Here is a 274,635-nt window from a genome sequence, read left to right on the forward strand (position 1 = left end):
CTTTTGTGCGAGAGACGCGGTTTGCTTGAGGGCAGCCGCATGTTGCCTTGCAGGCGAGAATCTGGAAAAGACTCGCGCGCTGCCGGTGTCGCTTTCTGCCTAGAGAGTCTAGCTGACTGGATTACTAAAGGTCTCGCAAGGAATATGTGTCTATACCACAGCCTATGATACGCAACCCTGAAATGTATACAATATATCATATGCTGAAGGTGTAGACACATTCGCATACACGGTAAGATAGATAGGTAGATAGAAGAAAGATAGAAGACGAATTGCAGCGAGCGCCCGCTACACACGTGAAGATATTTTGTCGGTTTCCTTTCTCCTACGGGTCTATACGCCTCCTCAGTGCACAGTACCACGTGTGTGTCGATATAACTAGATATTCACATGCAGCATATATATATATACAAATATATATCACTTATATATCTATCCAAATCTACATCTATCGATATCAATCTCAATATATATATATTTCATACAGCACAGCAGAGGCGCACGAAAGAAAAAAGTCGGCGCCGCGTGCGAGAGCAAGGGAAAATAGAACGGCACTTCAAGGCGCCGGCGCATACTCTCGGCAGTTCTTTGAAAGAAACGCGAGTTCGTCGCGGATCGCGCAGCCCGCTTGGGAAGACGGTAAACGGGGAAGCAGACTTGCCCAGAAAACATAGCGCGTAAATCAGACGTACGACTAAGTGTGTTTTCGCGACAAAAGGGCTTTCGGAGAGTCTCCGAGACGCTCGCATGCACCGGAGAGCCGAAGATGCAAGGCCTGGGAGACAGGCGAACTCGAGGGCACGAAGTCGAACGGCCGGGTGAGGGGGAGCCGAAAAAGTGAAATACTAGCAACGGAACCCTCGAACAGACATGCACAGGACATGGTGAAACGCAAAGTAGGCGTGCGAGGTGAGAAATTCTGGCGAGGAGCACAATAGAGCGGCGAGACACCGAGGCCTTTCAAATGCATAGGCAGGAAAACCAGAGAAATGACACATAAACCCGCGAAATGCTGCGCAGACCTGCCCCATGCACATGGTGAGTCGCTCACATACGCGCGCCTAGACGAGTCAAGAGAAAGGAGTCATACTGAAACAAACATATATGTGCACATGAATACACATATATTAGTCTATATAAGTCTATATATATGAATATGTATGTATATATTTATAAATATGTGTATGCACGTTTATTAATAAGAGACGGCCACCGCGTCGGTCTGACGACCTCCAGCAGCCGAGTGCATCGAGGGCTGCGCGAGTTCGAGGAAGGCGCGGACCTCTCACTCTCGCTGCAATGCGGACTTTGTTGTGTCTAGTCTGCATCAACGGGCTGCGGCGGATTGTCGACGTAGGCTTGCGCGGCCGCGTCGGTGATGCGCTCGGCGTCTTGCAGCGTCCGCACGCCGAAGCGCGAAGAGAGCGGCGCGTAGATCCACTTGGGTTCGAAGCGCATGCGGTCGCCGGCGTTGAGCGCCGGCGGCGCTTTCGCTCCGGCCTCCGCGGCCGTCGCGCTTGAGGGAGGGGCGCCTGGAGAGGAGGGGGGGGGGCTGGGGACCACGGGCTCGTCGCAGCTGCGCCAGCGGACGAAAACGTCACGGGGCCCCGCGCCAGCTGCCTTCTCCGCCTTTTCTGCGGCTTCCGGCTCGTCTTCCGTCGCGAGGCAGCGCGCCTTGTGCGACACCGCCAGGTGTCTGTACACCGGAAGCGTGTCGTGACCCGTCAGCGATGTGGCGTCGGGATGTTGGAAAGAGAAGATTCTGCCGGTCGCGTTGAGCGACGCAGGCAGCTTGCCGGGGAAAGACGCGTCGAACTGCCAAAATTGGTTCGCGTTTTTGTTCTGCAGCACGCTGTTCCAGTCGCACTTCCACAGAATTGGCGCCCGCAGATTCTCCTGGTTGCCGTAGGCGTCCACGCACTTCTTGTCGCGATTGGCCAAAAGACGACCCCCCCCTGCGACCGTCCATTGCTGCGGGCAAACACGCAGACACGCAGAACCGATGCTTGCAAGGGCGAAAACAAAAAAGAACAGAGCAAAGCCCTCAGAAGCGAACGCAGACACAGCCAGACGCGCGGCGCCGTGAGCAGAAGCAGGGGCGGACGCCAGAGGAAGGCCCGCGAAGAAGAAGGGAAAAGGAAACAGAAACGGGGCAACAGAGAGCGCGCAAGCGCCACACACGAGAGATACGATGTGAAAGCAGCAGCACAGAGATCCATGCAAACCGCAGAGAAAGAGACCGCGAACAAAATGCGATACTGCGGCCTGGGTGCGATTGTGAGTCATTTTGCAGGAAGTCCCTCGCACAGCCTGGGCAGGTAGCTCTTGATTTTGTCAAACGCACGCAGCTCGCCTCTTATTAAACGCCTGCGTCTCACCTGGCGGCGCGTCTTCATCTCGCAGGGCTCGAGAACGAGGCGCTCGTCGGGGAACCCGGGGAACTTTTTCGAAGAAAGGCACATTCCTAAAAACATCACGAATTCGAATCGCCCGCGGCCGCATAAAGAGACAGATGTTCGCACGCCTCACGTCGTCGTCCACGCATTAACAAGTGACGCGGAGGCAGACGCAGAACGTTTTCCCCAGCACACCTAACCACGGTAATGAGCCACGCATTCACACAGGCCTTCTCACGCCTCCCTCCTCAACTCAAACAGAGCTCTCCAAGGACACAGATGCAGTTGAGCACACCGCCAACAGCCATGGGCATATACCTGAAAACTAGACATGCTTGTACGCATAAATATATGCACGCCTAAATGTATACACAAGTACACACGTATATACATATATATGCATGTGTGTGCGGACTGATTCTTATCTGGGAGCACGGGGAGGCGAGCGCTGTCTCTCCCTGCGGATGGATTCGACTACAGGCACACAGGCCCACAAGCATGACAGCGGCCATGGACGCGTCATTCTTTTCTGCATCGCGAGGTCTCTGTTTCAGCCTTGCGTTCATACACGATGGGATTTGCGCCGGTTCCTTCACGCGTCGAGAGGTGCCCCGCGGCTTGAAAGACAGCCTACCGGTGTGCGCGTGCTGAATGTGGAAGAAGTTGTGATCCAAGAGGCTGCTGCGATCAAACGCCGTTTTGAATTTCTCCACGAACCACTGGAAGGGCATGCAAGTCAGTTTCTCAAAGCGGAGGCGCTTGCGCGCGCTTGTGTCGCCCTCTTGATGCGTGCGGACTTCGCGGTGATATTTGTAAAACAAGTTGTAGTACTCGTCCAGCCACACCTTCGCCGCGCGCTTCTGGTTTTTCTGCACCTAAACAAAAGACAGACAAAACAGACGCGACACTCCACGCAGCTGCGCTGGAGCCTCCATTCTCGCGAGGTGTCGCTTTAGGGTCTAGGGTTTGAAGAAAAAGGCGAGAAACGGTTGTTTTTCGAGCACTTTACCTGGATGACGAGGCGATTCCCCGGGTTCGGCTTCGGCGGCCGCGAGAAAATGTGACCGATCTTGGACTCCTGAACCGCGACGATTTCGCCGCCGCAAAGCCAGACGCGAATTGACTGCTCGAGGTTTTCCCCGCCCCACTCCAGCATGCCGTCGTCGTAGAGCCCTGCGATACAAGCCCCGATCAGACGTCCCAGATCCACAGAGACGACGCAGCGCGCCGCCCGCGGACATAGAGGGATGGAGGGGAGGCTGGACGCGGCGGCAGGCCATGGAAGCCCCTCAGGCAATCAAACGGTCGCCTCTGGCTACGAAGCTGTGATCTTGGCTCTTGAGTGTCTCTCATTACCTAGCCGAGGTCATCCAAGACACTAGTTGTTTTCTATCGCACTCTGAGACGCAGATGCCGCGGAATCGCCTAAAGCGCCCAGAAGCAGCCTCGCGCGTGTTTTCAAAGCCGCAATCCTTTTCAGCTCGGCAGCCTGCAGCGGCGGAAGAGGTTACCGCGAGGGGAGAGAGGAGAGGAGGCAAGAGGCCCTCCGACGCCGCAGGAGGCTTACCTGATTCGAGCCACCATTTCTTGGTCATAGCGAGGATGCCGCCGGAGAGAACGGGAACTTCGTCTTCGAGGTCTTCGAACCAGCCGAACTCAAAAGTCCACTCAAACATCATCTTGGTGCCGTCGGTGCCCACGTCTTCCCACGTCGTCGCATAGATGTCCTTCACAGAGAAAGGAAAAGAAAATGCAAACCCGCGACAGGCGTTTGCCCGGTGTCACGCGAGCCCCCGCGATCACACGCCTCCAGCGGGGATACCGCGTACTGAGGGCGCCGACAGTAGTTGGTGGGCGTTAGAAGAAGAAGCGAGGACACACGCCGGCGCCGTTTGCTGCGCAGCAGAGAGGCAGAGCCGGAGACGCAAAAAAAGGCAAACGACACACCTCCCGCAGCATGCCAAGCGACGGGGAGAGGATGCAGATGCCCCCTCCTGCCGCGTCTCTCTTTCTGCTAACTGAAGTCTGTAAAACGCACCCGACATCCGTCATGGAGGAGGGGGGAGGTATCGTGTCCCTGAGTCTGTCTCAAGGGACTTTCGTATTCCCTCGCAGAGTGAGAGATTCGACAGCGAACCCCGCGCTGGCTCGGTGAGCCCGACACGTCTCTCAACCTCGCCTCGCTTACGTAGATTTTCGGGCACGCGATTCTGCGGTAGTTGATCTTCAAATGCGCGATGAGAGGCTCCGCCCAGCCAGGCTTCGGCCTGCAGTGACCGTCGAGGAAGAAGATATTCTCGCTCGTCGCGATCGCCGCGCCTGCGATTCTCCCGCGAATCAGACCCTGGTACGAATCTGGGAACAACACACAGGGACGGATGCTTCCATTCCGGCAAGCGAAAGGCGAAAAAAAGTCTGTTTTGAGTCAAAAACCCCACGAGAAGGGGCACCGCCATCCCGTCACGCCATCAGACCGGAGGGCAGACGTAGCTCGGCCGGAAGAAAAGAGGAAAGAGAAAGCCCGCGAAAGTGGAGCGAGACGCCTTCAGTGCATGTGCAGCTGCCGCAGGTATGGAGCTGTGAATTGAAATTGAAACGCCAATTGATATGAATATCCTTTTCTCAGAAAATGATTGATTTCTACATTTAAGATGCTTTTGGGAAGTAATTACTGCTTTAAGCACGCTCATATCTACTTAGCTAGTTGGCGAAGCAACCAATAATATTTATCGTGCATACATAAAATTGAGGACGAAATCCTTCGAAAATAGCTGCAGACTTCGCGTGCATATCCCCACGCATACTACGCACAGATGTATAGAAAAGAGCAGAGTTTGTTCTGCCCAAATAAAGATACGCAACTTGGACTCGCAGTAAATGCGATCTGTGAGCAGCCTGCCCCCAGGTCAGCTTTGCTTCTCGTGCCCGGGACTCCGCAGGTCACCCTATAGCGACCTTACCAAAGCGGATGAACCGCATCTTTTTTCGCATGTGCTCAGGCAGCGACGCCTCAATAAGTTTTTGAATCGGCTGGTCGCTGTTGTCGTCGACGATAATCACCTCGTGGATGCGCTCGGGCGGCGTCGTTTCGAACAAGTACTTGAGCGTCTTGGGAAGATACGCCTGCAGAGACAGAGAAGACAAAACCAAACGCCACACAGAGCCCAGAGAAGACAAACAACTGAGCGAAAAGCAGCGAAGGGCGATGCGTAAAGACACACACGCATGCTGGGAAACCACGCTGCCGCGCCTTCCCTGCTTGTCCACGTGTATTTCTTTCTGGAAAGGATCAAGCATACAAACATCACGCCTTTTCGCGGATGGAAAGGTAGACGTACATAGATGCACAGAGACTCGCTAAAGAAGCTCTCTCATAAGCACTGCACTAAAAAGATGAAGACGTCCATGCCGCTCTCCGTACCCCCTACTTCACTGTATACGTCCATATAGATAGATAGATAGATAGATAGATAGATAGATAGATAGATAGATATAGATAGATATAGATAGATATAGATAGATATAGATAGATATAGATAGATATAGATAGATATAGATAGATATAGATAGATATAGATAGATATAGATAGATATAGATAGATATAGATAGATATAGATAGATATAGATAGATATAGATAGATATAGATAGATAGATATAGATAGATAGATAGATATAGATAGATAGATAGATATAGATAGATATAGATAGATAGTTATAGACGCAAATATCTAGATACAGATATCGATACTGATAAACGTATAGAGGTATAGGTATGTAGATATATGTATATAGATATGTGCGTGGATGAAAATGATTTTACGGAGCTCTCACCTCCTCATTGCGCACGGGAATGATGACCGACAGGTCGTCGCCCGTGACGTATCGGGGCTCTCCAGTCAAAATCGGAAGCGTTGCGAGTTTCAAAAGGTGATCCACGAGTCTGCTATACGGCGCCTTCACGGTTCCTGCAGCAAAAAACAGAAAAGCAGACATCCACGTCGCGGAACCTTTGACGCGAAAACAACGCCTTCACCACGACCACGCGCGGCAAAAAAAGTCTTTCTCCGGTCCCGCGCCCTCGCTCGGTCCTTCTTCTTTGTCCCACCGCCGCGACGGCGCCAGGGTTCTTGAGTCTGAAGTGTCGCGCTCGCTGAAATTGGAAGTCGACCCGAGTTCGCCAGTGGAGTGCCTGGAGACGCAGGAGGCGACGTGTTTTGCGTTCCGGTGTCCGCCTCCAAGTAAGCTGCCCCCGATCATGCTCCTCGCATCTGACTCGTAGTTTTCTCTCGCTCCTCCTATTCTCCCTGCTCTTGACAGCGAGGGAAGACTTCTACCCAAGTGCTCGCAGTCTAATCAGTGTCACGTCGTCCTTGGAATCTCATTCCCCTCGCTCTCTTTCCCTGCGGCTACGGTGTTAACTCGTCTGCTGCCGCTTCGCTTCTCGCGCCGCACGCGACTTACCGTGGACGCCGACGACGACGGCGCTGTTGTCGATTGTCGTTTTCTCGTGGAGCCGCGGCAGGGGCAGACCCTTAAGGAGCTTGTGGAACGCGGTGACGCCGGGGGCGTTCAGGTCGAGCAAGTGCGCCTGGGGATCGCGACTGAAGGCCGCAGGGAAGAGGTAGGAGAGGAAGCCGCAGACGAACAGACACCAGAAGATGGCGCCGCTGAGCGCGAGAAAAAGCAGACGCAGGAAACAGCGCCGCTTGAGGCGCGCAATCATCTTGGGGTTCAGCGAGCGCGGGGCCTTCGCGTCCTTGCCGGTCGCCGCCGCCTCCGCATTCAACACAGACACCCGCGATGGCCAGGGCGCAGGAACGGGCTCGCCAGTCCCGCCGCCGAACGGAATGGACCCCGGCATGCTGGCGGAAGGGCGAAGCGACGCGGCGGCGCAAGACAGAAGAGCTGCGGAGCGGCGGCGACCGCGGAAAAGGCGAGCTGCTGCCGCAGCGGAGGGCACTGAGGAGACCGGAAGCAACGCGCCGGGGGCGTGGTGCGACGCGGGGACGATGCGCAAGGCGAAGACGGCAGCGGAAGAGAGAGAGCGGATGACGGGGCAGGCGCTAGAGAGAAGAGCGCCCAGCGGGAAACAAGCGGAGCCCGAGACTTGCAAAGGCTCGTGAAGGAACGACGAGCAAAGGAGACCGGCAAACAGACACGGCAACGAAAGTGCGGAAGATACGTCGATGATTGGGAGGCAGAGCAGCGGCGCACAGACTCCGGAAAGGAGACGTCCAGATAAACGAGCGTGCAAAGCACGCGTTCCAGATAGAGGAGGACAAAGCTGAAGGACGCAGCGAAGCAAGCACAACGAGACTAGGCGAGCGGCAAGCGACGAGAAGTCTTGAAGGAAGCACCCCAGGACGAGAGACCAAACGGCGGACAAGAGTCAGCGGGATGGAGTGCAGGACACAGATATACGGGAAATCCAAGGATCTTCTCGGCAAAGAGCCATGGCACGCGAGAGCGGCGCGAGGGGCGTCCTCCTCCCTGGTCATGCGCGACGCGTGGCACGCACGCCCAAGAAGTCTGCGGAAGAAATCGCAACCCGCAGGCGACAACTGGAAAAATGACAGAAAGCATGGTCGCCGTGCGTGTGAGGCCGGCGCGGGAACCGGAGGAAGCTTGTGAGACCGTAACGGCATGCCGATCCCGGTTCGACGTGCCAAGCCGCGCCGGGCGACGCGTGCGGCGGTGCCAGCTGTAGCCGAGAAGAAAGAACCGAAAAAGACGCAAAGCGAAACGCGCAGTCTGTCAGTTATTCCAGACCACGCTTTCCTGGCCAGGTCGGCTTTCCGTGGAATCCTTATCCCGAGTTCCACGGAGCCTGCGACGGCGGGCGCACCCCGGAGAGCGGCCTGCGCACCGACCACAAAAACGTGTAACGCGCGGAAGACGGTGAGGAAGCAACCGTGGAAACTCGAGAGCGAGTCAACCTCGTGCTCTTGAGTGCCTGTCTAGGGGACTTTGATCATTGTAGACAAGTGGACGAGTGCGCCAAGGAGGCCCGCGGGACAACTCGTCGCGCAGGATCCGAGGCGACACCCCGCCAGCACGAGCACCGGGAAATTGCGTGCCTCAGCACTTTCTATGCCGGTTGGCGGAGACCGGGAAAAGTGGCTGACCCGACTTAACGAAAGGAAAGGGAATTCGCCGCAAAAGGCGAGATAGCATTCGGAGACAGCGACAAACACCGGTGCCTCGGCGCGACGACAGAGCAAGGTCACCTGGTGCTCGCCAGCCAGGGAGGCTGCCGAGACAAAGGCGGTTTTCTGTTCCAATCAAAGGGACCCCCAACGAGGCAGGATGGCTCCTGGTCCTTTTGCCGAGGAAAAGACGACGAGACGCGAACCGACTGGCTTCTCCGCACTAAACAGCTGCGAAAACTGCAAGAGGAGAGCCTGAGACCACAAGCCGCCAAACGCGAGGCGGCCGACGAGAGGGAGAGAACCGGGCTGCGAGGGCGCGCTTCTTTTTGGGAACGCACGAAAGAAGGACGCACAGATGGCTGCCCGTGAGTGTGTGCTGAAAAGGGAGATTCCTGATATGTTCCGCCGCGGACGGAATTACGGCTCGCTGGCAAAGGGTTGGGAACGCTTCGGACATCCAACCAACGAGAAGTCGGCGTAGCATCACACTGCATGCGTGAACTCCAAAATGCAAACCTCGTGTTCGTTCGCAAACGCACTCATGCGCGCCTTGGCGGCACTGGGAATGTGAGCCTGGCGTGTCTGCACGTGCCGCACAAACGACAAACGAACTGGGAAGGCAAGAAAAAAGCATAGCTGCACCGCTTGAGTGCTCGGCTCGCTCGCGCGGCGGAGGCGGCCTTTTTATGCAGCAGACGTGCAAGGCACTGCCAGCTCGTTCTTGCTAGAACCTGCCGCAACGTCTGCGCACCCCGAGATCCCGGAGATGATAACTCATTATGTCGAGAGTGTGCAGTCAACTCTGGCCTCGATTTCTCCGCCTTCTTTCCTCTTCAAAGTCCCGTCATCGATGCTACACGTGCGCCGTCTCCTCCACAAAACGCGGCGCACGCGACCGGCAAAGGGCAGAAGTTTTGTCTCCATGCCACTCTCCTGATCCGGCGCGACGCATCAAAACACACACCAGATGGAAGAAGGCCTCCAGACGACAGTGTCTGCCACACCGGACAGTGCTTGCATAGTGCTTGCTTTGTGCTGTAACACGTGTCTGGATTCCTAGGCAGTCAGGTTGCCAGGCTGTGTCGCGTTTCGAACGCGCCCTCAAGATGCAGGTGTCTGCCCACGAAGCAGCGTCGGAATGCATTTGAACAAGGTTCGCAATTATTCACGTAGGGCACCTGCCAGCGAGCAGCTGTGGCGGTGCCGCAGACGTAATCATACCTCGTGGAACAGGAGGTCACCGAACACTTGCAGTCCCCACAATGTGTTGCCGACCGCAGAGCAGAATGATTGTCAAGTGAGCGCCTGTAACTGATGCTTCTTGAGTGTAGACACTCGCGCGCTCAGTCACTCGCCGCAAGGAATAAGGACCCTATAGTTTTTTTCTTCCTCTGCTCAGGCTGTGTCCTCCGGCGTGATGTACTTCGAAAAAATCAAAGGTTTTCATGGTCTGCAGTGGCACTTGTAATGCTCTGACAGGTGATGGGCTGCAGAAGCGTTCTCTCACAGGTCACGAGGCCAGTGGCAGGGAAACGTGCTCAAGCTCTCCAAATAAAGGGTGGCTCCACGCAGCGTTCGCATGCTGCGTTTTGAAACACGAATGGATCCGACATCGCCTCAAGCAGCAGAATCTGAGTGCCTCTGTGCTTGCAGCTGTGAGCGCTCTAGCCGGTACAGTTTTCCTCAGCAGCACGAGGGAAATTCAACGTCCCATTCAGGCTGACATGTAAGAGGGATTCTTCACGTTCAACGAGGCTTCTTGATGCTTTGGGCAGTCCCAGCTCACCGCGATACTGAAGAACCTCGAGTCCGATGCGGCTTCAAGAAAGTACCGCGTCTCCCCCGGTGTGTAGCTTACGCACAAGAATGCGAGCGATATCGAGTCGCGTTGCAAGGGAGACGTCATTCCTGCGAAAGACCAGTCACTTTACCTGCAACGTCATGCAGCCAAAGGGTGCCGGAGGGTCCTCCCCTTCTCGTCCGATAGACGCCACACAACCCACCAGTGCTAACGGCGTGGTACAAAAGCCAGAAAGCTGTCTTGCCTAAGGTGTTCACTTGTCAACCCTAGTGGAGCTTGCGCAGCTTGTTGCTGCAATCTTCAGTATGCGGAAAATATTGCAGATCCCTACATTCTGCAGTCGCGGAACATCACAAACTCGGTGTCGCACGCGTATTTACGTGGGGCCAGCGTGATTCTTTGTCGAGAATTGAAGCCGGTCGCTCTGCGCGGCTCAGCCGCTCTCTGCTGCCTCCCCCTGCCACCTCCTCTGTCCGTGACCCCTCTACGCGGCAATCTGCAGAAACTCCCGCTTGCTCGTGCTCGCTCACTCGGCTGCCAATGGCAAAAGGCCGCTTCAGGAGTGCTGCTCAGAGTCGCCGAGTCGCCGCGTTTCCTTCGCTGGCGCGCGCGCCACGGTCGGCGCAGCAGGCCATCGCCCCTCGTCGCCGACCGCACCAGTGGACGGTTCGCAGCAGCTTATTCGGGTTGTTTGATGCGGCGTGCCGGGTCCACGCCAATTGTCTAGAGCATTCTGGTGGTGCAGTGGAGATATTTTGCCGTCCGAAAAAGAGGTGCGGAAGAAGGAAGTCACTCTCTAGCTGGAATTGATCCCAGTTTTGCTGCAGTTCTAGATGAACGGATGTAGAAGCCACTGCTGGCTTATTAAGGCCGTTCCGCCCGCCCTCTCGCTCTTCGCGCGGTGCGCACGTCGATTTCCCTGTCCCCCTGACACCTCTTTTTTGAAAACCCCTACGAGGAGGAAGCTTTCCCTGCATGTCTTTAATCGTGCGACTGTGCCTTTCTGGAGGCTCGCCACTATCTAGTCGGAATTCTGCGTCGGCTCCGCGCGCGTTTTGGCAGGCCAGGGCTTCAACAGATGAGAGGTATTGCGCTGCTTCCGGACTCGGCGGGTATCCGTCTCTGCTCCGAACTTCCACGTGCATTTGTTTTCCTGATCTTTCCATGCTTAAAGGTCCCGGTGTTGCTCCCGCTGCTTCCGGTGATTAAGAGCTCTAGAGACGAGAGACGACTGTGCTGCAGACAAACACGCAGCGCTGGCCGTGGCGCATTGGCGACCGAGCTCATGCTGTGCGACGACCTTGCGTCTGGCGGGTTGAAAGCGCGCCCAGAGTGTCTTTTCATTCCGCTGCCGTTTCTGCTTTCGAGGCTGCCTCGTCGCAGTGAATGGGGCTGATGTGTCTCGACTTCTTCTCGTTGCAATCATTGTACGCGGCTTCTCTTGGGGGTCTCACTTTCCAGCGAATTTCGCTCAACACGTGTCCTCAAAACCGAATTCTGCGTCCATGTCTTTGAAGCCGTGTCGGTCAATGATCGTGCGCCACGTGGTGGTTCTGTTTTTGGCGGAATAAGCGCGGTATTTCGCGTGTCTCCCGTCGAAAAGGGTGCTTTCCAAGGGCAGCGTTTTTCGGTTGACCGTCGATTTCGGGTGGAAGCGGTGCGCTGCGGTACTCCGGGCAGCGCCGCCCGCTTGAAACTTGCGCGTCCTCAGAACCTGGGCGTTCGATTTCAACAGATGAACGGTTACTGTCCCATTCGCGAGTTCAGACGATCGCAGATCAAGCAGCGGAGGCTCGGTCAGTAGACGAAGAGACAGGTTCGTATCTGAGTGAGATTCGTGGTGCCTGTGAACAAGACGGCGGCTCGTCTGGCGGGAGTGTGGCACTAGAGCACCACGTTACATCAGCAGCTGTATTGTGTCTTCCATTTAATTCTGCGGAGCGAGCAGAGAATAACAACGCCGTCGCTGGCGGCAGGTGGACTGATTTGCTGCATCTCGACAGAGCAATCCCCCGCGTCGTGCCTGGGGGGATACGCCAAGTGCGTCAAGAATCTGTGCAGGACGGAGGATCGCGGCTGCTTGCGCGTTCTGTGGAGATGCGCGATTCAATTCAACCGAAACAACCAGGAATTTCTGGCTCCCGCCTCGTGTCGCGGACTGTGCCCCGCAGTGCGGACAAGGTTCCAGGGGCGTTGTTTCAGAAGTCTGTGCAACAAAACCAACTTCCGGGTGTGTTTCGTAACGCGCCGAGCACCATGCCGCTGTGTCTGGGTTCTTGCGAGGCTCACTCTTGCCGCAGCGGGAGTCGGCAGAGTCTGCCTTGCCGAGATACAAAGGAGCTACGACAACGCTTTTCTAATCTTCGGCTGACGACGTCGTTAATAGGCAACGCGGATCCCGACGTGACTCCGCCAATTCTGCCAATGAGCAAGCGTGACGATATTGTGGTGGATCGTCTGTCTAGGAAAGTGGACGCGAGTAGCTTCGCCACCGTTTTGAAGGCGTACTTGATCATCAAAACCAGGCTGGCTGCGCAGAGAGCGAATCGCGAGTTCCAGCTCAACCGGCGACGGTCCCTGGCTATCCTCAACAGGAGGAGTAGCCGTGTAGCTCTTGAGAGCCCGTCGCATAAGGCAAGGCGGAGCGGCTTGAAGAAGTCGGCGCCACCGCCAGAGGCGCCAGGGCTAGGCGGAGAGAGTCGAAGGGCGGGCAACGGCAGCAGCGCCAAACGGGAAGTGCTGGTTCCTCAGGCGTCCCCCCCGTCGCGCCGCTCGCCAGCAGATGACGACGAGGACTCCAGCCACAGTTCCGGCGCGAGGAGCGACTCCGAAAGCGAAGGCGTTAAGCCTGTCGGGGCTGTAGGTAGAATGAAGGCCTGTCAGTCGCTTCTCGACCAGCGCTTGGGGTTTTTGGGTTTCAAAAGTGTACGCAGTGAGGGTGACGGAAATTGCCAATTCCGGTCGTGTTCGTGGAATATGTTCGGCTCGGAAGAGTACCACAGAGTGGTGCGGGCGCGCGCAGTTCGGCATATGCGCGAGCATAGAGACGAATATGGGGTGTTTTTCGGGAAGGAGGAATTCGAGAGGTACTTGAAGAATATGTCACGGCCAGGAACGTGGGGAGATGAACTCACTGTCCGCGCAATCGCTGACAGTTTCCAGTGTACGATCCACATCATCACCTCCACAGACGCGAACTGGTATCTGCGGTATGATCCACAGGACGGGGAGGAAACTCTTGAGCCCGTTCGACACATTTTCCTCACGTACATCTCTCCAATTCATTACAACTCATTCACTATCGAAGACACCTCAGCTTCGGACACTGAAAGCACAGGTGCAAAGCGTGCGTGACCAAACGATTTCTGGCAGGGGTGGTTGGGTCACTATACTTCAGTATATTTTATCATTTGTCCGTCAGGAGTTTCGGTTGTCAGGAATGCTTGTCAAATCTGACAGTGATGAAGGAGATGTTCTTCCCATAGGAAAATCGCAATGTGTTCCTGCTGGCGTATGGAGGGGATGTCATTAGGGGCCAAACCCTCTTTCATAGGATGGTGCCGATCCGGGTAGTCGCTTTTTTGGTAATGGTTGTGTCTTACCCGCATACGAGGAACATAGTTTTTTAAAAACTGTGACAAGGCGGCTTCGCCACAGATCCCATCAGAGAGAATTTGGCAGTGTCTCAGCGCGCCGCCGCCGTCAACGGTTACAGAGGGTGGGCCTTTCGCATTCCCGCTCATATGCCTCCGCCTTTTCGGTGTTGAGTGCAGCGATTTCGGGACCGTAGTCTAAGGGGCATGTGCGTTTGTGTACTGAGTGGCACCACCGCGTATGTTGGCAGGTTAGAGCGAATTTGTATGTGCGGTTTCCGTCGTACCTAACAGTGCCTTGGCTTGTTGTCCGTGTTTCATCAGGGGGGTGCACCTGCCACCAATACATGATTTACATATAGTATGGCCGCAAGGTTACAAGGTTGAGCAAGGGCGGGTCGCGTCCAATCGGGGAAGTGGTGCCCGGTCGCAGGAGAATGTGCAGTATCCTTGGTGTCCTCCATGCAGCCGCCCACATGACGTCGGTGCATGTCGTCGACTTTGTAAACTGCCATGCACAGATTAAACAGTCCTGCAGGGAACAAGTGATTATGCCGCGCCAAACGGAGTGCACTTCTAGAGTTTGCGTTATATAATAGCTGCGCTTCCTATGGAAATTGGTAGGCCACCAAGCACACCTTGTGGCATGTGGCTTTCAATACTTCATGCTGTTGCACCGCCTCAACGTACAGCAGCCAGGCTACGTTAATGTACGCTTATAATGCTGGAAAGTAACTAGTTCGAGGAATACAGAACCGTCAGTTATTACCCGTTCCACGGAGGAGCTGGGTACGCGGCGTACAAAGCTGCATGTCCTACGAATGTTTTTTCAGGCGCTCAAGTCGTGGACCTCTCTGCCCGAGAGCCGCCGTGACTTCCGGGATTGCGGGAGACTTCATTTCACGTTATTTGGCGAACCCACCACCGAAAAAAGACCGACATGGGATGAGGTGTGGCACACCCGCTGACCCGCGATATGCGCATCTCGTGTGGTCACCTGCTGACGGCGGCCTGGTTGCGGAGGTTCCAAAGCGAGCTCGAGGAGCCAGCTGCGATTTTTTCTCTCGCAGCACCCCAAGGCGGAGCCGATATACATTCCGTGCTGCGACAAGAAACGTACCAAAGCATTCGAACCTTCCGATGTAATTCTCTCGCGCGCCTGTCTCAGCGCAATACATATGGTGGTGCGTGTAAAAGTAGCTGTCTCACGCCAGCTGGTTCCTGTCGCACCCGTTTACCACCGCGGCTAGGGTGGAAAGCTGGTCGGCCCCCCAGCACCCCCACTTTACATGCCGGAAACAAAGGAATGCTCGCTCCCTTCCCTCACAATTTGTGGGATAGAGACGCCTTTTTCCGATCATCTTGGCCGTGATGTGCAGCTCTAACACCTTCACTCGTCCTTTCGTCTCCGCTGCCTTCGTACCGCTTGTCACGCGCCAGCGCTCACTGCAGCGCGCATGACGATGATCGCAAACGAGAAGACACGGGGCGGGAGAAACATACGGGGTAACTCCCCCCGCCTCCCTGTCGTAAGCGTAGGTCGCTCCTCAACGGCATTGAAGAAGTCTTCGGCGTCTTCTCGTGCCTTTACATCTCTGCTCTGCACCTCACAACTTGTCTTTCTGTTCCCGGGGTCTCTTTCTTCACTCCATTCATCACGTGTCTCTCTCACGTGTGCGGCGTCCCGCCAGACGACAGTGCACGTGCGACCATCGCGACAACTGCCGTACAACACGCCACACACGGGCGCCAACCACACAACCTGAGAAAGTTTGTGCCTTCATCGTCTGCAAACCTCCCGGGAACTCTTTTTTCGTTTGTGGGATCAATATTTCCCTGTGACTTTGTCTCTCTAGCGGCCAACTGCGACCTCCACGGTAGGTAGTTCGTCAGGCTACTTTGGTTCTACTGGCGCGAACCGAGGACGGGCGGCAGCAGTAGGCGAGGGGCCCATTCCGGCGCCTGTGAGTTCGACTCGAGGATTTTTTTTTCCCCAGGCCGTGAATGTTTCTTCTCTGGAGGTGGTGCAGAATAGAAAGTGTCGTGTCTCTTGTAATAGGTCTACCTCCGTCTCAGCGATCGGCGCGTCTCCCAGGGAAATTGGTCCCCCGCGCATCCTGCCAGAACGCTTGTACATGTTGAGGAATAGCAGCGGCCCTGTATTTCTTCCCATCGCGGGAATGACATACATATTTGGATGAGCACACTGGAGGTCGCTCATCTGCCCTGGCTATTGTTGGGTGTAGAAGGGCGCAGTGTCCGCACGCCTGAGGTGGTGCTGTGTGGACCGTCGCACTTGTTACCTTTTCACTCACGTGGAGGGTTTTGCATTTTACGACATACAGTTTACGGTGCTCCCTCTGTCCAGTTCCACTTACATGGACCTCCTGATTCCGGCAAGACCTGTTTTTCCTTTGTGGGAGGCTACCGCTATATCCAACTGAAAGTGGTGGTCCTTCGTGTCAGTGTCGTTGAGCGGGTTCTCTTTGACTGTTCCTTCGTGTCCTCGTCTCTATCCTTGGTCTCCTGCGTATCGTCCCGCATTGGTATAGCTTGGCAGATACCGCTCCGAGTGTTTTTCGTTCCCGCGGGCGCGGTGGTATACTTGGTTTGTGGTTTCACGCCTTCGCTCCAGAATGGTTCCCAACAGCCACGACCCCTCCTCCGCAGGCTCGTCTCTGGTCGCAGCCGCCAGTGAGGGCGACCGCAGTACGCAGGAGGGGCAGCTTTCGCCAGTTCCCTCAGCTTCTGAGCACCTTTTGGGAGGTTCGCATTCGCAGACTGGAGATAACGGACAGGCGCACGACCATGAGGGCGGCGTTTCACGCGAAGGCCGAGGCGGTCAAGGAGGAACGGGAGGCAGCACGCGGTGCGGAGCGTCGTCATCTCGGGGCGGAAGTGATACGCAACAGTCGATTCCTGTTCCGGTTCGAAGGACTTACCTTGACGAGGTGCCCGAGGACCTGAAGTGCCCAATTTGCTTCGACAGTGCCGTCAGTTGCCGCACGCCGTGCTCCCACTTCTTCTGCTACACATGCATCAACAGCCACATTAACAATCGCCTGAGGCAGCAGCAGGCAGTAAACTGCCCTCTCTGCCGCACCGCCGTCAGCGCCACCAACCTCATGAGCATTGGCGGGGCGAAAGTTGTGCGGGTAAGGCAACTCTGTGAGAGAACTGTCAAAACGCCAAATATGCCAGTCGGGCAGGCGACACCGCAGGGAACGATAGAGACGATATGTCAGGCCAGTGACATGTTTGCTTCGCATTTCTTCCCAGTGCCTTCCGGCGTGCGAAACACAAGAATGAGGCAGCAGGTGCACCGTATCGATTCCAGGTGTTTTCCCGGCTCGATGGCGAGGTCATGAGTTCTCTAGAGTGGCTACAACGGCCTGCTTTCTTCGCAGTCCCGATGACCTTCACACAGCTGGCTCCCAAGGGAGGTCATTTACATACGAGCCGTGTCCGTCTTCGCTGCCGTGACTTTCAGTTGCATTTCGGCGCTTCAAGACGTGTCTGCTCCCGCACATTCTCTGCTGTATCTGTGGTGCCCTTGGGAAAAGCGCGTCAGATCCTCTTGCAGGATTGGCTTTTCGCGAGGCGTGAGTTCTACGGGGGCTGTGGAAGGAGGCACGCTTTTTCATCACCAATGTTTTGTTTCTTGCCTGCGTCCCGCTCACAGGTTCGGGCGCTCCGCGTCACGTGCGTAGGTGCCGTCAGCGGCTGCACGGTCTCGGGGACTTTGGAACAAGTCGAAAAACACGAGAGTGTGTGCCCCCATGTCCTGGTCTTCTGCCGCTTCCGAGATAGAGGCTGTATCGCCCCTCTCATCCGACGTGAGGTAGGGAGAGGCCACGACAAAATAGGAAAAAACACATTGCCCAGTATCAATCTATAAATCTAATCGCTTTTGACCTTTAGGGCGTCGCACGTTCTTGTCGGTAGAAGAAGTCGAACGCCAGGTAAAGAGTGCAAAGATGCAGGGACCGCGACAGATGTATCAAGGTGACACTGAACAGCGTCTTCATGTCCCGCGCGCCACCTCGCTACCGCCGTTTTCTTAGTTCCCAGATTCTTCACATTCACTACCGCATGCTTTCTCCGTTGTCGCAGGCTCCTCTCCACGAGAATCGCTGTCGCTTTAATCCCCTTGTCCACGCGTGCCGCCACAACTTGTCGGGCTGCAAAGTTCGAGGGACCGACGAGCTGTTGCGCCTCCATGAAAGCCGATGCAGGTAAAGTGCGATGGTATCCGGATTCAGGGGAACGCGGGTGCCGTTTCCCTGCAGACAGGTCAGAGGCAGATGTGGAGTTTGTGGTTTGTTTCCTTCGTGTGTCGCCGCGAGTCCAGGCAGCAGGGAGCCTCTTCACTATGAGAGTTGGGCCGTGTCTCGTAGACGCCTGTTTGTGAAGCGAGCTGGTACCTTGGACTCACAAATACGCCTCAGCGTACTGCGCCTCCACCCGCCTCCAACGAGCACGCTATCTTTTCTGTGCGTGTCACGTCGATTCTTCTCTGCCGCACGGCGTGTGTCGCTAGCTTCTTTCGTGTTTCGTGTGGCTCGCGTCTGTTCAGATACCGGAACATGGAGAAGTTTGTTCGCTGCCCCCACTTCGAGTCCGCCGGCTGCGGGCTTCTTATCAAGAAGAAGTACCGGGAGAGACACGCGCAGTGCTGCGCGTTCAAGATCGTTCAAGATGCAGAGCAGGCTTCGCGGCCCTGTGCGTCCTCTGAGGCTGCGGCGCCGACGGATGCGGCATGCGGCGGAGCAGCGAGCGCGCGCGAGGCGAAGCGGCGACGGTCGATCTCTGCGGCGGAAGACAAGGAGGAAAACAGAGAGCATGGAGAGGCACGCCGAGCGGACGACGCAGTCTGCGCAGCCGAAGGCGAGCGGAAAAAATTGCGAGGTGCACCAGACGCTCGAGACGCGCAGGAGGAAGACGAGTGCGGCGAGGATGAAGCAGATCGTAGGCGAGGCGCAGAGGAAACCAAGGCCGACCTCCACTCCTTCAGGATCTCATTTGAGTGGCGAAACGCAGACAAAGCCATCTCCTACGAAGACCTGCAGGGGCAGCTGCGCGCCTTCCTTCCCAACGTCGTCTCTGTGCAAGGCGGACGAACCTTTGGGGAATTCCACGCAATCGTTGAAAGGTGCGTGCCTCTCGAATCCGCAGCGGCGCGCCAGACACAGACTGTGTCCGGCGCCTCACCGTTGGCGCAATCTGCTCTCTCCGTGTGTGAAAAACACCCTGTAGACATAGTCCCATATTGAAAGCAACTGTCTACGTAGTTAGTGTTCGAAAGAAGCAGAACTGCGGTATACTTACAGGACGATGTCTAAGTCGTACTTATTTTCGTGTGTCAGGCCCGGAACTCGGAATACTCTTGATGTCTGGTGCTCCTACTTCCATGACGAGAGAGGCTGTTTTCGTTTTCCAGCATAGTTCGAGCCTGTGGTCGAGGGGTTCGTTATTACGTTTTTGTCAAGTTTTCTGTCTGTTTCTTTGCAGATTTCCTGTGACGGTGCTGCGCGCGGTCGGCATGGCGGGGGACCCGCAGGTCAGCTGCAGCTTGTTCGACTTGAACTTGCGTCTCAAGGGCATCACAACGGTTCAGGCAGGCATTGAGTGAGTCGAGCTGCCTTCAGAGTCGCGCGCGTCGCGTGGGAGTTCTTTCGTCTGGCAGATGTGTTTGAAGTCTTTCTTGAGCATCTCGGCGAATCTCCTCAGTCGCTAACTCGGTTGAGGGTTATCCCACGTGGGGCCGCGCTACCGCTGCAAGCATGCGGGGGGAAATATGCGGGGAAATGCTTTGGCTTTCCGGAGAGAGGGAGATAAACAATTTGAAGGGGAAGTAGTCCGCGAAGTGCCCGGCAGGTGGAGATCTCAGGGAGCAAGAAGTCGAGAGAAATCTCGAGTGCGAAGTCTGCTGAACTTCTTGTGCCCTATAGGGATGTCTCAGTAGTCGTCGCTGTGATTGTGGTGGAAGAGTCGGGTTCGTGGCCTCTCCGTCTGACGTTTTGGGTCTTCCGGGGATCGGGCATCAGGTGTTAACGCGAAGCTTCGTGTTTTTCCCTATGTGGCCTGCTCGATTCGCGGGCGAGGCGTGCGGCGACGGATGTGCTGGCAGGCTTGACGCCGCACGCGGGAGAGGCAGGGCACTTGTCTCTAGAGAGCCGAAATGCGTTTGGAGTCATTTGTCAGCCGGGTAGTGCGGTTCTGGGGACTCAAAGGAGTCTTGTGTCTTATTTCAAAGAGGGGGGAGGGGGTGAGACTAGGGGGGGTGTGTGGAGGCACAAGCGAACAGTGTGCAATGAGGCAGATTGCCTGAGGACGAGGAAGGGCCGAAGGGAAGGTCGGTAGAAAGCTCGAGGGTGGCGCATGGTTGCAGCCGGTTCTGTCGAAGATCTGTTTCTCGGATCCCTCGTTTCTCCCGTCTGCTCACTCTCTGCGAAGGCAATTCAGACGGAGGGAGAGCTGTGTCCAACGAACATCCTTTCGCGACGAGAAGTTCACTCAAGAGGAGGGCAGAGAGTGGAGGCGCGCGGGGGGGTCTGCCCCTTCGACTCACAAAGTAGAGTTGTGCAGAGAGGACGCGGAACGAAAGTCACTGTCTTCTGTTTTTTCCGTGGCCGGGGAATGCTCTCTGCAACATGCTGTACAGAGACATGCGTAGACAGGAGTCCGTGTGTCTGTCTGTCTATTGGCGTGGGACATTTGGCACATGTGCACGCCGTGCATGTACAGAATGACGGCATTTTTGTATAGAAAAGTGTGTTGGGGAAAGATCAGTGCGTCCATAGGCCTTCTGGCGTTGCCGCGAAAGGATGAGTTGTCTGGATTTTCGTTTCAGGCGTCTGTGCGTTCGCAAGAGCAGACAGTGGCGTCCCTGCTGTGTTGCACAGCGGGAGGGGGGGGGGGATCCCAGTAGCGCTGTAGCCTTCCTTGTCGCGGGTTTTTTTGCGTCATCTTGTGAAGATTTCTAAGTTTCAGAGTTCACACTTCCAACGACGGCATCGACTGCTCCCAGGCGGCATGACACTCGGTTCTCACGCGCACGAGTAGCGAGAGCAGCACACAGTTTGCATCCTTACGTCACCTGAAGCGCTCGGCCGGGAGCACGAAAGCTCCATGGTGGACACGGTCGACACGGATGTTTTAGCGGAAGCCAGCCCCAACTTCCTTGGCAGGGTGTGGAGCAGCAGCGGTTGGTCTGGCGACATTTTGGAGCGCCAAAATCAAAGACCCTGGTGTAAGGCCACGTAGACGTCAGGTCCCGTTTCATGCCGTTCGGTCTGCGGCAGGGGCAGGCTTCTGGTGCGCGTACTGGTGCGCAGAAATTAGAGTGACGGCTTTGTCAACTCTGCAGTCATTCCCGTGCCACCTCGTAAGGGCAACAATCGACACGACGAAATCTTAGGAGCGTGTACGCACTGTCTGCGCCGGACTCGAAAACACAGGGGCTCAAAACATATGGATGTGCACCGACAACTGTATTCCAGTTCAAAGAATACTAGGCCTGTGCCGCGGACTGCGTTTCAGAAACAGGATAGATATCGAGTTCTACAACAGCCCTTCGAGGCGTCCAGCGGTCTTTCGGGTCCTTTGATAAAAAATGTAGAATGAGGACCTGTATCTGGGGGATTATTCCGTTGCAGTCGTTGAAACTCAAAGTCGCCGGGCGGCTCTGTCTGTGGAGTCCCATAATCTTGTCGTAATCCTCCTCCTGGAGTGACAGGCCCCACGGAAGCCGGCCACACCACAGGATGTACAGGGTGAGTCCGAGCATCCACGAGTCGAGGGTTCGATCGACGCGCACTGCACTGCCTTCTTTAACAAACCGAACGACTTCCGGACTCAGCATGCTAGGTGTGACCACAACCAGGGCAGCAACATCGCCGTCGGTCAGCGGGTAAGAAAAATCCCCCAGAAGCACGATGCCGTTGTCGGATAGGAAGAAATTGGTTGGCTTGATGTCGCCGTGAATCATTCGTTTCGAGTGCAAGTTTGCTATCACGTTGATCATTTGACTAGTTGCCGACAGCCGTGCATGGAGAGCCATTTCCGAATCATCGAGAACACCGATCAAATCTTCTAATGTTCCTGCTGCCTCCGGGAAAACCAGGAATCGGTTACAAAATAAGAACAAATTGCCGAAATTAAAAACTTGCTTGTTGCCAGGCAATCGCAAAATGTCGTGGGCAGCCAACAGTCGGGCTTCTGTCAACAGAGCAGCCGGATCCTGGAAACCCAAAGTCGCAGACACGCTTGCTTCCCGATCCACGATCTCTAACAGTTCCTCCCCTGCCTCCGCGATCGCGCTGGCACCTTGCCCTCCAATAGATCTGCCCACAATCTTGACCGCAACCTTTGTACCATCCACCTGAGTCATAGAATACACGATGCCCAGGCCTCCTGACCCGAGGAGAGGCCCTCGTTTTAGAGTGAGCCTCTGTTTTGACTTGAACATTGATTCAAAAACAAGTTCGTGGCCTGGAGGAAGCAAGTTGGCGGAGATTGGCTCGGTTCTATCATCGTCGTCAGATTGAACGCCACTGTCGTCCCCCTGTCGCCTCATCAAGCGACAAAAGTGAGCCACAGCAGACTGGCCAGGCTCAAGGTCCATGGGAAAAGAGAGCGGCTTGATCAGTTCACGCTCCGCACGCCTGCGATTTCTGTTAACCAGTGGATAGATGATCCGCCTGTATGCTGACTGGAATCCCCGTCCCAGGTGAGATCTCACGTATCTGAATGCAGAAGGAGCTCTTCGGGCCATAGACATCGGCCCATATCTTCGAAACCAGCCATTCGTGGGTACTCTGTCTTCCGAAGCCCGTTTAGTGTGAAGCGAACCTCCCTCAGATGAAGTGCGGCGCCTTCCCGGCAACAGGCTTCGCAGAAGCTCCGTCACTCGATTTCGTCGGGGCACCTCGGATTGAAGAAGAAGTGAGGCTGGCGACTGCATCTGAGCGACAGAATCATAATCGTTTTCTAGCTCCACATCTTCCCTGCGGCTGTGTTTAGTATTTACATGGATAGAGTGTGTCGCGGGCGGAACTGCAAGCACTGCCACGAGAAACGCACAGTGGATCTTCATCGTGTTCAGCGGAGATACACTACCTCCAAGATTCGGCTTGAAAACGCCCCTGCAGCTACGACAAATGCGAAAAAGGACTTCAGGCAGGTGCACGTTATGACTCAACACAAAAGGCGTACAGTCCCAGTGCATGAGCCAGCTACACCGGACAGTGTCTTCCCCGTTCCTCAAACGTTCTTGCCTCCGGTTCCGCTTACATCTACGACACAGCTCTAAGACTCACGCGGTGACAGAGCAACCAACACAAGCAATAGAACACAAAATCTCCGATTCATGAAGCCCATGATTCTCATTCATTGACAGAGTGTGGGTGAGACACGACTTAGAATGGTTAGAGGAGGCAGCTGCTAGCGAACGAGCGCCTGGGTAAGCGCACCAAGACACGACGCCCGACCACAGTCTCGAAGACAAGCGAGCTACTGGGGCTTAAATACAGAACGCCTTCCTCACGTGATCTGTTTACCCTGAAATATGGCTCCAGAGTATTGCGACTTTGTGGCTCGTCTCTGACCGGCAAGACATTTTCGCTGTTCATTTGGCAAGAAGAACCCCGAGGGCGCTGAAACAAGGTAGTGATGAGCCCCTTCCAGCCGTAGTTGTGTGCTTGCCCCGCCCTATGCATTTGTTAGATCTTTCCTATGAGAGTGTCACACCCAACGCCGGTGCAGCCCCTTTTTCGAAAGAAATATGAGGGGCTTCTGTCTTCCCTGGTGAACCGCGAGCCCCATTTTCTTATATTCGATACCGTCGGTGAGGTGCTCCGGAAACTGCGGCCGCGCGTTCGCCTGCCAGCATACGTCGCGTTTCGCTTGTTACGTGGCCCCGCTCGTTCCGCTCTGCCTACCAAAAGAGCAGGTTTCCACTTCCTGAGGCATACTCGGGAGGTACGGCTGAAGTACCCTTACATATTCTAGTCAGTGTATGCTGCTTTCAAGCGGTGGACTGCGGACCTATCTAGGGCGAACACGGCGTATGCAGACACTACGCGCTTGCTGTTTTCTACTCAGCTACACCGTGAAGGAAGTAGCGTGGCCAGTTTGCATCAGGAACCCTTTATGCTCCAGACTGTTAACTTGCGCAGACAGCACACGCTAGAGCCTCTTTCTCGTGACAACCAAGGGCAAAACGAACTGTTGCGACGTGCGAACCCCCCAACAAGGCTGACTGCAGCATGGCAAACGCGCTTGCTAGGGAAGCGCTGCACAAACAGACACACGTTCCACTCCTGTTTCTTCTTTTTGCGTCCTGCTGCCTTCTCAAAGTCCGTTTTCCTGTGGGCCCTTCGGCAAAAGCCCATTTTCAGTGCGAATCCCAGAGCGACCCATTGACACGCGCATAGCACACGAGAGAGACAATCAGGCACGGATGCGTATCGAACGCCCCACTGCATTACCTGAGTATGCGAAGTGCAGTGGACTCAAAGGTATGCGCGGGCAGTTTCCTCGCGCACAGACTGTGTTTTGCCGTCCTGGTGATGGTGTGAGCCGCACAAACTAACATGAGGGCGGCCATGTAGGGATTACCCTCGAGGAGACGTTTCCCCCGATATGGCGCAATTTCCCTCCCAAAAGGGGACAACTAAGCAAGCGCCGATTCAACACAGATGGTGTGCGTGAGACAGTTTTTTCAGCGACATTAACACGCAAATTTCGGTGACCCTCGATCCCCCTTCCAGACATGTATCGGGAGCCAGCTGGATGCGACATGCGATGGGCGTCTACCCTCCGTTCCCTTCGTGTCTCCTCGTCTCTGAAGAACAAGAAACCACGTCGATACATGCAGACGTACACATCGCCCTCCCGGAGGCTTGGAAGTGTGTAGCGACTAGGAATATCGCTACGTATCCCGCCTTACGGTTGACAACACAACGCCACCAGGCAGCTGAGCACCACCGGGCGCGCGCCGCCGAATGAAAAGTCGTGCGATTGCAGCGGCGGGCATGCCGTCCGCGTGGACTCCCGGATTCAGCTTCATGCCTGTTGTACTCGTCTTCCTCACTTATGGTCCTCGCTTACCCATCTTTCGACCTCCACATCTCCATCGTCTGTTTTGAACAATATCGTGCTGCGGCGCGGTGTAACTACAAGGCTGCTTCCTTGCGGACCCGTCTTTCTAGAGAAACTCCTCTCTGCGACTCCACAATGGCGTCCATCGTGCAACCCGCCCGGTTCCTGGATGGTAAGCTCAAAGAATCTGTATTTCTCTGTTCACTTCATGGCCTCAGGTCCTTACCAGCGTTCTCTCCGGATTGTCTGTGGCAGCTTCCGTTCTCGGCGAACACACGTGTCGTTTTCCCCGGCTGCTGTGCGCGCTTGTTCGGCGCGCGTTTCGGAAGTCTCTGTCTTGTGTTCTACGAGCGTCTTTTTTGTCATCCCTCACGACCGCTTTTCACTCAGCAGACACGTGCGCGACTCGCTGTCAGCTGCTTTCCAGCTTCTGTTAACCGTTTGGCCGTCAGCGAGCGCCGGACTTCCCCAACACACAGGCCGCGGAAGAAACGCCACGACCCTCTCGAGACACTCCGTTCCTTGGGCCCCCATGCGTTCTTCCCGCGTCGAAGGCGATCCTTGTTGCTGTTCTTCGCGCTTCTGTAACGTCTCAGATGCCGTGTGTCCAGCTCCTTTCGTTCTGTCGTTCCTAGCCCCCTACTAGAGCGAGTGTGACACACATGCAGCAGAAAAGCTAGTGATTGCGGCGAAATCACGCGTCCGGCGCGCGCCCGTGTCTCTGCGTCCTCGCTTTTTCCTCAATATCGGTTTCGTGTTCGAGCCCAACTGGCTTGCGGCGCCCGCGAAAGTTGCCGTTTCTGTTTGAATGAATGGTGCGTGTGGAGTGGCCGTTTATCCTTATCTTTCCTTCGTGTATCGCACGCGTCACGTCTGCCGTGTTTTTTTCCAGCGGCCGTTATGGCGCTCTTCGCGATGGTGCTTTCCGCCCTCATGCTGTACATGTTTGGCGAGTTTTGGAACCTCTCGCAAGACGCGCGCTTCAGCCAATGGAAGATCGGTTTCTTCATGCAGAAACTGTTTCCCTTCAAGGTAGGCACGTTTTCCACGAATGTCGTTCCACAAGGTCGGCAGACAGCTCTCTCGTCGCGGTGCTGACGAGCGTACGAGCGTATCGGGTCACCCTTACCTCATCTCGGGGGCTCCATCGCGGGCGGGTGTCCTCTCCTCGCGGTTTTTTCCTTCTGCGCTCACGTCGAGAGGCACAACAACCGACCGACATGAGCAGATTCCGATCGAAATCACTCATGCGCGACGCTGTCCGGAGGGCGGGGCTTTTCTTCGAAACCGTCCATCCATAGGCCTGTCTACGTGCAACTGTGCGCGCCATGAACAATACCGCTGTCTCTGTCAACTCTGCAGCGCAACTTCGACTTCAACCTCACCCACATTCTCCTCTTCACAGTCTGCGTCCTCCTGCTGAGCTTCCGGTGAGTGTGGTTGGACACCTTTCTATATTTCTGAAACTTCTCTAAGAAAAGACAGCCTCCGGTGATCCGGTCGCCTCCCGCAGCCGCGACAACAGGTTTCATTTGATCGTGAAGCTCTGCCGTTCCCTTCGTCTCCTCGTTCGCGCAGTTTCGCGACTCGCTCGCTCGCCTCTCGCCTCTGCTTCTCTTCTGTGTGTGTGCTGTCGGCGTCTTCTTTTCCTTCTGACTGTCTAGCGTCATGCTCTATCTCTCGAGTCTCTCTTGCTTTGAAGGCAGGTTTTTGGGTAGCCTTCACGGCGTCTCGAATTTCTACTTGCCTTCTCGCAGCCCGGACTACGAGTCTCTGCCGGCCGAGCAGCAGGCGCAGTTCCGCCAGAGTCAGGCTTGCGCGTCGTCTTCCTGTTCGCACCGCCAGGTGGCGGAGTCTTCTGACAAAGAGGGCAAGAAGAAGCACTAAATTGCTCGGACTCGAGCTGTGACTAGGCAGGAAGACGCCGTTTTCAAGGGATAGGTGCTCACCGGAAAGGAGAGATCGGAATCGATTCGAGAAACGAACATGGAGAGGACGCTGAAGGAGTTCTTCTCTTTGTCACATGTTGTCGACTCGCCCGTTGCGTGTGCGCCATTTGATAATTCGGCTAAACGAAAACGCCGACGACGCGCGACTCTTTACTCATCCGCGGGCACGCGCTCGTATGTGCATACATATTTATTTAAATATGAATGCATATCTGGTGTGTGGGTGCGCGTTCGCTCGAGTGCGTCGGTCCTCTCGGTGCTCGCCGCCTCGCCCGCGACAATCGTTTTCCTTTCGAGTTCTCTGCGCCCTCCGCATCTGTGGTTTTGGCTGCCTCTTGCGGCGTTTCCTTTCTCCCGATGTACCGTTTTTCTCTTTCCGGCTCGCGCGTGCGATGCATTCCCGTCAGACGTGCATTCTCTCAAACCGGTGACTCACTCGGCCGCCACAGGAGTATAGAGCTCGCCCACGACTGTGCACAGACACCAGAAACCACTGCTGAGTCGTTCTTTCACATCACAAGGCACTCGCCTGAGCTCGAACTCTCCCATACCGATCCGCGTGCCGCGAAGCTTTATGCATGCGCCGGCACGCGCGGCAGGAACTCCCTTCGGTGGCCGTTTCTGTTAGGCATTCGTGGAAGGCAGGGGAAGGCAGGCAGTCGGCGTTCAAGGGGGAGAGAGGGAGACCTCACTCAAAACACCTCTTTCTTCGTGAGCGTCTCGCAGACTCCCTCGCTATCGAAGCAGACAGGAAGAACGTTTTCGCGCTGAAAAACGCCTGCGCGCGTGAATTTCTGCGCAGACAACCGGGGGATCTCAGGCCTAGCTCGCCGTCCTCTATCTGCGAAAGCATGGCGGTAAGCGAGTCTGAAAGGAACAAGAATAGACAGCGGCTTCGTTGCGCTCGTCCTCGCGTTTCGCGCGTGCGATAACTGCACACAAAACAGGGATTCTAACCCGCTACACAGCCGAAGCGCGGCTCTCTAACTCCAGTCGGTCTGAGGCACACATTCTACCGTATGCGTAGAGCTATCAAGTCTATATTTGAATTCTCTTTTGCAGGAGTGCTAGAGGTGGCGATGCCGTTCGCCAGTTTGAGAGAACCCTAGGGCTCGTTGAAAGCTTGATCTCTGGTTCCTGTCAGTACTTCGCACACGTGATACGCGCAAGGTAAAAAAGGCCGATTCTGCACGTCGGGGATTCATGCCTTCAATTCTGTGTACCTCGTTTGATTCCCGATATACCAAAAATACGAAAAACAGTCTTTCGCGAGGAAGAATCAGTCAGAAAAAACTGGATTTTTCCCCGTGAAGGGAGCGCACTCCGGCTCAAGCAAACGAAATGCAGAAAAGACAACTAGCCAAACTCCTGAATCAGATCTTTACCTCTGAATTGATCGCAGAGAGAAAAACGTGAAATGGACAGCCTACGCACCAGCCGCTGGCACTGCCTTGAATATCCGTTGATAAATATATTTGCTTGTACATGAGAATACTTATGTATGTATATATATATATATATATATATACATATGCCGCTGCATGAGCTCAGACGTATGCGGGTCCACTACACTCTGTAGGACGCACAGGAGAACGAGTGCGGTGCACTTGCGTTCACCGTGGCTTGAGCGGTCTTTCGCGCCTCTGCCGGTTTTCTCTCAGGCCTCTTTCGCCGCGAGTACCTCTTCTGCGTTTCAGCTCCTGTCTGGCGCAGCGCCGAGGAGACTCCTCCCCGCCCCCCCCCCCCTCCCCCCCCGCGTGCTTGTGCGCATCTTTTATCTCCTTTTTCTCAGCATGCGTTCGGCTCTGCGTTTGACTTCCTCGATAGTGGGCATTCGTTCGGGGTCGCCGTCTTCGTCTGTCGAGAGCTCCGCGTCCACTTCCTCCTCCTCCTCTGAGGAGAGGTCGTCGTCTTGCTCTTCGTCGTTCGGGCCGTCGCAGCACAGCGTGCTGATGAAAAGCACCATCGTGAAAAGCAGAAGGAGCATGAAGGCGCAGAATCCGAAAACGATGCGAATGAAGGCCGGCCAGGACTGCGAGGCGTCTCGATGCAGCTCGCGGAACCACACTTTCAGTCGCCTCCACACCTTAAGGCCCGCGCGAAACACGGGCGGCCTCGCTTCGTCCTCCGCGGCGCCCTCGACTTGCGGCGTCAGCTGCCCACTCTCCAGCAGGCTGAGACCCAGAAAAAGCGAATCTAGAGTCAGCCGCGCTTTGTCGCGATAGACGTAGGTGGTGAACTCGCCGCTCTCGGGGTCGCCGCCGTTTCCACCGTCTTCGCGCGCGTGCGCGACAGGCGGCGGGAACGCGAGGACCGCCGGGAGGTCCCCGGGTGTATAGACACCGTACTCCTCGAGCGAGTCTGAAAACAACATGCCATCGACGACTCCAAAAAGAAAGGAGGGGAGTGCAGGGCTGCCGGGCGCGAAGGCGTTGCGCGGGGCCTCGCGTCCTGACGCCGCATGCGGGTCGGCGGCCGGCGCCGCGAAACGCCGCTGCTCCGCGGTGTACATACAGCTCGCCACGCGGACAAGCTTCCAGAGTTTCTCGACGAGAAGCAGCGTCTCCATTTCGTTCGGGTCGTCGGGTATCCACGTGCCGGGCGCGGCGGCGGTCTCCGCCAGCTCCGCAGCGGGGTCGACGAGAGAGAGATCTTCGTCTTTCAGAATCAGGTCCGCGCGCTGGACAATGGACAGCGGGATCGGTATTCCGCTGCGCGTCTTCTCCTGCTCGCCTGCCTCCCCCTCCTCTCTCTCTTCGCCCTCCCCAAACTCCAACTTGGGCGCGTCGCCTGTCGCTCGATTCGCCGCCTCGGCCTCTCCCTCCGTGCTCCTGGTGCCATCTTCGGCCGGAAGAAGCTCCTCACGCCATTTGCCTCGCTTCAAGCGAACCAGCGTTTTGTTCAACAACGCGGCGAGCGCAACGGAGTTGAAGTGACTCAGCCAGTCAAGGATCTCGAGGTCGAGGGCGACCAGCACGAGTGTGCGGCGCCGGGCGCCCCGCAGCGTGAGAAAGTTGTCCTGCGAGACCAGAGGCAGCACCGGACTTCGAAAGAACTCGAGGAACGCCGCCAGCGGCGACGCGGGCGTCCGCGGGTCGGCGCGCGGCGCATCTGCGCTCGCCTCGAAGGGCCCGGTGAAGAGCGGACTCAGCATCAACCCGACGTCGTCGAGCAAACCCAGAGACGACGAAACGCAAAAGTCCTCTTTGCGACCTGGATCTTCTGCGTCGCTAGCGGCGGCGCACTGGCCGCCTTGCCCGCGATAATTACACAGACCTTCTTCCCCGCGCTCGCCCGAGCGCTTCACCAGCCGCGTGCGCGCCTGGTCGCGCCAGACCTCCTCCAGCACAACTTGCAGCGCGCTCAGCCGCCCAGCGTGCGTCTTCGCCTTTCCGCCCCCGGCGCCCGCCGCGCCTCTTGTCTCTTCGGGCGCCTTGGGCTCCAGGTCCTCCGCCCCCGGCAGGTACAGTGTGGGCTGAAGCGCCACGACCGCCAGCGCGGGGTGCGTCGCATCCGCGGGAAAGGCCTCCGGAGACGCGGCGGCCGCAGTCTCCGCAGGCGCGTCTCCCCCGCCCGCTCGGCCCCAGAGGGCCTTCCGCGCGCTCGCCGTGCGGAAGGCATCGGGGAGCTGCAGCGCGTCCAGCGCCTGGAGGCAGAGTCGCGGGTCGGTGGCTACTAGAAAGTGCCGATCTAGCGCCTCGCGTCGCGCGTGTTCGGTGAAGACGTCGAGCGCCGCATGCAAGCCCTCGAAGAAGGGCGACTCCGCCGCAGCGCTAGCGGCAGCGGCCGCGGTGCCCAGCGTCGCGCGCGCCCCGTCCACGCAGAGGACGAAGGAGACCGTTGAGGCGCGGAGGTCGCTGGACGCCGAAGGAGACGTCAGCAGGCGGAGCTCGTCCTCGCTGGAAACCAGCCGCACAGGCTCGCCGGCGAGACGCGCAGAGAGCCAGGGGAAGAAGGCGTTGCCGTCGCGTTCCCGCTCGACGGCCGCGGGCGCCGCGGGCATCGGGCGGCGACCCGCGGCGTCGGCCGTCGCCTTGAAGAGGAACTCGACGAGTGCAGCGTGCGTGCGTGGCGCCCGCGGCGGGAACTGAGCAATGAGAGGCGAGGCCGCGGATCGCATCGCGCCGTCGCGCGCCTCCGCACCTCCCCGCGGCGAAGCCAAGAGAGAGGCTCCCTCCTCGGGATTCGGCAGCGCGCGAAGGAGGAGGAGGGAAGGATATCGCTCGATGCCGAAAATGGAACTGCAGATGGTCTCTGTTTCTCGCGAAGTGGAGCAGTCGAAGCGGCCGAAAAGCACGTCTGGATACACGGATTCCGCGTCCTCTTCTTCGCCCACCAGTCGCTTCTCCTCTTCCGCCACGCGGCGCTTCAACGCCGCGGCCACCTGGCGTGTATGTAAGGCGCTTCGCTCTGCCTGCTGAATCTCGACTTCGGTCACGCTTGCCTTCGTCTGCAGCGCGAGAAGCGCCGCCTCAGCCTGCGCCGCGCGCCGCTCGGCCTCCGCCTCCTCCTGCTGCGCACGGAGACGGAACTTCACGCGCGCGTTCCGCCGACTCTCGCGCAGCGCCCTCACGCGGTGTCTGTACGCCTCCGCGGCGTCTTCGAAGGGCGCATGCAGCGTGCGGCAGTGCCCGCACCACGAGGCGACGAACGCGAGGAAAAGCAGCGGCCGCCGCTCCCCCGTGTCTTCGGGCTCCTGACTGATGTTGTACAGCGCCTGGAGCCCCGTGGGCGTCAGGTTCAGGACGCCTCCGCCGTCGTCCGCCTCCGCCGCAGCGTAGCGGCGCGCAGGCGGCGCCCCCGCCACGGCGAAGACCACTGGGAAAAACCCTTGAGAAGAGAGAGAGGACGCGGGAGAATAGTTGGTCTGTGAAGACGAGGAAGCAGCGAGTCGAAGAGCGCAGACGGAGAGGAACGGGAGAGCGAAGACGAAGAGAGGAAAAGCGCCTGCCATGGCGACTCAGGGAGAGGCGCCTGGCAAGAATGGATACGCGAGAGAAAAAAAATCGCGAAACGTATTTCTAGAGAAGGACGGGCCGCTTTCCTCCCTCGCGCGTGCGTAGGCCGTTCTGCGGAAGGAGAATGCCGGATTCGAAAATGAGTTGAAGCCAGAAACCGCCGCCGCTCTTCTCTCGAGCGCACTTCACACGCGTCTGGCGATACTGCTCAAATGACACATGCTGTCCGAAGGAGAAGACAAGAAGCAAGCCAAACAAATGTAGGCCGTAGGCGGGATGATGATGCCGGTGGTCGCTGCGAGCGCATAGACCGCTGAAAGACGATGAATTCGGATGTGCATAGAGATGATGCGTTTGCCAACACCCGATGCCGGAGACGCAATCGTGTGCAGCGAAGAGAAATGGAGAGAAAACAAAAACGAAGACAACAGAGAAGATGCGGAATGGACGGGGAAAGACAAATCGAAGCAGGGAAAGGTGGCAGCCTCCAAACTTTCAGTCAAACGGAAACGGAAACACACGACAAGAAGAGCCGGCACTGCGAACAAGACGAGACGATGACGAGGTGGAAATTCCTAAGCGGGGATTCGCAGCGGGGAAGACCGCAGAGGAGAAGCGGCACCCGACGGGAGTGAGGCAGCGAAAGAGGCAAACGAAAAAGGAGGAAGAGAAGATGGCCGTCTGGAAAGGAGAAGAAAGGTGAAATTTCAGCCGAAGGCCGCGAGCTTCAGATTGTCTTCGAGACCTAGCGACGGCGCGTCTCCGTTCTACATGCACCTCGTCGAGGAGGCGCTGCGCACAGCGGCTTCTTGCCCGCAAGTCCCTGCGCAGTTCTTCTAATACTCCGTGTGAATTAAAGGAAGATACGGGATGGAAACGCGTGAAAAACTCTTCTCGTCGCACACCTTGGAGACGAGGCGCCCTTTTACTCAGCCTCCCTTCGCCGCAAGTCGCAAGGCACCCGCCGGCACAGCCGCAAGACAGGCGGGAACATGCTAGTGAAAAAGCAGCAAAACGCGCAATTTTCTAGCCGTGGAATCTACTGTTCCCTTCAGTTACAAGGCTGAGAATAAAAGGTGGCGTCGTCTTCAGCCGCCCTTCGCCGTTGGGCTCGCCTTCTGCACAACACCCACCTCGAGACAGACAGAGGTGCGCGTCCTCCAACGCAGGATGTGAGGCAGTTCTTTCCGCGTCAAGCCCCGTGACAAAAGTCTCCTCTTCACCTGCAGAGTTACTAATTTGAGCGCTGCACACGGAGTCGCGAGAGGAGAGAAAAGCGGAGGAGATCCTGGCAGCTCAGCTAGCCGCGTGAGCTGGAGGGTGAGAGGGGCGGGAAACCGGGGAGGCGCGGTGCCGTCGATTAAACTCCGCTGCATGTAGAAGTCGCTTCTACTTTAAAGAGGGATGAGGCGAAAAGCAGATTCGCAAAATAGAGGACAGGTAATGAGGATAAAAGAAAGAGAGAGAGCGAGTGTATGACAACATGCAGCTGCAGCGATGTCTGTTCTCGCTTGGAGGTCGCGGGGCTTCTTTACGCCCCTTTTCTCTGTTCTCTTTCGGCCTTTTAAACGTTTGTGTTTATACGAGTCGTACGAACTCATGCCTGCCCTGTTTCTGCCTCACAAATCTCCTTTTTTGGCTGGGGATGTGCTGGGTCGCGCTCTCGATCTCTCCCTCTGCGTCTCTCGTTTGATAATCACAAAGCGTCTACACCACAGCCGGCATCCTCTGCCTCTGCATTATCTCTGTGGACCGACAGAGCATCGTCATCTCTCCTGCGTGTATATTCACTATTGCTCTTCTCTAGGCTTCGCATGTGAGTCACGGCTGAGTTCTCTTTTTCCTTTTTTCCAATGCTGTGCCCCCCGCTGGTCACCTCACTCCCCTCTCCTCGCTACGCTGGACTCTGCGCGAAATTTACGCTAATAGACACGCCGCCGAGCTGAGAGGAGATAGCTGATTGTAAATGGAGATCGCCAACGACGGCGCCTCCTCGGTACTTAGTTTTAGAAAGCCGCGAGGACGAATCGGCTGGAGGCGTTGCCTCCACTCTGCTGCGACAGGGACGCCTCCACGAAGAAGGCCAGCAGAGCCAGCGTTGAAAAATAGAGAGATAAAAAGAGAGATAGAGGCGAAACAAACCAAGAAGATGCGATTGGAGCGCTGAAAAAGAGAAGAGTCGGCAACGCCCACGAAAGCGCCACCGCAGCGCGTGCGGCATCAGCTCAGGCGGCCGCGCTGCACACGAGGCCGCAGGGAGGAACGCCTCGGGGCGAGCGAATCGAGAGAGAAGAAGAGGCTGGATTGCAGACGTCGTTGAAAAGTTCAAAGCACGACAGACGGCGACGCACTGGAGAGCAGACTTGACTCGAGAAACTCTCCACATCCGAAAAAAGGAAATTGCCGTGCAATTGAAGCAAAGTGTTGCAGTCTTTCCCAGGCAGGCCTCAGCCGCCCACGGAGAGACCGACACCACTTCCCCCCTACCCCCCCCCCCCCTCCGCGCGAGGCGTCCGCGTGCGTGAGGCGTCACACTGATACCGCGGCGCCTTCTACGGATCGCGAGAACAACATCCCCGCTAGCGTTGTTCGGCGTCCCCTCAGACGCCTCTTGAGAGCGAACGAATTTCCGCCAAAATCGCGTTCGTAGGAAGCAGCTGCCTGACCCAGGCGGGCACGGGCGGCTTGGGGTACAGCGCGTTGACGACTTGGTGGAGGCGCGTGTGCAGCAGAAGCAGCTGCGTGAGCGTCTGCGAGCGAAAAAAGAAAACCGCAGGCTAATCTCAAAATGCAACGCTTGCCGCGAGACGAAACGACGCCAAAAAGAACGCGAAAGCGCGAAAGAACGAGTGCGACAACGCAGAGACGTTGCACGTGGATGCGAGGTAGAAGCTGATCTACCATATAAGAAGCGTAAGTCGCTTGCGGAATCGCACTAAAAAAAAAATCAAGGTCATACTACGTACCCAGCTAATGACACATCGAATGGCTCCACTTTGAGTCACATATGCTGCATCAACCTTCGAGTATTCAAACTCGAATTTCAGATCGGAGAGCTAACGCCGAGTAGGCGCGTGCCTGCTTCGAGCCAGAGGAGGAAAGTCGGTAAAGACCTGTAGAGACTTTGAGTGAGGAACACAGGATAGGTCCAACAGTAACTCGATCGAACTGCACACCCGTTAAGACGAACATTCCATCACCCCATGTACTAGAACATGAGTACGGTAGAGAGAGAGTCGGGAGGAAGCAATAACTATGCTTCCGGGACGGCGTGTTTGCTCCCCGACCGCATGCAGAAACAAACAAACGCGTTTTTCGCGTGGCTCACCAGCTTCAGAGTCTCCATGCCGTTTGTGAAGTTTGAAAACGCCGCCACGGCCTCGGAGTGCATTTCGCCGAGTCTCTCGCGCCAATCGGCCCCGAATTGAACGACCTGAGAAGAAGGAGCGCCCTCAGCCTCGTTAGTTTTTTAACGCCGCGAAGGGCGTGTCGACACCTTTTTCGTGTCTTTGCATGCGTCTTCTCTCCGCCCTGTCTCTCCCCACACTCGCATGAATGATCCACACGAGCAGACGTGTATTCATTCTTCTCCGCGTCCATCGACACGTATAAATGCATAGTCATGCATATATGCATATATATATGTCTGTGTATGTAAAGCGTATGCATATACATATGTAATATACATACATATATACACAGACAGATATATATCTTTATGGATAAACTTGCATATGAATGCATATATAGATGCATACACGTTTATATGTATGAATATATTATATATACCTTTGTGTATGTAAACATATATATATATATAGATATATGTCTATGTGTATATGTATATGCATATAGGGGAGGGAGCACACGTATAGATGCATATAGATGTCTATATATATATATATGCCTATATATGTATATACGCATGCGTATGAGGGGGTTTGACTATCTTTTTGAACGCACAGCGCTTTCGAGCTGCTGGGCGTCGAAACCCGCGAGTCCCTCCTTGACGGCGCCGTCGCCCTTCCCGCCTTGCGCCTCCTCGGCCTGCGTGACCGCCGCGAGAAGCGCGCCAAAGTGCCGCTGCAGCTGCTCCTCGACGAAAAAGGAAATCTGCTCGTAGAGCTGCTTCTCAATTCTAAGACATACTCGCGCACAAAACAGAAAACTGGAAGCTGCCGATTCACCACCCTAGGAAGCCGCGCGCACCCACAGGCATACATCACAATAAATACAAATATACATATATATAAATATGTACGTATATGTAGACATAAATACATACATATATATAGGCGCATATATATGTTGTAAACATTCTCGCGGAGGCGTGCGTCTGCGTATGGGGGAAAGCAGATACGCTTTTCTCGAAGGGCGAGCGGCGCGGAGAGAGGTGAGGGACGCGCCGCGGCGTCGACTCCGAATGAAAGCAGAGCCGCTGCGATCGGGTGCCTTACGACGTGCAGGCGTCGGGGAGGACTTGGCGCTGGTGGAAAATGTTGAGAAGCAGATCAAAATTGTTGATCAAAAATATCGTTCGCTCGCGCTTCGTCGGGATCTCCTGAGACAGCCGCTGCGCACATACACCGGACAGACGCCACCGGAAGATGGTAAAGCATTTAACCAAACGGACTCCGCTTGCAAGAGAATGGCACCAACTAAGCAGGACAGACAATTACCGCCCGTCACGAGCATAGGAGGATGGAACGCTTCTTCATGTGTGGAACGGAGGCGCGCCTCCCCGCGCGAGAAGCCACGAGAGAAGACTCAGAATTCACTGCGAAACGTTTTCCTCCCCTTCCATCCCGTCTTTCTCCTTTCATTGGTCTCTGCTGCCTCCGCCTATCATTTCCTCTCCCTCCCTCTTTTTCTTTCTCTCTCGCGTCTTGCCTCCACCTCCGCTTCGTCTGCCTCTCATACCGAGCTCGAGGCGCAGGCGACACGGAGACCTGCCACACCATAGCCACTTTCCATCGTCTTTGCCCCGCTCCCCCCCCCCCCCCCGCGCTATTCGTCTCGCTGCTTACGACAATGAGGTCCAACGCAGCGTCAAGCATCTCGCGCATGAGCGCGGCGTCATAAGTTTCCTCTTCTTCAGGCCTGTCCTTTTCCACACTCTTCAACGCCGAGCTCTGCGCGCGCTGCGGTAGCGGCGTCGCGCGAATCGACTCGAGCGCAGAGGCGAGTTCTAAAGGAACAGACACACTGCAGATATCGCTTCCGTCACCCCTTTTCCGCCGCTCTGTCTCGCTGCGGCCATATGCCTTCTTGCCTCTGCGCAAGCCGCGCGCCAGAACCCAGCTAGGCATGCGATCTTTATCTCCTCTCCCTCCTCCAGCGCCGGGCTCCGCTGCGCGGTCTCCGCAGGATGAGGTGAAGACAGATCTTCAAGATCAGAATCAAGAGTCCAGCTCGTCGGTACACTCCCCAGAACAAGGCAGACTCTTCGCTGCTGCCTCTCGGCACACCAAAACACATATCGCGGTTTTTCGCGCTTACCTGCGAAGCGCCGCGTGACGAAGTGCGGCTGCGTGCGCACATCTTCACTCTGATCTGCCATCAGCGCGCGCGGCGATGCCTTCACAAGCGACGCGATATTCGCCGAGAGTATCGCTCGCAGAGCCGAGTTAAAGATGACCTGAAAACGCAAACCGACACCCGAGAGAATCTGAGGGAGCCCAGCTGCTGCGAGCGCGAAAAAAGCCGCTTGCGAGACGCAGAGGAGACGACTGTGACTGTCGCAAGCGCCGCCAGCCCTCGACAGGGAGTTCGACTGCGAGAAAGCGCGGAAACTGTCAGAAAAACCTCCACAGGGACACAACGCGCGAACTCCGAGCCAAACGAGAGCTTGCGCAGGCGCAGAAAGAAGAAATAAAAGGTGAAAGGTGTCTGTTCCAGACAAGACGCGGAGCACCGCGCAGGTTTGCCGAGGCCTTAGGGGCGAGGCCGCCACTAAGGAGGACGCTTCTACGCTTCTTTTTGCTACTCACGTGGATGCGCCTGAGGTAATCGTTCAGGCATGGAATGCGTCGCCGCTGCATCACTTGCCTGCACAAGAACACATCCCGCGGTCATTCGTGTTTAGGAGAGATCTGAGTCTCTCAAAAAAACCATTTTGGCCACGTATGACACGCGAAATGCCGCAGAAAAGAAACCATCCGATGCAGATGTACAGAAAGCGAGACGCGGCAGAGAGCACAGATGCAAGAAACGAAAAAAAAAAAAACACACGAAATTTTTAGATAAGCCGCCATGGAGACAAAATCAACCGCCGCATTTCTCAGCGCGATTCGCATCCACACAAATCGTGGGAAGAGCGGCACGTCTCGCAGCTCTCTCTGAACGTGCGTGTATGTCATTTACTGAAAAGCAGGCTGGAGTTTGACTTGATTTTTTTTTTCTCGATGGCGTCGCGGCCTCACGTGTTGTAGTGCGTCACGCGCAGCATGAGTAGCACGCCGAGGGCGTCGTGCGAGTTGGCCGCGGACTCTGCCAGGTCGACAAAGAACGCAAGAGATTTCCCAAACGCCTCCGCAAAGAGCTTCTCGTAGGGGCAGTCGAGGCCTGAGGCGGATCCAGGGAACACCGAGAAAGCCGCTAAAAGAGCAAAATCGACGGCGGCGCCAGCTCAGCGTGCCAGAGAACGTAATCTGCGAATTCGAGTCACGCGGAAACGGCAGAACGCTCACCCAGACACGAAATGGCCGCATGCGATGCCCCGCGGTCGTTTCAAGTCGAGCGCGCACGCGAACAAACCAGCCCAAGAGACCAAGAAAACGAAAGAAATTGCCTCCAACGAGGCAAATTGCGCTGTGACATGCGAAGGCTCGAGTCCTAGATACACAAATATACATAGTCGCAGCCTGTAGGATTCTTGAGAGAGGCGACAGACGAAGGGAAATCGGTGGCTGACAGCTGGAGAAAAGACAGACGAGAAACCAGAAAAAACAAGTTCATCTGCGGACGCCGACCCGCCATTGAAAGAGACAAAAGTTTTCACTCGGGTCGACTCAGGGGCTCTCAAGGTCGTGCCTGTGTGGGGACCCTTACCGGCATTTAGGAAAAATCCTGTGAGGAAGAGAAACTCGCGCGTGGCGGTGTCAATGAGGAGCTTCTGGTGCGACCTGCGGGGCGCCAAATGCAGGATACGATGTGTACGTACACTGCAGATGGCCCTCGCGCATACCGGGGAAGAGTCGCACAGCGAACACCCCGCGACACTCGAATGAGACAGACGAAAAATGCAACTTCAGCCTCTATGCGACTGGCGAGTCATTCACGAAACACACGAGAAGATCGAATTCGCAAACACAAAGGAGGACAAACAAAAAACGCGCTCGAAGTCGTCCCCAGCATTCGTAGATGCCGCCAAGGCGCAAGCGATAGGGTTTAGGGCTTACGCGAAGAAAGGCATGGGGACGAGATCCTTGAGAACGATAAGGCGACAGCGACAAAAAACACTGACACGCGGACACGCGGAATGATGAATCCCAGAACATACTTCCGCACCGCACACAGCGCAGAGAGGAGAAAGCACCCGCGAGACAGCAGAGAAGGAACCCACACTCACCTGAAAACCTGCTCAGGGTAGATCTGCGGCTGCGTCCCCCTCCCCGGTGCGCTGCCGTCTCCCACGCCTCCGGGGCCGCCTGCGGCTCCACGGCCGCCGCCCGCGGGCCCTTTCGCGGCCCCTGCGGCTCCAGAGGCCCCGCCGGTCGCCGTTGCCGCCAGGTACACCGAGGCGACGAGGGGTTCCTCATCGAGGCGAAGAAGGAGCTGTCCGCGGTTCGCCAGACTGCAGGCCCAAAGAAGAGACAAGAGAGAACCCGCAAACCAGAAGAAAAGGCACCCCTGCGTGAAGAACACGATAAGAGGGGCGGACACGAAGCGGAGGGAGATGAAGGACACGGAAGAGACTGCGGGAAACCAGGGACACGTGGAAGGCGACGAAGAGCAAGGGGAGCAGCGGCAAGAGGAGAAAAAGGATAATTTGAGAGGAGATGAAAAAAAACTTGAGATGGGCAGAGTCCCCATGCGATGAAGAGACACATCGAAGCCTGAATCGCAGGGCAAGAGACGCCCCACATCGTGGGATCGGCTCTCGCGTTCCTTCTGACAGTCGCTTGCCTCACCAGAAGACCGAGCCTTTCGAGAGCGACACAGAAGGAGCGGCGGCGGTATTCAGTTTCGACATCATGAAGCCCATGACCTGCTTAGCCGAGTTCGCAAACGTGGAGGAAGTCTGAAAGGCCAACAAGAAAACAGATAAGCGGCGTGCGCCAATCAAGCCAGACCAGCAATCCAGACCAAACTGGGCGATGCGCAATAAGAGCAGAGAGGGAGGTGCTTCACAAAGACCGCGACAGGTGAGCATAACAGAAATCAGAGGAACCAAGGGAGCAACCGAAACCCCACTGAACAAATGGCCACGGTGCAAGCGCAATAAGCTAGGGCAAGAGGGGAAACCCAGAATGGACGAAAAACCCAGCAGAAGAGCAAAATGCAGCCCCCGTGGAGTCCACAAAGTCCAGGTTGTCTCACTCACTTTGGCAGTCTCTCTGGAAGCGAGGAGCTCGACTTCTTCGCCTCCCATTCCTGCCCCGACCAGCACCGCCGCTGCAGCACCGGCCGACTGAGGCCCGACGCCGCCTGCGCCGAAAACAGTCCCGTCGCGCTGCGTTTGCAGCCTGCGGAGCTGCTGTACGTACACCCGAAAGAGATGTACATACACCTGGGAGATCGTGCGCGTGTACGAGTCCTTGAACGCGAGGGCGGCCGCCGGGTTGTGGTCAAGCAGAAAGAGGAACAAATCTGACGACTTGAGCAAGTCGTTCTGCTGGATGATGTGCACGTTGGTCCGCGGCTGCCGCAGCAGGGCGAGCTTCGCGGAAAGATGCGACGAGATACGGGAGAGTGCGCACTCGCGAAGCTTCTGCAACTCGGGAAGGCTCGCTGACTGAAGCAGGAAGCGAAAGCAGCGCGACAGACGCGTACCAATACATCCGCCAGCCCAAGAACGCCCTGGCAATAGCCCAACACAGACGAATATGCGGATATAAAATTGATTCAAAAGCATCACGAACCGGGCATGAGCCGTCATTAGCACGAATGTAGATAGATATGTTTATATATAGAATAGAATTGTGTACAAATAAATGAAAGATATTTCTACGCTGACTTTGCGGCTAAACGTTGACTTATTAAACGGACCTCGGATCATAAAAGTACTATATATATATATATATATATATAAGCATACGCAGTCGTACACGCTCGCTTGGGTACAAGCGCGCCACGCACACACCAAGCATAACCGCAAGCCTACATATATAGGCAGACGCCGATCATGTGATATGTTTCTAGCATCCTCAGTTGCATGCGTGGGCGATGTAATATCTCCTATAGGTCATAGTGCGACACACACTAGAGTTCCTTTCAGATTTGAGAAGCCCACTTTGCGTCTGTTTTTCGTCTGTTCTGTTTAGGGCGACGTACTGCGCTCTTTAGCTCCTGCATGCCTGGTTGTCTGGCATGCTCGATTTTCTTGGTGAGTTGTTTGAGCGCCGCGACGAAGGCCGGATTTCCCGAGACGGTGCCTTCGCAGATGACTTTGACGAGTTCGCGTTCGACGGTGATTTGCTGCAGAAAGGTCTTCATGACGACGCCAGCTTCGCGGCGATTCGTCATCATGGTGCCCAGGCGGATGCTTTCGTCCTCCACGACTTTGATCTTCTCCCCCGTGCGCCGCAGGTCGCCGCGGACGCCGCCCAGTTTCGCCTCGAGCGCCTCCAGGGCGGCCTCACTCTCCTGCAGATGCTCTTGCAGCTCCAGCATCTGCGGATAACTCCGGCCGTACAGCTGCAGCGCCTGCGTCTCGTAGAGCATCAGCAAACAGTCGATCGAGGCGTACAGCTGGTGAAACTCCAGCGGCTGCGCTGCGACCGCCGCGACCGCGGTCGCGTCTTCAGAGGGCGCGCCGGAGACAGCCCCGGCAGACGGTGAAGACCCCGGCGGCGCGCCCGCATTTCGCGCGTTAGCAGGGAGACGGAGCGCAAGCAGCAGCCGCGGATCGTCGCTGAAGCGCTTGAGAAAGGACGCCAGCGAATCCAAGTCAAGCGAACGCAGCCGCGCCGTCATAGACTCGAGCGAAGACGATCCCGACGCAGAAAACGCCTCCTCTCCGCTTTCGTCCGCCTGCAGGTCGCCAGGGAAGAGTGGAGCTCTCCGAGGCAGCGCAGCAGCCGCCATCGTGGCTCGAGGGGCTGGGCAGACGCAGTCCAAGCCAGACGCGAAGGCGCGGGCAGTGAGAAGAGACAAAAGAAATTCGAGTGAAGAGGAGACGGGAAAGTTCAAGGAAACAAGAGCGAGAGACGAAAACAGTCGCGCGCCACTCAGTTCAACGCAGGCTCAGAAAGAAAAATCACATAAGAAGAAGAGCTGATGCGAAATAAGGAAACGCAAACCGACGGACGCTCACAAGATCGTTATTGCGTACACAGATAGGTAGATGGACAGCCAAACGCGGACATGAGGATGGGAAGGCAGGAAACAGCTGAAAAAGTGCATACAGATGAACATAAACTGCCAAGAAAACGGTTATTCTGTTAGGAATTAGTAGTATTTCAAGTTCTATTAACTGTCTATCAAACACCTCGACAGTTGAGGCTTCGGAGCATCGAGACAAGAGGACGCGAGACGAGGCCTCCGGGACCGCCCCGAGAGCTTGCAGATTAGCAAACGCCAATGACGGAGGAAAGAAAGTTGACTCAGCAAGTGACAGAGCAGAGTCAACCCCTCGGCCTAGAGCCTTGGCCTCCCCTGTGTCTAGGGTCACCGTGGCTCGCCGGGAGAAGTTTGAGACACGTCGCCTGGGCTCCACGATTTCCTGCAGAAAATTCTTGTTCGAGGGTCTCCGATGCCTCCGGGCATCCAAGACTTCTTCCCCATGCTTTAGGCTCCTGTCTTTGAGAGGTTACGACCAAGTAACCTGGCGCCTGACTCTTCAGATTCGTGCACATCAGCCGCCGCGCGCGAGTCGAGCGGCAACGGCGACGTGGCGAACACGCAGAAGGCAAAAGGAAAAGAAGCCGGACATTCTGAGCAGACTTGCCATCCGAGACAGGCATTCGACGTGAAATAATGGGCTTTCGCTCGCAGTTGCGCGGCCGAGACCAGTGTACGGGCTCGACCGTGGCTGGCGAAAAGAAGGAGCGGCTGCGGCAAATTCGAATCAGCTGAAGGAAACATGGAGCAACACCACACTCTGGATGTCCTTAAGGTTGTCGAAAAATCTAGTGGAAGTATGTTTTCAGGCTGAGGAAAGTCAGGGGCTAGAGGAAAGCGAGACTTGGAAGCGAAATCCGTGTGTCTCAGGTGTCAAATTCGCTCTGTGGCGGCCGCGCCAAGGTGAAGACAAGTATCGAAAAATTGCATGCGCGGATGGCGACAGCGACAAGCGACGGACATGACACTCGAGCGCATGCGGGCGGGGGTGGCGGGGGGGGGGAGAATTCGCATGTAACTCACTTTTCTTTCTTTGTTAGCAAGATTAACTAACGGAACCGATAGATACGCGTTTTGCAGCGACAGCACCAGGGCGATGGAAACTCCTTTCTGCGTTCCCCTGCGCTTACAGCAGACCCCTCTGGAGGTCGCCGCGGGACTCGGCAGCGAGCCAGGGGTGAACATAGAGAATTTCAGAAGATCACTTCCGCTTCCAGGCGATGCGTAAAGACGTCTTGTATCCACGGGCGTGACTCAATCCTTCGGCAGCGTCATTTTTCGTCTCCTCCAGTGAGGTATACGCGTCCCATGCCGCCCGCCTGCGCAGGACGCCTCAGGGCACAGCAGAGGCTCGCTGTTTCTCCTGCCTGGCCTAGGCGCACACGAAACGGCAGTCTTTAACGATAGTCTCTTGAGCCGGGATTTGCGGAAATCCGTCGCACTCGGGACACAAACTCCCATATTTCGAGGACTTGTGATGTTGCTGCATGTCGTCTCAGTGACGGCCGTGGGCGGCGTTGGTGTGACTCAATCTGACACGTGGAGGAGGTAGCTCGGTAAATCCTGGGCAGTGACTGTTCCGTTGTCGAGTGCGCACTGCCTTGCTTGACCTATCCATTCGTCGCCTCACTGCGTCTTCAGCTTGACTGAAGTTCGATCCGATGGAAATAATACAGTCCCCGCATATGTGACCGCTGTGAATCTGCGAACCGAGTCATATGGCTCTCTGAAACACTCCACTGTGTTCCCAGGCCTTGTTGTCTCGCAAGCAGATTCCCAAAAATAACACACCTCGTCTCGGAGGCAAGGATCACGCCTGCTGTCGCCGTTATCAAAGCTAGGTCTCAAATATCTGGTGTGGGGTGAGAACTGTGTGCGTGATAAGCGCCGTAGGAAGGCGTCCATCGGATGAGCTGACAATGGAACGCGAAGAGCGAGCCAGTTGACATGCTTTTCTATCGGTTCTCTCAACATGCAGCCGCAGGGTGCTTATCGTGGTATCGGTTTCCTGCATGAATACACCTGAGTGCCTACGAGGTTTGCGAAGCTCCTACGCCAAATCTATGACACAATGTGGACTATATCGAAGCCATACAAACCGCAAGCGCATGCAGATCTCGCATCTTAGGGAGCCGCGAGGCACACCTCGTTATTTCCGTCTTCCCCCAGACAGGCGAGCTGTCCTGCCAAAGTACGAACGCCGAGAATGAGTGCAGATCGGCCTTCGCGGTCTCACTGAAGATAAAAAACCATCGTACCGCCCTGTGCTCCCACAAGTGCGGCAGCTCACGCACGCACCAGACTCGTCGTCCGCCTCGGTTGTTCGCTATGCTCCAACTTTCAAATGCTGGGTGATGGGAGGGTGGCCATACCATAATCGAATTCTGCGAGCAACGAGCCAGTCTCGAAGGACGTGGGTATGAGGTATGTCGTCGTCTGCGAGTTGCGCCGGTGTGCATGAGAACCCCAGGCTAAACCAAAATCATCATCGATAGGAGACACCCTAGACACAGCGGCGAATCGAAGGCGACCTTGCGCATCCCGGCGGGTCCTGACAACCCCACAGCAGCCGCCAGGCTGCTGTGGGGTTGTCAGGAGACGCAAACAGTATCGACGGTCTCACTAGGCGCTTGAGTGCTGAGTCTCGTCGGTTCTACAGAAGGTGCGTGGCTGTCCTTCACATAACTGACCGCCACCACAGACGACACCTATGCCTCTCTGAAGCTAGCTACGCAGGAGTATCGTTCCGGGAGCGGTGAGGCTGACCCCGTTCGCGCCTTCTGTGCAGAGACAGAAGCCGTGCTACACGCCCACACAGCGCCTCACTTCACATATATTGCTCGAGCTTCGACGGAAATTGCGTCGCGCCTCTAAGCGTTGCGACAGTCTAGTGCCCTCCAGCATAGAACTCATGAGCCTATCCACCGGCTAAGACGCCTTAGCAACTGCCTGCCTCACACGCGTCTAGCTTGTCCTACGGCGGATTTCGATGTAACGCGAGGCGCGGCCACAGCGGCCACGCAAGCACTTTACCCACTTTTTCTGCAGGCTGGATGCCGCATCCCTCCGGCGGGTCGTCGCCGAACCCGATTCGCACGCGGCACGACTAGTGGCTGCCCAGGGGAGGCCCTCAATCCTAAACCCTCAGCCTGCTGGAGCGGCCATTTGCGTCGAGCCTCGGCCGGCAAGCCTCGCGCGGCCGAGCTGACGCGACTGCGTCACTACACTCCCCAAACCTTACCAAGGCTTGCTCGAGAGTCGAGTACTGCGCGAGCTCCGGCGCACTTATGAACCCATGCGAGAGGGACCCATGCAACAACGAGCGAATGAGCCGCCGGCGATACAGAAGCGCCACGCGCTGCTCAAAATACAGAAGGAGAGGGCAGCAGCAGGAGCCGCTGCCGCCAGTGACTCTCCCCCGGCAGGTAGCCCGCGCGCCTTTTCGCTCTGCTGAGGCTCGCTAAGGCATGCAACACAACCCCGTCAACAGGCGCATGCGCCAAATGAAGAGTTTTAGCGTATTTTCACTGCCTGAGTGCAGGCTACGCGTGTTATCCCCCTCTCCCCCTCGCGCGAAACGCGAGCACAGAGGAGGAGGCTGCATGCAAGCGGTCTACGCCCCGTCTTGGGAGTGCTGCGGACAGCGCAGCACCCCAAACCCCTTTGCCTTTGGCCTGCAGAGACTTACATCTCAATTTACATCGACACGACAGAGAGAACGAGGGGACAGATTCTGCACAGGTTAGATGGTGTATCTTCGTGGCTCCTCTGGCGCCTGAAGCTGATCCTACTGCGGATGCCCGCGCGTGCACTACATGGCATGAGACCTTCGTGAGCGTGTCGAGTGACTGTGGCGCCTACCAAGTATGTGAATCCCATGATGGCCAGAATGTACATACGCCCAGTCAGAGAGACACCGAAAAAGCGAACGTGACTGCAAGAAGCCCAGAGAGGCTGGGCGGTGTGCTGCGGCAGCCCTGCTCCTGATGAACGCAACTTCAGCTAAACTGACCGTGCAGAACGGAGAGAGACATCCGTGGGTCGCAAAGATCTCAGAAGAAAAAAACAACCCAGTGCGACTTCACGACCCCGCAGAGCGGCTTCAGATCGTGGCGCCTACAGCATATTAGAAATTGTAAACAGAAAACAGGATCCAGAACTGTATAACTCAAATCCATTAAAAGACATTGTGTAGTTCCTAGAATTCTGAAAATGACTCCTGTATCGTCTTTCAAATAGATTTCATGGAAACCTGAAATTCGAGTGTCTGACTGACGTTCAACCGCTAATATACACGTATTCAAGATATATCTATCACATGCTCTTCGTAAGCTGAGAAACGGCCTCGCACCCACGCCACAACTGCCGCCGCTTTTTGCTGCCTGCGCAGCTTTTTCTCCTGGGCGCACGCGGCAGGGGCCCCTGGGACCTGACCGCAGCCAGCGCTGCTCGCTTTTGGGTTGGAAGGGTGGAAGTGTTGCCGGATACGGAGAGGCCAGGGAAGTCTATACGCCCTCAGTTTGGCCACCCTGGCCCCCCCCCCGCCCCCCCAGAGGCACTCTGGGGCGCCCCCTACCCCGGCGCCCTACAGAACTCAGATCTCCAGAGAGATACCCGACGCCGCGCCTGTCAGGAATCCTGCAGACGCCAGCCGTGTCTCCTTACAAGCTGCGCCTGCAGCACAGGACCCACACGACATGCGCGTGTCCATGACCGACTCTGAACGCTAAATCCTTTCCAGTTCACTGTATGGCAGCGTGCAAATCAGTGTGAAAAAGGGAGCGGCCCTTCGAGGATCGTGGGCGGGCGCGCCGCTGTGTAGCTAACTGAGGGGGTAAAACAAGGCAATTCGCGGAGTAGCGACGCGCGTGTGCGCCCTTTCTAGTCGACGAGTCTTGGGCACTTACCGGCTGAGGCACCAACGAGATGCCGCACGAAGAAAAAAAACAGGGCGATGGCCTGACACACGCAGCAGCGTGGCGACTGCGGTGCCCCTCGTTTGCATGTGCGGCTCTTGTGGGGGGCTGCAGGCAGCGCGTTAGCAGCCGCGGATCCCCGCCTCTTGACGCGGTCTCAGCTCTCGCTACACTTAGTTGCTCGGGCTGTTTACAGAAACACACCCACGAGGGCAGCGGCGCGCTGACACCGTGGAGACGCGAACTGTTCGATGTAAGCGCCCGCTTTTCACTGAAGGCGCACGCGCCAGCCACAGCACGGAACGCCTGCAGACCTGAGAGCGTCTGTCGCAGCGTCGCATGATCAACGCATGCGAGCGACGGGCTTCGTCTGCACAGCCGTAAGCAGCGCCAACAAGTCGCGCGCCTCGGAGTGGCTCACCGGGGTCAACACACTCCGATATACTGCTGAAGCACCTTGCGCACGCGCGGGCGTTCAACATTTACTTTTAGAGGTAGCAGCAAGATGGAAACTCAGGGTGTTGCACGCAACACTCTAAAGTAGTATTCCATGTCCAGGGCTACCTGACGCTTCATTGCGATTCCGGCGTCCAGCTGCACTCGCACCTGTAGCTGGGACTCATCCGCGAGCCGGCGGACAGCCACTGGGTTTGCTGCACACGCCCGCAGAAGGGCGGCGTCCCCCACGCTGAGGGTTCGGGGTGGAGAGCCGGAGACAACGAGACGAGAGCGAATAGCAAATCCATGGAACTATATACAGGGTTTAGGGCATATCTCCCTATCTGTCTATCCATCTAGGGTATATATATACATGTTTATATTTCATGCAAGCGCTTGGCGATGCAACTCCGGTGAGGCGCGGCGCCGCGCAGTGGCGGCGGGCCCCCTGGGGCTCTAGGTGCAGAGTCTCAGGCGCTGCTCGCACGTACCTTAGCCCGCGTATCTGCGAATGCCACCGTGGCTCCGGTGACCTCACAGGCTCGAAAAAGCGCTGCCGCATAGTCGCCCGCCGATTCGTGTGCAGAGAGACTGCCGTACCGCCTGCGTGATTTACGCTGTAGGCCGACGTGGAGGCTACGTGAGGCGCCACACACCGTCCGCAAACTGTGCGCAGTTCGATTCCTCTCTACAGGTCTCTGATTCGTCTAATTGCCGCCCGAGTGCGAGTGTAGAGAGTCAGGCCTCGTGGTGGACAGCCGCTAGTGTTGCTACAAGCCTGTCGGCGAGACTCGATCGCGAAGCACAAAGACTGTAGGCCCGTTCCACGCACGAAGGCGTCCGCGCGCGCAGAGGTTTTCGTTTCACCTTTACAGTGTTCACGCTCAACATCGAACTCTCATGAGGGAAACACAGGCGCCTGCGCGCAACCCGCTCGCGCGGAGACCCTTCAGCGGCATACTAGCGGAAACAGTGTGAGGGCTGCCAAGGGCGACGCAACCGCCTAGAGTTGATTCAACAAAAACGCAAAGAGGAACGACGCCCAGGGTGGAAGGGAGAACGTGGTAAATACCGGAAACACGCGGCTGCTACCCACCCTTCCCAAAGGATGAAACGCTCCCGTCAGTCCTGCGAGAGAGCCCACTGCCAAACAAGGACTTGAGAACTATTCCAAATGCATTTCAGAGACTCGCGTTGCTTTTCACTGCAACTCGAGATGTGCCGTGCGTATGAACGCTGTTAATCGCACATCATGTCGAGACGCACAGCGCACCTCCTCCTGTCTTGCTCTTCCTTCGTTTCAAAGCGCCCGCATCTCCTCGTTCTTAGTCATGCCCCGCACCGTATGCGACGAGTGACGCATCCCTGTGGCTTGGCTACGTCTTGCAGTCGTCAAGAAGGCGTTGTGCTGTCATTTGTCAGGCTCCAGGAGCTCGGCGAGCTTCTTCGCCTCGGCGTTCTCCCCCATGCGATACAGAGTCTCTATCTTGGACTTCAGAAGCTTCTGCTGCCGCATGTCGTCGACCTGAGAAGACAGGCGCGTGAGACACTGACACACGACGCTCCTGTTCGCCCTGCTTTTCTTTGAAAGGCGAGCCACGCCTCTCCTCGCCAAGCCTCCCCCCCCCCCCCCCCCCCCCCCCCCCCGCGGGCGACAGACGGGGAGACGCGCGTCTTCTCACCTTCTCGCGGTCTTCGCGCATCGACCGCAGCTGCGCCTGCGCCTCCAGGACGCGCCGCTGGTCAATCATACTCTTGATTTCTCGCCTGCAGTAAAAGATCCAGAAAGGCAAGAAAACTGGATTCTCATCCCGACAAGAAAGCCAACCGACGACACAGCTCTGTCACGCCCCTCTTCCACCGCCCCCCTCCCCCCCCCCCCCCCCCCCCCCCCCCCCTCGCCCCCCCCCCCCCGCCGCGGAACAACCGGCTGCCATCACAACCAGGCAGGGGAAGCCCCACGGCAGAATCACCACACTCCATCTGATTTGCAGTGGAAGGCGGACTATGCTGGCCGCCCAGAAGGCGGCAGAAACGCGGCCTCGTGTGCAGGGAGCACCTAAGTTCGCGCAGACCACATCTGGCAGGGCTGAGACCCGCAAGCAGCCTGCCCGCCTCTCGCATCCAGTCTCCGCGTTTTAGAATCTTTCCATAGTCCGATAAGGGGCCGTTCCAGCAACCGGAGGTGCGCCAGAATGACCGGAAAAGCTTTGAATCTTGATGCAACGCAGTGCACATCCCCTAGAGCACACGCCACAGCCCACGTTCGCGAGAAGACAACCGTCAACCGCGAGGCCTGCAGTAAAGAAGCAAAGACGCCCTCTGTCTCTGCTGACTTTCGCCGTGCTTCGTCGTCAAAGTCCGTGAGCTCGCGCGTCTCTTGAAGATTCGTCTGGGACAAAGACAGAAACCGCAAACGCCAGACGCCCCACACGCTCGCGTGTACATACACCGCTCTCTCGGTGGCCCCCTCCCGCCGACATGTGCGCCTGCGACAAGGGAGCATATACAGTCATTTATATGACTCGTCCTGATATGGGAAGCCGCCGCTGTGCATAGGCGCACGCGTAGCCGCGGCACGGCCTCGAGCCCCTCGTCGTTCCTGAGAGCCTTCCCCTGGGGCTGCCGAATACAAATGAAAGTGAACAAAGCGCAAGCCTTGAGTCCGACTCGCGACGCCGCCACACGCGACGAAGCCTGGGTGAGTTCAGCACCCTTGTGTTTCAGCGACCGCGCGTTTTAAACCCCTTGTCTCTACAAGTCAACCCCTGGCACAAAAGGCATCCGCACCTTCTTCATCCGCTGTTTGGCCTCGAAAATCTCCAAGTTGTAGTACTTCTTGCTCGGCAGCGTCGCCGTGTTGTAGTCCTCCATGTAGTCTTTGAAAAGCTCGCGTTCCTCCTGAACACACCGGCAACATCGCAGGCGACGAGGCCCGCTGAGGGCGCAGCGTGAGACATTCCTCCTCTCGCAGAGACGGCAGACGCCCACAGACACACGCTCACTCTGCGCGTGTACCCGGGCAAGGCAGACACCAGCCGTGCGCGCTCAAAACCCTCGACGAGTGCACATCTGCCTCGCCACGGCCATGCAGCGCCTATCGCAGACACACACAAAGAGAAGAGTTGGGCGCCGCCTCCATAGAGTTGAGGCTGCCCAAAGCGCAAGGCCGGACGTCCCTCCCTACGTCCGCAGCCGCTCCGTGGCTTTCACGCATGAGCAAGATGCGATTTCTTCGTGCTTCGCGCCTACCCATCCGGAGAGTTCCTCCAGGCTTCGCTCTTTGACTTCCAACAACCACAACGAAAACTCGGCTCGCTTAGTCCACATGTCGCTCTCCTGCAACAGGCCATACTTCCCGTACTGATTCGTGACGCTTCCCGAGCCTGTTTCCCAGCAAAGTCACACCAAAGAGACAGACTGTGGGGGAGGGGAGCATCAACGAAGAAAAGGCGTCTGTCCTGCAGAGCCGGGGGGGGGGGGGGGGGCAGCGTGTATCTGCCATTTCTCTTCCTCTCTGCATGTCCTTTTTCTACCTGTTGGCTTCCCGACGGAGACATTCGCTGGCGACGGCGGGGGAGCCGAGAGGACCCGAACAGGCGCGAATGAGTCGCTGGCAGCTTACTGTAGAAGTCTTTTTCCTTCTTGGCCTTCTTTTCTTTCTCCTTTGCACTTTTCTTCCTCTCCTTCTTCCGGCACTTCCTCTCCTTCTTTCTGCGCTTCTTCTCCTTCTTCTCCTTCTTGCGGCGCCTGAAAGACATCACTTTACACCGCACGCAGAGATGGGGTCACACTCGTCGTCCCTAGGCCTCCCAGGGCTCGTCACCGAGGAAGCCCTGGACAGGCAGGCGTCCGCGGGATGCTTACCGAGACCGCGACGCGCATCACTCCAGCGGAAAAGCCAAACTTTAAGGAAAAACGCCATAGACCCGACAGCCGCTGAAGAACAAGCCGTCGCACCTCCGAGCCCCCCCGCCTCGTACTTCGTCTCCTCGGGTAAACCATAGACGCAGATAGCTTGGAAAAAAAGTCTCCAAGGGACGCTGTCTCTCTGCGAAGAGCGTGCCGCTCTACGTCGTGTAGAGAAGCGGAAAGGCTAGTTGAAGTGTCAATGAAGCTGATAGAAAGGAGGATGCGCGTCGCGCTTACTTTGCAGCTCGTTCGTCTTCGCTGGAGGAGGAGCTGCTATCCTCTGAACTGCTAGACTGTCTGCCGTCGCTGCTGCTCGCGTTGTCGCTGCTGCTCACGGCGCTGCGTTTTCTCTTTTTGTGCTTCTCCTTGTGGTGCGCCTTCTTGCGCTCGTCCTCAGAGTCCTCAGAGGAGGACTCGTCTTCGCCTCTCATGGTGACGCGGAAAACGCGAGTGTTAAATACGCTGAACTTTCCCGAAGCGTGATGCGCAGGATACCGAGACCAGGCGAGAAGCTGCGAAGCTCTATGTGACCCAGAGTAGGCGCAGGCCGCAAGAAACGAGCTGAACTGCAAAGCGGCGGACGCGCGTGGCGCGTCAGTCAGAGAAGCTGAGACAGCGGCAGAGCAGGCGAAGCCTTCAGAACAGAGAGAAATCCGAGACGACAAGGCAGGGGAAAGACACAAGAGGTCAAATAGATTAGAAAAAACCGAGTGCGTTGAGCCAGAGCGAGGCGTGTGCGCTGCAGACTGCGGCGCGACTACGGAAGCGCGCGTGTGCGCCAACGGGCGCGGGAGCGGAAGCCGGCACGAAGAGGCAAAGAGTTCAGTGCAGGCACCCAGGCGAAGAGCGATAGCTTCCTTTCTCTATTGCAAACGAGGCTGTTACCTCCGGAAAAGTTAACGGCTCGAAAATCACCCGACGCGGCCTGGCGACTTCTTCGGTGCATGCTACGCTGCAGCATTGGAAGGCCGCAGAAGCGGGGGCCAGGCAACCGCACGGCATAAAAAATAGTGCCTCAGCTTGGAAGAGAGAAAAATACAAGAGAAAAGTTTTCGCGTATCCGTGATTCCGGTATTGCGCAGGAACGGAGGCAAGATTGCAAAGCGCCACGGCATGCATGCGCTGACTAGCTCTGCTACTACGGCACACCTGTTTTTTTCGGTAGAGACTCATCGCAAGCCTGAGCGGGTTCGCGGCTCGATACCGGAAAAACAAGAGCTTCCTCCTTCGAATGAGCGACGGCCTGAGGCCCTGAGAGAGAGACAATATGGGCTGTAGACTGTAATGAGGATGCGACGCCGATCCAGCGCGGTTCGTGGCTTCAACGCGACTCTACGTCTCAACGCAGACTGCTTGCCTGCACCTGTACGCAACGTGGCGAACAGGCACGCACCACCAAGCAGATTACATGAAGCTAGGCTCCCTGCTGCACTTACTACAGTGGGATTCCTCAATTTATTTCAACTGCTTCTCCCTGGCAGTTGGGTTACTCGAACGTGGCCTTCGAGCTCGCGTGCCTCCTCAGGCGAAGAACTCACGACTAATACCGCGCGCCTGGACGCAGAGTGAGGCTCATTTTCCGCACTTCCTACTTTGGCGGCGTCGTCCGCCGCCAGAAGAGCAGGAACGGGGAATCTGCGCGCTGAACAGCAAGGAACTACCGGTGAATGCGCCACAAACCCAGAGGCGACCACGCAGCCTTAGGCACGAATCCGAGCGCCTTCGATGCATCTTGCTCAGCTCGGCAATGATCTTCAGATCGATAATCCACTAACCGGAAGTTACTTGGGTTTTTTTCAGATCCGCGTTGGCTCCAGGTGAGACACGGAGCGGAGTGCAGTTGTTTGAGGCTGGCGCAGCTGGCCTTTTGCCTCGAAAGTCTGCAACCGGTAATCCTAACTGCGGCTTAGCACCTTTTTGGAAAGAACTTCTGTTCTGGCAAAAGCGCGGCACCTTCGGTTGAAGGGAGACCGACGATCCGCGTCAGATCAGGCTCATGCGAACCTGCGATAAGAAGATGTATGTTGGATGGCTGTATAGTTGCGGCTAAATGAAAAAAAAAAAAAGCGAAATCTGTAGAGCACATTTCCTCAAAGAACTGGGTAAAAGCCTAGTGGAAAAGAAATCCTGCACCTAAAATGAATACCGAAACAGTTTTCTATCGAAGTATTGAGATTTATAAGGATGCTGGATTGGTGTACCCTGTATCCGTGCCTTCCTCCATAAACAGTTCCTATGGAGTGAGAGGAAGCCTCGAAAGTGTGTCTAAACCTCAGCGTGATTGACAAAACGCGCGCGTTTTTCCTGGACAGAGGGGGAGGGACACGACGCACAGGCTCGCACTCCACACATGCTGGTCTGCAAGCTGCGTGGAGGGCGCGACTCTCTGCCAGGATTCTCGTCTCCGAAGCCGTGCGGTAAACCCGTATTTCCCACACGCGAAATTCGAAAAAAAAAGCGAGGAACGGTACAGCGGCATCTCAACGACCGCAAATAAAAAACCAACACGCAGAAGGACTGCGACAGACAACAAGTGCGACAAGCAGCGAGAGAAGGGTAGAGCACTTTTCGGCACGCTCCCGCAACTTCTCAACATCCCCCAGTCACGCGAAACGGCAGGCAGGCCGATGGAAAGCGGCTCTGACCTGCGCGAAGAGACAAGCATGACCGCACGCGCGCCTCGTTCTCACGCACGACGAAGCGACCCTACAGCTTTTTAATCTTCTCCTCTCGCTGGCGCTTCAAACTTCCGAAAGACGCAGCGGGCCTAGCGGGGCCATCGCAAAAACTTGATATGGCTTTCGACTGCGAAACTCGTGCTTGAACTGCCAAAACAGAACGGAGACGACTAAGTCTCTTTCTTCGGGCCGCTCGCCGTAACGCGTCTGCGCTTCTGTGGCGAAGCGCCAAGCAATACCCTCTCCTCTGTATCAGTACGAATCCCTGGGTATCCAGGGGACACCAGAAGCTACCCCCCCACTCAGACGAAAGTCGCCTCGGCATGCGAGCCCCTCTCCATCGGCAAAAAACAGCACAGGCGAGGCGTGCGTCTGTCAAGCTGTCGCGTCCGCGCTGCATCGCGTGTGTCTCCGTCTCACGGCAAGCTGCTGGGCGCGGCCCCCCGGCGCTGGCTAGCCGCTGTAGCTTCCAGGGAACCCGCCGGGCCCTGGCGGGTACTCGAAGCCCCGCCCGTGGCCCCCGCCCTCCGAAGGGTGCCCCCGGCCGACGCCTGCGAGAGCCAGGTACAGCGAGGTGAGCTCGTCTCGCCCCGCGCACAGCCCCGCGGGCGGCAAGCCCGCAGAGGGCGCGGCGCCCTCCGCCCCGCCGAAGCCGGCAGAGACCTCGCCACCGAGAGGCCCGCCGAAGCTGCTCACGGCGGTGTCGTGGGCGGCGAAGCAAGCCAGGCGTGAGGCGAACGCCTGCGACGGCGGCGTGCTCGTGTCCGAGGCAACCGTCGTCCCGTCGTTGTTCATCGCGAAGCACCCCAGCGAGTGACCGCTCGAGTTCGCGCTAAGGCCCAGCGAGGACGTAAACACGTGGGGAGAAGCGCTGCTGGCATCCTGCGAGTCTCGCTGCAGCCCCCACAGGTGCTGCGCGTACGCGGTCACAAAGTCGTCGCACTCTCCTCCCCCGCCAGCACCGCCGGCCAAAAGGCCCGCTCTGTCGGCTTGCACAGGCAGCCCGCTCACCGGGTCGCCCAGCGGCACCAGCTGGCCGCCGCAGGCCTCCTCACAGCCGCTCTCGCGCGAAAGGGGGGCCGCTGCCCCGTTGGGCGGGCTTCGCGCCTCCGCGCGACCCCACAGCAGCCGCGAGAGCCCGCCCCACGGGCTCCACGACCGCCGCGAAGGCCCACCTGGCGACTCCGGAAGACTCGCGCCTCCCCCCCCGTCCCCTCCGCCGCACGACTGGCGCAGGAAGAAGAACGCGAGGACGCCGCCAAGCGCGGCGGCTGCCGCGACCGCGCAGCAGCCGAGAAACATGCCGCCGGCCTCTTCTTTGAGGCTGTTGAACTGCTGCCAGAGCCAGCAGCGCGTGCTGAAGTCGTCGTAGGATTTGTCGTAGGCGTGCAGGCGGTGAGGGGTGCGCATCGCGGCATTCGCGCGGGAGCCCACGAGATACCGCAGCTGCTCGAGGCGCTGCGCCTGACTGGGCAGCAGAAGTCGCCTCTGCTGCAGCGTCAAGCAGCTCGCAGAAGTCGGCCAATTCAGGTCATCGAGTCCGCGGCGCACCGCGGCGACCAGCAGGCGCTCCGAGCCCTCGAGCTGCTCCAGTGCCGGCGACGTGCGGCGGGCCGCCGTCTCGCCCCGTCGGTCGACCCACACCAGGGCGTGGATGCGCTTCCCCGCTCCGCGCGACTGCAGCTGCTCCCAGAACTCGGCGGCCGCCGCCGCAACCGCCGCTGGCTTCTGCAACACAATCAACTGGCGCTGCTGGCGCTGCTGCAGCAGCAACAGCTGGTCGCGAAGCGGCTGAACAACTGTGGTGACCCCGGGCAGCTCGCTCGAGAAGTTCGCCGAGGGAAAAAACCAGGCGCCCGTAAACAGGCGCCGCAGAGAGCCCTCGTCCGCGTCCGCGCCCTTGGGCGCGCCGGCCTGCAGCGCGCCGCTCACTCCGCCACATCCCCCGTCGTCGATGCCCAGCCAGTCGAGCGAGGAGCCCGCGGGGAGAAATGGAACTGCGAGGAACGTGGCCAGGGCGGCGCAGATGCCGACGAGCGTCTTCGGCTCGGCTGCCGCCGCAGTGGCTACGCGCGCCGTCGAGGAGGGCGGCAGCGTCAAGGCGGCTCCGCCCGCCGTCGCACGCCGCGCGCGAGCTGCGCACGAGGCCGCCAAATCATTGGAAAAGGAAAGCATCAGCTGCCGCCACTGCTGCAGAACAGTCTCTCCGAGAGACTGTCCCCCCGCAAGGATCCGCGACAGCACCGACGCGTCCCAGTCGCCCGGTGCAAAAGACCCTGAAGGGCCGGGGTACGACGCCGAGGGGGCGCTGGCGTCCTCTGGTGATGTCGCCCCCCCTTGAAGGGCCCTCGGCGGGGAGAACGCTGCGGCGGCCACACACCGGCTGTGGAAATCTGAAGGCTGCGTCGTCGAGGCATCCAGAAGAACCCGAGGGGACAGAAGCGTGGGCAGCTCGACTGCCGGCCGACAGCGCTCGTAGACGGCGGCCTCGGCGAACTGCAGCGCGCGCTGCGAAGACAAGAGGCCCAAGTGAAGAAGCTGCAGCAGCAGACGGTTGTGCTGGTGCTGGAAGTGGAGCGAGGATGAAAACGAGAGCCCCCACGGCAAAGTGCCCGCCGCCTGCAATGCAGCGGAGACACCTCCAGGAACCCCAGGCAATCGAGACGAGGCCGTTGAAAACGCGCGACTGTCGTCCCGACGCGGAGTGCCGACAGTGAGCCCCCACAACTGCGAGAAAGTCGTCGGCGGCGCGGCCGCGCTTGGCGCGACAGCGAAGAATGGGGGCGGGCTATAGGAGACCTGGATGGACTCTGAAAGTTGAACAAATAGAGGCACTTTCAGGTCGTCCTGCACAGCCTGCTGACGGCCGAGCAGCACGAGGGTCGGCAGAAGCGTTGCGTAGACTTCCTGCAGATTGAGCGAGTACGCACCGGGGTAGAAACGCTCCAGGGAAAGCACGAGGTGGTGCAAGCAGTCAACGACGGCGGGGAGCGGCGTGTACGTACACCGCAGCTGGTGCATGCGCTTCAGCTCCCCCGAGAGGCGAGTGTGCCGCGGCGCGGCCGCGACTGAGGATGTGTCTCGTGAGGGGAGGAGGGCCGCCGCGCCTCCTCGCGGCTCCTGTGAGGCGATTTGCTGAACATGGCTGCAGAGGCGAAAAAGGAGATACCTATCGAGCAGAGGGGAGTCGAGCCCAAACGCCCGCACGCCGCGCGACAACGAGAGGTAGAAGAGCGCGCGGCGGAGCTGCAGCGGCGGGCACGCCAGCGCCACCAAGTCATACGAGTAGCAGCAGCACAGCGGAATGACGGAGAGGGGATTCGACCCATTCACTGCAAACAACAGAAACACAGAAACCAACAGCCATCGCAGGCAGACGCGACACAGCCTAACGACCGGCTGCCCACCAGAGGCAAAAGAGAAGAAGAAAGCCATGCCTCTCCTCGACAAACAGATAACAAGCGGTAACTCCGCACTGAGTGAGGAATCGCGCCGTGGAAATACCGCAACCCGCCTGCAACGGCCAGACGTGGAGGCCGCACAACAGCCCCTCCGCAGGCGCCGAGAAAGGAGCGACGCGTTTCACGCGTCCCTCCCATAGCAGGGATCATCCGCGCGCGGCACGGAAGTCGTGGCCTTCAAGGCACACCAGACTTCCTCTTGGGGCCTGCCGCAGGCGCTCTATACTTGCGGCAGCTCTGCGTTTCGCTTACCTGCGCTATAGGCGCAGCCGGCGCCGCATACGAAGAAGAAGAGCCGCGGGCGCCGGCGGAGAAGCACAGGGCGCCAGGGAAGCAGCAGGCGCCCGAGGGGCCCGAGCGCCATGTGGAGGCTCGTTGAAAGGCATCAGGACGGAGTATCCCAGGACCCCAGCTCGCAACGCACGCAGAGGACGGTCAACGCCAACGCGCGCTTCTCGACTCGCAAAGGCAGATGCACACACCCTCTGCTCGCTCCCGAGGAGATTTTGTATGAGACGCGTGAAAGGATGACGGCTGGACCCCCTCTCTGTCGGGGCGGTTTCGAGGCCTCGATGTCTTGGCCCTGAACCCTTGAGCGCAGAAATGGACTCTAGCACCCGACCAGCCAGGACACCGCAGTGTCTAACTGGCCTCCGCCTGAACCTCCTCGCGAAAATGGAGCGCAGAGCAAGCGCAACCTAGCGAAGAGGTCGGAAAAATCGGTGCACGCCGCAAGATTCGGGCCGCGACATGCCCACAGCCACCCCTACGACAGCACAAGGCAACTTGCTAAGGCGAAATCTCCAATGGCTCCGCGAGCGAGACAAAAAGAGGCATCCTTGGCGCCTGTGCAGACACGCCGCGGGCAGTCGTATCAAGGCGAGTGCAACCTTGACCAAAAATTCAGCAAACAAGCGCGAGCGGCGGCCAGTTGACAGCGCGTGGACCGCAGGCACAGGGGTGACGCCGCCGCATGCCAGAATGAGTTGTACCTCAGAGTCGCTGGCTGCCCCGGAAACTCAGCGAAAATCCTCGAGAAGGCCCTGCCTTTCGAGCCAGCCGCAGGAAACGGAGAAAAGCAAGAAGAGACAACTTCGCGAACATCTGCTAAATGTGTGGAAAAACTCGCTGTATTCGCGCAACTCTACGTGGTCAACTGAGAAAGAAGCGACGCGGACCCTCGTAGATGCGCTCCAAGGAGCCCAAAAGTGAGCTTCTCTGCGCCGCGCGTGCTATGGAAGAAGGAAAAAAGCCAACTTGACACAGCGGAAGAGAAAGTCCCCCAACGAGAAAGTGACCCGAACTTCCTGGAGGCCCTGCATACGAAACGTCACCATGCGGACAGCACCCTGGCCGCGAACCCGTCGTGGCTGCTACCTAAAAGGTTTTGCATGAACAGCAAGGCACCCCGCGGCGCACCAGAAATTGCCACGAGGTAGAGCAAAAGAACGAAGTGTTGCCCTCCTTCCTGGTGAAAAGATGAGGTTCCGCACTAGATCATCCGACGAGCTAGCCACGTTTGCCGGTTTAAATATTTCAACTCTAACCGCGTCCGAAAGCACCCGAGCTGTGAACGGTGTGCTAGTGCGCGGGCGTACGAGTCAGCGTCAAGATACCTCAGACAACTGGCGAGTGTAGTTGTCAGCCGGTCGTGTACTTCGATGCCCACGTAGTACCATCGCAGTCGCCTCTCTGAGGTTCCTACTGCGACAAAAGCCGGCCAGCGCACCAGCACCACGTGAGCAAGTGATACGGAAGTCGCAACGTGGAAAGAACTGGTGGAATCCAGTTTTTATCGGGACGTAGTAGGGATTGAAAGTAGGGATCCACTTTGCCGAGCAAGGATTTAACGGCGACAGACGCAAATGTCAAGCAAAGGGGGCGAGACACGAACGGGCTTCGACTGGGCGGAGACATGCGTGAATTCGTCGAGGCGCTTTCCTCCACGGTGACTGCGGTAAGTGCTGTTTGCTGTGACCATTTTCTTGCGAAGCGGATAGCTCCACTGTGGCTATCCTCGATATGGCTTCAAGCGCCGGCTTGCACCACGAGCTCTTGAAGCAGCGCCTTACTAGAGCCGCCGCAACTTTCCGCCATGTAAGGCATTCTCACGCACACCAGGGGCAGCCGCTCCTTCACTCTTAAGTAAGCACCCCTGTCCACGAGGTTCTCGCCAGCCCGCTACGAGAGGGCGCTACTGTGGACGAGTGGATCTTTCACGGTGATGGAGAGGTGTTTCAGGTCTTCATTCGCAGCCGACCAGTTGCGTGGCCTCAGTAGTTACAAGGCAGTGACACGCACATATGTCCACATCCACGGTCATAAAAACGGCCGCACCTCTCGCGATAAGGCAGCATTCACGCCTTTGTGCGTATACCCCAGTTGCTATATGCCATGGCGCTCAGGAGACACGCCGACCCAAAGTTCCCCTGCGTTCGGTAGTTCAGGAGCGGCCTGCAGCTGACAACGCCGACGCGTCGTAGGGGTGTGATCGTTTTAGAGACGGGTGTCGCTACTTGGCAGACGAGGTTCAGAGGAAACCGCAATCTCGCAGGCTGTTAGCGGCGTGGGGGCCGGGCAATCGACGTAGTCCCCTTTGCCTGCGTCTCAATCACCTGCAGGCACGTATGCGCTGGTCATTTTTCCACCCTGTGCTCTGCTGGCGTTGCATCGATGGCAGCCATGCCATCACTTTTTCGAACGCGTCTCGTCTTTCCTGTGACGAGGCGGCAACATACTCCGCTATATTTTCAGATTTGTAGTCGTTTCGTGAGCCGTTGTATTCGTTTTTCCGGAGTGTCTTTTGATTGTAGAGATGGCGCGGGCAGTTGGGGGATCCAGACGACAGCATGGTTGCTCTTCGTTGTTTTTTCCCTTCGGGGGAGTAATGACGTGTAACGCAACACCCCATAGTCGCCTGCATATTTTTTATGTTCTAGTGCTGATTATTATTGCGGGGATGTACAAGACCTCTGAACGCAAGCCAACCCGATTCTTCATCCAGGCTACAGAGGCTAACGTAAGAAGTCCTTCACTTACGGCTGTCGAGGGGGAATCAACTGATACCTTGTTACACGACGGCATCGTAAGAGATGCAGAGGGCAAAGAAGATAGCTTGTTGAAAGGCAGCTCTTTTGACCAGACTGAACGGGAATCCAAAGCAGATGAAGAGGCCACCTTCGCTTTTGTAGGGCGCACGGGAGAAGATCCCGCAGAAAGTGCCAGTGAACCCGGAGATGTAGATCCGGGCACCGGCACGAGCGAGAATACCATCACCGCCAACAGCCTCAGCGGGGAGGAGGCTCTTCTTGGAGGAAATTCTGAGCAAACGGCCGCTGAAGCCGGCGCTGGAATGCACGAGGATTTCCTCTATGCGAGTGACTCGATCCCCAATGCTGACACTGAGCGCGTTCATGTGGGAGACGGTTTCGGCTTGGGGAACACGGAAGACAGTACGAGCAGGGAAGGTGGAGAGGAATTGGAGGACAATATATCTGTCGGAGATAAAGTGTCTGACGACAGCGGTGACGAAGAGGCCGAGCTCACTGGTTTATACTTGGAAGAGCTTAGTTCCGAAGACGACGCTGGCGCCCCAGATATCAGCACCTTCAAGGATGAGATAGAGAGAGGGCCAAGCCCCCCTTTGGGCGGGGAACTCGGGGATGTAGACAGCCACACGCAGGTGGAGGAGAAAGGGAAAACTGGACCCTACCGTCACACCAGTCAGCGTAACCGCGAGGCGGGTCGTCCATTGAGGGTTAGCGGCCTCGATCGTCTGCGCAGTATCTTTGGAGACCCAGAAGTTAGTCCCGTCAAGATGCGAGATGCCGTGCTGGAGGACAGTAATTTCGCAAGCGAAGAGTCCATCCAAGCACGTGGCGGAAGCCGAAAGATTGAGGAAGGCGAACATGCCGGCGTCTCTGACCCGATGGCCGTGGGCAAATACCTCGACACCGCAAAAGCAGACATAGGCGGGCTTGGTGATGGATATACCAGACATACAGAGGAACGTAATATCAAGGATCCAGATGTGGCGTTGCTGCCGCAAGATGCGCCAGGGAATCCAGATGAGAAGGAAGAACTACAAGCTACTGTCAAATCGCTTAGCGTCGGAAGAGATAACGAGCTGGATAAGATCTCCAGGTTGAAGGCCATTCTCCCTGCCTGGACGGCGAATAACTCGTTACCGGAAGGAGACCCCGGCACTGCTGCGTGCAACGCGGGGTGGCCGAGTTTTCCTGATGGGGAATACGAGATTGTCGTGACCACAAGGGATACGCTCGCACGCCTTGGAATTGCGATGCCAGTGGTTGGAGGGCCAATCTATCCAGTGTTCTCGGACTCGGTTAAAGTACGTTCCGCTGCTGAGGACCCTATGCAGCGTCCCGAGGTGACGAAGCAGGAATCCTTACTTCGAGACAAAGGAATATCGGTTTCAGTAGCGGACATGTCCGCTGCAGTAAGGTGGGAAGTGCCTGAGCAGCTGATTGAATGCGGAAGGTGTGTGGCTGGTAAGGTGTAACGCCAGGGGTGGCCTGCCTGGGGAGTTGGTGGTTTTACCGTACGGGGGCCGATCACTCAATTTCTTTTCAGAGACCTGCACTTTGTTGGATAGACAGTCATAGTGCAATAGGGTGTTTGCTGATTTGTTGTGCCGAATCACATCGCGTATCAAGTGCGCCAGCGGTATGGAAAAGGGTACCGATCGCGATTCCACTTCGCTCTCTCTGAGGCACCGCGCTTACCTTTTCGATGTAGCAGGTGCGTGGCCCCACTCTCGCGGGTGTTCTGGTATGTCCTGAATTGTATGGATTCACACCCCGTGCGCATTTACTGGCGCGTGATTCCACGTGAGTGTACTGCCATAATCCCATATTGCTGCGAGATCAGAGATCCCGAGCACCACATCGAAGCTCTCCTGTAGGGATTTCCTGTTTTCTCGTGAACTTAGGTTATATCACACGTTCCACAGGTTGTGAAGCTCTTGACACCTTCGATAGTAGTGTGTCCATGATGTAATGATACACGCTCGCCGACGTCTTTTATTGCAGCGGCCCCCGGCCTCTGTGTTCACTGTGCTTCAGGTGGAGTGTATGTTTCCGTACGCGTACTCAACAGCACTACAGACGGCAAAGAGAAAACCTTGGTTTTCTCCGAAGTGGAGTTTCGTTCGCAGTTTCCATCGGGTAGAATTTTTTCTCTTCCCGCGTCGTGGCTTGTCCTACACGGCGAACATTCATCGGAATTGATACGAGGTGCTGCAGGCTTGATTCTCTGCGTAGAGTACGGAGGCATGCCTCTCTTCGTACTGCGCAGGCCGGACCGTTTAAGCCAGTACACAGGTAAATCACATTCAGAGTTGCAACGTGTCCGAGGTTCTGTTCGCCCCAGGGTCGAGCTTGGGGAAGTAGAAGGACGACTTGAGATACTCTGCTTCGTAACGTGTGGAAAGGCTTATAAGGCTCATTGTTTGCACGTACGTAACCTGAGGCCCTGCATCAGTCCCTTTCATTTGATTTGAATACGTGTGTATGATCAGCGGCTTAGCTGTTGGATACAACAATATAGCCTTTTCCGGTGTACTGACGCATTCTTGGTAGCCATGTTTGCAGTTGCTGCCCTCTCTACCACCGCACGTGGGTTGGCTTCCATTACGGAAGGATTGCGTACCATCGTCTCCCGATCGTTGTGCTCTTCTCCTTTGTTTTGTGGGTGATAGTTTGACTCATGGTGGAAGCTGGACCGTATTGGGGTGTCTGATAGCGGGCGCACGTGAATGCGATGCGCGCTGTAGGATCCGTATAGTGGCTGCGGACCGGCGTTTGGGTACTGCAGACACCACTTGCACTAGGCACTTATCTGAGGTGTGATCCCGAGTGGTATTGCTTCCCTATCTGAGATTTCGTGGCCCTCATTTGCAGATGTACTGTAATGTGTAATGTGGGGATCCGCGCTTTGGAAGCGTATGCAGTATACGTGCCGTGAGCCGATTTAGTTATGCGTTGTGGTCAGAGCGTGCCCTGTTCTTGGCCGCCATGGTGAGGTACTGTCAGTGCGCCATGAGCCCGCTCCGTTGGGGTATGAGATCAACGAACAGCGCCCCATGTTTCGGGATATCGCGGCGAAAGCCTTGTCGGCGTGTGCAGTTTGCACTGACTGTCATAGAGGCGCGTATGGGTGAGACCATGTTGCTCACTTACCTTGGCTGTGTTTGCCCGCCAGCGTTCAGTGAGATGCCTTTCCGAGAACGGGTTTCGGTCCTCAAGTTCAGGTTTTTCCGAGGTGCTAAACGGGGCGAAAGTTTGTTGGAGGCCAGACTTGCAATCAACTCGCAGGCGTTACCTGTCCGTGAACTGGTGAATCAAGAAGATAGAACACTGACATTTTACGGCATTGTCAAAGGCCCTCCTCGTATCCAAAGCATGCTTGTCAATCACGCGCTCAGACTGAGTGACGAGTGCGTCATTGAGAGAGAGGATGTCAAGAGTCCTGTCACTTTGGACTGCAAAGGATGGAGAAAATTAGAGAAAAATATGAGTAAGAACGACTATGTGCTGAGTCTGCGCAGAATCTCTGACTCATGCACTGCTGACGGATCGTAGCCGCGGAGAGCCGATTTGGTCGCTTGTCTGTACATGCTCAAATCGCAGGTCACTTGCAGCCAGCGGAGGTAAAACTGACACCCCAGTTATAGAAAATGGTAGTGTAGCGTCGTAGTCACTGGGTCTCGCTAAACACTTAATTCAGTTGCAAGACATCAGCTAGCTGGGCAGTACGGGTACGGGAAAGGTATTCGACTGATGCGATGTATGTATATTGTATTGTCTTCGTGGGCGCTTTGATGCACTATCTCAGCTCCTCGCCAGAGGGCGTAGGGCGTACGGTTCTCGGTTTTTGCACTACATCTGAGGCGTTGATCTCCTGGTGCCAATGGCGTGTGGTGCAGGAGCATACGAAGCGGCCAAAGCTAGTTTTCTGAAAGGTAATCGGATCCGCGCCATAACTTTTCTCGGCTTATTGGGGCTGACCGCCGCGTCGGTCGGCCTACTTGTTGCGGGACACAGGAAGGAGCGAGGCCACGGAATTCTTAATGTTCACCCATCCGACACGATGCACTACAGAACATTGGACGCGCTCGTGGAGTTTCTTGAAAGACGAGGGAAGATTGGCAGGCGAGCGACCCAATGGTTACAGACATTGCCTCGAAAGCTCATTTTCCCAGGGTACGTTGTCGATTCTCTGACCTATATCGATGCGATGCACCCTGGAAACATGCGCGACGCATATAATGTCGCGCGGGGAAATACAAATGTTGTGGAAAGGTGGCTTAACCGAGGAAGCGGAAGAGAGGAGGCAGCCAAGGGCGTCTTATACAAAGGAATGGGCGGATACGGCTTTCTGGCCAGCGGCGCCCTCAGCGCTATTATTGGTCCGGTGCAGGCTGCCAAGTACATCTATCAACGTGGAAAAAAATATTTGAAAGGCCGAGCAACTAAACAACAAATCAAAAGTATGGTCGATGCAGGAGGCATGGAACTCGAGTATAGAATCTCTGCGAAAACAAACGTTGTTTTTGTTGTTGTCTAGGAAAGCAGGTAGATGCATGCTGTGAGGTTTACCTTGTCTCCGGCACAGCCCGCATGTCTGCAGAGAGCCGTGTACGTGGGGAAAAAGCCTGTTGATTGCCAGGGACGCGAGGTCTTTGATATCTTATTTACATGCGGCTAATGATGTATGTGACTGGGAAGAGAGACTGCTGTTTTTTTGGCTGTGCGTTCCCGCGGTCATGCCTGAACCTGCTGCGGGTGGATAGGCATCCTGTCCCTGAGTTATGAGCGGGGCAGGTATGCCATTCTGTTTTCAAAGGTGAGGGTGAATGCAGTGACGTGACGTTCAATACTCAACATACATTGCAGCTGAGCAGCTGCCGTAGCAGCTTTGGCCTAGTGAGTCTATCATGAGATCTCCTCTCCCAGCGGAAGACCTTTTCCGGGTACACGCCGCCACTGGTGTCTGTCTGAGACACGGGGCGGCGGGGGGCTGGGGCAGTGACATTAGATGAATATTCTTACGTTGTTGTGAAGGACTGTGCCGGACAGGGAGCGCTCGTGCTCGTTTAGGAAGCCGCACGAATATGGTCTATGGAGAGCAACTTTTTCTGCTCAGGGTGATAGGAACGAGAATGCAGTAGTAAATGTTGTTTCACTTGCCCCTACATAGAGCAGTATATAGTTTCAGGGGGTCTGCCTTTGTGGCTTGCAGGAGGTATATTCCTATACATAGCTGTAGTGCACGCGAAAGGAGGGATGAAACGGGCTGCGCCATCCAAGGCGATTCGCTGTGTGCAAACCCGTAGTGCCGGTCACGCACTCCCATGATCACATCATCTTTTCAACATGTGATCATGCGCGGCGGGTTCGCCTCACGTGCAAACGCTGAATAGTGTGTCTCAATGCTCTCCTCACACGGCCGTCCGTTTGGGTGCCCCTCTCATCCGCCCATCTGCTTTTGTCGTTTGTCAGTCCCCATTTCCGTCGATACCCGTCTACCCCGTGTGCTGTTGTGGCCGGCTCCAGGCGATATAGACACATCGTGTCAGAGGAGCCTCATGCTTTGAGTTCTTGATAAGGCAATCTATTAAAGCCGGCGCTAGCGGTGTTGACCTGGAGGCTGGCGGCACACCCGCGCCGTTTTCTAGCATAAGAAGAGTTCCCACGGCACAACACGCCTCCAGGAGCGTAGACTTTCCCACACACTTGCTAGACATGTGGCTGGTTGCAATTTGTACCGCGTCGGCAGAACGACATGAGCCGTGCAGGGTGGGCGGCCGCCAAGACGGCAGGGAAACAAGCAGCACGCTCCCACCGGACACCCGGAAATAACTCCTGAACTGCTGTGCTACATCCGCCTGAGCAGTTGTGTGAATATAGAAAGTGTTCTTATTCAAGTAGTCAATTTTCCTGCCAGACTTGAGCGTGTTTCCTTACGCAATTTACTGTCGTGCCTCGACCGCACTTTTTTTTGCATGCTTCCCGCTGCAAGCCGTTTCAGAAAGGGCTGCCGATATGTGGCATGCAATAAAGCCTGTTTTGCCGTCGCTAGTGTACGCCGTGAAATCTGAATGCGGTTAACTCACCTTCACATTTGTTAAGAGGCATTTATTGTATTGTCTGCCTCGAGCTGTAATCACTGGGCTCGTTGGCGCGATGGAACCGAGCCGCCCAAGGGAGAATCGTCCGGTGGCTCGAGCGGACACTAGCCTCGCCTTTCCATGCAACTGTCTATACACTGTTCTTTCCTCCAGCTTTTCCCGTGTCTCAGATTGTGGGTGCCGCTGTATTTCTTCCCTCATCAAGTAGCGAATTTCCAGGTCTCTTTTCCAGCGGCATTTTCGACCGGTCTTGCCCGTACTTTGGGGATAGGTGACAGAGGAAAGTCGGATGCGTTCACCCGCCTTACCTCCTGTTTACACGCTCCATATGGAGTTGCTGAATTAACATCGTATTGAACACTGCTCCCTGTAATTGTGGCGGATCTGATTGAGAACTGCCGTCGTGATACACATATAATTTCCTACAAAGCTCCTGTCACTGCAGCCCACAGTTCAGCACAATGACGCTGTTGCCGACGCTCTTTCGGCGGGAGGGAGCGCCGGCGCATCTCATCCGGCAACTTGTTGTAGGAGCGGCGTCAAACAGCGTCTTGACGGTATCGTCATCTCGAAGGGTTCTTTCCGTTTCAACAGGACTGTTGCCATCAATGGTGGCGGCTGCGCCACTGGTGCCTCCAGCCTATTTTATCCACGACACGTGCTCTACTCCCCTTACTGCTAGTAGAACCACTGGGGGAGGCAGGGACAACTTCACTGGCGGGCGAGAGAAGCACGACGTATCGGCGCGTATATGCCGCCTTCCGAATGGCGGGCTGCACAACGGTACACACAGGCCCTCCGACGACCAATTTTTTTATCAGGTAAAGCTTCGCGTGCTACCGGAGCCGTTTGAGTTCCACGCGTCTCAGATATGCGAAGGGGAACACCACAACAAAGTCACCCACGACGTGAACTTTTGGCCTCTGGAAAAAGCAGAACCCGTCGCCAAAGCAGAAAGCGTTTCACAACCGGCGGCGGGTGAGCACCTTTGGACCATCAACCCCTCACATTCGCGGAGAACAACAATGCTGGATTGTCCCATGGTGCAGCAGGCTTCCCTCTTTCCCGTAGCGGTCTTCCCGCAGTTATTTTTTCCACGGCCAGACGTGACTCGGGTTCTGCGAACTGGCAAACCTGAACGGACCTCAGCAGACGATGCTGCTGATAAGCACGATGTGCGGGCCGGCGTTACAGCTAGCAACTCGAGATCCGATTGCGCTGTTGCACTACAGTCGCGGGCCGCAGCGGCTTCCTCTCCACTTCCCTTGGAAACGCTGCTTGAGCACCCGGCCGCAGTGTGGTGCAACCCGCAGCAGACGCGCCGGAAGCAGCAGTACGCCTCAATTATTGGAAAACAGGGCCTCAGCAAGAAACAGTGCGGAATTTTTTGGGACTACTACAAACGCAAGTGCAAGAAACGGAGAAGTACTAAAAAATTCATCTGAAAAGACCGGAGTGTGAACGAGTGTATGAGCTGCACATCGCTCGTTCGTTGCATCACGCGCGCCTGGTACTGTTCAACATCGGTTCCAACTGTTTAAGTATCTACTTGAGAACCGGTAATTAGTAGCATGAAGATGCGCATCCTGTCAAGGCCCAGCATCTTCCGCATGATTAAGGTTAAGGGAACATGCTAAACAGATGCTGAAGCTGTCATGTTTCATCGTGACGAGACAATCCTACAGACACGTGTGCTCAGGTGCATTTGCGCTGCCATAGGAACGAAAGTGCGCGCACAGCACCAGGTCAAGAATGCGGCCTCGATAGCACGTTTTGATGGGTGACAGCCGATGGCAGTTACATCAAACCTCTCAGGCATCCACGTGCATTGAGAAAACCGTCTCTCAACAACACATGCAGCGAACAGCCATCACGGGGACGGCCGCGGAAAACGAGACACGCTGGAGAGGCGCAAGCCGAATACACTCGAATCCACATAGAAAATACAGCCTTGATGCGGCATGTCGCTGGGTGTATTGCACAGAGGGATGCTGGGGTGCGGTTTTCGCACGTCATACGCGGAAGTAGCAGCATCGCAACGGCGTCGCACAGCCGCAATCCGTTCATTCAGCAACATGCAGTATGTCATGCCACGTCTAGCAGCAACGCCTTCTGCATCCGTCGATAAAGCAGCCCAGAATAAACATCGCGGAGGTCGCGCGTTGGGCACGTCCGTATACAGCAACAAGTGGGCTTCACGGTGTATGTGAGTTCATTTTCTCTGATACTGCGGAGAACCACCCGCGGATTTGCCGCTGCTGCTCTGCGTGCTGAGCAGGACATTCTCTTGGAATGCGAGTTGCTGGTTGAGAAACTCGACCTGTTAAGCAAGTCATAGGGAGACGGTGAAAAGTTACATGGCAGACAGCGAGCAAAAAAACGTCCAGGCATTCGATCACGGAGAGAACGCGAAATGACGAGAGTAAAGCAGGGAAGACAGGCGCGAGTCTGTCTCACTCCCTACGAGCACTCGCCGGCGACTGCCACTTCGCTTGCGGAATTGGACAGTATGCTTGGACTTGAGGACTTCGACGCGCAAGCCCATCCGTATGGCACTGAGCAGCAGTGGAATCTCTTGTTCCGAGGCGACGGAGCAGAAGCACTGTCGAGGCTTTGCAGTGAGAAACATGCACGCATTCTATCTGGGCGTTTGGGGCGGCCCTCACCTCAGCGCGATGCTTCGCTCGCAGCACCTGAAGTTTAGAAGACTCTCGCCTGCAACGCTCAAACACACCTCCTGTATACACATTTTCACGCAAGTCGCTATCAACGTCACGTGTGATTGTCAGTCAACGCGGGCAGCAGCAAGCTTCGCATGTGGCTTTTGCCCCTGTCTAGGAGCCGCTTGTCTGTTTGTGAGCATGATGAGACGTCGCGTTCCCCCTACCAGTTCGAGTTTCATGCTAACCAAGTTTTACCACACTACAGCTGCCTGGTTATCCTAGAGGTACTAATTCCGCGCTTGAAGATGTTGAAAGCTTCTAATTTAGAGCTCCGAGTTAGGCCGTCTTGTCAGCTACATACTCCGACGTTCAAGGTCAGGTACAGTGCCGTGGAACACAGTGTGTGCGTGCGACTCAAGCCGATTTCTGTAATTCTTCAAAGAGTTGAGATGGGTGGATGTTTTCTCAAGCATTTGCTCTCACCAACCGATGTCCATCCTCTTTTGGCTTCTGCCCATACCCTCCACGGCCACGTAGCCAAACTTCACGGAGGAAATGGGGCGGAACTCACGCTTCCATGGCTTCCGCTTGTCGTTTGAGGCCAGCCGCTTTGGCACGCAGACGGGCATTTTCCTCTTCAAGGGCTGCGATCTTTTAATTGCAGAAATGCCGGGCGGGCCGGTCCCATGACACTTTGGTTGCAATCACAGCCTTTTCGCAGCTTCTAGACTCGAAAGGCATGATGTAATTCAGTTCCGTGCTGCCACCAGTGTGGCCGGAGCTTACGCGCTGTTCACGGTCTCCGACAGCAAACTCGCTTTGGAGTTGCTTGCGTAAAGAGAAGTTGACGGATGCTTCTGAAAGTGCCTCATAAGCAGCTATCGTCATACGCGCTTCTTCTTTCAGTCTGACACACGGAGAAAACGTTTACGAGAGAAGATACAGCAGGTACAGAGGCGTGCCATCAGAGGACGCGAAAGGTTACGAAATCCTCACAACGCGCCTGAGCCACACACCTCGAAGATATTAACAGGGACGTCCAGGGTTAGGCGAGAGAGCGGTCTAAATCCAGAATTTTCTGCCTCAGTCGTCATCAAGGCGATGTTACGCATCGCTCCAAATGGGTGTCTGCCGTCCAACGGAATATAGCACTGCAGTTGGAAATTGAGGAACTCAATTCCACAAAGCAGCGGAAGAGGGACTAGCTCACCTAAGCAGCAGCAATGCTCTTTCTGGACCCTGAATGGCGATATGACGAATTAGTTCATCTGTGCACAAGGGTATGGAGCGTCATACAAGGGGACGTCGTCGTGGATTACTATTTTCAGTTTTGTTGCTTCTCTGGGTGGCAGCGCTCCACTAGTCTCACCGAAGCACTGGAGGACGAGTTCGTATCGTATGGGGCAAATTCCGGTTTCGCTGGCGCGCCTCCGTAGAAGTTCTTCGTCCAAGTCCTCCTGCGTCTTCAACACGTCCAGGCGATCTGCCGGAGCCGTGCTAATGTGCTGACGCCGCCCAACACAAACCACAGATCTCAATCCAGACATCTGTACTATGGAAACGTTCCAACGGGGAAAGCTTCCTGACGAAGAACAGCGCTGAGAGGAAAGGCTACTTGGGCGATGTACGTCTCCTCACTTGAGTAAACAGAGTGCCGCCCTCGACCCATCTTAATGGAGGAAAGAGCGTGTCGAGGACTGCATCAACAGAAGGTCCTCCTTCATGAGATTCATTGAAGGTTTTCTCGAGCTGCCGAGCTATTCGGCTTCCGCCTGCTGGGCCGTCGCTAAGATCCAGATAAGTCGTGGAGCTGGCGTTGCGCCGTGGTTGGAGCTGTACGTTAACTGGTGCAGGGCAGGACTCTGGCTGGCAGTACCGGACCTGTGAAGCGTCATCAAAAGCAATGCTGTGAGTGCTACGGAGCGTTCACTGTTGAGGATCCTCTAAAAGGGGGTCCGGGTTCTTTCACAATGTCTGTCGCAAGCATGCCCGTGCTACATCCGCGTTTCAAACAGACCAAAAGTTTCCTCCCCGTCCTCAAACGAAATAGACTGGATAGCATCTGCCAGCGTCTGGGGTTGCTCTAGGATGTGTTCTTCCGCATGGCGCGCCTGTTTGTAGGCCGACCGTGACACGTGAAAAAGTGAATGCGACCGAGAAAGGGTCCTAGACGGGTCACGCTTTTCATTCAGCCTTGTGGCCTGCTGCACATTGCTGGGCTCTGTGGGCTTACTGAAGCCGCACAATACCATTATTTGGTTAATACAGTGCGCCCTTTCTGTATTCGGTGGGCAACGCTTGGCAACGGCTGTTTACTCTTCCAGGGTGAGACCGGATAGCATTTACTCCTCACCAGCGTTGGCCGAGGCGGAGAATCGTAGACTAGGGTTGACGCCATTCCACTTGAAGTTGCACGCGGGGACGCATCGGAGGATGCCCCCGTCGTAGCAGGAGAAGACATCAAAGGCTGCTGCTGCATTTTACCTCGCACCGCCACTATTTCTGGTTTGGTAGTGGAACAAAGAGTGTGCTCGCATACGCTTCCGCCCTCTCTCTGCGGAGGGGCCGAAGGAACACAGGACAACAGCAGACACGCCGCATCCGACTTGGATTTAGCGGTGTTGGAAAACCAATTATCTCGGGAAAAGAGGTGCAAATTAGAAGGGCATCGGCCGTCGTTGTGACGCAAGCCACAACGGCAAAAGCTTTGGATGACTACAGCATGCGAAGGGAGGGGAAAAAACTTGGTAGATTCGCACAAAAAAGGTCATCAAAGGGAACCCTTCCACCGGTGCCACTGTATCAAAGAAACTCGCTTCGGGACCGCGGCTTTGGTGTTACCCAGTTGCCAGTAGCGGACCAGTGCCAGCGCACGTTTTGCTGGGCGTGATGTGACGCATGGTACGGCGAGAAACTCCCCACACAGATACGTTACGCAGTTTCTTTCTGAACCATAAACGCCGTGGGGGGTTGTCTGAGGCCTCGGAGTATTCCCTGCTCAATTACTTACCACGATTCCAATCAACCAGACACGCCGATTTAAGGTACAGTCCGTACCAACCCATACAGACGAAGCACAGGAGTGAGCTCGCTAGTCTCTCTTCGTTATTACGGAAACCCACATTTTTTGAGAAGCTAGGGGTGACGTGGAAGAGCGACAAATAAGCTGCGGAGTCCACATTGTCTCTCGCATTGCTCTTTTTCTAACTCCCTGGCGGCACCACTGACGTGGTTCCGGTAGTCCCACTTGCGGAGGACACGAATTACTCAAACAGGATCAGGTTTACTGTGTGTGACCCTTGACGCTCAGCTGACGCTGACCGTGGCGTGATGCCTCAGAGGTCGGCAGAAAAGTAGCGATACAATGGAGTGGCACGGTCACACGCTGCCGAGCGCGCCTCACCCTTGCAACGTGCCCCACAGAGACGCGGACAATGATCACTCTGACATGGCCGTACGCAGTATCTTTGCAAGGCAGACAAAACTATCCCCTTTCTCTACCGGATTACAGCAGACTCGCATGTATCCGTGCGCCTACAGCGACAAAATGAGATTCCAATTCCAAGTCCCCTAGCGCGGCTGAAATTGTCGCAGAATGAAAAAGATCACTCGGCACTAACAGAGTACGCGCGTGGTCGCGTTGAAATGCATGCTCGTGATTTGGGTTGAAAAGGAGGACAACTGTTCAGTGGGCTATGCCTATTTCTGGTAGGTGTACATGGCTCCGATAAGATTGCCGCTAGTGACATGCTACTACTGACGATCCCATCACGCGCGCAGGAAGGCAGCATAGGCCGACAACAGAACAAGCGGCCTCGAAAGTTAACGGGAGGAAATAGAAGTAGAAATCGGAATTGTAGTTACTAGAGCCAGTTGACGTGTAAGCAGTTGCCTCTCGTCGGAAATTGGCTGGAAGGCCACTTACCAATACAGAGCCTCGGACAGGCTTTGGTGTTTGCTAGAACGACTCTACAGACGAGCCTTGTAGCGCAGGGGGCAGCTTCTATAGAGAGATATTCTACATCGCGTACAGGGATACCCGTCGTCAGACCTAGATTTTTCGGCAATGGCTTCGCGTGGATAACAGAATGTAGCTTTTCTCCCAGGGGACGGGGACCCGTGGGAGCCAGTGGCGCCCGTGTCGACAGGAGAAGCAGTGCCGTTGCTGCCAGACACTCTAGTTAAACAACTTGCCTAGACCTGGCCAGTGTGTTATTCATTCAAGGTAGGCCCGCTTGAAATTTAATGGGTAGGTATGAAAGTACTGGCCCATCGTTTTCACCGCATCGCTTACGGTTAGTAGACGGCGTACCACCAAGTTGGCCCCTGACAGTCTATGGGGCCGCTTCACATTGGAAATAGGTATCCAGACTCTGTTGGTCACGCTCTTGTTGACGAGAAAACGACATCAGACTTGAGTGGAATCAAGCAATTTCACGGTCGCGCCCAACACTGCATAGCGGGTGTCGATGAAAGTTACCTCAGGGCTGTGCCTGCGTCCCGCAGCGGGCGTATGGCTAATTTACTACGAGCACACCGGGCAAACGCGGGAACGTGGGTCCATATTTCCGTGCAGAACAGCAAGCCGGGCTCACTTCTTCTGACTCATCAAAGTTTCACTTAGCGGCGAAGGAAAACGAAGAAGGCCTGTCCAATCATTTTGTGTCTAAACAATGTTGATTCTGTCCCCGCTTGGCACTTTTGTCCCGACAGATTCATAGAGTTCCCTATTCAACAATACCACTTTCCCCTTCCGCAAGTTGCTATTGCTTATAAAACTCTACATTTCAACGAGTCCTGAGCTGGGCGTTGATTGCACTGGCAGCCCCCCTCGTCTTGACCAGAACCATCCATGGCCAACGAACTGCAGAGTAAGCGGTCCGCCTGGGCGAGACTCGCTATGCTTTTCATCGGCGGATTCGCGATTGGCATCTGCGTCTACGCTTTCCAGGAACGTTATTCCAGTGACGACAAAGAGCCAGTGCGACCATCCCCCCTACTTTCTCGATTACGAGGAATCAAGGATGTGTCCGATGCGGGTGTGCAATCTAGTCTCGGCAGTGTGTCGGCACCGGATGCGATGGAGCCCGATCAAACTCGTCCGAGTATTCCTTCAATACTAACTGACCAGTATTTCATGAATAAAGATAAGCTCACAATATCTGTTGTGGCTGCTTCGCACAGATATGACAACGCCACGGATTTACACCTTTTCGGTCCGGCCACTCCGGCTGCAGACGCTGCAGTGGCCGTAGCCGCTTCTGCCGCGTCAGCCTTTCCTTGGAGCGTTTGGAACAGCACATTATGGAATGCGCAAGTGCCGACTAATTCAGAGGAACAAGAAGGAAGTCTTCGAATCGTAGCTATGTCCATTGAGGACGGTTCCGCAGAAGAACGTGAGGATTCTACGAAACCGCACGGAGGATGACCCTGCCAGAGATCTTGACGTTTTCCTGTAGACCATGTCCGGCTCCCGAAAAAGCCGAAATCGCCAGAATCATATACGTATACATACGCGTACATTTATGCGGTTTTTTACAGCGTCCACCTTTGTACCGCGTTTTCTCGCTGACACAAGGAATGGGGACTCGTACTTCGTACCAACGAAATACGTGGTATTGCAGCGTGAACGCCTCACCACAGGAGCCATCTAGCCATGTCTGTTTATCGTTCCGAGGATGAATATGCTTCTGGTCAATCTTGACTCGGTCAAACCGCGGGTTGACAGGGGGTACCGCCAACCTGCACAGTTACACGTGTATAACTGTAATAACCAGGACACGATCCGGCAGTCCATGGGAAGAAAGCACGCTGGGCTAACATGGAGCCAACTGGTATGGAGTGTCGTTCCCGTGCAGTGGCTCGCATTCTTCCCCATTGCAGGAGCTGAACTTCTAGTCACAAGCCTGCTATGACTTGTGCAGTGTCACGCAGAGCGCCGCACCTGCTGCAGCACGAGTAAGGCGGTTAGTCAAATAATACAAATGAACACAGTTCGATTGATATTAGTGCTCTTTCCACTTCAGTCTTGCCGTCGTGTATTTGATCCCTCGTGGGTGACATGGCGCGTCCGGCCAATACACGATGCATAACACAGAATTCCTGTGGTTTGTTCTCAATCCTCGGGTTGAAAAAACAGGCGCCACTGAGGGTAATGCTCTTTAAAGTATTTTGTGGAGCTCGCTGTGCTGCCACCTCTTCGGGGTTTGCCAACCAATTGTGTTGAACCCACCATGGATGTCTTTGCTGTGCGGGGTTAGCGATCGTCTACGCTCCAAGATTTTCGCTCAACCGCCCTCCCTGCCTATTTGGGGGGTGAGGGGCAAGGTCACATTTGCTGTCGTAAAGAAGTTCAGCCGCACTGCTTCGTTCTCTTGAAAAGGACATTATTTGTACAGAAAGGTGCGGTCGGCCCCGCGGCAATGACGGGCGCAGTCTGACAGCATTCACACTCTGAGGGTTGGAAGAGATCACGCAATATTTCACTAGCTCGGTGTGCTGGTGCGCATGCGCCGGGTGTGTGCGCTTTCACTAATAATGCCACATCACTTCCTCCAGCTTGGCACGTTAGCGATACCCAGCAAGATGCGAAATCTGCAGAATCTTAGCCGTTGACCTCTTCCTCCGTCCTTGGACAGACCCCCTTGCAGTGAACGGCGAGCCGGACACGCGACAGCCAGCGATCCAGAGAAAAGTCTCTCTTGCCAGCAAATTAAATATCACCGCAGACGAAGATAGTGACTGGCAATGTCTTGCTGCGAGCATAAAATAAAATATTAATAACTTCCTTCTGCCTCGACTCTCGTTCGACAGTCGCTCCTTTCTGTCCCCGCGGAAGTAGGGTAACTACCCCCCGTCCAACCAAACCAGGGTTTTCTGCCCTTTCTTCGCGAGGAAGTATGGAACCGTTGAGTACCAAGCCGGGAGCGCTCCCTCGAGGACATGTGAGGGAGAGTCTTCAGTGTAGCGCACCCTAAGCTGCCCCAGAAGTTGTTTTTTCTTTTCGTATTTTCGGTCTTGAGAATTCAAATTCTTTCTGTCCGGCCAAGTCGTGCGGCTAGTCTCTTTGCGCCACTAGCGCAACTAGCCAACTCAATGGCTTACCCTGCCTGTCCTGAACCGCCTCGCTCAAGGCGGGCACAGGCAGACATCTACATTTCGATGCTAAGGGAGTTTCGCTTTTCTGTATATTAGACAAGCTGATAATCCGTTTTCTAAGAGGGAGGGAAGGAAGTCTCCGTCCGCGTGCTGGCCTTTTCCTCTGTTGTGTGCCTCATTCTTGGCGGGGTAACACGCAATTCCCGGGCGCTGGGTCACCTCGAGTCAAACCTCCATCGCGATCGCCGGGTCAGCGCTGCAGTCGATTTTACCACACGTCTGCATCAGAGACACTGTTGCGATACAATGTCTTTTTTGGTTGTGCAAATCCCATCTTTTTCTCCGCGACGGATACGCCATGGCCGCGCCCTTCTACCGAGACTTTGAGAGGCGCAGCAGTCATCTAGTGCCGAGAAAGAACAACATTGGCGAAACGTTCCGCGAAGATGGCAAATCATGTACAGCGCTTTTCACAAGGGGAGACCCATGTCAATGCTTGCGGCGGAAAATGCTGTAGGGGACGGGAAATCCTCCAGCAGCCAGACATCGTTGGACAGATTCTCTCATGCCTCCCGTGGCGCGAGAGACGTCGACTAGCAGCTGTGTGCGCGTCGTGGCAGCAGGCGGCGGAGAACGCCATTTGGTACGTACGTTTTCTTATGCAGGAAAAACTGTCGCTGCCGGAGTCACCAGTTCATTTGCTTCTGTCACCGGTATTGCACTGCAATACCCTAAGCGAACCGCAGTGCATTCGCGTTTTCTACGTACGCACCGGCCTGGCGGACGACTGTGGCGCATCCGCGCCTCCACAATACCCCGCCGTGTACCGCCGCAGCTCGTCACCTGGCGGCGGGATTACGTTTACCTGAAACTGTACAACGTTGATTTGGGCTCTCGTGCGTCTTTCGGCTTCCCTTATGCCTACAGCTGGACAGACCTCGACTTGACGTTCGCTGATGCGACTACAGCTGTCACCAGCTTGGCCCGCTCAGCAAGGCGTGCCCGCCTGCCCGCCTCTACACTAGAAGTAATCGGAAGGCATAAGCAGAACCCCTTTGCCTTCAGCTTTGCAAGCAGTCCGCCGCCTTTCAGGTGGATTCAGACCCTACAGTTATCCGTCTACTCGAGCGAAGAGGCGGCGGCCGTCGTCTCCCAGTTGCTGTTTCATACAGTTGAAACGCGAAATGCTCCTTGCTCACCCAAAATCCCAAGTCAAACACAGTTTCCGGATCCTCCCGGTGCCTTTGGAGAGCCCTCCTTTCAAGAGACACAGGGAGCCGGCGCGCTGATGCCTGGTCTTCGACGGCTTGATATCTACCGTGGCATTGGAGCAAGAGGCGCCGGCGTCTTTCAGATAGGTAAGAGAGGACCTGACGGGACTGCGACCAAATGCCTACAGTTTCCGCGTCTCTCCCTTTCTAAAAATAGAGGTAGATTTTAAAAGAGAACCCAGGGGCGGCTGGGGGGAAGGGGGGGATAGTGGGCTTTTCGGATCCGGTTTGTTCACACAGCTGCGACGTCGTTGAGCGTCATCGGCTCCCCCGCAAGCACAGGCTGATCGCAGAAACAGTGCACGAACCTGTGAACCACCTTCCCCTCCCGACTGGCGACATCCCAGTTTTCATCCTTCTTCCCAGAAAACGGGTTCTGGCGTGTCGGGCGACCCACAAGAGAGTTTGGGCGCTCCGGGCAGGTGTGCGACGCTGGAAACTGAATGGTATTCTTGTCTGCAAACGCGTGCCTATTTTGCGCACCAGACACTCCTCTCCACATATTGGAGACCCTTCCGTCCTCTTTTCCGCCGGATCCCAGCTGGTGTCGGTACAACGGCAGCGTGTGCTGTTCGTCGGCGTTCAGTGAACTCGGTGCGACGATATGGCCGTCGCCATGCTTCTCTTCGACAAGCACTGCAGAGGATTCATCTGCGACTCCTCGAGACTTGTCTCCGTCGTACTCGTGCGCCGTTGATCCCACCGCATCCCAGGAGGCTGCCAGGGTGTCATTGCTCCCTTCAGCAGCGTCCCCCTCGTTGCCGCACTCCGGGTTCGGACCCCCGCATGGCTTCCGGCTGCCAGCTGCAGCTCTTCGACTGGATGCGGAGTTCATTGAGTCCTCCCTAACACACCCTCTTAGCCCTTCAAGTCTGCGCCCCAAACCGCAAGTTGCCGAGAGTCTAGCGTCTGCAGCACCTCGCGCTGCACTTTCTGCGGATCTTGTGCCTTGCGGCTTGGCACGGCTGGCGTCGCTCGAGTGCTTGGTCGTGGAGACACCCCTACCAGCTGCTTTGATGCGGGGCCTGAGGGGGCGGCTGCCGCGACTTCGGCATCTGAGCGTGACGCAGGTCATGCATTGCGGTCGCCGGCCTGCGGCAAGGAGTGGAAGTGAAGCCACTACAATCGCAGAGGCGCCACCGCAGTTTGAAACTCTGAGCGTGCTCCGTGAGGTCCTTGAGACCCTCCCGAGCAACCAGCTACAGACCTTGTGTGTATCGTTTGCATGCGTCTCGGCACCCGAATACTATTTCGCCCGCTGCTGGCAGGACCGCGACGCGAACGAGGCTGATCATCACGGTAGTGCCCTCCAAGATCACGCCGGTCCTTGGGAGCCTCTGATTGAGCGGGTCAACCAAGCCCTTCAATACGAGGGCGCCGCATGGAGGCAAAACGCTTCACGACGAACTACCCTGCAAGGGATACTCGAGGAAGATGGCGACGAGGTCGTGGATCTGCTGACAGAGTTCCAGGCTGCGAGTCTGGAAACAATCTGGGTAGGCAAAAAGAGAATCGCTTTTTTGCTTCCATACAGGCACCGACGTACTGCAATCCGAATCCATGTAGTTAAACCTGGTCGCCACGCAGTGGAGGCACCCCTCCATGGAGGCAGGGCTCCTTTTACGTGTGCGCACATCAATATATATAAATATATATATGCACCCTCTGTGTGTACTTTTTTGGGTAAGGTCTGTAGCACATGGACTCATCATCAGTCTTCTAGGAGCTGTAATGGCTTACGTTCTTCGGTTTCAGTGGACCTGAACGGCCATGTACACGAGTATCAGGGATTCTCCATGCCGTGTGGTGGTGACTGCAGCTCGCTATGCAGATATGAATAGTGAGAGCCGGTTGCGGATGTTTGTGTCTTCATGCCGTTCTTGTTCGCAGCTCCCGGATACCGCGGTGTCGTATGCGACCCTCCAGCGATTCCTGACGCAGTGCACGAAACTCAGCTCGTGGCATGTGCCTGGTTGGGCTGCCCTTCTGAGTGCCATGGCCCCGGTGCCGTAGGAGCCATCCGAAAACCCACCTCAGGTTTCCTGAGCATTGACGCTCAGACGCTCCCTTCGCAAAGCGTGGGGAGTGGAGTGCGGCACCAGTGAATGCGCGGCACCAGTTACTGTGCGGCACAAACTATGCCTCTCTAACATTTTGTAGGGTTCCGTTTATTGCACCAGTTTCTCTTTCCGTGACGGTGCCCAGAGTGAGAGGGAATTTGAGTGGTTTCATCTGACGCTGCAACAGATGGTGCGTGTCCAGGAGTGGTTGGGAAGTATAGTGACACACGATAGAGCGTATTTCTTTCAACCGGTACAGCTTCGCTATTTTCAGTTGGGGGTTGTTGGTCCGTCTTTGCATCAAGAGTCCGTTCCGAGGCAGTGTCTCAGGTCGAGCGTCACTCTATAGCGCCGAGAGGCTTTTGAACCGGCGTTCATGAATTGAAGTTCTGGCGTCTTCAACACGAGTATGGCCAAAAAAGAGCAAGAGAAAAATGACAGTCTTGATATGCAATTGTGAGAAGAAAAGCAGTCAAACACGGGGGCGTTAGTAGGTAACACGTTGACAGGAGGGCGAATCTTTTTTCAGTCAGAACACGCGTGCTAGCTAGGGACAGCAACAGGGGATTATGCAGCGAGGTTAAAAGCAAAACACGGAAATCAATTGTGAAGATTGACCGAATACAAGCTAGTATAAGAAGCGCTTGCTGCCCCTAAAGCGAATAATACAGAGGTTATCACGTTCCCTATACATACGCAATACTCTTCGCTCTGCCAAGGGTACACAGTGGAGAAAGGAGCCGTCACCATATTGGTCTCGGGTGTTTTTCTCGCTTGCGGGAAAAAATCACGATGAAACAGGGATCGGCATCTCGTTCTGCACGCACAAACAAGCAGGGAACAGGCTGGGTGCATGGCTAGTCCATAAGATGGCATTCGACTGGTAAACCCCATGCGTAGTTGTTCCTGCGTGTGCCAGCGGTGCTCTGCGCTCCGCAGCCTTCTGTGAAATGGGGAATTCTGGTCTTACATGCTTGCGTGACTACCACAAGAATAATATGCATGGGGACCCTAAATCCCGAGCAGGAGAAGCAGTTGAAGTGGATCCCCCGGCTCTACCGTTTTCTGTGTCGGGCATCTCATGAAGGAGAGGACTTTCGCACAGACTCTATGACAGCGTGCTCGCCATCATGCAGAGGCTGCGTAGCGCAACATACAAATCTGCTCCAGTAATACCTCTCGTTCCACTCCGAGCGGCGCTCTATGCTCCACTTACTGCCACCCGAACCTCGATATTTGCCATCAGAAGCGCCTCTGGCTCTTCGGCGTCGTTTTCAGGGTGATAGCATGCGAACATAACTGCGAAAGTGCCCTCCTCTTCTCCAGCGTCAAGTCGGCTCCGGTAAACAGATGGTGGTGGTGAGACATATTCAGTCGCAACGGCGACTGAGTCTGAAGAGCAGAAATACACGTGAAAGTGAACCAATGGACGACACACGAAAGCGATGTGTCCGAATCGTTTCAGATAGGCCTCACTTTACCGTGGCCGGAGGGGAGACAATCTAGTCTGAGAGGCGAAACGCAGACACTCAAAGCAGGGGTATCTGGCTGCAGTTACAAACCATATAGGAGAAGATATGGCCTGCGCACTCATATCAAAAAGACCATACACGAGATTGAGTTTATGTTCGGCCTTGCTCAAGACATACAACAAATGCTGAACCCCCCTTCCTGCGCATCCTATTGCTCTTGATGCCACGCAGTATGCCACATTGTGTGTCACGTTTGCACGTGCTCCTTTGCCCGTCGGTACTACTCAGGGCTATGCGCCAGGGAGGCCCTATGTCGGGAGAACGAATACAGCGGCCTTTGGTTTCCGTAAACGGGACCTTATATATACAAAACGAAAAGACTGAAAGGCCTCGCCTTGCTTCGTCCTTACCACGTTTCACGGGATGGGACGCCGATACCGGGACTTCTCCAACAACAATGGCATCCTGGGTCCTGTCTCTGCTTTCGCCGCTGGCGCTGCTCTCTCCCTTCGCGTCAAACTCTTTGGCAAGCGACCGGAATTCCTTTGGTCTCTTTCTCCTGTTGACGGGAGCAAAGATGGCGCTGATCTCGTCTTTCTCAGCCGCTGCTTCAAGGTTGACTACCGCTGCCTTCCGTTTCGCCGCATCGGCCTCGGGGTCATCCTCGCCTTCTTCAGGATGCGACTGTCGGCGCGCTGCCACCGGCATGGGTGCAATAGGAGTTGCGGCGGCGGCAACATCGTCGTCGCCAGCATTCTCGACTTCTATCGAACCTTCAGCGTCTGCAACGGCGTCTGCTGCGGGCTGTTGAGCCCTTGTCGCTTCTTCCATTTCCTGTACCTCTCCCTGCCGGGTGCCTGCAAAGTGTGTGCCTTGGGGCACGCGATATCGCTGGAGGTGGTTTAATTGGTCTCTCGCTCTTCCGAAGTCCTCTGTCTCTAGCTCAGGCATTTGGATGGGCGCGTACGTTACTATATCCACTTTGCACGCAGGGCATATTGAGGGTAGGAAAAGGGGCTCTGACCGGTCACGGCGTTCCATTTGAGCGACGATTGCCGCCATAAACTGGTCAAACACGGATGGGCTGAAGCTGATTCCTTCTTTGGTGATCGTCGCTGACGGTCTGGCCTCCGCATTGACTTCTCCGGAAGTGTCTGCGGGCGAGCCTGCTTGAGGGTCAACGACAGAGTTCGTCGTCTGCGTCGCTACCGAGGCATCCACCGCGGGTGCTGCCTGTGGGGAAGCAGGCGGCTTCTTTCGAAGGAAATCTGCTTCTGGCCTCTCGCTTCGGGCTTCGGTCTGGCTCGAGCGCGCCACGCTACTTACTCTGGGATTCACGGGGGCGTCGACGCTAACGGAATTCTCTGGTTCCTTTTCGGGCCGTCCTCCGGCAGCGGCCGGCCGGGTCGGCGGCGGCCCGAAGGCTTCGAGAGGCCCCCCCGCGAGCGGTGCTGTTTGCCGCTCCACACTAGGAGAGTTGGGCGACTTCTGAGCGGCGGAGTGTCCGCGTGGTGCCTCTGCATCTCTTCCCAGCTCAGGGGCTCCCGGATCAGACAGTGTCTGCGGAAGTGCCTGGTAGTACTCGTGGGACTCACTTCCCCCTCCGCCTCGTCCAGGGCGCCGTGGAGGCGGGTATGGCCGCTCGGGCACAGGAGAAGGCAACGGAGGGTTTTCTTCGCCAGGAGGGGTCGGTGCCGGCGGAGGGAGCGGCACGGGAGTCGGGTTCGAAGGATATGGCGACGGGTAAGGCGTCTGCGGCGGCGGATACGGGTAGTAGGGGGGATATCCGGGGTAGGGGTAGGGAGAGGTGGGTGGGGCGGGGTACGGGTTTCGAGGATATCCAGGTTGCGGCTGGGGCGCGGGTCTTCGCGGAGGGATAGGAGGCACAGGGGCGGGGTTCGGGGTCTGAGGAGGAGGAGGCGGATACGGCTGGGACGGGAGTGGATACGGGTACGTAGGGGGGTATCCTGGGTATCCGCCGGGGGGAATCGGACGCGGCCGAGGGGGATAATAAGGGGGATATGGATAGTAGGGCGGAGGCGTCGGCGCTGGCGAAGTTGGCAGAGGGGTGGGGTATGGCGAGGGAGGAGCGGGCTGCTCTGGCGCCGGCTCGCGGGGGCGACTGGGATTAGGAAAGTAGTCCGGGACTCCAGGTACGTTCACCGGGAAAGCAATGGTGAGGGGAGACAGAGAAGGCGATGTGATTGGAAGCGTAATGGGAATCGTCACAGGAGCGGTTACGGTGGTACCTACTGGCAGCGTAATTGGGTGGCGCACAGTCCCGCCAGGGTTCACTGGAGAAGCAGCGGGAGGAGGAGGATATGGACTTTGCGGCGGGTGTGGCTGCAACGGAGGGTGACCCGGAGGGGGCGATTGCCATGAACCAGGGTCGGTCGGATTCCTTCCGAGCGCAGTAAGAAGCTGCATATCGGAGAACAACTGTGAAGGAGAGGCCGCGTCAAACGGCTCCGGGGCCGGTGGCTGAGGGGGGACCAGTGCCTGCGAAGGTGACTCCGCCTCTGTAGAAGGGGCGAAAGCAGGCGCATCGTACCGCTGCTCTGCGGGCGCTGCAGGGACCGCTGGGGCGGACCGCTCTGCATTTGCGCTGTCAGGACTTCCGTAGGCTGGTACAGGAACCCGCGGCTGGTGGTAGTTGTCATAATAGTAGGAATAACCAAAATGAGGCGGCGCGGACATCCCCGGTTCTTCACCTGGCATCTCGGCGCTTCCCGCTGCGCCTGGAGAGGTCTGAATTCGCCGCATCTTTGAACCGCTCACCGGAACAGGAGGATACACGTCAGGCAGCTTTCGGTTTCTTGACGAAATATTCGAAGGCGGCAGAACTCTCAATGCGCGGCAAGTGAAAGAGCCGTCGGGCGTGAAGAGATCCACGAAGACCGATGACGAAGGACGCATCGTGATCGAGGCCGTCATAATCTGGGAAACCGAGCGAGGCTGAGGACCCTAAGACACGCGGAATACGCAGACAAAAACTCAATTGTCTGAACGTAGGATGTGAACCCTGTTCCCGTCAGTTGCCTTGTGTGGGGCATGGACCAGAGAGTCCGGCACAGATTTCTGCCAAGTCTAACATTGCGTCATGGTACTATCTATGTTTGTCCAGCATCCATCCGCACGGCCGAAGAATGGATGTTTAAGGACTATAAAGACCAGAAGTTCTGTAATACAGCCATCACGCTGTTGCCTGCGTGTGTTCAACGCTTGTCTCCGATGCCGTGTGTGTTTGTGGGCTCTTTCCTGCTGTTGGCGCTACCAGCCCCCGTTCGAACAACCGATCCCGGAGAGTTCGTTTTCGTTGTTCCCGTATTTTCTAGGAGCATGCCGGCGCATCCATCAGGATGCCTTGCACGCAAGAGGCATGCGCATCACGGGGTCGAAATACCTTCCGGCACCTCATATATGTTGAGCCTGGGACGAACACGTAGGAACTAACGTAGTTTTGGTGTGTCAGACACACATAGCAGAACACTGCAGACTCCAGAGTTCACCTTCCTGTCAATCTCACCGCTTCCCTCACTTGGACGCCCGGACTCTTTGCTTCCACCTTAGCAACGGCGAACGCTAGTGCGTGCTCGTTGGAGCTGATGGCTTCTTCATGCTGAGGCTCCTCTTCATGCAAGCTTTCCTGAGCAAGGCTCCCATACTTCTGTGTTGTTAGCGCAGCAAGGAACATGCCTACGCTCATCAGAGCAAAGGCTCTCTTTCTCCGTCCCTCCCGGAGGGCAGGTAGCAGACGGCGTGGCCGCATCATCGCCATTTGGTGGTGGACGCAGCTGCAGCTGAGGTGGTTATGTATCCTGACCCTTGTTCTTTTGGGAATAAACGATGGGCTTCACTCGTTTGGAAACGGGCGCACACGGAACATACCACTGGGTGGGAAAGTCTGCGCCTTCCAGCGCTCTCCAAAGAAAAATACTCTGGCAGTTTGCTTCGCGCTTGCAGTAGGTGACTCAAAAACTCTGGATACAGCGCGTACACGTGAGAGGCATAGAGGTTACATACACATATAACGCCAGTGACTGGAACATATCATGTAGTGACATACAGTGAACCGCGCCAATCACGATTGACTGAGCATATTCAGAACAGAAAAGGAACGACCACCTGGCCTTCCCCCGTTTTTCAGACTCAACAGAAAACCGACTTGCAGTTCTGCCTTTGAGAACACGACGAACAAAACTAACACGAGACGTCTTCTCTGGAAAAGGTGTCTTCCGTTGCGACACGTAGGCAGACGACGAAAAACCACGGAAATATGCTTTACGCAACTTCCCGTTGGATTTGTCGAATTCACAACTTCCCGGTGGATTAGTCGAATTCACAACTTCCCGGTGGATTAGTCGAATTCACAGCCGGCTGGCTCTTCTTTGGGAAGAAATGACAAAACAAATAGTTCTGAGTTTTTAAGTATATCTGCAACAGCCCCCGATTGGAGCCGAAATCTCCAGTTCGCGTAAGTCCAGAGAGCAAGAGTCCGCAAAAAGTAGACGCTCCCTGACACGAGGCATTCAGATGGCACCCGACGCCCCCCGAAGATCACAAAAAACTTCTCGAAGGCGGAAGTAGATTGGGATGTGGAAAAACGGATACCAACTCGATGTCAGGAGAGAGACAGCCACAGACAGCCGAGGGATGTCAACGCTCAAAATCACTAGCTGTGGAACTTAATGCCCTCCCAGGAATATTTCGTTCCTCATACGGGATACGCGAATCTATACTTGTCACTTAGACAACTTATCATATGTCTAGTGGCGATATGCCATGAGCTGGTTAGTTGGAATTGCACTGCGGTTCGGATTGCTGAGAACATAGAAGCACGAAGCATGATCCAGAACGCTGAGAATATGTTGACAGAAAGCGGTGAAGTTGCACAGCTGCGTCGATCCGTTTTCGGGAACCTGAGAACGAAAACCAAGCCTGTTCCGGGCCACGCAATAAGTGAACCAGAGATGAAAGCCGCACGTGTCTTTCAGTGTGCCCTACGCAGCGGCTTCGTCAAGTGCCACACCCCAAAGAATCCCATCGCGTTCAACACTTTTTATCTCCCTGGTGTGTTCCCTAAGTGGATGCGCAGGAAAAGGATACAAACATCCCTGCTGTGTACAGAACAGCACGGCAGAGACGCTTTCCGCATTCAGGCGTATCTATTCTGTCAGCACGAGGCCTCCAGTCCTGATGCCATTTTATCCGGAGCCTTGCGTGAGAGCCGCGCCATAATCTATGCATGCTCACCTCCGAGCAAACATTCTTTCTGTCGTACGCGGCTTTTCCAGGAGATAGTGTGTACGTGCTGTAGAGAATCAGCGCAGCGTTCAGCTTCCCAGCGAAATACAGCTGCCTCACAGGCGCATCTCTCTGTTCAAACGACCCGAAACCCCTGCTGCGATTTCCTTAGGTTTGTAAAAGGCAATTTGCGAGTTTCGACCAGCAAGGATGTCTCCTTACAAGATCATAGAGGTCTCTTGGTGGTTCAGGCACTCGTATTTGAATCTGTACAAGAGCGGTGAATACATACAGACACGACTGCGGATATGATCCTGGTCGTGATTCATACCATGCGATGCAAACAGCCACGCATGTGGCAAGCGTCTGCACCATCAGATCCGTGCTACTTGCCTACGGAGCTCTCGCAGACGGCAGACTCTCCATAGACGCCACCCGCCGTCGGGTCGTTGCGTTTCTAAGAGCTCGAACTGAGTCTTGGTTTCGCGCTGAGGCGGCGCTCGAATCAGACTCAGTTCCCGTGACGCCTTTCCTCTGGCACAAAATACTTCAGTCACCGTAGTCAGACCGGAAAAACCTGGTTGTCTTCACAATATGAAGAAGCATGGCATGCAAACAACACCAACGCTACACGGGCCGGGCGGCCGCTCGACTCTGTTTAACGTGACTCTTTCGCCGAGCGTCTCAGCGTGGCACCAAAACTGGGAATAGGCGCAGGGCGGATAGCAAGGAACGAACAATTCGCCTTCGCTTCCGAGCACGACCGGTTGCAGCACTTTATCATTGAAGCGCGGAGGAAGGTCCTTCGCATTCCACGCGGGCTGCGGCTGTACAGACAGCTGCCGCCCAGCCCGGCAGCAACTCCCCGCGCGAGTTTCGTTGTCCGTCATACAAGCAGTTCCTCCGTCGACCGCTGCCGTCCCTGTGGACTTTGTTCACGCAGCAGCTGCAGTTCGAGGGCAGGAAGGAACGGCGTTCTTACCACGGTGGAGATGGTGAAGGAGCCGCTAGCGGATTCAACCTCATTTCGCCGGATTCCAGCTTCCCTTCGGCGCGAGCCCTCGGGTGCCACGTCACTGCCCCCACTCGACAAGAAACACCAAATCATTCGCGCCCCGTTTACAAAGTGATTCGCCTGGCTCTCCGCCGACCTCCAAAACGCCACGCGGCCTGGCCAGGAAACTCGTGCAGTTTCTGGCGGCTCCAGGTCCTCTGCTTCACCGCCACCGCTACCCCTCTCGCGGTCGCTGAAGCGACTTCCACCGAACGCGTCTTCTGACCCGCCGAAAGCCGCGGACTGAGCGTGACGGAGAGAGGCGCCGCCGCGGCGCCCACCGGTCGCACTCTGCGAGTCGCCCTCGCGGTCGTTGTCATCCGCGCGAGGCTGGTCTGACGACCCGCTCCCTCCCTCCGCCTGCGGCACACCCGGTGCGGCCTCCGGCGGCGCGAGCAGTGCCCCCACCGACTCCCTGAGCGACAAGCAACCCAAAAAAAACGCACTCGGGGAAGCAACTGAAGGCCGGCTCCTGCGGACGACGCAGACAAAAAGAGGGGGATCGCAGATCAGGCAGGCTGGCGGCACCACGGCTACCTTCGGGTCGATATCGATCGCCCGCAGTCCCGGAGACGGCCTCTGCCTAAACGATTTGTTCGTCCAGCAGCCCTGATTTCGAAACGCAGACCCCAAGACATCGTATGCGCATGCCAGGGGATGCTCAAGGCAGGTGCGCAAAGCCGCAATGAAGCAGGATGAACAGCGGAAGAATGCCGCGCGAAACAGAGTCACGATGCAGGAGGCTGCAAACGTGTTTAAAAGTACTACTCAAAGAAAGTAGCTTACGCGGAAAACTGGTTCCGAACGCTGCACCGAAGATTAGAACGAAGGCGCGTCGCGCCACTGCGGCCCGAACTCTACCGCTTGACGCGTCGTGTGAGGAGCATCAACCACCAGACGCTCAAAGTTCAACGCGTCCCTACGGCGTTACTCGTGTGTGGCGTGCGCGAATTCCTCACGCGCCGCTTACCGTCTCTGCCTGACGGCTAGGCAGATCAGCTGCAGCGTCACGAAGTTGTAGGCGACAAAGAGGGAGAGAAGGAGGATCTCAAGCGCGTCCAAAGAGGTCATAGAAATGAGAGTAAGATCGAGCAGAAGAATGCCAATGAGAATGCCTGTGTTGATGCACGTGCACCTGCAACGCAGACCACACAAGCGGAAACAGGTTGTCACGCCGAAAGCTCTCCTTTCGAAAATCAGTCGCACCGGATACAGTAATAGTCTAGATAACGGGTGACCTGCCCCCAGACGTCGACCGTCCGCAGCCTTCCTCCTTCCTGGGGATCGAGGGCGCCGCAGAAAGGCCTCCGAGGCACGACGCTGTGAGAGTCGCTGGCTGACCGCGTGAAACTATTGCGCACGCACGCAGCTTCGACTCTCCCTTGTGCGAAAAACCCCCAACTCCATGTCTCCACTTCCACACATGCCAATCTCAAGACGCCTCGAGGCGAGAGATAGTGTAGCTTCCAGAGACGCCTCTAAGAGACCGCCGCGACCCCCAATAAGGTCTATGGCGGTCCCGCTGGGCTACCGGCAAATTTCTCTAATCAGATGCGCGTACAGAGATGTCTACGCTTGCGACGTGCGCGCTGGCCTACGCCGAGCTGGACTGCGGCCCAACTTTGCATTCGGCACCCGTCAACGCTGACTCGCTGCATACCACGGGAGCGAAGATTATCTGATGCGTAGCTCCGTTCTCACAATCAGACACTATCTCGTCTCAGGGATCATCTTAAAGTACGATGATACGCATCACACTCGCATATGACTAGTCGTTTTCTCTCGCTGTGATACGACGAGCGAGAATCGGAATCTACATATTACGCCTAGAGCGTTACCGAGGGCGAGTGATCTTAGTCGTGTTAGGTGCGCACATTCAACACTTTTCGCTGCCGCAAGCAGTGCCGTGGTGGGTGGCCCCTTCGCCCTGCATTGGTCGCGCCTGCTTACACCCCTGAGCATAACGGCGGGTCGTCGGCGTCGTCTTCATCGTCCTGTAGCAACCGACCGAGCGAGGCGAGGAGCTGCTCCTGAAGCGCCGCCGTCGCACCGTTGACTCCGCTCCCGGATGAGCCTCTGCCGACGCGGCGCTGCGGCGGAAACGCCTCGTCGCCCTCCACTCCAGCGCGGCCTGGTGACGACAAAATAGGAAGACAGAGCCGACAAAGTCTCCGCGCGCAGAACTGAACGAGCCAAAGCGCCATCGGTCCCCCCTTCCCCCCCCACCCTCCCCCGCCTCCCAGAGACGCTGAGTACGCCGCATGCAGCCGGCAGACTGAGCACGCGCGCGCCACTGCCCAGGCAAACGGCACAGCACAGGAACCGGTCACGGGCGCGCAGAGCAAAGACATGACGAGAAGCCGCCGCGGTGAGAGAGATGCTCGTGCACGCCTCCACGACCGAGTCATAGGGCACTTTATCTCGTTTGAGCCGCATGCCGCCGCTGAACGGGAGTGTACTCTAGCCCACAGCCCTCCTCAGCTTGACGAACACGCCATCGCGGAGCATCGCTTTGCAACAAAACTACTCCTACCAGCATTCCGCAACGAAACATATCCTACCGACAAACAATCAGAGGCTGACACGCAAGTGAAGCAGCTGAACATGGCCAGCTCGTGGTGCGTAGGGGCCCAAGAACAACTAAAATGCACCGCACAACGAATCCCGAGCTTCCTGCAGCGTCTCCCCAAGCCCCGAGGCCATGAGACCAACATCAGGACGTGAAATCGCGTACCTGTTTTGCATATCGAGCATTGACTCGGGCTCGGGGCTCGCTGGCCTAACAGACGCGAGCGAAAGGCCGCCAGCTGCTGGCGTCGCCGATATGTCGACCTGCAGCGCAGTGGATAGAACGAGAGGCGAAAACACTCCATACGCAGGTCGATTAAAGAGAGAAAAACAGGGGAGAGAAACGTACCTGATAGAAAGAAAACAAGTAGGAAAAAGCAGCGGCGCCCAGAGACTGCCTGTCGATTAGATACGTATATATATATATATATATATATATATGAATCATATGACGGTATGTATGTATGTAGATCACACGATACGGTGCACTGCATACAAATGTAGGTCCTGATATACGCATCTATTGGGCAGTCTACATCCATTCGCGGCCCCTTTACTCCTGCCGGTCTATAAGAATCTGTATATACATACATACATATAAATATATGCATATATGTATATACATATGTTTATGTCCTCGTATATATGATGCACCACTGTGTATCTGCACGTCTCCGCTACATTCGTATTGAAGACTTCAGACTTTGTACAGGCTTGCTGAGAGTGTCGGCTCGTGATGGAGCTGAAACCACGAGCCCGTTTGGTTCAAAGTGTCTCGACGGCTGCTTCTTGTCAGGGCTGTCGCTCAGGGACGCAGAGAGCGGAGCCGGACTTACCAGCACCTGCGGTGTACGACGGCGAAGCACTGCGAGCAGCAAGGCAGCAGGTCGCGAGTGAGCCGCCCATCCTTCCTACTCCTCTTGACGCCTTCCAGGCAAATGAAGCACGTGCGTCTCGCAGCTTCTGCGGGCGCGGTCAAGGGCCGCTGCGAGCCTGACGCTTTCCGCGTGGCGGCCAGCGCTGCGGCGGACATTTTCCTGGCCCAACCGCACCTTCAAAGAGGCTCAGGAAATTTGATCCCCGCCAGAGACGCCGCCGCCACAGACCCCAGGTAGCGCGACAGAGCTGCCTCTCCACTGCGGAGTCTGTCGCAAATCCAGAGACGTGCACGCGGCGCCCGATTCCACACTTCGTGCGCCACGCAGACGCATGCCAAAAATGAAGCGCCGTGCGCGCAGTGCTTCTCAGGCGCCCTGAGCGCGCGGCTGCGTATACAGGAGGTACGGAAGGGAGACTGAAAACCCATCCACACCCGCCCCGAAACGACTCATAGACACAGACAGGTGTGCACCGCACATCCCACGCAGGCATGAATGAATCGCGCGACGACGAAGATGCGCTCCTCTTGACCTAGATCCATGTGCATTCATGCCGTGAAATCGACTACATGGCGTCCACGTTTTTTTGACAGCGCAAGGCGAGTCTTGCCAGCGTGCGGCGCTCATCATCCAGCGCCGCCGTCAAGTCTGTCCCTCGCAGGCGAAGGAAGCAGCTAGGAGCGCCTTTCCACGTTTTCCGGTGCCGGCCCGTCTTTCGCTGAGCATCGGCGAACTCCTGCGTATGTGTGCCACCTCCTGACCAGCCTCTTGACAGCCGGCAGACGCCTTCTCCAAAACTGTGCTTCTCCTTGCCAGCCTCGAGGCGTCCGTTTCCGGATTCTCTTGACCCCACGCGCCAGCCCAGGACACAAAGAAGACTGTAGGGGCGTCCCTGGATCAGCCGCCTGCGGCCTCTCGCGCCGCCGGGCCCGAAATAACTCGTTTTCCTTCGAAGCTCTGCCGGCGGCACTACAGCCAGTGAGAAAAGTTCGTCCCGCGAGATTTCCGCCCTGGGATCTACCCCGGCAGCCGCTTTTCGTGAGCTGAGTGGGATGCGAGCTCCCCAGAACGGCACGCAGGGCGGCCTCAAGTGTGTTCAAGGGATGGCGATTCCGCGCGCGCAACAAAGGACTGCGCCGAGAGAGGAAAATAAGCAAGTTGCGCGTAGCAAGCCAGCAACACTCCGAAGACCAACAGAAAGACGACACGCCGAAACCGAACAGGCGCAGAGGACAAAGGCGTGAGGCCAGTCAGGGAAAAAACCGCCGAAGGAGTGCACCGAAGGGATGCGCCGAAGAAACGCGGGCTCCTGGGCACTGAGCTCTACTGACCTCAACCAAGATGGAAATACGTCAGCTGCGTTTTTTCCGGTGTCTCGGCTCAAAGAGGTACCACCATGTACAGACAGGCAGACGCATGTTTGACGGCTTTTACGTTTGGAATAAATCGGTCCGGAAGGAGGGCTGGAAAGCTGTCTCTCAGCCAGATGACATCCATGAGTCTATTCACCAGAAAACGAAGAAGTAGAAGGGCCGGACAGCGGTGGCAATATCGGGGGTAGGAAAGGCAGTGGAACTGTACTAGTTATGAACACAAACACCGGTGAAGTGTTACGGTTGTTGAAGGAAACCGCGCGTCGCAAGCCTAGTGAGCCTGACAAAGACGCTGAGCGCCTTACCGCACCGGCAGCAAAAAAAGGCAAACTCGACTGCGGCACTCGATCAGCTAAAGGACGCTCAGAATAGCAAAAGGCAAGGGCGAACAACCACGCCGAAAGCGGTGAATTTATCTGCGTGCGCCCCCAAGGTGACCGAACTCACGAAGACAAGCGAATCACTGCGCGGTCCATACGCATGCGCGCTTACTGAGGATGCACACGCGTTCTCGCACGCCGTGACAAACAATTCGGCACCCATCCACCACTTGAAACGGGGCATCTGCTGAGTTGCCGCCATTTGTTTGCTCGTACGACTTTTGCGGACTCGTTGATGATAACGCATGCGCTGGGTTATATCGGGTGTTGACTGCGCCATTGAACACTCTCACCTTCGTGGTTGCCGATTACCAGACAACCAGGTTCACCCAGCACACCTCAGGTTTTGTCGTCGAGCATCCTGTTCACTTTTGTGTCTGATTTTTTCCCGTGTGTGCTCCGCGTAACTTCGGCCGTCGTTTGTCCTGTTCCGGGCATTTCGCGAACCGAGGATCCCCCTTTCGCCGTTATTTTGGCGTCGCTGTCTGAACTTGCACCGAAGACAGGAGTTTTGCTGGGGCAGAACGAGAGGAAGAAGACCACGTTTTTTGCCAGGCGCGTGAGTGTTCATTTTGGAGCGGCTCTTCACCGCCACGTTGTGTTGGTAGCACCGGTCAGGATGTCTGGTTCGCCACCCGATCAGGTGCGCTGCATGCACGTGCTGATAAAGCACAACGGGTCAAGAAATCCGGTTTCTCGCCGCACCAACCAGCCTGTTACTAAGTCCAAAGACCAGGCCCGGGCTGAATTGCAGGCTATTCAGGCCAGTGGCCTTTCTCCTGAGAACTTCACGCAGTTTGCAAGTCAATACAGCGACTGTGGCTCGTTTCAGAGAGGGGGCGACCTGGGCTTTTTCACACGAGGAATGATGCAAAAGCCATTCGAAGACGCGTCATTCGCTTTGCAGGTTGGGGAAATTAGTGGCATTGTTGACACTGATTCGGGCTTGCATATTATTTTCAGAATCGCATGAGCTGCGCAGTGGATATTGCACGCAGCGTGCGGATAGAAGTGTTTTCTTTCGCTGTAACCCTGACTCAAAGGAAGATTGCGGCTGGTCGTGTAGAGAGACAGTGAACAAGCTGTAGAGTGCGTTATATCCCATACTCGTGGGTTGCGATTGTGGTCCGTGGTCGCGTCGGTTGACTGCGTTCAGTGTCGCCCACCGTTGGGGTCTGAGCACAACAAAGAGGTTTCTTGACGCGCCGAATTCGAAAGGAGAGTTGCAGGCCATCGGGTAGGAGGATAACCAATCCATTGCCTTGCCGAGAGGGGGTAGATATTTGCAGGAGCTAGCTGTGCCTGCGGGGCGTCGCGTCAGGAGGTGGATTCTGAGCGCGGGAGCGTCTGCCATGTCGCTCGGATGATTGGTTGTGCCGTCGCTCTCTCTCTCCCTGCACATTCGCACTTTCTGATTCGCGGCAGTGTGAACCTTGCCATTATTCTTCAAATCTTCGCCATGGCACACGGTTCAGGCGGGTTTTCTCTCGGGGGTGAGAAGGACGGAATGGTGTCTGTGAAATTCGAGGTGCATGGCCGCGTTCAAGGTGTGTTTTTTCGAGCCCACACGCAGGAACAAGCTCAGCAGATGGGCTTGACGGGGTGGGTTCAGAACATGCCGGGGGGTACCGTCATGGGAGAGGTGCAAGGATCGAGCGGTCACGTTGAGAAGATGCTCCATTGGCTTCGGCACGTCGGGAGTCCCCAGAGTCGGATTGACAAATTGGATATAGTCGAAAGAAAAGTGATAGCGGAGCCAGCGTTCGCTTCCTTTGAAGTAAGGCGAAGGAAGCGCTGAGTCGCGGTGTGCTGCCGTCACAGCAGTTCCCCCTTCTGTGTTTGTGTCCCCGTGACACGTTTGCTTGAATCGGCGGCAGGAGTCCGTCACTTCAACGATTCTGATTGACTGCACTCGTTCATGCCAACTGTCGTGTGCATCGGTCATGTAAGTCAGATAAGGGGGTTCACGGAGAAGCAGGACTCTGAGTTCGCGAGCTCAGGCTGCATGTGTGGGCCACAGTGCAAGAGCAAGCGTAGTACCACGCAGAAGCCAACGTGAACAGACGACGCTGACGCTGCAGCTGCGCAGTACGTAGTTCCGTGATTTAAGGTCCGCATAAGGACAACCAGGTTCATGCCTCTGCGGATCAGGCCTCACATCGTTTCTTAGGCGCAAGGGAAGGCACGCAGTGCATCAGCTGCTGAGCGGTGGGTGCCAATGTAGTTGGGGAGCCACTAAGATATTTCCTTCGATTAACTTTGGTCAGCTAATCCGGCAAGCTACAGGACTGACGCTGCAACCAGGAAACGAAGCGCTATATACGGTACGGCAGCTAGTCCTGGCCGTGTCCGCAGTGCCGCTCGAGCATTCACCACCGCTCTAGATGCAAGGGCGTCACTCTGACAAACTTAGTCCGCGTCGCGGCCGCCCTTTCCAGTTGTGGCAAGGGGTTCGGACGCGCTAAATATTGCTTGCAAGAGACCAGAGACCGCGCGTCACTTGGGCTTCGAAGTGGTGATGAGGCAGAGCTAGCGGACTGATCGATTCTAACGAAATGGCATCGCCGGTCTAGGAGCCGCGCCACGCACGTACGCAACGGCAACGTATAGCTGCTATGGATGACGACTCGTCGATTTCTCCCCTGATATGTCGCAGCGGTTATATGGATATCCCTTCAATAAGGACGATCTCATGCCCGGCGACCAGCGAGGTAAGGCAGAGGGGAGCGCGGACAGTTGACATGCAGCTTGCGGCCGGGACACCACGAGAGGCTTCGCCAAATAACGTCGCCGTCCAGTTCAGGCAAACACCACCCCAAAGGCGTACACCGGGCCCTACCAATCAGCGGCCGCTTGGCAGGTGCATCGCGTATTTAGCAACACTCACCCCCCAACTGAATGGGATCTACACGGACACGACAGTCCTTCCCGTTACGCCGGGTTGGTTCAAGCATTGTTAGTCTTTGTATGCCTGGGGTACTCTGGCGTGTCGCGTAAATTTCCTCACGCCGAAGTTGTTTCTCTGCCTCCAGTAACGTCACTTGGCTTCCCGTTTTGTCTCCGTAACCCGCTCTTCATAGAGTGCGGCGCCACCACACTTCAGGTTTTTCTGCATGTTACTGATTTGCCTTCCAGGCATCGGCGTCATGCTCCCACCAAAAACCTCGCGCTCGAGCGCTCGCACCGACCGTCCACCCGTTCAGCGCCGCCACAGTCATAGCCAGCCGCCTCGCGCAGCGACAGCCTCTGCAGGTCTACGTATCCCGCGCCCGGCGACAGCGACAAGGTCATCAGAAGCCTTACGCGGCAGCTGAAAACACGGTCGCCACACTTGTAATGGAGCGAGAGTGCTTCCAAACTCCCCAAAACTCTGCCAGCTCCGCTGACCCCGCGTGCTCTTGTGCTCGAGTAGAAAATATCTAGAACGTCTGCAGATGTTAGGATTCGTACTTGTTGTTGACGCAGTCGGTCTGCACGACAGGTTATCAGTCATCCGGTCCTTCGAATAAGTCACAGTCAGTTACGCTGGCAGGTGAGTTGGGCCACTGGCCCGGGCACGTCGTGGCAGCGACGCGGAGTGAGTAGCAGCGGATGACTCGAATACTGCGTGCGGGAGGCAAGCAAGGCAATGGAAAGCCCAGCGCCGGGACCTGTGTCACTTCGGCAGGGGCGACAAAGTTGCACGTTTCTAAAGAAGTCTCACCGTCGGTTCGAGGAGAGGAGAGGATTCGCGGCAGGTGTGCCCGGTGACATTGGAGATGGTGATCGAGCTAGAAGGAAGCACCCGCTCTAGGTGCAGCCTTCATCGCTCCTCAACATGGCATCCCTGTAATTTCCATACGATGTCACCGTTTGAGGCCTTAAGTACGGACATATAGCCAAAGTATGCTGCGAACAGTCCGCGGTGCTTAAACCCTTATCTGTCAGGTCTTTACACTATCGAATCTGGAGAAATGATCAGACTTGCTATTCGGAAGACGTGCGCGAGTGTCCAGTGTTGCGCGTGTGGCAGAAAATGGGGTAGCGGCGCGTGGTATGCGAGCGTTCCGTCGCTGCCCCTCTGGTGGACCGAGGAGATCCGCTCAAGAACGCGCCAAAGTGATCTCGCCAGCGGCAGGGGGGGCATTGCGACAGCAGGGGAAGATTGATATTGATGATAGTGGCGTGTCATGAAATCTCCCGCATAGTGTTTTGTGTTTCACGCCAGTAGCATTCTTCCGTTGACCCCAGCCCGAGAAGACATGTTTTACCTCCACGACGGGGAAGTGTATCCCGCTCGAGGTTTGCTTGCAAGAGTCACCGGCGTTCCTTACCACTACGACAAGGAAACATGTTTCCACTGGATTTTATGCGTGCACGCTGGTCTTCGCTTCTCGTCACTATGGTGGTACGAGCCACGAAGCGGACGATGTAGAACCTTGGTCCTTGATATAACACGTATAGGGCTGCGAAGAGCTACCCCCGGGTCCTCGAACTCTCGAGAACTGTGCAGCGGCGTACTCCCAAGGAGACGAAGGAGAGAGCTAGATAAACACTGGCAGCGAGGGGAGCCAACCTCCAGGAACTGTCGACGGGATCGCCTGTACAGCCACTCTGCGCGCCGGCCGGCGTAGCGCGCCGCACACACGCAGGCAGACGCGTTCTCCCTCTGCTCTTACAGGGAAATCCGCAGCCATCCATTAGAACTGCCGCATGTAGCTCTGGTTCAGCTGCCATGAACATCAACGGCAACACTATTTTAGCACCTTGACCGAAAGAGGACGACGGAAGACGCCCAGTGCGGGGTGATCAAGATGTCTGTGTTTTACTGCTTCCTCGTGTATGCGGTTGGTATCGGAATATATCATCTCACGGACTGTTGGGCCGGTGTGAGCGACCAAGGCAGTTGCACACCAGCAGTATTTCGTGGCGGAGGAAGCAGCATACAGGCGCAGGCGCTTGCACCTGTTAAGAGTCCCACGCTGCGCGCGGGATGGCTTCTCCTTCCAGCGTTAACGTGTACTGCCTCCGCTTGTTGCGGCGCTACCAATTATCCCCCTTCATCACATGCTGGCAGAATCGAAGGTGAAGTAACCATGCCTATATTGCGCAGTTCTCGGCATCATGGGACGACAGTCCGAAAGCTATCATCTAGCTCGCGCCCTTCAGAACAGGCTCCTACCGAACTACCCCCGTCTTCGACTCGACAACCGTTGTTGTCTTCCCCCCGTATTGCCAGGACCGGTACAGAAAGGCAGTCATCTGAGGCGTCGGCCGCCTGCGTATCCCATCGCTCTCGTGAAACTTCGTCGTCGCGCCGCGGGTCCCATCGGAACACATCTGTTTACACCGTGCGAGATCGCTCGCCGAGCCGGGCGACGCCTACAAGGCCTGCAGCGCCATCTGCACAGCCCCCAGTTCCACTTCGCAGTGAACTGCCGCATCCACGCCAAAACTGGCATCGCGGTGACTCGGCAGCAAGTGTTGTTGGCTCATCGGCCTGGCCGCGACCTTCTCAGGCCTCTGGAAGCTCAGAAATCCCCCGGCATTCCGGCGACGCAGAAGCCGTTTCACAAGCACGATCCAGAAGGACTCGCTCGCACGCCTCCAGGTGAGGGAGTGCTGCATCGCTCTTGCCTGTGGAGTGGTATAGTTTATACGGCAGTAGGCGCCCTCGTCAAAATCTACTGAGCTCAGCACTTATACGACCACAGCACGTTTGCCACATGCCCTGTGTCAACCGCTACTCGCCCGAACGGCAGAGTTATTTTCGAGAGACCACGCCCTGACAGTTCTTTCTTCGTCTGAGCTCGCTAGCCGTAACTACCACCAGCATGGTGCACAGTCGCGGACCTCGGGAGTGTGGCACCGGAGGCATCGCAGAAACTCCTGCGGGCGAGGGAGCCACCACAGCAGCGACGTTACCCAGATTCGTTTGCGTTGTGCGTCCCTGTTTCAAAGGGGGAGAACATGGGGCGTGCGCTCAGGTGGCATGCGTGTTGCGTCTTTCAGCTCCACTGGAGAATCCTCAGCTCGCATGCAGTCTCCACGGGACTTCGAGGAATCGCGCCGTCTCGCCTACATACTCGAGACCGAGGGTGGTTCACGGAGCCGAAGCATGGTTGTGGGTGCTAGATACAGGTGGCCACCTGGCAGATTGAGACAGAATGCTGCCGGGAGCGCATCGGCAGGCGAGCGACAGAGCCATGCTGGGGGGGGGCGGCCTGTGAACCCAGAAAGTGAAGCGCAGAGCCCGTCGGTCTATTTACCCTCAGGCACTCCCACAGTAGCGACGAGACCAGAGGAGGCGTTGCATCTATCAGGTTTGCGACCGCGTTCCACTTACATACGGCAAGAACGGCGACACGTGAGTAGTGGCTTCACAGAGGGCTGGCCCCAGGCAATAATCCCGTGGGATCTGTGGTTTGAACCGTGGATACAGGAGCCGCCTTACGACCTGGTAGAGGACTGCGAGCCCTATGGTCATTGTTGGCTGGTTTTCACCTTCATAAATGGTGTGCCCATGACACAGTGGCTGACGAAGCACGAGGTGAAGTTCTACTTCGACATTCAGAAACTTCGGAGACACGACGAGAAAGCAGCACGTGAGAAGGCTCGGCGCAGAGAGCAACGAGAGCGGGCAGCAGCAGCGAAAGGTCTTCCGTGCCCACACTTCCGGCCGTGGAGAGATCCATTAACGAAGCCTAAGGTCCGCCCTCTTGGCAAGACTGCCGCTATGGCTGTTCGGCGAATCCAGAGAAGTAACTTGCCGTTGGGGGCCCCTCAAAACGTTGTATCTCGCCTTCTCCTGCAGTACCCGAGCGACTCGTCGGACGATGACTACGATTACAGCGTTGAGAGGAATGGCGGCATAGAACACAACTCGAGTTCGTTACGGCCCTGATGCCAGTGCGCAACCTCGGCGGAATGAGCCTCAGTTACGATACAGCTTTCATTAAGCAGTGAGAGACCGTACAACATCCTCAAAACGACGTTTTTGGTCGTTGAGGAAGTACTTTGTAATACCCCGCATTGTATGCTACAAAAAGCCATTCTACGTATGATGTGACGCACCCTGGCTTTTTAAACAGTTCATAGAATACGCAGAACACGCATGTTTGACTGGCCTCCAACGATGTCCCTTAGGTTTACGTTACACCCTCGACCGGATGTTCATGCGGAGCTTCTCTGAAGTGCCTGGAGGTTGTACTACAGTTTGTTGTGGCCCGAGAGCAGAATGCACCATGGACATCTCACACCAGCTGGCGATTCATACGTTGCAACCAGTAGAAAGGTTGACAGGAATCTTTGATGCATCTTCCATAGACTGATGATGCGTTTCAAGCAGTACTGCGGGTATTTTGAGTTGAATAGAAGCTTATCAAAGGAGGTCAGTTACAGGACGAGGCAACAGAGGGAAATTGAAAAGGTAGTCGGGGGCCTTGTCCTGTTTGCACCGCCCCTGCTTTATTTTTTCTGCTTGCTTGAGATGTCATCCGTCCGCCGCAGCTGGCTAAGGCCAGGCACTAATGAAATGCACGAGCCTTGGGCGCAACCCGCATGCAGAAACCTCGGTGCTGTGCGGCGCGCATGGGCGGCACCGACACGGTCACGCGGGTGCTGGCGATTTGGGTGGATGCATCGTCACAGCGACCAGTTTATAGTTCTGCGTTTGCCCCCGCCGCCGTGTTTCACGTGTTGGTGGTGACAGTCGATTCCTGTACAGTACGCCTCTCATAAGGCGATGCGGGTCCGTATGCAGCGGGGAATCGTGCATCACTGCGAACCGTCTCGGTCCAGAAAAAGGATGTCAGTCCATCCTGAACGTCGCCTCGAGACTACAAAACGACCCCTTCCTTCCCTCCGTTGTGCAGGTCGTCGCTCGCTTATCGTGCACGCCTCTCGGAGAAGTGACACGCCGGCGATTGGGGTGTTAGCAGTTTTCAATGAGGTCCACGATTCATCCAAAGATAGGAAACATGTCAACAAGAGATACGATCCGGAAATTGTGAACTGACCCAAAAGCGACAGCAGAAGCCGAAACTCTCAATTCGCCGGCACGTTGGGCCGCTTTGCCGCACTGGTTGCCTCCGCTACCGCCGAAATCTCGCTCGCCTTCGCTGCCATCTGCAGTTTTCCTGTCCGTGTCCGCCCTCCCTTCAGGGCACGCTGCACTTACCGTCCCTGTGGCTGCTCCCGAACCCTCCCTCCTCTCTCTTCGATCTCCTCGTTGCTTTCTTCTGGTATGGTATGTCTGCTGCACTGAAAAACGCTGTGCTAGGGTGAATCAGACTGAAGTTTGAGCAGGCTGGCAGAGAGCACACGCCGAGTCGGCTCGCGAAATAAGCGACAACGTGCTGTGCGTTCGCCCCGCCCCCCACCTACAATCGTCGCGACTCAGCTCTAAAGTGACTGGATTTTCGCGAACTTTTCGACCTGTCGCTCTCCTTGTTGCTGCCGCCGGGAACATTGCTTTCAACAACGTGTTCAATGTGTATGTTCAAATCTTTCCCCGGTTCGCGCCGCGACTCGACACACACGGCATCGCCCGCAGCGCATCTACTCCGCCACTGCCCGCGACAGCAAGGCCTTCCGCACACAAATGCTCGAGAGGCGTATCCTACAACCAAATAAATATATATACATGAATATGTAGAGTCTAGGGTATGTATATTTATATATATATATATATATGCACGCAAGCCAACGGCCGCCCGCACATGGGGCTGCACTTTGCCCGAGTTCTCGACGCACGTGGTGCGTGAAGCACTCGCACAGACACGTCTTCGTACTCGGCGTCTGCTGCAGCGCGGTCCACACACACGACCGAGAAGAAAGCACGCGGATATCTCCGAGCGTCCCAGCCACCAATTTTGAACCCCCCCAAGCGCCGAGAGCGTCTCACGCCTGCCGACGCGCGCACACAGATCCCGCCACAAGACACGCAGGTGCTGCGCGGCTCTTAAAATCCCGACCCACGCGGTCGCTGGGGTTCCATTCGCCCCTCCCCCCCCCCGCCTCCCCTCTCCCCCGCTTCGCTTCCGAGGGAGACGCGCGTGACCGCGGCCCTTCGCAGAAACACACATGGCTTCTATGGACAGCGGCTGTGCAGAGACACGAAAGCGTGGACTCTGTGTCGCGCCCGCGAAGAGCGACAGCGACACTACGCAGATGCATATCAGCGTTTCCGCGCGTCGACACGCAGCCTGCAATCTGTTTATATGCACGTCCGCGCCGAAAACCGCGTGCCTGCAAATCCATTGAAACTCTCGACGCGGGGGGAGAGCGCATTCCTTGACGACTCAGGCGAAGGCGAGAGGAGAGCGATTGGGAGGCACTCAGAGCAGATGCTTCTTCTCCATGTCTCGGAAGCGCTTCCAGACGAAAAAGGCAAATGCGAGGAGCACGAGGATCATCCCAATCGTCATGAAAAACGAAAAGTGCTCCTTGGCCGCAATCGTGGCCTCGAGGTTTCTGGCGCGGGTCGCCAGCTCGCGTAGCTCAGGCGCCACGCCGCTGGTCGGGGCTGCACAGGGACACACACGCAGGAGGACGGCCCTGCAAACGATGTATGCAGCCATCCGCGCCCCTGCAGACGCGTTGCGGCGGGAGGGCGGCCGCGAAGGGCCGCGCGGCAGAGACACAGAGAGACAGAGCTCTGAGAGAGGAGGAGTCACCTGCGCAGACATTCGCGGGGTTTGATGTCCGCACGGTCGCTTAAATTCATCCAGGTACCCTCGCCTGGAGCCGGCTCTGACCTGCGCGCGCAGCTTCGACTTTCTGCTGCAGCGTGTGAATCGAGTCGCGGTGGATCTGCGAGTGCTGCGCGAGGAGATTCTTCAGCCCGTGCAACTCTGTGCGGACTGTATGCAGCGCCTCCTCCGTCCCTGCGCCCGCGTCTTTGGCCTCCCCGGCCGCCGCGCCTCCACTCGCCCAGTTGGCGCCGGCCTTCTGAATGTGCCCCAGGATCTCCTTCTTCATCTCCCTCACGTCCGCCGCCAGACGCGTCACCTGCGCGCCGAGAGCGTTGATCGTGCGCTGCATCGCCTGCTCTCTGGAAAGAGAAGACAAAAACCACACGCAAACGCCCACCTGAAACCGCAACGCTCCGCGCCCTGCTGCATGCGTGCATCCTCCGCGGCGCGTCCTCCGCCTCCACGCGACCCTTCTTTCGCGCCCGGTCGCCTCCAGAAACCGGCGTGAGACACGCCGGCAGTTCAGCCCCCCCCCTCTCGCCCAGCAGAGAGAGACGGGGGAGACGCGACTGAGACAGATCTCTGTTTCCGCGTTGCGAAGTTTGTCTCGTTTTGGTGTCGCTGGCTCACCTGGGGCTTTGTTCGGCGATGTGTTTGTACATCATTCTGGCGAGTTGCTTGAGCGCTTCCGTGAGAGCTTTTTCGTCTTTGCGAACAGAGTGCCCCTTGAGCAAGTCATCTACTGGCACGTCGGACATTTCTTGCGCAAGCAACTCGTCACTCTCGCCGCGCACACTCAAATCCAGGTTCCAGACTTTGACAAAGTAGAGCACCACGAGATCTGCGACGCCGCCGCCGGGCTGCGGCCTCGCGGCCGCATCGGGGCTCTCCACAGGCGGCACCAGTGAGGCCGCCTCCGGGCCGTTGTAGGCCGTGAAACCGATGAACCCGTTCGACTTCAGCCGCACGTCCTTCAAGTGGAAACACGTGAGCCACGCTCCTCCCGAGGTCGCGCGCACTTCACCAACGATGCCCGCCGGCCCCGCCGCGAGCTTGAACACGACGGGCTGCAGAGCACGGCGCAGACAACTTACAAGAAAGTGGACATTCTGAACCAGCACGCAACCCGAAAAACACACGCGAGAATGCCCCCAAGCACACGCAACCAGACACATACACACATATCTACCCACATATGTCCATGTACATATGCATATCCATACATACAAGGCCGCATGCAGCTGAGTCCGAGTCGGCGATGTAATATACACGCGGCGCCTCCGGCTAGTTCGCCTCGCCCCACGCGTCGACTGCCTGCGCTGCAGGCCCCCTCCTCTCGCCTTCTGTCCTTCGCGCCTATGCGTCATCGTCCTCACTGCAGGGTCCTTCGCCGCCCCTCGCTGCACCCCCCCTCTCCCCGCTGCCGAGTGGTGATCTCGGCGTTTGCTTACCTCGGGCAAGTTTCGGTATCTGTAGAAGATTCCAGCGGGTAACGGGATTTCGCGGACAGGGTCGAGTGCGCGGCTGCCCTGTTCGTTGTAGTAGACGGAGATGGAGGGCCGCACGTAGCCTGCGCGGTCAAAGACTTTGAAGAAGACGCCGAGGCCCTTGGGGCGGTTTTTGTAGCCGAAGAGTTTCCACTCCTGCTCTTCTTCGAGGGTCCGCGGGAAGGCCTGCGCGTACGCCTCGTAGACGTACCAGAAGGCGAAGCCCTCAGGCTTCCCCACCCGCAGCGGCGCGCCGTTGGCGCCGGTCGACTGCTTGTCGGCTCGCTGCGCCGCCGAACGCGAGTTGGCCGCGTCGCTGTAGGCCTTGTCGTCTCCGTAGACGCTGAAGCCAAACTGCACTTCGAAGTTACTTGTCAGCAGCGCCTGCCGATGCCAAAACTGACCTGTCCGGTTCGCCACCGCTGGCGTCAGCACCACGTACCGCTCCGCAGGCACAGTCGCCATCGCCAAGTCCCATTCGCCTACAAAAAGAGACACAAGAGAGAGGAAAGCAATGGAGGCACGTCGTCTCTCGTAACCTCCATCTCGTCGCGCGGCGGACGAGCGACGTCTTTCCGACGGCGACACACGCGACACACACAGGGCCGCCTGCACGGAGGAAGAACCGGCAGAGAGTAGGCAGTCTAATCAGCTCGACGCAGGTGCTCACGCACTTCCCCATCCTGCATCTCGCGCTTCTTGGGTGCGTGACCCGCTCTTGCAAACCTCTCGCTCGCAGATGTGCCGGACGCTTCGCTCCGCAGGCAGTGAAACACTGCGAGACTCGCAACTGAAGACTTGCGCACACCGCGCTAACGCTACTGCAAGCTACTTACCCTCTCCCCACTGCAGGTGTCCACGGTCTCCTCGACTTGCCCACCTCTCCCTGGTGAAACAGATAACCCTAGACCGCGCACCGCGCGGCGAATACGAGCTCTTTGGCGGATCTCTTGTCGGCGGAGACTTGCCTCCCCTGCGTCGCCCGCCCTCCACGCCCTTTCCGCGACCTGTCTGACTGCTTACCTAGGCTGTTTTCCGCATTCAGGGGCGCCACCCAGGAGTGGCGCGGCAGCTCGACGGACCCCACAGTCTCATGCCAGAGAGGCTTCCCGGCGCTCCTGCGGGCGTCGGCGCCTGAAGCTCCTCCACCCCCCGCCGCGCTCGCTGGCGCCGCGGGCGGCAGGACATGCGGCGCGCCCTCGACGAACGGCGCGCGTGGAGCTGCAGGGCGCGCCTGACCCCCCTGACCCGCGCCCGCGGGTGAAGCCTGCTGGCTGGGAGGCGCAGCGTTCACAGTGCCTGCGTAGTTGGCAGCTGGCGCCGAGTAGGACGGCGGATACGCCTGCGCGGGCGGCATGCCGCCGTCCGCTGGCGCGGCGTAAGGCGGGTAGCCGCCCTCCGCGGACGCGTAGTTCTGGACAGGCGGCTGGTCTTCAGACGCGTAGTAGCCGCCCTGCTGAGAAGCCGGCGGAATGTACCCCTGCGCCGCGTTCGGGTCGACCGCGCCGGCGCTGTACGCGGGAGGAGGGGGGGGCGGCGCGGCTGCGGACGCCGTGAGGAGCGCGGCGAAGGGCGAAGAGACAACGGAGACAGGGGACGGCGGGACAGAGGGGAGCGCCAGACAGACCAGGGTGAAGAGAAGCGACGCAGACGCGAGGGAGGCAGAAGAGGGACCTCTCATGGAGGACGCAGAACGGCGGAGCCCCATGGTGCCGGTCAAGAAGCGGGGAGGAAACCGCCGCAGAAAAAATCGAAAAGCTCTCGAGGCAGGCAGAAGGCGGCAAGTGAAACGGCAGGTGAGGAGACGGCCAAAACAAAGAACGCGAAAAACAGTGGAGAGAGAGTGCAGCAGGGAACCCGCGGACGGCGACTCATGCGAGCCGAACGAGAAACTAGGAGTCAAGCACCCCTCCACGGAATCCTCGCCTGAGACTTCAACACACGAGGCCTGGTCGCGGAGGGTGACAAAGGCGGAAAGCGGGTTTTTCTGCTGTGCACAAAGCGCTGCACTCTTCCCTGCAGACATTACCAGCCTTGAAGACACAACGAGACAATCGCACAGTGCTTTCCCTCTGTTGCGGCGGCGGCTCGCCGGCGCAGTTGCGTCCGACGCGCGTTCAAAGGGCTCCCTGCTGCGACGTCCGGCAGAAGGGACTCCACTTGGCGGAAAAAACAAGAGTAAAACGAAGAGGACTGAGACACGAGATCCCGAGATCGAGGGATGCCGGCGGAAAAGAGAAGAGAGAAAGAGAAGTAGAACAAACAGATCAGACGAGGAAGGCACGAGGAAAAGGTGAAGAAGACAGGCGAAGCGAACCAACGAACCAACGTCGAGAGGGAAAAGCGGAAGTCTGCACAAACGTTCACAGGAGGACGAAAGGAAGCAGTTTCCTAGGCTTGGAACGGAGACTTGGAGCAGAAAACCGAGGACGTCAGGTCGAGGAAAGCGCTGTGTCATTCTTGACCGTTGCGTCTCTCTCCTCCCTCCTCATGGAAAATAAAAAAGAGGGCTCCGCGTCCCTCGCAAGCGGCCTTTTGGACATACGAATGCGGAACTGCCCGGTGAAACTCGGAGATGAACGAGCAAGGGAGAACAACAAACGCAGAGTTTTTGACAGCGACGTGTCTCACGTGTCTCGACAGCGCGAGCTACGCCTCTCTCGCAGGAAAGGAGGCGGAGGAAAGAAGACTCAGATGTAGGGCAAGGTCGCAGACCGTTTTTTCTCCGTTTAGGCGCTGTCATGGCCAGTCCCTCTCCTTCTCCTTCTGCAGCCACGTCTTGCTCCGTCAACGGGTGTTCGGGAATTCAAGATACAGTCGAATAACTTGCAGAAGAAAGTCCTCGCCCGCCTCGCGCGGGTCTCGAACAAACCCACTGACGAGGGGCTGCGAGAGGCCGACGGGCTTGAGGAGTGAAAGAGGTGACGCACTCGAGTAACTCATAAATATTTATAATGAAGTTTAACTTCACAAGGTTGATGTGTCGCTCTTTTCATTAAATAGCTAGGTATAAATAGCCTTCGATAAATAATTTTCATCGCAACTTATGTAAAAGGTTTTATGGTCTGTTTTGTAACATATATTTAGATGAGAACACACATCACGGAGAAAAAAAGGGGAGATGAGCCTGCCCGAGGCAACGAAAACGACATTCCTTTTGCCTTTCGTGCTTCATTTCTCTCTTTGGAGTATCACGACCGGCGTGGGCTTCGCCTGTGAGTCCGCCGCCAGCACCATCCACACGCCGTCGAGTGGGTGAGGAACCTCACTCACTCTCTGGACCCGTTTGGGAAAACTTTCTGCATAAAAGCGATGGACTCGAGGGCGCAGGGACTCGCGAACGGCCTTCTTGGGGTAGCTAACTGTGCAGCAACCCGTCGCCCTTTTGCCTTCGTGACACTGCCTCTCCTACAGGGCACCAGCTCCCAGGTGACGGCTACACCCCCAACCCAGACTTGAAGGGCTGGGAACCTGAGACGAACAAACGCAGTGAGCACGCACGCTCTATGCTCCCACAGTGCCACCTAGAGGTCGTTATACCTGCCCTTTACTAGATGGTGTTTGGGCTCGTAGAGCCGTGCGAACTCGCCACCTGCGAGCCACGTGTCATCGCTTCGCGTCCTCAGAAACTCGTCAGCATTTTCGTATTACGTGACTGTAGAGAGGCGATAGATAACGCGGCGGCGAGCCCCTGTCTTTTCTGTCGGGTTTCGCTGCCGGACTGGTCGAGGACTGCGTCAGCTTTGCGCCGCATCCCACAGACGCTGCGTAGGTGCGCCGCACATTCCAAGGTCAGCGGCGCCTGTTTGGCATATTTTTGCGAGTAATGAGCCCACCTGTCGTCAACAGGAACGCATTCGCGAGTCTCTCCTCTCAGATCTCCTCTGCAAGACGCACGCGAAAGAGCCTGAGACCCCGAGATGTGCCACCCCACAAGACGCGAGCCCTGGATGCACACGCCATATATATATATATATATAAAGAGGGAGCTGCAGTTGTTGAGAGAGAGGAGTTGGTGTGTCTGCTCAGGCGCCTTGTGTCTGTCTACGACTGGCGTGTGAGTGCCTTGAGGCATCCTGAGAGGCTGGGTCGTTTGGCTTAAGACCAGCCTCAGGGGGGGGGCGGCTGGCGTCTTGACTCGGCAGATGTGCGACGCCCGGAGCCCTGCGAGACCTCAAATGTCGTTTCCTGGCTCCTCATCTCCTCGACATAGAGTGTATGGAAGCGAAGAAATGGAGACCAGGAGCGGAACCTCTCCGAATTTCCACGCCGTATGCCTGCGGGTTTCGCTTACTCGGCGCTTGGCGTCGCGCCTGTCGCGTCGCTCGCGGCCGCCGCTTTGCATGCGCTCGCGATCGCTGTCCCTTGTGTGGCGGGCAAAGCGGGCGCGCCCTTCTCTGCGCGATTCCCGAGGTCGTCCTCGGTCGGAAACAACGAAGAAGGAAGAAGTAGAGCTCGTATGTGTTTTCTGCATGAAGGGAAAGCACGGATAGATTTTTCTCGGCGAGGACGGCGGCCGTCACAACGCTTGCCCCTTCGATGCCGACATGCGCGGCGCGCTCCAATAGATTGCTCCTCTTCCGGTATTTTTCTGGCGTGCATGTGCACAGTTTTCTCTGTTTCCTGCCCGAGGATTCCCTCTCTTCTGCTGTCTCTTGCTTCTGCCGTACCGCCGATTTTTGTCGCGTCGCTCTTCTGTCTCGAATCCGCCTTCTCTCCTCTCTTCTCGTCCCGTCCGCCAGCTGCGCGGAGCCTCTCGGCTGAAGACCTGACCCGCTGTCTGGCGTAGCGCCCACCTCACCGTTTTTCGTTTTTCTCTTCTCTTTTCCGTCCTCGGCTCGAGCTCGTTTTGATCTCCTGCTCTTCTTTCTCTCTCTCTCGTCCCGCGGCTACCTTCCCTCTTGTCCTGCCTGTCACGCCGCGTGTTTTCCTCCAGTGCACGTGCTGTCCGGCCTCGCGTAGTGTTCAAATTTTTATGCTTCTCTGGAGCCCTTCTTGCTGCCATTTTCCCTCGTGCTCCTTCTCTTCTTCCACCCTGGTGTCGTCGCCGGTTCGGAGTCCGCAGCTCGTTCTTGCCGCGCGCACGCGCTGCGTGCGTCCGCAGACTCCGGCCTCCGCGGTACTGCGGATTTTCTCGGCTACTTCTTCTTCACTTCTTCAAAGAAATGGACCCTTCAGCTGCGTTCCGGCCCTTATCGCCCGCGGGCGGCGCGATGGCTTCAGACGCGCGCGTGTTTGCTAGGCCGAGTCTCTCTCGCGTCCCAGAGCGTGCGTCTCCTTCACAGCTGCCTGCAGGCGAGGTGTCGAACCCCGTGGCTTTTGCAGCAGCTTCGTCATCCTGCGCCTCCGCCAGTCAGTTTTCCGTCTTTTCGGAGGCCGCGGCTCACGCTAGCGAACTCGTCCGCCAGATCGCGGCGTTCGATGAAACTGACGGCTCACTTGAGAGCAAGCTGCGCGCCTTGGGGACCTGGTCCGGCGGGTGTACGTACACCCAAGCCATGGACCCGCGGTCGTACGAAGAGAATCGCCACGCGTTCTCTTTGGGTCAAGCGTTTCCCCAGATTCTTCCGCTTCCGCCAGTGCTTCAGCGGCTTCTGCACCGCGACTCCCGGCGGCGAGATGACCAGACAGAGAGAACCGCTTTGGGAGAAGAAGAGAGCGGCCGCGACCTCCGCGCGCAGGCTCCACCGGCGTCGCCTGCATCGGGCGCCGCCCCTGTGTCTTCCCCGCCGAGCGGCGTTTTGTCGCTTCTCCATCTCCTCTGGGTCGCCGACGGCGCGACGTTGCATTTGTGGCCGCTGCCTGCCGGCACAGATCTCTCGTCTTTTTCGCCTGGTTTTCCGCCGGCCGCCGTTGAGAGCACAGACGCGCGCGACTCGGACAAAGGCCGCATCTTCGCCTCGCAGGCGGGCTTGTCGCGCTCGCGACGTCACCGCATGACGGAGCAGCAGCGGCTGCTTCACTCAACGCTGACCTACGAGCTTCCGTCTCCGCTGCGGCACCTTGAGCACGTCCTGCTTCCGCGCACGCTGCTGCCGCCAGCTTTCGCGGGGTCTTTTCTCTCCTTCTCGCCTTCTGCTACCCTCGAGGGCGGGCGCGCGCGCCGTGCTGAACGCGCAGGCGACGCCTACGTGGAAGTGAACGACGGCGGGGACTCTGGGGACGAAGACAGCGGGCGATCTGCGCCGGGTTCGGGCGAAGTGCCCAGCGATGTGGAGGCGACGCATTTCCACGCACTGATTGCGGTCTGCGAGGCGTCGCTGGCGGTGCTGGCGCTGAGCTCGCCGGAGGCCTCGCTCAGGTGCTGCGCGGACGAGTTGAGCGCGGGCGGCGCCGCGGCGCGTGTCGCCCTCCTCGCCTCGTCGTCGTCGGACTTGCAAATCTTCCAGATCGCGCATCTCTCGCTGAATGCGCGCACCCCGTCGTTCGCCTCGGCCTTCTTCGCCTCCTCCACCTGCTTGCCTGAAATCACCGCGGTCGGCGTCCACTGCGGCTCATCGCGAGTCTTCCTCGGCGATGCCGAGGGCGGCATGCACGAGCTGCTCCTGATGCCCCTGCCCTCCGTCCCCTCCGCCCGCTCCGACCGCGGTGGAGCCCCAGCGCGGGCCTACGGGAGCCCTGAAGAGACGCCGCGGCTCGGAGTGCGGAAGATGCGCCGACGCACCGAGCAGGCCCCTGCGCGAGGCGCGAGGCGGGCTGCGTGTCGACGAGACCCTGACGCGGCAGACGAGGAGTTGGAGGACGGCGCAGAGTCCGCGACCTTTGGCGGCGATGACGACGAAAGTGGTGCCGAGACGTCGCCAGATGGGGACGACGTTGACGCTGTCGGGCTTCTCCAGTGCCGCGTGGAGCCCCTGCGCTCGTCGATCTTCTCCAGGCTGGTAAAGGGCGCGGCAGACATCGTGACCTCGGCCTTCGCGTTCCTGCCCTCGCGGAGGCGCCCGCGGCGAAGAGAAGAAGGCGTCCGACACAGGAGGGCGGTCTCGGCGTCGCCGCCCCTGCGGCGGCGGGACGAGGCCGACACCGAGAACGGCGGAGACAGAATCGTCTCCATCACCCCCGATGAAGAACGCGGTGCTCTGTGGATCCTGACCGCCTCCTCAGACGTCGCCGTCCTCCTCCTGGAGCCGCCCGCGCTCTCCCCAGACGCGACGCTGGTGGAGGCGAAACCCGACATCTCACTCAGTAGGACTTGCGTGCTAGAGCAGGGCGGGCGGGGCAGAAGAGGAAGAGGAGAGGGAGACGAAGAAAGGGGGGAAAAGCTTGAACAGAGCACGCAGACCAGAGGAACGTGTTGAGACGGACATGCACATACTATGAATATATGAATACATATATATATATGTATCCGAATTTGTATCTGTGTCCTGTGGACGTGGATATTTGCATGCACGTACATATGTATATATATATATATATATATATGTGACAGGCACGCCTGTGCTGAGCCTACATTTCGGTAAATTACGATATGTTTCATTGCCCTGATCGTTGCCTCGTCTTGTGGCTGCTCCGGTCGCCTCTCTCTGTCTCTTGTTTTTTTAAGTGTTTCCTACATGACGGTGAGAGCGCCGTGGTCTGTCGCAGACGCATGGTAAGTTCCCCTGCGATTCAATTTTTCTTTCAGTTCGGCTGAAGCGTCGCGAGCTGGAGCGGCAGATCGGCGCGGACTTCCGGAACTGGGTGTCGCCGCCTGTCCCCTTCTGTGGGGAGGCCAACTGTCCCCATTGTCCCTCGCCGCCGCCGCGGTTTGGGCTCCGGGGGCCTATGGGGGGCGGGGCGCCGAGGGCGAACCTCTCGGGAAACGGCTTTTTCGCGTTCTTCGGCTCCAGGCCGGAGCTGCGACTCGTCAGTGTGCACCCAACCGCGCCGCAGGAGGCGCAGACGATTGCCGCGGTGCTTTTCGACGACAGAGGTAAGTAACAAGTCAGCCTTTTTCTTTCGAGGGAGGGAAACGCGTGTGGGGGGGGGGGGGGGTGGGAAAGCGAGCGTCACCGCGCAGGCAGAAGACGCGGACTCGGTCCCAAACGGGGAATCACGAAGCCGCGTGACTCGCAGATGCTGGCGAGGCGTTTCCTCGCCCACGCGAACCCAGGTAGAGGGACCCCTGGCGGCAAGTGGTCGCTAATCGAGAAGCATCGCATGCGTTTATGAACAACACCTTGCTCTGTGTGTGTGCTGCGGCGGCGTGCTCTTAGGCGGTCGGGTCTACCTCCAGCTGGAGCACTTTCAGCTTGTTTCGCGTCTCATGGGAGACGCGCCACCCCAGCCTCCGCCGGGGTCCTACGGCACGCCGGCGCCGTCTGCGCCCTTCCTCCGCGTCGCGTGGTATCGGCCTGCGCCTGCAGCTGCCGGCTACTGCACGGCCTCTTCTCTGTGGGCGTCTTCCTCGAGGATGCTCAGAGAAGGGGAGCGGGGCGTCTCTCAGGAGGCACCCAGCGGCGCGGCCGCGGGCGCGTCTCCACGCCGCGGCGACACGGCCGTTGTGTGTGGGGCTCGCCACCGGAAGCTCAAGCTGGGATTTTACTCACAGGGGGCCTCTGTGCTTCTGTTCGAGGCAGCGGACGAGGAGGGCGACGACCGGGATGCGAAGGGGCGGGCGCCCGAGCCGCTGACCAGCCAGCCCGCGTTCGAGCGCCTCGTGGCGGTCGCACCCGACTTGGAGGCCTCCGCGCGGGCGGTGGCCGCGCCCGCCTCTTCCTACGGCGCATCCACCTGCTACGCGTCTCCGTCGCAGAGCGCCGCGGCTGCGCATCCGGCGCATCCGCAGGCGTCGTCCGCCTTCGCGTTCAGCGCCTCTTCCGCGGCGCGCTCAGTGCAGCCCCTGAAGGAGGCTTTCGCCGCGTTTCCACTCTTCCTCGCGTCCGCGCCGTCGCCCGCGTCGTCCTGCTTTCCGCTCGCGCTAGGCGAGTCTCTGTGGATCGTCGAGGCGCCACTGCTTTCTCGCAGCTCCGCAGTCGCGCAAACGCTCTCCGCTGCGGCTGCCTTCGCGCTGCCGTCGCCGTTCGACGTCGCGAAGCGCGCTCACTGGCGCTACCTGCCCTACCGCGACGTGCTGCCGCCCGTCTCTTCGCCCTACGGCGCGCCGTTCGCGCCGCACGGGTCGCGCGGCGCGGTCCCGGCCTTCTCGTCGTCGCATCTCTTTCCGCAGGCCCCCGAGCCTTCGGACTTCGCGTACGCCTCGGCGCAGCCGCAGACTGCCTCCTCCTCGTACGCGTTCGCGGCGCCGCATCCGAGCGCCGCGCCCTCGCCCCCGACGAATCCGCTCTTCGCCTCTGTCGAGAAGACGATCGCTGTGGCGCCGCCGCCGTTCGCGTCGCCCGCGGAGGCCCTGCCCTGTCGGCGGAACGGCGTCGGGGGGTCTTACGCCGCCTACGGCACGAGGGGAAGCTGGCAGCCTGAGCTTGCGGTGCCTCTCGCGGCGCTGCCGGCGCTCGCCCGCGACCAGGTTCTGCCGCCGCGGCGGGTGTTGCTCATCACCTCGCGCTGCGTCGTCTCGCTGACCTTCTGTTCGCTTGAGCAGATTTACCAGCAAGTCGTCGCGCGTCTCGTGCGAGAGGCAGAGCGGCGCCTCCGGGCTCCGGGCGGCAGCCTGCGGAAGTCCGCGCTGCTGCTCGCCGACGCAGCCTGCCGGCGCGACGAAGACGCGCCCAAGCACGTCACCTTCTTGCCCGGCTTCCAGGAGAGGCGCCAAACGCTCGACGAGGCGACTGCGGAGGCCGAGAGGGCCGTTGTCGCCACCGCCGTCGCCGCAGTGGACGCGCGCGCGAGACCGGAGGGACTTTTCGCAGGAAACTCCTCGCACGAGCTCTCCCCGGTCGAGCAGAGAATGCAGAAAGTGCAGAATGAGCTTGTCGCGCGGCAGCGACAGGCGCACGCCGAGAGAATGGCGGTGGCGGAGCGAATTGCGTTCGGCGCGGGCGGTGTGTATAGACCCTACAGCGACGACGCCCGGAACGGCGTCTGTACACCGTACGGGGCCGGCGAGGTGCGCGACGCGTCCGCGGGCGGCTGGACCAAGGCGCTGTTTGGCGGAGGCGGCTGGGGGGGAAATGGCTTCTTCTCTTCGTCGTCGGGGAACTCGGGGGCGGCGCCGGCGGGCGGGCCTTCGAGCCTGAAGCACGCTGGGGCGAGCTCGCGAGACGGCGTCGTCGGCTTGGATACGCTGATCGTGGCCTACCTCCGCGACGCATACACGGCTGAGCAGGTGGCGGCCGTCTGCTGGCAGCTTTTGATCGACGTTCCCTCCCTTCTCTCTCCCTCACTGGCCTCGACGTCCACGTCTTCCGCGTCACCGCTCGCCGCGCGCGATCTCCACCTCGCCCTCCGGTCGCTGCTCGCCCACGAGCAGACGCGACGCAGCGGCGCTGCCCCCCTCGACGGGACCGCGACTGCGGGCTTCCTGTACCCCGCGCCCGCGTCGGTGGCGCACGGAGGAGGCGATGCGCTGCTGCGCGCTTTCGCCTCGCGCGCCGACCGCGCCTTCCTCGACGTCTTTCTGCGCTCCACGCGGACGCTAAGTGCCCTGCCCGCCTCGTCGTCGCCCTTTGCAGAGTTCGGCGCGGAGGCCGCCGAGCGCGCGGGCGCCGAGGCGGCGCTGAACGCCGCGCGAGGCGCCGACGTCGCGATGGAGGAGGGGGGGCTCGAGGCCTTCTCCTCCACGCCATTCCGCAGGGGCTACATCAGCAGCGCGGAGACCCCCGGCGACGGCGACCGCCGCAGGCTGGGGAACGAGGCCCGCGAAGGGCTTGCGCAGAGCGCGGGCTTCTATCCCTCCCCTCCCGCAGCGGCGGTGGGCGCGTCCCCCGAGCTGGGCACGCCGCTGGCGTCGTGTTTCGGGCCCTTCGCGCCCTTCGCGCCTGAAGACGGCCGCGAAGGCCGGGGCTTCGCTGCCTCGTCGCTGGACAGCCAGTCGCTGGCGCCCGGCGAGATCTCAGCCTTCCTCGTACTCGCCTGGCAGACACTCGTCAACAGGGTCGCCTCAGAGACGGGCGGCGCGTGCGCGGGCGCCGACCAGGAGGCGGACACGGCGATGCTGAAGCAGCTCGAGGCCGAGCTGAATGCGTTGCGGCAGAAGAACGCGCAGAGCCAAGCGAAGGGCGACGGGCGGCCGGGGGGGCGGCCCGAGGGCGCGACGGGCGGCGCGACGCGGCTGTGGGTCTTTGGCGGAGACTCCTCGCAGCCGCGAGGGGCGGCCCCCGGCGCCGTGAGCGCCGCCAGCCTCCAGGAGCAACAACTCGAACTCCAGATCAAACAGCTGCAGCTGCAGATGGAGCAGCGACGCTACCAGCAACAAATGCAACTCAGCACCAGCGCAGGTGAGACGCGGGGAAACCCAGACACGAGGCAGCGGCCGGAAAGAGAGACAGGAGAGAAACACGCCGCAAACACACAGGGAGGGTGGAAGCGTCACGTGCAAACTGCCGGGAGACGCAGGGGAACGAAGACAAACGAAAGAGAAGGCACAGACGTTTGAACAGGGCAGCGGAAACGGACAAAGCGATGCGGCTGTGGGGGAGGGGCAGAGGGGAAGAGGTTATGAGATGGGAATGGAGATACATAAAAAAAAAGAGACACCTCTTTCCGTTCTGCTGCGCTGCCTGCGGTGGGGGGAGTTTGGTGAGAGTTCCTCTCGGTTTGTGTTTCGCTTCTGTTGCCTCAGCTCCGTCTTCGGGCTCCTACGGTTCGCTCTCGCCGACCGTCAAGGGCTTGCTGCTTTTCGTCTCGCGCCTCCTCCGCCCGTTCCTCTTTGCGCCGCTCTTCGAAGCCACGCACAGCCCCTCCGGCATCCTGCGGTCGCCTTCGGCAGCCGCAGCCTCGTTTTCACCGGCCTTCTCGGCGTCCTTCCTTGCCAATCAGAGGAAACGCTCACGGCTCACGGCCTTCCTCTTCGGCGACGACGGAGAGGGCGACCCCTCAACGGATGCGCAGAGCGTCCTCGCCGTAGCGGGCCTCGCGGGTCTCCACCCGGCTCTGCTGACCCCTGGAGCTCTCCCAGTCCCCATCTGCATGCGCGGCAGATTTTCCCTGGCGGCCGTCGCGCTCATTCAAAAGAAACTGGCGCTCCTCTTCATGGTACGCTGAGCGGCAGCACACGACTAGCATCCACCCCCCACATATATATTATTATTAGTGTTTAATATCTATATATAAGCGTATGGCTACGTTGCGTTTTCCTCTCTCCCGCGCTGCGCCCATCCACATGTGTGTCTGCGTATGAAGACCAAGAGAAACAGGCGAGGATGCGCGTAGGAGAGGAGATCTTGGGAGTCCGTGCGAGGCGGCGACTCCGCCTCTCCCCGAAGGCGGCTCATGCATCTCTGGTTTCACTCGTAGACCCGAGGCGCCAGTTGTTGGCGCTCGGTGCAGATTGTCTGTCTTCTGTCGGTAAGAGGCAGGCATGCCGATTTGGCACGCGTCGCTTCTGACCAGGAGCCTGCGGAGCTGGAGGCCGCCCGCGCGTTGTGTCTGCTGCACCTGTGCGCAGGTCATCGACGCCGTGTACACTGCGATTTTCCAGCAGCATCTCGAGAGGCCCGAGCGGCAGATGGGCGCCCAGCCCGCGCAGACTCTGTTCGCGTTCGCCTTGACCTTTCCTACTGGTCCTTCGCTGCCACCGTCGCTCCCGCCGCACTACTCGCTGCCGGCGTTCTCTGCCTTCCTCGCGGGCTGCGGCGCCCGCGGCCAGGCCACAGACACGGAGGCCTGCAGAGACGAGCAACGATTCTCAAAAGTCATGAAGGCCGCCGCCGTTTGGTGCGCGCTGCCGTCCCATGAGCAGCAAGAGCTGCAGCACATGGTAGGCGAGACCGCGCGGGGCGGGGGGGGGGGGGAGGAAAGGGCATCACGAAAAGATACTGAAATGTCAATTAAAACACAATAAAACGGCGACTGATCCTTATTAGTGCCTGTCGACGAAGGAACCGACACGTTTAGGATTGTACCCAAAAAGCTAAAAGAAGCCTTGAAGCTGCGTCTGCATGGCGGGTCACGACTCCTCTGACCGTTGCGTCGAGGTCGCGGGCATCTTCGCCAGGCGGCTGCTGCAGCGAGTCAGCTTCTGTAAGCGAAGTGCCTCGCGGGCTCGCTTGTGTGCGTTTTCTTCGTCAGTTCGCCGTCTCGCGCATGCTGCTTCTGTGCAACGAGGCCCTGGCCGCCTATCGGCTGCTGCTGAGGGAGATGCGCAGCTGCGCCCAGCTTGGCACGCGGCGCTTCATCGACGCGCTCCAGTTCGATCGCGTACTCTGCCTCAACCTCTCTCTCTTGTAAGTCCATAGGCCCCCTATTAAGCAAAAAAGGTTAAACATAACACTAGCGAGGACGTGTGAGCCAGCTTCAGTCGAGTTTACGTTATGATACAACTAGAATGAAACCTGCTCGGCTACGCGGCGCACGCGACAGCCACGTCTGCGCCGGGGAGGGGCGTGGGGCGTACCTCCAATCTGTGGTTTCTGTTTTTCTGCCGCTGGAAGCGCCGCGTGAGAGTCCACGGGAGAGCGCCACAATTTGCCGAGGCTTCGGCACTCGCGGCGGGACACGAAGAGACGCTCAAACAAATCTGAGGCAGGTAACATGAGCACGCTGAGCCTAAAGAGAGCCGCTGAGACGCGGCGCGGCGGTCGCGGCTGCGAGGCTCTGTCCGTGGACGAGAGTGACCTACACAGAGGGGAACCCTAAACCCTAAACCATACGTCCTAAACCCTAAACCCTATCTGCATGGCTCTTCAATTATACGCGTGAAATATCCCGCAGACGCGCTTCCCAGGAGGCGGGCCTGCATGCAAGACACTCGCGAACTTGGGAATCGAATTTGCGTTTTCTGTTTGGCGTTCGCTCAGGTGTTCCGAGCGAAGCAGCCGCGAGGAGTTCCGCCGATTCGTCTTCAGCTGTGTCTCCGTGCAAAGCCCAGCCTTGGCGCAGCTCTGCACAGGCGCGCTCTTCACGTAGGTTTGCATGTTTGAACTTTGCCACTCCTCAGGAACAGAGGCTAGATCCACCCGCCCCCCCCCCCCCCCCCCCCCGCCCCCCTCTCTCTACTCTCTAACAATTTCAGCGTCGTTTTCACTTTATCACTCCGCACACAGCTCCTCCGCTCCGCCGTCCACGCAGGTTGAGGCGGGTCGCCCGTAGCGGACGGGCCTCGGCGCTTCACTGCCCTTTACTGCCGCCACCCCCCCCTCCCCTCCGTCGTTTTCGCGTTTCGTCTCGTCTTTAGGAGTGTGTGTGGGTTTATGCGCGGTGTGTTGCCGCAGGCCGCAAGAGCTCCGCGGCCACAGCGCGCTGCTGCAGCTGAAGAATTTCATTGAAGACAGCCGCGAGGCGCTTGAGCAGAGCGCGACTCAGCAGAGGCACACGCTCGCCTTGGTGCTTCAGCAACGCGCCCAGGCAGCCGCGGCCGTTCCTCCGCTGCCTCTCGCGCCCGGGATGCCGCTGGCGCTGCCGGCGCCGAGCGCAGCGGTTCTCGCGCTGCAGACGCAGGTGCATCAGTTCGTTGCTGCGCAGCTGCTGCCTGTCCTGCTCTTCTTCTCCATCGGCGCTCTGGCTGAACTGCTCGCCTCGGCGCAGATGTTTGGGTAGGCGACCTGAAGAGACGCGCGATGGCGCGTGCCTCCAGCGCGCGTAGCGCTCCCTCGATTCTGATTCAGCCAGCCCTTCGTCGAGGCTGCGTTCAGGGCAGCCCGAGCCGCGCGCTCCTGCTAAACGACTGGCTGCAGCCGAGCAGCCGGGTCGCAAGTGCTTCTGAAAAATGCGTCTGCCTCGGTAGCCGCAGTCTTCTACCTCTCTATACCCGTACCTATGCATATCCTCATTCCCGCATTTATACACTTGCATGTACTTATAAATATATGTGTACATGTTTGTATTGTGTTTGGTTGTGTTATTCGCTCCTCTGTGGGGGCCCAGGAGACCTGGGACGTGCCTGTCGCTTGGCAGAGCGGACTGTGGCGTGCTTTCCCTGCGCGCTCTGCAGCTCCCTGCGGGAGTGAGTGAGAGCTAAGAAGCACATCGAATGTTGAGGCGTTTTTTCTTAATTTTCAGACTGCTCGTCCACGTGGTTTCTGCGCGGGCGGAGGACATTCGAACGCGATTCAGACTCGCGGCGGGTGGCTGCTCGGGGGGACGCGGCCGGGTGTCTTCGCTTGCGGAGGAAACCAAGGAACTGTAAGACAAACCCATATCGCTTTATCAACATGCAGGCAGGAGAACGTGAAAACAGGGCTTTGCTCAGCCGCCAGCGCGTCCCGACGCCGCGAACGTAGCGCGATGCCACAGAAGACGGCGCTGCACTCGAAGCCTCGCCGCTGCGCAGGAGGCAAACGAGGCAAACGATCCACCCAGAGAGGAAGGCGCCGAGGAGCGCGCGAGCCACACGGCTAGACACCGATCCGAATTGTTCGCGCTGGTCTGACTGCGAGTGTCTCTTGCGCTGGGAGAGCTTACGTTTGCTCACACGATTCTCCTTCTCTCTGTTCAGAGAGGAGACCTGCTACGTGCACATCACGGCCTTGCTGCAGAGGTTTTTGCGGCTTCACCGAGAAGCGACGGAAAGCGAACGCGGCGCGCAGGGGGGACCAGTCTCCGCCGGTAAGGACTCTGTTCTGAAACACAAGGCTGAATTCGCAGACTGGGCTCGCTCGGCTGCCGCGGACCTGCGCCGGCGTTCACTATGCTTCCCACGGCGTTTAGAAGCGCCTGTCGGCGTCGGGATTGAGGCTAGAGGCACAGCCGCCCTCGCGCAGCTCTCGCGCGCACGCTGGAGTTCTCCGCCGCTGTCGTGCCATGTTTTTGCACGGGCGGACTCAAGCGTGATTCGCGGCGCTCGCTGGAGAGGTGATCAGAAGAATCGCGTGCCGCGCGAGCCTGTTTTTGCAGGAAGCGAAGGCCCCGAGGCTCTCTTCTGGCGCGCGCAGGCCGCCACACTCGTCGCCGCGGTGCTCGCAACCGACGACGCTGCGATGCAGCAGTTCGTCTTCCACTGGATTGCGCAGACTGGACAGAGTACGGGCTGACCGCAGAGGGCGTCGAAAGAGCCGCGGCCCAGCGAGAAATCGAGGCAGAACGACGACCTCTCCAATATGCATATAGATATACATACACTACTTAAATGTATCTTTAGGCACGAAGATGATTTCTGCAATATACGTATACATATTGAATACATCTTCAGGTCGTATGTCTATCTATCTATCTATTTATCTATCTATCTATCTATCTATCTATCTATCTATCTATCTATCTATCTATCTATCTATCTATCTATCTATCTATCTATCTATCTATCTATCTATCTATCTATCTATCTATCTATCTATCTATGTTTAGTTAAGAGGCCAAATTGCCTCTCTCTGCTGGCATGCGTAGACCGGATCGGGAACTCATCCGTAGAAGAAAATGCGTGTATCTGAGTGCACACACGCGGGCAAGTGGCGATTCGCTTTATCTTTCTTTCGTGCGACGGCCGTGCGCGCGTGCTGCTTTTCTGTGTGTTTTTCAGAGTCCTTCCCACAGTCGCTGCTCACCCTTCAGAGCCCGCATCTGCTGCCGTGGCTCCAACAGAATTTTCGGTTTTTCGCGCTCGATTTGGGCGAGTTCTACGCCGCGGCCGGACTCAGCGCACGCGTAAGCACCTCGAAGACACACGTGGACAACGGCGCTTTGCGGGACCCGAGTCTGCAGCCTGTGCGGCTCGCTAGGGCTTCGAGCTCGCCTCGCTGACGCACGAGCCTCCTCTGGCGCCGGCCTTCCTGTATTGCTGCCGAAACACCAACGCAGGGGCCCGCACACGTGAATAAACAGGCACATGCTTATATGTGCATATGTACATACCTGTATCTATCTACATATATATCTACATATATATACATCTATGTATATGATTTATGAATGTATCCACATGCATATATATATATAGTGTAAGGAATCCCCAGGCACCTCAGTCTTTCCTCGAATTCCGTGGGACATCTGACCGCGTCGCGGCTCACATCTCTCTGTTTGCGTGTGCTATGTTGCGCGCCTCAGGCAGCGGCGGAGTATCTGTCTCAGGGCCTGCGACCGTGGAGCGACTCTTCGTCCTCATCGCCGCTTGACAGCTCGCCAGTCTCGTCTTCTTCGCCCGATTCGAAGGCCAGCGGCGGCGGCTCGGGGGCTGAGGAAGGCGGAGACACGATGCAAAGCGCCGCTGCGCAAAAAAACACCGCGCAGTTGCTCGCCTTCGACAGCGAGCGCGACGCCTTCTGCGTCGACCGATGCGCACCCGTAGGAGCCAACTAAGACTGGAAATTTACTGCTATCAATTTCGAACTTTTGCATCAGTTGTCTGCTAATTACCCGAGAATGCTGCTCGCAAGAAAGCCGCACAGTTTTCGCAAATGTGTGCGTGTAGTTTGTTTATGATTCGTATCGCTCCAATACCCGTGCATGCCGATAAAAAAAGCTTACTCGGATTAGAGACACTCGCGGGATAGAAGGAAATTTGCGCAGCTGCTTGCAACTGCAAATATCTCATGACAGCGAGGCGGACGCGCTCTGTTTTTTTCGGTTTTCAAAGCATTCTCGCGTTTCGCGGGCGCACAGGCGACGCATGGATCAGTCTTTCTGTTCTCCGGATGCCTTCTCAGATCTGGCAGCGGTGCGCGGCATACGTCAGCGCCCGCACGAGGCCGCCGGCGCTTCAGACGCGTCTTCTCTTCCTCGCAAAAGCTAAGGACGCGCTGCAGCAGCAGACTCAAGAGGCGGAGGCACGAGGCGACGTTTCAGGTACGCGTTGAGAGGAGACTCTAGTCTGTGCTCGGCCTGATGCAGGCCTCTCGTCTGTGTAGGTTTTTCAAAATGATGCCTCGTTCTCTGGTGGGGCTACGCGGCGGCGTGCTCCCTCCAGGTCATCGCGTTCTGCGCTGCTCTTTCCCTGCAGCTGTACCAAGCTAGACATATCTACACGCCTAGATATCTGTACCTATTTGTACACACCTATATATATATATTACATATGTAAATCAAAGTATGTATATATATATATATATATATGTAGATGTATTGACGTCTGCGTAGCTTTTAGGGTCTAGCACTGGTGAGCTATGATGTGCATGCGACTTCCAGCTTTTTTTGTTTTTGTCTTCCTCAGGCGGCTTCGGAGCGGCTCGGGGCCTCACCATCGGCGACGCGTCGTACCAGAAGGACTCGCTCGCGTCTCTGCTTTCTGGCGTGGTGACCGCTGATCAAGTTTCGGAAAGCATTCAGATGGTGAGTGCGCCGCAGAGGCTCTGCTGGGCAACGGGGGCTCTTCTTCGTGACTGGCGGGCCTGTGTTTCGCCGTTCGTTCCCGCAGTAGGGGTTCGCTAGCTGCTTACATGCTCGCCGCGTCGCCTGTGTGCAAGCTCTGCGATTTCTCACTCGCCACCGACTCCGCAGCGTTCTCGTAGCCATATGCCGTTCATATATATATATATACATATATATATATATATGTAGGGCTTAGGGCATATATATATAACACTATATATTTGTGTATATGTATATATCCACGTATATACATGTACATATACTTCTGCGCGTGAGTGTCACCTACACGGATGCCACGCACGCACCCGGGGAATCGACTGTGCGCGCATGTGTGTGGAGGGAGTCACTTTTTCTTGTGCTGCCGTGGCGTGCGTGGCGTTAGCCATTCTCATACGGGGCGCCAAGGCGCCAATTTTCCTCTTTACACGGGTCTGTGTTTTCATCCCCGCACGCGGCGTGCGGACGTCTCTGCGTTGCAGGTCGGATACCAGCAAGGCCTGTTGCGAGATTGCCTGCGCGTCTTCTGCTTCCTCGCTCTCGAGTGCGCCATGAACACGGCGCAAGAGAGACTGTCGCTCTCTCGCGGCCGCGACGGCCGCGCGGGCACTTCTCCCTTTCTTCAGCCGCGCGAGCGCCGAGGCGCTTCGCAGCCGGAGGAGAACGAGGTGAAGGAGCGGCTTTTCCGCGAGAGCCTCGAAGAGTTCCTCAGAGACTTCTTCGCAGAGAGGGAAGAAGCAGACGCTCGCGGCACGTTCCCGAGTCCCCGGCTAACCGCGCGGGAACGCGAGGAGGGAGCAGTTGCGGCTGATTTCAGAGAGGAATGGGTGAGATGCGGCCTTCAAATCCTACGATGTGTCCCAGACTCAACGCGCATTCACATCACCGTCTGTCGCTCTGTCTTTGTTGCGTTTTGCCTCCATCTCCGTCGTCCTGTCTATCTCGATCTATCTATTTATATTTCGGTAAATGTATGTATATCTACCTCACGTCTTGTTTCCTCGTCTCTTCGCTTTTCTGTTAACGCTGCGCCGCGCGCAGCGGGCCCCTGAAAAGGCCTCCGCGCTCCACGCCTTTCTTGACCTTGCAGTACCTATACATATAGTTTTATATATATATACATAGAGGTGGATATATGGATTTCTATCTACATATATATATATATATATATATATGGAAACGGTCTGGCTGGTGCCTCACATCGTTGGCGTGTGCGCGCATCGGTGTGTGTGTTTCAGGAGGTTTTCCACAACCTTCTCGACTTGATGACGGCGCTGCAGAAGACGGTTTACTCGCGCAGCGAGTTGTTGGCGCTAGTGACGTTCTTTTGGGGTGCGAACCGCCGCGTCCAGGACGGAGGCTTCGCCTTTTTTTTCCCTTCCGTTGCAGCGCTTCAGCTGCTCGCGCACACGCAGTACACGCGGACCGCGTCGAGCTTCGCCGCAAACGGCCTCAGCGCCGCAGAAAAACGCATGGGGGGCGGGCTCTTCGCGGCGAGTGAGGGGGTCGGAGGCGCGAGAAGAGACGCCGAGGGCGCGCGTTTTGTCGCCGCGGCCTGCCAGAGCTACCTCGCCTTCGCGATCGCCGCCGTGCGCGCCTTCGAAAACGATAAAATCCTCTCGACTGCGGTAAGTACAGAAACACACGCGCAAAAAAGATGAACAACGCCGACGACAACGGCGTACGGCTCGCGCAGAGTGACGTCTCTGTCGGCGGCGTGTGCATGGTACACGCGCGTGCGAAATCAGGCTGGAGCGACGCAACATCATACATTCCAATACATGTAGGTATACTTGTATATATATTATTGTTGTTATGTGGAGTTACCTGTGCAGTGGCGTGTATTCTGTGAGAATGTCATTATGGATTCACCGGCGGTAAATGTGTTACACGTTTCGGGTCTAGTGGGCACTTCCGCGTTTTTCGTGTTTTGTCGAGAGCCCTTCCGAAGGCGACAGTCGCTCGCCCAGCCAGATAGACGCACATCCCCAACTCTGTCGGCCTCTCCGCCTGTTGCCCCCTGTGTAACATCTATCTAAATCTTTCTATCTAGCTATGTGTCTATCGATCTTCCTATGTAATAGAAATAGATGTGCAGTTGGCGGGATTTCCGTGTCTGAGGGCGTGTTTTTGTTTTCACTCTTTGCGGCTTTTTGGTTTGCGTGCTTAGCTCGACGATCTCCTCTCGTATCCGGATATCGCGCTTCGTCGGGTGCAGAGCGCTTCTCTGCCGGACTACCTCTTGCTGCTTCACGCGTTCGCGAGGGAGCAGGCTGCGGAGCTTCTGGGGGAGTCCTCGGCGTCGTTCGTTGCCGAAGACTCCAACCTGGAGCTCGACGAAGTCATGCTCAACGCACACTGCCGCGTCGGAGGCGATGCATGCGCGGAGGCGCGAGCCCTACCCCTCGCAGTCTGGCCTGCGTGGATGATTCTCCACCGCCGCGTCGCTCCAGGGAAGCTCGTCGACGCCTACCTGCATCTGATCAGGGTGAGGAGTAGTCGGTGTGGACTTTTTCGGCAGCGAAAAGTGTTGCACTTCGGTATCCTCATACGTAAGGTTATGGCCTGCGCGTCGTATATATCTGAATGTGTTGGAGTTCAGTATCTGGCGCCATTGAGGTGATTCTTCGTCGGCTGTGGTCTACGCGTAGTGTATGAATTCCTCTTCCCACGCATCTTAGCCGCGAGAGAGAACGATGCGCGCCACACTCCGCGGGAATGACAGGCATGAGGCGCGCGCGTAGACTGCCGAGACCGCGGCTTTGTCTCTCCTCTGCGCCTGCGCGGCGGAGACAAGACAGAGACGCGACGAAGACGCGGGGAGCGGAGGCCTACGGAAAGGCGCGAGGCTCCAACGCGCTCGAAGCGGAAGTGTTCTCTGTGTCTAAATGAAACGGCGACGGTGGTGCGATTCTGGCTCTAAGTCTCTGAGCACTGCACTCTGGGGACGGGTGTTTCAGTCGGTTTTTGTGTGGAGTCTCTCCTAAGATTGTGCACTGGCAGATAGGATCACCGTGGGTAACTCATCTCACTCCAAAAGCCCTCTTTTGTTTTCAGAATCACGCACCGAGCTCGCTCGCCGTCAAGCTCGGGCTGACCCCGCGCGTGCAGGCGCTGGTGTTTGCGTGGCTGTTTGACGCGTGGCTTATCAACGAAGACACGACGACTTCGAGCTTGACGTTCATTAAAACCTTCTCCTTCTACCTCGCCCAGGGCAAGCTTCCCGGATTCGAAACTCCCAACGACTGCCTTCACGCTCAGGTACTAAGCCCGCAGAAAAATACGCTCAAAAACTCTCAAAATATTTTCTCACTTTTTGACAAATATTGATACATACGCTGATATATATATATATATATATATATATATATATATATATATATATATATATATGTCTAAATACACGTACGTATGAGTAGATTGATAAAAGGCTCTACGTGCGCACTGAATCTTGCATTCGTTTGTAGTTGCCACCACCTGCTATTCATATCTTCGGTACTAACATTGTCACATGCATGCGGGTACCTTTGTATGCATAGGCGTGTGTCTGAACGCCGATCAAGTCCCAGCCTGCCTATCACAAACATTTGTATGTGAATATATATATATATATATATGAGTGCGTTTGCGCTTTGTTTTTCTTCAGCTGAGTCGCGAAGAGCGGGAAGGTGCCCAGGAGGCGTGCCGGAGCCTGACGGCGCTGCTGCTCAAGATCAGCGCGGCTCTGGCAGCGGCAGCGGCTGAAGTGCCGCAGCTCAAGCAGCTCGAGCTGTGCAAGAGTGCATGCGTCTCGCTCAACACGTTTCAAAGCAAACTCGGACTCTACGCCGACGCCCTCGCCGGACAGAGACACGACTGAAGCCACAAAGCTGCACCGCCCAGGCATTCACTTGCAGGTCTACGTGTGTCGTATGTATACGTGTATATGATTTTACATATATATACTATATATATATATGAATATATATAACTATATGAATATATATAAATATATATTTTTATATTTATGTATATATATGTATAGCCGGAGCCGTGTAGCTACAAGTGGATCGCAGTATCGCGTGCTACGTTGTTTCTATCTTCTCGCTGCGTCCTTCATTTTCCTTGGACTTTCTTGTCTTTGTCTCGTGCTTGGCGTTTGTCGTCGGCCTGGCGATGCGATTCGTTGAGCACTCGCGGGCAGTCTTCTTTTCGTCGTCTTCGTTTTCCTTTTCTCTCGCTCCGGCTTCTCGCCTCAGTTCGTCCTTCTCCCTGCCATCGTGGCAGGGTGCTGCTCTCCCTCCGCGCTTCTCTGCCTCGTCTTTCTTCACACTTTTCAGTCTTATCCTTCCTCTCGCGTTAGCCGCCTCTCGCAAGTCAAACAGGCATTTGCTCATGCAGTCCCCTCTCCCCCCCTCTACCCCCGCCCCCTCGCCCCTCACGAGAAACTCCAACGCTTGGAGCGACGTGGGGCTTGTCTGTCGCCCTACAACGCACTAGAGCCGACGGCGGACTGACTGTTGCTGCGTCTCGAGAAGCGAGACGTCGAGTATTATCCATTCATCCCAGGCGCAGAAAGCGTCCCTCCAGGCTAAGCAGACGCCATGCCAGCATGATTGCCAAAGGGTTGTCACTCGGCAACGGATCTGCGGAGGAATCCACTCTGCGAAATCAGAGGCAGCTGCGCCTTGCGCGCTCATCTGGCGCAGTCTGAGCTCCAGATCTCGCGTGCACGCTGCTTTCAGTGAGAAATTGAAAACATTAGAGAGAGAAGTTCGAAGCATTGTCGCGCACCGCACGGAACCAAAACGCAAATCAGACAGACCGTCACAAATCCTTTGAAACATCCTCCCTACTTAAAAAAAACACGTGTGTCAGAATATCATCGCTGCTGGCCATGTGTCAAGAACCAGAAAACCGCCGCATGCTCACTTAGAGAAGACGACGCAGAAAGATGTCGCAGACGCACGCACAGGCGTACGCATAGTCGCGCACCCCTTGCTCGTGGACACAGAAGTATATATATGTATACACGCCTACATGTGTATATATGGTACTAGATGGAGCGACACGGACACGCCTAGACCAAAGGGCTATGCACATCGGGAAGCTTGAGCGCGTCAAAGCCTGCAAGAGTGCGTTGGCTCTACGGCTGCACTGCTGCTGCATTGTGGATCTCGCTCGGGGCGACCGCGTGGAGAAGCTGGAAAAGCCACTTCTTCGTCAGCGGCTCGTCCTGCAGCGCGGCGTGGAACGTCGCGTCTCTGAAAGACAACGAAAAAGTTTCCATACAAGGGTTAGGGTTTAGGGTTTGAAAGAGGCGAGAGGGCGGGCTGACTCACGAAACCAACGCATGCGCGACGAAGACTCACTCTGGAGGTAGGCGTTTAGGGCTTCCCTACGCACGGGTCGCGCCCGCCCTGCGCCGCGAGGACACCGGACGAGAATTGAAAAAAAGATAAAAGCGGTAAGCTGGTTGCGCGTGCGTATCGTCTGGTTTTGGCAGATTTGTTTTCGCATTCTTACTTGAGCGCGTCAGGCAGGCACTGCTTGAGCGCCTCGCGGGCGCGGTTGTTGTCCGTCAGGCGCAGGTAGCAGCGAATCACGTGCTTCAGCAGGCGCGCAGGCGGGCACTCCGCCAGCGAGGAAACCATGTTGCACAGCACCGTACTCACGGCGTAGAAGCGCTCCGCAGTCGCGCAGATGTACGACAACCCCACGTCGTCTAGAAGAATCTTCTGGACGATGAACGTCGCCACCTGAACGCGTCAACAGGCCGGCGCGCCGCCAACGTCCACAGGTGCCTCGCCGCCGGAAAGAAACCAAGCACGGCGAAGAAGAGCGCGAAAGACTCCGCGATCGGGCGCGCACAGAGAGAAAGGAAGCGAGACAAAGACAAAGCTACTGCAGGCGAAGGGCGGAAGACGCAAACAGGAATTCGCCAGAGTCACCGCAGCGCAGCGACACACAAGAAAAAAAGACTCAGCGTGCGAGAAGAGGGCGCAGACGCAACCACCTCACGCGCGGGACGGCGAATCGAGAGAGAGAAGTGAGAAAAGATAAATGGTTTCAAACAGGAACGCAAGGGAAGACCCTGCAGAGCGAGGGAGCACAGCGCTCTGACGAATCACCTGCTCTCTCCCCGCGGCATATATCTGAAAACAGCTTTAGCACGGGTTTCATTCCATTTCTCACCGTCTTGGAGAGCTCAGAGCCCGTTTCCATGATGCGGAGGCAGAGCGGAATGATTTCTGTCTGCAGCAAAAAGTTAATCACCTCCGCGTCATCGATCTTCACTAGCGCGCCAATGACGCCGAGCGACGTCAAACGCAGATACTCCAGAGGCCGCGTCTTCGAGACTGTGTTCAGGAACGGATAGAGAAAGAGAGGGATGTGCGCTGCAAAGGAAAAAGACACGACGAAAGTTCACCCTTTCAAAGAAAATTACAAAGGCCTCGGCGCGCTGCGATGACTTTGTTCAACTCAGATCTTCCCCCTAGAGCCAGTGAGAGGAGCACAACGAGAAAGCCGCGAGACAACCTAAACCCTGGAGAGCTTCTGAGTGCATCCGCGCTCGCCGAAAAAGACAGAAAATTTTCTTATTCCGTGAATGCGCGTCCTTGCTATTGCCACGTCATTCTATGCGTTCGGCTCGCGGCTATGCGTTGTTTTTCTCTTACCATTCAGGAAGGCCTGTCGCGTGTCCGGGTGAGAAGCGACGCACTGCAGCAGCGCCAGAGAGTTGCAGACGCGGTTAGACGCAGCCGCCGTCAAGGTCGGCGGAGAGAGACACGGGCTACAAACATTGAAAGAAATGGAAAAAACACGGAAACAAAACATACACATAAAAATCACCACGCGCGACACCCGTGCACTGCCGTCGTTCAGGCATTCGTCTGCACACATATACACCCTCGTGGCCGAAAAGGCCGCGGGGAGAACCTACAGCTCTAGTAGAAGTGACATACACACGAAAATCGGGAATACACCTGGGAAGACTCCACGACGGAGCGTGGAAAGATGCGCGAATCTGGAGCCATAAAAAACGCATCCAATCACATGGATCAGTGTACACGCTGCCACATGTGTGCATATAAACGTACCCATTTCTATATATGTATATATACACAACTATAGAGTAGATAAGTATATATACGCCTTATATATAGGTTTGTATATATATATATATATATATATATGTTTGCGTACTATATGGAGATGATTTCTTGGAGGATGGCGGCGATGGTGCCAAAGCTGTGCCAGAGGAGTGGCGCGAGATCTGGGAATTGTTCTCTGCGTTTCGAGAGATCTCCGAGGGCAGCCTCGCGTTTTTCCATCACGCAGATGTCAAGCAGCAGCTGGTAGATGTGTTCCTTGTCCTGCGGCGAGGCTCCCGAGGCGGAAAGCGAGGCCGGGTTGCAGAGCGACGAGGTCCCTGCGGCGGGGCTCTGCGAGAGGCCCGCGCCCCCCAGGGCCTGCGACCCGACGGAGGGGTTGCCCGCAGCGGGCGCGGGCACGTGGCACTCCTGCGCCGCGGCGCCGGCGCCCGCGAAGGACGAGGAGGAGAACGAAGACGCGAACGACGAGGCCGTTGGCGGAATCAGCGGGCGGCTCGCCTCGCTGCCGCCTTGCCTGCCCAAGCCGCCGCCGCCCCCTGCGCCGCTCCCCGTCGGCGCTGGCGCAATCATCGTCTCGAAGCGCGGAAAACGAATAAGGCCGACGAGGGAACCGCAGAGGCAACGCGAGGAGGGATCTGCCGCTGCGAGGGAAGAAGGAAGAGAGGCGGCAGATGCAGGCAGCGTAGAGAAGCGCAGGGAGGCGACGCCGCAGCGACGCGGAGGCGAAGAAGCGAGAGGGCTGCAGTCGCGAGGCGGCTGAATCGCGCGGAGGTAGAGAGGGGGAGAGAGGCACGCAGAGGCCGGGAGAGAAGGAAAAAAATGGAGAAAAGCGTTTACACGGACTGTAGCTGAGGCGGCCTACACACGAAAGGGCGACACGTCAAGGACTGGGGCAAAGGAAGAATCTTGAAAAAACAGGGAAGGACGCGCGCGGCGGGTGCGGAAGGCAGCGAGAGGAGAACGAGCCTCGAGGCAGAGTGGCTGCCGTACACCCCCGGTCGCTGAAACAAAAAGACAAACGTCTGAGCGCCTAAAAATGGGGGGAAAAAGCTCGTGAACTGCTGGCAACGAAAAAAAGCCGCAGGAGCGGATCTGCCAGGGAGCCGAAGCAAAGGGAGAAAACAGCGCCCGCCTGCGATCGAATTCCGGAGCGGGAGGGGTGCGCAGCGACTGGACCGCACCGCTCTCTCAGAGGCCTTTTGCGCGACAAAAGCAATTGAAACGAATACCAAACGGCGAGATGAAAACTGACAAGGAGGGAGGAAGCGAGAAAAGGCGAGAAAGAATTGTGGAAGGAAGACCGCCCAAGCGAAGGCGAAGCCAACCCAGATACATGCAGCCTTTCGCCCCGTGACAGCCGCGACGCGCTGTGCAGCGAGTCGAGAAAAGATGCAACAGCGGAGGCGCTGCCAACGCGATCTGGCCCCAGAGAAAAGAGAGGAAGAAAGAAAAGTGCCTCGCGGGGGATGACGCTTCGCCTCACAGCCCCTGCGACGACGAGCGCCGTCAGCGAGGCGGCTCGGGGTGAAAGGAAGCCGAGCTCGACGCAGGAGGCGGCGAAACTTTGACTGGCGTCAATGCTGTGCCTCTTCCGAGGCGCGCGTGGCTCCCAGACTGCCCAGCCTCCTGTGGCGCAGGCCTGGCCCTGCCTCTGCAGTTTGAGTGTCTCCGTTTCAGCCATCTTTGCAGCGATTTGAAGCTTCAGGCTTTCGCCCGCAGTTGAAGGTTCCAGCTCTGCCCGGGGATGGCGCGAGACGCGACTCTTGGTCTATTCTCCATCATCGGGGGGCTCCCTGCATGCAGCGCATTAAAGCTCTCTGGCTTCTCTGCTGTCTGCTGCGGAATCCGCGCTCTGCTCCGCTACAGCGATCAGGAGTTCGGCGTCTGCGACACCAGAGGAACCAGGCATGCGAGACGTCGCCGTCGCTGCGAGACGAGAGTGTGTGAACGACAGCACAGATAGCGCCAACGGCGCAGCTTTCGCTTATCGTGACTAGCCCAGCAGCGCTATTGAGGAATCTCACTGTGTTGCACAGAGGCAGTCGAGTTCAGGAAAGAGACAGACAAATCGCTAGGGAGAGAGGGGAGAGGTGCCGCTCGCTCACGTCTAGAGTCTCTTCCCTTCGCGAGAGTCCCCCGACTGTCGGCTTGGCGACAGTCCGACACGCCCCCTCGCATCATCCTTCCGCGGCTTAGCACGCCACAATTCTTTAAACCGACCTACCCAGGGCGACTGAGACGTTCCCTACGAAGCCGTATGACCGACATTTAGCCATAAGTAAAAATCAGTATATACATACAAACATATATATATATATGCATATGTGAATGGGCGGCGACACCGTTCTGCATGCTTGACAGATGCCTCTCCCTTCGTTAGCACGAATACTGAGGATGAAGCATATTTCGGCGACGCGGCACTCCGTACTCAGTTGCCCGCATAGGAGCTCGAATCCACCTCGTGTGACACAGGGGTAGACGGCAACCTCGCAATCCTTCGCGAGCAAACGGCCAGTTTCCGTCGCAGTTTCGCAACGGACAGGCAGGCTAGAGCACTGCTCCCTTCTACGCGAGGCACATGCTCTCTCATCTTGCCAGACACAGGAACGGTTGCGTACAGCAATATCTCCTTCATTCGTCGTTGTTACACACACGTGTATGTAGATATGTATGAATCTGCATGTATGTCTTAATGTCGCTCTTTACCGCGCTATCTAAAGGATGCCACGACCTGCATCAGCGCTCGATGTGGGCTGAGGTGCGTTTGAAAATGGGAAGCAGGGGTGGAAAACTACGTGCAAGCTTACATAGAAGCTGAATATTCACCCAGAATCCGGCCGATACTCACACACACACACAGCCGATTTTACACTTATCCAAGTCAACGTACACCCCATCGAGGTCGCAGCGGAGCAAACAAGTGTTTCTCGTGAGGGAGTAACCGGAGGAATGTGGGACATTCGCTCATAATCTTTTTAAGCTCGATGCCCCGAGGTTTCCTCTCCCAGCCAGCAGCGAAACAGACCTCCGCGACTGGATGGGTTCCGCGAACAAGCCTTCGAGGCTTGGTGATGGTGCAGCGTGGCGCTGCTTGCTTGTTCGCTTGTCTACGTCCTTTTCGGGTGTCCAAGTTGAGCAAGAAGTCGATATCCTATCGTTGACGAGGTTGACACGACTCCTCAGCGTGTTGAGCGTGCATGCAAAGAGCTTTCATGCCGCATACGCGCTGCCGGAGGCCTGATAGCCGAGCTAAAACCCACTCGCTGGTTTACTGCCAGCGCCTCAAAATCCTTTTTTTCCTTGTCTCTTCTTTCTGCTCCTTGAGCTGTGTCTCTTCTGTGGCATGGGAGTGCGCCCCTTGCCCCGGAAACAGTCGTCTGGCCGCGGCTCTGTGCCTGCTTCTTTCCTCTGCAGTTTCGGAGCACCTGCCGAACTAGAACAAGAGAGTCACCGTTGCGTTTCGAATGCGGATTCGCCCTTTTTTTCACCTTTTTCAAGGCGAAGAACTCTGTCCGTGTTTTCCCCGCCCGTGAGCACCCGCCTTATTCTGCTTCGCCCGCCGTTTGCTGGCCTGCGGCTTTGCGAGGAAAGCTGAGAAAAGCCCGCCAGATGTCTTCGCGTCGCGGGGTGCTCGCCACAAGGCTCGCTCGCTCGCCTTCCTTTTTCCCCCTCCTCGCGAGTTTTGCGCTTTTTTGTTTCCAGCCGAGGGAGAACTCCTCGCGTTGCCCGTTGCGAGTGTCGCTGCTTCGCCGCCTCGAGGATTCGTCGTTGGGTTGTCTCCCGGAGAGTGTGCGTCTGCGCTGTGTCTGCTTTAATGCTTTTTCCTTTTTTTCCCGTGCGCACTCAGGATTCCGCTGCCGCACACCTCCTGCATGGCTTGACGCGCGAATTTTCTGGTTTTATCCCTCAGCATGGAGCACGCAACGCCTGTCGCGCGGGGCGCTGCTGTGGCTCCTCCGGCAGGAGGCGTCGCTCTCGACGCGGGCTCCGCTCTCGCGCACACGCAGCCGCCAGCCTCTGCGCATCTCCCCCGGCACCTGAAGCGCAAGCTCGCTGGCATCATCGACGCCTGCAGACGCTGCAGAGACTTCCATCTTTTCCTCGAGCCGGTCGACGTGGTGGCGATGGAGTGCCCCGCGTACTACGAGCTGATTCAGCACCCCATGGATCTCTCCACGATGGATGACAAGCTCCGAAGGAACGAATACGCCACTGAGGAAGCCTTCCTCAGAGACATGATTCTTATCTTCTCAAACTGCCGCCTGTGAGTCACAGGTTAAAGCAAACGGACACCGAAACGCAACGTGCACGTGTGGGCAGACAGTCAGGACTGGAGCCGCCGAAAACCACAGCGCGACTCAGCGAAGAAACCTAGGGGAGGCGATCGAGGAGTGATGTCGGGAGTCAACGGTGTCTTGTCTTTGAGACTCTGTTCGCCTTCCGCTTCCTGTCCCGTGCCGGCGGTTCCGCCTCCGCCGGTGCTGTGCGGTGTGCATCCTGCTTTCTCTCTTTTATCGCGAAGGGGGGGGTTCCTTGTGTGCCTGCACGTTTAGTTCTGTGCGGTTCGTCGTTCGACTTCGTCATCGCACGCCGTGTGAATGCGTTGTTTTCTCATTTTTCCTGTTATCCGCGCGGGTCCCGTCCTGTCTTCATTCAGCTTTCCTCCGCTCTCGCTGTGCGTCAAGTGTGTCTGCCTCCTCGCACCTCGGTGTCCTCCGCTGCGTCTCCTCTGTTCGTTGCTTGTCTTTCTCGACTTTCGCTGCCCTCTCCTCTCTCCAATTTGTTGGGTTCTCTCTCTTCTCTCCAATTTTTGATGCGCTTTTATCTGCTCGCGCCTTCCCGCTGCGGTCGATGTCCTCTGTTACCTTCGCGTTGCTTTTGCTTTCGCGGCGCGTCTAGCCTTCTCTCGGTGTCTGTCTGCCCCCTCTGCTTAGTCTGTCTCACGTATGCCCCGCTCGGCGCCTCTGTTTCTATCTGTTTTCTTTCGCCTCCCGTAGCCTTGCCTCTTTGTTTTCGCGCCTTTCTGCTGTCGTGTGGACCGCTCGCGTGTTTGTGTCGTGTGCCACGCGCGCAGCTTCAACCGGCCTGGCAACCCGTCGGGCGACTTTGTCCTCTCGCTCTGCGCCAAGTCCGAGGAGAAGTTCATTGAAGAGTGGCTCAAGTTCTTGAAGGACAGCAACAAGCCCGCAAAGGCTCTGAAGGCTTTCCCTGAGTTCTTCCGCGCGCAGACGGGGGTTTCGAGCGACGACAAGGCGCCCGCGCCGCGGGCCCGTGAGGCGAACGAGCCGCGCGCGGCCGCCGCAGCCAAAGACCGAAAAGCTCGCCAGGGCAAGGCGGGCGCGCAACAGACGGCGCCGCCGCCAACGGCTCCCGCCGCCTCCTCGCCTCTCAAGTCGACCGCGCCTAGTGCGGGGGGGGGAGGTGACGCCGCGTCGCCCAACGAGGACCTGATGGCGCAGGAGGGTCGCGCGCTGGCGGATGCGACCGCCTCCGAGCCGCCCGCGCCCGCAGTCCGACGCGAGGATGGCGAGGGCGACAGCCCTGCGCCGGCGCCTTCCGTGGTGGCCTCTGCAGCTTCGTCGGCGGCGGCGTCTTCAGGGCCTCCCTTGGGGTCTTCTCGCCCCACAAAGGCTGCGCCGTCGCCGTCGCCGTCGCCGCCCGCACCCGCGCCCACGCCGGCTCCGGCTGCTGTCTCGCCCGCCGCGGCGGTCGCGTCCGCGCCGTCTTCTGGGGCGCCTTCGGGCGCGTCTGCCGCGGGCGCAGAGCCTGCCAGCGCGGGCAGCCCGTGGGCGCCGGTGCTTTCGTCTGCCGACGGGGGGAAACAGATCTACGCCGGCGACGCGCCTGCCTGCGCGAAGGCGGAGCGCGAGGGCGCGGGGAGAGGCGCAGAGCGATTGGCTCTCGGGACGCGGCCGAGCGTCCTGCCGGGCGGCGCCAAGTCGTGGCAGATCTACTGCAAAGACTACGTAAGTTAAAGCGACTCGCAGACGCATATGTACTTACATATATATATTTATATATATATTGCGATACATGCACAGATATGTATAGAGAGGTAGAGAGGCTGATGTAAATCGATAGAGGTAGATAGCGGAAACTGATATTCATAGATAGACGGGGGTAGGGGTAGATTTATGTGTGAGTACAGATTTTACACATGACCGCAGGAGTGCCTGCCTGTCTGCGTTTCGCGGTGCACGTGTGGGTGAATGTCGAGAGAGTAGATGTCCAGCGCCTCTCTTCTTCTCGGCGGCTGCTGCGTAGGCCACCCCATCAATTACTATACATATATATATATATATATATATATATATATATATATATATACATACATACATACATACATACATACATACATACATACATACATACATACATACATACATACATACATACATATGTATATATATATATTTTTACGCGTGCAGAGATGTGTAGAGGCGCCTACGCACTTGTGCGTGCATCTGTGTTTTGAGTTCGGCCTGGTGACTTTTCTCTTTTTCTCTCAACGCGCTCTGCGGCTTGGCGTGCAGATGGTGCGGCCGCTGAAGTGTGACCGATACGGCTACCTCTTTAGCACGCCGGTGATGGCGTCCGCGGAGCTTCCGCAGGCCGTCAAAGAGAACTACGCGCGAATAATCTCGCATCCGATGGACTACGGCACGATTTGGGTAAGTCTGCGGCTGTTTGAAAAACGAAGGACCTGCGTCCAGATTCGCCTGAATATCTGAAGATCCGCCTCCTTCCACGTCTCTAAATTGTTCGACCCTCTAGTGAATCGACATCCCTAAATATATAAATACATTGTTGTCTGACTGTGTATTTTTAATTATATTTTTGAGGACTTTTAGATGCATGTATGTGGACGTGTGCGCGGACGGTTGACGTCGGGGAAGAGCGCGACGCAGAGGCGCAGGCTGATTTCGTTTTCTCTGCATGCCTTTCCATTCCTCATGTATTGTCTCATTTCCTGCACCAGAAGATTTCGTCTCGTGTTCCTTCGGATGCTTTGCGTCGCTGTCTGTCGAGGGACAGCTTATCGGCGAGGCATCGAGCGCCGACGCTTTGGGTGCTTCTTGTCCAAGGCCTGTTTTTTCCACGAGATTGGTTCTTTTTTGTTTTTTCGTTTTTCCGGCTTCTCAGACGAAGCTCAGCTCGCGCTGCTACACTCATCCAGACGAATTTCGCGACGACATTCTGCTGGTACGGGACCTCGCGCGAGCCTCGAATCGACACAATGCTGAATTCGTATTTTGCCCGAGAGGCTGCATATTCGCACGCGTAATGTGCACCGCCAGCGCTTGGTATAAATTTTCAAGTGCGTATCTTCGTGTGCGTCTCCCTTCGCACAGCTCAGTGCATGCGTGTTTCTGCGTGCAGACGTGTGTATCGGCGATCTACCTCACCCCAGGCAGACGAATACCCAGTCCTGCATCATATACATATACCTATACGTAGATAGATGCATGCACATATATATATATATATGTATGTGTATATCTGTGTCTGTATTTTGAATGCTAGTGCGAGATGGAGTTCGGGGTTTTTTGAGTTGGAATTTGGAGACTTTGTTGACTGGATCGGAGGGATGGCTGTTTCCAGTTGCGTGGATCTCGCGTTTTTCTTCGAATCGATGTCGGTAATGCGCGTGCGACCTTGGAGTCGGGAGGGCGGGCGGGTTGCAGTTCGCGCGGCGCTCTCGAATGTCAGTGATGGCGTCGAGTTGCATCGCATCATGTGATGCTGCGGCGGAGTTTCTGGGGCGGGTGGGGTTGGGCGCGTCGGGGCCTAGACGTCTCTTTTTCTGCGGCGTGAGTCGCTGGTCAGAAATGCACCCGCGGCACCAGTCTTTCTTTTCAGGTTTTCAACAACTGCATGACGTTCAATCCGCGACACGACGAGGAGTGCGGCTGGCTGCACGAGGCGGCGCTGAAACAGAAGGAGAAGTTTTTAGAAAAATGGAAGCGGTGGTCGCCAAAGGTCTTTGCGGCCTTCCGGCAGGAAAAGCAGGCGGCCGCGGCCTTCGCAGTGTCTCCGCTCGCTCCGTCGCCGTTTGCGTCCGCGGCGCCTCCGTTCCCAGCTTCTTCCGCTCCCTGTTCTTCGTTCGCTTCTGCCTCCTCTTCGCCCTGTTCTTCCTCTTCTTCTCCTTCCTCTTCATCGTCTTCTTCTCTCGGCTCTTCGGTGCCAGCGGCCTCCTCTGGAACTGAGGAAAGCGAGCTTGCGAAGAGCGCGAAGGCGGTGGGCGCGACCGAGGCGGCGCCGAAGCGCGCCGGTAAGGGCGAAAATCCCCCTGGGCTTGTCGACAACACGACATACAGGTGAGACGAGTCTCTGCCGCTCTCCTCGCGTTTGTCAAAGCGTCTGCGCACGCGAGAGGGACGCTCATGTATCTATCTGTGTATCTGTATATCAATTCATAACTCTATATGTGTACACAGACAGATAGATAGACAGATGTATCGGCACATAGATATACAAATATAGACAGACAGATTCGCAGATACACAGCGCGCGGCAGTTCGGCAGCGCCTGGCGTCTGGATTCCTGCGTTTTCGCATTCCCCTCTTCCGCTTCAGGACGTTGGTGGCCGATTTGTTCGGCGAAGAAGCGCTTGAGGACGAACTCGCCTCTCGGGGCGACGACGCCTCGCTGGAGGCCTCGCTTTTGCCGTCGCCTTCGCCCCCCTCTCGTGCGACTTCCGTGCCTCTCCCGGCGCCCGTGTCCTCTGTGGCTGCGTCTGCGCCGCCGCCGTCGCTGCCCGCCTCCGCTCCGCCGGTCGCGCCTGGGCCTCCGCCCTCCGCTGGGCCTGCACACAGCCCGGCGCGGGGTGAGAAGGAGGCGAACGGGGCGGGCCTTGCCTCGCCTCCTCGCCCGCCCTCTCCGTCTTCCCCAGCTCCGCCTTCGGCTCCCCAGCTTGCGGCTCTTTCCGCTGCGGCCGCTCGCGCGGAAGGCGAAGAGACGCTCGCGTGCGATGGTGCAGCGACACTCGCAGAGGCGCCGCGCGTCGCCGCAGCGCCTCCGCCGGCCGTTGCAGACGCAGGCGTCGCTTTGGCGCCGCGAGGCGAAGGGTCGGAGCCGCCTGCCGCAGCCGAGGCAGAGCAGAGACAGGCCAGCCAGACGCCAGGTGCCAAAGCAGAAGGCGAAATTTTCCCCGCACTCGCTCCGCCGGCTGCTGCGGGTTTTGCGGCGAGCGAGCCGGGACCGGAGGCAGAGGCTGCCGCAGGCGCCGTGGCGGGAGCTGAAGCGCCGGGCGAGGAGGACGCGAAGGAGGAGAGGAAGAAAGACAAGAAGGAAAAGAAGGAGAAGAAAGAGAAGAAGGAGAAGAAAGAGAAGAAAAAGGCGCACAAATACCACAAGGGTCGACGGAGAAGCAGTGCGATAGATGAAGATATCAATCTCGCGCCTCTCCTTCCCTCGCACAACGTGCCCGACGGTCACCTGCCGCATCTTCTTCCGCCTTCCGCAGACTTGGCTCGTCTTCCCTCCTCTCATGACGTCGGTGCGCCCTCGCTCCTCACGCCTCCAGCAGGCTCCGGGCTCGCCATCTTCGCGCCTCACTCCGTCCTCGGGGCTGAGGCCGCAGGCCTGCCTCCTTCCGTGGGGGTCGTTTCCCCGCCTTTGCCTGCGCAAGTCGAATGCGTGGCGCCCGCGGGAGGCGACGCCGCGAGCATGGTGGTCGCGGACGCTTCTGGGGCCTTTCCGCTTGAAACCGAGCCGCGCCCGCCGGCTGCGCGCGCTGCAAACTTGGCGGCTGGCAAGTCTCTCGAAGATGGGCATCATCCCCATCCGCCTGCTGCTTCCTTGGCTGCGCTCTCAGCTCCCTTTCTCTCCGCCGGCGTCGCGACGCCGCAGTCCCTCTCGCCAGCCGGAGGGCCGGAGACCCCTGGGGTGTACGTACACCCCGCGCCGCCCGCGGCTCCGCGAGAAGAGGGAGCGAGCAGCGAAGGCGAGGAAGCCGGAGCGACGCTCTTCCTGCTGAACTGGCGTCATTATCCCGAGGGAGCGCGAGTTGCGGGCCTGCGCGCGGACGTGGTAAGTCACGACGCGAAAGCCGAAAAACGCGGTCAACCAAATGCCGCACGTCTCACTAGGCGCTCAGCCACGCGTTTTCGCGCTTTGCAGCCGCAAAAGAACCTTCTTTGTGCCCGCTCTCTTCAAGTGCAAATGTCTTCCTTCGCGTGTCTGCACATGCGTGCATGCAGCACAGAGAGCTGTATGTATTGCGCCGCAGTGTCTCCAACATGTGAATCTTGCAGCTGTGCCACGTGTTCAGACAGAAATACGTAAATAGACTTGCACATCTATATGAATATACATTGTGAATGTAGAACCTAACAAACTGCAATCGCACTATGCGTATCCTTAATCACTTACAAAGCAATGCATATGCGGGGCTCTGCCGTGGCTGCCTCCGGAAGGATGACCTCGAAGAACCGGGGTGCCGTGTCTCTCTCAATGTTTTGTCACGAGTACTCTAAACTTTTTCTCAGCGGCAAGCGCTACCCGCAGGCAGCGGCGCCCTCGTCCAAGTGGTGACAGGCCGCCAGCGCGTGTGGTGCAGCAGCGACAGAGAGACTTCGCCGCACGCCGCTCCAGTCGAGTCTTCCTCTTCCTCTTCTTCTTCCTCTTCTTCCTTTGCGTTTCCTTCTCTCTCTGCTTCCGTCCGTCCGCCACATCATCCGCCTGCGTCGTCGTCGCCGGCGCCTGTGAAAGAGGCTAGCGAGCGCCCTGCGGCGTCTCCGCCGCCCGCGGCCGCGAAGATTCGCTTCTCGCTCGCGCTGAAACCCCGCGGGCTCTCGAGGCTCTCGGCCGCCGCCGCGCCTCCGCTGACGTCTCCCCCGGCGCCGCGGCGGTGCGACGGCGAAGGCCTCTCGCGCTGGTTCCGCGTTGCAGAAGGCCCCGAGGCCGAGGCCGGCGGCGAGGCTGGAGCGCCAGCTGTCAGCGCATGGGGAGAGAAACCCTGCACGCCTCTGTTGCAGCAGAGAGTCGCAGAGAAGGTCCCTGAACTCAGCCTGTGGATGGGAGATAGACTCGCGCGCGGCCGCCTCTACCTCGCAGTGCCCTTCAGCTCCGACCTCGCCTCCCTCTCCCCCGCCGAGCGTCGAGGCCTCGACCTGAGGTAAAGAAGGCACTGCAGAATCTCACGTGCGAATGTTCAAACGAGCGATCCTGCAGACATTTCGCTTTCTAAAGCATGCGGGCGGTGCTGCCGCAGGGCGGGGAGCGCCGGAAGAAGACTTTGCCAGCTTCGGGGTCGCGGGCGGTGCTTGCATTCGCTTGGTCGTGTATGAGTCAGTTTCTGTAGTTGCATGCGCATGTGTAACTGCAGTTTCAATACGAGGCGAGTTCTGCAGTAGCATGCGTGTGCGGCTCTCGTTCTGGTGTTGGAGGGCGTTTGCTGGCTGCCCTCCTTGGGTGACTCAGCAGTTGCTCAGCATTCTCGGCTCTCATCCTCGTGCGCGGTGGCTGTCTTCTCGGCGGATCCTGTGTTGCGTTTTGCAGGCTGCAGGCCTCATCCTTTGCGTGCGTGAGCGGCGCGACACGCCCCGGTTCGCTGTCTGGCGACGGGAGGGACAGCCTCCTCATCTGGTATCAAGCGGAGACGCAGCTCTTGCCTGGCGTGCGCTCAGTCGTCTGCGAGGCTGCGCCAGCTGTCTCTCTCACGCGGCTGTCGTTCCTCGTCTTCCGCGACGCGTCCACTGAAGAGACGCGAGATCTAGCGGGCGTCGAGGTGTCTCTGGGAATCGCCCTTGCGCGCCCAGGCCCCCAAACCGCCACCTTGGAGACTGCCGCGGCGCGCACGCCTCTCGTGGAGGTGCTCGCCCGCCCTCCCACATGCGGCGCCAGCGACGAGGTCAGCGCCGAGGCCGACGCCGAGCGCGTGGAGAGGAAGCGGCAGCGGGATGCGCAGACCGACGACGACGAAGAAGAGCCTGCTTTGCTTGCGCTCGAGGAAGAAGAGACTAAGGCACTCACGTGAGTGCGGCAGCATCCGGGGGGGCGGCTGGAGCTTGTTTGGCCTCACCAATCGTTTTTTCCTCTTCCTCCTGGCTCCGTTCGCCGCTCAGGGACGGCGCCGCGTGAGGCGCCTCGGCGTGGCGCCTGTGTCGCTACCCTTCCCTGGATGTCTCTATGCCCTGTCTTACTTGTTTTTTTGTTCTTTTCCGAGTTTTACCGTGACCAGCTCGTTGCCGCATGCATCCTCGTTCATGCTGTCTTCCGCACCTTTGCAGGATCGTCGCGGCTGCGGTCGCTGAGACCGACGACGCGTCTTCGTTATCGGCGGCCGTCGCTCCCGCGGCAAGCTGGCTGGCGCCCGAAAAGGCGCCGCGAGCCAAATTCCTCGCGCAGCTCCGCGGCCTCGTCAGCAGGGTGGAGAACAGAGACAGCCCCGCTGGAGCCGACACGATCCTCGGCGGCGTCTCTCTCGGCGCAGCGGATGCGGAGACCTCGCAGGCGGCCTTGCGAGCCGCGCGTCGCCGCATGCAGCCCTGTCGCTTCGAGCTTCACGGCGTAAGCGCGTGGGAGGCATCTTCGCTTCAAGTCGCAAGAACTCGCCCTGCGGTTGTGGGACGGTGAACTAGCGTTCCTAACTGAATCTTATTCAATAACAAGGGAGTAATGAGCCGACATGGAGGTGCTGATACAATCCGAGGATTAAAACTCCCAATATTATCTGACTGGGCCTCTCAGCTTTTTGTGTCTCGATGCCGCCTCGGCACTCTACTTAGGAGATAGAGTTGTGCGTGCCTGGCGTACGCGTCCGGGTGTCGCATTTGCATATGCGTGGCTTCAGAGGAAAGAAAGAGGCAGACACGTTGAGTAACTTCGACCCTGCGTGCTTCGTGGTGAGACCGTCCAAGCGTAAAGGACGCTGAACGACGCGCGAGTGTCTGCCTGCGCAGTTGTTTCTGTTCTTCCTTTCCCTGCTCGTTCACACGCGCTCGCGATGAACGCGCGATTCCGCAAGAGTCCCTAAGCGCCTTTGCCGCTCTCCTCAGCAGGCCCCATGTTTTTTCTTTCTGTTGTCCTCTTTGGGCTTCAGCCTGAGCACTCGGTGCACGCTCCACGATACATTTATCTCTTGTTCGGTCTAACGTCTCGTTGCACTCTTTCCATCACATGCCTTCTGGTAATCACGCTGTCGGCGAGAAGGGAAGCGTGTTGCAAAGAAAAAGGACGTTGAATCGCGAAAGCGTCTCGGTATTTTTCTGTGTTTCCCCTTCAGACCGTTCCTCTTCTTTGGCGATACTCCGTCGCCTCGCACTTCTTCCCCTTCATGGAGCATCTGCAGCTGAACGTCTTTTCGGTGCATTTCCTTCACTTTCCTCACCTCGGTGTCTCTTCGCCGTCGCCCGCGGGGTCTCTGTCTGCCCCGCCGTCGGCTCCAGTCTCGATCGGCGACGAGGCGTCGGTCGCGGAGGCGGATCGCGGCGCGCGCGCGCCTCTGCTCGCGTCGTCTGCGGGTTTCTTGGTGTCTCTGCTTTCGGCGCATCCGCTGGAAGGCGGCGGCGCACGCCCAGCCGATGGTCACGCGTCGCAGGCGGCGACGCGCGGGCGCTCCTGCGCGGACGCCGGCGGAGGCAGGAGAGAGAACAGCAAGCCTGAAAATGTGGCGTGGAAGCGCGCGCGGACAGCCGCGATTTCAGCTGCAGGGTAGGGCGCGGGCGGAGAAGAGAGGATTCTGTTTTTGGAGGATGACTCACGAAAGACGTGCGCAGCGAGGGGGCACGTTCTGAAGCTACGCGGAGCACGAATGACGAAGACAGGAGGATACCGATCATCCTCTCGTCGCGCAGGCAAAAAAACTAGGAAGTGGGGATGCTGCTTGGCAGTCGGCTTTCGTTTTCGTACGCAGGCCTTCTCCTGGCATCCAGAAGTACGCTGGCACACTCAAATTTTCGCCGAAAATCAGAAAATCATGGGTTTGTTTGCGGGAAAAACATGACCTCATGCGCAGGCCTAGCGAGCGCGGAAGGGGAGAAGCTTGTGTCGCACGTGTGGTTTCCATTCGCAAGTTCTCCTTCGAGCTCCTTACATTCACAAACACGCATGTAAAAGGATACGCACACAGAGAGTTTTTGTGGGGCGTGCGTCTGTGTCCTGTCGACCGCCAACGGCTTTTTCCGGCATCCGCTTTCAGTTTTGAGTGTTTCTTGGCGTGGACATCGAGGTGTAGATTTCTTTTAATCGACTTTTCAAGTTTGTTCGAGTTGTGCTTTTAGCGGAGTCTGACGCTTTCTGCGTTCGTCCTTTTGGTTTCTGCTTCTCGCTCTTCATCACCCCTCTCGCTCTTCACTCGGCTCCGCTCGCTCCGTGCCGGGTTCGCTCTCTGCTTCGTCTCTTAGCAGGTGCGGCGAGGCTCTCTCGCTTTCTCTGTCTGGCTGTATTCTCGGCTCCTTTGAAACCTGGTCAGTCAGCGCAAGGAACACTCGACAGAATAATGCGAAAAGAAGTGCAGATCTGGGAGGGCGCCGTTCGGCGCGAGTGAAGTCTCCCATTTTTTTTTGAGTGAATCCTGCTCGGCTGCACAGTTTCGACGCTAGCTGCCCCCTCCCCCCCCCCCCCCCCCGCCCCCTCCTCCGCATCTAAACGCCCTATCTGCAACCCACACTATTTTTCGGATCTATGGAAGTGGTAGGGCATTTCACCGCACCTGCGATAGATCATACTTGTTGGTTGACTGGGTGTGTAAGCAGTCAGACGTTAACCAGCCATGCTCAGTTGAGAATTTCCATTCTACTCGGAAGGAGATAACCCGCTAGGCAGTAAGTTCTTCAAGCATCACCGCACACCCTGTCCTTCTAGCTGTGCTGGGGAGAGTCGAAGACGGGCGTCGCCCAATTATTCCGCAGACAAAAGGTAAAAAAGAAGAACAGTGGAGAGTTTCACTTGTCGCATACCGCGACGAATTCTTGTCGCGGACCAGCTCGCTACCGAAGGTAAGCGGAGTTCCTTCACAAGTTCGTTGTTCAACTTTCATGGCAGATTATCTGAGCGTTCGGGACGAACTGCGATGCAGCCGGGCGGGCGGCGACAGAGCAGCACACGCCCACCGCAGCGGGGCCTTTTCAATGCCCAAGAGTTCCCTATGTTTACACAGACTACCTTTGTATGGGGAGTGTATATTACGAGTTGAATTTCTGGTGTAGCTCTTGAAGGTCTTTGCTTGCGGGATCCATGTTCTCGTGCATTGTTCATGATATCAGGCTAAGTGCAATAGCAGAGCATAGTTACGGTGACAGCTATCGTGGATACACAACCATCTGAGCACCATGACCAATCTAACACAGATTATTAGGGTAACTGGAATCCTCATCGGCAGCGAAGGGCGGTAGGCGCTCCCCCTTCGCCTCGTTTGCCTGCGTACCAGTGCTCAACGAGGCACACGTGCGCGCTGCTGTGCGGGTACGTGCGCGTGCTGAAATTCTTTTCCTCTTTCTAGTTCATTATATATACGTTTTTGAACATATGCATAGTAATATGCATATATATATATATATATATATATATATATATATATATATATATATATATATATATATTTTGTTGACTGGAGTCGTACGGATGTGCCTACGCGGGCCTGAGAGTAGCTGCCCACCTAGATAGCAGCCAACGCAGCCCGTCATGACATATATCTGTCTATGTTTATACGCCTATATCTATAAAAATATACGACTTTTCTCTACCTAAGTTTATGTATGCACAGGGGTATGCATACACTAGATACCGGTATTCGTATATGAATAAATGTATATCTATCTATCTATCTATATTCTCAACAAGAGACTCGGGGTAAAAGCCTCCGCCTTGCTCGGTGACCGGCGAGCGCTCCAAGGAGATGCCTGACTGACGCAGAGTTCGGAACCCTTTAAACGTAAAAGCGGATTTGTAAACAATTAGAATGCAATCTACAAAGTTGTGCACCAAGCTGACTACAGTTGGGGTGTACAGGGTCAAGACTCCGTGCGATTTTCGAAAGATGGTATCAGTTTGTTGAGGCTTGAAAAGCCTGTCGTCTCCCAGACTCTCGCGGCTCCCTCCGACGCAGCGGCCGAGGGCGTTGTGCGGGAAACAAAAAGCGGAAAAAAAAAGCATGCGCTTCCGGACGCTCCCGCGCGTATGACCATCAGCGCCGTTCCGCGCTTCACGAGATTCGAACGCAGAGAGAAAAACAGCGCAGCTTGGCATGCGGGCAATGGAACAGCCCCCCGCGGCAAAGAGGTCCTCAGTGCGCGGCGTCGTTGCCTTCTGATTCCTCCAGCCGCAGCCAAGCCGAACTTAAAGCAAACTTTACTCTGGAGCAAAGCGCACCGCGAGCAGCCCGTCTGCTACGACCCGCCGCGCCCTGCCATCGGCCCATAGCATGCGTCGAAAGACTCACAACGACTTCAGCGCGTGAATTCGAACGCCTTCCTCGAGTGACTTCCCGACGCCATCATCCAGTGGCTCCTGACGCCATCATCGAGTGGCTCCTGACGCCTTCATCGAGTGACTTCAAGCACCTCCGTCTCTCGCGTCTGGCGACCTTTCGTCAAAATGTCTCTGCGTAGGTCAGCGCCGGCGCGTCCGCTTGCGATCTCTCCGGCCGTCGACGCCTCGGCGTCTTCCTTGTTATCTGCGCACGCACCTTCTTCCTGCGTCTAGGCTCGGCTGGGTGGGTGTTTTTGCGCCGGAGATCCTCGGCGGTGCCTCTGGCGCTCGCGGGAGAGTTGATGCGGAGAGGGCGGGAGCCCTAGAGGCCTCCCACCGCGGCGACCGAGAACTGCTTTTCAGGGATCAGCGCGATGAAGTCTCCGCTGTTGAGCGGCAAGAGGCCCGCCTTGGCGCAGTGGGTGAGCACGTACAGGCAGCCGCCCAGACTGATGAGGAGGTAAACGGCTTTCTGCAGCCAGAGCAGCGCACCGAGTCTGCCGTCTTCCTGTGGAGCGCCGCGGCGCCGCGCCGCGGCAGCATCCGTGCTAGAGGAGACGAGTGTCTGTCTGTCTTTCTCGACGCCGGCGAACACGCGCTGGACGTTCAGCGCAGAGGAGAAGCAGCTGTGAAGCACGTAAAAGAGGATAAAGATTCCAAAGATGCCGCCCACGCCGCCCATGTATATCATGAAGAAGTTCATCGCCAGGTTCTTCGCAGGCGACATCGCGATCTCCCAGCCCTTCTTTGCGAGCAGCTGCTGCCGCCGAAGCGCCTCATCGCGCGTCAGCTCGCCAGCACAAGAGGAAGAAGCAGCGTGAGAAGAAGAGGAAGAAGAGCGAGGGAGAGGCGCGGCGCGCGCCGTGGAGAAGGCAGACTCGACAAAAGCGAAGCCCGGAGGCGACGGCAAGGGGACGGGGGCCGTAAAGTGCCCGCGCGACCGCGCCGTGGAGCTCGAGGCGTCGAGCGAGAACTCCCAGCAAGAGAGAGTAGGCGCGGCGGCAGCGGCGGCCTCCATGCTCGCGGCAGACTCGGGCAACTTCTGCGCCTCCGGTCCCTCTCACGAGCCCTGAGGAAGGACAGCCTGACAGAGCAACAGAGCGAAGAGGAGGAAACGGAGAAGAAGGTTTCCCAGGGCAGCGAGCGCAAGACAGCGAGGAAGAGACACGCCGCCGCGCGAAATGTGCAAGGAGAGGCAGACGACTGAAAAAATACGGCAAGAAGAGGGAGACCGGAAGAAGGAAGCAAGCAAAGCCAAAGAGGGGAAACTTGTTTTGCCACGGGGAGCGTGGAGGACTGAGGAAGAGCGAAATACTGACGAACAGAAACAAACACAGAGCCAAGCGGGAACAGAGACAGCTGTGGACTTCCGATGGAGCGACCGCTGAAGGGACAACAGTGGTGAAAGGGAATAGAGGGAGTTGAGGACGGAAGCCAGGAGGCAGCGACAACTTTCCGCTCTGCAGAAGATCAGTAAAAACAGAGTTGTTGCTGCTCGGTAGACGCCTTGGCTTTTCACGACAGTGGTGTGTATGTACGGGAAAGCCACGGGAAGGGGGGCGGCGAGTCTCTGTGGAGACCGGTATTCAGTTTGTTTTCCACTGAACACCGCTTTTGACATCGAGCAACACGTGCAGGCTCGATCCAGTTCACTTAGCGAGATCTGAACGCGTTTCAGTCAAATTCGCAAATTCGCGAGCGTCGTCGCGGACCTCTGTTTCGCGATAGAGAGAGCCGCCTTATAAACGGGAGCACCGGCGACCATGAGCAAGCAGAGCATTGGAAAAGAAACAGAGACAGCTGCTTGGCTTTGCCAGCAGTGCCAGCGAGTGAAGGACAACACGAGATGAAAGAAAGTGGTGATCGTCTTTGAAAGGCTTCAGCGCGAAGAGAAAGGGGAAAGAGAAGCACGCAAGTGTCCGAAGAACCCTTCGTTGGCGCTGAGGTTTTTTCCTCCTGCGGCGGGTGTATGTACAGTACACTCCAGCATCGCTCCTCTACGCTTTTCTGATGCAGTCCCTTCAGAACGACTGAAGAAGCAAAAGTCCATTTTCTCCAACGGCAAACACTTAATTTCTCACTCTTTGTGGCGTTCGTGGCTGACTTGTCCGCTTTGGAGTCGCGTTTTGTGGCCCCGTAGCTCGTTTCACCGTACTCGACTCACCTCTGATTTGCAGTTTTCCTCGCGCATTTTCTCCTTGTTTTTCCTCCTGTTCTTCACTATCACATCACCGTGTTCCTGTGTGTCGCTCTTCTCTCACTGCTGTCCCAGCGTTCGGTGCGTTTTTTCCTCCGTTTCCAGCTTCGCCTTCTGCCGTTTGTTCGGGTCCGTGGTCCCGCTTCGGGTGAACAGCTTTATGACTTCCTCTTTCGCGATCGCTTCCGCCCTGTTCCTTCTTTTCGTTTCGAGATCGTGTTCGTCCAGCCGTCCTCTAGACTTCGCAAAGGCTCAGCTTCTCATCGCCTCGCCTGCTGCGTCTGCATTTCTGCTGCGGCGAGTTGCTGCGCGAGTCGTATCCCGGAACGAGGGTCACTCTCTAGATCCCAGAGGTCACAAAGAGAAGGAAACAGAGCAATCAAGTTGCCCTGCCTCTCTCTAGACTTCTTCCTCTGAGCCTTGTTCTAGCCGGCCTCACCCCTCTCCTTCGCTCAACCTCTTCATCGTACACCGCAGAGCGCGCGACGCAGCTAAATCCCATTTCTTTCACCATGGAACTCTCGTTTTTTAACGTCGATGACGGCTACCTGGAGGGGATCTGCCGCGGTCTGCGCTCTGCCTTTCTGACGGAGGAGGACTACAAGAAACTCGCAGCCGCAGACTCGCTGGAAGGTGAGACCCGCAGGCCTTCTCTGATATCTGTTTCTCAATGTGGCGCGTCTCTGCACATCGAACCGAATCGTCCTGTATCCACAGCTGTAGATACATGCAGGGAGTCATGCGTGAATGCTCTCAGAGGCATTCTCGCGTTTTCTTTTGAAATCCTGTGTGTCTGGTTGACCGCCCGACATCTACCTTTTCCCCCGGCTTCTTTTCAACTCCTCCCTCATCCACTTCGTCTGCGCCCTTCGATGTGCCCTGTGTGGTTTTTTTCGCTTCCGTACCTCTGCCGAGTGTCAAGTATCGCGTCGGCTTAAGCCCTATCCTGTTTATCCTCAATTCGCCTTTTTCTGCGATTGTATTCGCGCCTCTGCACACTTGCTTCTCAACTTCCGTTTTTCTGCTCTTTTAGACCTCCGCTCGGCGCTGGAGGAGACCGACTACGGCCCCTTCATGCAGGATGAGCCGCTTCCGCTTGCCGTTCCCACGCTGTCTCAAAAATGCAGAGAAAAAATGGCGGCGGAGTTCAGGTAGGACACGAATCTTTGCGCTCTTTGCTAAAGTTTTTACGTTTTAATAACCGGTTTCTGCTGCATTCTGATTGCTGTGGCACCCTGGTTTTCGCGGTTTTTCCATCGTTTCTCGTCTGTAGTGTCCCTCTCAGTTCCTCGTTTGTTGGCGCCGCGTGTGCCTCAAATTTTCTGTCAGCGCTCGTCTCTCGCTGTCCTCGAAGGATTCCAAACTCAAGAACGCATCGATCAGTATGCAATCATCCTATATTTCCAATGGCATCCTACACAGTAGGTACTGCTGTATATGAAGAATCGAACTATATCCAGATCTATCTATCTATCTATCTATCTATCTATCTATCTATCTATCTATCTATCTATAAATATATATATATATATATATATATATATATATACTACGGTATAGGCTGATAGATACGTTGTAGATAGGTAGTTAGTAAAATCGGACTCCTCAGGTGGCTGATTGTTTGTTTCTAGGCAGTGTTTGTTTTTTTTTTCTGGTTGTTCAGATATCTGCGGTCGCAGGCGTACGGCCCCCTCGGGAAGTTCCTCGACTTCATTGCGTAAGAGAAATCGAAAAAACGTAAAGCGAATTTTGCACGATCGCAGCCACGCCTTCAGCCTTCTGCATCGGGAAAATCGGCGGCATCTGGCTCTTTGCAGAGTTCGCCTGGCCCGGGCTTCAGCTAGGCTGCGTGTTTGCCTTCTCTGCATCCTGCGTGTGCCAAAGGATCATGTCGTGTGAACATCCCGCCGCAGTTCCCACGCTATTCCTCACATGCTCATTAACTGGCTCGCCGACCTCGGCCTGATATAAATATATATATGCATGCGTACGTGCACATATATAGGAAGCTTAGGAGGAGGTCATGGAGAATGTAGAAGGGTGGACGCGCGACTGCGGTCGGTTTGATTTTGTTTCTTGCGGAGAAGGGCAGAGCTCTGGGGGCGCGGGGCTTGGAGGCACGCGGCGGAAATTTGACTGCGGAGGTGGAGCAGAAGCAGGGTTTCGAGTGTCCTCGCAGCGCGCACGTGGCGGATGCTCTCTCGCGGCCGGCATGTTTACTGCAGTTCTCTTTTTCTGTTTTCAGGACCGAGAAAATGATTGACAACGTCGTGGGCCTGATTCAAGGCGCCATCAACCGAAAGTCTGCGCACGAGCTCCTCGCGCGCGTCGATCCGATGGGCTACTTCCAGGTAAAAGCGCAGAAGATGTGTCCATCGATCACTATCTACCTATCTGTATCTACCATCCTATATATATATATATATATATATATATATATGTACATACGGCAGGGTGGCGTTGCAACGCGAGGTGTCGTCTATCCGCGTCATATATATATATATATATACATATATATTATATGTCATTGTGAATGTGTGAAGACTTTTTGTCGGCTTTGATATGTGTTTTTGCGCAGGAAATGGCCGCGATCGCGAACATGGATCTGACAACAAGCTACGAGGAGCTCTACCGCGCGCTGCTGATTGACACGCCCGTGGGAAAGTATTTTCAAGCCTTTCTGGCAGAGTCTGCCTCTCAAGCCGCGGCGCATGCGGAGCAAGGCGGCCACAGTCTTTCGGAGGTCGCCAGCATCGTCTCAGAGACCGATATCGGTAATTCTTGGCAAAATAAATGATGCTCGAGAAGGTTTCCCGGAGGCAGACAGGCCGGCTCGCAACGCTGTGGGAAGAGAACTCGAGACTGCAGGGTGCGACTGCAAAGAAAGAAGAGAGACAGAGTTATGCAGACTGACAAATATTTGTAACAGGGGTTGAGAGAGGAGCGAGCGCTCTTGTTTTTTTTTTTTAGAGCTCATGCGAAACAGTCTGAAGAAAGGCTGGCTCGAGGATTTCTACGCCTTCTCCCAGTCCCTCGGCGGCACAACCAAGGAAGTCATGACTCACATCCTCAAGGTGCGTTTCGCGGAGGACTCAAACAGGTCTCTCCTCGTCGCGCAGCCGCCTCCTCTCCTTTGAGGGGGGCAGAGCGGCTCACAAAAAAGCGAGTAGAAGCGGGGTTTCTGTGTATCCGAATGCGACACAGAGAAAGAGAGAGCGAGGAAGCAGGGCTGGAAGCCCGGCCGTGCAGTTTGGTGACATGAGCTCCGTCGCGTGAGAGGGAGAGAGACGAGACGGCGTCTTTGAGTCCGGCTCGCGGGTTGCATCTTTTGCATTTTCCCGCATTTATTCAAATTTTTCTCAATTTTGTTCAGACGGAGGCAGACTTCCGCGTGCTTCGCTTAGTCGTCAACTCGCTGTCCTCGAACCAGCAGCAGCAGATGGATCGCCAGGCGCTGTATCCGTCCTTCGGCTACCTCTACCCCGAAGGTGAGAAGAATGGACTAGCCCAGGAAACGCATGCGTCGCTGCCCTCTCGCAGCCCCTCTCTACCCCGGTCTTCGCCCAACTTCGATAGGGTTTTTACATACATACATACATATTTCTAATGTGAAAACCATGCAAGTAATTATATATGTGTATATGTAATGCGTGAGCATACGAGGTGCTGTGGCTCATGCGCACATGTGACGCCGTAGCCGCGTAGGTAAACTGTGTTGGCGGAGAAGGTCAGTCCTGCGTCTCGATGAACTGTCGCTGAACTCTTCTCTCGTGTTTCCGTATTTCTTCTCTGCTTCTCTGAGCGCTTCGGAGGCCTGACGCGCCGATCGACGAGACACATGTCTCCTTCCTCAGACTGTATTGCGCCCGTGTCTCTGCGGTCTGTTACTCTCGTTTCTCTGCCCTGCGCTCGCATGCCGAGGATGACAGTCGCTTCTCTTAGCGTTGCATCGGCCTCGCAAGAGAGCCGAAGGCGAGGCCAAGAGAAAGAGAGGGCGCAGGGAGGTCTCGCTCGTTTCAAACGCAGCGAATGTTTTCCTGGCTCTCGACGAAGAGAAAAGGCGAATCTGAGGCCGCACGGAGACAGAACATCGTGACACAATCAACCACGCTTTTTGAGTCTATATATATGTATATATGTGTATAACTGGAAATTTGCAGGAGTCTGCCGCCTTTCTTGCCTTTGTTGCGTCGGCGCGGGCTCGTCGCTATCGCTATTCCGGCGCCGCCGTGTGCATTTGTTTAAAGCTGGCGTGCCATTTTGTGTGTTTTTGTGCACGTGTGTTAATCTCTTTGGAGAGGCCATGCTGTTTTTTTTTCGTGCGCGTGCAGGCACCGACGGCCTTCGCAAGGCGTGGAACGACTCCACCGTCCGCGCTACCCTCGCGCCTTACTCTGTACGTGGAGTAACAGTTGAGGCAGAATCTATCGCGGACTGCATCCCAGTGCAGTTTTTTCGGCATTTCCACAGCGGCCTCGAGAGCGAAAAGACCGCAGCCTTTAAGCCACGGACTTTGAATCTGCACATACAGACGTCTATGACGCGATTCCGCTGTGTGATGGATGGTTTTTCGTGTTTAAATGTACTCTTCAGTTTGAGGTGTGCGTTTTTTTTAGCCGTGAAGAGATAACGGCGGTGTCTTCAGCTTGCGTGGCTTTGGGGGCGAGAGGCGTGGGTTGAAAGCTGTTTCAGTCTCTGCGTTTCTTGGAGTGCATCTACATTTTCCTGCGCGAGCCTTATAGTTCCTGTTCTTGTTCATATGCACATACCCATCGATATATCTCTATAGCTGTATACAAGAATCTCTGATATTAGTCGACATGTGCATTTAGGGAGGGAGTCTCGTCTTTGCGTGTCGCGCCGCAGAACTACCTCAACCTGTACGAGCAGTGCAAGTCGTTCTACGTCGGCCAGGTGAGAGAGGGAAACGAAGCCTCGAACTGCCTTTCTTGTCCTTTCGTCCGGTCTGACCGCCTTGCGTGTTGTGCATTCCTTCCGCTGTACGGTGCGCATCTTATTTATATATGCATATTATTATTTCATGTATGTATATGCACAGGAAGATAGGTGTGTACAAAGCTATATATGTGCATGCAAAACACATGAATGTATGGCAGTATGTCCGAATGCATATGCGGACGTGTGAGTATTTGCATGCATGCGTGAGTGGCGTACACGTCTAGTCATGCGTGCAGTCCTAGTCCGCTGCGCGCCGAGTGTGTGCTGGCTGTGATTGAACAGCGTATAGAGTCATCGCGTCGTGTTCATGTGTCTTGCTTCCCAGTCAACTGGATTCTAGTCTCTTGGATCGCTGAATGAATCGCTCACAGGCTGCTTCTCAGATGCGCTGAGCAGCATCCTCCTACGAGGCGAGAGAGACTCAGGTCGGAGCGTTTTTCGAGTGTGAGGCGCTCCGCGGTGTCGGACCGTCTGCACTTTGTGAGGGCCTCGTGGAAGCGCGTTGAGGCGTGTGTCGGGGGTTTTTTGAATTTTTTTCTCGTTTCGTCGCGTTTCGGGGCGGTATCTTCACGGAGGGCTGGATGGCGATTGGTTTTCTTTCTGTTTCTGGTCGGCGCAGGAGGGTCAGGGCAACGAGGCGGCGGCGGACCTGGCGAGTTCCAGCAAGTTCAAGTCTCTCGAAGATCTGCTTTACAACGAAACTGCAAACATGTGTGAGCTCGCCTTTGAGCAACAGTTCCATTACGGTAAGGGGCCATCGAGGCAAACGACTCTGTCGTCAGAAAAGCGAAGAGGCGCGCATGCATGCGAATCGCGACTCCAAGATGGAGCGATATCTCACCGGTGTTTAGGGTTTGGTTAAGGGACAGTGCAAGGCTGAGAGGAGAGAACGAGGCAGTGGCAGACACCGTGTTGGAGAAGAAGGGATGCTTTCTGTTTTGTTGTGCAGGCATTTACTACGCATGGGTGAAGCTGAAGGAGCAGGAAATCAGAAACATTGTCTGGATCGCTGACATGGTAGGATGCGTGTCAACGGACTGGGGACGAATCAAGGCATGTCTTTGTCTACTACGTTAGGCGACTTTCATTTCTAGCGATATGTCTCCGAGTCCCACGCTTAACGTGCGGTCACAGAATGAATGAACAAGTGTTTCTTACAGCGCATGCATATTTATATATATATATATATATATCCTTGCCAGCTTCCCGATTGTGCCCGTATTTGGTGCATTAGCTCAATTTGAGGGCGTGGCAGGTATATTATATATACATGTTATTTATCTTTTGTGGAGGCAGAAGCGCCTCGGATTGGATTTATTTTTATGGCCTTGTCTTTTCTGTGCAGATCTTGATGAAGAGAAAGGAATTTATTTCCGACCAGATCGTCCCGCTCTTCCTGCCTCGTGTGTAAAGACTGTCTCCACGACTGCTCATCGTGAAGGCGCCCTCCTCCTCTCTTGTCTTCTAGTTTTGCTTACAATTGCTTGCCATCGCTCTGTCTGCTTCCCCACGCCCGACCTGTTCCGCCTTTCACTTTCGACGCGGCATCTGGTTTCGAGGGAGGATGCCTCTGGCTCTACGCGCGCTAGGATGTTATGAAGTCCCTCTGTGTCACCTTACCCATCCGTTGACAGATGGGCTCGTACTTCAATCTACATATATATAGATATTAAAATCTATACATATGTATATATGTTTGTATTCATACGCGGTCAAAACGTGTGTATGGAGGTATACAATGGATATACAATATGCTCAGACGAGGCGCTGGGCAATGTCGCGTGCGATTTCTGCGTTGCCCTTGTGCCGTTCCACGTTGTCCTTTCAACGCATTTTCAGTAGACACCCGCAGAGAGAATACAGGAAAACACTGGATTTGCTAGTCTTCACATCTGCCTCGTGCGTGGTTTGAGCATTTGAAGGAAACAAGGGCCAGCCGAAAGGCAGGAAGATGCACGCGTAGGCTAACGGTTCGTGGATTTCTTCGCCTACAGTTGAATGTGAGAGGGGTTTGGAAAGAAACAGTCGAGAACTCGACTTGTGAAAGAACGCGAGCAGGGCTCAGAGAAGGGACACGGGGACGTCACGCGGTGTGTAGCCTCGTCTTCGAGCGAAGAACAGAGTAGGGATTTTGATCATTCCGTCGTTGCATCAGTTCGAGACGAAACAAAAGATTGGTGGCGAATGAGGGAAAACGAATGGAGAGTGCGTGCGGGAGGGGAAGTCTGTGCCTATCTGTGCGGTCTTCTTGCGTGCACTCCCTTCAGTGGTTTCGACTTGACGTTGCGGAGGACTCTTCTCAAAACACGGAAAGCTCGTGGCACCCGCGTGCGCCTTCGAAATTTCACCTCTCTTTTCTTCCTCACATTGTCACGCGTCGCGCGATACAGCCGCGCAGCAACACGCCTCCCTAATAAGACGCTCTGCTTCTACAGTAATAAACAGCAGCTGCAGCACAGGCCCTCGCACGAGCTCGCTCACAGGTGCTGCAAAGCCAGGTCGCCTACGGATTCAGTGTTAGAAGTACGTGCACCCGGCCCCACTGTCCTCGTGAAGAGGCACGCTGGCTGCCTCACGACTCTCGTGTATTTCGTAGTTCATGACCCGCTCCATCCAAGTACAATGTCGATGGAGATCAGAAAGTTTTGCATTTCTATTGTTCGCCACGAAATGAATTCGTGGCAGAGCCGCTGCAGCTGATCTCTGGCAGGAATGCCCTTCAGCAGGCCCGCACGGGACCGTCCGACAGAAGATCTGATGAGGCCGCACGGAGACAGTCGAGTCAAAAGGGAATCTGTAAAAGAAACCAGGCCATGTAAAACCACAGTCGCATACGCGCGCGACGAAGGGGTGGTTCGCTTTCAAAGGTTCAATCAGCATTGCTGACGCTGGCACGCCCTTCTGAACGCAGGTTCAGAGGGACGCAACACGTCGCAATGACAGGCCCTGGGGAGCAATCCATCGGGCGGTAGGGTAAACTTGCTGCCGGTGCCGCACGCCGTACAATCAACATACGAAGTCGTGCGTGAAACAAACCCTTCCCCCTCGAGAGGAGCAGGAGGGCATGCTACTTTGTATTGCCAGTCGCCTCGGCGGTGCAATGTACCATGGCGGATGCATGTGAGGTATGAAGTGCTTCCGAGTTGCCTCATTGCTGCTGGCGAACCTGAGTCTTTGTAAACACACGGCGGAGCACACGCCTTCCAAAGCTATGGAGAATTACTCTTGAGGGACTCTACATGGTTGCCTTCTCTTCAGCTAGCTCGCGAGACCGCATGGAAGCCTGGAGGCGACATCGCACAGTCCACACCCCCAGCGGTCATCAAGGCGAGTGCCTTGCTGGCGGGTCACACACGACCCTGCCCTCGCCGCGACTCTCCTTTCCCTTCCTGCGGGTGTGTAAAGAGCGTTACGATGAGCGATAATGAATTTCGATTCGGTGGGCCATGTGCGTGCCGCGCCAAACGCTCTTTGGTAGCTAGCGAGTCAGTTGTTGTCCGTTTCCAGCGCACATCCCGGTTGAGCAGCTCTGTGAGTGCTCGCTGGCGAATCCACTGGTCGACTGTCCGGCGTTACGCTCGGAGCTCTGCCGGTCGCTAGCTCCAGCTGTGTCTACTGCGACCCTGTCTACTCATAAACCGGGATCCCACGCGTGCAGGTGTCCAGGTGCGGCTACAAAAGTGTTCGTTTTTCCCCTCTCTGGTTCACTCGACGAAGGCAACACTCGATCGCAGCGATTCTCCTCGTGCTTTGACAAGCGCGGCCTGTGGATACGTGGACCCTTCCTTGAGGCCCTCCAGAGAGGCGGCTGAAGCGAAGGTGGAGACAACGGTACCTCGAATTGTTCTGATTCTTCGGATTCTGTTTCAGCCGGTGGTTGAGGCGCGTCTTGCCCACGCGGCCGTTTAAGGCAGCTTCCCTCGATCGCTCTTTACAACAACATAAACATGGCGCAACAGACGCCACCTTCTCACCCTCAGGGCTGCTGTTCGCCGTCATGCCCGATGAAGCATTCGGCGCCCGCAAGTGCCATTGCGCCAAGCGGGACTTGTCCGATGCGAGCCTTTCATCCAGCTGGCAGTCATTCGCACTGCGCATCGTTCGATGACGCAAGAAACAGACTGATGCGCGACAAGAATGTGCGACCCGTAAGAAACCGGGTAACCACTCACTGCTGCCAGCGTAGGCGACAACGCACGGAGGAGACGAGGTGCCATGCGTCGCGGGCGAAACGTAGTTACGTGATCTGTGTCGCTTCTGGGTTTGCTCTTCTGGCCTTAAATGCTAATACAGCATCTGTATGCAGAGAGCGAACGCAACCGCAGACGCATTCGGACAGCGAGTGCCATGCGTTATTTGTGCTCTCCAGGGTGCACATGTGTACTGAAGAAGCTGTTAAGCGTCGCGGTCTGTGCAGACTATAATGTATCAAGGTTTGCAAATCGCGGGGAGGCGCCACTCCGTCACAAGAGGGAGATGCAGGGTTGACGGGAGGCCGAGAGACCTGCTGATTCGTGACAGGTGTTTCCTATCCCTGTGGTGATGATGTCTGCAGATCGAGTTTTTCGACGATCCGATCCCCCTGCCTCTTGCCTACTGGACGCCTCCGGTAAGGGCGAAAGTTGCGGAGGGGGAGCTACAGCTTCGGGGTCGAAGAACGTGCGCACTGCTAAGAAGCTTCGCACTGGACCACATGTAACGGTTTTGAGACAGTCCCTACGTGATTGCAAACACGCGTTCGAAACAGATATACCCCTTGAGAAGAAGTAAATGGAGTACACTTCACCCAGGTCTCACGCGGCTGACTCGTTCCAATTGTGTAGGGGGCCACACCGCCAGGTGCGGATGAGGTCTGTTTCAGATGTACATAAAAGGCGTAGACCACCGCCGGTGTTTTGGACCGTTGTTGTTGATGTGGCTCGTCAGCTGTGGAGTGGCTTCGCTGGCACCCCAGTCGATGACATGATGTTCGAGACGGCCCTGACAGCAGCAGACATGATGCAGGACGTCGCGTGGAGGCCGCGCGTGGACGTGGATTTCGACGACAAAAAGAAGGAAATGATTGTTTTGGCCGAGCTGCCTGGCATGCAAAAGGAAGATGTCACCATCGAAGTTGACAAAGGAGCTCTCGTGATCAAAGGTAGGTGGGGAAACACGTCTTGCCCGCCGTACACGTCTACTTCTCAAAGCCCTGGGAAGCCCTCGCGCTGGAGGAGGAGTCGGGAGGTCCATGCCCGCCTTCGGTACACTGCAGCAGAAGCGAAGTTGCTGGTGACGCCTAACGTAGAAGAGGTGACTCCGTGTGAAAGCAACCCGACAGAGGGGGAACCCCTTGAAGTGAAGGCGACGCCGCGGGCGCGCAGTGGGCACGGCGCAGTATAGGACGCGTTTTGGAGTGCCCCCCGTTCAAGAAAAGTATGGGAACCAGTCGCGCGGTTGCGAGGGAGCTTTTCGAGCACAACTGGTCGCCGGCGCTGAGAGGCACGTTTTGAGTTAGAAACCGATTATAGTCAAGCAGACAGCACTAGAATCCATAGGCTACGCGTTTCACTTCTGCAGAGCCACGCGCTTGAATGCGGATGCCGGCAGGGCGATGACGCTTTTGTTGATCGGGGGAAGGCAGACGCGTGTGGAACCAAGCTATGATGCGTGTCACAACAGGCGAAAAGACTGCGGGAGACGTCATCAAGGAAGAAGAAGGCAAGACGAAAAACATTCTCACCGAGCGGTTCTCAGGGTACTTCTGTCGTCGCTTCCAGCTCCCGAGCAATTACAAACCCGACGGCATCAACGCGACCATGGAGAACGGCGTGCTGCGCGTCACCGTCAAAGTAGACGACTCAGACCAGGGGAAGCAGCAAATCACCGTCAAGTAGTGTGAAAGACGCGTAGTGATCATGGCAGAAGGGGCAAGTGAAAAGGGACTATAAAGGCCTCGAAATGCGTGGGATGCGAATGAAGGCGAGTCAGTTTGTGTGGCATGCGTGCTTCCGGTTTACCCGCGCTTTTTCGGCAGGCCCAGTCCTCTGTGAGTTCACTCCACGAGCGAACTGCATCATCCATCGCTGCACACATCGAGCCCAGAAGAGCTGTCGCCACCTTCTCGAGGAGCAAAGTATTAAATGATCTGATCGAGAGCACCAAATTGGTTTGTATAGCCGATTATTTTCCAGCTGAAATCTGCCGCCCCTGCGGAGTTATGATAGCGAGGCTAACGCTGCTACACCTGTGAAAACATGTTTCTGCTTTACGCTAAAAGGTGGACATGGTCGGAGACACCTCGCAGCCGTTAACGCGCACTTCGAAGTCACCTGGGTTGTTAGAATGTATCACATTACCAAGGGATTTATCACTTAGTGAAGGCAAGACTGGAATCAGTTGCGACATCTGACGCGCATTTTGACTCAGGACGGTAACGACGGGCCGGCGAAAGCAGAAGAGAAAGCAGGCTTTTCTTCGGGTACAAGGTAGCGACGAAACACAAGAAACAACGCCTCAGGGTTGCTACAGCACAGGCGAGAGCGGTGGTCCGCACGGACGCGAAGCTGGACGGGGTCTCCAGTCGAGGAAACAGAACACAGAACCGACAAATTCGCTGCTTGTTGTTTCTTTAAATGGGTGGAACTGAGTTGCGTCATTCTTCGGAGGATTCTTTTTAACAAACGACTCGAGCTGCGTTTTACACGAAGTCAGAATTCTGTCGGCGGGTTGGAGCCGTTGTTAGGCCCTGGCAGCCGGACTGCCTATTGTGTCGTTGCCGCACGTACAGGAAAGTAGAGTACTGCACATAACGTGTCCCATCGTTTTTCTCGTAGAAGGCGCCTGGAGTTTCGAAAGGGAGGCCGGCTGCGCAGGTGCTTGCGTGAGTGAGCTCGTTTTTGTTGGTCATTTCGCACACTCAGAATGACAGCTGAGACACACGAAATCACACACCTCGGGAAAAGGCCGCGTCCGGTTTGCTCGAGCGCGTAATAGATCTAAACGAAAGCCGAGAATGGTAGATTGTGACATGTGTCGGGACCTAAGTCTTCCAGACGTCTGAATGCGCCCGTATCATTGTGAGCGTGCGGTATCCGTGACACTTACGAACTGAAGAATGAAAGAGGAACTAAAACAGCCGAACCGGAGTTCGAAAGCGGCCACGCGAAGCGAGAAGCACCATGAGCAGACCCTCTCCTTTCCTAGCTGGATCACCGCATCCTCCTCTGCCATGTCTATCGTTCTGAAGCCCCGCGACGACAGCGCCCCAAGCGACAGTGCCGTACTCGCTGGACAGAGGATGAGAAAGAGCCTCACAACAAACCACACTTCAGCACAGATGGTTAAAACAGTCTCGAAGCTTATGAGGCGTGAGGCTGAACGCCACAGCTTGATCACCGTCCCTCTGAGTCTCCTTGTGGGCAGTAGGCGTATTTTGCCTACGTTGCACTACTCGTAGGATGGAAGAAAAACTCGCTTCTGGAGAGATTTGACATCTGCCGCGTGAAAAAGGAGAAAGCGAACGACTTACTTCCTGGAAAAGAAAGCAAAATACCCGCCAGCCCACAGCGCCACGAGCATTGTGAAACATCATCCGCAAGACGCCGCCGTGGGAGAGTTGCGACATGGAAAACAGACGTCAGCGCACGCGAGTGTCTGGACTCGTGAATAGTCATTCAGTCTGTCCAGCCCGAGGTTCTATCCGGATGGATACGCTATCGATGGTGCCGCGACTGGAGACCGCAAACGCAGTTCGTCGGCTCTACACGAGACAGGAAGAGCTCTCGCCTGCGACCGATTCCACGCCATACCTCACAGAAGGAACCTGCGTCGCACTAGCGCCATACGCAGGCAACGAAACGCTACTGCTGGATCTCGCGTCTCGATGAATGCCCGGCTCGCACGTCCAGCGCCTCTGCACTTACGAGCTGAAGAGGAAGCCAACACACCCACAGAAATGGAAAGCACGCTGCAGCCCCGCCGCACACGATGTGAGGAGACCAGCGAAAAACCGACGCCTCTGCGGTTCTACCGACCGGATTATCTTGCAGGTCTGCGCGGGCTGCGTAGGGAGGTTTGTGGATCTCCATCATAATACCAGGACAAGAGAACGGGCTTAGCAACCGGGTGTCCTCTCTCTCACAGGCCTCCCTCGACAGCAGCTTACGAACTGCGAAGCAAAGGAAAGGTCCCTCTGCTCGTGAGAAATGGCGACACTGGACGTCGCCATGCTCGGAAACAGAGTTGCACGAAGACTAGGAGGAAACTCGCCCGGCGAGGCACTCGCCATATTGGTGTAGATGTATGGAATGACGTCTAGGTTGCACCATATAGCTTTCCACTCGTCAGCGCGTGATAGAAAAAAAGACAGATAGATGTCCACAGTTGCACGTATATTTGTTTTATGGCGACGGTGGCGGGCGGAGTCTAGTCCCTTCGCTCGCTTGCTGAAAGAAGTGAAGAGGGGGGTTCCCTCTGTTCTTGCGATTCAACGCAACGTACTTCCTGCACGGAGAATTCACAGTGAGTATCGCGGAAAGGAATAATTCAGTAACGCGTCGAAAAAAGACAAGTCTTGGCTCCCCTACCTGAGTCGCGCATTGGGAGTAAGCGCACATGCAGTTGTCGCTGCAGCCATGAGGCAAAAGGAATGCGCGAGAGCTGCATGATTCAAGCGCCCGCTGAGTTGTCTGTGTGAACCATCTCCACGCGGGGCTTCCACAGGGTTGTTGAGTCTCGAAGCTGACGCTGAGGGGCGACTCACTTCCTGAGCGACAGTCCACAACCGTGCGACTCACTTTTGTTGAATGCAAACGGAAGGCCGCGCCGGCACGCGAGTGGAAAATCTGTCACGCCCGCCTCGAAATCATGCAGACGAGTCAGCGCAGCACAGCAGCACAAAGATTGCCCGACAGGAGCGAGAAAAAGGGTTGATGGGGTTTGCGAGTCGAGTGAGAAGCTCGCGAAACCGGTACACGAGGACAGCGACGGCCCCAGAAAACATCACTAAAGATCTCGTCGAAGGAGTAAGAAAATTGCGGGGAAAGCCGAAGGAGCTGCAGAACATCGATTGCATGCACACAAACTCTCGCGGTATATCGCAACTGGCGAGCATATCAAGGATGTTGAGCAACACATCCGAGCCCGCCGGTCAAGACACAGAACAGCGAGGTGCTCCCGCGAGACTCCAGAGAGAGGAGTGGAAAAGGCGCGTCTGGCAACGGTAACTTACCGCCTGAGGAATGTCAAAATTGACACAGGCAGGCGGCGTAACGCTGCGCGCCTCTGCGAGGAGATTTCGCCTTCTCTGACTGCACTGGCCGGCGCAGTTGCAGATTCTGCTTTTCATGCGGAAGGACTCTTCCGTGTCCTGCGAAAGACATTTGTGCTGGACGCTCGGCGACGCACTACAGAAGATGAATAGGCTTGGCGCCGAAATCGCAAGATTCAGCTCAAAAGAATGTGGAGGCTCCAACAAACAGCTGTATTCAGTTGCTCCTGAATTAATGCATATCTGGGTGGGTGCATAATCATTCGAGATGCAACTTGTCTGCGGGCTGGACTCACGGAAGGCTGTTGATAAGACAACGAAGACACCTAGAGGCGCACGCACAGCTCAGGTCGCGACCACAGAACCAGGCCTTTCTTCCGGTTACACAGGCGATGAAAAGCCTCTTCTTTCGTCTACATGGAACGCGGCAGAGACTTCGCAAAAAAGTTTCGCGGACACACGCACCCGAAATTTTGCGACGAACTCGCCAGAGGGACGCGTCTCTCAGTTTAGGATTTCTGGGTGCTGAAATAAAATGCTGGTGTGAGATTTTCGCTTTCGAAGTCGTAGAGGCCACAGCGCGCGGCAGAAAGGCTCGTACGCGTCTACACTCTACCGCAGGCGTTCGGTGATATCAGCAAAAAGAGAACAGAACCTACTCCCTCCCTGGCAGGCATTCGCCGCCCGGAGACTTACCACCTGAGGCAAATCGAGAAGGAATGGTTCCACTGAGGAATGCATCGGCGCCTCCTCACCACCGCGGCACTCTACAAGCTCTAAACCGCCTTCTGCCATGTCCGTAGGCGCGCTCTCACGCACGAAACGGCTACCCTTTTGTCAGAAGAACAAAGATACGGTCTGTTGCTGCTGACTCCGAGACCTCCTCGTCCGCGGGTGATTGCGACGCCGGACCACTCGACCATAACGGCTTTTTGTCGCCTTTTTCAATGGCACTCTGCGCCTGTGCTTACGTCCTGAACATGCGGGGAAGTGAGCAAAAAAGCCGCAGCCGGAAGATCCATTGACTGCAGCCTCAGATGCCGCACTGCTGACGCGCTGAGAGCTGCAGCTGACCAGACCCGTTCAAAGCTGTGGAAGGCTCAGCTAGCGACTTACCCACTGGGAAACAGGCAACCGACACCGGCGAAAGGCGAGAAAAGCTATCACAGCGCCACGAGTCTCTCAAAAATCAACGCCGTGTTCTTTCTCTCGAAAGCCCAGCTGAGAAGGCTGCCGAGCGCAGGACGACGTATACCGACTTGAGGGCGCGACTGAGGGTGACGGATCTAGCGAAGCAAGCTGATGAATAGGAGCGCTTGCTAACGGGATGCTGGACATCAGTGACTCAGGATACAGTCCCAAGCGAATCAAAAGATACGCAAGCGGTATCACAGCAACGCGCGAAACTCAGGAGCGTCTAGCCCGTTTAAAACTCACGCCACACAGCGCTGATGTATATATACATTTGTACCCAACCTGATACATACGTATGCATGATTATATATATATATATATATATATATATACGTGACGGTTGGGTAGGTGATCGAATGGGGCTGCATATGTGAGAGAGTCTGAGCTGTTCTGCGTGAAAAAGGCTCCAGCAAGTATCTTAGTAAACAAGCTTACGAGACCGTTCTGAAGATGCAGTGCAGCAAAAGAGGATGCTTCAAGCGCGGTGAACAGCAACACTCTGTGCGATGAGCAGCACCACTATGAGTAGCTCGAGAGCCGGCTGTTGCAGGGCAGACATCACGCTGTGTGCCCGCTAAGGCGCTCGTGGAGAAGGACGTCTGGATCATCTTTCAAGCCTCTTCGGCTACGTGAAGCGAGAAGAAAATCATGTGGCTACAATGACGCTAGCTCAGACCTGAAAAAGCCGAAAGAGCTTCAACTTACGCGCTGCAATTCACACACGTTGAAGGGCGAGAACCACACGTGGGAACTCGGCCGTGAGATGCGAAGCGAGACATCAATCACAAGTCAAACAGACTTAGTGCTCTTCTCAGTGTAGACAGCATAGATGCCAGAGAGACGCGATGACGGACTTGAAAAGGAAATGCCACTTTAACCTCGTATCGTTTCAGCGCTCCGGGCACATGTGTCTGGCAGTGGGTTCAAAACATATAGATTCACTGCCGAAAAACGAAGCACTCCTCGCTTCAGATCCGGATGAAGGACGCTCGTCTTGAGACAAAGGTGTGGCACCAGCTTTCGGTTCAAACGCGTGTGTAGACAGAGCGACTCCCAGCGGCAAAGCGGATGGGAAACTTACATACTACGTCCAGGGCACAAATGAAAGGGCACGCAATTCTTCATGTGCGTGCCGAGCAAAACGAGGAGGAGGAAAGCAGCTCTGCGTCTGTCGCGTCACCCTTGCTACGCTGACGCAAGTGAAAGCTGTCGGCGAGTCAGCTCACGCCTCGCGCTGTGGGAAGTCGAGAACTCACGAGCTGAGGATGGCAGGACACGCACAGAGCCGGCCTGGACCTAGCCTCGTGTACTCATGCGGATACAAAAAATAAATACCCTTCTCTAGGCAACAAGTCGTGTAGTTCTGTACTTTGACCCTTGTGAATATGCGTATGCGTATATGCACACAAGACAACATATATGTATACATATATCTATACATATATATATATATATATAGAGAGAGAGAGCGAGAGAGTTTGAGGCTCGATGATGTATGTAGGGAGCAAGTGGCGCTTCGGGACGCGCGTGAATGATAGGCAACCCTCTGAAAGGCTCTGGCTAAGGAACGCAGAGTCCTTACATTCTGCGAAGGAGCACAAACGAAAAAACGGGAAAACGCGCATGCAGGCGATGCGAAAAATGACGGAGCAGAGCAGCTCGCGCGGTCACGACAAGCTGCCTGCTGCATGGACAGCACGGGGTAGTGCATCGTATACACAGAACAAGCGAACAGCGAAATGAAACACACCAGCTACTAAAGGCTAGGAGCCACTCGCGAGTTGTCTGCAAATTCGCCGGCGATATCCGCAGGGCATGAGCCCTCTACCGGGGGGCAAGGAGCTCGGCGAATCAAGGCGCATACTCCGTGCACTGTTCGGTGTCTTGAGGGCTCCTGTTTCAAAACACATTGGACCATGCACTTTCTCCATTTCTCTCTGGATGGAATACATCCCTCGTCAGGCCTGCCTGCGCCTAATGTTCCTGAAGATACATCCAATACATCCAAATATATATCTGCTTCTCGAGACTGTGACCTGTGTCCATACGCCTCTGTTTAAGAACGTATGTCTATATATATATATATATATATATATATATATATATATATATATATATATATATATATATATATATATGACTTCCCGTGCGGAAGTGAAGACGGACGACGTAGCAGATGCGGAAATCCAGGCACTTCATTTTCAACTTACTAAACCGACGACGGCGCCGCCTGCTAACGCCTGAAGCGCAACGGAAGAAGCACACAAAAAAGAGATACGAAAGGAAAAGAGAGTACGACGTCGCGGTCGCGTAGAAAGAAAACTAAGCACCCGTCGCGCACTGCGACCAAAAGCTAGAAAAGCATCACAGGCCGTAACTAACCGCACAGGAAGAGAGCTCAAGACTCAGAGCTATCAGTCGTCGTGCCCTCTGCTTCTGAGTTTCTTCTTTCAGGTCTCGCTCGAAGTCCCCTCAAACGTCGCCCTTGTCTGGTCCATGGCGCTTGTTACTTACCACCTGCATCGCGTCAGATAAAATCATTTGAAACAACAAATACAAGCTAGGCAGATACAACGTTGGCTCAGGCTACTACAGATTAATACGCAGGAACTCAAGAAAGGAAAGCAAGAAAGAAACCTAGCTGTAGTGCGTTCCAGACAGCGTGTACACACAGAAACCGAAACGCAACGCGCGCACGCGATGCGATATCCTCGTTTCGCTTTGTTTTCCATACAAAAGCCCAGTCCACTGCAGTGGGCAAAAATCGAGCTCTCGTTGCTGTCTCTCAGAGTGTTCGCTCTGCAACATCACTCGGCGCAACTCCTTTCAGCGCCGAGACGGTGAAATCGCTAATCATGGAAACGTGAACTCAGTGAAGCAACAACGTACCGCCTGAGAAGGATGCGATTGAAAAGAGAAAAGTCAAACACGCATGCAACGACATGAAGCAAATCCTGCTGCTCTCCGTAACCGAGGGATTAGGTCTAGGCCGGTCTATCTGGTAGCTGCGCAGCAGCACTTACAGTCTGAAGTGCAATCGAAATAAGCAAAACTGAACAAAGGGAATTATTGCTCATATGCATTCTACAACTTCCGTCAAGCCAAAACCCCAGTTGGATGACACGGTGCAGTTTCCTCTGTGCAGAGGTTCCACTACAAGAACATATATATATATATATATATATATATATATATATATATATATATATATATGGAAACCGCATGCGTATAAAGAGGCAGGCACAGTGAAACATGACAGTCCAGGGACGGCAAAAGAGTCGAAGTATCCCTCTGCTTCAACGCAGTCTGAATGCTAACAGAAACACGTCTAAATTAACAGAATGCTCGATGAGGTTTCGCGCATGAATGCGCCAAGCGCAACCAAAAAAGAGCAAAAACCTTTGCGTGAAGATCAAAGTATTCGCTCACGTGCGCCTGACGTACTTTCTGAAATTCCAATAAAGGCGACAGCAACGCGGCTTGAAGTTTGACGAAGGCTTTTGTGACTCTTTTGACGCAGGCAAGAGCATTACGAAGCACTAGGGTACAATGAACACATACAAATTGCACTTCCACGAGTACAGTTTATGCGTTTTCTCACTTGTTTTGCACGAATATCTGCGATATATAAAAATATATTTATAAATATATGTCATGTAGCCATCCGCGTAAATGGAGACCGCCTCCAATTAGATAAATATTTCATGCAGACTGTCCTACACACGGCACTGTGACACTTTACAAATACAAGTGTAAATATATTCACTCTAATATACTACGTCGCTGTTGTGATAGTCGCTCGCTGTTTCCTACGTAGCTGTGCGCTGTGAATGCGTAACGCCCGCTGCAATCGCAGCTCGCGTCTGAGGCGTCAGCCAAACTCTTTGACTCCAAAATCTAATGGCTTACTAACTGTGAAAAAAAGACGAAGACGCCTCGAATTTCTATGGCGCGAGGCGAGGCCGCGCCGTTTACACATCACCTTGACGCGAACAGAGCGAAAAGAGAAAACGCACGCAAACAACCTCCAGCACTGAACTCAGGAGTCGCTAGTCAGCTGTTATAGTCTGCTCTCAAAGTAATATGCCAGCGAAGCGAATCCGGGAAGGAAAATCTTCCCTGGCTGAACCACACGAGTCATGTGCTTTCCTGTCTTCTGTGTTGTCGAGATTTCTTTCTTTATTCGGTCTTTCACGTCGGCAAATCGCTCGCCTGGTCGCGGGATTGCTTACATACTGGAGTTCAGAAGAGGCGCAGGAGCATCGGCAAATAATACAACTACTTGAACGCCTTCGCCTTCGAACTTCCTCAGGCATGGATCTGTTGACGCATCTGCCACTGTCCACGGGCACATACTCCAGAGCAGCCCCCTGTCCGCCTCTACACTCGTTCCTTTTTCGTTTCGCACACGCATCTGTCCCCTGGTTTTCTCAATTTTTTTTTGCATTTATCTTAGTACGTATATCTATTTATCAACACCCTTCACTATCTTTGGTTCCGAGTCTCGACTTTGTTTATCTTCGCTTGCGCGCCGCTACGCTGAAACACGCAGAGCAGTACACATACATATATGCAGGTTCTTCTTCGGCAGCAGAAAGTATTTCATCCCGAGAATTTGGCGCCTACTCTCTGGGGATAAAGGACAGCAACGACACAGCACAAAAGAGAAAATAAGCGAGCGACGTGCAAAGCAAGCTGACCTAACCAGCATGCCGGCTCTAGTGGTGATGCAGAGAGGCTACCTGGGGCGTACTTGCTGAAAAAATAGCAAGAAAAAACTCACGAAAAAAAACATGCGCGATTCTGCCGCCGCAACACCGGGGGATAGGAGACTGGCGGCACACTGGAGATCTCATGTGAGCCTTTGCGACGGTTGGATGGGCGTGCAGCGCTCCGATCATCGACTGGATTACGAACTTTTCCGCATTCCGCTTTTTCCAGCAACTCTCCGACACAAACCCGTGATAGTCTGCGCATGGCCGGCCTAGTTCACGTCAGAGTTTCCCTTCTTGCGTTCGTCCTCGCGGCTTTCTTCAGCTTACGAGCTGAGCGGAAACGCCTTGCACAAGCAACGTCGACAGCCGTGAGCAAGCGGAGGGCTGCAGGCTGGCTAGAACAAACCGACGTGCAGGTCTCCCGTCTCTCGCGAACCGGAGGCCACTCAGCAAACGAACAGCCGCCTGTGCGTGCCCAGAAAAATCAGAATTCCCCCGCCCTCTTCTTACGTTCTGGCGAGACAAGCAGACGCGAGGCAGAAGGACAGTGAGACGGTGCCGCGCGGCTCAGCGAAGGCGACGTTCACAACAGAGATTCAGCGCGACGCAGATACGAACGGGAGAACTGTGAAAATTCAAAAGGTTGCCTGCGTCAGAGCTGCAGACTTGTCCACGCTGAGAGACAAAATGTATCTAGTTTTTCCGCGACACCTGGCATCCGCGTAATCAACCCGCACAGGAATCGGGTGCATATGCTACAGTATATATATATATAGATAGATAGATATATAGATATATAGATATAGATATATATGTGCATCTATACAGTGACGCACGTGTGCGTTAAAACCTTAGACTGGATGCGTATGGATAAGCAGAGAAACTAGGGATGGGAGTGACGCTTCTGGCGAACGGCAGTCTCCATTCACTTGCGCGTTTCTGAAACAGCAAGACGATGAGGAGGAAATGTTAAGGATCTTTCACTTTTGCCCGAGGCTCTCCACTGACCCAAAAGTCGACAACCCTCTACTCCAGCTCTCAGGCAGCCCAGCCGTCCAGTATCTCCGGTTTCACTCGAACTGCGTGGAGATAATGAGACGCCTGCGCCATCCACGCGCCTGCAGTGTTCTGTGACACTGCAAGTTCCTCCTTCCGTGCAGGAGAGAAGAGTGCGCAGCAGCGTGCTGGTGGTTCAGTCTCCTTACCAACTGGAAATGCATAGATGAAGACACATCCGAGTCGGAATGCGCTTCGCCGGAAACCAGAGGCGACGCGTCGACACTGGAATCTTTCCCCTCCTCAACAAGAATTCCCGTCTGTGTCTCCACACGAGTGTATCCAGCGTGGATCGCTCCTACACGCGCCGAGCTTTGCCGGTCGTGTTTTGCATGCCAGCGGACACAAAGCGGTGAAGCACGCTTCAACGTGAAGTTAACTCTTTCGCGAGTTTGTTGACAGAGTCGATGGTGCTTACCTCCTGGAAGGAGACAGAGCACGAGCGCAGGAGACAGGAATGACAGAAAATGCAAGACTCCTTCGAGATTCAGAAACAGCAAACGGAAAATCGCTGAGACCAATGTGAAGGTCAAGGCGTCTGGCGTTGAAGACATGAGTTCCGGTTCAGGAAAATAAGAAAACCACGGAGTGTCGAGGCGACAGACACGCCATAAACGACGGGCGCATGACGCTGCCTTGGTGTGAACGTCGACGGAAAGACGCGTAACGTTTCGGAAAGCCGTGCGAGTTGTTTTCGCTTCCATCGATGTCTTCCACACGTGCGACATAGAGGAAGGTCATCAGAGGCTGAAGAACGCATGCACGCCATTCCAAGGTGAGCTTGATAGTGGATCAGTAAACGTTTTTAACTCGACCTGGGAGGCGACGCAAAGAGCGAAAGGCAGACACTCTGCAGCCTGAAAAACCCTAGGCCCTGAAGCTTGCAAGCTGCTTACGAGGCCGGCGACCTGGAGAACAAAAACAAACACACGACGCGAGCGTTTGTAGATCCGAGGGAAGCGAGGTATAACTGGGAAGTGCGAAGCAGGCCGCGTGAGGCAAATGCGGCTCTTCAAACGATCCAAGCAAAAAAGGGCATAGGACAAACCCAGAACCTCGTGCGATACAATAAACAACTCTGAGTCGCACGAGGGAAAGGAGGGGGCTGCCCGATTCCGGAGACTGCACTGCTGCGATGCACCCGACTAATTCGCTGGCTACCTCTAGGCTATCCCCAAAGAGGAAAGAAAGCAGAAGCGCATCTTACTATGTTTTGCATCTGAAGAGGAAAACGCAGACATAAAGCCACACACGCTGGGCGGCACCTTCGCTCGGGGAAAACGAGCTATTCCGCAGACATCGAAGCGTTTTAAAGCGCCTGCCACACGACGCCTGCGACGGCGGAAGCGCAATCGATAGGGCGGAAGCGGTGCCAATGAAAAACAACAAAAATGCCGAAAGAATCGTTTCTTCTCTTCTCCGTCAAGCAGCTCCCAGAAGACCAGACAATGGTCAGCCGCACGGCGGCTCGCGGTTCGTACTTCCTGAGCGAGGGACAAGTAGAGACGAGAAGGGAGTGATGCATATCATGGCAAACTCGCACTTTGACATCCACATTCCCCTTCCCGCACTCACGCTAAATATTCGCCGCGGAATGTTCCACAAGGGTCGACATCGTCAACGCTGCGTGAGCTCTTCAACTTTGCGCCGCTGTATGGCGGCCGGGACCCTTTCTCTGTAACGAACCGCCCACTTACGCCCTTGGGATCCTGAAAGGATGAAGCAAGAAACAAAGCAGATGCATGCCACGAAGCGCCTTGCTTGCGCAGCATTTCAGTGCGGCTGCAAAGCAGAGCGCGAGCACAAGAAGGAGCAGCCCTAGATGAGGAAGCAAACCTTCGAGGGAGAAGGCGTAGTGCTCATCGTTCCGAGTTGAGACGACAGACTTACAGCTCTCTGAGGAGATGCGAAGACAGAGAAAAGCAAACAGGTTCATTGAAGCGCGCGAACGTACACAGACCGACTTTCTCGTTGGGAAAAATTGCCACAGCAGCCTCGGGTCTCTTCTCTTTCGAGATTTTCTCAACGCCGAAATAGTCACGCGGCGGAGGCGAAGAAAAAACGCCGAAAAGAGATGACACACGAGCGCACAAAAATTAGGCAAAATACGTAAAGACGAAGCGGTGGACAGAGGAGACACAGGCGCACGGGTAGAATATCCAAGTGGGCAAGCGGGAACGAAACATCGAGTTAAAATGGTGTTTGACTCCCTGCCAAAATACATACGCAGGTCTCCTAACAACGCGGAGAGACCCTGCCACGCCAAATGGACCTCCGAGGAGCCGTGGGAGACGCAAATGGAGTGTAGGCGGTATATAAACGACAAGGACACTGGAATCTACAATACACGGTCGAACTGTGGGTTAGTGTCAATGCCCAAGGCAGAGAACTGGATTGAATACACAGGGAACTGTGCTCCCATCGATAAGAATCATCCCTCTTACGATCTGGAGCAATGTCCAAAAAACATAGTCATCATGAGTCAGAGAACCTGCCGCTGCTCTGTAGGCGCGGCTGCATTCCACCTCTCCATGTCATTCCCCCTGGCTTCGCGTCTCACAAACGCCATCCCTGCACATGCATGTATACATCGACCTTCACGCATACACTCCCAGCGCCATATGCAAACCGATAAACTCTAGTACGTAGATAGATAGATAGATAGATAGATAGATAGATAGATAGATAGATACAGGTAGATAGATAGAGACGTGGAGAGACAGGTGGGAGGTGGCGAAGGCAGGCTTTCGGAGCTCGAGGAACTTGCCACCGTGACGGAAACTGCCGAAGCGCTGAGGCACGCGAAAGGTCCTCAGCTTCGGAATGCCGCGGAGGATGAGCTGCATTCCCGGAAGCGGCCTCCTCGGGACAGGCGCCTCAGCAGGCTTATCCCGAGCAGAAAGAGCTTTTTTATATGTGTCCAAGCACATCACTGCCTGCCGCCATTCCTGATCCTGGGCTGCCCGCGTAGCGGATAACTCACGTCCTGCGGAGAGAAGAGAACGAACGCCGCGGCGGACGAAGGAAATGGAGGCGACTCAGACCCATGCGAAAAGCGCCAGAAGCGGGAGAGCCAGAAACAAGAGAGCGCAGGTCTGTGAGATTCACTGCGCCGCTAGCGTTGAAAAGGAACCAGCCTCAAAGCGCGACTTGCTCAAGAAAAATCGGCAGCCCCCAAACAGCCGCGCGGCGACGCGAGCTTTAGGGCGGAGAGCGTTCCTCACATAGAAGCCGCAGTCCAGCTTCTGAGTCCATATAAACCTCCTGTTTGGGAACGCGTTCCGATTCATATCGTGCCTGCATGGCAGGGCCTCGACTGTGTGACGAAGACACAAAGCCGGGCTCACGACGTATTTGTAACGACGCACAGCAAAAATTGAAGTTTAGCAAGTCTGTGAAGGACTCGCCTTGTCGCGGAAGGCAGCCGCGCGGCGAACCGATTGTCCATTCACTCGCGATTCGCAGCGCAACAACTTACAGCCTGCGACAGAGGTTCGAAAAAGAGCGAGGAAGAGACGCTTTGGTACACGAGGGAGCCCGCGTACATGGCAAGCGACTGAAGTCACCTTTCGACTGTTTTGAGTTATTGGACCAGCCGACAAGAGCGAGAGAAGCCCGCCGTCGAGCAGTTCCAAGCGCGACGAATCTGGATTCGCATGCGATGCATCTGCCTTTTTTCAGCTAAGCACACATGTGTTGACTGAGATGAACAGACACAGCCGCAGCGCCTTAAACACACGCAGACGCACATACATATGCGTCAGCTACATATAAGCTTCGCTCAAATACAAACTCGCGCGAGGTTTCGCTTCCGAGGCCTGAAGCAAAAAGAGCTGATGCCAGCAAGCAAGCAGCCCTAGATGCGAATTCCGACAAGATGCCCAAGTGGAGTTCTCAGATGAAGCCTACGATCTTTTGGTTCTGCGAGGAGACCAGGACGAACCGAATGGCTTTTTTCTTTCTCACGAGCCCCCTCTAGCCAGCAGCGTCACAAGTGCCGCCTCACTCTGCAGGCCCCGTCGCGCCTTGACTCGTTTGCCCGATTTCGCATTCCTTTGCCCCCCACGAGAGTTTTGAGGTCTCTGACGCGCGACTGTCTTCCGGATGTACTCTAGATGGAGTGCCCAGCAGGCCTCCGGCTACGCGACGCTCCTTAGGCGACTTCATGGATCGCTTGAGGCTCCTCTGTTTCTTCGAAAAACCGGATTTCGCATTCAGTCTGTACTCGGGAGCTTTGCGAGTTCCTAGCCTCAGTGGGAGCCTTGGCCCCCTCCTACAACGGATACGACCAGCGCATCTCCCTTAGTGGAAGACTGCGGCAAATGACCTACGGCCTGTTTAAACGTAACACAGTCGGCACCTGTGCGCACCCGCTGCAGAGAAAAGGAAAACATCTAGAACCGCACGCTGAAGAGGGCAACGAGTCCCTGCTTTCGAGTTTTCCCCTCCGAATCTACCGAATGGCAACGCGTATCCACCACTTGTCGCGGATGGGCTGCTCTCCGTCACTCGCCTCTGCCCGGGTCGTTGTAGCGCGCTCGTTCGACTGCCTTGAAAAGAACTTTGCTCGCTCCAGGCTTGGCTGCGACTCCTCTCTCTTTGTGCGCCCCGCGCGTCGGAGAAAGGCCGCCTCGGCTGCGCTGCATGGGAGATAGGATCGCCGCCCGAGCTTCTCGCCCTCCCTCCCCCACTTACGGCCTGCAAGCAATGCAAAAACAGGCACAAACCAACCCAACCGAGCCTACCTGATGTGCACGTTTCGTGCCTTCCTGGATCTTTGCACGTTTGCGTCTCAGGCACGCGCGAATCGAGAGGCAAAGCGTGAGAATCGCATGTACCGAGTAGGCGGGCGGGTTTGGTCGCTAGAGAGATTCAAAACGAGGAATGTGCCAAGCACTTTGATGAGCAGGAAACGGCGAATCTTCCTCAGCCAACTCGAGACAGAACCAGGTTAGAGGTTTGTCGCGCGCCTGCAAACGCGGCAAACGAGTTTTCGTTTGAAATCAGAGCGCGAGGCACCCACGCCCCCCTCTCGCCGCACTCCCGTAAATCGCGCGCGCTACACCGCATCTCAGAGCAGGGGCCTCGAAAAACGCGCTTCTCGGCAGCGACTCCATTCTCCCTGTGTTCCTACGAAGGTCTGCAGGCAGGAGGCACACAAGCGCACAGAGGACGAGGCTGCAAAACGAGCGATTGAGCAAAAGCAAACACGGCTCGGATGTATGCACGCTGTGGATTTCCCGGGAGCATCGACTTCTCCAAGCGAAACGGAGAAAACCGAGAGATCAGAAGGTGCGTCTTACGTGGAGTCCCAAAACTCCGGTGCTAGCTACGAGGCCGGTGGGGCGCTGAGCGAAGCAGCCGAGTCTTCAAAAAACGTTCCCTCTTTGTTGGATATGAGCCGCTGCGCCGGTTAACACTTATCTCCGAAATGCAGACAAACCGTGGACGTCGGCGCCGCGCGAGGCGAGGCTCCGCGCGTCCCTCAGGCGGCGCCGGTCTCGCTTCCCCAGCGAGCGTCTCTCCGGAGTTTGTTTGCAGGAATTCGTGAATCCAAGTGCCCCCGTGTATTTCTGCGCTTCTTTCTGCGAAGCACGCTGCCCTGGTTCACCCTCCGCGCACCTTTTCATCGAACGTTCTGCGCACGCGGAGCGCAGGCTCCTTGACTGCGTCGATGAATATTCTTTGGAAAGCCCCCAGAGCGTCGGGTTTCTGCTGCGCGACCTCCTTCGCCTCGCGCTCGCTCCGCTCCTTTGGATCCTCGTGCTCCACAGGCCGTAAGTGGTCCACGCGCAGCTTCTGCGGCGGCGCCTCAGGTCGCACGGCGTACGCGAGCCCAGCCGTCGCCAGCATCGCGCCCACCGCCGCGGCAGTCCAGAACAGCACTTTGAGGATCTTCTTGCTGCGGAGAACGACAGAAACAGGCGACCGGGAGCGCGGCGGTGAGGCCACGACGGAGCGAGAAGAGCGCGGAAGAGAGCGGAGAGGAGAGAGTCACGAATGGACGCGAGACAGCGAGTGTCGGGGGTTGACGGCGCACATGTCACGCGGAGGCTGCGCGAGTCGCACACGCGCTTGCTCAGGTATGAGGCACAAGAAGAGGCCGCGCGCGCGTTGAGAGCGAGAGCGCGAACGGGGGAGAGCGGGAGGGCGCGGAGCCGACGACTCACGGGAGGAAGAAGGTCAACAGCGAGCGAGACTGTAAAGCGGACTGTGCAGGGTGCCACTCCGCACGATGAAGGCAACGCCGTGTCTCGGTCTGCTCAGCGGTAAAGGCTCCCACCAAGAGAAAAAAAGAGAGGATTCAAGGTATTAAGAGACGAAACCAAAGTGAACGGTGCGCGGACACAACTGTCCCCATCTGCGCTGAGAAAAACAGACTGAGTGATTAGGACCAAAGGGCGAGAGAGCGAGGTCGACCGCTAGGACGAGAGCCTCAAGACTCAAACCCGAGTACCCGTGTAGATGCATTTTTGCTTGTTCCCTTCGCAAAGCCTATCTGTGAGTCTGTCTGTTTCTTCGCAGGCGATGGCAGAGCCACCAGCGTTGAATGTTCTGAGTGATCTCGCGCGCCCGAGGCTGCACTCGAGGCGCCGAACGAGGCGCCGTGGGACCAGTCTCTCTCTGCCCCTCGAGTCACAGTGTACGGGGCGAGCCGCATGCATCCTCACTTGCGTCGGTGTCCAGGCAGCGAGAGCGAGCGGAGCGACGGCCTCCGCTCTCTCCTGAGAGGAATTTCATCATCCTCGTCGTCTTCGTCAACCCGAACCTGAACCTTCTCGCCGCCCACGGTCTTTGTGGGGAGCGCGTGGGCGCCGAGCAGGAGAGAGAAGGTCGGCGTCAGAGAGGCCTCGCTTGCGGCGGGAAGCTCCAGCCCGGCGGGCGCGCGCAGGCTCGGATGCGCCGCTGCCAGGGCGAGGAGGAGGATCCCCGAAAGGGCGAGCGAAAGTCGGCACGAGCGCATCATTCGGCGAGGCGAAGGGGTGACGCGAGAGAGGGAGTTGCGAAAATCCGGAGGGCAATGTTTACTGAGCGAAGAAGCAAAGACCGGCAGTACTGGGCACGCTGAACGCGGCGAAGGCGGCGCGAAACGGGTCACAGCAGTGCAGTGCAAATCAAGGACTGGGGACGGACGGACAGCGGAGGATCTTCTGCTTCCTCAGTGACGACGAGTGAGCACGCGTGCAGAGAGAAGAGCGAACAAGCGCGTAGAGCGGTAAGCGAACGGTAGCGAAACGGTGTTCGAGGGACTAGGCGGCGCGAGGTGGTCCTGACGGGCGGCCGAAAGCTCGTCGAGAGATACTGGGACGCTGCTGGAAGAGGAATACGGGGAAGCGCAGAAAAGGCGAAGAGGGAGAGAGCAGGAAACGCCAGCGGGATAGCGAACCGAGCCTCAATCGAGCTCGTCGGTTCTACCGCTCTCGCGCATGTAGCTTTGTTCGCTTTTCCCTTCTCCCGCGAACCCGGTCGCTCCGCAGAAAAACGGAAAAAAGGTGAGGTGGTTTCTTTCGGGCCCGAGAAATAAAAAAAAGCCCCTGGCTTCTGACGTCGAGTGCGTGCCTCAAGCTCGACGTTTATTCGTTGGAAAAAACTAAAAGACCTCTCCGGAAAGAATCATAAATAACTCGTACTGCGGGTCGCCCGGACTTCCCGACAGCCTCTTTTCTTCACGAAAAGATCAAGCTTAGGGTCAATTCTCAAGTATTATCTTTTCAGCTGCATGGGGACCTATTCGGCTTTCTCTTTTTTCTCAAATTTCTCCCTGCGGCTCGCCGCCGCTGCCCTTCTGTCGGTACGGTATCGGCCTTGTCGGATCTCGTGGATGAAACATGGCTTTTAGTCGGAAGACCGCCTCCGGTTGCACACTGAAAAAGCCGTTTTCACACGCGTAATTGCAGGACAGCACCTCATCGGCTCCGCCGAGTTTGACAAATCTTCGCGATTTTCTCAAGTTCTTGTCTCCTCGCCCGCAGCGACGTCCCGTCGAGCTGCTCGACGAGGCGCGCATGTCACCGTGAGAGGGCGCGCGGGCGGACCGAGCGCCCGACTCCGCGCCCAGAAGGAGACACCCCGGCTGGGGCGAGGGCGAGGCGGCTACCGGCTTCGCGCGAATGGAAAAAGAAAAGACGTGCATTGAGCTTCATAGGAAACGCATGGCGGCCGAGCAGGACCTGAAAACGCCTTCGGAGCGCATGAAGCTTCGCGATTGGAACTGGCGACGACGCGGCGACGACTGCGACGACGCGGCGACGACTGCGGCGCCGCTGCTTTCAGCGCCACCGAGGCAGCAAGGCGAAAATAGCATGCAGTTCCCTCTCCACCGTCCCTCCTAGAGGCTGTAAGCAACACACACACGTGAACACGCATGCGTCTTCCCGTTAAGTAGATATCCCCAGACCCTGGGTGCGGGGGCGCGCAGAATAGGTGGAAAGGCAGTGTCTTCCGCGCCTCTGGAAAGGCCATCACACGCCGCGCGGGGAGCGAACACACGCCCGTTGTCTCTCGACAAGGACTACGGAGCCTGGAGGTTATCGGAAAGAGTGTGGCGAGGAAACAGCCTCGTCCAGGGTTAACATCTACTCGTAGGTCAATCTGGGGCCTTCAACCCGGCGAGGACCCTGGAGCGTCAGCGCCTTCGTCAGCAAAACCTGCTCGCGATCTCAAAGACAGAAGTTCAGAGAATGGGGACGCTGCTCGAACGCGAAACATGCACCTCATAAAGCTCTTGCCGCCATAGCAGAGAACGGGGCTTCACTGCCCTGGGGCGGGAGCTGGCGATGGACGCAAGAACGCGACCTACGCCACGTGACCCTCTGAGGCCTGAAGTGCGTGAGGACGCTTAGCAACCATTTCCCAGAGAAACTTGTCGAGCCAAATTGCCTGTCTCTGGACCCCCGTCTACTCGCGGGACAGTACTCGCTCCGCGCGGTGGCGTGCGGATTTTCTCCGGCTCCAAAATTCGGCGAAACGGGAGCGGTGCACAGCCCCCTTGATTTCTTTTCCTCCATGCAATGTAGGTGCAGCATGGACTCTGCGATCTCCGGTTCCCCTCTTCCTGCGCGCGTGCCGGCAACGCCCACACCTACGTGTCGTGAGCGGCGGAAACCGAAGTCTTGCTCCGCGCGGGACAAGCCGGACTTTGGGTTCGTGAGAAATGGATTCATCTGAACCGTTGGTCTGCTACGAGAGTGGTGACGTACATTTCCTTCGATCCGCTCTCTCAGTTCGAGATCGGACTCGATCAGGAGAAAGGCAGCACGACCGAAGGAACAGCTTGTAGCTTTTGTAGCTTTTCATTGCAGCCCACGCGCGCAGGCCTCGGATCTGGGTCGCCCTCGCTGAGTGTGGCTGTTCAGCAAAAAAGTCGTGCCAGCTGTGCAAACTGCAACAAAGATACCATTCATTCTTTGCTCGTGCCTTTCCGCGGCGCGTTGCCTGTGCGAGCTGCCGTGAACCATGGCTTCGTGTCGCCGTCGCACTTCGGGATGTAATCCGAAGCTGGCCTCTCACTATGCATAGATTCATAGCTATATACTTCTATTCCTTGAAATTATGCGGTGGCGTACTGGAGAGTCCGCTGTACTCGTTCACACCAGTGATGCTCCAAAGAAGTGTACGTGCAGGCACTGCTTTTAGGGTTTAGGGTGAGCACAGGAACACACAACTGGACAGCCATGCACAGTTACATGCCCTCATGTGCGTTCACAAAACACGCAGCCCTGTGCGCGTCCATCCCAAGGTTGTTGGGAGCGGCTTCGCGTCCTGTGAAGATCAAGCTTTGAAACCTCGTGAGAAGGAGACGCCTGGTGTGTACCAGTGCCTGAGTTGCGCCCTCTGCACTCTGAGACGGACGAGACGAGGAAAACAGCAACAGCGGATATTTTCACCAAGAACGCGCCTGTGAGTCTGCCCTAGTATGGCTCTCGCAGAACAGAAAAAAGACCGGATGGTTTGACAAAACACGCTCCTGTTTATCAAAACACGAAGGGGCCGAGGCCAGTTCTTCGCGGCAAAACAAATGGTAAATACAAACAAGCATTCTCTTCGCCGGCATACGCAGCCGCATTCCCTGAACGTTCAACGACTTTTAATCTCCGGCCTAACACCCACGCCGAGAGCCGTACTTCTGCTTCTCGATGTTTGTCCGTCATCGAGAGGAAAGGAGCACAGAAAACGAAACCTGACCTCGACTCGCGCTCCTTAGAAAGTCTCGCGCTCTGCCTCTCTCGGTCACACAGGCGGCGCGGCGGCGCCAAAGAACGTTCCTCTCGGCTCCGAAGAGAAAGACTACCGAATGGAGACCTCAGAAGCCCTATGCAGGGTGTCCGTGCGGCGACGGTGCCCCAGAGGCCGTCTCAGAGAGTTTTCGAAAAAAGAAACGAATGGGACGAGGTTTTAAGGCATCTTCCCACGTACCCAGAGGACACGCGGCTCTGCACCCATGCACGCGTACAGCCATATCCTGTATATACATGTCGTTGTATTCACTTGTGAGCACGCGACTCTATATTTCCTCGAGAGATCTGAACTATACTTATGGAATTGCAGCGATGCGTATGTATGCGAAGAGGCCAAGCTATCCCTAGGCATGCAAGGACTTCCACGGGCATGAGCGCTTCGCACACAAGCCTACGGCCCTCAGTGAACACTAGACGCCGAGACATTGCTGTCGACAGCATCCGAGCACACGGTCGCCACCGCGGGCCGGGAAGCAAAGCCGCACATATTCACGTAATGAACTGCATATATATGTATATATATTTATTTATGTACCCGTGCATGTAAACGAGAGCGAATCTCCTTGGCAGAGCAGATGTAAAGCGAGAAGGCCGCTTGACGAGGAGCTCAGAAGTGCTTCCCAGGGTTATAAATCAGGGTAGAAAAGACCTCTGACAACGAAATAGGTAGATGAACCAGCCGTTGACGCCGCTGGACAGCATTTAACAGACTAGCCCTCTGAGGCCGCATAGGCTGCAGAGCCCAGCAACTCCTCAGCAACATCCTCGCGTGACCTCATCTGCGAACCGCTATCCAAGTGACGGCTACCCTTCGGAAGATACGCTATGCATGCTTATTTCCTTCTCGATAATCATTATCCACGCAGGCGCTCGACGCAGAGGGGCACGTGCACGCATGCACGGATACACAGTTATACATAGACATATAAATATACAATAATATACAAAAAATATATATAAACAACTGCAGATACATGGGAGCGGATGCAACTCCGTCAGAGCGGAAAGAGCGAGACGGCATGTTGAAGCCCGGAAGAAAAGAACAGGAGCGAAGCAGGTCAACACGCCGACTTTGGTTGTCCAATAAGAGAGAGGCGGTATGCGACACTTCTCACACGCGGCTTCGTTGCCTCCACTGAGGAAGACCTGCCGCATTTCCTGTCATAGCTCTGCACGTTGCTTCTTGCTTTCGTCTCGTCCGCTCCTATTTCTGACTTCTTGAAGATTTTCGCGTCTTTTCTGCAAGCGCTTCAGCCCCCTGCTTGCTCTCTGTCTGTCCTTCGCTCTCGGCTTTTTCTCCGAGGATTTCCTTCACATGCCGACTTTTGATCACTCTTGCGTCAGGTCAATCACAGGGCGATTCCCTTCCCAAGTGATAATTCCCGAGAAGAGAGGCGTGGGCTTGCTCACTCGTCCGGACCTGAGCGGTAAAGCAGAGCGCACAAAAAAGGAGTCTCACAAACTGCAGAACCCAGACTGGTTTGATAAGTCAAGGTTTAACCGGGAAGTTAACGTCTAAAATATATAAACGATAGTCTCACCTTAGACGCCCAGTGAGGAGACAGAAACCAAGCGAGACGCCGGGCGAGAGCGCGCGCCGCGGAAAGCGAAACGAAACCAAGAGCAGTGAGGCAGCGAACAGAAGACAGGCTAGACGCAGAGAAGTTCGCTGCCGCAGAGATGGCAGGAGCGCAGAAGATACGGATAGGGCTCCCTCGTGCGGCGTTTTTCCGTCTTTTTTTCGATTTGTTTATTTTACCTGGTTCGCGTGACGCGTGCCTCCACTGCGTCCTTCTTCTTCGAGACTTTGCTGCCGGCTCTGGAGGAGCTCAGGGCGCGGACTGCAAGCCTGCCGGCCTTGGCCTTGAGCGGCTTCTCAGACTCTTCGCGAGGCTTCTTTCGGGATTTCCGCACGGACGCCTCCCGCAGTCTCACTTGAGGACTCTCCGCGGCTGCTTCTTCGTGGCTCGTTCGCGATCGCCCGCGCGCGCGTGAAGAGCTCGCTTCGCCTCCCTCGCTGCCAGCGCCGCTCGCGCGCGCCGCGAGGCCTGCGCGGTGCAGCAGTCTGCGCTGACTGGGCGGCAGCAGCAGCTGCTCCGGAAAGGCTTCTTGCTTGACGGCGACGGCGGGAAAGACTCGAGGGGAGGACGAAGAAGGCGCAGGCGACGCCTTGGGTGCCGCCTCTGCGGTCTCCGTAACCGCTTGCGCGGCTTTCTCCGGCGTCACAGCCTGGGCAGAGCGCCGGAGCTTGCCAGCGGGCGAGTCTGAGGTGCAGGGCCGCACGCGCGCAGAAGAGACATGAGCGAACGGAGGCGGAGAAGAATCGCAATGTAAGCGCGGATGCGACTGCCCACGACGAAAGCCGGGTTGCGAAGCAAGCGACGCCAGTGGAGTCGCCAGTCGGGTCGAACAGCGGGATTTTGGGAGAAAATATCTTACCGATAAAGAATCGAACTCCCAGAGCTGGTGGGGTATACACAAGCTTCCAGGCGAAGGACGTGTGCGGGCGAAAAACAAACTATGGAGGATCTACAGGAGACGAGGCACGTCAACGCAGCGGCTCAATCGATGAAATGAAAATGCCAGCGACGACACTCCGCAAGCAGTCCGGCAAGGGCCCTGAGAAACATTATGGGCGGGTGTGCAAGGAGCGCACAGGAGAGAAAGTGTGTCGCAGGTCTGGCTTACCGGAAGGTTCATCTCCGTCGAGGCCGAGCCACCAGAGGATGACTTTCGCGAGGATAAGCTGAAGAGCCGCCGAGAAAAGATCGAAAATGAACAGAAACAAGGGTGGTAGGACGCATCGCCACGCTGAACGACAACTCAAGAGCAACGGCACCGATCGAAAAAAGCGAGACGGCAAGGCATTGCCGGTAGACAAATTCGGCACCACACGAAGAAACTCGCACACTTGCATATGTTTAAACATATAACTGAACACTGCATAGCAGAGATAAGTGGTGAGTGTACGTGGCCTGTCCTTGGCGGATATGTATACCAGGGAAGCCGACAGACTGGCGCTATGTGTATCCGCTCTTGGACAGATATACATCAGTCTCTACACATGTCTACGCTTCCACATATATATATATATATATATATATATGTGGACAGGGGGAGAGAGCGGGATGGCTAATCCTAAGCTGGACTGACGGGCGTGTGGGTTGGTATTGACACCGAGGCATACGGGGGGAAGCATGCGGAAAGTCTCCTTCATGCAGACTCTGCATGAAATGTGAAAGTGGCATAAGGAAGAGGCGCGTGGGTCGACGCATGCGCTGGACTTACGACGACGACAGTGGAGCCGAGCAGCGCGAAAACGATGTTTTGGTTTTCGATCAGCTCGTCCTTGACGGCGAGGAGCTGGAAGCGGATTTGCCCGTAGAGAGAAGTCTTCCAGAAGACCGCCCGCGCAAAGACGTGGGAGAGAAAGTGCCGAATCGTGTCCCAGAGGGTCGCCAGCGCCTGCCATGGGAGCGTCATCTCGGCGAGACGACGCGAGGAAGCAGAGCAGACACACAAGCGAGTCAAGCGCCCGAGGCGAGAAGACGGGCTGGAAGCGGCGGAGGCTCGAGATCTGCAGAGATGATAAAGAGAAAGGCAGACAACGGCGAACACCTGGCAAGCTGACAGCGGCGCGCCAGAGAGACAGAAAGAGGTGCAGAAGGCAAGTAGCCGCGAAGAGGAGAAAAAAAACCAGCTAGCAAACCGAGGAAAGCAGAGATAAAGCGGACGACGAGGTCCGTGCTAGGGACGACCGCGCGCAGAGAAAGACAGAGGCCACGCAGAAGAGAAGAGAATTCCTCTTTGCAGAATGGATGTGCAAGAAGTATGCTCTCGAGACTAGCGAAATTCGTCCAAAAGACAATTCTCCGATCTTTCGCAGAAGAGCGCGAGAGACGGGAAAAATCGACGCAGGACAAGGACCGCGGCAGCGAGCCAGCCGATGGAGAGCGAATCTAGCGAAGCAAGAACCACAGACTGGGACCGAGAGACCAGCTTTTTCGCGTCTGTGTGTCCCGCTGGCGAAGTCTGTGGCCTGAAGATTTGTTCGAGACTCGCGCGTAACTGGCGAGCTCTCGAACGTCGAGCTCCTCGAGGCAGAAAGGCACTCGGGAACGCAGTGGGGCTCGTTCCTCGGCGCCGCGTGAAGCCTGGCGCGGGCGCCGAGGAACGAGCAGCGCTGCGGAGAGGCTTCGAAGAAACCCGGGAACGCGTGCACGCGAGGAAGCCCGAGGCGACTCTCTCGTCTAGGCTCTGCCGAGGAAGGAAACAGATTTTTATCGAACACAAGGCCAACGCACAAAAGCCTGCCTGGGCAGAGAAGCCCTGCTGCCAGCGCGCGGAGGTCCACTGCAGAACGCATACGGCGGCCGCGCGAAGACAACGACACAGGGGCAGCAGGAGCTACAGGCGGAGAGAGCCAGAGGCGAGCCACGCACGACTTTTCAGTCGGCCTACGTTCTCCCTTCCCTTTCTTCACTCGAGAAGAAGGCGCGTGAAAAAACTGCCCATGTGCTTCCCAAGACAAGCGAGAAACACTCGATTCCTTCCGCCGCTTTGTGTGTTCTAGCGAGCTCGGTCAAGCACGCGCGGGTGCCAGCAGCAGAGCAGAAGGGACCGACCGGCGAATCGATACAAACGCATAGATCCGGCGAGGGGAGAAACAGGTAGACTTCTCAGTTGAGGTGAGCTGTGCACATAATATCCCGGGCGCGAGCACTGGAGAAATAGCACAGCGGAAAGCAAGCGAGCTCTGAAAACATACCCCGTGCCAATGAATCGAGCGATGACAACATTTACGCAGCGCCCATGAGCAACCGAGCGAAGGCAATGTATACGCCGCGCAAGGGAGGCGAGCGCCGAATATATAATCATATATAAATATAGCACAGATGCACATGCTCGGGGGCGTGTAGCATAAGACTTCCGATCAAGCGAGGGCAACATATACGTGAAATCGATTCGCGCGGACCTACGGCTGTGAGAAGTGGCGTTACCTCCTGATTCATCGTCTGTAAGTCACGGTGCCAGTTGTCAGAGAGTGAAGTGAGCTAATGAGCGTCGCAGTCCGAAATGGAGCGCCGCGCTCTGACCTTCCTAACTGCACGGTGCAGGTGCTCTTTAGCACGGGTGAAGAACTCTAACGCTTCGGTTTCCAGAAGCAGACATCTTCTACATGTGGTGTAGATCCGGGCAGTAGAACGAGCCGACATCGCCAGTTTGGTCATCTGAGGCGTGAGAACAAGTTACAAGCAGTTGCCCCTGGGGAAGGCGTACTGGCTGCCCACCTGCTGTAAACACTAACGAAGGCGAGAACGCGCTCGAAAGGGCCGTCCATAGGTGCTGGAAATATCGGCGTGGAACCGCGCTACACAGTCAACTGCTTATCTGTATCTGTACGTACCTACATCTTTATCTGTATCTTCCTTATATCTTTCTATCTCCATCCGCAGTTCCCTTTTATTGGTATCCGTGTCTTTCTATCCCCCTCTAACTATTATATCTATTGGTAGCTAAGTAGCCGCACAACCAGCCAAGCATGCTTTGGTTCAGCGTTCGGATTCTCCCTCGTTATCCCCTCACAATTGCCGTCACGTCTTGTCGCAGACTTGCCGCACGTGCTTCGTGACGTCCATCATCATGCCAATTTTGTGCTTATCTACCCGCAGATAGAGGCGAGCTACCAGAGCTTCATCCCGTCCACAAGCGATGAGGGTTTGCAGGCGTATGCGATGTCGACACGCCGCCATTCTCGTGCACGACGATGCATGATGCACCGTCGCGCCTCTGTCCTTCCGCGCACCAGACACACTGTGCGCGCTATGCGTTTGTTCTCGTTCACGGCAAGACAGTAGGCGGGCTGGTTCTGTTTTGGAAAGCAACTGGCTGCCCGAACCCCCGTGAAAGTGTTCACTGCTTGGCTCTCACGAGAGATCGTGAAATGGCAGCTGGTTCAACGCGTCACGAGTCTCGTTCCTACAAGCCGCCTAGACGGCGTGGCCTGCCTGTAACTCCCCAGGCAGATAAACGAGAAGTTAGTGACAAATCTCCATGCGTGAGCGGTGAAACGATCTCTTCTGCCAGTGACCGTCCAGACTCTTGAGCTCCAGGGGCATCATACACGTCAGTCTACACGGCACCAATCCTCGTGTACCTATCTTGCTGTCAACGCCAGGCGAGACGGACTTCTTCTAGGGCATGTGTCACACTGGGCGCCAGGCCGGATGGAACAGCGAAGCAGAGGAAGTCGAAAACAGAGGGCCTTGCTAAGTTAAGGAGTGGAACACGAGGCAGCGCCTTGTACGGTCGCACACACACTGCAAGCGCAGGCGAGGCGCAGCCCGCAGTAGGCAGCCAACGCGTGATGTGCTTTCGTCTTTGCTGAGAGGTTGTTTCTCTTCACGCGTAGCCAGAACGAGAGGAACACGAGCGCCGGTCTCTGCCGTGCTCCCCTTTCCTTCACTGTCCCTTCAGGGCAGCATGCGAGCGCACTTGGATTCTCGTCACCCGCCACGTCAGCAGACTAGCAAGCGCGCGAGAGCGGCCCCGGCGGAAGGCGGTGGTGCGTGCCTGGGAGAGGAGCTCTGGCTTCGAGTATTCTACGTGGTGAATGAGTGTTCCAGTTTATGCATAGATGTTTGCTTTTGTTGCGCATTCGAGACACCTGAGCGCTTCACAACGCGGTGAACATTCGCCCTGAAACTGTGAACAGACAACGGCGCAGCGCGCGGGATCGACCGGACGCAAGACAGGCAACGCGGCTCGCGCATGGACAGGGAAAGCGCGGAGACAGCGACGCAACGTTAGCCGCTGAAGTTCCTTTTTCGCTCTCGTTTTTGCCCGTTTGCTCTCGAAGCCAGTTCCTCTCTTCACGATTCAGGTGTATGCAGGCCTGAAATCTTCCTGTGACAAACTTTTTGTGTCCCGCTGGGAACACTGTCCTGCGAGCGACCCTCCTCGTTGACTCGACTCGCACCGCCGCAAGACAAACCAACGCGGGTCACTCGTTTGATTCTTTCAGAGCTCGAGCCGTCCCCCTCTTCTTTTCATATCGAGCTTCTCTTTCTCTTCTTGCCTCACTATCCGTTACAGCCACTTCCTCTGTTCCTTGATCCCTCTTGGGTCCTGCCTGTGCTCGGCTTCTTTTGTCTTACCGCAGCCGTTGCGTGCCTTGAGAAAATATGGCATGTGCATTCTCCCTCTTCTCGTCTTCCGCGTCGTCTCTCGTCCTCGTTTTCTGTTTTGCGAAACGCACGAAATTCCTCCCTTCGTTCGCCGCTGGAGGACCTAGCCGAGGCTTCCACGATCTGCCTTCGAGAGCCGTTGTCTGGCGCGACCGCGGCTGGAGTCGTGACTAATTTCCCTCATTTTCCCTTCTCGAGATTCGTGGAAGCCAGTTGAGACGCCTTTCAGAGACCCTTCTTTCCTTTGAGTTCTGCGTCGTGCCTCTCCTTACTCGGCAGCCCCCCCTTCCTTCTCTCCTTGCTCTCTGTCGCAGCCTGTCTCCCGGCTGTCCTCCGCCCGGCTTCCAAACTCTTTTTCAAAATGTTGCAGTTGTACAAAAATCAGGTCGTCACAGCCGTCGCCAAGCGGCAGGTGGAAATCCGGAAGCTCGAGCTCGACTGGTTCACGAACAACTACTGGACGCTGTCTCAGCAAGGTGCGTTTCTCCTGACAGCCGGTCGCCTTTCTGTCTCCATGTCCGTTGGTTTTTGTCTTTCAGACATCCACCACGCAGGTATATCTGCCCGTGTTTGCGTTCTGATTTTCTCTTGTGGAAATGGTTCAAGGGCATTTTGCAAGCTGGGGCTGAGGGCGAGGAGGCTTGGCTGGAGAAGGGAACCTTGCCAGGCAGGAGCGGATTCGCCCAGTTGATTCAGAATAGGAAGCTTCCACATGCAACTCTTTGAATCTGAGCTTGATAGCAAAAAGACAAGACTCTGGAATGCCCGCTGACACGTCCTCTTCGCGCGCGGAGCTTGACGCTGCCTCCTCACCTTGTTGATTCAACGTTCGCGCATGTAACGCCTTAACTACTCAGGGAATAGAAATTCTCGCGATTAGAGGCCTCGGCGTGTCGCGCTTCGTACCGCGCATTGAACATGACGAAAGCACCCCTCTCTACGCAAAAGTCCTCTGAAAGCCGGCCGCAGGTTCCCCGGTCTGCTGTTTTCTGCCGGTTGGTTACTTCGCGTGGCGTCTTTGATCCTTGGAAAGCCGTAGCCCGATCTTGCCGTGCTTTCCAGTCGACCGGCGGAAGCAACAGAGAAGGCCAGAAGGCCGCGCGGGCGGTTCGCGAGTTTCGATGTATCCTATTTTGTGTGTGTGTTCGGCGGCTTCTCAGGCGCGTTGCTTGCAGGTTTCTCATTCGCGCAGATTACGACAGCGCTGCCGAAAGACACCTCGTTCCTGCTTGAGTCGCTCTACCTGCTCCTGGCGTCGATGGCGCTCGGCCTGCAGATGTGCGTGGTGGTGACGACGACATTCTGCTGCATGTGGGGGCCTGGCTTGGCGCTCCGCGGCCCTGAAGGGATTCGCAGCGTGCACACGGCGGTAGACAGCTTGAAGTCCGAGCACTCCTACGTGTTTGCCTTCTTTTTTCTGGGCTTGATTGCGTTCTACCTCTCGAATCTGTTGCTCGTCTGGTGCTACTTCGAGGAGTGGATTGCGATCGCTGCGTCGGTCTTCCTCTGCGTTTTCCTTTTCCTCATCTTCTACTACACCGTGAGCCTCACCTGCAAGCTCCGCGTCGCCGACCAAGAAGCCGTGGAGGGCAAAATCGCCGCGCTGAGTTCCTACGACAACATCGCTGACCTCGACGAGACCGTCGCGCCGACCTCGGCGGCCGTCGAATCCGAGCGCGAGCGCGCCGCCCTCCTCGCCCAGGAGCGTCCCCGGTCCCACGAGCAGCTGCCCTTCGCGGACTCCGCCGCGCGCTACTCCGTCGGCGGCACAGCTCTCAGGCCTGGAACCTTCGAGCGAATCCCCGCAGGCCCTCTGTAGGCAACAAGCGACTGCACGCGCGCGAACGAGAGACGGGGGTCACCGCAGAGCGAATGCCTCCAGCGGAGCCAGAGAAGGGACAGAGGCGTCGACCTGTGGGAACGGGCTTGCGGAGAGGATGGAGAGCACGGGTGCTGCGAGAGCCGGGGGCTGGTCAGGCGCGTGCAGGGCAAAGAGAGATTCAGTCAGATGGAAGGGAAGAAGAGAGAGGGACGCGTACGCGAGGAATCGCGAGCGGCAGTCACTGAGGCGACGACGAAGAGGCACGAGAGGCAGAACGCCGGGAACTCTCGCGGCTTGCAGACCTCAGGCTCTTCGCCTCCCACATAGCGCACCGTCAGCGTGGCGGCCTTCCGCGTTCTCCTGGACGCTCTGCATGTTTTCTGCGGCGACTTATCATGATGCTCATGTTTGTTGCGGTGTGTCTCTTTTTTTCAGGCCAGCCGCGCATGCCCCAGAAGGGGCGCCCGTCCGGGAGGTCATGCGCGCGACGCCTCAGGGGTTCCTCGGGGCGCTCGAGGAGATCTTCGAGCTTTAAGTCGCCAGTTTGTTGTCGCCAGCAAGCTAGCAGGCAGTCGAAATACCGAGATCCTCGTGCGCTTTTGCGGCTGACGACCGGAAGTCTACCGACCTCTCATGCCTCAGGAATTGCTTTGATCGAGGCGACTGCAGTGAGGCGTGAGTGCCCTGGAGTGTCTTTTCACATGCCTCCTGCAGATGCCGGGGTACACACCTCCGCACTTGCTCGCCTGAATCCACTGTCTGTATGTAACCTGGGTCCCCGCTCCTTCGCTGCCTCTCTATCTGATCAGGACCTCGCTTCTGAAGGGATCTAGTGCCTGCTCTGTAGAGAGAACTTGTGTTCTGCTAGTGTCAATATTGAGGGGCTTCGCCTTGAGGTTCATGTCTTGCTGCATTTTCTTCTCGCGACCACGGTGTTACGTGTATTGGCATTCGGCTTATGTTCGAAGAAGGCCCGCCAGCGGAGTCACGCTCTGGCTCCTGCATCACAGAATCCAAGTTGGATAGACGTCTCTAGTGGTGTTTACTGCGCTTGGAGGGCGTTCTCTGCTATTTCGCCTCTTACTAATCAATCGTGCGTGCTGCACGCCGTATCAAAATTGCGCGTATTGTCGCATTTTTTTCTTCCGGTCGAGGCGTCTACATACGCGTCAGGCCTACTCGCTGTAGTCCAGACGTCCACGATTGCCCGTGTTGAACCACCTTTCAAGTTTGAGTGCCCGCGTGTTCGTGGCGAAGAGTGAACCCTGAAGCGGCTTGCTCTTCCAGCTGTTCAGTTTTCTTCTTAATTTTCGGTGTGAAAAACCGTGGCTTGAAGCCGCCCTGAAACTCGATCGGAAAAATCAACTTCACTATAATCTCACGTTCCTCGATCTCCACTACAGAGGCTTCGCGGGTTACAATGCATTTCACGTCCAGTGCCGCGATAAAAGCGAGGAGAGAAAACAACCAGGACTCGAGAGGCTGTGCCACCGAGAAGCAGCCAGAAAAAAAGGAGCGGCTGCGCGCCTCGCGTCTCTCACGACGAATCTAAGCATTTCCATTCTGGATGTAGGAACGGCGGCGACGAATTTCTTACGCACACTAGAAGCTAAACGTGTGTCCATGCAGGTATCCGTGGATGGAGGCGCGAAGACCGGGAAAGTTATTTGGCGAAGGATAAAACCTGCCTTCTCCTTTCTGTGGAGAGACTCGAGCGATTAGTCAGATACGAAACTCAACACTCATGCTGTGAAACCTAGGAGACAACGGTAGTTGAGGGATGTCTGTCGCGAGTCTCTGCCGCTGCAATCGAGATAGCAAATCGTTTAGTCAGCGACTCGCGCATCAGGTGCGGCGCACGCTGCGAAAGGAAGCGTCTCGCTGTGGGGATTTAGGATCTGGATCGGATTTAGAAGAAGCCTGATCGGCTACAAAACGGGACGCTGAGCCCAGCGTCTCCCTGCAAACCGGCGGCGTCACTGCCGCGCCTACACTGACGCACTCACACTTTTGGTTTGTTCAAATACGCGCAGATCTGCCTGCCTGCAGCACGTCGCGATAGACTTGCCGCCTCACGCGAGACCGGGTCACGCGCTTCGGTGACCTCAGCCATCTTCCCATGCACACCTACAGCGCGACTACTGGATGCGGACTACATTAAGAGATGCACGCGCACTCACACGCACATAGAGAGGTGGATATACATACAATTACATGGATATATACGCATGCATTCATATCGGCTACCACCAGCAGGAAGACGTTTTAATGATGCTTTGAATCCTTTCAAACCGGGACTGCCCTTTGACGCCCGACGTCGACTGAGGAAGAAATCGCTCATCTTCGAAGGAGCGCGTGAGTTTGAAGGCGTCGCTTTCGTTTAGGTAAAATCTCTGCATGCGCGCCACGCGCACGAAAGAAAGTGACTCGTACAGGCGCAGCGCACCCGTGTTGACTGCTTCAGTCTCGATGCGGCAGCTGACGATCTTTTGGGTTTTCGCCTTGGCTTCCTCCCCCTCGCCCTCGGGCTCCGTATCATCGCCCTCCTCGTCCGCAGTGTCTGCCTCTCTCTCCGCTCTCTTCTCTATTCTCTCCCCGCTGCATGGCCTTCCGCTGTGCGCCGCCGCAGCCGCCCTGAGCGAACTGACGCGGCTCGATTCTTCTTCGCGGCCGCTGCCCTCGGGACAGCATGGCAGCCTTGACTCCCCATCCAGACGCGCGCAGACTCTTCCCGTCGCTTCGTCTTTTTTTTTCTGGATTTTTTCGGATATTCCGTTTTTTCTCTCCATCCGTGACAGCACGCACTCCACCAGCCGGCTCCCGAGGCCGCGGCGTCTGTAGGCAGGCAGGACCGCGAGCATGCCGATGTAGCCTTTGCGGACGCTTTCCTCTTCCTCGTCGCGTTGAAAAAGTCCAAAAACTGCGTTGCAGCGACCCGCTGAGAGCCGCTCTTGCTGCACCCATCCCGCCTCTTTGCTTTCTTCTGCGACGCCGCGGTCACGGTCGCAGCCGTGCGGCGAAAAAAGACGCCGCTCGCTGGCTGTGCGCAGAGAAAGACGAGACTCCGATCGCCTACGGCGCGACTTCATGTCAAGCTTGCAGACGCACACGCCCGCACACACCGCCCCGTCGTAGGCCTGGCACACAGCGGACAGGTCGAACAAAGCGCAGAAAAACGAAGCATGACAAGAGTGCAAAAGAGCGAGAAAGCACACAGCCAGTGGAGTGATCAACATCAGACGAAGAAAACAAGAATGGAGATCACCAAACAAGAGAGCGATGGCGACATCGCCAAGCGCAGAGAGAACGACAGGGACCCGAGAAAAAAACGAAGTAAGTCCTGTGCTGTCGCGCGAGGAGATCTTCTCAGGCCGCATCCCAAAAGGAAACGAAAGGCAGCGAGGGTCTCCATGCACCGAACGAGATACAGCCTCCCGACTGAAAAAAAAGCTTCAACGAAAGATGCATCACACAAGCACAACAGAACGCGAGAAGCCACAAGCCTGCCAGGCACGAAAAAACGAAACAAACAGGCAGGAAGTAGAGACGCCGGCAGGAGCCGTGAGCAGACCGCCGCCGGTCCCTCGCGAAGGAATGAGCGTCTCACGCCGCACTCGCGAGGCTCAGGCGAGAAAAAAGACTTACGAGCACAGTGAGCTGCGGCCAGCCGTGGAGGAAATGGCGAAGGGTGTAGATGCTGTAGGGCTCTGACAGGCTGCCTCGCAGCAGACGATGGATTTCTTGTTCGCGGCTCTCGCGCGCCTGCAGCCGCTCAAGCTGGGTTTTTTCCAGCGCGAGGAGCTCAGCCTCTGCGCGGTGGTGCAGCATCTCTCTCTGTCTGCAATCCGCGGACGCGAAGACTGAGAGACTCGCGCAGTGCGCGCCGCTCGCGAACGGCGGAGGCGCAGAGAGCTGCTCATCGAGGCGGCGCGAGGCCGCGGCGATTGCTGCCACTGGGACGAGAGAAGGAAAGGAGAGGAAACGCAGCGAAGACCGCTGAGCGGCGACAGTAGCGGATTCTGCCTGCCCAGAAGAGCAGCGGATGAGGCAGTTGTCTGTCGAGGAGGCGACGGCTGCATCTCGACTCGCAGAGCGCGACGACGCGCGCGCCTCTGCGTTCTCCTGCGCCATTGTGGCGCGCTACCTTCAAATCGCTTCTTTTCTTTCTGGAGAGACACTAGGGTCGCTCGAAACAGGTCTGGCGCAGAGAATAACAAGCTGAGAGCAGGCACTCAGCTCCTACGAGTTGACACCCCTCCCTGAATATCCTCGTTTTTCCGCTCCTCTGGGCACGAGATGCAGACCGGCGAATCGAGTCTCTGCGCGAGTTGCGTTGTCCGCGTCGCGACCACCGCCTATACGCCTTCTTCGGCGTTTTCTCCTCCTCTCTCGGCTTGTGTCCTGGAGTCCTTTCGCGTCTTTTCTCCGGGTCGCTCAGAGCTCCAGAAGCCCCTTCTGCCTTCGTCTTCACTCCTTCCTAGCTCGAGGCTTTTCTCCAGGCCGTCGGCGGCGCCGCACAAGCTTTCTTGCACATTCGCCGACCCTCCACTCAAAGAAACGACGCACACAGAACCAAACCAAAGGGAGGGAAAAAGAGGCGAGGAAGGCGAAGACACTAAAAGTAGGTGAGGGGAGGACGAGCGAGAACTCTAGGCAGCGAGTGTGTATGCAACGGCCTGCGCCTTTTCTCAAGAGACACAGCACGCGCATGCAGCGCTTCTCAGAAGTTGAATGACACGTTCGAAAACCGAAACCGTAGATACAGGACGACACCTTTCTGCGAACTTCCTTTTCTGCCTTTCGTTTTCTTCACCTGTGTGCGATTGTGTCTCTCGCGCTTGCAAGTTTTTTTCATAGAGAAGAAATGGTCGCTGCGCTTCTAAGCCATCGCTCGTCACGTGCACACGTGGTTTTGGTCACCAGTCGCCAGAATGTAAGGTTTTTCCGAGAGCCGCCGCGTCCAGTCCGATTTTATTAAGCAAGCGAGTATTTGCGTTTCTGTTCATGCTTGCGCCGCTCGCCGTTGGTTCCACCTTTCAGCGGCTTTCGCTGCCGTGAGCGGTTCCAGCTCTGTCGCAGTATCTCCGCAGGCGAACGAGTCGCGGCCGCGCGCAGTATCTTGCCTACCTCGCTCGCATCTGCTCGCGGTGAAACTCTGTGTCTCTTCTGCGCGTCTCAGGCACGAGACGCCGATGTATTCCCTTCTCCTTTGAAACTCCTGGAAGCGTGTGAACTCCTTTTTGTCTGGATACGCGTTCGCCACTCCTCGTCCGGCAAGCGCTGACAGTAGCTGCAACTGTCTCTGCACGCGCCTGCGCATGTGTCTTTGCTCGCCTGTAGACATATGGACGTATTTTTACGTTGTGTGCGCCCACCACTCCAGATGCTCGCACGTGTGTACTCGGTTTTTCTGAGGCACGGCTGCGGGCTGCATGCGAGAGGAGGTCAAGCCTCCGGCTAGAGTTGCTGCGCGTTGCCGCTCTGCAGCTGCGGACGCGAAGATGCGCGGCAGAGCTGCCGGCGCCTCTGGAGGGGATGGCGACTGCCAAGAGAGCGCAGAGGCAGAGGGGTCAAGCCTGAAACAGGGCGAGGGAGGCGACGGCTGGAATGGCGAAGGCGCAGCAGAGGTGGGATTCCGTCCTCGCTCACGCTCTTCGTGCGCCTCCGCCGGCGTGTGCGGCGCGTCTCTGCGCTCCCGATTTTGTCGCTACTCGCCTGCCGAGGCGCGGACCCTCCTCAACCAGCTCTTCGCCTCTGCTTCTGTTTCGTTTGTTTCGCCAGAGGCTCAGCAGTCCGCGGAGGAGGCTTCATCTCCTCATGCGGCTGCTCCGAGTCACAGCGGCGCGACATCGAGCTCTCCGCGAGCTCCGGAGAACGGACCTCTCTCCGCCTGGAGCAGATGTCCCGCATCGGCACCGCCCCCGCGTCCTGCGGTCATCTCTTGGGCGCCCGCGTCTCCGCCTTCCTCTGCACTGCGCCCCTTGCCTGCCGAGTCGACCTCTTCTTCACCTGCTTTTTCTCTTCCGCCTCCCTCTTGTTCTTCTAAAGCGTCGCCTGCGGTGGAGCGCGCGCGTCCCTGGGGGGTTCCGTGTGGGTCGCTTTCCTCTGCCGCCGAGACTGCCTCGCTGTCGAGCGATTTGCTTTCACACGCCCACAGCCCTCTGGCGCCTCCACAGGTCTCTGCTTCGCGCACCACAGAGGCTGAATTCTTGCAGCCGAGGAGAGAAGGCGAGGCGAAGGCACGCGAGAGCGACAGGCGTGACTGCGGCGGAGGTGCGGCCTGCGCAGACGACGGAGAGGCGTCAGATGATCCCCAGATTCTCATTGTGATTGTCGCCTACCGCGACAGAAAGGAACAACTCGCGCAGTGGCTGCCGTGTCTGATAAGCTACTTGCAGGCCGTCTGCAATCTCGAGCGCCGCCCGCACTACGAACCGAAGTGCGCAATCGTCTTCGCAGAACAAGCTGACGCGGGCGCCTTCAATAAGGGTAGGTGGAAAGAGGCCTGTGAGAGGCGAGAAAGCAGATGCAGACAGCGGCAACGCGGATGAGCAGAGGAAAAAGGGTGCTCACGAAGGCAGGGTCGTCGCCGCACCTTGTCGCGCGGCTCGAGGGCCTCCAGCGTGCCGAAACCGAGAGTGGCAGATGCAACCACAGAGCTGGAAAACAAAGATTACGACGGTAGAGTCGACGCGAGCCTGGAGATGCGAAGGAACGCATGCAGACTCTGATGGACGCCCTGTGTGTGTACTGTGGGGTCGGCGACGCCCTCGCGCAGCGAACGCAAGGCCGTTTTCAGGCGAGGAAAGCGCCAAAGCCGGCGCGAGTGCGAGGCGAGGCGCCCGGAATCGGCTCGGCCTATGCAGCGCCGTCCCGCCCGCGGTTGTTCTGCTTTCCTCTGCTTTCTCTTCTGTGCGACTGCTGTCTTTCTCTCTGTCGCAAGGCGGGCGTGAAATTGCAAACAGAGGTTCGCTCGCCTTCCCATCATGGCTACAACGCTTTCGAGGTTAAACGCTAAGTCTAGCGTGCTTTCCATCTCTCCTCGCATCATATCGCTGCCTGACGGCCGCTTTCTTGCCTGCTTCGTCTCCTGTGCCTTAGCGGGTTTCTGTGACTGTTGCGTGGCGGCTCGCAGGCGCGCTGCTGAATGCCGCCGTCGCGTGGATCTTCCAAAATCTCTCTCAGCTCGACCTGGCGCTCGCGTCGGCGAGGCCTTCAAGCGACCGCCGGCGTCGCGCATCAAGTTCGATTTCTTCCCTCTCCTCGGCTGCGTGCCCACCGCAGTCGCCCCCCTGTCGCCCGGTCTCCGTCGCAGCCGCGCTTGCGCCAGCCGCCTCCTCCTCACCGCCGCCGCGTCGCTCCTGCGAGGACGCGAGGGAGGCGATGGAAAAGCGACGCTCCCAGGAGGGCTTGAGCGGCGCGACACAAGGGATGCAGCATGTTTCTGCTGACACTGTCGAGGCCTTTGCCAGACGCGCCGGGGGAGATGAAAGACAGGAGAAACGCGAGCGGGATGCACACGCAGAGTCTCCGGAGAAGAAGCGAAAACAAGCCCCGGGGCTGCCGGCAGAGTCTTTGCGGTGCCGCGAGGCCCTCAAGGAGACGGCGGAGGGAGAGAAGTCGAGTATCGATCGGAAGCCGAGCAGAGAGAGAGACAACGATGGAGGCAAAAGGGCTCCTGACGAAACCCGACAGGCCGGCGATCCCTTGTCTTCATTTTCCAAGCGTCTCCGCGAGGCGGGACGCCACTTTTTCTTTTGCTTCCATGACGTGGACGTCGTCCCCAAAGGACGCTACGACGATTTCCTGTTTCGCGACAGCCGCCCGTGTAAGCCTGGCGACAAGACAGAAGACTAGTTGGAAAATAGCGCAGGGGCAGAGCGGCCTTCAGATCCACTCTCTCATCTGCACGACTCGCGGAGGGTGTCGGGGTTTGGGAGTTGATGAGGCCTTGCTGTGCCGCGCTCGTCGCGCAGGGTATCTGTTGCTTGCAGCGGCTGCCACACAAAACGCACTTCTAAAGTGCCTCTGATGTCCTGTCTTCACCTCGCGCTCGCGTGGCTTCTACGTGTAGCGCCTTAGATTCCTTTCTGTCGTCTGGGGTACGCTTTGCGTCTCAGGTGGTTCGGATTCATCGTTGGATGCCTTTCCGCGTTATGAGAGTCCGTCTCGCTGGCGCCGTCTTATTCACTGAATTTTTTTACCATTTTTCTTCAGGCGCGTACTTCCCCGCGCCGCCCCCGGGCTGCGTGCACCAGCTGTACGGTCACCGCTGGTGCCTGGGTGGCGTTCTGGTCCTGAGATGCACGGACTTCTTGCGAGCTGGCGGTAAGCCGTCGCGCGTAGAGCCAGCTGCTCTCCTTTCTCGCGCTTCGCTGCCTGGTTCTCTTCTTTCGTCTCTATTCTTTCTACATCTGCGCAGCATTATAAATGTATATATGTATACAAATATATGTATACATGCATATACATATGGCGTCCAGCGAGCGGTTCGAGATGCTTCGCAACCGAAAGTAGGGGCGCGCACAGCTCTGCAGCAGAACTCGAGAGTTTCTAGGCCAGGGGCGCTGGACGGGACTCGTTCGCTGAGGCCTTTGTTGCGCTGCAGCTTGGTCGGTGCGGTATCCAGGCTGGGGCTACGAAGACGACGACTTCCTCGCCCGCTGCCTGCACAGCGGTCTTTGGGTGGATCAGTCGACGCTCCCCGGCGTTTTCCCCGCGCGACTCGATCGGCGGGCGGGCGCCGCAGGAGGGCCTCAGGGACGCGGGCTGTCGCAGGGGTTCGCGGCTGCAGCCGCAGAGAGCCTGGATCAAGGTGCGCGATGGCGCGGCGACGAGGCGGAGGCCGGAGCGCCGCCGTGCGCGTGCGGCTGCTTCTCGGAGCGCCTCAGCCCCTGGAGCGCCTTCCGCGAGCTCGACCGGAAGTCGGCGCAGGCGATGGAGAACGAGCAAAGGAAAATGATGCAGAGCGCCGCAGCGGCTGCCAACAAGAAGCTGTTCTTCCATGCGTGGCGGCTGACCGAAGAGACTGAGAACGAAGCCTCGCAGGGCGACCTCTCGGCTCGCGGAGATCCGCGGGCGCCTCCTGCCGCCCGGTGCAGCGACGCGGAGGGGCACGCGGAAGGAGGAAGCGCGCCGACACTCGACACGCCGGCGAGCAGCGCAGACTCCAAGTGCGAAGAGGCACGCGAATTGGATGCGGATGCCGAAAGGGCGAATGGCGCGCAGGAAAGCGAAGCGATGCAGGAAATCGCTCAGCTTCAGCCCGCGCGAGACGCAGACGCATCAGAGGCGAAGCGAGGCGGAGGTGCAGAGATGAACACAGCTGAACCAAGAAGCGAGGAGGCCGCGGAGATTCACGTAGAAGACGGTGAGAGATTATGAGGAAACGCACGCGCAGTGTGCCTGCCTCTCTGCCTTGAAGGGGGCTCCGGTGGAAGCAGACTCGGTGATTTTCTTTCTGCGTGCCTCAGTCTGTTTCCTCTTTTCACAACGCAGTCGCTCTCTCTCCACTCGGCGTGCATCTGTCAGCGGAGCGTCGCTCCGGTCTCACGGCTGGCTGTCTTTTCTCATGCCACGGGGTCCTCTAATGTTTGCGAAAAAATCGACATGGAAAAATACCGTTACGACTGACAATATGGCACTGGAGTTTTGACACTTTCGTATCACCGCGCGGAAATGGGCGACTGTCTTTGTAGTGACTCTCTCTCCTCCCGCCTCTCTCCCTAATGCTGGTTTATTCGTCGTAGATCATTCTAGGATCGACGCGAGATCGCGTGTGCGTTGCGCGGACGCTGTCGGTCTCTCGCGGCACAGACGCTGCCGTGTGCCGTTTCGAAGCGGGACGCTCACAAGTCTCTGGAGGTAGTGCCGTTTGTCGCTTAAATCTCTCGCGCTTTTTCTCTTCAGGCTTGGACGCCGTGCTCCACGCGTGGCTAGTTCAGAAAACGATTTCCATCGCGCCTCGGCCGCATGCGTTCGCAGAATTTCTACCGATTTTACCCCGATACGGAGAAGCCGGTGCCGAGGAGGCAGGCGAATTCGACACAGCCGAGAGTGAGAGGCTTGCGGAGAGCGACCAGCGAGAGGAAGTGGCAGAACAAGGCGACAGTCAAAGCACGTGTGACTGGTTTATCCCGCGAGACACAGCAAAAGCCATTCCTCTCCTTTGGGTCCGCGTCGAGCTGAACGAGGCCTTCCGGAATCCCTTCTCCTAACGCGCTTTGTCTGTCCTCCTACCTGTTTACATCTGCCTCTTTCCTCTACAAGCATATGCATTTATGTGTGCCGAGCCCGGTGTATATGCGGGGTGACTGCGACAGCTTTCCGCGCGATGCTTTGCACATGCACACAAATATCTAGAGGCATCTATAAAGGTCTATCTCGTCATTTACATAGATGTCCGTCGCTCAGTCGGGTTCGATCGAACGCTTACGTGTATCTACACGCATTCATGTACGCGCACTCTACAGATTCCGTCGCTCAGTCGGGTGCCGAACACGCAAGTCGCGTTTCTCCATTAGACCCATTTCCTTTTCCCTCGTGCGCTGGGAAGTGTAACGATGTATCCACTTCTGGGTTCTTTAGTGGATGCAGAGCTCCCCCTCCCTATCCTTATACTCGCGTGGGAATCTCATGTGTGTGTGGCATTTAAGGAAATGTTTGCAGCCAGTTTTTGTTCTTTTGAAGACCGCCGTGCTCTCTCGCGCGAGTCGCCTCACTGCATGAGACCTTTCAAAAATGATTTATTTCTTGGAGTGCAACGTTTCTTTCTTGCCAACGATGCGCCGCGTGCACTGGGCTGTGAAGCCAAGCCCCTGGACTCGCCGGCCTCTCGGTCGCAGGCCATCATCGCGACGCGCAGACACTCAGCGGAGCCTCTCCCTGCCAGAGGAGTCGAGTTTCTCCCCGCCCGGCTGCACGAGCATGCAATTTGGCTAAAAATACGAATTGAACGACGCATAAATCGCGCTTCTCCCCTAGCGCGAAGACGGGTGAAACGGGACGTGCCTACGGTCCGTTTGGCTCGCCTCTCCGCGTTCAGTGCCGAAAGAAACATCTTGCTGCGACGCAAGACGAAGACACGGGAAAGACCTTCCCCCCGCCGATACCCCACCGCACCTGCAGCACCTCCCTCGCAATGCAAAATGCAAAGAGTCGCCAGACCCCAGAAAAAGTGAAGCCCTGAGGCACGCGCCTCTTCCCAGGCTCCAAATCGACTCCACAAAAGGGCGACTCGACGACGAAGCTCGTTTACGCGAGCGAGATGCGAGGCGCTGTCATCCGCGGCTCCGTCGCGTAGAAAACGAAAACGAGCGAGAGAGCGAGCCGCTGATAAAATCCCGCGAGGTCGTTCGCACTCCAAAAAAACAGGCGACCTGCAAGAAGAGAAAGGCGTCCCTAGCGTTTCGCGGGCGACTCTCCGCGCCGACGGCGACCACGCGCGAGCCAAAACCGAAAACACGCCACAGCCCCTGAAACTCCAGCTGTTCACGAGAATGTGCCTGAGACGCCGCCCTTTCGACGCGCACAGAGAGGCATACCTGCAAGTAGCGAGCCTATTTGGCAAAACCGAGGCGCTTCGCTTCAGACATGCACGATTCTCCTGAACACCAGGCAAGCAAAAATAGATCTCTCTCCGTAAGAAGAGAGAGCGCGCGGGTCAGCGAACCAGTTTGCTCAGCGTCGTCACGCGTCTGCTTGCATGGAATAAAATGCGGCGCGACGGCACGCGACGCGAAAAGAGGAACTCCCTCGTCCACACAGCTGCAGGGCGACAGGCGCTGCGCATCAAAATCTCCGCAGCTGCAGAGACGCAGCAGCCCCCCTCCCCGAGCGTGAGGATTCGCTCGCTCGCGCAATCCCTGGTTAAAACCACGCGTCGAACACAGGCGGGATGATGAAGTGAACCTCGACGGCTACAAGGAAAGCCGCGGAATACATCCCCGCCGCCAAGAAAAATAAAAAAATCCGTACATCTCTACACACACACGCGGAGGTATCGGCGCATATACAAACACCTGCACATAAATCTACAGGCATAGTAAATAAACGCATACAGGTATTCCAAAGCCCGAGAAGAGAGGTTCGGCGCCGGCGGACACCTCAAGCAAAAAAGCCATGCGCAAAAGATTCTGAAAAAAGATCGAGAGAGGCAACGGCGCAGTGGCGCACGGCTGCGCGCATCTCGCTTCGCGTCTCTCTGCAAGCGAAATCCAAGAAAAGAACGAGTGAAGGGACCGCGCAACAGCGCTGTCATGCGTTGACGCTCTCCCTTACGCATCGCCCTTGAGCACGCATCCCAGAGTTCACAAGAGAAAAAGCCGTCCATATCAACCTTCCAGTATGCGCCGTCATCCCGCCGAAAACCTGCACATCACCACGCCACGAGCACCGAGAGCCGCTCGCCTCTCCAAGTGATCTCAAATCGACACGAACACGCAGCAGACACGCGCGTACACCTTGACATGCATCCGCAGGGTACCGCTGAACCCCTCCAGCTAAACACATACATACATATATGTACGTATGTACGCGTATATGCATACATACCTCCTGCGCGCCTGTCAGCTCTCACCCAGTCGCAGGCGCGAAGCCTGTTCGTGCTCCTCCTGCGTTTCTACCCTCTCCATTTAACTCCTTCTTTCCAAATTCCCCTCCTGTCCGCGACTCCAGCGCCGCGTCTCCGGCGCGGACGGCCTCGGAGAGTTCCTCCCCTTAGACCTGATCATCGTGGAAAATCCACTTGACTTCTTTGGGACTCCGCGACCCCCACAGCTTGCAGTACACCTCGTCGTCCGCCGGCCTCTGCTTCACCTTGGAGCTCGAGATCATCGAGAGCAGCGACATGCCGCAGCTGCTCACGCTCAGCGCAGGCGACCACGAGTCGTAAAGAATCGACAGACAGATGTGCCCGTTCGAGTAGACGTGTGGATGCACAGGCAGAAACGGCGGGACGAACGTCACTTCCGGCGGCTCTGCAAGCAAAAAGAAACAAACAGCTTGAAGCGCATCCGAAACGTCTGCCACAGACGCACACATGCATAGACGTATATATACATATATTTGCACATGTACAGCACGCCTTGCGCCGGCCTTGGAATTTGTCTCCACGCGCATCCCAGTCGCACGTTGTTGCACTCGCTTCACGCAGACTCACATGTGCTTTACCCACAAGCAGCTCTCATACACATATATCCATTCACACGTCTATACATATGTATGACGGCAGCCTGCATGGACACACGTACGTATGTATTCGAATACATATGTGTATACACAGAGACGCACTGACAAATAGTCCTACACCGATAAAGTTACGAGGGTGCGGCCCTTCCGCCTGTCCAAGCTAGACGGCGGAGGAGACGTTTGTTCAGCAAGTGAAAACAGAAAAAAGAGACGCGGTGGCGTCTGGTCACGCGACTCACCGATGGGGTACTTCGGAGAGAAGCGGAAGCGCAGAAGGAACACTTGCTTCGCGTAGAGGGTGCCTTCGGCGCCTTCGAGAGCGAGCAGCCAGACAAGGCCGTGGTGCTGCGGTTCCAGCATCGAGTAGTCTGCGACATGTGGAGGAAGCGCCTGCAGCGCTCGCTCCCGCGCGGAAGACGTGGAGATAGACGAGGAAGAGTCCGCCAGCGAAGAGGACAGAGACAAGGCGAGAGAAGAAGTGAAGCTACGATACTCGCGCGGGACGATGAACACCAGGCCGTCAATCGCGTCGCGCAGCAGCTGCACGCGCTCGCGTTCCAGCCTGGAAGAGAAGAGACGGAGCAGGACATGTTTGAAAGCGGAAAAGGGGTGACGTGGGTAGGGTCACTCGAAGAGGGCGGACATGCTCGCGAAGATAACCCGAAGCGAGAACAGAGTAGCCAGCGACCACTGGCGCATGCCCACAGTGAAGCAAGCATGCGTTTTTGCTGACTTACATCAAACACTCCACAGACGCACTCAGCAGCAGAGTCACTCGCTTCCCGGAAGTAAATCTGCCTCTGATGAGCGGCTGGTACACGTGCACCGACTAAAACGACTCTTTCTCAAAGTCGGTTGCAAGCTGCTCCGTCTGGTTCCGCTCAAACGAGATTTGACTCGTTTGTCGGACTCTCACCGAAATGGCGAGGAGGAGCCTCCACAGCTCTCCATACAAATATGCTGCCTGACTCGACAGCGCACGAAACGCTCTCATACATATACATGTATATATATACATATACATATCTATGCGTATATACGATGATATATATATATATATATATATATATGGCTACTGACGTACGGGGTTATACGTCGATACTTCCACGTATAAAAACGAATATCGGGTCGTTTTTCACACGTTAGTCTTCTCTGGAGAGTCCCGTGCCGTCAAGGACGTGTCGCAACTGATGTTCCGTACCTTCTGTACATGGTCGTGCCTACGTAGGGCGCGAGTGGGCTGGCGGCTGCGGGTTCCGCTTGGGCTGCCGCCTCTGTGGGGGGGAGTCGCGTGTCTGGCGGGGCGGTCGCGCACGGGTCCGAACTGTCTGAAGACGACGAGGACGCGTTGAGACCGCCCTGCGAGCCTCGGCCTGAGCGTCTCCTGCCTCTTGCCAGAGAGATAAAGGACGGCGGCTCTGCGGAGCCGTCGAGGTGACGGGTGCCTCGACCGTCATTCAGCCCGCCAGCGACATTTCCCATAGTCCCAGGAGAGGCAAGCGACGAAAAAGACAACTGCGGAGAAGCAGCAAAGGCGGAGGGAGATGAGGCGAGACGAAAAGCAGTCGTAGGTGACCCCTGCGGCGACAAGAGACGAGACTTAGAGCACAAGCCCTCGAGAGAGAGTGTGGATGCTGGGCGCTCCGCAGCGAGGGAGAAGGACGACGAGCGAGAGAGAGAAGCAGAAAGGGAGGGAAGCGATTGACTCGAGGCGAAGGACCCAGAAACTGTGCAAGTCGTGCGCGGCGGCGACAGCGCGGACGGAGCTGAGGCCGCAGAATGGAACAAGGTGGGACTTGGATTGGGAGCAGACAGCCTGTAGACTTTAGGCAGAGAGAGAGATCCCGAGGGAAACGCGCGAGTCGACAAGGAGGATTCGGGCAGAGAGGAAAAAGAGGACGCGGACGAAGCGCGCGTTTCGCGTCGATCGCGGGAAAGGAGGGTCGGCGGTTTTTTTGGCGGGGGAGCAAGACAGAACGGCGCGCGTCGATTTCTCTCTCCGGCTCGCGCGTCGGCCGAAAATCGCGGCAAACGTGGATCCACTGAGGCAGCTGGAAGCTTCTCGGGAGAACTAAACGCTCTCAAAAAATCTGCTGTGGAACCGGCGTCGCCCTCGGGCTGCTGGACCGTCTTGTTGCCACGAAGCGAGCTGTAGTTTCGAACTGCGAGAGCGCGCGGCGCCGCCTCGCGGCATGAGGAGCCGCTGCTCCCTCGAAGACAGCTCGACGCGCGAGACGTCCGCTTGCCTCGATCCGGAGTCTTCCGGTCAAGCTCCGCTGCCGCCGATTCACACATTTTCTGCGTTTCGCACCCTCGCAGGCCGCTTTCACAAAGCTTCGCGTCAGAGAGAGAGAAAAGAAACGCAGTCACTGTCACAGGGCACTCCCAGAGAGGAGGCAGAGGAGATAGGCGCGTGGACGCGCTGGACTGTTTTGTCTCCGTCGCCACAAGCTGCATTGCAGCGCGAAATTCCCCCCAAGCGGCTCTAGATCGAGAGAAGGCAGGCAAACACGAAAGCACGAGACAGAGAGAGAGAGACCTGCCACTGCGCAAGGTCCGCAACCGCTGCCGTGCAACTGGCGGCGGACTCGCACGCCGCCGCGCTCGCGCCCTGCCGCTGCAGCTCTGCGTGCTTCCGCTCTCACTGGTTCACAACGCGCCTGAAGAGGAGGAGGGAGACGCCAGTAGACAGAGCGAGAGAAAAGGCGATGCGGACAGCAGCCGCGGCCGTTCCCTGACCTATGCAGCAGGAAAGAAGGCTGCTGCAGAACCGTCCCCTGCGCAGCGAACCCGTATCCACGTGTCTCCTCGTGAGAAAAAGGCCCTGCGTCGGGGGCTGTGTCAGGCACTGTCAGGCACCTCCCTGCCTCGGCTCGCCACCAGGCGCGAGAGTGATGTGCGCAGCCCAAAGAAAGGAGAACCACGCCCGCGTGCATGTCATGCGAAGGAATCTGAGTCTTTGCTGGCTCGCCCCAGTCGAGCGAGGCTCCTGCTCTAGGAAACCCGCAGGGTGACCTTCTCAGGGCGCTACACAGTGCAGACCGTGTACAGCAGCTTCTATCCCGGCGGATGTCGTTGTCTGCAGAAGCATTCACCACTAACCGCAGGCCAGAGGCCGCACACACGCAGACGCAGCTGCTTCCCCGCCTCGCCGCCCTCGTCCCACGGGCCCCTGTGCCTTGGTAGCTACTCCGAGTGAGACGAGGGAGAAGCCCTGATTTCGGTTTTCTGGCAGAGAGTCCCGTCCAACACTCGCTTCGGAGTGCCTGACTGAAACCGTTCTTGGCCTCCGCGATTGCCTAACTCGGGGCTACCCCCTTGGCTTTAGTCTGTGCCGTGGGCAGCCGAGGTACTCAGCTCATGCTGACTCCCGTTTGTAGCGTTAGCGTGACTTCTAGCCCGCGCTAGGCGGGAGTTTGTCGCCAGCTCCCGTCGGCTTGTTGTGTGCGCGCTGCTTCACCGGCGTTGTCTGCTGTCGCGTTCGCCTGTGCTTTCCATGGCGGATGCTGGCGTTTTCGCATACCTTTGTAGGGCAGATGCAGCTTCATGCGTGTTGCACGGGCACGCTTTCCTTGCCGCTTGCTCTCTAATTTGTTCGCCGACAGTGTGGTCAGCTGTCTGAGGCATTTCTGCTGTGAGGTTGCGTGCACGCAGCTGCTTCAGGCACCACGTACTCCCTTCGCAACGCACCTGAATTCTCAATATACCGGGCACTTTGGTCGGGGATTCTCTCGCTGCCCTTTTCTCTAGATCCTGCGTGGTTTAAAATCCTCCGGCTTGAATTCCTCGCCTTATCGTCTGTGCCCGCCGAGCGTCAACGAGCAGCCACAGGCAGCTTCCTCAGGAAGGTGCTCCTCAGCATACAGAACGCTAGGTGGCAAGATGGCAGACACAGATCTGACAGCCACTTTCCTTCTTGAAGGGTCTCGGCGTTTTCTTGCTTCGCTTTGTCTCGCTTCTCTACAAAACTCAGTCTCTGCCTCTTCACGGAAGCTGCGGCAGCAAGCATCTGAGACCACACAACGTCGCGGAATGCAGCCCTGACGAGGTTCCAAAGAGACACTGTAGACTATCTCTCAGTCTCGCACGCCCTTCCTCTTCCCTCTCCTCCCCGTGGCGACCCTCTCGTTCTCGCTTACGGTCACCTGGCAGGCGGAAGATGCCCATATACAACAATCCCGAAACCCCGCAGCTCGTGTGCCTCCTCGCCGCACCACCCCCCCCCCCCTGCCGCAGGCAGCTGCAGAGCAGCTGTCATCTACTAGCGACCAGCAGAGCACTCTCACTTCTCTCCGGAGGGTCGAGGATGACTGAGTTTGGTGTATGTCGCCGTGCGTTTTCTGCGCCGTCTCAACGTCAGCTGCGCACTGCTGGACGGCGCTGAAGGGCGACGAACCGAGCTCCTCCGAGACGAAGTTGTGAGAAAGTTGAGGATACTCAGTGCTCAAAAAGGAGCCCTTCCCTGTCTACAGACGTCAAATGCAGGACAGAGGGACGCCGTGGAGATGGAAGAACAAGAAGCGAACCTCTAGTCGTGCGGGGGGTGAGGGGCAAATCGCGACGGAGCGCGGTGCGCGGCTTTGTGTAGCTAGCGGTGAGGCGGGCGGAGGTGAGTCTTCATCGAGTGGGGTAGTCAGCAATTTCCCGGTTTTCCATTCCGACGACGGAAATGAGGATGACACCTGCAGAGGGGAAGTCTGTAAGAGAGCGCCCACGAATGAGTGAGTCGCTGCTTTTTAAAAGTTAATAGTTATGGGGCTTGACAGCGGCGAACCCAACAGACGCAAGCGAGGCGGGCTAGCGTGAGCAACAGCGTCGAGCGCAGACAAGTCATGCGCGAAGAACTCGCAGCTCTCATCGGTTTCACAGATTAGCAGGGAGAAAGAATGCAGAAGACTACAGCCGAGAGGGATAGAAGCAAGTTCGCCTCTCGCGCGTGGCGTTCATCTCACGGCAGAGGAGACACATCAGCGTATTCCGTCTGTGCCGCGTGTGATTTATCTCGGGGGCGTCCTTTCGTTTAGTTTTTTTTCGCAGTTTTCGATTCTTTTGCCTTTCTCCCTCTCGCGCACGACCCGTTTTTCCGCCTCTTTTTACCTCTGCTGGATTTGTCTTCTCCTTCTTCTCATCGTCCTTCGGTGCAGTGCTTCCTCTCTCCCTTCTCGCAAAAAAGCGAGCCGCCCGTCGACACTGCCTCGAGCTCCCCCGCCCTCCAGGCCTCTGCGCTCCTTCCGGCGCTCTCCAAACTCCTCGCATGCATCTTCCCTCAGCCTGCCTTGTCTCTTCGCCGGTCTCCTTCTGGCTTCTTCTCTGTGTCGGATCTCTTCCGCACCCCGCCCGCAAACGTAGCCGGCGTGGTTGTCGCAGCCTCGTGTCTGCTCGCGCAGGGACTTGTGTGCGCACCAGAGGCAGCTAAGCCCGGCGGAGGCTCGCACATGGCGCCTGACGACAACACACACGCAGAAGAAGAGACGCAGAGGCTCGCTGGCAGGCTGTGCTCGCTCGCGAGAGTCGAGAGAGGGACAAACGGCCGCGTACGTGAAGATGGCGGACCGTCAAAGCAAGGATAGAAAGTGAAGCTTCAAACGGGACGAATAGAGAGCCTGAAGAAGGTGCCTGAATCCTGCAGGCACTAGAGGGGGTGGGCGCTCCCCCGTCGGCGCACAGCGCAAACTCTTTCTCCCTTCTTCCGTCATGGCGTCGTTTTGCCTCTTCGTTTCTCCCTTCTCTTCTTACCAGACACGCCGGTTTTCCCCTCTCTTCCGGAGGCGAAAACCCTCATGCGCAGCTCTTCCGTCTCGTCTCTTGCGCCCTTTGCCTGTTTTGCTGACTCGCCCTCGGCTTCCAGCGCGGCAGAGTTCTTCTGCGGAGCCTGAGAGTCTTTTGTCTCCCCAACCGTCCACTTCCTGTCTGCCTGCTTCACACCCCTCTGCTTTCTCTCAGCCTGCTCGTGGGCTTTGCTTCCAGGCTTCTGTATCCTCTTCCGCCTTTGATCTGAGCACGTTTCCGCGCCCGGGCCCGCGTGTTACTCGCTCGGAAGACCCGCTTTCTTCGTCTGCAGCAAGGAGCGGATTCTATTCAGAGCAAGATACGGAGGGAGACGCTCTTATTTTTTCTTTTGCTGCGTTCTCTTGCGTGCCCTCTGCCAGCGGATGCGGCGCCCTGCCCGCAGACAGAAACGGCAGCGTGTGTAGGTCGCTCCCTCGTCCGCTGAGCGACATTCCTGGTTGTGGAGGAGCTCGGATTCCCAGTCTCCGTTGTGCTCTTTTCCCTCCCTCGCATGCACCTTCAGGGCATCGCCGCAGCGAGCCTCACTCTCCCCTCCCTCTCTCCCGTCGTTTCGCGGATTCAGAACGGCGTGTTTCTGCGTCCTTCGCTCGTTCATTTTCAGCGCCTCGCACGTTATCTGCTGCCTCTCCCAGGCCCTGCTCCAACGCACCGGACAGCTTCACAGATCCCTCCAAGTCCTCGCTCGTGGCGGCCCTCCGCGTCTCGCCGGCTCTGCCGTGCTCGTTGTCGCCCATTTCTCTGCCTTTTTCCTCGTGTTTGTCGGCGGCCGTGGTTCGCTCTTTCCGCCTCTCCTTGCTCGCCTGCGTCTCCGCTGCCGCAGGGCGCGAAGACGGAGGTCGCTCGGCTCTACTGAGCGGCGCGCAAGAGCCCAGAAACAGAGGGAGGCTCGCTCAAAGCACCGAGCCCGAGAAGCGAGGAGCCAAGTCGAAGAAAGGCGGAAGACGCGAACGTCCACGCGGGCAGGACCAGCAGACAGGCCAGCAGGAGACGCCTGTCTCCGGCCGTGGCTCGCCTGCCTCGCGGCTTGCTGCGGTCGCTCTGTTTTTGCCTCTCGCGTCGCACAGCTACCGTGACAAAGACGCGGAAGCGAGCCCGGAAAGGCCACACGCGCAGACGCCGACGGCCCCGGAAGGCCTGCTGCGCGACCGTGGAGCTGGCAGAAGAGAGCGGGAGCCGAGGAGATTCACCGCGACGCTTCCGCCCGCGCCGGCGATTCACAGCCCCAGAGAGTCCTCGCTGCAGAATCACGCCAGCGCACAGCGAGAAGGACCGACACCCAACGCGCCACACGGGCGGACGGCAGGGCGGGCTCAGACAGACCCAGACCGCAGAGGCTCGGAAGGCTGCAGGGAGGATGTGCGGCGAGAGGGGCGTACGGCATCGGAGCGGGAAGGGCGACGCGAAGCCCTAGTCCCGAGTCTGAAGCGCGGAGACGGACTGGGGGAAAATTCCGGAAGCGCGACAAACGTCTGCAGCGGAGAGACCTGCGCGGCGGTGTGCTCGCGCCTGCGGAGAGACTCCGATGCGAGTCGCGCCGACTCGCCCTCCGCCCTCGCGTCTCCTGTCCGCAGAGTGGGGCCCGCGTCGCGCGGCTCTCCGTCTGGTGGATGCTCGTCTCCTCGTTGCTCGGCTTGCGCGCGGCCTCTCGCGTTTTCTTCCCGCGCTCTCTCGGCGCCTCATCGGCCGGCGGTGGCTGCCTGCCAGGGCTTCGCGGCGCCCGCGGAAACGCGCTTCCTGGACTCGACAGAGGAGCGAGATTGGCGGCAGCGCGCCGAGAGAGGCGCGGAGGAACGCTGGCCGAAGAGCGCGTGGCCCTGTGGCCTCGACCGCATACCGGCTGAAGAGCTCGCTGCACTTAGCGCCGAAGCTGAAGATGGAGAAGAAACAGAAGACCGGGAGCAAAAGCTGGCGTTCCTTTTGGAGTCTGGGGGCGAGCACTTACCTGCAGACGAACTGCAGCTGAAGGCGAGCTTGGGCGACGAGCAGGCCCGCGGCACGTCTGCGCGCGAAGGAGCGCCGCGCGAGTGCGCGCTGGATCGCCTGTGGTGGAAGGCGCTGCTGTCGTGGAAGCTGCTGCAGCTGCTCTGCATCGCCCTCCCTCTCGCAGCCTGCGCCGGCGCCACGATGCTCGCGCTCGCTGTGTTGCCGCTCGTGTGGTGCGGCGTGGAGACGCTCGCAGGCCCGTTGGGCGCGTGGGTCCCCACAGAGGAGACAGTTCAGGCGAGCCTGGAGCATGCCCTCCTGCAGGCGATCGGCGCAGCCGCCAACGCAGCCGGTCCAGCGTACGTGAAGTGCCTGCAGGTAGGCGAAACGGCCAGAAGCAACGCGCGGTGAGCCACGCGTGACGAGATTGTCTTCTGCTCTAGGCTCTCTTTCCGCTGGCGCAGGGAACGCCCGAGACCGCGGCTCGGGATCCAAGCGGGAGAGCTTGAGGCGTGGCCTCTGAGCCTGCCGCGCGCACGTTCGCAGGCTGGAGGACACTTTCGTCGCTCGCCTCCGCGTCGAATGGGACGCGGAGTCGAGTCGGTTGTGGTCAGGGTTGCTGCTTTTTCGCCGTGTCGTCTTACCTAAACCCTAAACCCTTCTCTGTTCGAGTTGTTATGGTATCGACTTGCTTTCTGCGTGCCGGTGGCGGCTCCATACAGCACCGTCTTCCCTTTCTCCGTGGCCGTGTCGGCTTTGTTGTCGCTCCGGCTTCGTGTTGGTCTCTTGTCTACTCGCGCTGCGTCTCCTGTCTTGCTTCACTTCCTGTTGGCTCCGCTCAGCCGCCGCAGCCCCGCGAGTCGGCATGCGTTCGCGGGCTTTTACGCGAACTGCTTCCTTTCAGTTTTTTTGTTTCGCGCATATTTTTGATCTTTGGTCCTTCTGTGCATGTGTGCAGTGGGCGGGCACCCGCCGCGACCTCTTCCCGTTGAAGCTCTGCGACTTCTGCGCCACGTATGGAGACATCTGAGAAAACGACTTTGCTGGCGTGTTCGCAGCCGTGAGAAGCCCAGACACTCAAGCGCCTGTAGCTCTATTTGACTGAAAATAGGGAGACTCGTGGTGTAGAGAGGGGGTTATGTGAGCTAACGCCGCGAGAGAGGATCTCGGCAGGCCCCTCGCCACGACAATCGATGTCGCATGCCGCTTTTTCTCGCTGCCGCTTGCTTCCCCGCAGCTTCCAGCGACAGCCGACCGACGCCTCGTTCATGTATCCCTACATAGCGCTATTGATGCAGAGGCGATTCGGCGACAACTGGAGAGACGAGCTCGTCCTGGATCCGCGGTGAGTCACGCCGGGAGAGACATACAGGCTGGGCGCTTCGCTGCGCCGGTGACCCAGCTCTGGTCACCTTGCGTGATTGTCCTCTAGGCCTGGGTTGATGCTCTGCGCGGTTCCTTCTCGCGGGGCGCCGCCGCAGTTTCCAGAATGTGCTTCTTCGCTTCCGCGGGGTCCTTCTGCTTCGGTTGCTGCCTTCGGCATCGTCCCTCGCCTCTCTTCAGACTTCCTGTGTTTGCTTCCCCGTTCTGGTGCGTTCGGTCTGTTTTTTCGCGCTCTCCGCTTTTCCTCTAGCTTGCTTGCGCGGCTGTACCTCTGTATCTTTGTCCCCGTGTGCGTGTCTCCCGCGGTCGCAGACCGGTTGGCAGCGGCTGCATCGCAGTCGTGTTCCGGGGCCTCCTACGCCTCCACGTTCGTCCGGACGACCCTACGCACCGGCGGTTTCTTTCGCATGCTTTCTACGCCTTCGATCCTCCTCATGCCGACTCAGAAGGCTCCCACCCTGAAGCGACAGCCCCCCTCGAAATTGCTGGTGCGGCTGCCGCGGTTTCAGCTGGAAGCTGTGCCGCATTCGCTGCTGTCCCTGCCTCCACCGCGGGCGCCTTGGGCGCCACTGTCTCCTCGGTGGGGACTCCAACCGCGGCCGGAGCCGCGGCGGCGGGCGCCACGGCGGTACTGGCCGAAGGCGCCTCTCAGCTCAAGCAGGCCTTGGTCGCGTCGCGAGGAGAGGAGCGCGCAGCAGACGAAGCGGGGGGGAAAGAGACAACCCAGACTCAGATCGGCGCTTAGTCAGGAGAAGAGGCGGCGCAGACGTCAGGCAGGGAGCCGCAGGACTCAGCGATTCGCGCGGGCTCGGCTGCGGAGATCGGAGAGGCGATCTCGCCGGCAGGGAGAGGGCGGGGTCAGCCGTGAGCGAAAGCGAGAATTCCTGCCCAGAGGGGGCAGGAGGCGACGAAGAGACGCTCTGGATGTGTGTAGCTGTGAAGGCGGTTAAGCCTTTCACAAGGGAGTCCATGCAGGCAGACCTCATGCTCATACAGGGGCTCGCCAAATTCATTGAAAGCATCCCATTCCTGGACTGGCTCAGTCTCTCTCCCGGGTCAGGACGCTCTTCCGCCCTTTTCGGTTTCTCTTTGCGCACACTAGTGACTGCGCATGCCAATATGCAATCAGAGCGTCTCTGCGCAGCGAAAGCGCGCAAGTGTTTCCTCATTCTGAGTCGATTGAGGTGTTTTGCACTCTAGCCATGGGATGAGTGAGCGGGTCTGCGGGCGCACGTCGAGGCACCTTCCTCTTTTATATCCGCAGCAGAGATCCCTTCCGGTCACACTTTGTTGTCCGTGGTCTATACCTGTCTACCTGTTTTTTAGCCTAAGAGATATCCAGTTATCCATCTGCGTGGTTCCCACAACGCCTTCCTCCCGTGCGTGAGTGCGCACGAATTCGGCGTCTCAAGCTCTCCAGAAGCCTGGCGCAGGGGGCGTGCGGACGGCTCCCAGAGACGGCTTGGGCGAAGCGTCGCGTGAGTCACTCTCGAGATTCATTTCGCTGTGCGGTGTGTTTGAGTGGCTTTTTTTCAGGGTGAAGCAGTTCTCGGAGAGTATGGAAGCGCAGCTGAACCTGGAGACCGAAGCTCGGAACTTGCTGCGTTTCCGCCGCGACTTCGATCTCCCATCTCCCGTCTTCCCCGCGTCTCTGTCCTCCCTGACATCTGCGTGTAGACCGCTGCCCAAACACGGCGCCGGTGACTCTGCGTCTTCGTCTCCGCCGTCGCATACTTCCCGCTCGTTTATCTCGTGTTCGTCTTCTCTCGCCTCGTCCTCTGTTTCGAAGTCATCTTCTGCGTCCTCAGCCTCGTCTTCCTTCCTGCCCCCATTTTTCCTCTGGCTTGCGTCTCTGCTGCCGGCGTTTTCGCTGCCGAGTCAGACAGTCTCCGCGTCGCTGCCTCCTGCAGTCTCCTTCCCGCTGCCGCTGCTGCCGCTCTCAGACGGAGACGTTCTCTTCATGACCCTCGAGGAAGGCCTTCCTCTGGATCTGCTCCTGCGCTCAGCGGCCGCGTCGCGAGAGGCTGCGCCGGGTGCGAGTGGAGACTCGCCAGCAGACACCCGCCGCAAACGCGAGCGGCGTCGCGCGTGGTCTTCGTGGGTGTCGTGGCGGCGCAGGCGAGAGGCGCCGCAGGTATCGGGCTCAGACGCGGAGGAGGCAACGGGCCTTCCAGCGTCTAGCCAAGTGCGCGAGCTGACTGCGGCTGCGGCGGGGGAGAGCGAGGGCGCCGACGAGCCGAAAGCCGCGACGGCAGGCGAAAAGAGGCGCAAGCGCCGCGCAGGTGGAAGTTGCGTAGGAGGCAGCGCTCGACTGGAAGAAGGAGGAGCGGACGCGGAGAGGCTGCTGGAGCGTCCAGCACAACGGCGAATAGACCCAAGTGCGAAGGGTCGTGTGGAAGCAAAAACGCTGGCGAAGCAAAACGCCGGTCGCCCGGAAGCCCCTGAAACCCCCGCGATGAGGTGCAGAGACGACGAAGAAGAACGTGGGGATGACAGCACCGCGGGGAATGGGGCGAGCGGCGGCTACTACCGACGGAGCCTAGAGGAAGAGCTAATTGAAGCCGCCAGGATTGCAGCTCCTCAAGTTGATAAAGTAAGGGGTGTCCGAAAGGACACACAGAAGCTGTCGCCTCTGTAGGATTCGCGCCGCCCTCCGCGTTGTCCTCGGCCTTCTGCGTGCCTGTTTCCTTCCGGTTCACCTTGGCTATCTCGCTGTGCTGTCTTATCGTCGCAGCGCTCTCGAAGCTTTGACGCTCTCCATGTTCCTTCTCAGTCTTTTTGGCGTTTTTTTCGGTCTCCGGCGCGTAGTGCTCTGCGCCGCATCGCGAGTCTCCTGTCTCTCCGTTTCGCTGCGCGTTGCGATCAGGAGCGCGAGCGCATCGGGCTCGCGGCGCTACACGCCTTCCTGCAGATGCTTTTCCTCGACAACTTCCTGCACGCCGACCTCCACCCCGGCAACGTCATGCTTCGCCGCGGGCGCTGTCTCGTCCCTGCGGCCGAGGACGCAGCCCTGCGCGCGGGCGCCTCTGGTGCCGCTGCAGAGGCCTCCAGCGAGCAGAGAGAACAGGTAAGAGGCTGAAAGAAGATATCTAGAAGGGGAGAGAAAACGGGCGCGACACGTTGTTGAATGGGGCGGATGCGCGGCGCTGTGGGTTCTGCGGCTCGAGGCGGGTGCAAGGTTGCACTTGGGTAGTACGCCTAGCCATCTGCACGTGTAGAGTATTCTGTCTGGGATTCAATGCGTCTGACTGGGCTTCTGCGCCCGGGTGATACTCCAGCACTCTCCCCCCGCATTCACTCGCATGCACGTGTTTCTACATCGGACTGCATCATTTTATCCCAGAGTTCCTAGCGACCTCCTAAACATCCCGCCGTCTCTGCGGCGTCTCCAGTGTGTATCCTGATCTCCGCACTTCCCTTACATCTCGAAATACTATGCACTCATATAGACGTGGCGGATATACACATTTGTATCTACTTCTGTATGTATATATGCAGGTGTACGAACTGTGTGCATGCAATCATATGTTTTTTGGTCCGGCTCGCAGCACACGGCCGCCGATCGTGTTTGCTAGGGATCATCCGGCGCTTCGCGCGTCGCCGTGTGTGTTTCGTGCTCTCCTACGCGATATCGCGCCCGCACGTCTGTTCGCGACCGAGTTGCGTCGAGCTGGCAAATTCTGTTGCTTTTGCGTAACCCCTGGGCGCATGCCGTTCTCTTTCGCGTGATTTACAGCTGCCTTCAGCTGCGCCGTTTCCGTCGGGCGGCAGCTCGGTTCCCATTATTCCTCTAGCCCGCTTCGTCACATGCAGCGAGGAGGACTGGCACCACCGAGCCTCTTCTCCGTCTCTCTCCTCGCCTTTGCGCGGGGAATCCGAGAGCCCGCGCGCCTCTTGGCCTGCCTGCGAGCCGGGAGAAAGGGAGCGGCACGCGCGCCTGCCGATAAGCGCCGCCCGCTATGCGCCGCAGCTGCAGCTCGTCTTTCTAGACTCAGGCTTGGCGGCCTCGCTCAGCGTCCAGGATCGAGAGAATTTCTTGCTGCTTCTCAAAGCCATTGCCCTCGCCAGAGGCGAAGCTGCGGGTTCGTCTCCGAGCAGTCCACCAGCAAAACTGCGAGCTAGTTGCGAGTCAATTCTGCTTCCTGCTCGGATCATGCGTACGCATCGATATGTGAATACATAATAATAATATGTGACAGAGAGAGCGCCATCCACCCATGGGCATTTCTTCACTTTTTCGTGTATCTGTTCTGTTGGCTTGCCTATCCCACATGCGGGAGAGACCTTCACCGCAGCGCACATAGGTGTTTCCTTCAATCTGACGGTGTGCACCGAGACGTATTTGGACAGATTAACCAATAATTCGTCATCCTGACTCTTCGGCATCGTTCATCGCCTTCCTCTCCCTCTCGCTTTCGATGCCAAGATTCAGTTTACATTGTTGCGTGTCTGTTTCCTTGCCAGGGCGCCTGCTCGTTGAGCGCGCGAAGCGGCGCTTGGCTGACGCAGACGTGGAGCCTTTCATCCGAGGCGTCGCAGATATGGTAAAGAAGTATCATTTCCAGGTGAGAGTCGTAGAGGAGAGGAGAGGACGCCGGCAGCGCAGCGGCAGAGCCCGCTGAAACGTACGGCGGCGACTTGGGAGAGGAAAACTGCCGAGTCAAACACTCTGCATGTTTCACGTTGCTATTTCACATTTGCTGCTGCACGCAGGAAGGCGACGGCGTCCGCTTGGGGGCTGTTCAGCTTGGAGAAATTTTTTCCAAGATGCTCGACCTCAGTCGCCGACACAGAGTCGTCCTCGACAGTCAATTCGCAAACGTAGGCGGGGAACAACGTACAGAGGGCGGTGCGCGGGCATTCGCTCTATGCGCACTGCTGCGTCGCAAGCTCACTCATGTATCTATGTTACGATGTCTCTAAGTTTTCGGGGGCGGTGAGAGTCAGTCAACCCCGTGGATGCGGAGCCTTTCGTCGCCATTTACACGTACACGACACCGACGTGCGTTACTTACGAGCTGATTGCCCTCCGCATGTAGATTCGCGTTTCAGCTCTGAGTCCGCATGGTCGATAAAAAACCGATGCAGATGTTGAGTTTTCCTGTATGCGCATGCGCATGCATATGAGCACGTCGTGCAAACCTTGAGACCAGCGTTCGGGTGGGTTGCGAGTACCTGAAATAGAATTAAGATGTACGTGGCATCATGGCAGAAACGCGTATTACACTGGAAAGCGCTAACGCCTGGATTGTGTGCATCGGCTCCGTCGTCAGGAGGGATTTCGTTTTGCGTCTTGCTGGATAACCTCCAGAGAGCGATCGGGATGTTAGAAGCATTCCGCAGTCCAGCCCGCTCCTCGCAGTGACAAGGGGGACACCTTGTGCGCACAGGCGGGCGCCAGGTTCCTCCGTCGGGGCATCTGTATGCCAGACAAACGCGCCGCATGGACGGACTCAATACTCATAGCCTGTGCGCTGCGTGTGGCCTTTTTAGGTGTTTCTAGCCATCAGCATTCTGGAAGGCGTAGGCAAGCAGCTCGACCCCCACGTGGACATTCTCAAGACGGCGCTGCCGTACACAGTCCGCGCTGCCAGAAACCTTTACTTGTCAAAAACACGCCGACGACAGGTGCCTATGGAAAGCGAAGAAGACTCCAGAAGGGAAGAAAGTCGTGACACGTTGTAATGCGGAGCGGCCAGAGACGGAGAGGCCACACCACGCGGTCAGTCTTGTGGCCTCTGCCTTCTTTGCTTCCTGTGTCCGCGACCTGGCTGCACATCAGCGAACATCATCAGAGTGGTTTTTTGCAATTTCGAGAAAAGTTGTTTGCAGCACAAGGCTTTATACGGCGTCTGTCCCCACCTACATCTAGTGTTCACGTAGAGCGGAGGCTTCCACAGGCACTACAATCGTCTACTCACGGCCCGCGCTGAGCGCTGCCACATGCTGCCGCGCTGGGCTGGCTGCTTGTCAAGTTGCTTGTATCTTGCTAGCTTGCTGGGTGTCTTGGATTGAACTATGAAAACTCGCATCACGCATGGCATGCCCAGCGTCTCACGCACCCGGGACGGTGAAGTGGCGAAGAAGGGACTTCGGTAACTTCAGCACGTACCCACTCACAATCGCGGGATTGCGTGTATGCCCGAAATCATGGAGTCAACGGGCCTTATGCAGGGACATGACCGCTTTCTTGAGTGCTTCTTTCAGCCGCGCTGGCTTTACAAAAGCAGCATTTGATAACCCAACTGCTGTAACGAACTGCGGCATGTCTTCTCAGATCAAAGCGTCGACATCTGTCTGCGACTGAATAGAGCTAGAGTTCTGCGTATCCCGGTCTTGCCGGCGCCGCGCTGCAGCTAGTTGCAGCATTCCAGTGGCCTCGCTATTATGTCCTCTCTGGGAACTGGTGAAAAACAACGCAGAGCTTGCTTCCTTGTTTTCTCGGGCCTCCCCGGCTGAGACTAGTATCGTATCTTTTCCAAGCATCTACCGACTATAAGCTACGACATGCGGTTGGAGTCTGTACAGTTGGGTGAACGAGGCGCGCTTGCCACCCACAGCGAAGTGTGCCTCCCTTAGTTGGTATGAAAACGCTTTTTTCTGGTGCCCCTCTCGTGAGGATATAGGGGCCTCGCAGCGGATCCCTGCCTAAAGTGGCGTCCCACACCGTCTTACTGCAGGAGCGCGACGCACCCTTGCAACCAACTCGCAGTTGCTCAGCGCCTGACGAATATGAATCGTTGCTGTGACGCCTGATGTAGGCATCAACTGCCTGGTACTTACACACTCTGTTGATAAATACACGGTCATTTGTGGGTGCCAGAGCGCGTACGGCACATTCATGACCCGGCTAGCTGCTGGGTCATCGCAGCTGTGGCATGTCTCAAGTCGCGAGATGTGAAGCAGTTGAGGAAGTCGTGGCTCTGCCGCGTCCCGGAGCAGTGGATCGAGGAGAAAGTCAAAGCGAAGGGACATGGTTCCGAGCGTCGTGATAAAGTCTGCTTCCAGGAGAACAAAATAGGTCTTGCACCCAACGTAAGGGGACCGTTTCCTTCACCACAGCCCACAAAGCCTGCCGTCTTGAGAACAGTGTGTCACGTGCTGTGGCTGAGTTCTCGGGAGGCTGGCCTAGTTTTCACTTTCGTGTACACCTTTCTGCCAAGCCTTTCGTACCAGTCGTGGACCAGTATTCCATGCCTAGTTCTTCAGTTCAGAGCGAACGTCTCCTCACGTTGCGACACTGCTCGGTGTCACCGTTGCGGATTCTGCAGATCTACGGGGCGGACAACCACCGTACACGTGTCAAGCCTCAGGCAAGTCCTTTGGGAAGAGCGACTCAGTCTCGTAGCCAGTAGCATCTACACACGGTGCGGCGAACGTCGGATATCACGCTCTCACTGCACCCTAGATGCACATCCGCCTACGTGGAACGATTGACTAAAGACCATAGTATCACCGTCTGCAGCTCACCTCAAGCGATACTCATGGATACACCGAGAGTGCTACTAGCGACAACTTCGACTAGCACTCTACGCACCACACCCGAAACGCTACGCCTGCTCACCCTTGAGCTAAACGCGGCGTGGAAGCGGTCCCGCGCTGCTGGGTCATACGGATGATAGCACAGATGTCGATGTGAACGCTCGCGTCTTGGCTGGCGACCTGCACAAAGACGCGCAACGAACCCGATACCGACTGAAGTGGGGACGCGTTGCTAAACGGCATGACAGAGACAGCAAAACTGAGGCTGAGCAGGGACGCCTCGCGGACGGGGGCCAGCTCCTTTGCACCGCAGTCTGAAGTCAACTTGTGCAACGAATCGCTTGCCGAGGACGCAGGAGGCGACCGAGTCGTAATGTCTGCGATTCTGTTCTAATTCCCCGTGGTAAGCACAGTCAACTCACTCTCAGCGTGTGTGCCTGCCACGAGCTTGCGGCATGCAGACTGGCATCGCTCTCGCTCCGACAGTCGCCACTGTCGAGTTGCAACACTGCAGAAATGCCGTTGTTTCCGGGCTAACTCGTCGCCCCTCAGTTGCTCGTTGGCCTTGCCACAGAGGGCTGGCGCGGTCGTGTTGCGGGGCTGAGTGGGAAGCACTGTCGGCACCTCGAGAACGAGTCCACTCACCAGCCTTTGACTGTCCCGTTGGTGCGTGCCCTTGGCGATTGCCGTGGGGATTTCTTTGGCATATTGCCTCCCGAGACGTCATCTCAGTCGCTACCACCTGCCTCCCGTTCCGGTCCAGTATCTCCGTGACCCGCCCCTGCATTTCATAATGCTACCTGTCAATGTCGGACGCGGTAGCTGAACTCTGCTTTTCTCGATGTTCCTGAGTGGATTACCACAATACCACGGACGCCCACATTCGTCGACAGTAGGGTTCGGTCTGTGTCGCGGCCCGGTTACGGCGGAGCTGCTGCAGTGTGCCAAATTTCTGATGTGTGGATTCTACGAACACAGTCCTGTCGCGTGCTCTTCTGCCCGTTCGCCCGCTCCGGCGAACATGTCCTGTGTCTGGCTAGGTGTACGTGCGGTCGCGCCTCGAACGCCATGACGATGTCGAATCGTCTGGAACGTTTGCCGTGGTTCGGCATTCGGCGGTGTCTGCTACAAAACCGCCCGCTCCGCCTCCCCGCCTTGAGTCGAGGGGGGCAGGCGCGGATTGGACGCTCGTGTTGTCCCCATCTAGCGGCCGCGCCACGTGTTAGCGGTTCGCCAACGAGTCCAAGCCACCAGGCTCTGTAGCTGTATGGGCCGTTTGTCCCGGTTGCCGAGTCGACCCAGAGCCAACCTGTCGCCTGAAGGTCTGAATCCTCCTCCTCAACCATTTCTCTCTTGTCAGTGTCCTCTTTGTCGCGTTGAGAAGCCGAGACTCCGTACGGCACCTCATCCCGCTGATCACTCGGCATAATGCCAGCTGGACTGCAATGTAAGGCGGGCGAGTCCAGGTCCCCGCGTGAAGGCGGGCAGTCCTGAGAAGTAGTCATATTAAGTAATCTAGGTCGAAGAAGAATGAACAAGTCGAGAAGAAAATTGAGATTTGGATATCTTGAATATCGTGGAACACTTCATTAAGGAATAAAAATGAAGACATGGTGGATTCAACCCTGAGGTGCACTAGCCGTTCTCGGCCAAGACACTCTGCATGAGACGTCTGGGACGACGCCAGTCACTCATTATCGGCTGAATGAGTTTGCCACCCGCGTGCAAATATCAGATACATCTTCCTCCCGCTATTGCATGCACGACGAACACAGTTCCGGTTTCTCAGGCTGAAGCTTTTCTGGGGTCCTAAACAAACGCCGAGATGCTGCTAGAGCCGGTGGCGAATCGTGGGAGGCGAGACCATTTGGTTTGGCAGAGAGTGCTAGATCGTCCTACAGCTCCCGATGCGTGATGCAGTACGGTGAAGCGCACGCGCCGGTTATATCGCGGTACTCTGCTATGACATACGAAACACCTGATCTGGCTTTCTAATGGCACAACGGCCCGAGCCAGTGGCCATATATTTCCATAGTGATGTCTCCTCTCGGGATGTGTCATCTTGCAGGTTAGTGAGCACAGTCTCTACTGAATGGGGACAGACGACAATGTGCAAGAAGCTCGAGCTGCACATGCCGGCCACAGGAGAAAATGCTGGTTGTGGTTACACACAATGCCAGCTCATCAGGCATCATATAGAGAGCTTAGTGCTGCAGAATGCTTCAATGCCCTCCAGGCAGGGGGGCGCGGGCGAGTGTGCTCCGTCCGTCCTGACTACGCATCCGTTCCAATCGCGTCCTAAAACGGTGAGACAGCAGCACGCCATCTGCATTCGAATGCTGCAGTTTGCCTTTCGCATAGAAACAGCGGGTTAGGAAGACTCTAGGTGGCGCGCCCTCTGCTTCTACTTCTGGACGCTTGATGAGTAAATGTGACCTCGCTATATATCACGGAAACCTGGTTTCATCAACTAGCTCTGTTCGCCATCACTTCTGCAGTTCCTGAAGCATCCGCACTTTATGACTTGCCTCGCATACTCAGCGCGCGCAAGAAGCATAGTTGTTACGCGGCACCCAGGCCTCGCGCTGAGCTCAAGCGTTTCCACCTGTAATAAAAAAGGTAGATGCAAAACACCACGTGCATGATACTATTGCAGGGCAACGGCCTGCGGCACCCCTATGGCGGCGGAGAGCGTTAACGAACAGTTTGAAGAACGGGTGAATGCCTCTGTATCCGGTTGACGGACTTCGGTCACTTGTAGAAAGCGTGCGTCCCTTTGCTGCGGCGTGACGAAAAGTATGCTTTCGTGGCGCATATTCACATGCTATCTCCCATCAGAAGCAGAAAATTAACGCAAGACATACCGAATATTGCAGGGTAACAGAGGCAACAGAAATAAACGAGGCCATTTCTGGAGCCGCACACGGCGAGAACTTCGGTTCTGCGCAGAGGTAGCAGAGGACTGCTGCTGTGAAAACCGATCGAACAAGAAAATGGACGGTAACACTAGATACGTCTTTTCTGTCATCGTAAGAAGCTGTGCTCGTGCAGGTCCCACGCGACGGTAACTCGGATCGGGGAGAGAAATTACAGAGCACTCATCCACGTAAAGAAAGATGGTGCGTCCGGCTTGTCCCGTCTCTGTTCAAACAGTTCCACCACCGACTCATCACTGCAGCCTTCCCACGCGTTGGCAGTTCCCCACGGACTGTTGCTGAGCGAATGCACTGCTACGAACGTCGAGACGAACTATCGATACACGCCTAAACCTAAACCCTATGTATACCTAAACCCTAAACGGTTTCCGAGCAGCAATTTTGTTAATTAAAAACTTGTGGAGCGCTCCCCTTTGGTAAGGCAACACGGCAACGCCTATTTGGCTGGAACCCGAACTGTAGCTTCAAGTTGTATCCTGCAAAACATCTGTACGTAGGCCTTGTAGGATTGACGAGTGTGCGCTGCTGCTGACACTTCATTTGCTTGCACAAACGGCATCGCAGCGAAAAAATCACCCTGACCAATAGTAAACATTAAACAACGGACTGTGAGACATGGTGAGCTCTTGAGAACCTTCAGTCTCGCACGTTATCTCTGCTCGCCTGCTACGGCCAAAGTTGATACCCTGTTTCCTGGGCGCGCCGGGATTGCCTGTCCATTCATGGACCCGTCCAAGAGAGCGACTGCATAAGCTATCACACCCCACCTGCCACGCTGGCGAGATATCCAGGAGAATAAGACTACAAAGTTCTGCCGTACCGTTCTGCCGTACCGCAGCCGGCAAGGAGAGTAGCCGCTGGGCAGGCGAGGCAGAAGGAGAAAAAATGGACGAGCTAAACCGGAAAAAAGGGGACATACAACACCGCCCCAGCTATCGTATCGAACACGAGTGACACCGTGGAAACAGCTTATGCGGAATCCAGCGGCTGTTCGCCTTTCTCCGGTTCCACCATCGAACACGGCCTTCCACACTTGACAAGAAGCCTGAGATGCCAAAAAACTGAGGTCTAACCCCCCTCGTGTGCCTTTCATGTTGAACTTTCGGTTTTGCGAAATACAGCACAGCGACAATGACACAGATACATGTACGCGCCGGTACGTCTAAGTATTTGCAACCAAATACAGACATATATCTTCGTCGGCCTCGCTATGTGCAAGTGGCTCGCCGATGTCTGTTGCACCTGCGATGCAGAGCACCAAGATCCGAAATGCGCCATCGCTGGCAAACTACGCTGCGCACAGGATTCGACAAAACGCAGCTGAAATAGAGGCAACTCACAAATAACCATGGCGCCCCGCTGCTGCTTGCGTCGTTCGCCGTGAACCCTGGAAATTCTGAGTTCTTTTCCTAGCCGCTGGCACGTGCCTTCTCGTGGTGCTGCCCGTATTCTCCTACGACCCGTACGTCTCAGTTTGGCTCCTCCGTTTTCTGTCCCTCATGTATGCTTCCGCCCTCTGCGTCCATGTCTTCAGTCGTTTCCTCCGTGCAAGACTTATCGCCTCGATTGTTCTCCTCGTCCTCTATTCTCGCTTTCCCTCCGCGTGACAGCTGGTCCTAACTTGCTCGCCGCCGAGGCTGAGCCGCAGCAGCGTTTGCCCTTCCCAGCGCGCACGACCGGGCGAGGAGGTTGCAACCGATACTGGATGACGTATGTGTCGGGCTGCCAAGCCTATGTCCCTCAAGGGCCTGACAGGCTGCCCGCGCATGTGTCTGATGTCTCTTTCTCGAGTCCCTCTGTAGACTGCTTTCGAGAATTCTCAACTAGTTTACTAGCTAGAATGCCAACAAACAGAGTCGCACCTACCCACTGGTTTCTTTTGAAGGCATCGCTGCATGCCTTAGGGTCGTTGAGATTCGTCGTGGTGCTTTGAACCAGAAGCTGGAGGCAACAGAGAGCCGTGCTCGCGTAGTAGGGCCAAGCCATCTGCGAACTCAAGCCCGCGCCGAGAAGGCAAGCTGCGTAGGCCGCGGAAAAGCCAGCAGTCCACAGCGGCGTACGACTTCCGAACAAGAGAGCAGTGGATTTGATCCCGACTCGTCGGTCGTCCCGCTTGTCCTGGTGCGCGTAGATCGTGTCGTAGGTGAGCGTCCAAAAGATGCCAGACGCATAGAGAAAGAGCGGCGTGAGGCCGAGGGAGCAGAAGGACGACATCGCCGCCAAACTCGGTGCAACACCCTTGCCCAGACCCCCGAACGCGGAAGAGTCCCCAGAGCCGCTGCAGCCGTCAGAGCTGCTCTGGGCACCCGCGCAGTCGCTGCTGAGCGCTGAGAAGTGCCCAGCAGACGCCCCCTGCGAGGCAGCGCCGCTCGCCTCGGGCAGCCCCAACTGTCCGGTGACCGCAGTCCAGCCTACCAGAGCACCCCAGTTGAACGTGAGGCCGAGCACCAGCTGCGGCCAGTGCGTCACTCGCTTCATCAGAGGATAAACGGCGACGAGGCCAACCGACGCGAGCGCCGTCACCACCGTGGCGGGGTTGAACTGCAGGAGCAGCGCGAGCGAAAGCCCCAAATGCACCGACAGCGACGCGAGCGCAGCTTGGGGAGACAGACGTCCGCTCGGCAACGGACGGCTCCGCGTTCGCTCGACGCGGGCATCCAACTTCCGATCCAGCAAGTCGTTGACAATACAGCCTGAGCAGAGGGCACCGATCCACGGAGAAATGGAAAACGATGTGTGTGAGGCGGCCACACAGGCACAGCCAGCGGCGCGTGAAGCAGAACCAAGGCTGTGTGCCAAGGGGAGGAGGAGCAGCAAGCGATCCACTACACACGAGTGCTTGCGAGCCACTTAGCCAACAGTCAACGTCCCTCAGGCGCAACGCGGTACATCGGACCACGAGCATCTTCTACTGGTGACAAGCTCTACCAGAAGACACTGGGGCCCAACTCAAAGACCCGCGCGGAGGGTACCTGCGCCTTTCCTTCGTCGGTAAACATCTTCATTCCGTCCAGGCATCCACCAAGCTGCCTTTTTGTCGCTCGAGGGCATCCGCTATACGAGTCGACGCCAGGCACGCAACATCCCGGCTGCGGCTTGATGAAACCTGATGCCCTGACCACATGAGAGGTAACGCCGAAGAATTCTTACCCGCAGAGCGCATGAGAACGGCGCCGACCCAGCATAATCCTACCCACTTGGCTGTGTCGAGCCAGAGGGCGTCTAGCGGCACCAGCGCCGTGAATTGAGGAGCAACCAACTCCTCGCCGCTCAACTGCAAGCGGCCAGCTCCTCCGGAGGGAAGAGAAGAGGACGAGATCTGGGAGGCGGACTCCAACGCAGACTCCTCGCCTGCCGGGGGTGCCTCAGCAGCGCTGCCTGGCGCCTGCCTGAAAGACGCTTGCAGCAGCTGCTGGACCGTCGTACCGTCCTCCTGCGCCCGACTATAAGCCGAGCTCGCCAGCGCATACGTCGGGGAGTAGACGCTCGCCGGCGCGGCGAGGGCAGCGCTGTGGGCGCAGGGCCAGAAGAGCAGCCAGTAGCCTATGGGCGCGTGGAATCGCGAGAGATCGAGAAACGCTGCGGCGCGCGGAAAGATAGAGGAAGGCAGGAGACTGGCAAGCAGAGGGTACCGGAGCTCAGGGACATCGTCTTGTGCAGGCGAATGACGGCGCAGTCTGTGCTGGTGAGGCCGGCGGAAAGACGAGCGTGGCGGTGCGCTGAACGGCAGCGCCGCAGCAGGCGAAGACGCTGCAGAAAACGAAGGGAACGCTAAGGGGATTTTAAGGCTCGAAGACGGACGCGGGACGCAAGCGGAAGTGGGCACGACCGCCCTGTGGGAGCCTTGCCGCCCACGACTGTAGCGCGGCTCCCATCGCCCCGAGGCCGCATGGAGGGCAGTGAGAAGACTCTTGGGCGGCGCCCGAAAAACCGCAAGCGAGGACGACGCGCAGAGGGCCGCTGCTGTGGACAGCAAGCGGGTGCTGGCTGCGCCGTATCGAGAGGGCTCCGAGGGGAGGAGCGAATCAAAAAGACGCTGTGCGCCACAAGGAGCTGGGACAAATCGTGATGACGCACGCGTCGCGTCGCCGATGAAGGCATCTGCTCTCGCGGCTGACTTCACATGTTTCTCGACTGGACATGGAGCAGCACCGTCGGGAGAATTTCCAGCGGCGCAGGGAGACGTCTGCCTGCAGCAGGGCACACCGCAGAGAGTAGAGGGCCCAGCAGCAGCCTCAGGGCGAGCTGACGACGGCCTGCGCGGCGGCGCTCGCTGCGTTCCTCGCCTCCACAGAGTCCGGAAGGCACACCTGGTCACGCTGCGCCCGCTGCCCATCGTGAACCCGGGAGAAAAATAAAGAAGCGAGAGAGGACCTGGGAGGCTTGAATACCAACCGCGGCACCAGCATGAGAGGCGGCGGAGACAGCTCGCTCGATGCTCCTCGCTGGCGGCTGTCTTCTTTCTCGTCAGCGCGCACGCGGACGACGCGCCAGGCTGCCTACGAAGAGCAGCACCCAGAAGGCCTGACCGTTCTCCGAAATTTGGCAGGTGCCTTCGGAGGCAACAAGCAGTGAGGCGACGGATTCAAAAGAGGCGTCATGGAAGCCTAGGAGACACATCTGAGACAACCTGAGGAGACGGAAGTGACGTCACAGAAAGGCGGCGAGGGGGGAGCACAGGAAGAGGCAAGACGCGGAAATACACTACGCAAGCTGAAGCTTCCTGTCTCCTCTGTCGCTCCTCGTCCCTGCCTGTCTCCTCGTCGCGACAGGGGCGACCTCTGTACACGAAATTCCCCCTCGGCGCCGCGGGTCTCGGCACATGCAACCGCATGGGCGGAACGCTCGAGAAGCCCCGGCGAAATGTCGAGATTGAAACCAGGCTGCCTCGAAGCCTCTTGTAGGAAAACGCGAGAGAGAGAAACAAAATGTGAGGATACAGCGAGGAATCCGCAGAAGGACCTCGGACGCTAGGGCTGCATGCATGCGCAACGCGCTGCTGGTAAGCTTGGATGCTGGCGTGCGCATCGCTTTTCATCGCGTCCTTCGAGTCCTTGTCCCTTTCAACTACAAAATCACTACCCTCGAAACGAATGCATATCTCGTGCTCCCTCTGCTCTTATCTCGGAGTTGCTTTCGTGCGTCATCTGGGGGTCAGGTGTCTCTCACGTCACTTCACCAGGCGCCCCCGTTCGCAAAGACGGCCTCCGTGACAGGATCTCGTTTTTCTCGAGTCTTGTCCTTTTCGCTCAGAAATGAGTCCTGCCCGCACTTTGGATTGAAGTGTCCTCGTATGTAGTCTTTTTTTAGCGAGACTGGCCCTGTGTTAGCGGTGGCGATCCCTGTTCTCGCTCGCTATCGCCTTTGGACGAGGGATGGAATGATGGAACAGTCTGCTGGCGGGCGGATAATGCGCGAGAGAACTTGGAGGTCGAGTCAATCGTCGTCGGCATGGCGAGATGCAGCCGAGTAGAGGCGGTGAGCGCTGCCTCTGGAGTCGATGTGTTCAAGCAGACCGAGACAATCCTGCGGCAAACGCCTTGGGAGAGTCTCCTGCTGTCGCAACTTCGGCGCTTAATCGCGGAAACGAAGGACGCCCAGAGACCAACTTTGCCTCCGCACTCCTCCCGCCGCGTAGGCCGAGAGCCGTGCGGAGACAGAAACGCAGCTGGACACGAAAGAGAGGCAACATCCGAGGAAACCGTTGGCAACCGTCGACGGGCACCGCGCGGCACGCATGCCAATCGAGCGAGAGAAGGAGAGAACAGTAACGAAACTTCGGCTCACGCGGACCGAGGCGAGTCGGATGCAGGCTGGGGGTCGCCAGGGAATGATAGCCGCGCGAAGCCTCAAGGGGTAATGGAAATAGGAAACGAAGGCGACTGCAAGCTAGCAGTGATTGGAGGATTTCCGCTTCGTCAACAAACCCTAGAATTCGACAGCCCACAGATCCGTATGCTTCTTGAAGGCTCGCGAAACCTCGCTTCTGTACAGCCGGACGATCACCCGGATGCGAATGCCTCCCGTCGCCCCTCTCCGCTTTCGTCTTCTGCATCGCCTCGTCCTTTTGTTGCGTCCGCCCCCTCCGCGTCGCATGCGGGCAGCGCGTCGCCGTCACCCGACAACTCCTCTGATGCCGTTGCGCCGTCCGGAGGCCTTCTCTCGCCCTCCTCGGCGCGCCTATTTGCGGGGCTTTCGCCTGCGGCCTCGGTGGCTTCCGCCGCGCCTTCTGAGTCTGGGCAAGTGCGCGGAAAGGGAGAAGGCACCGAACTCGAATCGGTTGGAGCGCCATCCAGTCTGCGTCCTGCGAGCGACCTGTCTGCCGAAAAAGTGAAGGATGTTCACTCTGACGCAGGTCATTCCCCGCTAGATGACAGGTCTGCGCCCGTGTCGATCTACGAAGTGGTCCCTGGCGCTCTTTTCCTGCCTGCGTACCTCTCAGTCTCCGAACAGCTCTGTCTCGCTTGCGAGTGCCTTTCTGTCTATTCCATGCCGCCTCATGTCTGCAACCTCTGCAATCTCATCCACAGTTCCGCGGAACCCAGTGTCGCAGGAGCCTCGAGTTCCTCGTCGCACTTCAGCAGCGAACAAGCAGGGAGGGAGGCTCAGGCGTGCGCCGACGGCGCCCAGGGCGAGCAGACTGAGACGGCGGAGGCAGAAGGCGGCCGCGACGTAATCTGTCGGCGTCGAGAGGGAGAAACGCCGAGCCAGGAGGCTGCGGCCTGCAGGCGTTTCGATGGAAACCTCTCGCGCGCGTCGCTGTCACCATTTCTGAAAAAACAACTGAGGTGGGTGACGCTAGGTCGGCATTACGATTGGACTAAGCGGTCGTATGACGAGGAGACGAACGGGGTAGGCCGGTGCCCTTCGACTCGCCCCCTGCTCTCTTCGTTTCCTACTTCAGCGGGCGCCACTCCTGCGATTTCTCCGTCCTTCGCGAAGCTGCCGGCGGCGCTCGAGAAGCTCTGCGACGATATTTTGCAGCTCTGCGAGCCTTACCTCGCTGACGCGCGAGAGGGAACCAGCAGACGTGTCATGGATGTAAGTGATGGTGGGATGAGACATCCGCTCTTTGGCACGGACATGAGCTTGATGGACGGCACACGCCTACCCGCAAACTGCTAGCTCGTTCAGGTCTAGCCACGCCACAGAAAACTTTATAGGGAGGAACTAACCGGAGCCTGTGTCTGTGGGTCGTTCATGCGATCACGCATGCAGGCCGCGATTTTGAACGTGTATCGGAGTGGAGACCGCTTGCGAGGTCACAAGGACGACGCGGAGCGAGCTGAAGAGCCGCTGGTATCCATCAGGTCAGCGGATCCGCTGTCTGCCTCCCCACACTGAGAGGTCGCTGCGTTGAGGGTGCTTGCAGCGTAGTCGCTACGCCAGCAGACAAAACATAGCGATAGCGAAACAGGCCGTGTTGCTTCTTCTAACTATGTACAGACACAAGTAGCATTTGTGATTTACTTCACGGGTATACAGGTAAGACAGCGCGCGTTGGGAGTAGAGTGCCTGGCACACACGGCAAAAAAGGTACCGGATGATCGCCGCAGAGCCGCTCTGCAGCTCGGCGTCTGCTGATGCGGACGCAAGACGAACCCGCGTAGCGTGTGGGATTTTCCTGTCTGTGCAGCATCGGGCAGCCAGCCATCTTCCTTCTTGGCGGCGACTCTAGACAGTACGTCGTTTTGTGTAACTCCCTTGGCGCACTGTCGCCATTCGGGATCAGGGAACTATCGACGCCTGCTGAAGATAATTCCAGCCTCCGTATTCCGTTATAGGCTGTGTCGACGATGCGTGGTGGAGCAGCTTGCTATTATTGTGCTAGACTGGCTCATGCTGCGCTGAAAACGGGCCCCCCCGCGACATGCATTCCCCCGCGACATGCATGTCTCAGATTCCCGCTGTCTCTTCTCAGGGTTGCCCCCAAGGCGCTCGTCCTTCGATCTGGCGACGTGCTTGTCCTCTCTGGAGTTGCGCGCTGGGCCATCCACGGTAGGCACTTCGTCGTGTCTCGCGGCCTGATTCGTCTGCGCCGTTTTCGCAAGCGATGCCTGAGGAGTTCTAGCTGGGGCGCGTGACGCTACAACAGACAGATGTCATAGGGAAGGGGGTTTGGGGTTTCCACGTTACCCGCGCGTACACTCGCAGCCATTGCGGTGTAGAGCCGACGCGACGACCTGCCAATCACCAAAACGGTCATCAGTGTGACTACCTATAATACAATATGGAGTTCTCCCAATAGCATCCCTAGCCGATCCATATTCGCAAACCTCCTGGTCGCGTACCATAGTTAGTTCTGGAAGCCGGGATGAGCAGCAGACTGACCGCGCACAATGCCACGAGCAGGTCAGCTAGAAACTAGTGTTAATGCTCTAGGATACGATTACCCGCAAAGAAGAATTATCTCTAGTCCGTGAGACCGCTGTGTTGTGTCGGCTCAGGTGTGCCGAAGCTTCTCTACTATAACCCAGTGATCAGTTTGCCGGCGCCGCGGCGAAGAAAGAAGCTGCGTGCGCATGCGTCGACGATGCAAGGAGGGATGCGAATGAGCACAGTCGGTCTTCAGACACAGATGTACGAGTGGCGCTGCTCAGAAGACCGTCAGAGCTCTGAAGGCGTTGTATGCGCCGCCAGAAATCTTGTAGCAGCAGCTGGTCTGTCAGGCTTTGGAGAGTTACACGCCGATAGCGGCATGAGACTTCTTGCAACGTGCACTCGCAGAGGCGGACGCACAAATTCTGGTAGTTCAAGCTGGCTGCAGCTTCTCGAGGTGTACCGGCGACAGACAGGCGATTGCAGACACGACTCTGGTGATATTCGGAGTGGAACCGGTCTCAACGGACACGCTACGAGCACATCCGACCAGACGGAACCGCTGGAAAAAATCGTGGGTTCACAGACTGCCAACGACGTAGTCTCGTGGCTCGGCGAGTTGCGGCTAAATCTGAGCTGCCGGTGTGACGAGAGCTAACGGCGCCAGGGAGTCCAATGATTGTGGTGAATTTGCCATGTTCACAGATGTGAACCCGTGCCTACATCGTGGACCGTATTCCGTTGCTCTCGCCCATATCAGACTAGAATTGCATTGAACACTTGTACCCCTTTTCTAGTGCGTGGGCAGACGTCGTGTGCGGCTTGCCACACGTGTGTATCACGCAGTACCAGAGATCCACCATTACTCCACTTCTCACAGAACAGCTACCCGGGAACGTCAGACAGCAGCAAGGAGAAACTGCTGAGTGTATCGGGTCATCAGGGCGCACGATCGCATAGATGCAGTGACTATGGCTCCAGTATGATTCGCGGCCGCTTTTTTTTCAGATGCACAGAGTAGACTTAGTGATGACATCAGGATAGTTGGTTCGGCATATGAGGTAATAGGCGAACCCTGCGGTCCAAGGCTTCACACGGTATGGAGCAAACTGACTGACTGCCGGTGAAGCGCAGTGATACAGGCAACAGCCCATCTTGGATGCCCACTACCAGGGTGTCGGTGTCCCAGACTCATGCCGTTGCTTTCGAGCTGAAACTTTGGCCTGACCATCCTCTACCTGATGCGCGCCACCACCGGCGACAGAGTGCAGTATAATGAAACATAATATCATCTCTGCTGCCGGTCACGGTGAGGGGAGGCTGAATGGCTGCTGATTCTATTTAGCGGGAATACCCGACTGTTTCATCCTGTGCCCGGACACACGGCTGCTTTAGACAAATGCCCGTGCATAGGCCGTTCACCCGTCGTTCACTACGAATGGAAGTGTTCAAGTTGTTCAAGCCACTACCAACTTTTGCACGTGGCACCACAAGGTACGCCAGCTCACGAGTGCCGTTGGATGCCTCACTCTGACAGTGACCTGCACGTCGGGAGCAAGCGGTCTGGCAACACAGACGGCAAGAAAATCTCATATGATTGTCCCAGTGATGTTCTACAACTTCCAACTGGCGCACGAATGCATCGTGATAGAAACGGGACGTATGAAAACGTGCCCAAGAGGAGTCATTAATAACGCGATAAAATGTTTCCCCTTGTCGGGCTTTGTGAAGCGTTCAGCTGTGTGGCCCCTCTTACGAATGCATGTGTCTTTCTAGAACAGAGCTGCTCTGGATTTTCATGCCTTCCGTCGTGATGCTGCCTACTCCTTGTAGCGATTGCTCAATGGTACACTCTAGAAGCTTTTTTCGCGATGCCGAAATTTTAGTAGACACCGCGTTGCGCATGACGGTGCGCAGATGCGGTCTGCTGCGCGTAAAGCTGTTCCCGCGACCTTTTTCAGGTCGACCCTCCCCTTTAAACCATACTGAGGAACGTAGTGAGTGCTCGAGGGCAAATAGAGAGGAAAAAGCTTGACACCTTCTGGTATGCGGCCGCACTGCTCAGCAGCAGCCTTTTCGCAGTCTCTGCGAGTGGTACCGTAAAGAAGGCTGAGATCCACTCTACCGTGTCCGAAGCTTGTCAACTTTCTCTGACGCAGGACGAAAGCTGCACTCACCTTCATGGGGCCCGCCGTAGCTATAGCAGAGGACACACCCGCGGTACAAGCTTCCCCGGGATTCTCTTCGAGTGCTTTTTGTGCGTCGCCAGTTCCTTCCGTTCGGCAGCCTCGCCCAGCATGGCAAGACGCGCCGACCCGCCCCGGGAGCCTCTTTCATCCTCATCTGCGGTTGCAAGAGCTGGCTGACCTAGAGCGAAAGAGAGCCCGTCAAACGCAGCAGGCTACCATAATGGCACAGTGGACAGATCTGGGTTGGGACGGCGCCCCCAGCGTCGGGACAGCCGTCAAGACCCGCGACGCAGGCGGCCTCTTTGATGCCGCAATCAGACGCGGGAAATACAGGAAAGATTTCAGGTGAACAGAAAGGCAGGACTAGGGGTGAAAATGGAACCGCCCTTCCTATGGGTGTTTTTGTCGGACGCTGTGGGCTGTGCCATGAGACGAACGTGCTTTAGCTGTTTAATGTCCCCACGCTACCACTCATGGTTGTGTTTTGAAGACGGGCCCCATTCAAGACTTTGAGAAGTCACTAGCTAGTCACGCGTGGCCATGACACCTTCTGTGTGTTTTCCGCCTGGGCACTGCTTCGTCGTCTACCCTCGGGTCCGCGCGCTTATTGGTACTAGACTATTTACTCACTCTCGAGAAGATATGAATTTTGAACCTGCGTGCAACCATCACTTCGAAGAATAGGCCACTCGTCATCGAGGCTCAACTGCCCAGCAGCTTCCAGTGTGCAGTGGGGACTGAAACGCGGCAGCGTGTTTTTCTGTCTGTGGGTCTTTTCAATTATGATCTTTAGTGAGCTTCTGGGTGGCCGCTTCGCCGCTACACGGAGGCCCTACATCGCTGCGCAAGGCTGCAGCAAGCGCGACGCGAGCACAGGACGTTTCGGGACGGCAAGAACTGGATTCCAAGGAGACAGCGGTCGTTCAATCTCGAATGATCCATCAAAGCATCGCCCGCCGCTGTCTGTCTCGAGACTCGTCACAACCCCGTCATTTCGGGAGCGCTACATCGCAGAAAGGTGCGGCTGTAGGGACTGTCAGACTCTGTTAGTCGGCCTCGATTTTGCTCCGAGGTATTGCGGCCCGCACACAGGCTTGCCTCGTCTCTGCACCACTTCGGATCTCTCCACACACCCACACACGCGCCTTCGGGGATCTCCTTCCTTCTCAGACGTATGCTGTTCTCGTTCTTTTAGTAGCCCCCCACTGTCTCCGTCGGTGTGTGTGTCCCTGAGACCTCTCGCGTCCTGTGGTGAATCGGGTCCGCGCTGCCCCCGTCCCTCCGCTTACGCCCGGTGCCCGCCTCAGTGCCCGAAAGATGATGCTTTTGCGTCTAACGGGCGGCTCCGTCTGCCGCCACCCCCCCCTGGATTCCCGCGCTCGCAAGAGACCCCCAGCCGCTGTTCACGCGACCGATGGACTCCCCCAGAAGGACCGGACGACGCTGATTCAGACGCATCCTCAACCGTTTGCGGGAGGACGAAGCACACGGCAGACGCTCGATTCCGTATAAAAAAAAAACCTTCGCGTTTTCCGATGCCCCCCCTGCCGCCTCATGCCTGTGGCCGCTCAGCCTGCCAGAAAAGGGAATACAGCGAAAGCCGCTTAGTCTTTCACCACTGTCAGGACTCCTCTGGGGATTCCGCGGCGAGCATTGAGCGGCCTCCGACCTTCGGCCGCTCAGATGTTTCTGACTGCCGTCACCTTCCCCACAGCTCCTCTACGCGGTCGCTGCGGCGAGGCGACACTCCGGCGCTGACACGGACGTGGGCTGACATGCGCATAGTCTCGAGAAGCCCATCAGTAGACGCCGGGCGCCTTCGTGGAAGCAGGCGCAGCGCTGAGAGCGGAAGTGCGTCGCGACCAGGAACATCTAGTGACCCGGCGTCGGACTCAAGCGAGGCGAGCAGCAGCTGCAGCGACTCCAGCGCCTCACGCAGTTCCCGCTCGTCGCCATCGCCTGATCGGGATGGCCGTTCCCGCTTGGGCTCGCCCACGCCCCTATCCGTCGGCGGGGAGGCTCGGGACTGCGGGCGGCCTCGTCGAGGCGAAGACGGGTCTGGTCGCAGGTGCCTGCAGCGGCTTTCCGAGGACCCTGCTTGGCCTCGCCCTCAGTCCGCCCTCACCGACCTGCACTGCTGCAGACGCCTGCCTGTCGCCTCTGGATCTCTTTGCTGCCCTTTAAAACCCCCGTGCCCCTCGTTCGCTCAGCCAACGACATGCGGAGTCCGCGCGTCCCGCTGCGCCTCCGCTGGTCGTGCAGAGTCGCTGTGCTCAGATTGCTCCCTACTCGATGTCTACTCTCCGCGGAACCCCTGCTCGAACGCGCGGTCTGCGTCAGCCCAACGAATCGGACGCAAGCCCCTCTTCTCGCCTTCCTGGCAGCTCGCTCCTACATCGGATCCACGCCAGGCTTCCCGTGTTCTGCCGACACACCACAGCATCCCTGAGGCCCTGTTGCGCCGGGCAGCCGCGGCCGATGCTGCTGCAATACAGCGGCGGCGCGTCGCAGCCAGGCGCCAGAGTTCGGCAGCAAAAAAGAAGACCAGACAGCTCCGCAGCGGAGACACCGAAAAACCACGGTCTCTGAGTGCCTGTTCAGCCTCGCCGGGGACTAGTTTCGGGGTAAAGGTCAAAAGCGTGCGAAGCCGAAAGGTGAAGTGCAGTCGTGAAGGAGCCTCCAAGACAACCGCAAGCTTTTCGCCGACAGCAGAGGCAGCCAGGGCGCTCGCGCGGGCGCTTGCGGCAGCCGCCGCCCCCGTCGCGAAGGCCTTGGAGACAGCGGCCCTGTTCGACCGTCTAGGGCCGGGCTCTGGGGGCGAGCCGAAGACCGCCGAGGGGACTGCGAAGGCGACAAAGAGACGGCCGAAGCCTCAGAGCTCAGCGGCGTTCCAGCGCCTCACTCGATCCTCGGCCTCGCTGACAAAGCATCCCAACTTCTCGGCGGGGATAGACTCGTCGCGCGCATCCGCGATCGCCCTGCTCGCGCGCGCGACATCCACCGCTTCGCGTTCGGCTGCCACCACCCTGTCTCAGAGCGCCGAAAAGCTCTTCGCAGGCACGGAGAACGTCTCCACACTTCGGCGGGCCCTGGCGCCTGCGACACCCATTGAATCGAGAAGAGCCGCGTCGCGCAAAGCCTCCCAGTCGCCAGCTGCGGCTACAGCAGCCGCCGTGGCGGCCGTCCTGGCGGCCGCTGCAGCACTTATCGAGGGTGCTGAAGTTGGGGGGGGTTGCGGCTGTAGCGAGCGCACACTGCAGCTCGCAGACGAGGCTAAGACGTGCGTCGCGCGTCTAGAAGAGCTCTCAGGCGCCTCGCATCAGGCGTCCACAGAGCCTCTCAGCAGCGGCCCGCGTGAGGTCAGCGCAGTGTCGACGGCGGCCTTGACCGCTGCCCAGTCAGCAGCCGCGAGCGCCGAAGCCGCTCCGCGCTCCTTGCGACGTCAGGGGGCGCGTTCACCTGCAGGCGAGCCAGGGCAGCCGCTTCACACCGCTGTCCCGCAGGAGCCGCATGTGGCCTCCGCTAAGCGTCTTGGAACGCCATGCGAGAGCTTCGTTCGTGCCGGGGCGAGGCGGCAGCGCACATTCGACACGCTTCCCCCTGCCGCGACTGGCCGCGCTGCGCGCCCTGCTGAGAGAGACAAGGAGCGAGGGGACGAACCCGGTGGACGCACGCAAAGCGCATTATGCATCGAAGAAGCTACGCGGACTCAGGCGAGCTTCGCAGGCCGCTGGGAAGCGCGCGAGGGCGAGGTGGCTGGGGGCTCAGACAAGGCCGTGGCGCTGAGCAGACGCAGCTCGCTGCGCGCGCAGGAGGCAGCCCAGGCCGCTGCGGAGGCTGCGAAAGAGGCCGCGGCGGCGGTGGCACTTGTCAGACCGAGGCAGCGGGTCCGGCGCGAAAAGGGGCGGCGTTCGTCCCCACGAGTCAACCATTCTTCGTATGAGACCTCAAGCGATCCAGAGGCGGGTGGAGGCGATTCGCGGCTGCCGTCGCGTTGCGAGGCAGGCCAGCCGCAGGCGCCCCCCGCGGATGGAGGCCGCGAACGTGAAAGGCGAACCTGCGCGCCGACTTCAAGCTCCAGCCGTACAGAAAGTAGATGCAGTTCGAGAGAGGGAAGCCACGGTCGCCAGCGACGGGGTGGAGCCCGCTCAGATGTATCTAGAAGGCGCGCCCCTTCGGCGTCTTCGCGCGGGGCTCTCGGCGCCGCGGACGGTGCGCTACCGCCCCCGAGCACTGGAAGGCCAACGCGGCGCGAGGACAGACATGCCGCGCAGGAGCAGGGCAGTGACAGTGGGGACACAGCAAGCGAGGGGGCGTATGGGCAAGAAACGGAGGCCTGCCAGAATATTTCCTCTACCTCTGCATGCGTGGTCTCGCTCGGATTCGCACATGAGGACGAGGCGCTGGGGGGGGGAGACGCTTCTGCCGCATCTCTCGTCCCCTCTCGGAACACACTGCTGCGAGCCGCTTCGGGGACGCAGCGAGAGCTAGCAGAAAGAGTCCCTGACGAGCAGCCACAGCACAGATGGCAAGCGAGAGCGCGGCGCGCGCCCGCGGCCGAGCAGCCTAAAGCCGCACAAGAGCCGAGCGCGACCCGAGGGGCCGGCGCGCCACAGAAAGAAGAGAACGCTCATGCGCGTTCACAACAAAGCACGAATTTGCCTCGAACTGCCTCGAGCCGTGCCGACTCCTTGAAGACTGCGCCTGACGGCGAGTATGCACCAGAGACGAAACCAGCGAGGCGCCCGTCTCCGTTAGCCTCGGCAGCAGATGCAGAGTCAGGAGCTAGGGAAAGCCTGTCCGCCGCACACGGCGAACCCCCAGCCCCGAAACGAGAGAAGAAGAAATCGAAAAAAAACAGACAGGAAAGCGAACCCGCTGCTAGCACTGCGCTTCTGGCGGACGACCGAGGGCGTGCCGACGAGAGACGAAAGGAGAGGAAGCACGCGAAAGCCGCTCAGCTCGAAGAGCCGAGAGACTCTGTCGCTGCCGCTCCAGGGGAGACACCGGGCGCCTCATTGTCTCCTCTGGAGCGATGCGAGGTCAGCCGACGCGCCAGCAGCTGCGGCGTAGAGGCGCTCGAGGAGCCTGCAGGCGAGCAGACTCCACTGCAAAGGAAGCTGAGTAAAAGCCGCAAACACGCAGACGCGATGGAGCGTGCAGCCACCGGGGTGGCTCAAGCTGCGAAGGACGCTCGCGAAGCAGCTGCAGCTCTCTCTGAAGTGGCGCGGCAAGAGGTGGAAGAGGCTGCGGAGGAGGCGGAGCGAAAGCGGAAGACAGCGATGAAGCGTGAGCAGGCAGCGCGCAGCGGCGAGGAGGAGGCCGCGAGGGAAGTAGGCGAGCAGAGGGCTGGCGACGCACATCCGCTCAGCAAACGAGAGGGAAAGGAGAGGCGCGACAAGCGAAAGGGAACCTCCGCGAAGGAAGAAGTGAAACACGCAGAGCCGGGAGAAGGCCAGGAAATGAGGGCGAGAGAGCAAGGGGGCAACAGGGCTTCAGAAGAGGAGCCAGACGGGCAGACCAAGACAACGAAGAGTGCAAAGAAGAAACGCGAGCCCGGAGGCGAGAAGTCCACGCATACAGAAGAGAAGGACGCAAGAAAGAAAAGCGAAAAAACAAAGGCCAGAGAAGACGCAGAAGCCGCAGCAGCCGCGAAGTTCTTCCCAGCAGCCAATCAAGATGGCATGACTGCGGATAATGCAGGGAAAAAGGATAAGAAGAAGCAACGTCGCGAGGAGACAGGGGACGACGGAGGCAAACCGGGAAGAGACCGCCAGATTGCCCCGGATGTTGACGAAGCAGATCAAACAGGGAATGGGTGAACACACTGCTAGGAGGGAGTAGCCACCGAATAGACGGACATGCGACCCGCAGGATCATGGCCTCAGAGCAGTGATGCAAACACGGACCAACGGCAACCTATCGCAGACACAAATCCTTCACTTTATCTCGTTCGCGATCGCCAGTCCTGCCGATAGACGCTCACCGCTGGACACGAAGCGACCCCCGCAGACGTCGCTCTTCGTTCTGCCGGCTTTCACGTCCGCTGCTGTGGTGGAGGTGGCCTCGCGCCTCTTGGTCTCCACAGCCGCTCGCTCTGAGCATCAAAGACGCACCCCGCGCCTCCGAGCTTGGAAAGGGCCTTAGCCGTCCCCACCAGGTAGCACCCTCTCGCTCCCACAGGCCGAGAAATGCCGCGCTTTCTGGGCACTGCGCATCGCTTTGTCTGGTCGGCTTCCTTCGCCTCAGCGCCGACTAGCGCTTGCAGAAGAGAACATCAGGTCTAAGCAAGGTGGCTTCCTTGCCCGCGGGACAGGCGCCTGCGTCTTCGTTTTCTCTCGCGCTCCATAGTGGCCTGTGGAAGACCATCGCAGCCTGCATGCAGGCGACGCCCGGCTCCGGTGGGGCTGCAGGGAGAAGGAGGCAGCCTTCGAGAGCTCAGCGACAGGACGACAGAACGAGCGGGGAACCTCAATGTGAAAACAGCCTGCCCGGGAGTCAACCGCAGGCGACCCTCCACGCCTCAACCGGGAGACCTTGCGAAATCGAATTCGCTTCCTTCTCCGCCCCTTCCACGCCTGCGTCCTAAACCCTAAACCCTTGCGTCCCTCCGCTTCGCGTTCGACGGCCTTTCAAGTCTGCATTTGCGCTCTGTTAGTCTTCCATCTGGTGCCTGTGTCTCGCCCGAACTAATTAGGGTTTAGGGTTCACGGTTACGGGGAGGCACGCCGCTTCACGGCGAGTCTTTATGGGACAGCAACGTCTCATGCAGAGTCTCATGAAACAAGGGCGAGAAGCGAAGAACGCATCTGCAGGTAGTCAAGGCTACCGTGTTGTTCCTGCTGGAGCTGTCACAACCGTGTTCAGATTTTTTTTCTCCGCCGCCACGTCAGACCCCGCCTCTGTCCATTGCCTCGCGCCGCCGGCATGATCCCTCGTCCTTTGCTCCGCCGCCGTCTTCCGCGCACATGTGTCTATTCTATGAGAGTTCTGGCCTCGCCATGAGCCCAACGTCTGGCCCTCACGCAATCCCGCGAGTCTCGCTCACTCTATGTTTCGTCGCTCTCCTCGAAGGCTCAACCCTAAACCCTAAACCCTAGCGTTTACCGAAAAGGTTCCTAGTGGTCTGTCGCCTCGCGTGCTTCAGTTTTGCTTTCCAACTCTGCTTGCACGCACGTTCAGGGTCTTTGCCGTTCCTTCCTGCCCGACCGTTTCAGCGACTCAGGCGCCACCAGATGCCGCTGTTTTGTAATCTCGACTTCGATTGCCCGCAGACTTCGCGCGCCGTCGCACGCCCTCAAAATCCTCCCCCGAGGGCTTCGCGCTCGCGTGGAGCGCCGCGCGGTCTGTCTCGCGCCTCAGCCGTCTGCTTCCAGTCCGCCGCGTCTGCAGCAGACGCGGCCCCTCGCCCCTGCCCGCTGTGGAGGGGAGAGACAGGAGACAGAGTCGACCCCCCCAGGGCGCGAACGCAAGCCCCCGAGGCGCCCGACGCCGCTCGCCACAGAGGCGCCACAACGCGAAGCCGAGGCTCCGCCTCCTCGCGCAGCGACGACCAGCAGCGAAGGCCATCTGACTGCGGGCGCGGGAGACGCAGATTATGCGACAGACTCTGCCGTGCACCCAGAAGCGCCTGAAGAGGACATAGGCAAGCCTCAAGCAGTCGCGGCGGCTGATGCGCCGCGCGACGCAGGACCGGCAACTCGCCGCACAAACCTCAAAGCTCAGGAGAACGAACAGCCCCGCGCCAGTCGAGCCGCGCTGCGCCGCCCGACGGCTCGCGCCACGGAAGCCTCGGAAGCAGCCACGACGCCCCCAGTGAAAGTGGACTGCACCCGCAGAGCCGCGAAGCCGGGGAGACCGGCGAGCGCCGCGGAGGCGTCTGGGCGGTCGCCCCGGGCGCGCGCGGCGCTGAGTGCCCTCGCCCAGAACGCGACTCAGCGCACACGCGCACGGGCGAGAAAGGAGACAGGGAAGACGCAGCCGTGGAGGCGGATGCTGCAGTGGGAAGAGGAGTGGAGGCGCCAGAAGAGCTGGCGGGAGCGGCAGCTCTGGACGGCACGAAGAGCTGCGCGGAACCGGCTCGACGCAGCTGGACCGCTGTTTCTGGCGAGGCCCTGGACGGCCTCGGGGGGCGCTAGGAACCCCGACAGAGGTCGAGAGAAAGGAGACAGACGAGACGCAAAAGCCAGGGCTCTGGCCTGTCGGCGAGCGCTCCCCGCCTGGCTGGTCAGGGGCGAAGGCCCGCCGAGCGCAGGAGAGGACACTGAGGGCGGCGTAGGATGCGAGAAAGAGAGAGAACCGGCAGCTGCAGCTGGAAGAAAGGCCGGCGAGACGCAGCAGCAGGAGACGACGACGCACACCGATGAAGAGAGAAAGACGGAGGCCACGGGCAAGCCGTCAAAGTCGCATCTGCCAGGAGCCGATCCGGCGGCAACGCCAGATTTGAACGACAGCGATAAAGAGAACACCCGCTGCGAAGGGAAATGCATTTGCATGCGCTCTGAAGGGGAGCATTTGCGCGACCGATCCACAACAGCGGGAGGCATTTCGACGCGCTCGCCCTGGGCGCAAAACAGAAACGACACTGCAACTCCTCCATGTCGCCTCGACAGTCTCGCGGCCGCATCGCTCGCCTGCATTCCGCGTCCGCCTGCCATCGCGGCTTCCCTGCTGCAGCCCTGTGAGTGGTGCGCGGCGAGCGACGGCGCAGGCTCGCCGGCGGAAGCGGAAAACCGAAACTCGTTCCAGTTCTCTCCGGACTCGCCGCTGCGCCGTTCGCCTGCGATCTCGTCATGCAAAACTGCTACTCGCTGCGGCCAAGCTCGCGCCCAGTCGTTTGCTTCTAGCGGCGAAAGAAACTCTCTTCTCTCTTCGGGGGCTGCGGCCTGCGGCTGGCTGCCGCTGGATGCGGACGCGGCCTCTGCCGACGCAGAGACGCTGCGTCGAAGCGCAGGCGAGACTGGCGAAAGTGCTCAGAGCAGACGCCAGGAATTGGAGGGGGCTTGTCGCCAAGCGAAATGCAGAGAGCCGCGGCCGGTCGAGGCTCGAGCCGCCGAGGGACGAAGGCACCAGCGCCAAGATGGAGGAAAACGCAAAGGGAGCAGACAGCCCAGCCTGCGCTCTTCGTCGCGCTCCACCTTGCAGATTGTCAAGGTTGAGGCGCGCCGTCTCCGCACCTCGCGGTTGGCGAAAAAAGACTTGAGGCGAGCCGCCGAAAAGGCCAGCAAGCTAGAAAGACGCCTCGAGGCCCTCCTCCGGTTCGCGCACTGCCTAAGCGCCACTCCTGAGCAGTTCCTGCCTCCGGCAGACGCGCTGAGCAAGCCGGGTTCACCTCCTAGGGATGGGTGCGCGCTGCCTGGCTTAGTTAATGTCAATGAGAAGGACTCCAGCTGCGACTGGCTCGCCGCTGCCTCGCCTCTGCCGGGGGCATCGGCGCAGAGAAGCGCACTGCCTTGCGACTCTATGCAAAACGAAAAAGAAGAGAAAGAAGGAAACGCCCGTGGCGATTCCGCGGGCTTGACCGACGTCAGGGAAGCTTCCGGCGAGGGCGCGAGACAGCGGAAGGCAGCTGAAACAACACACCGGCCGCTGAACGAATCGAACGAACGCCAGCTAGCAACACACGCGCAGCGGACACGGTGGCGGGTGAGGAATGACGAGCCGGAGGAGAAGCAGACGACTCGTGACATCTGCGACAGCCCCGCGGGCTGCGACGGCATTCCGCGAGGGCTGACTCTGGATCTCCGCGGGATTAACACTCGACGTGCAGTCGCCGCTTTGCAGGCGAGTCTTCGGGAGATTCGCGGTGCGACAGGGCTTCTGCTTCAGGCGTTTGGGGTTCGCGACGAGGCCGTAGGGAACCCGACGCCCCCGGCTAGAGTGGGGATCAGGCACGCTGAGGAGGGACGATCAGACTCAAATGCAGACGAACGAAGAAGGCTGGAGGACAAACTAGGCGAAGGAGAAGACGCAGGCGACGCGGGAGGGGCAAGAAAAAATCCGCTCAAAGGGAGCGACAGCGAAACGCGAAGTCTACTGGAAAGAGACAACGACGTGAACCGAACTGCGGGCGGACGGACAGACGCGCAAGCGAAGCGGGATCCGGCCAAGCGAGGAAGCGGCAGTTTAGCTGCAGCAGAGCGACCTCGATCTACCGCGCGCAGTCTAGCGAAGGAGGCGGCTGCTGACGTGGCGCAGCTTGCCGAGGTATGCCTTGCTCCCTCGTCCAGCGACGGGAGAAACGCGAATGAGTCTCGCTCGCGCCGACTCGCGCCTCCAAGGCGATGGAGCCGCCTAGGGACCGGAGAGTCTCTTTCTGACCGCCCATTTTTCAGCCATACGAGTCCTGGAGAGCTTGCCTCACATGACGCGGGCGCCTCGCCGCGCCGAGGCGACGACTGCTCCGTTTCAACGCTTGCCGCCGCGCCCTGGGACCCAGACAAGCGCGCTCCCTCGACAGGGGACAGCCGCGACACAGACACCGACGCGCGGGACTCAAACACCCCCTCGTCTGCAGTCTCCTCGGCCTCGTCCGCGTTGATTTTGGAGGTGCTGGAGCGCTGCATTCTCTCCTGCGAAAGAAAGGAAGCCCGCGTGAGGCAGACGCGCCTAGGGCCTGAGTTGACGCGCGAGGTCGACGCAGCTCGTTTCTACGCGATTGCATGTCAGGCTACTCCAAAACACCCCCTACTGCTGCTCGCGCGGGAGGCACACCCCAGTGAGGAGCTACCAGGCTCATCTGCTCAAAGCGCTTCTCTAGAACGCCTCGATGCGAATGCGACAGGATGCGCCGAATGGAGGCGAGAGCTGCAGGGGTACGGCGGGCGCCAGGTGGCAGGAGGGACGGATGAGCGGGGCGAACGTGACGCATTAGGCTCAAGCGGCGCTCATGGCTGCGGGGGAGCCGCGAGAATGGTGAGCGAGGTGACGAAGCTGCGGCGGACAAGGCGCGAGTCTGTCCCTTCCGCTGACGGTCAGATCGCGCATGCACGGCGGGTACGTCTCCCTGGGCAAAGCGCGGAAGACGCACCGGCGGGCGGAGAGACAGGCCGGTCGAAGGGACCGAAAGGGCTCGAGGCCCTTAAGGCCTTCGATTTGTCGCCGCCGCCAGCCATCGTCTTGGAGAACGCGCTGTCCGCCGACGACGTAAAAGAACTTCTCGCTTTCCGCATGCAGCGAACCGCGCGCCTTCTGAAGCGCGAGCCTTTGCTGAGGGCGAAGCTCTCTGAGCAGCGAAGGTGCCGCTCCATCGCGAGGCGAGACCGGGCGGGCGGGCGAGAAGGAAACAGTGGAGCCCGAGCGAGCGCGTGGATTCCAGAGGCCGACGCGACCGCCGCAGCCGAAGAGGGACTCGCCCACGAGGAGAATGAACTGTTTCGAACGTGCGGGAGCTGGACCGTGCGTGAAGAAATCGCGGAGACGCTGCTCCAGGAAATTGCCGAGGAAGCCCTGGAGGGCGCAGAGGACATCGTCGCCCAGATGTTGAAGAAGCGCGCCGAGCAAGCCGAGCTGCTCGCCCATGCACTCGGGCGTGTCCGCCCCCGAAGGCCCTCGCCTGAGGCCTAAGGCGACCGGCGGACGACGCCTGGAGTGGATGAAAAGGATTCCGGGACGCTAGAGATCGTCTCTCCTGGCTGCTACCAAGAGAGCGGCTACGCTGGAGTTGGAATATTCTGGTCCCACTGAAGCACCGTCGCGCTTCTGCCTCGGCTTATCAAAGTCGTTCTCTCTGGTGTTAAAGGCGTGCAGCCAGAGCAGATCAATCAAAAGGAGGGGGGGCGGAGGGAGGCCGAAACGCCAGAGGCGTCTTGCTGTCACGGGTGTTCGCCTCGACGTCTTCACGCCCATTTAACATGGGCAGTCCCCTGCCTCGGGCGCATGCATGCGCTCGGAAATCGATTTTTTCTCGCTTCTCGCTGGCTGCACTGAATCTCCCGCAAAGCCGCAGGCGTCCCTTGGAAGATCTCCAGGGCTGGCGCGCCGGGCGCATGCCGCGAAAGGGACCGACATCGATCGGAGTTCAAAATGGCATGCCTCAAATGCAGTTAGATACATGCGCATTTGTAATTGAATGCATAGGATGTGCATCCATACATCGCTAGCACTGCTTGCCGCTTTCTGACGCATTTAGGCGTTTCCTAGGGGAGGTATGGGCTGCTTGCTGCCCAGCCGATGGCGACCCTGACTGACACCCATACAACGGCGGTACCCCGCGGCTCTCACACACTGCCCTACGCTTGTCAAATCGTCTGTTTCGATTTTCGCTTTGAGTCCTAACTCCGAGCAGCACACTGGCTTCAGCTGCACTCAGCCTCGGCTTCGCCCGGCCTACGGACGCAGCCGTGCGCGAGGTATTGACGCTATCCTCCGCCGTGTTTGCGAGGGCGTTCGCCTGGCTGTGTGATTGCAAGAAAAGTCTGAGTTGCGTGCCGCGAGAGGCGCTTTCTTGTTTTGATTTTGTGGATCTCGCGTGCATGCGACCGTTCCTTGAGCCGGTCGGTCTCGAGCCGCATCCCGTTTTTCCGCAGAAAAAACGCGAAAGCTCGCGAGCCCCTCGAAGCTCACCGATCGCGGCCATCGCCGCAACAGTGGATTCAAATGCATTTTTGAAGAGGCATGACTGGTGTGGACCGCAGCATAATGCTCAGAGACTGCACAATTCGCGGGAGGTTACCGGCTTCACTGGCTCCGCAAAGATTGAAAGGCGAGAGTCACCGAATTCTGCGTCCCACGCCTCTCAGCCTTTCTCTTTGCTCCCGTTTGGCCTGAGCAGCTGGGAGTGGGAGGCACGGCACCGAGAGATGTAGAGCGACGCGCAGGACGACCTCGTTCCTGTGGCGCGCGGTCAGCACGAAAGGTCCCTGCGCTCGTCCGGAAAATGAAAAGAAAGGGGCGCACAAAACGCAGCACGTAAACCCGTAATTCCCGGTTCGCACACGCGCAGCTGAGCCAGTCCAAAGCCAGTGCCTTACAACAAAAAAGCGGAAAAGAGGACCGAAAACGGTTCATCTGTCTACACGACGGGTTCAGGGCTATGAAACGCGTGAGTGTCGCCAAGCAGCCAAATTGTTTCCCACTCGTTGAGTGTCTCAACGAATTTCTGCTCTCAGCGCCCTTTCTGTTCACGCCCTCGCTTTCTCGAGGTCAGCTTTCTCAGCACGGCTTCGACGTGAGAGGCCTCTTCTCGCTGTCGCGCGTCGTCCTCAGCTCGTCTCTCCAGTGTTCGCTGCGCGTGCTGCAGCCTCTCACGATCGTCCCTCGCCCGCCGCAGCTGCATGAGCGCGAGGCGAAGGTGCCTCTGCAGCTCCATGAGGGATGTCGCCGATCGATGCGTAGAGAGCAGCAGACACGGCGGGAGTTTTTTCTGAGAAAAAACGAAACACAGCGCCAGGAAACGCGACACAGATAACTACAGCGCAGCCCTATACAGATTTGATGCGCGATCCGGGAGATGCACGTAAAGTATGCCATTCAGTACATAGATACTTATGCGCACGTCTACATAAGTATATATATATATATATATATATATATATATATATATATATATATATATATATACATGCACGTGCATGATTCGCTGCAGTTGTATCTGTGCGCCTGCATACCGGCACACTGCACCACGGGCAGCGCAGATGGAAACCGCAGGTCTTTCCCCTCGAACAGCCAAAAACACGAATACGAACCCGGTCAAGGCAGCGAAGCCGCTTCGGCGCCGTCCCACGAAAGCAGCAAACTGCCATTCTGCGGCAAAGGCAGCAGAAGAAGCACGTGTGAATAAGATACTGCATGGGATCCACCTGGGGGCTTCCACGTGGATTTCGGAAGCCTACCTTGGCAGCTTCAAGCTGAAACAAGTTTAGCTCGTCAGCCTTCGCAATCACGTCGATCCTGAAGAGATCGCGCACGCAGTAGGAAGAAGCGAGTCGGACGCGATACACACAGAGCCCGTCTAGCATATGAGATGCAAGTCTGGTGAGCGGGCACGCAATATGTCTATAGGCAACTGACTCTGGAAATCAGGCTCAGGCTCGCGGCCTCTGCACTCCGCCCCCCACACGTCCCTCCAGCATGGGCGGCTTGGGATAGCCTCATCTCGCTGCAGCGAAAGTCTTTCGCGAGCATCTGCATCCGGAGTATGCTGTCGCCGATTTCAGAGAAACCCCATCTCTTACGTGAGGAAGCCAAGCCACCTGTTTGCATCCCTGGAGCAACACGCGCGGCGCATGCATCCAGTGCGAAGACGACGCAAAAATGTGGGTCGTACCACGGTCGTTTAGGGAAGCGCGCTCTCAATTGCTGCCGGAGATGAAGTTGCTCTTCCAGGCTCAGCGGGCACTTTGACTTTTCGTCTTTCAGAGCCGCATTCGCCCGCTTCTCGCCGCCCGTCTCGGCATCTGGCGCGTCTTCAACGCAACCCGCCTCACACGCCTTCGCAGCAGCTCCACTCCGTTCTTCGTCCGTTGCCTCTTTGCGTTCAGGTTCAGCGGCTACAGCCCCGAGCCCGGCGGATTCCGAGCGCGCGGCGGAGGGCGCTCGGGGGAGCGATGAGCAATCAAAGAGGAAAAAAACCGCGCAGGGAAGATGCGAGAGCGTCATGAGCGTCAGGCGCTCGTAGACGTTGCGCTCCCTGTCGGACCGCGGCAGCAGCAGAGGCGGGCCGTCTAGGATCTAGAAAAACGATAAAAACGAAAACAAATGAAATATCAGACTGCAGAGGCTAGCCTGGCAGGCTGCAAGCGGCGCGACCCCCCTTCGCGTCGCTCTATCCAGCGAGCCCCCAAGTATCTTGCTCGTGTGCGCCAGTTGGCATTACTTTCTCCGCGCTGCGACCTGATACATCACGCAGATTTCTACTTCTCCACACGACGGCCTGTCCTCACGACGTGTGGCTCGGCGGTCCATGCATAGCCCATAAAGCCCCATGGATCACGCATCTTTGCCTCTCACTCGCGCTCTCCATGACCGAACTTTTCGCATGCAGAGCTACTCGCATTCGTAAATCGCGCGGGAGCTAAATAGGAAACAGGGCGCGCATACGTTCCTGAGTGCATGCGAATCTGCTGTACCTGTCCCATGGCTTTGTAGGTGTTTGTCGGCATCCGTTCGAAGATCTTTCCAACGTGCAAGCTCTGCGTGGAGAACGCAAAAGGACTGACGTGTGCAGCGTCTGGAAGATCGCCTTTAGCATCGGCTGAGCGCGAAAGCTCGTCCGCCGCGTGCAGCGCCAAGCGCCGCCCCACTTCCATCGCCTCGCCCTCGAGTTGCGCGCTCGGCAGCAACGCCCACGGCGCGCCCGACGCATCCGGCAGCGTCCCAGAGGCAGCCCCGCTGGCATCGCTGTGAAGCGTGGAGAGGCGCTCGGCTACGTATGTCGCGTCACCTCCCTCTGCTTTCTGTTCTGTCACCTCTCCCTGGTCTTCCTCGACGCGCGCGGGCGCGTCGGCTTCGTCTGCGACTCCGCGGTCGTCCCCCTCGAGGTCTCCGTGCAGTCCGCATTCGCTGAGGAGCTCCTCGGGGTCCGGCAGCGGCCCAGCCTCCCAGGCCTCTTTGCCGTCCTCGCGAAGCTTCGCGAATCGCTCTCGCACGAGGTCGAGCTTCCGCTTGGCCTGCGGCGCCTCGTCGCCTGCGCCTCGCGCGCCCGCCCCGCTGCCGTCCAGGGTACCTTCGTTTGCAGTTGGAGAGGAAGTGCGGGAAGGCGACGCCGGTGACGGAGACTGCACGGGCGCCGGCGCGGCGGGCGCAGACCGGGGGGGGGCGTCCGCGGAGAGACTGGTGGCAACCGCCTCGTTGAGCCGCCGCCGCGCCTCCTCGTGCGCGTGCGAGTTGGCGGCGACCAGCGCGAGAAAGAGAGACGTCTTTCCGACGTTCGGCGCACCCACAATCATCGCCTTTGGCTTCGTCGGTGAGAGACGCTGACGCACAGAAACAAGCCTAGCACGTGGGACTGAAAACAGAGCTAGAGCAGACAAAAGCGAACCCTCTGAAACAACGAGGCGAAAGCGAAGCAACATGGGACACGACAGATCAGACGAAAGAGAGAAACGACATTCCGTGGTCGCGTAGACTACCGGCAAAGATATATAAATGTAATTCGAATGCTACGCCCGTATGAATGGGACCGGGTCAGCATCCGCATACTGTACATATATATATATATATATATATATATATATATATATATATATATATATATATATATATATATATATATATATATATATGGCAGACACATAAGCATATATGGCCACTGGTATCGGTCTTTAGCAGTGGTCAGGGGGGGATATATCACACTGAATCTTACATTAGTTTCGTCACTGTAGTTGCCATCGTCCGCTTACCTGGAGGGCGCATCGCTCCTCGACGTGGCGCTTGAGGAACGAAGAGAGAAGTTGATAGTCGAGGAGTGTCTCGCGGTGCAAGGCTAGGACTTCGCGCAAGCTGCGAAGGCCATCGCGGTAGCGATCATGCGCCTCCGCGACACTTCGCGCGGCGCTCGCCTGCGCCGCGTAGCCTTTACCTGGAGACACACGCGCACGGAAGACGAATCAGTCAAGTCGCATCACACGCTGGGAGCGCCAGAGTGGAAGGCGGAACCGCCGAAGAAAAGTGGGGACGCATTTCATAGGCCGTGGAGAGCGGCAGCGGACGCCTGCCCTCCGACGCCAGCCGGAGGAGGCGTGCGAGCACTGCAAGAACGCGTAGACATGATGCGTTCAGCCCTGCTCGCGCGAATGCAAAATTAACACTGATTACGATTCTCCGTTCTCCAACACCATATTTCGTCCGCTGCTCACTCGGCGGATACTGAGTATCTGATGAAACATCGGACAGCGAAAGTGGCGAAACTAAGCATGCACGCGGAGCGGAGTGCTGTGGCCCGGCGCCGGCTGCTCACTTTGATTCTTCTCTGCTTTCGCAGGTCGCTTTCCGGGTGTCTTACCGGTGGACACGAGGTCGACGTACAGGGCCTTGAGCTGTTCATACACTCGCGGCACGCTGGGGAGGCCTTGCTTCGCATCGACGAGATTCTTCTCTCTTTCAAGGAGCTCCAGTTGCTCTTGAACTCGCTCTTCCTCCGCTCGCTTGCGGGCTTTGATGCCATGCCTCGCCTCGCTGTGGCCGTGCCTGTCGCGGCGTCCCGTTCTCCCCCTCGTCTCCGCCTCCGTCCTCCTTGCCTTCCTCTCGCGCGCCTCGCGCTGCATCTCCACAAGCTGATGCGCCAGTCGAACCCGCTTCCGCTCGCGCTTCGACCCGAGCAACTGCCGCTCTTCGCGCATCACGAGGAGAAGCAGTGCCCGAATGTAAGCCGCGAGCGAGCTGCGTTGCTGCCGCAGCTTGTCTGGGAAGTTCTTCAGGGCTGCGACCGCGACGCGTAGCTCCTTGGTGAGCAGGTTCACGTAGAACTGGATGCCTGCGCCCGCGAGCGCCGCGACGCGCGCTCGATTGCCTCCCTCGGAGGACAGGCGCGAGGCAGTGCCGAAGGGCGACGCGGCCGCAGGTGCGCTGGACGAAGGCAGGGCTGCGGCGTGGCGCGCGAGGAGCGACGAAAGGGGCGGAATGCGCGGCAACAGCGCGCCGATAGCCTCATCGGCAGCGACACCCGCGGCCGCCAGGCGGGACGAAGACGGCGGAGAGAGTGAGAGCGACGGAGACGCGGCGCGCGCCGCTCGCGACCAGGGGCGGTGCGCGGGCGACAGACCTGGCGAGCAGGCGGAAAACGCAAAGGCCGACTCCCGCGAACCAGACTCTCCGCGGCTTGGAGAGGCGCGGGGACTCGAGTGCCGAGAGGTCAAGAGGGAGCGAGCCAACGAAGCGAAACCAGACTCAGGCGCCCGCGGAAAACGAAGCGGGGCGCAGCAACATGAGGCACGATCCACACCAGCACGAAGCCTGAAAAACACCGCTGAGGCATCCAGAAACGAAGCAAAAAACGAAGACGCGCTCATCAGGCGGGCGCACCGCAGAGGGCAAACCGTCGCGGCGGCCAAGACCGAGGGAACGGAAGGACAACCACGGGGAAGCTCCGCGCAAGTCGGAGGCGCAACGGACGCGATCGGCGCGGTGCGGCGTCGGCGAGCCAGCCCCGAAGAAAGAGAGGCACGCGGAGAAGACTCGTCGGTTGGGCGAGGCCAGGAGGGAGGCACATGCTGACACACGACGCCGTTCGCGGCAGGCGCCTGGCGCGACCCCTGCAAGCCCAGGGAAGTGGAGCCCTGACGCGACAGCCACGACAGGAGCGACGCGCCGAGTGCAGCGTGCCGGGGCGGCATCGGGCGCTGCCGACGGGACTGGGGCGCTCGGCAGCAGCGGCGCGCCGTGGCGCCTCCGGCGGCCGAGAGAGAGAGGAAAAGGAAAACGAAAATCGAGAGAATGAGCAGAGCTCTAGGCAGACCTGGAGAGTCCTCTAGCGGGGGCCGCCTTCCTGCGGGCTTCCTCATTTTGAGAGACGCAAAGGAGCCATCAGCTGAGAGATATGTCTGCAGGTCTCCGCGAGAATCATGCAACTTGCATCTCCATGCAGGGCTGCGCGCGGGCTCCTTCCCGCTGTCTCTCGACAAGAAGTGGCGTTCACGACCTACGCGGCGATTCGTCTGCCTCGTTATCAGTTCTCGCTCTCGAAGTCCGTCTGTGCGTCCATGAGGCAGCCCCGAAGTGCCAAGCACAAAGGGGAGAAGCGGCGGCGCCTGCCACGGTCTGTTTTCTTCCTGTTTGGTCGTGCGGGATCTCAAGTCGTCGTCTCTCCTACCGAACCTTCACGGCAATCCCTCCCCTGCGCAGCCAGCTCATTCCGTTTGCCCTGCCTTCCAAACAACCCGTTCGAAAAATGCCACATGCCTGTATCCTCGAGACGTATATATATATATATATATATAGGGGGGGATAGACAGATAGATAGATAGACAGTTAGATAAATAGACAGAGAGATAGACAGATAAATAGATAGGCAGTTAGATAAATAGACTGGTAGACAGCTAGATAAAAAGGTAGATAGATGGACAGATAGATATATGGACAGGTATAAATTAACAAGGCAGCAGCAGAAGCCTCGCCACAGTACTGCTGCGGGAACTAGAGGCTTGAGCGCCCTGAGGCAAGAAAAAAGGTGGCAAGCTGGGAGGGTGCACAGGGCAGAGTCAGGACTTCTTCCTTTCACAGTCGCTCACGCACGCGCGGCTTCTGCGCATACGAAGAGAAGAAAGGGGACAGAGCGAAAGCTCCTCAGTAGAAAAGGGTGTATTAAGAGAGATTGGCGGCAAGGAGAGGAGTTTAGGCGCGTAAGATGGAACGCTTGTGGACATGTAATCGCGTGGCGTGCCGCTGTTGCCGTGTCGCCGGTCTCGGCTACGGTGCATGCACACCCCAGGTGTGCGAGGTCAGCTGAGGCGAGGCGTACAAACGCGAGATGCGATACAAAAAAAAGACGAAAAAGCGTCAGCCACAGGGAAGTGGAACAAATAAAAGACGCAAGAGGACGCTAAAGAGCAAAAAAGTAGCGCGAGGACGTGGCGCGCGTGTCTTGCAAGCTTGTCGTCACGTTGCATGCACGCATGCAGGTGTAACTACACTGCAGTCGACATCACAACCGAGGCTGAGAAGGAAAAAAAACGAGGGCAAGAATCGGAGGATCTTACTCGGCATTTACTTTTTTCAATCCCTTCGTCGTTTGAGTTGGCGTCCCCGTTCAGCAGCGCCTGTTCTGCTTCGCGTTTCGCGGCTTCTACAGCCTCGCCTGTTTCGCCCTGACTCGCGTTCAGCATGTCGGCATCGTCGCCATGCGTGCGCCTTCGACTTTCGCCGCGCTTCTCCGAGACTGCGACGCTTTCCACGATGCGTCGTTTCCTCTCTTTGTGACTGTGTCCTGCGATCCCGCAGACCCCTGGTCGTCGCTCGTTCGCGTGCAGCATGAAGTTGACGCGTTCGCTGCCCGCTGGGCGTCTCGCTCTCCTGCCGCGACGCCGGCTGCTTCTATGGAGGGTTCAGAACAACAGGCGCCGACTGCCTCGCTGCCTCTGTGCACAGCCCAGGATGCGGCAGTTCCTGGACTCGCGCAAGCCGAGAAAGGAGGGGAAAGTGGCGAAGAATCCGCCGACGCAGCGGCGACCACAGAGCCTCCGCCATCGGAGGTGTACGTGCAGGAGGTTTGGGCGAGCGACTTGTGCGACAGGGAAGGAAAGGGGCGCACGCGGCACCAGTCTCTGCACGACTGTTTTCTCAGGTTTCTAGCTGCCTCCGCCAAGAGGAAAGTCCTTCTCCTCATGAACGCCGACGCGTGGCTCCTCTCTCCCTACCCGCTCTCTGGCCTTCTCCCTGCGGTCGCGGAAGCAGATCCGCGAGCCGACGCCGCGGCAAACACCTCTCCTGGCGCCCGTTTGGCTGCGGCGCTTGGCGAGGCTCTAGCGGCGCAGCTCGAAGACAGCGACGAGGAGGAAGGCGACGAAGAGGAAGGGCCCCGCGAGCGAGAAGAGGGCGACGACGGGCAAGCGGGCAAGCTGCATGCCCTCTCTCATGGATCGAACCGCCGGCAGTGTGCGCGCGCCCGCTGGCGGGCGCGCGAGCAAGAAGACATCGAAGAGGAACTCGGGAGTCTGCTTCGCTGGCTGCAGGAGGCACTTCTCCTTCAGATGCAGCCGCGTGATGACGATCTGTTGGCGGGCGAGGATGAGCGCCTTCTCCTCGAACATGCAGTGGGCTTCCTCTCTGAGAGCGACTTCACTGATCGTGCGAAGCCGAGCTGGTTTCCCTCGCTGCCCACGCTGTCTGAGCGGGGGCGCCGCGCGTCGCCTGGCTGCCCTTCGACGCTCGCCTCCTCGCGTGCGCCCTGCGCGCTCGTCGTAGCCATCCTCCACCAGCCACTTCGCGCTGGGACGCTCTTTGACAGGATGTTTTCTCTCCACTTCGCGGCGTCACAGATTCGCAGTCGATGTCCGCGGAGTCTGCGCGAGGCGCGCGGACTCAGTGAAGCAGAGGCGCGTGAGGCTGAAGCGGTGCGTGACGCCGAAGAGGCGAGTGACTTTGGAGATGAGAGTCTCCGGCAAGCGGCACTGGGCGCGCTGGCCGCGTTGGCAGACGAGCCGATTCTCGAGTGCGAAGAAAACTGGGACGAAGTTATGCGGCGGATTCTCCATAGCCCCGCGGCAGCAGCAGCGACGCATGCGGACGCCGACCGCGGGAGAGGCAGCAACGGCGAGGCGGAGGATGCGGCGGAGCTCGGAGGCGGACGCGGACTGGAGCTGGGAGCAGAGAACAGGCAGACCCCCGCGCAGGCGCATCCGCGCTGCGACACCGTCAAATCTGAGTGGCTAGAGGGCGCAGAGGCGGAGGAATACCGAGGCCGATCGACGCGCGAGGAAGCCGAAGACGACGCGCTGACGGCGCATGCGGATTCGTGCGTTTTTGTGAACCGTCGGGGCGGTTGCGGCTCGCGTAGAAGTGAGGAGGGAGGTGCTCCCTCGGATGCCGACGAGGACGGGGACGGCAGCGCTTCGTGCATAAGTTGTATCCCGTGGACTGAGGCAAGGGATGACAACGGATACATCCTCGATTCCAGAGAACGGCGCCTGTTGAATGACTGGAAACGTCGAGCGGGCCTGGGTCGACCGGCTTCGAGTGGACTGAAACCAAGCTGCTTTCAGCCCCCTCCCCATTCAGATTCTTCCTCATCGTCGCCTCCTCCTGCCCCTTTTTCTGTTTCCATGTCATCTGCTTCTTCGTCAGCTGAATGCGCAGTTTCGGGTTGCGCGGCCGGCTGTGTGTCTGCTCAGTCTGCCTCGCCTGTCGATCGGTCTGTGGCTGCCGGAGCCTCGGGTGCGCTTCGTTCTTTTTCTCTGCTCCCTCCGCCTCCCTTCGCGGCGCCGCTCGCCTTCGGAGACGTCTCCATCCATCCAGAGGGGCGACGCGGGCGCGCGGATGAGCCCGCGCACACAGAAGGCAATGCCAGTGAACCTGGTTCAATCCGCGTCGCTTGCGGCAGCGCGAGCGACTCGTCACAGAGAGGGCGAGAGGCGGAAGACAGCGACACAGTGGGGAAGACGAGCCGCAGCCTCCTGGACGCCGATGGTGAGACGTCCTCGCTCTGCTTGTTCGAGCAGGCGAACCTGAGTCGCGGCCTGCCTGCGCTCCAGTTTCTGCCTCCGGGCGGGGAAGCGCCGGCGTTTGTCGTCAGACTCCCCGCGGTCTCCGTGCGACAGCGTCCAGCAGCCGACACGGAGGACGAGAGCAAGGACGGTGCGCGAGGCACGCCCGCGCCTTCGATGCGGCCTTCTTCCTCGTCTTCGTATGATGTTTCTTCTTTGCCTGCTTGTAATCTGTCAGCTCCTGGATCTGTGCCCGCCGAGAGAGATGCGGCGGGCGCTGCGTTGTCTTCTGCATCCACGGCGAGCGCGTCTGTCGGCGTCGCGCTGCCTGTGGGTTGCCCGCGCGCCGTGCTGATCGCGGGGCCTCCAGGCAGCGGCAAAACGACGCTGCTTCACGTCCTCGGGGAGATCTTCGGCAGGGGCTTGCCACCTCAGACGCAACCCCCGAGGGCGCGGGCGACTCAGAGGCCGCGGCCTGCAAGCGGCCGCCGCGCGGGCTGGAATGGGGGGGAGGGGGAGGGCGAGAGGGGGGGGGTCGTGGCGGCGGCGCCATTCACACGCACGTCGGCGAGCTGCTCCAGGCCCTCGTGGGGGGTTCGCAGCGCGCGCTTTTGAAGATCTTCGCAGACGCTGCGGGCACGCGCCCGCATGCAGCCGTGTGTGTCGAGGGGCTTGACGCCGCGCTCGGACTGAAAGGAGAAGGCTGGGAGGCGGAGGATGTCAACGAAACTCCACGCAAGACCGAAGCCGCAAGAAGCCAGGGTAGCCAGAACTATCCGCGCAGTGCGGCGAACGACGAACTCGAGGACGCCGGATCGAGCGAGGATGACTTCTTCGCGAGCGAGGCAGACAACGAAAGTGAGGTTTTCAGCGATGATATAAGTGAAGACGAAGACGGCAGGTTTTCCGAGGAGGACTCCGCGGCGCACGAGGTTCAGCGAGACCTGGCTCAGTTCTTCGAGACGCTCGTTCAGGTGTATGTACACCACTTGGGAGTCCCGCTTTGCTGCACCGTCAGCATTCGCCCAGAAAGCGTTCCACCGGAGATTCTTCGGTGTTTCACGCAGATAATTCTTCTGCGGCCTATCCACTACTGCCTGGAACACCGCAGAAAGGCCTAGCTCTCCCGTCATAGCAGGGTCTCAACTGCGGCCTTTTTGTCAACTTCGTGGTTAAATCCTGTTCACCTACAATAAACCTTTTTTTTCACGGATCCCGCGCCCGTCTTGCGACGAATCTTCACCGTGGTGCGCTCTGCCTAAGCATGGGTTGAGTGGATCCCGTGGGCGGAGGAAACCGAATGCTCTGGCACGCGATAGGCTGAGGAACAGATAGGCCGGTCGAGGCACGAATGGTTATGCAGATGGAGAGGCACCCTCGCGCTTGAGTGTGGCGCTCTGCACATACGCTGGCAGCTGTATCTTCTGTAGAAGCAGGAAGAGGTTTTTTGTGTTATCGTGCTCCGAACTGGATTGCTGCTTTCGAGTGAAACGCGGCGATCAAACGCATGAGCTGCACAGTCAGGAGTTGCCATTATTCTTCTCGTATGTGCCGTATGTAAGAGCCTCGGGTTTCGATTATAAAAGAAAATATAAAAAATACTGGCGTATTTTCAACAGGTGAACGGATCGATGGCCACGCATATCGAATATGGAGAACAAACGATGTGGTCGCGGCTATCTGTACCTACAGATTCTGTGTTCGTATAGCCGCGCCTGAGGCCAGAACGCATTTTGCTGCGTCCCCTGGCTCCCTGGCTAGGACAGAAATCCGCTTTGATTCGCATGCACCCTGTTCAGAAAACCCACATGCTCTGTTCTGAACCATCGGACGCGTTCTAGCCTCATGAGGCCTCCTCACGCCCCACCGCCTTCTGGGGTCGCTTGCAGTCTACAGCGGGTAGGCAAAGGGCCGCTTCCACAGTCACACCCGACGTGCGGTGGATTCGCATTGTGCGAATCTCGATGCGTCTTTGCTATCTAGATCCATCCGCATCCCTTCCTTCTGCACTTCTTTTTTGTGCAAAGCGAGTCTCAGAGACTCTAAAACCGCTGAACAGCGGCACGGACAGCACTGATCATTTACGGATGGAGCTCCCGCTCAGCGTGTGCAGATGTCGCGATGGTGCGACAACTTTTGAGAGGGTGTGAACTATGGAGCTTCTGCACGACGCGGTAGACTGTCTCTATTCTAGATTCAGAAGCTTCCTAGATGTGTGTTTCGTGGGCAGGTATGTTCCATCTCTGCACATGCGCAAAGCCGGCCGCACTTTGAAGGCCGCCCGTGAAGACGGAACTCTGCGCCGCACACCGCTGCGAATGGGCTCCTGTGCGATTTTCCCGAACTTGCCCGATGTCAACGTGAATGCAGTGGACGATCAGGCGAGGCTCAGACAAAAAAAGAGAAAGCGGCGTGTGAAGCGCCCGCCTACGTGAGGTGTTGCGACACCGTGGCGATGTAATTCATGCAATGCGGAGGTCGCAGCGACCGAGACCAGACGATTTTCTGTTGAAACATATTCGAACTAGTGAAAGGAGAATATTTAGAAGGAAGAGAGAAAGACCGTGAACGGTGTATGTCTCCAGTCTCTTTGAGTGTGAGATGGAAATGTGCGTTCGCGAATAGATGAGATGTGCTGCCTCGGAAAAGCATGACAAGCATGCATGCGCAAACGTACAAATGTTGTGTTGAGTTTCCGTTACTTGACCGCGGGAGTCTTGCATTTGTTTTCCCTTCCTCGCAAGTCATCTTTACTCCGAAGCCAGAAGTGTTGGCAGGCACACACAGTCTGGAATGTCCAATATTTCTGCGTGCCGTACTTTCTCTGCAAAGCATGTATTTCCCTCTCTCTGTCACCTACATCGTAGGGGGGGCTGTAGTCGGAAGGCTTGGCGGGCGAGTTCCCCTGCTCGCCAGGCCTGAAGAAGCTCGCTTTTTCCCGGACATTCACTATCGGTCATCTGTTTAAGTATTCGTCTGGCGTCCTCTTCCGTTGCATGCCTCAGTTCAGGATCAAACGCGGAAGCGAATGCCCTCACGGCGACCCTTCCGCCGCCCTTTGACGAGCATTAGAATTTCCGCCCAGTTCACGACAGAAACATTTCTAATCACAAAACAAGAAGATTGGAAAATACGTTACCTTCCAGGCGGTCAGTGGTCTCACATATCGCGCGTTCTTCTCGGAGCGCAACCGATTTCCAGTTGATACGGGCTTGTCGCCGGCTCTGTTCAACAGAGCGGACGGTCACTGTCACTCCACGCAACAAGAAACCTCGTGTTTGCGTCTTCGTCTCTCTTTCCGCGTCTTTCTGGTTTATCTGTATGTATCATGGAGCGCCTGTGACCGGGGGTTCCTGGCAAGATGAAGTGAGAGTACGAAGGCAGTTTTGAGCCGCCACCCATTCGTTTTCCTTCTACGCGTCGTGTGGCAAAGAAATCACAGACAGCTTCTCGAAGATGTTTTGGAATCCTTCCTTTTTCGGCGGCTCTCTTGAGCTCTTCCAAGCTCCCACGCTGGACGCGCTGCGAGGGAGGCGCAAGCAGGTTCGCCCGGGGCGCCTCAAAAAAGGATGTTCAGGTCTTCGTCCAGAGGCCTCACTCTCTGTCTCGTTCCGCAGCTCTTCGCCTCCTTCTCACCCCAAAAGAGAGGCATGCGCAAACGCCTCATCCACTCCTTCGGCCGTGCCCTCTGCGGACGTGCCCACGCAGCTCCGCGGGCTCACGAAGCAGCTGCGTGTCTTTCGCTTTGACCCCAGCCTCTTTGACTCGCCTCGTCTTCTTCCCTCTTCTTCATTCTACGAGTGCATCTCCGCCTCAGGCTGTCTCTCCCCTCTCGCCGACGGCCTGGATCTGGCTGAAGCCTCCTCTACCCCGTCTACAAGCCGGTGGCGGCTCGTGGTCCCGACTGCGCAGCCCGGCGGCGGAGGCGACGCCGGGCGCGCTGAAAGCGAGAGGGCGTTTGCGGCGGCATGCGTCTTCGATGGAGCCGCAAGTCGAGAAACGCTCCTCCGGTCGCTCTCTGCAGCTGCGCATGCCTCGCGCCTCGAAGTTTTCGCGCTTGCGAAAGAGCAAGGGAAACGCCGCCATCCCAGAGAAGAGGCCCCGCGAGACGACGGCCGCGACGCGGTCGCGCGAAGCGCAGATGCCGGCAAGGAGAACGCAGGACAGAGTTGCGGGCGCGCTGACGCCGGAGGGCGGCTGAGTGCAGGCAAGCAAAACGGGAAACTGGGGTCTCGGGGTGGAGAGAAGAGCTCGGGAACGCGAAAGGCGAGCAAGAGACATGAAGAGTATGCGCGGCAGAGAGAGGCCCTCGAGGCGGCACGACAGGCTGAAGACGAGGCGTTCGTGCAGAAACTAAAGGCTGAAGAAGAAGAAAGGAAGCGAATCGAAGCAGAGAAAGGTCAGACAACGCAGAAGAAGGGAACAGCCAGTCTCTAGACAAGGGGAGACTGATGACGGGGAAGTGAACAAATGCGAGACGGATGACGAGGAAGGGACGGAAAGAGAGAGAAAACGAAAAAGAGCGAACGAATGAGACCAAGATCCAGCGGGTGATGAAGTAGCGAGAAGGGGGAGGGAGAGTGAAGACGCACTGAAGGAGAGTTGCAGGCAGCACCCCGTGCGACTTTAGGGTTCCTTTCAATACATACTAATCCAAAAGAGTCATGTTGCAGCTCCGACGAGGGATCAGCTCCATGTTCCGTCCTGTTTTTGTTTTGCTGCGAGCGGGACACGGGGAAAGAGGAGTTTTTTTCTTCTTTCTTCAGCGAAGCGCTGAGGCGAGCGCCACATGTTTTGTTTTTTTCTTCTGCCTTTGCCTTCAGAGCGCAGACGCCGCGAGGAGGAAGCCGCGCTCGCGAAGGCGGAGCGCAAAGCACTTGAGGAGGCCGAAAGGGCGAGGAAGGCGGAGGAGGAGCGACGCCGGCGAGAAGAAGAAGAGGCAAGAAAGAAGCAAGAGGCGGAGCGGCAGCAGAGGGAAGAAGAAGAGCGCAGGCGAAAGGAGGAAGAGGAGCGCAAGAAGCAGGAGGAAGCGGAGCGGAAGAAGAAGGAAGAAGAGAAGCAAAGAGAAGACGAGAGGCGCGTGGCAGAGGAGAGACAAAAACAGGAGGCTGCAGTTGCCCAGAGTGCGCCGCAAGCCGGGGAGACGAAGAACGAAAACGAAGGTACACGATGCGTTCTTGTTAGCGATTGTTTGCGCTCGCGTTGCCAGGCTGTCCCTGTCTGCATGGCTTTCGGGCACTCTGCTGTGCTCGCAGTCGCCTTCTTTCCCGACTTTTTCTGTTCTCCCCTTTTCCTGCCAAATTCTTCATTACGCACACTCGTCCGCAACTTCCAGCCCCCGGTTTGCTCAGCGACACTCCATCACTTCGCTTGGTGGCTGCCTCGCTTCTGCAGTGTCTCCGCCGCCCTCATATTCATTCTCGCCGCTCCCTCGCGTCCGCCGAACTTCTCGAGTGTGGCCTTTACTCCCCCCTGCGCAGAGGGCTGTGCATCGCGCATGCTTGATCCCCGGCCAGCGACTTCTTCCTCGTTTCGTTTCTTCTGTTTTCAGGCGACAACCCTCTGGACGCGTTCCTGCCACACCCTTCAGACCCCTCGGGCGCCGGCACCTACTTGAAGGCGGTCTTCGTGCTTCTCCAAGAGGCGAGCCGCACTCGAGATATCCCCCTAACGCAGCTCCCGGTAAGTCTGAACTCCGATCAGCGACAAGCTCTCCAGCTTGCCTGTAGCATCCTAGAAGAGCCAAACGCCGCACTGCCACGGACGTAAAAATATATAGATATATCTATGTATCTATATGTATGTTCTGCGCGCGTGATTGCGTATCTCTTGTATGTCGCGGCATGCCTACGGGCAGAGGGTTACGGGGAAGCGCAGTCGCTCATGTGTGCCTCATTCTGAACACTGTTGACTCGCATGAGTGGAGTACATATATATACATACATGTGCAGATATGTATTCTCGGAAGCAGAGAATCGCTCATCTACGCTCATACGTCGGACGTGGCTTTGTTAGTGTGCATGAGCATATATATATATATATATATATATATATATATATATATATATATATGTAACCCTAAACAAAAAACCATATATATATATATATATATATATATATATGGAGAGACCGATTCCTATGTGTGTCTTGCATCTATTTCGTGGCTCTTGTCTCTGTCTGCTTGAAGGCGGCATGGCAGTTCTGTGTGTCGTGTTTGTTTTCGTCGTCCGTTCTCGCAGGGCATGAGTGAGGCACAGGTGAAGGCGCTCAGGATTGAGATCAAGAAGAAAATCAACACGGCGCTGAATCAGCTGGCGAGCACGACTTCGCAAGTTATTCGAGTGAGTGCTGACGACCAGGTTCGCCGTCCACTTCCCGGCAAGAGCCGCGCAGGCCGTCCTCAAGAGACGTTGTTTCTTCGCGGACCGCTGACAGGCAGCCTGGCTGCCTTGTTGACGCGTGCGGAGGCCTCGTAGAGCTCGAGGTTTGTTGCGTGGATCTCGCCCTCACGCACCCTCTCCAGTCGCGCGCGTCGCATCAATGGTTGCCTCGCTTTTGGTCATCCGTGGGGGATAGCTCGCTCGCGTCTCTGCGCTTCGTGTGCAAGGTGGTTTCTACATCTGCCCTCGTTTTACATTCAGACCTGCGAGACGCTGCGCGAGTTCCAGCGACGCCTGAAGGCTGGGCCGAATGACGCCCTGAACTTCTTCCGCTTTCAGCTCTGCGACAGGCTTCTCCAGCTCGCCGACAAAGGGGGCCAAGTGAGGAGTATACCGAAAACGGTTTCGAGTCAAACGCCTGCTGCACGCCTTTCGGCAGAGATCTTCTTTGCGCACGCCCGTGCGTTGTCAGAAGCCTTCAGGGCGCCGCGGCCTGGGTCGCGTGTGTGTGTCACCGTTAAGACTGTATCGAAATGATGTGATATCGGGTCTCGGTCTGGAAGGGACAGTCGGGCTAGGGTCTACGATTTAGAGCTGCGCAGTGCAACTCGAATCTGCGTCTCTGTTTTTTCGCGGTGTGTGTGCTTCAGGTTAGCACGAGGCCGAGCGCCGCTTGGGCCTACGCCTTTTTGGTTCGTGGGTGAGCGCCGTCCGAGGCAGCTTGGGATGGAGGGAGACTCGCGCGTTTGCCTGTCGCGAATTCACGCAGTCAAGCTTGCTCACATCTGCCCTGCGCAGCGCTCTTCCACGTGCTCATAGGCGCGGATGCCTCTCCAATGCAGCTCGAGGGAGCGGTCACGGGACGACCGCGTAGCCAAAACGCAAAGCGGACTCGATACGGGTCGCTTAGGAAAGAGGCGAAGGGCGAGTGGGCTCGTCTTAGCTGTCGGTGGGGTGTATGTCGTGCTGTCGTGCGACGGCGCGAACCCGCTCATTTCCACGTTCTCTGTGCGATTTCCGGTTTTCCTTTGCAGCCTCGTTCAAGAGGATCCGCCTCTCGAGCGGTGGCTGAAAGCTCATGTCTACGCTGCCTGCTGCTACGCCGCGCCGTTTTATTACCGAAAAAAGCAGGTAGGCGTCCTGCCCTCTCGGTTCCCTATCCAACTTTTTTCTGCAAGTCGCTGGACCGTCGCAGACGTCGCGTCTCTCTTCTCACTGTGGGCCTCCGGTCAGTCTTTCGATGCATATGTATATTCCGTCTGTTCCTCAGGATCTGCTCAGGTTTGTCGGAGTTTGTGGAGTGGCGTCCTCCGTTTCTTCGTTCCGTGTTGCGTTCCGCACCCGGAGCTTTTTTGCAGACGCACACGTGCTTTCTCGCTTTGTTTCTGTCCGCAGGGCCAGTCCCTCGAGCAGTTTAAGACCGTGCGAGGGCAGAGAGAGAGCGAAGATGAAGAAGCGTTCTTTGCCCGCATGGCGGCCTGTCTCCGCCTCTGGCTCGCGTACCTGGTTGCTGCTCACAGTAAGGCTCGGCCGTTTTCCACTAGAATGGTTCCTTCGGCGTCCCTCTGTATGCAGCTGAAGTTGTCAAAGGCTCAGGCACCGCGGTCTGCCAGGGTAGCCCCGCGCATTCGTGATCAGAGTTCTCCGTGCCCTTCGGCATGTGTCTCTGGCTTCCTGTGCGGTGTGTGGCCTGCCGACTGCGCAGAAGAGGACGAGGTCTGGTCGTGGTTCGCGCGCTTCATAAACCTCAACCTGGCTGGACCGAAGGCCGCCCGCAGAGTCTGCGCATGCGCGCTGGTAGTGGGCCTGAAGGTCGCGGGCGCCGCGGCGCTGAAGGTGTACGGACGGCAGTTCCAGAAGGTCATCGACGTCGTGCAGACGCACCTCAAGCCGCTCCTCGTCGCGATGCAACAAAAGTGAGTTTTCTGCAGAAGGACGCAGACTGAGGACGCCCTGAGGAGGCAGGAGACAAATGCGGCTCGAATTTGCATACGCACAGGCACAGGCGCACCCCCGCAGAGCAGTTCGAGATGTGACCAGGAGTGATGAAGGGCCTTCCGCCCCAGGTCTCGTGGCGTGGCTGCGTTCGTTGCAGCTCTCCGCAGAGTGCCTGTCAAAAGCTGCCCGCGTATGTGTGTCGGTCCGTACGTGTCGCAACATGCAGTGTGAACTGACATTCACGTAGGTTTCGTATAGGGGTCTTCGTGGTCTCGCGATGTAGGTTATTGTGTCAGATGGAAGCATGGATGTATACATATTATTACAGCTGAGTTGTTCCGGGCTGTTCCCTTGGTCTGGGCTCTTACAGGAGCGGGGCAAGCTACCTGTCGATGTATGCGACTCAACTCGAGACGCTGCTGTCGGACTACTACGCAAACAACCGCACGCTACCGGAGCCGGAAGGAAAAGCGATGAAGATGGAGGCGACAGAGGCGAACCCTGATGTCTAGAAGTCTTCCCTGCCACAGGCGATGCTTCAAGAGTCGTGACGATCACGCGATTTGGCGCTCCGGTGATCTTTCGTTTTGCAGTTTTCGACATTTTTCTAGGGGGATCCAACGCATGGCTTGAGCAGTTCCTACTCAGTGCCCGGATGACGGTTCCGCGATGTGCGACTGGGGGTCATTATAGCAGTCCGAGGACGCATGCAAACGTTTCAGCACGTCCTCTCTTGTGTCCTTGAGTCGCGTTTTTTTGTTTTTTTGGCGTCTTATTTCCGGTTTCTGCGTGTGAGTAAACTATTGCTAAAGGCGTGTATTCGTAGAAGGATGCCCTAGGAGGAAACGTGGCGCATCGGTTGGATGCCGACCAGTGCGACAGGTGGGGTGGGCTTTCGAGCCCTGCCACGGTGAAGCGTGCCTGGCGGCGCCGCCACATTGGCCTTTTGTGCTTCAGCATAAACACACGCATGTTTTTCGGGGCACAAAGGCGCCTTTTTTTGCAATGTGACTCAGCGACAACGGCTGTACGCAGCTCGCGCATCCGTCCCTCTGGTGCACACACATCAGCTCCAATCCAGCGACGACCCACCGCAGCCACAGGTGTAGTCCGATTGAATTAACCGGAGAAAACTCTCGCCTCTGCAGGTGGCAAAGGGCATCCGTGTGCGCCCTAGACGTAGACATGAGGCCGCTTTCACAGGCATGCCCCAATTCGAGACACAAGGATTCAAGGGTGAAGCACCGACGCCATTATTCACTCGAGTCGAGACTTTCTGCGTACTTCGGAGGCAGACCGCGCACGGCTAGAGGTGTGGATGAATTGAGGCAGCAGCATGTGGTGTCGGAGATGCTACGTGATTTGTCGCCTCATGGCACAAGCGGCAGCGAGAGCGTCCCGAAAAGCGCTCACGCCTTTGGCCGATGGGGAGTCGCGAATGTCGCTGTGCCGCAGAGGTAGCTAATAGCGTACCTCAATACAGTAGAAACGCGCGAGTGTGCTTACTTTTTGTACCGTTCAGCAGCGGCTTCCCTCATCGCGTCTGTGGAGTACTTGTACTCCAATTGAAAATGCTCTTTAAGTGCATGAGGGATTCGTGCCTCTGCGGTTACAAGACATGGTCTACACGGTCGTTTAAGATCGTTGGTGTGACTCATCGTGCTGAAAAAAAAAGCGCGCACGCTGAACGTACTTCTGGCTCCGTAGGGGTACATTAAGCATCGTTGATCCAATGGTACCCCGGCACTGCGATCCCTCTGCATACACGGGTTGACAGCGAACAATTCTGTTTTCAAACACTGCTGGCTCGCTTCCTTCTTTCGCAGGTGTCGCTGTGCGCAGACCAAAACTTCAAACCTGAGTCAAAAAAGGGGCTTCAGCCCCCCCATCGTGTACTTTCTGAACAAGCGACCTCGCAAGAGCAAATGCAGCTGCTCGACACAAGACTTTTTCTGAGTACACGCTTTACGGAAACTGTTTTGCTCCCCTCAGAGAGTGTCAAAAGGCTATAAAAATCAAGGACACGATTGCACTGATGAGTCTGCTTGTTCTTGTATGCTATGGGCGCAGTTCTAAGCATCACGTTTCTGCTGCCATCTGCTGCCACTGGTACGAGGTGCTCAACTTCCATTTTGGGAACGGTATTGTTGATTGCGTGTGAAATGGCGTTCTTAAATGCTCTCAAGGTGCACACAAACGCAGTGAAAATCCAGGGTTGTCTGTGAACAACGAAGCACATATTTTTGTGATCGTGCCCTTCCTTGAGTTTTTAGTCGGTAGTCAACTGTACCCGGCAGGCTGAAGTTCTTCCTTCTCTTTCATGGTGTGTTCTACGAGCAGACGTGTCGAATGCTGAGACACTTCTGAGACACAGACTGAGTCTCTCTGATTTGCTCCGTTTGGCATACTAGTGGAAGCTCTGCGTTTCACCTGGTTCGTGCCTGGTTCACTGAGATACCAAGATCCACCAGTACTTCTTAGTCGTTGGCTCAGCTGACAAAGTCAAAATGAAGGGCGGAGAGGTTCTGAACGAGGACTCTGTCCCCGAAGGAGCATTTTCTGGATCGGTTTCGCCTACCGGGCCACCGCCGCCACCGAAGCTTTCTGAAAGTGCCAAACACGCATGGAAGTCAGGACAAGATATAGGCGAGAAGACAAGGCAAGAGGTTTTTCACAAGATTGAACACAGACTGGCTGACGAGGAAGCGCCTGTCAAAGAACAGTCTGGAGGGGGCGAGGCCAGCGAGGATACTGGAGCGTTTTTCAAAATGAATGAGCATTTCGCTTCGGGTCCATATTCAGGAATTCTAGATAGCATACTAGATGCTGTCGGGAACACCCCAATGGTCAGATTGAAGCGCCTCGCAAAGCTGTATGGAATTGATTGCGACCTCCTGGCAAAGTGTGAATTTCTGAGTGCCGGCGGAAGCATCAAGGACAGAATTGGAAAGGCTATGGTCGAAAAGGCGGAACGCGATGGCATTTTGAAGCCCGGTGACACTCTGATCGAGCCTACCAGCGGCAATACAGGAATCGGTCTGGCACTAGCAGCTGCTGTCCGTGGCTACCGCATGATTGTAACCATGCCAGAAAAAATGTCGGCAGAGAAGTCGAACATCTTGAAGTGCCTCGGCGCCGAAATCATTCGGACGCCTACGGAGGCAGCGTGGGATGATGAAAGCTCTCATATTGCCGTTGCGGCGAAACTCCAACGGGAGATTAAGAACTCTCACATTTTAGACCAGTACAACAACGTAGCCAACCCTGCGGTCCACTATGACATAACAGCAGAGGAGGTGCTAACGCAATGTAACGGAGATATTGATATGATCGTAGTCGGCGCGGGAACCGGAGGCACGATAACTGGGGTTGGCAAGAAGATTAAAGAGAGATGCCCGAAGTGCAGAATCATTGGAGTCGACCCGAAGGGTTCCATTTTGTCTGTTCCCGATAGTCTCAATGATGAACAGCGTCTTCAGTCGTATCTAGTCGAGGGTATGTGGAAACAAGGGATTCTCGAATAAATTTTCTCAGCCGCCTTGGTCTGAACAGCCAACCAGCGACCGATGGTGATGTTAACACGGGCAGTGAATACTGTAGTTGGGTTTTACAAAACAACCAGTTGAAAAGCCCTCGGTGGGTTCCTCCTATCTGTGTACTACCACACCGTCCTCGGTAGTGTCGTCCGCTGTCTGCAGGCATTGGCTACGACTTCGTGCCAGGTGTTCTTGATCGTGACGTGGTCGATGAGTGGATAAAAGTTGGCGATGCGGAGAGCTTCGCAACGGCCAGGGCGTTAATTCGCCACGAAGCGCTTTTTGTTGGCGGTTCTTCGGGAGCAAACGTGTGGGGGGCCCTTCAGGTTGCCCGCAGACTGAAGAAAGGACAGAAATGTGTGGTTATACTTCCGGACTCCAGCAGAAATTACATGTCCAAGTTCATATCGGACGAATGGATGGCTGAAAACGGTACGCAGGGATGAGGCACTGCAGGCTCAGCCGCTTCGTTCACGTTGCTGCAGATAAAGGTAATGCGTATATGCTGTCCGACGAAAGTGACACGCGGCACGCCGTAAAGGTTCTCAGAGATCGTGTACGTTTTTTGCTTTTGTGGAGCAGGATTCGCCGTTGAAGCAGAATTCACCACCAAGGAGCGACAAGACACGCAGACGGGCGATTCCCTTTCCAACTCGGATGCAGGTATCGACGCCCCCTTTGAAACTGCGAAGACCGCAACCGCGGAGGAAAGGTGAGGAACACAGACGCGTAAACAGCCAGCACATCAACCACATTGCTCCCAGTCCTTTGAGACGTTTCTCTCCGGAGCGCTCCCCCCCCGGAAGCCAAGTGCTTCGCCTGGAATGGTACGCCATAGTCCTCTCCACCAAACATAGGTTTTCTCCTGCGGCTGTCATGGGGCGCGGCTCAACACGCTAACCCGATGGCGACCGCATTCAGTCGTTGCCGACCTCTCGGAGCTCTGAAGCATGCTCAGGACTATCGGCACCCTCGGCTCTTGTAGACCGTGCCAGTGGTCTCAATGGCAACCAGTCTATAAAGTTCTCATTCTGGAGATAGCGTGTGTTGCCGGTTTCTTATTGTCGCTAATATGTGTGTGCAACATGTTGGAGGTGTCCACGGTCAGACACCCGTCGTTTCTTTCGCGGAGACTCACGTCTGGAAAAAAAAGACAATAGAGGGAATTGTGGAGTTCTACTGAGCGCCTACCCTGTAGCCTAACGCGGAAAATCATAGAGCGTCTGCTTCTTGTCATTTTGACTTCTGTGCATGTGTGTCGAATTCCGTACGGCAAAAAACACATGCGTTCGCCTCACGAGACACAACTTCAGCATCGAACCCGCTACAGCGTGTCACACCTAGCCAGCGTTCGCTTTCTCAGGAGGCACCCGGCATTCGCAGACAACAGCGTAGCTGTGCCTGTCGGAGATTGATGCGCACAATACCGTCTATGCGGCGTATGAAAATGAACTCTTCGCAGCAGACGTAGCTCGAGTTATACGGGCCTCCAGCGCGTCTATCCCTCCAAGAGTAAATTGCAGTACACTAAATTTATCCGAAGTTGCTACAAGAAACTGGGTTGCTGCCACGCTAGCAGAATGGACGTATGCGGTCCCTGCCCTTCAACTAGTATGTAAGGAACACTATATCAGCGCTTTGTGCGACACGTAACAGCGGCTCCGAGAGAATGTCCGCAATTTGACTCATCCTGTAGTGCCTTCCAACCGCGTTGAGCTGTTGCGCGCCGTCCGTGGCACCTCTGGAAGTTGAAGAAAACTGAGATCGGCTTCTGGCGTTATATTCAGAAAATTCTACCGCGTCGCGCCTCCGACTAACAGTCGGCAACAATGTCTTGGGGACTGTGACGGTCGATAGTGCCAAGCCGCAGACGGGAGTCCATGCCCAAATACCGCCTCCTACACGGCATCTATACTATACAACGCAGTCGCTGAACACGAGTTGTCTCGCTCGCGAACCTGGCCGAGGCAGTGTGCCTCGACTGCCCCTGCAACTGTGCTCCGAGAAAAGTCGGGCAGTACCCGCCCTATTCTGTCGGGATGGAACTGTGTATTTCTTCCCAGTCGATCAATTCAGATCGAATTTACTTCTCTTTCTCCAGCATGTTCATCGCTTTGGCCTGAAAGGGTACTGGGCGTGGCGGATGAATTTCGCAGTGCGACTTGGCGGCTCCAGCGGGCGCGGGCAGCCGTCCAGGTGTTGTCTTGCACGCATCGTCCATCACGTCTCCATTGATCCCGCACACAATTTTTTTCACTTCTGTGTCATGTAGACTCACCCCCACGCGTCTGGAGGCCCTATTCCGCGACCTCTTACTTGTGTGGCGAGACTGCAGAAAGCTTGTTGTCTGGTTCTGTCTACCTCGTCGTTCGGGGGCGTGCAGACAGTTCGACCGACCCTGGGGCTGCAGCCTCTACAAGATTCGGCCTAAAGCTCGTCGATGCTGCAGCCTCCATCGGAATCCTCCCACACGTGACGGCATGCCTCGTGCACTCTTCGAGATTGAGTTTTTTCTCCGATAATGTGCATGAGGCGCTGTTCCGCATGACTGGCATCACTCTTGAGCAGGCGCACACAGGTTCACTCGCACGGAGACCGTGGACCCTTCTCCTCGCTCCGCATCGAACCATATCTGGTCTCTTGCGAGCTGCGTTTTGCGTACGCTCAGTCTTTGCTGGGGGAGGCCGATGGGACATATCAGCGACTCGTGACTGTCGGCACAGTGGATTCCGTTGACCGCGCCGGCAGCTGCAGAGAAGCTAAGGTTCCCCAGCTCCTTTCTCGCCCGCAGAAACACTCGCGCAACTTGCACACCTTTTCTTGGTGCCTCGCTCCAGTTGCGGGAGTTCCTGTTTTGTTCCAGCGTGCGGTGTGGATGCCATTTCGCGTCTCGGCAGCCACCAGCAGCATATCCCAGCCGGAGCGTCGTTTCGACAGGCTCCAGAAATGGAGGCTCGCTCGACTCTAAAGATCTCTCCTGCGATTGACTTGCCAATGCAGCTTCTCAGCGGACGCCTCTCCGCATGCCGGCGGCTTTGTTCGTCTCCTTCCCGCCAGCAGCCCATGCAACTGCACACCCCTCGGGTCTGTTTCGCCGCCCGAGCTGCGGCACGACGGGCTTGTTTCCTTCTCCTCATTTTCCTCCTCCTGTCGTTCGCCCCGAACCTCACCGTCGCTCGGCGATTGCTGCCAGGCCCTACGCATCCTCCGCCCTTTCTGGACACGCTCCAACGGCACACTCTTCTGTGGGATCCGCCTCTGCCGAGTGAAGTGAGAGAGCGAGTCTCACCGTCAGGCGGCGGCCTGCCTGCCGGCGATCGATACGATTTCTCTCCCGGACCCGCTGCGCACTCGCGCTGGCTCGAGGAGGAGGCTGTCACCCCCTGGCGCGCCGCTAACGTCCTCCTCCCACTGGAGGAAACAAGCGAGCCACTGAGGAGGGACGAGAGACGATTCCTTGGAACGTCGAGCATCCGAGGGCAGCGGCAGGCTCCTTGCCTGCGCCCGACGCGAGCGGCTCCGCTTGCTTGGCTGAGGCCCGGTTCAAACGAGGCCGCCATCCGCGACATCCCGCGAGATCCATCTGCCACTTTTAGGTTTTCCAGTTTTCTTTCCTGCATCGCCCTCGGCGCTGCCGCGTTCCTGTCCCCGGCCTCGTCGACTTGGGGCGGCACTGCCTCGTGCTCTTCGGCTTCTTCGCCTTTTCCTGCAGCGCCGCGTGCCGGTGTTTTTCAGCTTGTCTGCGCTAATGAACAGGCAGACTCCTGCAACCAGACTGCAGATCGTTTCCGGACGCGGCTCACGATGACGCGAAGCCGGAGCAAGCCGATCTACCGCGCGGCACATCCAGGGCTGAAGCAGCTGATTCTTCGAGAGAAGTTCTGGGCGCGCTTCGACCCGAATCGCAACAAGCTTCTCCACACGCCGGAGTACCAAGAGTTGCTCGTCTCTGAGCGGCGCCGTGCTCTCCAAAAGAGATTTGAGGAGCTGAAGACAGAGAGACAGCGCGAAGGAGGCGGAGGCGCGGGGGCGGGTGGCTCCAAAGCCCGCGAAGCGTCTGTCATCAGTGCATGCTTGAGGGAACAGCCAGAGGAGAGCGGGGAACTCAGCGCAGAGCAAAAACAAGAACTGCATACACGCGAAGTGGGGTATCTGCGGCAGCAGCCAAAATTTCGCCAGAAAAAGTGGGGAAGCGGCCGCTTCAAGAAAGAAGAGGGGTACCTCTTCCGACTCCTCGACTCGCACCGCCAGAAGCTCCTCGCGCACGAAAAACGGAAAAGACAGAGACACCTTGCCGCCGAGCGCCTCAAAGCCGCGGAGGCGCTTGGTGCAGCGAACGCGCAACCCGAGGGCGACGCGGACTCCGCCGACGAGGCGCTCTCCAGCGAGGAGGAGGGAAGGAGGCGGAAGATCATGGAGGCGTATAAAACGCTGAGGTAAGACACCGCGGACATGACGCAGAAAGATATCCGTCGTGATGCTGTGCAGAGATGCACTGGGGGGGGCTCAGGAAATACGGCACCGCAGGCACCCTTCAACTGCGCAGCACTTCTTGCCGCTCCTCCTTTGTTTTTCCCACTAGACCGCTCCCTTGAAGATCTCTTTTCGGTTTTCACGCATGCCTTTGCTTTGTGGCGTCAGATGCGAGGCCCTCTGGCGTCCCTGGTGGGGTGGTTTTCTCTGCACCCGCTTCTTGTGCACGAAGTGATTCGATATTTAATGGTGGATGCCTTTTTGTTTTCTCAGCTATTCCTTCGTTATTACCCAAGTTGTGCCTCGCCTGGCGTGGCTCGAGCAGCAGCGCCAGAAAGACGCGATCGAGGCGTGGAACCGGCGCAGCGAACGGTCTCCGCACCCCCGCACCGCCGACACTGCGGAGATCGAGGCAGTTTCCTCTTCGCTCCTCCATCAAGTTCAGAGGCTCCACCAGCGGAAGAAACGCTTTTTGGGGCCTCAGCAAGTTCTCTCTGTGTATGAACAGCAGCAGATGCTCCTGGGTAACGTCGGATTCATCGACCCTGTGGCGGAGCGGAAACGAACGAGCGGAATCGGCAAGAACGAAGAAGACGAAAGAACTACAGCCCAACTGCGAATAGCTGCTGCGCGCACGCGATCGGTGAGGCGACGTAGATCCGTGACGGCTCCCGACTATTTCTCTCGGAATCGTATCGTCGGGCCTGTCTCTCTGTCTCTCCGTATATCTGACCAGCGTGCCCCATCGTCGGCCTGCCCATCTCTGTCGGCTGCCCTGAAAGTAACGGGACAAGCTGTAAACAAAAGTTCATCGCCGCGCCCTCCTTAGCGTGGAGCCGGATATGGGATCTCGTAAGCCAAAGGTTACCCTTCTGCGTCTGCGCTCCTACGCAGCTGGATATCGGTGCGAGGACTTCCCTGTATATCGTGCCTGTGCGCATGGGGCCGTCCTGCCGAGATGCCAGAGGACGGCATCGAGTCTTGACGTCTTGTTTGAAAGACGATTTTTTTTCGATAGCTCATGCCCCGAACGCGCGCGCCGCGATAGCCAGTCGATGCATCCGTTGCGGCTCCGTCTGTGTGTGTGTTTGTTTGATATGGAACGCTCTCTCAGATTTATCTCCAGTTCGTCTCGGATCTTCACTTCATCTTCACGAGCTTCGAGGAGTTCCTCACTGACGGACTTGAGGCTCTCCTTTCCACACCAGGGGCGCCAGACGCCGTCGAAGAGGGCGACTCTGCCGCAGAGCGCCAGCTCTGTGAGGAGTCAGAAAGCAGCAGGGACGGCGAAGGAGCCACCAATTCCGAAGAAGCCAAGGACGCACGGGACGAGCAGGGCGAGGCGGCGAGACCTGAGGCGGGCGTCAAAACGCCCCTCGAGAGGACAAAGGGTCGCGAGGAGTGGAGGACGCGAAGCAAGTTGGAGGAGTTTGTTAGCGCCTTGAGTTTCCAGAAAGGCTTCCGGTCAGCAGACGACCTGTTCTCTGTGTGCCATCTCCTCCAGGTAGGAGTCCGTGTTGCTGAGCTGCCCGCTGTCGCTTGGTCTACGGAGGCCTGATGAGGCATGTAGCGTCTGCACACGCCTGGCTCGACGCCCTGTCCTCCGCACCGAAGTCGCGTTTTTTCGTTCGCGTGCGGAAGCGGGTTGCCAGCGCCTTCAATCGAATCTTGCAGTGAGGAGACACACGCGTCCTTTTACTGGATATAACGGCGATTCAGTGTAAGCCTCTTTTCTGTTGTGTTTCGCCATGTCCTACTGCTTTCGCTATTGCATGCGACCGTACCCCCTGCCATGCTACCACCCTGATTTTCGCTCGCCCCTAAGTCACACCATTCTCCATAGCCACGCTTGGACGCCAGCCAACGGTTGTGACTCCGTCTAAAAGCTCCCGATTTCGCTCTATCCGTTAATTTCATCTTCGATGCGTGCTGCCGTGACTCCGTGGTTTCTCTGTGGGTGAGATATTCGGATGTGGCTGAAACAGTCATTTGGGTGCGGCTGCTGGGATTTAGCAGACTACAAATATATATATATATATATATATATATATATATAGATATATAGATATATAGATATATACATTTCAGACCCCGGAAAGCGTATGCGTCTGCCATTTATATATATATATATATATACATATGATGCTGCATGTGGGAGACGTATGACACCGCGCAGCGAACTGGGGTACCCTGTCTTTGAGCAGAATCGCTGCAAGCGCGGCACATGTGTTTCGGAGACGCGGAGCTGCCAGCGTCTGTGTTTGCTGGATTGTCTGTGCAGCGTAACCCGCCAGCACCTAGCGGCGAGGCGCAGTTATTCGTGCTGAGACTCGCCGACTTGATGCAGAAGGATTTCATTCGTAAGCGGTGGCACTCCCTTGCTCATTGGGCGAACAACGGTCTAGAAACAAACCAGAGGGGGGGATGTGCCCGCTGTTGGAATCCGAGGGCAGTTCGCGACGATCGTGGTGGCAGTGCTGCGCCGTTTCATTTCAGTGAACTGTCCAACACTGGAATCTCGTGTGCTCGTACTGTCTGTAACTCCTCGGCATGCCGGTTTTCTCCAACTCTGGGTGCTCACATGCTTCACAGCGAACATGTTCCCTTGTCAGACGTTTAGCTGTGTTTCTGAGATCCACGCCGTTTCTGCTGCATTCGTCACTGCAGGGGCGCTGGCGCGCGTCTACCACTTCCACAAAGAATGGAGCGTGGCGGGCCGCTTCTTTCTGGCTGCGCTGACGACACGTCAGCAGCTCCTCCCAAAGAAGCTCAAGCTGACTATGTGGGACGCAGACACGGACTCTCTTGAGGTGAGGATACGAGCTCTCGCGCATTTCGTGGCAGCCGCGGCGTACTGCACGTGCTCATATGGATATATCGATGTCTGAGCTTGCATTAAATCGTGGCGGGGTGAGGGAAAAGGCCTCAGCCCAGCTCAGAGCCCGCGACGCATACTGGTGGAGGTGGGCGTTTGTTTTTACCGGCTCAACGCCGCGCGTGCAGAGACTGTCGAGGACGTGAAAGTCGTCACCTCGAAGCCGCAGGCCACAGTGCGCGCCAATGAAATGAGTTAGATCTGGCGCCAGCGAACAGGCCTGTTCACCTCTGCCTGTCGGCCCTGAGGGGCGCTCCCAGTTTGGGGGGCTGCGTTGGAATGACACGTGGCTCTGGGTGGCTTTCGCTTTACTTTGCAGCTCGCCATCGATATTCTCTCCCTCTCGTGGACCCCAGCAGAGAAGGCCGCGTTCCTGGACGAGCTGCAGTACGCCGATGCAGACGCCGAGGCTGCCCTCGCCGCTCCGCTCCTGGAAGGCATCCGAGCGGCGCTTAAGGAGGTGATGAGGCAAAACTCAGAGCCGAAGAAGACACGCCGAAGTCGATCTCAAGGAGACAACCCAGAGGCAGGTGGACAAGAGGCCACAGAAACAACGCGCGAAGAGCGTGAGGTGGAACGCACAGGGGATGCAGATGCGCGGGATTCAAACGAAAGTCACAATACGGGAAGCGGAGTGTCGCCACGGGACGTGGTGGAGATGTAGCTGAAGCACGTTGCGTCTTCGGTGCAGGCAACGCTTGCGAATGCGGAAGCACGAAGTACGCGAAATTGCTGTGGCACGCCAAAAGATGATAAAAATACAGTCTGCCAAAGCGGGAACCAGACAGAACACTGCGTTGGCCCCGCGGAAGTACGGAGGCAAGCATGTGCTCCTACGACAGCGGTGATTTGAAACGAATCGACAACGAAGCGGAAACCCTACCGAAAGCAAGGAATGGAATTGGCTGGCGTGAACTGCTGACAGAGGCTGGGCGGCAACGGGGTGCGAGTCTCCTTGCGAAACCCGTACACGGGCTCCATTTGAGTGTCTGAGTTCGAAAAACGGAGAAGAAATGTGTCTCCGACAGGAGCCCCCACACACAAACATCCAGGAGTGATATGAAACCCTCATTACAGTACGTCAAAACACAAAGAGGCGCACACGAAGCGTGTGAACCTATCGTCGCCGCTACGTCGGCCGTTGTCGCCTAGAAGAGAAGAATCCATCTACCCAGTATGCTACGTTGGAGATATTGTCTAAGGCTGGCCTCTGGCAACCCATTAACGCGATGCCATTAATCTGGGTATCGGAGCCTCAAAAAGCCTTCGCTTGTTCGGCGAGAAAAAAAAAACCTAGAGGCACGCCTGGGATGATCAAACACTTACACTACAAAGCCGCTGAAAGCGAATATTTCACGTGGCCTGGCTGCAAGCGCTGCGCAATCCCTGATAAACTTGGGTGTATGCAAGAAGTCACCGATGGGTTCACAGGTCTTTGCGCACTTTTGTTTCCGCCTCAGACAACTCCCCCGTCCCTGGCTGCGTGAACCCCGAAAGGGACGTATCGGTTC

General features: G+C 57.2%; 39 protein-coding genes across 39 annotated transcripts; 21 read left to right on the top strand and 18 right to left on the bottom strand.

Annotated features, from left to right (window-relative positions):
* Positions 1-1,317: 1,317 nt before the first annotated feature.
* Positions 1,318-7,259, bottom strand: BESB_002410 (putative polypeptide n-acetylgalactosaminyltransferase 12; the record flags this gene model as incomplete). Its single annotated transcript, XM_029358996.1, has 9 exons — positions 1,318-1,971; positions 2,379-2,464; positions 3,031-3,271; positions 3,406-3,569; positions 3,964-4,123; positions 4,585-4,751; positions 5,357-5,519; positions 6,230-6,363; positions 6,860-7,259. 9 exons carry the CDS (start codon positions 7,257-7,259, stop codon positions 1,318-1,320), a joined length of 2,169 nt encoding a protein of 722 aa, XP_029221909.1.
* A 5,345-nt stretch (positions 7,260-12,604) lies between these two features.
* BESB_002420 (OTU family cysteine protease) lies at positions 12,605-13,702 on the top strand (the record flags this gene model as incomplete). Its single annotated transcript, XM_029358997.1, has 1 exon — positions 12,605-13,702. One exon carries the CDS (start codon positions 12,605-12,607, stop codon positions 13,700-13,702), a length of 1,098 nt encoding a protein of 365 aa, XP_029221910.1.
* A 2,875-nt stretch (positions 13,703-16,577) lies between these two features.
* On the top strand, positions 16,578-19,573 carry BESB_002430 (zinc finger, C3HC4 type (RING finger) domain-containing protein; the record flags this gene model as incomplete). The annotated part of the gene is made up of 5 exons (XM_029358998.1): positions 16,578-17,096; positions 17,624-17,782; positions 18,055-18,176; positions 18,518-19,093; positions 19,453-19,573. The coding sequence occupies 5 exons, from the start codon at positions 16,578-16,580 to the stop codon at positions 19,571-19,573; spliced, it is 1,497 nt and encodes a 498-aa protein (XP_029221911.1).
* Positions 19,574-21,454: 1,881 nt separating this feature from the next.
* On the bottom strand, positions 21,455-22,567 carry BESB_002440 (rhoptry kinase family protein ROP31; the record flags this gene model as incomplete). Its single annotated transcript, XM_029358999.1, has 1 exon — positions 21,455-22,567. The coding sequence occupies one exon, from the start codon at positions 22,565-22,567 to the stop codon at positions 21,455-21,457; it is 1,113 nt and encodes a 370-aa protein (XP_029221912.1).
* Positions 22,568-25,179: 2,612 nt separating this feature from the next.
* On the top strand, positions 25,180-26,931 carry BESB_002450 (uncharacterized protein; the record flags this gene model as incomplete). Its single annotated transcript, XM_029359000.1, has 4 exons — positions 25,180-25,216; positions 25,937-26,076; positions 26,407-26,474; positions 26,802-26,931. 4 exons carry the CDS (start codon positions 25,180-25,182, stop codon positions 26,929-26,931), a joined length of 375 nt encoding a protein of 124 aa, XP_029221913.1.
* A 1,836-nt stretch (positions 26,932-28,767) lies between these two features.
* Positions 28,768-31,947, bottom strand: BESB_002460 (uncharacterized protein; the record flags this gene model as incomplete). Its single annotated transcript, XM_029359001.1, has 1 exon — positions 28,768-31,947. One exon carries the CDS (start codon positions 31,945-31,947, stop codon positions 28,768-28,770), a length of 3,180 nt encoding a protein of 1,059 aa, XP_029221914.1.
* Positions 31,948-34,551: 2,604 nt separating this feature from the next.
* Positions 34,552-42,199, bottom strand: BESB_002470 (Vps52 / Sac2 family protein; the record flags this gene model as incomplete). Its single annotated transcript, XM_029359002.1, has 12 exons — positions 34,552-34,701; positions 35,280-35,384; positions 35,915-36,089; positions 36,409-36,524; positions 36,979-37,139; positions 37,451-37,589; positions 37,942-37,999; positions 38,374-38,515; positions 39,002-39,075; positions 40,084-40,193; positions 40,497-40,907; positions 41,447-42,199. 12 exons carry the CDS (start codon positions 42,197-42,199, stop codon positions 34,552-34,554), a joined length of 2,394 nt encoding a protein of 797 aa, XP_029221915.1.
* A 7,020-nt stretch (positions 42,200-49,219) lies between these two features.
* On the bottom strand, positions 49,220-52,151 carry BESB_002480 (uncharacterized protein; the record flags this gene model as incomplete). Its single annotated transcript, XM_029359003.1, has 7 exons — positions 49,220-49,333; positions 49,491-49,575; positions 50,145-50,200; positions 50,599-50,709; positions 51,061-51,194; positions 51,434-51,558; positions 51,958-52,151. 7 exons carry the CDS (start codon positions 52,149-52,151, stop codon positions 49,220-49,222), a joined length of 819 nt encoding a protein of 272 aa, XP_029221916.1.
* A 2,700-nt stretch (positions 52,152-54,851) lies between these two features.
* On the bottom strand, positions 54,852-58,223 carry BESB_002490 (uncharacterized protein; the record flags this gene model as incomplete). The annotated part of the gene is made up of 2 exons (XM_029359004.1): positions 54,852-57,730; positions 58,112-58,223. The coding sequence occupies 2 exons, from the start codon at positions 58,221-58,223 to the stop codon at positions 54,852-54,854; spliced, it is 2,991 nt and encodes a 996-aa protein (XP_029221917.1).
* A 2,523-nt stretch (positions 58,224-60,746) lies between these two features.
* On the top strand, positions 60,747-65,446 carry BESB_002500 (uncharacterized protein; the record flags this gene model as incomplete). Its single annotated transcript, XM_029359005.1, has 4 exons — positions 60,747-62,370; positions 62,944-63,201; positions 64,082-64,396; positions 64,806-65,446. 4 exons carry the CDS (start codon positions 60,747-60,749, stop codon positions 65,444-65,446), a joined length of 2,838 nt encoding a protein of 945 aa, XP_029221918.1.
* Positions 65,447-69,222: 3,776 nt separating this feature from the next.
* On the bottom strand, positions 69,223-72,071 carry BESB_002510 (putative axonemal dynein light chain p33; the record flags this gene model as incomplete). The annotated part of the gene is made up of 8 exons (XM_029359006.1): positions 69,223-69,330; positions 69,677-69,725; positions 70,245-70,324; positions 70,460-70,580; positions 70,884-70,941; positions 71,043-71,178; positions 71,312-71,554; positions 72,027-72,071. 8 exons carry the CDS (start codon positions 72,069-72,071, stop codon positions 69,223-69,225), a joined length of 840 nt encoding a protein of 279 aa, XP_029221919.1.
* Positions 72,072-77,217: 5,146 nt separating this feature from the next.
* On the top strand, positions 77,218-80,055 carry BESB_002520 (uncharacterized protein; the record flags this gene model as incomplete). Its single annotated transcript, XM_029359007.1, has 4 exons — positions 77,218-77,414; positions 77,699-78,129; positions 78,529-79,538; positions 79,933-80,055. The coding sequence occupies 4 exons, from the start codon at positions 77,218-77,220 to the stop codon at positions 80,053-80,055; spliced, it is 1,761 nt and encodes a 586-aa protein (XP_029221920.1).
* Positions 80,056-80,889: 834 nt separating this feature from the next.
* BESB_002530 (uncharacterized protein) lies at positions 80,890-84,508 on the bottom strand (the record flags this gene model as incomplete). Its single annotated transcript, XM_029359008.1, has 3 exons — positions 80,890-80,919; positions 81,319-81,494; positions 81,985-84,508. The coding sequence occupies 3 exons, from the start codon at positions 84,506-84,508 to the stop codon at positions 80,890-80,892; spliced, it is 2,730 nt and encodes a 909-aa protein (XP_029221921.1).
* Positions 84,509-87,704: 3,196 nt separating this feature from the next.
* Positions 87,705-91,473, bottom strand: BESB_002540 (uncharacterized protein; the record flags this gene model as incomplete). The annotated part of the gene is made up of 5 exons (XM_029359009.1): positions 87,705-88,287; positions 88,843-89,007; positions 89,823-90,003; positions 90,607-90,704; positions 91,277-91,473. The coding sequence occupies 5 exons, from the start codon at positions 91,471-91,473 to the stop codon at positions 87,705-87,707; spliced, it is 1,224 nt and encodes a 407-aa protein (XP_029221922.1).
* A 2,217-nt stretch (positions 91,474-93,690) lies between these two features.
* On the top strand, positions 93,691-94,044 carry BESB_002550 (peptidylprolyl isomerase; the record flags this gene model as incomplete). Its single annotated transcript, XM_029359010.1, has 1 exon — positions 93,691-94,044. The coding sequence occupies one exon, from the start codon at positions 93,691-93,693 to the stop codon at positions 94,042-94,044; it is 354 nt and encodes a 117-aa protein (XP_029221923.1).
* Positions 94,045-94,530: 486 nt separating this feature from the next.
* Positions 94,531-94,869, top strand: BESB_002560 (acylphosphatase family protein; the record flags this gene model as incomplete). Its single annotated transcript, XM_029359011.1, has 1 exon — positions 94,531-94,869. The coding sequence occupies one exon, from the start codon at positions 94,531-94,533 to the stop codon at positions 94,867-94,869; it is 339 nt and encodes a 112-aa protein (XP_029221924.1).
* Positions 94,870-98,174: 3,305 nt separating this feature from the next.
* Positions 98,175-99,954, top strand: BESB_002570 (uncharacterized protein; the record flags this gene model as incomplete). Its single annotated transcript, XM_029359012.1, has 2 exons — positions 98,175-98,661; positions 99,038-99,954. 2 exons carry the CDS (start codon positions 98,175-98,177, stop codon positions 99,952-99,954), a joined length of 1,404 nt encoding a protein of 467 aa, XP_029221925.1.
* Positions 99,955-102,388: 2,434 nt separating this feature from the next.
* Positions 102,389-105,940, bottom strand: BESB_002580 (lectin family protein; the record flags this gene model as incomplete). The annotated part of the gene is made up of 5 exons (XM_029359013.1): positions 102,389-102,576; positions 102,809-103,104; positions 103,376-103,812; positions 104,197-104,714; positions 105,256-105,940. 5 exons carry the CDS (start codon positions 105,938-105,940, stop codon positions 102,389-102,391), a joined length of 2,124 nt encoding a protein of 707 aa, XP_029221926.1.
* Positions 105,941-109,397: 3,457 nt separating this feature from the next.
* On the top strand, positions 109,398-126,367 carry BESB_002590 (uncharacterized protein; the record flags this gene model as incomplete). The annotated part of the gene is made up of 19 exons (XM_029359014.1): positions 109,398-111,417; positions 111,860-112,147; positions 112,431-115,550; positions 115,895-116,307; positions 116,720-117,031; positions 117,343-117,497; positions 118,071-118,175; positions 118,485-118,805; positions 119,272-119,394; positions 119,708-120,231; positions 120,728-120,852; positions 121,252-121,488; positions 121,851-121,989; positions 122,354-122,472; positions 122,991-123,335; positions 123,747-124,136; positions 124,679-124,996; positions 125,512-125,769; positions 126,155-126,367. 19 exons carry the CDS (start codon positions 109,398-109,400, stop codon positions 126,365-126,367), a joined length of 9,525 nt encoding a protein of 3,174 aa, XP_029221927.1.
* Positions 126,368-127,633: 1,266 nt separating this feature from the next.
* BESB_002600 (uncharacterized protein) lies at positions 127,634-131,286 on the bottom strand (the record flags this gene model as incomplete). The annotated part of the gene is made up of 6 exons (XM_029359015.1): positions 127,634-127,751; positions 128,014-128,246; positions 128,683-128,885; positions 129,168-129,283; positions 129,697-130,463; positions 131,089-131,286. 6 exons carry the CDS (start codon positions 131,284-131,286, stop codon positions 127,634-127,636), a joined length of 1,635 nt encoding a protein of 544 aa, XP_029221928.1.
* Positions 131,287-133,516: 2,230 nt separating this feature from the next.
* On the top strand, positions 133,517-143,265 carry BESB_002610 (bromodomain-containing protein; the record flags this gene model as incomplete). The annotated part of the gene is made up of 11 exons (XM_029359016.1): positions 133,517-133,869; positions 134,680-135,571; positions 136,139-136,276; positions 136,749-136,808; positions 137,466-137,923; positions 138,182-139,637; positions 140,096-140,724; positions 141,108-141,581; positions 141,839-142,180; positions 142,402-142,453; positions 142,834-143,265. 11 exons carry the CDS (start codon positions 133,517-133,519, stop codon positions 143,263-143,265), a joined length of 5,286 nt encoding a protein of 1,761 aa, XP_029221929.1.
* A 3,075-nt stretch (positions 143,266-146,340) lies between these two features.
* On the bottom strand, positions 146,341-147,036 carry BESB_002620 (uncharacterized protein; the record flags this gene model as incomplete). Its single annotated transcript, XM_029359017.1, has 1 exon — positions 146,341-147,036. The coding sequence occupies one exon, from the start codon at positions 147,034-147,036 to the stop codon at positions 146,341-146,343; it is 696 nt and encodes a 231-aa protein (XP_029221930.1).
* Positions 147,037-148,727: 1,691 nt separating this feature from the next.
* BESB_002630 (putative vacuolar ATP synthase subunit d) lies at positions 148,728-154,585 on the top strand (the record flags this gene model as incomplete). Its single annotated transcript, XM_029359018.1, has 12 exons — positions 148,728-148,848; positions 149,249-149,366; positions 149,879-149,932; positions 150,461-150,566; positions 150,794-150,989; positions 151,186-151,289; positions 151,589-151,703; positions 152,547-152,611; positions 153,082-153,129; positions 153,794-153,920; positions 154,124-154,191; positions 154,520-154,585. The coding sequence occupies 12 exons, from the start codon at positions 148,728-148,730 to the stop codon at positions 154,583-154,585; spliced, it is 1,188 nt and encodes a 395-aa protein (XP_029221931.1).
* A 2,536-nt stretch (positions 154,586-157,121) lies between these two features.
* BESB_002640 (bradyzoite antigen BAG1) lies at positions 157,122-159,050 on the top strand (the record flags this gene model as incomplete). The annotated part of the gene is made up of 4 exons (XM_029359019.1): positions 157,122-157,334; positions 157,730-157,783; positions 158,101-158,314; positions 158,836-159,050. 4 exons carry the CDS (start codon positions 157,122-157,124, stop codon positions 159,048-159,050), a joined length of 696 nt encoding a protein of 231 aa, XP_029221932.1.
* Positions 159,051-174,996: 15,946 nt separating this feature from the next.
* On the bottom strand, positions 174,997-176,356 carry BESB_002650 (uncharacterized protein; the record flags this gene model as incomplete). The annotated part of the gene is made up of 2 exons (XM_029359020.1): positions 174,997-175,291; positions 176,061-176,356. 2 exons carry the CDS (start codon positions 176,354-176,356, stop codon positions 174,997-174,999), a joined length of 591 nt encoding a protein of 196 aa, XP_029221933.1.
* Positions 176,357-180,956: 4,600 nt separating this feature from the next.
* On the bottom strand, positions 180,957-183,110 carry BESB_002660 (uncharacterized protein; the record flags this gene model as incomplete). The annotated part of the gene is made up of 4 exons (XM_029359021.1): positions 180,957-181,047; positions 181,387-181,891; positions 182,316-182,373; positions 182,916-183,110. The coding sequence occupies 4 exons, from the start codon at positions 183,108-183,110 to the stop codon at positions 180,957-180,959; spliced, it is 849 nt and encodes a 282-aa protein (XP_029221934.1).
* Positions 183,111-187,175: 4,065 nt separating this feature from the next.
* Positions 187,176-188,633, top strand: BESB_002670 (uncharacterized protein; the record flags this gene model as incomplete). The annotated part of the gene is made up of 2 exons (XM_029359022.1): positions 187,176-187,290; positions 187,975-188,633. 2 exons carry the CDS (start codon positions 187,176-187,178, stop codon positions 188,631-188,633), a joined length of 774 nt encoding a protein of 257 aa, XP_029221935.1.
* A 2,246-nt stretch (positions 188,634-190,879) lies between these two features.
* Positions 190,880-192,767, bottom strand: BESB_002680 (acetyltransferase, GNAT family protein; the record flags this gene model as incomplete). Its single annotated transcript, XM_029359023.1, has 2 exons — positions 190,880-191,773; positions 192,282-192,767. The coding sequence occupies 2 exons, from the start codon at positions 192,765-192,767 to the stop codon at positions 190,880-190,882; spliced, it is 1,380 nt and encodes a 459-aa protein (XP_029221936.1).
* A 1,301-nt stretch (positions 192,768-194,068) lies between these two features.
* BESB_002690 (uncharacterized protein) lies at positions 194,069-198,853 on the top strand (the record flags this gene model as incomplete). The annotated part of the gene is made up of 5 exons (XM_029359024.1): positions 194,069-195,125; positions 195,772-196,464; positions 196,854-196,964; positions 197,245-198,006; positions 198,546-198,853. 5 exons carry the CDS (start codon positions 194,069-194,071, stop codon positions 198,851-198,853), a joined length of 2,931 nt encoding a protein of 976 aa, XP_029221937.1.
* A 2,500-nt stretch (positions 198,854-201,353) lies between these two features.
* On the bottom strand, positions 201,354-204,281 carry BESB_002700 (ubiquitin-conjugating enzyme subfamily protein; the record flags this gene model as incomplete). Its single annotated transcript, XM_029359025.1, has 3 exons — positions 201,354-201,613; positions 202,064-202,386; positions 203,026-204,281. 3 exons carry the CDS (start codon positions 204,279-204,281, stop codon positions 201,354-201,356), a joined length of 1,839 nt encoding a protein of 612 aa, XP_029221938.1.
* A 2,022-nt stretch (positions 204,282-206,303) lies between these two features.
* BESB_002710 (uncharacterized protein) lies at positions 206,304-216,605 on the top strand (the record flags this gene model as incomplete). Its single annotated transcript, XM_029359026.1, has 13 exons — positions 206,304-206,433; positions 206,862-207,362; positions 208,216-209,915; positions 210,496-210,551; positions 210,775-210,882; positions 211,233-211,291; positions 211,825-211,975; positions 212,457-213,513; positions 213,787-213,987; positions 214,657-215,077; positions 215,385-215,485; positions 215,634-215,741; positions 216,414-216,605. 13 exons carry the CDS (start codon positions 206,304-206,306, stop codon positions 216,603-216,605), a joined length of 4,785 nt encoding a protein of 1,594 aa, XP_029221939.1.
* A 6,473-nt stretch (positions 216,606-223,078) lies between these two features.
* BESB_002720 (4-hydroxybenzoate polyprenyl transferase) lies at positions 223,079-225,674 on the bottom strand (the record flags this gene model as incomplete). The annotated part of the gene is made up of 2 exons (XM_029359027.1): positions 223,079-224,031; positions 224,489-225,674. 2 exons carry the CDS (start codon positions 225,672-225,674, stop codon positions 223,079-223,081), a joined length of 2,139 nt encoding a protein of 712 aa, XP_029221940.1.
* Positions 225,675-226,789: 1,115 nt separating this feature from the next.
* On the top strand, positions 226,790-230,315 carry BESB_002730 (uncharacterized protein; the record flags this gene model as incomplete). Its single annotated transcript, XM_029359028.1, has 5 exons — positions 226,790-228,379; positions 228,557-228,648; positions 228,975-229,019; positions 229,260-229,336; positions 229,786-230,315. 5 exons carry the CDS (start codon positions 226,790-226,792, stop codon positions 230,313-230,315), a joined length of 2,334 nt encoding a protein of 777 aa, XP_029221941.1.
* A 3,306-nt stretch (positions 230,316-233,621) lies between these two features.
* On the top strand, positions 233,622-243,411 carry BESB_002740 (uncharacterized protein; the record flags this gene model as incomplete). The annotated part of the gene is made up of 2 exons (XM_029359029.1): positions 233,622-237,664; positions 239,121-243,411. The coding sequence occupies 2 exons, from the start codon at positions 233,622-233,624 to the stop codon at positions 243,409-243,411; spliced, it is 8,334 nt and encodes a 2,777-aa protein (XP_029221942.1).
* Positions 243,412-244,951: 1,540 nt separating this feature from the next.
* BESB_002750 (uncharacterized protein) lies at positions 244,952-250,286 on the bottom strand (the record flags this gene model as incomplete). Its single annotated transcript, XM_029359030.1, has 6 exons — positions 244,952-245,209; positions 245,679-245,736; positions 246,113-246,516; positions 246,915-247,760; positions 248,187-248,365; positions 248,789-250,286. The coding sequence occupies 6 exons, from the start codon at positions 250,284-250,286 to the stop codon at positions 244,952-244,954; spliced, it is 3,243 nt and encodes a 1,080-aa protein (XP_029221943.1).
* A 1,335-nt stretch (positions 250,287-251,621) lies between these two features.
* Positions 251,622-255,043, top strand: BESB_002760 (uncharacterized protein; the record flags this gene model as incomplete). The annotated part of the gene is made up of 2 exons (XM_029359031.1): positions 251,622-254,252; positions 254,342-255,043. 2 exons carry the CDS (start codon positions 251,622-251,624, stop codon positions 255,041-255,043), a joined length of 3,333 nt encoding a protein of 1,110 aa, XP_029221944.1.
* A 2,335-nt stretch (positions 255,044-257,378) lies between these two features.
* BESB_002770 (uncharacterized protein) lies at positions 257,379-262,752 on the top strand (the record flags this gene model as incomplete). Its single annotated transcript, XM_029359032.1, has 10 exons — positions 257,379-258,321; positions 258,746-259,084; positions 259,474-259,604; positions 260,162-260,263; positions 260,564-260,683; positions 260,953-261,002; positions 261,337-261,433; positions 261,698-261,821; positions 262,008-262,218; positions 262,611-262,752. 10 exons carry the CDS (start codon positions 257,379-257,381, stop codon positions 262,750-262,752), a joined length of 2,259 nt encoding a protein of 752 aa, XP_029221945.1.
* Positions 262,753-265,008: 2,256 nt separating this feature from the next.
* Positions 265,009-266,492, top strand: BESB_002780 (CBS family protein; the record flags this gene model as incomplete). The annotated part of the gene is made up of 3 exons (XM_029359033.1): positions 265,009-265,735; positions 265,939-266,208; positions 266,359-266,492. The coding sequence occupies 3 exons, from the start codon at positions 265,009-265,011 to the stop codon at positions 266,490-266,492; spliced, it is 1,131 nt and encodes a 376-aa protein (XP_029221946.1).
* Positions 266,493-268,722: 2,230 nt separating this feature from the next.
* On the top strand, positions 268,723-273,788 carry BESB_002790 (uncharacterized protein; the record flags this gene model as incomplete). The annotated part of the gene is made up of 6 exons (XM_029359034.1): positions 268,723-270,212; positions 270,523-270,892; positions 271,364-271,753; positions 272,531-272,609; positions 272,917-273,059; positions 273,444-273,788. The coding sequence occupies 6 exons, from the start codon at positions 268,723-268,725 to the stop codon at positions 273,786-273,788; spliced, it is 2,817 nt and encodes a 938-aa protein (XP_029221947.1).
* Between the last annotated feature and the right edge of the window lie 847 nt (positions 273,789-274,635).

This window comes from Besnoitia besnoiti, chromosome I (genome assembly GCF_002563875.1).
Source record: "Besnoitia besnoiti strain Bb-Ger1 chromosome I, whole genome shotgun sequence".
NCBI classification, from domain to species: Eukaryota; Apicomplexa; class Conoidasida; order Eucoccidiorida; family Sarcocystidae; genus Besnoitia; species Besnoitia besnoiti.